Raw genomic sequence first — 288,358 nt, 5'->3', positions numbered from 1 at the left:
TCACCAGAGAGCATGCGAGTGTGCGACATTGCTGAACATGTTATAATAATTGAAATATAAGTACAACACTTCTCTGCAATGGTTAGTCGTCCTATTTTCGAAAAAAAAACAACAACAAGAAAACGCATCCTGAGCTATACACGCCCATGCAGGGCCAGGTTCAGTTTCAGGTTTACAGAGAAAAGATCAGCATGTTTGACTTTTTAAGCCATTTATATTTTTATTCTCCCAGCGTCAAGTTTTCAATGTAAATACAGGCAACATGTCAGTAACATGTCGTTCCATTGTCAGCGGTCGAGCTATGGGGCTAAGGAAAAGGAAGGGTCCTGGTAAAGAGCATTATACGCGAGCGTTACACATATCTAAAAAGTGAAAAACTGAAATGTTGCCTCGGCCTACGTTACGATACAAAAAAAAGTGATTTCTTTTTAAACAAAATTTACGCAGTTTACGAAGCAACTCTTGTAGCTCTTTCTTGTTACGGGAATTTTTTTGCAAATATCAAGGGATTTGATATTTGCAAACCTTCGCATTTTCAACTTTTTCCATATCGCAATCCATTTTTATCCTCGCCATTGTAAGTCATCCTCATTTTCTAATGTATTTTCGTGATTTGTGGAGTACTGCTCTTCAAAATGAAACTATTATCGACATTGAGTTCTTCAATTGGTTGTTTCCCTTTCACCTTTGCCGGGCATGATCAGATGTTTAAAATTTTTGTTAGAGCGCTCCACAATAAATTTCGACCTTTATATTGATGGGGAAGACGCAGACGAACATGCAAACTTTAAAAACACAACATGTTAAAAAGCGTAAGTCCTACGTACCTTCGTAGATATGTTTCCTGTAGCTTCGTTCTTGACTGACATAGTAAACCGCACCGCACAGTAGATATCGGAAGGAAATAAGCTAAAATATCTTTTGTGTGGTAGTGTTGATAATAATGTATCAGACTCTTACTTGTATAACCAATAGTGAGGCTGAAAGATATGTAAAATTATCTAACAAAAATTCGTTAACATCGGACCTTTTGCCGAAAGTAGCTAAAACATATGGTCAACCGTCGTGGACTTTAATGCAGGAAAAAAGCTTGAAACTACACAAAGAACTGTGCCCTTTTAAATATTTGACAAGGAAAGGCCATTGTGGCATTTTAATTTCCGATCTGATATGCCTTTTAGTCCTCCGATTTCCGAAGTCAAATGTTTCATTCGTACAAATTTCCGCTCTGTGTCAGTATTAGATGTGTCAAGCGAAAGACACAAAGAACGTTTTCAAGTTATATTATGCAAGTTTACTTAATTTTGGCTGTTACGTTTGCTTTGTAGAAAGCAGCTGCTAAATTAGACTTTATACAAGTCTTTTAATTTCAAACTGCCTCTGTTGAATTGTTTCATAACATAAGATGTGAAACTTGTGTCAAATCCACCGCTGTATTTGCCAAGAAAAAAAAAAGAAAAACGTTAAAGGTCAAGTCATTTAAGTACCTTCTATACCTAACTCAATGAACGATCATGGTTCAAGTGATACTTAAGTAAAACTAATAGTAAGAAGGAAAATATAATTAAAGAAAAAAAGACTCAAAGTCAAGGTTGCTTATGAGTTAAACAAAGAAATAAATTGACGTTTTGAGTTTCTGTAAATGCACTGTTCTTACTAAATCTCTTTCCAAAAATGGCTTTTTTTCCTATCTTCCTTTTAAGAAAGCTTTACTGACTTTAACACCGGGCACGGGAACCTATCGAGACATGAGATTTGCGGCGCGTTTAGCCCTCCGTTAACTATACTAATAACGCTCAAATTTGTAAACTACATATCCAAACACAGTTATAGATCCTTCGAGCGCTTCCTGATATTGTTGATACAAGTTTCTCGTCTGTTACTGTGTGTTTTGTGGGCAGGATGGTTTCCGCTTGGTGCGTAGGACGCTTTTGTAGTTTCATTTTCGTTAATTTTGTCTGTAAAAGATTCGCGATAATTAAACTCGCGAAAAGTTAAGAAAAAGGTAAGAGAATTCCCTGAGTATTATTATTACTTGTTTAGACTGTTTACCGTAACACCGTCAATATTCTTCGATCATGTCACAAAAATGATTCTAACGAAATTTTAATCGGAATATCTTACAGGCTTTTCGTGTAAGCTGGACCTTGTAAAAATAAAAGTGCAATATAGGGAAATAGGGACAATTAAGAACTGGCCACGGCTTCTAATTGTTCACTTGGTAACCATGTCTAGCTTCTTAAAAAGACTTCTATGTCGTAACTTGTCTGCGGAAGTGTGTTATTGTGTTAAGTAAGATTGTAAAGGAGTATTATTCTTTTGCTAATTTCGTAGGTGGAGTAAATATTTTGGAGTAAAGCTGACTAAAATGACAGCGGAAATGAGATACAGGGTTAAACACAGTAACGCAATAGAATGAGTGCTGTTCTTTTTGGTCACTTGACCGAATCAGCTATTAGTGAGTGAATTATGAAACTAAGAGAAACTCAAAGTCCTCCCAAAAAGAAAATAAATCGCTTAAGCATTCTGAATTGGTAACTGTTATTCCAATAAAGAACAAGATGACTTACATAGAAACACTGTGACAGAGTCTTTTAAGACAAAAACCACAAAAAAAAAAAAAAAAAAAAAAAAAAAAAAAAATTTTTTTTAAAAAAAAAAATTTTTAAAAAATTAAAAAAAAAAAAAAAAAATAAAAAAAAAAAAAAAAAAAAAAAAAAAAAAAAAAAAAAAAAAAAAAAAGGAAAGGTGTCTTTAGAAAAACTGTTCCAAGACAACAGGTCGACCCACCTAAAAGGGGAAACACTTTTTGTCTATTAAAGATAAACCTCTACTCTATATATTTCCTTTTACTTTGACAGGTCCCCCACATCCTGACAAGTGTGGTATCTAATTCAAACTATTGTCAACTTCCCTTAAAAAACAGAATTTACTTTCTGATTAGTTAAATTGTGGGCGTTCAGGCTCAAATTAATATTGTATCCGCATCCAATTTCTTAACACTCGTTGACACCAAGAGCTTAATTAATTTATTTGTCTCACTATACAAAACAAAATTAAATTGTCTTATTTAATGCAACGTTGCTTCTAATGAACAACCACGCATTAAATGTAAAATTTTCTTTGCCTCGTGTGATACGTTCGCGCCAAAATGCTTCCACCGGTTGTTTTTGCAGGTAAAAAAAAAACTGTCAAGATTCCTTCAAGTACCCACGAGGTTTGACTGGTTTGATCAAAGATTGTTTCTTTATTTCTTGTACGTGCTACACTTCGGTTTAAAAATGAAAACGTGGGTGCTTGTGGTATTGCTCGTGTAAGACCTTACATAGTTGAGATCTACCGTTAAGTTGCGATAAAAAGCACTAAGTATAATTACGTTCTCTCCTAATGTGCTTTTTTCTAGAAAAAATAAACTAAAAAACCTAATGTTAACCATCTATCATCATTGAAGCACCGTGTTTTAGTTGAGATCATATTAACTGAAAGTCACATTTGAAGAATGGTAGGTTCCAATGACAATTTAGTTTTCTTGTCGACAAAGCTTCCGAAAGTTTAACGTTTTAATTACCACAACTCTTTCTCTACCGCAATGTTACCCGCTCATGGACATTTGGTGTGAAACAGTTTTATTGTTAGGTGTCATGTGACCATGTGCTAGTCAGTCAATGCAAGCGCTATCGCAGGGAAAAGAGCTATACAACAATAGAATTTGCTTCCCATTCACTTCAGTTCGTAAACGATGTTTCGCAAAAAATGTTGCAGTGTGCGACTATTTGGAGTAGAAGCATTACTCGCGAGTTTTTTCGTGTTAGCTCGACACTTGGAAAACTGTCCTACTATGGCGCTAATTTTACTCTGTATATTACAAACAAGTAACTGTTGGTTTTTTATTGGCAAACGGTTAGCCGATTCCACGCGTTTACTTCTACTGTTCTATTGCGTACATTATAGTCTTCAATCCAGTGCAGACATCTTAGTGCACACGAAACTACGACCGAAGAAAGAAAAGCTGAAAGATTGGAATATCCTCAACTATTCCGTAGATGCCGATAATCTAACTTGTTAAATCGACTATTGCATCTTTGCAGCACATTCCGACAGCGGCCAAAACGTTTACCCTAGCCTGATACAATAACCGGTATGCAATGCATACTAAGGCGAGGACATTCCAGTAAAGCAAGTCAGTATGTTAAAACTTCCAGACAAAGAACTGAGAATAGACCTTTCGGGCTTCGATTTTTTGTTGTCTTTTTCAGACTGTGACATCACTCTTGAGAATCACTCTTCAAATTCAGAAAAATTCTCTTGGCATTCAGATAGTTAAAAACAAGTTCTCTGGGGAGCATCATGTGATTTTGAAATGGGCAATTTACACTGACAAAGCCAAAAATGTCTATTGAGTGAAAATGCGAGTCCAAAAGATGTGTGATTTACAGCAAGGAGCCCAATTGTGTGACCACTTTTAAATAATTCACATTCTTTCGTGCAAGGAAAATTGTTAGTACATTAAAAGTGGTCACCCTTTTCGGCTCCTCACTGTAAGTCGAAAGTTGAGACACTGAGACATTTGCTATAAAAGGGGGGAAATGGGTTTGTCAGGTAAATAAAATTTTAAAATATAGTACTTTGTTTCCGGTGGTGTTTTTAGTTGTGCATTCCAAGGAAAGGTTAGTTTCTAACCAATGTTACTGTAATTAATAAAAGGCAAATTGTAAGCTGCTTTAATCACAAAATTGACACGATTTAATTCGTACAACTCTAATAAGATGTCTTTTATCACGACTTTTCACAATGGAAGGCAACATATTTTGTAACTTTACTAGACAGCGAGGAAACTTCCACAACTTTGCCAAGAATAAAATGTCTTGAAATAATGTATCTAGATTGCCTCTTGTTTAAATGTGGCTTAAAGTTGTCTGCACTCACTGTACAATCTGTAATGTAAATTTTGTGCAGTAAGTCCAAAAACTTAATATCATTTAGAGGTAAAACACGCAGTGCAAGGAAGTACAAGTTTCCAGGAAGTAAAGTTGATATAGCATCTTGATTTACTCTTGTTAAATTTAAATGGGGCTGAAAGTTGTTTGCACTTTCTGTACAATTTGTGATGCAAGTAAGTCCAACAGTACATGCGGAGTCTAGGAAGTAGAGTTGATACAGTGGTTTGCCAGTAATGAATTTGAATTGAAGGATCTTTCAGTAGCAAATCCAAAGATGTTTTACACAGTTTATTTTTTTTACTTAGGTGTTATTGCTACATGGTTTTCGCTGTGTTTTGTTTAAATATATCTGCCATTCATAGTGAGGATTGGGCTTTCTATATATTGCATAGAGGCAGAATAGAGGCCAATAACCAGTTCCAGTCAAAGCAGTTCCAATGCAATAGCCACATTCACACATTCACGCTGCTTCTTGACAAAGTGCAGATTAAACAGATTGAAGCAATTAGGACAAAACACAGCTGTCAGTGGATTCTTTGAAAACTGTATTTTGGATGTTTTCTGTTGTTTTTTAATTCTGTTCTGTAAACATAATAAAAGAAAAAATCAATTGTTAAAAATTTAATAATTGTTTTATACATATTTGTTTAGACACTAAGACTGATTAACTACAACAATTTATTGCAACATAAGTAGCTACTTAAATTTTTCTTTTTTCTGAAACACATCTTTCTACATGTACACTATGCTTCTTAAATCATTTACTAGTTATTATGGTCTACAAAAATGTATATACTCTTTTTTGGTTGCTATTAAACCACCTACCTTTAAGGTCACTTTAGTGTGTCTTGAGAACACCAGTTTGGACTCTTGATTTATTTAGATTTGTATAAATGTGATCAATTGTAGTTCTGTTATCAGTGGTAAAGCCTGAAATAAGTTTGTTTGTATCCATATTTTACAATCACTTATTTATATTTACTGCTGCTTTGCACACCATTATTAAAATCAATGTTGAAATCTGACCTAGTAGTATACGAAAACGTTCTGTTGACAGAAGGGATCGCGAATGAAGCTCTCTCAATGCTTAGTAATCTATAAATTCCAGCAAATTAAATTTAACAACATCTAGCAGATATTTAGCCTTTTAAAATCGTTATTTCGATTCCATAAATACTTTGTCCATTATGTTAGTCAATAAAGTACATGTACAAGCAAACTGATATAAATTTTTGATAGCTCACCTCAGCAGTTGTGGCAATACATTCTTCTGCACTTCTCCTCTTCAGTTAAAGCTCAGATTACAATATCGCCAGTAGTTCAGATCACAAATATATCAATCCTGATGTTTCATTAGCCGTGCTTATATTGCTTTCAATGCTTCCAGTTCAACTTCAGTCTTGAAAGGCAAAGGTCTGCCGAAACAACACTCGCCAGCTGACTCCCAGCTCGTAAACCACAATTTAGTTCGGTGTGTCGATAAGGTTTTTGTGTACTATGATATCTCAATATGTTTGTAAGTGAGCGTAAAAAAAATTTAAGCTACTAATCTTACTTCGAGTCAAGGCTTCTGGCTGTGAAAAAGTCTCGAATAACCAAGATGGCGGAGGAAAACAAATCTCAAGCCATATTCTTAGTTACCAATCCCCCTCGGTTCGAATCATCACATCGCCCGTTGTAAACCCAACCGATTTATCGCTCCATAACATAAGGCTCGAGACTAACGTCCTCGCCTAAAAACGATTCAAATCGTTCCATTTTACGACTAACTGCCCCTAGATCTGGGAGGATGCACAGAATATTTTACTACAAAAATCCAACGTTATTAGCATTTATTACTTGAAACAAATCTTCCTTACAAGTTTAAAAATAATCTCGCAACTCTTAAGCTCAAAAACTGGTCCCCCTGTACTGCTGATGTAGAGTCCAGCCTGGTAAGAGGACTGGACTTGCTCACGAGGACTGGAAAGTAGAAAGTTACAATAATTAGAGCTAAAGCCATTATGATACTGTGTATAAAATTCTCTTCTAATTAATGACTAAAACAATATCCTTAACTCAGAAGTAAAAACAGACATAAGAACAGTTACCAACAACGAATTCGACGTGCGACAGCACAACAATTTAGTGCTATATTGCATTCGCATTAAATTAGTTTTGGTTACATCTGTACGGATGAACATAATCAATCTTTGCTTATCCAGGAAAAAAGTAAGAAAACTGGAAGTCCGTAACGAGGGATTCATCGCACTAAAATCGTTGTAAACGTCCTCTAATTCGGTAAAAAATATTTACATGTCAAAAGTAAAAGCCTTTGACAAACTGAAAAAAAATAAAGTGAAAGATAATTTTACAACGGTTTGGAAAAATCTTTAAAACACTGAACTTCCATACTCGTGTAAATCTTTTCCGAATTCTCCCTTTTTTCTACTTAATTGGGGACGGACCATTGGAAAAGTGAAGGGGGGGGGGGGGGGGATTTTCAGCTTGCACGAATTTTTTTACGCCCATTGCTTGTGCGGGAATCCTTTTTTCGGGTGTAACCCTCTGCTCGAATTATTTTTAGATAATTTTTTTTAGACAAATAATTTTTTGAGACAAATGCCATGCATTGTTACTTTATACCATGTTTTTGACAAATGTTCTTTTTTTATTCCAAAAAATGTTGTTATTCATTGATGTAAGTTTCGGTATTGGGAGTGGCCTGGAGGAATTGGAGAAGTGGCGGCTGGAGAGAGCCCACCAATTTTTTTTTAATATTTATATTTGGGCCTTCTGAAATCGCTAGAAATACATCTTAAACTGCTCACGTCAAGAAATTTATCAATTTATACTGATAAATACCACTGGGGATTTTCTATGTGCAGATCAAAACTACATTACCCTTCCGCTTTCTACTCCGGCCTACCCCACCCCTCCCTACTTATTGAACAGACTCTTAAAGACCATTTGTTATCATTATATTTAAAAAACAATATTAAGAATGGCTAAAATCAATTGCCATTAGTGCTTAATTTCGTTTTGCATGATTTTTATCTTTGCCTTCCCCTTTGCAGGAATTCTTTTTCCTGGCATTTTCCTTTGCCTGATTTTTTCTGTTTTTTCCCCACCCTCCCCATCACTTTTCTAATGGTCGGACCCTTAACGATATCCACACAATGAAAAATGATATATTATAGAAAAAAATGGATAACAGCAGGAAAAAAGATCAGAGCAATTCTGTTGCTTCGTATCTTGCTGGAAATCTAACCTTTTTATGCAGTCTCTTCAATTCATATCCATACAATTTTGAGTTAGACTACTTAAAAACAGTTTCTTCATGTTTTTTTAACTAACTGGGTCTTTTGTAAGTACTTAATTAATATGTCGATTGTTTTACCATAGTAGAAACAAGGACATGTGTTGTGGCAAACAGGCACGGAATATGCATGTATAATAAAACTGAAGAAGTTACTTTCCTAACTTGCTGAAATTGAATATATTAACCCAAAGTTAAGGCTACATGAGCTCGAGCGTGAGTTGAGTTGCATAACGCAAAAATACATCAAGAAATAATCATTAAACTAAGCTAGCCTTAAATCATTTTATCCAAATGGTTAAAGTCGTAGAAAAATCAAGTACCTCCCGAGAAGGTCTGAGAAAGATCAATCTGCTATAATGATCTCCCCGAACCTGTGTACACGGCTTTAAAGTAACACAACAATGGCGTTAACAGCTGTCAGAACAATAAAGATAAAATCGGGTTTTGAAAACACTTAACGGTCACTTTTATACTTAGTTTTACTCTTGCAGGTTTCAATGTAGTGCCAGTCTTTTCCACTCTTACTGCTTACTGGGAAGCTTGTTGACATCGTCATACATTCCTTTGGAAGCTGAAACAGAAAAAAAACTAATAATAATCAATACTTATCATATTTAAAGAATGGTAAATTTCCCGTTTCTTTTCAAGGCTATATTTGAGGGAAAGGAACTAGTAAAATTGAGACCTTTAGAGAAGTCACAGGAAGGATGGGTCATATTACTAAAAAAACGAGCAATTATTGAGAAAACAAACAGATAACTTTATAATTAATCAGAAATCCTTTTTGCTCGTTTGAAATGTGTTTGTTTTAAATATCTTTGAATGTCTCGAAATTCACACAACTTTACATGCAATGGATGAGATGGGGTGGAGGACTGGAAATTATGGAAGGCAACAGACGTAATTTTGGTGAGTTGCTATTTGGCATAAAAGTGTAAGTTTTAATCTCCTCATTTAAGAAAAGAACATACAAGTATGGCTGGGATTGAAAATTAATAAGTAGCATAGTTGTTTGGAAAATATACGGTTTCTCTTGATTGTGAAATGAACTATTTTTTACATACTCATTTCTTCCGATGAAAGTCTAGAGTGACGTCATCTCCAATAAGTACAAAAGGGGCCCAGTATTTTACATCACTGTACTTGTCTGATTCTCTGAGATGTTTCATGGCCAGGTTCAGAGACTCACTTGCACTACTTCCTTCCACAAGGTGATGGTAGAAACTCCTCATAAACTCCAGCGTAGCTTCGTCATCAATTGCCCATAGTGACACCAGAACAGAACGAGCACCAGCACCCATAAAGGCACGTGCAATACCGACCACACCTTCAGCCTTGATCTCTCCTCGACCGCTGTGACAGCAACTAAGGACAACCAGTCTCGCTTGCACTTTAACACTCAGAACATCTGACATGTTCAAAATGTAATCTTCTTCCTTCGTTGGGATTCGAGATGCTTGCTGTGAGTCCGGTGTTAGAGCAATTTCACCAGTTTCCATGCGACCATGTGCTGCAATATGAACTAAAGCAACTGAACTGAGTCCTTTTAACACTTCGCGTTTCGTTGCTTTCTTTCCAATCAGAGGCGCCACGTTGAGAATCTTTCCGATCATTTCTACCTCCTTTCTTGCGAACGGAAGAGAATCCAGAAATTTTTCACCCTTGCTGTTGGTAACTTCTTCTACCCATGGATCGCCCACAAGTAATGCACCACTCCTACTATGGTAGTCCTCTGGGCAGTCGGCAATCAGCTTCAAGCTTGTCAACGAAGGAATCAACCGGATTCTAAACAACTCACACAGGTATTTAGAATCCGCATCCATCAATGCAGCATAAGGAGCTAGCCACAGTGGTCCATGTGGGACAATGATTAGCTCATCACCTTGAACCAGATCGGCAATCGGCTGAAACAAGATATTGTACAAGGTGCTCAAAGAAATCTCTTGTAGGTCGAAGGGTTGAGAGTTTTCCCTGTCGGAATTGTCATCCGCTTTGTGACGATTTTCTCTTAATGCATCCAAAGAACGATTTTCGCATCTTACCTCAGCGCAAAAGCGAATTTTTCTAAATGCATTTTTTATCAACGACTGAAAAAAGGCGGTGGCATCATTTAATACAGAATGGGTCTCGCCAATTTCTTTCGCTCTTACACGAACAGGTCCTTCTTTTGAAAGAACCCAGAGATGAATCTTAGCACTGTCAAATGCCTGAAAAACTGTACTTGATGGAATAGAGCGTTTCAGTTGAAGATATTGCTCTTCGTCTTCTTCCTGTGACACGGACTGGCTTTCTCTAATGCCAAATTGGAATAACATAAGATCAGTAAGACCTTGGGCTCGTCCTTTCTCAGCAGCAAGCAAAGCTTCAACCATATTGCCTTGCTTTAGCAGTACTCTCCATAAACCAGTGTATGCATAGTCAACTTCATTTCTATAGCCAATTTTCCACTCATCATTACTTTGAAGAAGGCTTCTCACATGGTTGAATAATCTTACGCTACGGTCGTAATATTCTAAGGCTTTGGATAAGAAACCTTGTGATTCGAAGCTGAAACCTAGATTACCATAGGCACTTCCTTCACCGGCCTTGTCTCCTACTTCTTTGGCGATTTTAAGATGCAATTCGTAGTAGTCTATGGCTTTTCTGAAATCACCGAAATTACTAAAAGCAATTCCAAGATTGCCATAAGCCTTTGCTTCGCCGGCCTTGTCTCCTACTTCTTTGGCGATTTTAAGATGCAATTCGTAGTAGTCTATGGCTTTTCTGAAATCACCGAGACTTAGAAGAGCATTTCCAAGATTGCCATAGGTATTGCCTTCGCCAGCCTTGTCTCCTACTTGTTTGGCGATTTTAAGATGCAATTCGTAGTAGTCTATGGCTTTTCTGAAATCACCGAGACTTAGAAGAGCATTTCCAAGATTGCCATAGGTATTGCCTTCGCCAGCCTTGTCTCCTACTTGTTTGGCAATTTTAAGACGCAATTCGTAGTAGTCTATGGCTTTTCTGAAATCACCGAGACTTAGAAAAGCATTTCCAAGATTACCATAGGCACGTCCTTCGCCGGCCTTGTCTCCTACTTCTTTGGCGATTTTAAGATGCAATTCGTAGTAGTCTATGGCTTTTCTGAAATCACCGAGATTACTAAAAGCATTTCCAAGATTGCCATAGACACCTCCTTCGCCGGCCTTGTCTCCTACTTCTTTGGCGATTTTAAGATGCAATTCGTAGTAGTCTATGGCTTTTCTGAAATCACCGAGACTTAGAAGAGCATTTCCAAGATTGCCATAGGTTTTGCCTTCGCCAGCCTTGTCTCCTACTTGTTTGGCGATTTTAAGATCCAATTCGTAGTAGTCTATGGCTTTTCTGAAATCACTGAGATTACTAAAAGCATTTCCAAGATTACCATAGGCACGTCCTTCGCCGGCCTTGTCTCCTACTTCTTTGGCGATTTTAAGATCCAATTCGTAGTAGTCTATGGCTTTTCTGAAATCACCGAGATTACGAAAAGCAATTCCAAGATTGCCATAGACACCTCCTTCGCCGGCCTTGTCTCCTACTTCTTTGGCGATTTTAAGATGCAATTCGTAGTAGTCTATGGCTTTTCTGAAATCACCGAGACTTAGAAGAGCATTTCCAAGATTGCCATAGACACGTCCTTCGCCAGCCTTGTCTCCTACTTGTTTGGCGATTTTAAGATCCAATTCGTAGTAGTCTATGGCTTTTCTGAAATCACCGAGACTTAGAAAAGCATTTCCAAGATTACCATAGGCACGTCCTTCGCCGGCCTTGTCTCCTACTTCTTTGGCGATTTTAAGATGCAATTCGTAGTAGTCTATGGCTTTTCTGAAATCACCGAGATTACTAAAAGCATTTCCAAGATTGCCATAGACACGTCCTTCGCCGGCCTTGTCTCCTACTTCTTTGGCGATTTTAAGATTCAATTCGTAGTAGTCTATGGCTTTTATGAAATCACCGAGACTTAGAAGAGCATTTCCAAGATTGCCATAGGTATTGCCTTCGCCAGCCTTGTCTCCTACTTGTTTGGCGATTTTAAGATGCAATTCGTAGTAGTCTATGGCTTTTCTGAAATCACCGAGATTACTAAAAGCAATTCCAAGATTACCATAGGTACGTCCTTCGCCGGCCTTGTCTCCTACTTCTTTGGCGATTTTAAGATCCAATTCGTAGTAGTCTATGGCTTTTCTGAAATCACCGAGATTACTAAAAGCAATTCCAAGATTACCATAGGTACGTCCTTCGCCGGCCTTGTCTCCTACTTCTTTGGCGATTTTAAGATGCAATTCGTAGTAGTCTATGGCTTTTCTGAAATCACCGAGACTTAGAAAAGCATTTCCAAGATTGCCATAGGCACTTCCTTCGCCGGCCTTGTCTCCTACTTCTTTGGCGATTTTAAGATCCAATTCGTAGTAGTCTATGGCTTTTCTGAAATCACCGAAACTTAGAAAAGCCTTTCCAAGATTGCCACACAAAAGTGCTTCTTCCGCTTTGTCAACCAATCTTTTGGTATTGGGACTTTTCAAATCACCGATCTGAAAGAAAGAAATATTTGTTAACAAAGAAAACTGCGAGAACTTAACTTAGGTAATGTGGTGTGCCCCCGTGCAGCCTAAAGGGCCACGCCTCGACACTGATTTATTTTTCATATTTCAAAAATTGTAGTTTAGTGTTTCGCACAGTCTAGTTTCGCATAGTTTCGTATAGTTATACGAACTATTGTTACGTCCGTCGTTGATTTATTCTGAATTAGAGATAAGTGTCTCAGTTCTGTTTTGTTTCGTTTTGCTGTACCTTCAGGAACTTATACTAGAATTGTTCATCACTGTTTTTCAGTGATTTGACGAACACTCTAACTGTAAGCCGTCGACTGCTGGACGCAAATTGAACTTGTACAAATCCCCGATAAATAAACAGTCAAAACAATTGACAACCTTTCTATTTATTTATATTAAAGGTCTGCTTCGCTTTTCCTGTTTACTCTTTTCTTATTGTGATGCATTAACCTGGTAGATTAACAGATGTTGGAAATCACATTTATTATATTTGCTTCAAGACAGCTCCAAAATAGCACAAGAAAGTTCAAGTTTTGTTTGCTGTCGATTTGCGTATCCCGTGAGACGTAGGTAGTATGCACGCTGGTATGAAAACAAATCAGGAATCTCTATTGTGCTTTCTCATTGGCATTTAACGATTCTCATTAGCATGTAAGAATCGAGGTTTGTGAAATCGCTCTTTTGTCTCGAACTTTGGCAACCAGTGCGCTCTGCGGAATCGATCAGATATGTCCAGGATTAAACGCTAATGAGATGCACGTTCCTAACGGCAGGCATCACAAAGTGTCCTCATTAATAAAAGTTCACCAAAACACACTAAAATCTGTCAAATATGAAGTAATATTGAGATGTCAAATAACACAGTCAAACGTGAGTACTTATTTAACGATACTTGCGTTCAATCCTGAACATAAGTGGAATCGGTCTGCGGTCGTCTTCAAAAACACCAATTATGACATCACAAACTCGTTCCATCCCTTCCATTTCAGTGCGCGGTAATTCAAGAAACGTTGTGAAGCTTTCGAATATTTTTTTTGCTGTAATTCGCGCTTTAAGGCTCGGAAAGCTATTTTACTAAATAATAATTTATTTTACAAAAAAATGGTTAGTTTTAGTGTTTGGTTGGTAAAATGGCATTTTGAAATTTCGGTTCATTTGACCTTTAATTAGCCATATTCTAAAAATTGCACCAATTAAGGTGTCTCGATGCAGTTTTTCCTGGACTATCCCTAACATTTTCAAATGGTCGTTCAGCAGTCCTCCCAGACTCAGGCAATCGATATTTCCATGAGAACGATAAACAATAATTGGTATGCAATGCATACTAAGGCGAGGACTTTCCCGTAAAGCAAGTCAGTATGTTAAAAATTACAGACAAAGAACTGAGAATAGACCTTTGGGGCTTCGTTTGGTTGTCCCATTTCAGACTATGTGACTCTTGAGAATCACTTCTTTCAAATTCAAACAAATTCTCTCGGTGTTCAGATAGTTTAAAGCAAGTTCACTGGGGACATCATATGATTTGAAATGGACAATTTACACTGGCAAAGCCAAAAGTGTCTATTGTAGCTACCATTGCGTGCATGTTGTGCGGACCTATATTACGTCACGAATTTGCATCACGTGACCAACCATGTGCGTTGTTCTCGCTTGGATTCGCCATGTTGTTTTTATTTCTTTACCTTGTTGAACATTTTGGACCTAACGAAACAGTCGGTAAGAGTCATATTATTTGCAAAATGTACCTACATGTACTTCGATTCGTTTCCTATGTTTACTAGTTCATATTTGTATTTGTAGAGAACCTGAACTATAGTTGGTATGCCTGAACTGAACCTGGATTGTTAGAGTGTAATCTTGAAACCTGGATCGTATCATGTATTAAAAGTTCTGAGTTTTTGACGTTAAATTTGACTTTGAATCACTACATAGCACTTGGGCTGTGTAACAGTTTTCGACTACTTCGCCTTGGAAATTATTGGAATTGGAAATTTGGTGGATTGTGTGGAATGCGAACGGCGAAACGATTTGTTGTGTTTACGGAATATGTCAGACGAACAACCTGAATCGCCACTGGAAGCGAATGGATTCTTCGACACCGCAGCTAATGGTACGAGCGACCAAAATGGAATGGAAGAAAGGAGAAGCACAAGGGATAGACAAGCTAGTGTTATGCAAGACAGGGAAGGCGTCTTAAACGAAAAGAAACTCGCTCTTCAAAAATCACGCGCCGCCCATATTGGAAATTTGACGAAGGTTTATAATGAAATTGTTCACCTTACCGAAAGCGATGCAAGTCGTGAAGATGTGTCGAAGGAATATGCGAGATTTGATGAATCTTGGCGTAAATTCGTGGACGCTCACGAAAGTTATCTGAAATTATTGGATCCTTTTATGGACACCCTTGTTTTGGAACAGACACAGAAGACATACGATGAACAGCTACAACGAAAGCTCAATCTCGACTTCACCGTACGATTATGGTACAAGGACAGAGAACCCGAACGAGGAGATAACTATAGTGAGTTTTCTCGCGGAACGCAAAGGAGCAGACGAAGTGGGGTTTCCACGTCGAGTTCAAGATTGTCTACAGTGTCTAGAAAAAGGGAGAAATTGGCCCTGGCGCAATTGAATCTACGACAGTTAGGGATTAGACAGCAGTTTGAACAGGAAATGCAAGCAATTCGAAGGAAGAAGGAGCTAATAGAAGCAGAAATGGAGACTGAAAGGGCGGCAGTCTCTCTTCAGATTTATGAAGAGGAAAGCATGGAACAATCACGCGAGAAATCCTTCCTGGGTTATTTAGAGCCTTCACAAAGGAGTAAAATTCCAGATAGCTCAAAGGTCAGTGTGAATGATCATTTAGACAATACAACCATAGTTACTTCAACCCTGTCGAATCAGAGAGCAGCCTTACCCCGTAGGACTGAACAGGTTGATTTAATTTGTCCTGGATCTGTGGAGCCAACTGATTCTATTCCGGCGTTGACTACTTTGGCTGGAAATGTGTCGACCGCGCCGGCACCCATTATACGAAACCCACAGTGTACACCTCCCAACCTTGTGACAAGTAGGAGTTCCTTGCCAAAAATTGAACCCAGGCAGACATCAGTTGGACAACGTGTTAGTGAAACTTGGTCCTCTTCTTGGCAGATGCCTCGACCCTATGTGCCGCCAGTCGTGAAAGTAGAACCAGCAAATGAGCAGTTCGATAGTGGTTAAGAGATGGTAAAGGCTTTGAGACAGGTAGTTTCCTCACCTAAGGTTGAGTATCATCGGTTTGATGGTGATCCATTGAAGTACGTCACCTTTATGCACAATTTTGAAACCTATTTGGAAAGGGATAATCCGGATGAGTCCAGGAGATTACAACTTCTCATACAACACTGCACAGGAAAGGCAAAGGAAGCTATCGAAAGTTGTTCAAATCTGCGTAACGATGGTTACCGAGTAGCAAAACAAACCTTACGGGAGAACTTTGGAAAACCGCATGTGATTGCGGAGGCTCATGTTAAGAAGTTGTTGAATCTGCCTTGTATGAAGAGTGTGGATGGACCTTCGTTGTTGGAGCTCAGCAGACATTTGGACACCGCAGATCGAACTTTGAGCGGCATAGGTGCTGAATTTGTGTCTGATCTTAATCACATGAACACTTTGCGAGAGCTCGCAAAGAAGTTGCCAATGTTTCTAAGAGGGAGATGGACCGAGTGTGCTGGGAGGATTATTGCAGCCGACCGCAGACCTAAGTTTCAAGACTTTGTAGCATTTGTCAAGGAAAGAGCTAAATTGGTGGACAACGAGTTTGGCCGAGATATGGTTACTGGAACTTTGAAGGAGACACCTCCTAAAAGAAACAAAATGAATCAAAGTGGAAACTTCCCAAGCCTGTCAGCATTTGCCACTGGAACTGGACCAACTCGCGATGGTCAAAACGAGAATGCTAGAGGATCGAAATTTGTGGATGCCCCCGCGCCTTGTCAAGTTTGCACAAAGCAGCATGACGTTTGGAAGTGTGGTAAATTCAAAGGCCTCACCTATGAAGAGAAGTGGAAAATTGTGCAAAGTGGTGGACTGTGTAATAAGTGTCTAGTTAAGGGACATATTGCCAAGGAGTGCCCGAAAGTAAATTTCAAGTGTCAAAGGCCTGGTTGTGGAGGTAGTCACCATACCCTGATGCATCGCCCCGCTGCTGGAATTCGAAGAGACCTTAACAGTATGAACAGAAACACTGCTAGTCAAAACAGTAACTTTGCAACCGCTGCTATTGCAGAGCAACATTTGCAACCAAGTCAAGGGACTGCTAGGTCAGGTGACGTTACTGGGGCCGGTGATGGAAATGGAATTGCTGTGGCAGCTACTGGGGCTGGAGAAACAAGAGTGTGTCTGGGAATTATCCCTGTTAAGGTTCGAGGGAAGGGCAACGAGATTATTCAGACATATGCCCTTCTTGATAATGGATCAGAGGTGACATTGTGTCATGAACGATTAGCTAACAAACTTGAGCTGGAAGGAGAAAGGCTTAACTTTACGCTGACTGGAATGACTGGTTCAACTCAGATGGAGAGTCGTGTGGTAGACTTGACTGTAATGTCTATGGATGAGTCAGTTGTGGTGGAGTTACCGAGTGTAAAGACAGTCGCACAGATGCCTATCTCTCCAAGTTGTATTCCAAAGAAAGAAGATCTTGCTTGCTGGCCTCACCTACGAGGCATTGACATTCCCGAAGTTGGAAATAGAGAAGTTTTGTTGTTGATTGGTCTTAAAGAAAAGCCTAGTCTCTTCCTCCCATTAGAGTTTAAAGCTGGTGCAATCGACGAGCCAATAGCTATCCGTTACAGCCTGGGGTGGACAGTGATAGGTCCGATGGGTGAACGCAAAGAAGATGAACATTGTTCGGTGAACTTTGTCCGAGTTACATCTGCGGATGACATGGATTTGGGCGGATGTTGTTTGCATGAGAATCCTTCGACTAAGGCAATTGACAAAACTGGGGTGAAATTCGAAACTGCAATGTGGTCAGAGAGTGTTCGCAATTTTGAGCACAGGGAACCCATCGAGAGGCTAGAGCAGCGATCTGTTGTAAATCTCCCTCCGTTAAAGGAAGAAAAGGAAGAATTAATTGACTGTGACATTGACAATGATACCCTGCACCAGCAACTTGAACGGCTTTGGAAGACAGATTTTGGAGACTCTGTGATTGGGACAACAGTCTCACCATCAGTTGAAGACAAGTTAGCCTTGAACAAAATGGAGGAATCCCTACAAAGAGTTGGAGAGCATTTCCAAGTTGCATTGCCATGGCGACAAGGATGCCCAGAACTACCAAACAATAGACCTGTGGCGGAACAGAGGTTACAACTTCTAAAGAAGCGACTCCTTAAGGATGAAGATCTACTCCTGAAGTACCGTACCACAATGCAAGAGTACATAATGAAAGGTCATGCCCAGAAAGTTCCAACAGAAGAGCTGAATTTGAAAGAGAAACCAGTCTGGTTCCTGCCACATCACCCTGTGACACACCCGTTGAAGCCAGGGAAGGTTAGAGTTGTATTTGACTGTGGTGCGAAATATCGTGGAACCTCCTTGAATCAGCAATTATTGCAAGGCCCTGATTTGACAAATCCGCTTGTTGGAGTGTTGATTAGATTTCGGCAAGAGCCAATAGCTATTGCAGCCGATATAGAAGCTATGTTCCACCAAGTCTATGTTGACCCCGAAGATAACAATGTGTTGAGGTTTCTTTGGTGGCCTGATGGGGACCTGGAGAAAGAACCAGAAGAATACCGCATGGTGAAACACCTGTTTGGTGCCAACTTCTGCCTACAGAAGACAGCGTCGACATGCCTGGAAGAGTTTGACCCTGAAACAATTCAGACTGTGATGAGAAACATGTACGTTGACGACCTGATGAAATCTGTTTCTTCTCCTGAAACCGCAATAAAGTTGTCAACACAGTTACGAGAGCTACTGAAGAAAGGAGGGTTTAGGTTAACCAAGTGGCTTAGCAATGACAGAGATGTACTGGTTGAGATTCCTGAGTGTGAGAGAGCAAGTTCTGTAGTTAACCTAGACATAGAAGACTTGCCAACTGCATGTGCCCTTGGATTGAAGTGGAATATAGAAGCTGACAAGTTTGTCTGGGATGTGTCAACCAAAGTTCAGACTCTGGCCAAGGTAAAGCCAATGACGAGACGTGGTATCCTTTCACTTGTGAGTTCGTTGTTTGACCCGTTAGGATTCATTGCCCCTTATGTTATGAAAGGAAAACTTTTACTACAAGACCTCTGCCGGAGGAAGTTGAGCTGGGATACTGAGATAGAAGAACAAGACAAAGTTCAGTGGTCTCATTGGCTGGAGGATCTTTTGAAGTTGGAAGAAGTCCAAGTTGACCGATGCTTCAAACCAAAGCATTTTGGCGAAATCAAGAATGTTCAGCTGCACATTTTCTCAGATGGATCGCGTGTGGGGTACGGAGCAGTAGCCTATTTACGCCTTGTTGATGTCTTTGACCAAATCCATTGCAGCTTTGTTATGGGGAAAGCCCGATTGGCTCCCATTCACGAAATAACGATACCGAGATTAGAGTTAACTGCCGCGGTTATTTCTGTTAAGTTAAGTGGAATAATCAGAGAAGAGTTGGAAATTGAAGTGGATCGAGTGAATTATTGGACTGACTCTACTACAGTGCTGAAATGCCTTAACAATGACTCTAAACGGTTCCACACCTTCGAGTCAAATCGCCTCACGGCCATTCGCAGTGGATCATCCGTTTCAGACTGGAGATATGTCAACCGAGACGACAATCCAGCAGATGATGCATCAAAAGGGTTAAGGCTTGATGACATGACAAGGAATAGTCGGTGGTTGAATGGCCCTGCATTCCTCTGGAAAGAAGAAAACTGCTGGCCTTCAGTGATTGAAGTACCTGAGCTAAAGGACAGTGATGCTGAAGTAAGAAAGGAAAGTCGAATTTATGCTACTAGTGTAGCACAAGATCCATTTGACAGCTTGATACATCACTACTCTTCCTGGTGGAAACTGAAGAGAGCATTCGCTTGGCTGTTACGCTACAAGCAGTTTATACGAAGCAAAGTTTGTAAGAAGAAAGATGCTACCCTTAATGATGGCTGTCCTTCTGGCAAACCAGAAGTAAGAATTGGAAACCTAACAGTCGTTGAGCTTCAGAAGGCTGAAGAAGAAGTAATTCGACGGGTGCAGAAGTCGGCATTCCCAAATGTGTATAAGGCACTCGTCAACATGTCGTCTGGTTCAAGTGAACGACAGATCAAGAGGGTCATAAAGAAAGAGGGATCCTCGATTTTCAAGTTGAATCCGAAGTTGAGAAATGGGTTGTTGTCAGTTGGTGGAAGACTGGAGTGTGCTCCAATAGATGAAGATTTGAAGCATCCATTTATCCTTCCCAGTCACCACCATGTCACAGAACTGATTATCCAGTATCATCACATTAAGGTTGGCCACCTCGGTCAAGAATCCGTTCTGACGTCCCTGAGGGAAAGGTTCTGGGTTGTAAAGGGACGTTCTGCAGTGCGTCGTGTGTTAAAGAAGTGTCTTGATTGCCAGAGAAGGAAAGCGCCCACTGGAGAGCAGTTTATGGCCAAGTTGCCCGAAGACAGAATTACTCCACATGAACCTCCCTTCACATATGTTGGTGTGGACTATTTTGGGCCTATAGAGGTGAAGCAAGGAAGAAGTCGAGTTAAACGTTGGGGTTGCCTATTCACATGCTTAACTGTCCGTGCTATACACTTGGAAGTTGCACATAGCCTGAATACAGATTCCATGATCAATGCACTGAGGAGATTCATTAACCTCCGAGGATACCCGAAAGAGATTCGCAGTGACTGTGGCACAAATTTTACCAAAGCAGATAAGGAGCTTAAGGATGCTGTTAACGAGTGGAATCAGCAAACAATCAGTGGGTTTTGTGCGCAAAGAGGTATCGAATGGATCTTTAACCCTCCTGCAGCAAGTCACATGGGGGGATCATGGGAGAGAATGATAAGGTCTGTACGCCAAATCCTGAAGGCTCTTTTGAAAGAACAGGTGGTATGCGATGAAGTGTTGTCGACTGTTCTAACAGAAGCAACTAACATTCTAAACAGTAGGCCGTTAACACGAAATAGTGATGACCCAATGGATGAAGAACCCCTTACACCAAATCATCTGTTGCAGCTGCGACCATGTGCCAGTTTGCCCCCTGGAATCTTTGAGAAGGAGGATTTGCATTGTAGACGACAGTGGAGACAAGCGCAGTACTTAGCAAGTGTATTCTGGAAACGGTGGATTAAGGAATATCTTCCTACCCTCCAAGAACGAAAGAAGTGGAATGAACCGAGAGAGAACCTTAAGGTTGGTGAACTCGTTCTTCTGGCAGATGAGAATTACCCAAGAGGTCAGTGGCCATTAGCCCGAGTTGTGGAAGTGTTTGAGAGTGAAGATGGATATGTGCGTTCTGCAAAGGTGCTAACAAGTTGCACTGTTGTGACTCGTGCAAAGCGTCGACGAGAAAGAGAAATCAAAGTGACGAGAACTGCTCTTACCCGACCAATCACCAAGTTGTGTCGCCTTGAAATGTCAAGTCCTTAAGCAATTTGTACTGTCAGGAACATTTCCTTCAAGTATGATGCATTTGACATGTATGCTGGACATTGTAAAGTTGCGGTTAATATGGATCAAACTTTGTATACTCATCCTGTCAATCACGAGTGGACAACAACGAGTGGACACCACTTAAAGACATTTAAAGTTGTGTTTTATTGACGAACAAAGAACTGTGTATTTACCTAAAATAAGGATGTTTAAGTTCGCAACGTTAGCTGATAAGTATGGTGTAAATGAAACTATTTCTAGAATGTTCATTTAGGGGCCGGTGTAGCTACCATTGCGTGCATGTTGTGCGGACCTATATTACGTCACGAATTTGCATCACGTGACCAACCATGTGCGTTGTTCTCGCTTGGATTCGCCATGTTGTTTTTATTTCTTTACCTTGTTGAACATTTTGGACCTAACGAAACAGTCGGTAAGAGTCATATTATTTGCAAAATGTACCTACATGTACTTCGATTCGTTTCCTATGTTTACTAGTTCATATTTGTATTTGTAGAGAACCTGAACTATAGTTGGTATGCCTGAACTGAACCTGGATTGTTAGAGTGTAATCTTGAAACCTGGATCGTATCATGTATTAAAAGTTCTGAGTTTTTGACGTTAAATTTGACTTTGAATCACTACATAGCACTTGGGCTGTGTAACAGTCTATTGAGTGAGAATGTGAGTCCAAAAGTAATTAAACGCCGAAATTGATATCGTCGATTAAAGTGTGATTTACAGCAAGGAGCCAAAATGTTGGAACAATTTTTTATAAATTTACATTCTTTCATGCAGTCGTTTTCCAATCAGAAGCTAAGAAGGGATTCTGATTGGATAAAATCTGCAAGGAAGAAAGTGAATACATTAAAGGTGGTCACCTTTTGGGCTCCTCGCTGTAAGTCGAAAGTTGAGACACTGAGTCATTTGCTACAAAGGGGGAAAATGGGTTCGTCAGGTTAATAAAATTTAAAAATACAGTACGTTGTTTTCCGGAGGTGTTTTTAGTTGTGCATTCTAAGGTAAGGTTAGTTTCTAACCAATGTTAATTAATAAAAGGCAACTAATAAGCTGCTTTGATCACCAAATTGGCATTTAATTTGTACAGTTCTAATAAGATGTCTTTTATCACTACTTTTGCAATTGAATGCAACATATTTTGTAACTGTACTAGACAGCAAGGAAACTTCCTCAACTTTGGCAGAAAAATAATGTCTTGAAATAATGTATCTAGATTGCCTCTTGTTTAAATGTAGCTGATAGTTGTCTGTACTCACTAAACAATCTGTAACGTAAGCTTTGTCCAGTAAGTCCAAAAACTTAATATTATTTAGAGGTAAAACACGGAGGGAAGTACCAGGAAGTAAAGTTGATTTAGTATCTTGATTTACTATTGTTAAATTTAAATGAGCTGATAGTTGTTTGCACTATCTGTACAATTTGTGATGCAAGTAAGTTCAATAAGTCCAAACATCTTGATACAGTACAAGTGGAGTCTTGGAAGTAGAGTTGACACAGTGGTTTGCCAGTGATGAATTTGAATTGAAGGGTCTTCCAGTAGTAAATCCAGAGATCTTTTTCACTGTTTTTTATCTTAGGTGTTATTGCTACATGGTTTTTGCTGGGTTTTGATTAAATATATCTGCCATTCATAGTGAGGATTGGGCTTTTTACTATGTACATATTGCATAGAGGCGGAATAAAGGCCAATAACTAGCTCCAGTGTTACCAGTTCCAATGCAATAGCCACATTTACACATTCATGGTGCTTCTTGATAATTATCAAAATGTCACGAAATGACACGTTCTTATTCTGTTACCTCTTAATTTGTAACGCGATACTTTTGCCTTTTTTGTCAAACACTGTAAAATGAAACCCTTGTTTTTCTTTTAAAGGTATGTAACATGACACCCTTGTTTATCTCCTTTCGTAACATGATACTTTTGTTTTTTGTTTTTTCTTAAAAACGTCATGTCTCCATTTAACACGCTCAATAGTCATAAATAGAAAAGTAATAAACGGAGTAATAAACGAATCAAATAAAAAACCAACTTTTTCGGAAAGTTTTTAGAGTGTAGTACACCTGGAGTATTTGTTTCCTGTCGTAAACGTAAGTTTTGATTCAACAAACAAGATCTAATTTAGTTATCAAACTGTCACGGAATGGCATGCTCTTATTTTGTTGTCGCTATCGATCGTAGTTGATTTTAACGGCAAACCAGTTAAAGTAATACCCAAATACCCATACCGACATTCTTGCTGCCCGCAGTATTTAGAGTATTCTGTATTTCCATCATTTTCTGCTTTTTCTCCTGGAGAAACTAAGAATTTTTTTCCAGCACCTTTCTGTTCTTTGTTACTCGTGGTGGAGCTTTGGCATTCATTGTCGACAGTCCTGTCTTCTCTTTTTAATGGTCCCTTTGAACCGTAAAAAAGAATCTTAATCGATTAAATCCGATGCCAGCCTTGGTTATTTTTTTTTCTTTCATCGATTTGGAGTTGGGCAAATCTTGCAATGATATAACATTTCTACAACATTTTCTCTGGCGTCGATGCTTTCCACATTCGCGTCATGACATTTTTATTTATTTATTTCGTCTATCTAAGCTCTTTCGCGTTTTAGAGACTTAGCAGCCAGTATGTTCGAAAACAGCAGAAAATATATAGGAAGGAAATATGCATAAAAGTGGGTAGAAAAAATGTATTTCTCATGAAGCAATGAAGTGCACATTAATTTGGATATTTTAGCATGATAAAATAAACCGTGAATTGAAACGCAATATTTTCGTCCGTTCGAAGGCCTCCTTTATCGTTAAATTTGAGAGCGTTCCAGCGAATCAATGATACTAAAACTTTGCAACTAAATTGTTTGCACAATTGAGTATGCGTGTTGAAAGTTTAAAGAAAATCTATCGAGTCGTTTTAAAGATTTTTTTAAAACGCGCTAAAAAGCGAAAATTTCCTAAAAGTTACAAAAAGAGTGGTCACAAGAAAAAAAAAATCTCGAAATCGCGTTGAGGAAACTCAACAAAACTATCACGGCCCCAAAAGATAACATTAATACACATTTTGACGTTATTTGAGATTACTTCTTCTGCATCGTGTTTGTGTCTTGGTCCTCTTATTATCATTATGTAAAAAGGACAATTTGAAACATTTTTTGTGAGTTATTCGAAATCAAACATACAGAATATTTTATTCTTTAATAATTTTTTTTGCAGTACATCATACTTTAAGATGCTGGTAATAGTTTTTAATGGGAAATCTGATTCACGCAAAATCAGGTTTTACTGATTTGGCTGTTTTTTTGTTTATCGATGCCATGGAAATATCGATTACCTTAATAACACGTGAAATCAAATTTTAATCTAAAACCCTTATCTGGTGTAATTTTAATATAAATTTGAGTCAGGGAAGGCTTTTGAAAGGCCAATTGAAAATTGGTCTAGAAAAAAAAAATATTATCGAGACACCTTAACTCACCCTTACCGTTAGAAACGTATGGAAAACTAAAACTACGAAAAACCAGCACTTTCCAACAACCTTACCTTGCCTTTTACAGTGTGACCTTCTAACTTCTTTTCTATGCTGTCTCTTTCTGGTTTCTGCTGCTTGCTTTGGTCTTTAACAGACCTGATCCTTAACTCCAACAGCTTCTTGTTATTCTCGTCAATCTTTTTCGAGTTCAGAAATTCCACCTTAATGTAATTTGCGCAAGTAAACAAAGAAGTCTATAAATCTTCGACCACAAAGTGGCAAAACTGGCAGATTTAGTTCCTTTAGAAAGCCTGGTTTGCAGTTGGCCGCTGTAGTCCATTCTTTAATCTTCGACAACAAAGCGGCAAAACTGTCAGATTTAGTTCCTTTAGAAAGCCTGGTTTGCAGTTGGCTGCTGTAGTCCATTCTTAAATCTTCGACAACAAAGCGGCAAAACTGGCAGATTTAGTTCCTTCAGAATGCCTGGTTTGCAGTTGGCTGCTTAATCCATTTTTTAATTTTATTTTAATTTGTTTTACTACCGTGAAGGAACAAGTCTTGCACGAAAGGAAAGACTACCAATTAGCACTCTTTTACCTATTCATTTGGCCATGGCTAACCAACAGCGAATTTAAGGGTTGCAACCAACGGCGATGAAAATTGAGCTTGCAAATAGAAAGAGAAACAAAATTTGCTTGTAAAGGATACGGCTAATCCCTTTTCACACCATTTGATGGCCTCTTCAAAACGATTCAGCTTTAAACAGGCACTCGCTCCTATAATGACAAGTAAAATAAGTGTGCTTTAACTTAGTAAAAAACTTCTACACACATGTTTATGTTGCATGATGTTCATTTTTCATTGCTATGTTTTTTTTTATTACACAGTTTAACAGGTTAACTAGACCACTGATGCACTTTTGTTATCAAATATTCTGAGCAAGCAGCTATCTATACACAGGCGATCATCAACTGGCTCACTAAAGGTCGGCACACACTAAGCGACACGTCGCGGCGACATGTCGCCTCGTGTGACATGGTGCATTCTTGCGACAAACAAGTCGCTGCGACAGAATTTTTTTGCTGCGATGAGTTGCACGAATTCGTGCGACACATCGCAGCGACGAAATGAGCAATAGCAGCGTTGTCGCAGCGTGTGTACACGTCTGCGATTAATCGCTGCGACAAAATATAAATTAATCAATGAGACAGCGTCATGTATTTTCGCCATATTAAATTGAAAAACTACTTCGCATTCCCACTCTTCCAAATTCGCTGTTTGTTCACCGAAGAAGTACGCACGGAGCGACTTAATACTTGTCCTCAAGCATACCATTACTGGCTTAAAAAAAAGGAAAAAGCCGATTGTATTTAGAATTGGTATTACAAGCTGTTACAATATGGACACAATAGATTGTTTATTGGCATTGATATGATTCACGTGACATTTGATTATAATATGATTGGCATTACTTTCACATTTTACACTCTCGATAGCTTACTGAACGTGTAAGATCACGATAGCAAGAAACTTGATTAAAGCACGATAGATTGACTCCTGAAGAGCCGTCTCTGTGTCTCCTACTAGTAGACCAAACGGAACGTGTTACATGGTGGCAGCGCGTGGTAGAAGTTCATTCTGAAAATGGTAACAACTTCTTCAACGGCTACAACCTCAACAACAACTACAGCAACAGCTGGAACCGGGACAGCGCCCATCACGCACACTACTATGTCCTCTCCAGCGCATGGCCTTAAACCCCCTGGAAAACTCACCACGTCAGGAAATCTGGCAGACGCTTGGAAATCCTACAAACAGGTATGGGAGAATTATTCTCTTATTTCTGGGCTAAACTCGCAAACAGAAGACTACAAGGTCGCATTCTTTCTGCATTGTGTCGGGACGGAAGGACTAAAAATTTACAATGGCTTCCAGTTCGAAAATGAAACCGACAAGAAGATTTTGAACAAGGTTCTAGAAAAGTTTGACGAGTTTACACTGGGCCAAACTAATGAAACTTATGAACGATACGTATTCAATAGTCGAAATCAAGAAGCACAAGAGTCCATTGATGCTTATGTCACTGCCCTTCGCAATCTAGTGAAGTCATGCAATTTCTGCGAGTGCATGCGTGACACTCTGATAAGAGACCGTATTGTTCTAGGTGTAAGAAACAATACCATGAGAAAGAAGCTTCTGCAAGTGCGAAGTCTGACCCTCAATAAATGTATAGATATTTGTAGAAGTGATGAAGCCACAGCGACCCAGTTAAAAGCTATTTCTGGGGACGATAGCGTGCATAAAATTAGAGATTGGAGACGAAACTTCAAGAAGGATAAATATCCCTCACGCGATACGAAGAATGATCGGAATGTGCCACCGAAACCTCCTGGCAAATCTCACAAGAAGTGTCTATTCTGTGGAGGTGAACACCCACTAAAAAAGGAGAAATGTCCAGCCTGGGGACAGAAATGCTCCGGATGTGGCGGCCGAAACCACTTCAAAAGTGTTTGCAAGAAAACCAAATCTCGCGGAGTCCATGGAATCTCCGACCAGCCAGAAGACGTGTCATCAGAAGAGAGCGACATCGAGCTTCTAGCTGGAGTTGCTATGGATTCTCAAGAGTCTGACGTCAATGCTGTTCGTCACGCTAAAGAAATTTACGCTGAGATGCTTATCGATGACAGAAAGGTCAACTTTCAAATTAACTGTGGAGCATCAATCAACATCATCCCGGCGAAGCACGCAACAAGTCACGAAATCCAGCCGACCACGAAAACTCTGCGAATGTGGAATGGATCTCAAGTGAAACCCATAGGAACGACAAGGCTCATCATGCGTAACCCGAAAACAAGGAAGAAGTACTCCGTAGAATTCGTCGTTGTCGAAAGCAATCTAACACCTTTGATCGGCGCAAGAGCGGCTCAACAAATGGGGCTAATCACCGTTCATGACGAAAATTTCATCGCAGCCTCACCTCCTTCAAAGGAAAATGAGCTACAAATTAAACAGATAACAGCCGAAGAAGTAATAAAGCAATACACAGACGTATTTGACCGTCCGTTGGGAACCTTTCCGGGTGAAGTCCACTTAGAAGTTGACGATAGCGTTAAACCTGTCATCACCCCGACGAGACGAGTTCCTACGGCACTAAAAGATGACTTGAGAGCAGAACTAAATCGATACGTCACACAAGGAATCCTTGCACCTGTGGAAGAGCCAACACCCTGGGTGAGCAGTCTGGCAGTCGCTACTAAGAAATCAGGTGCGCTGAGAGTGTGTATCGATCCACGGCCATTGAACGAGGCGCTGAAAAGAGAAACATACCAGATACCTGTACTGGATGAAATTCTGCCGGAATTATCTCAAGCCAAAATCTTCTCCACTGTCGACCTGCGTTCAGGATATTGGCACTGTGTTCTCGATCAAGAGTCAAGCCTACTCACGACATTCGCAACACCATTTGGAAGATACCGCTGGTGCCGATTGCCCTTCGGTTTGTCAGTCTCATCTGAAATCTTCCAGAAGCGAGTAAACCAAGCACTAGAAGGCTTGAGCGGTGTTCTTAACATCGCAGATGACATCCTAGTATATGGTGTTGGAAACAGCGAACAAGAAGCAGTCGCAGATCACAACAGGAACCTCCAAGCTTTACTGAAAAGATGTCGTGAGCGCAACATTGCCCTTAACAGAGATAAGTTAAAGCTCAAGCAAAAAGAAGTGTCTTTCATGGGTCACATACTAACGAGTCACGGTGTGAAGATGGATCCAGAGAAAGCGAAAGCTATTCAAGAAATGCCGAAACCTGAAGACGTTGAAGGCATACAAAGACTTAACGGATTCATCAATTATCTTGCGAAGTTTTTACCTGGATTGGCAGATGTAACGGAACCACTGCGGCGACTAACAAGAAAAGATGTGGAATGGCAGTGGACTGAGGAACAGGAGAAGTCGTTCGAGGAAATCAAGAGGCTTGTGACCACGGCTCCTATCCTAAGCTACTACGACCCCAAATCAGAGCTCGAGATACAATGCGACGCAAGTCAAAAGGGTCTCGGAGCTGCACTCCTTCAAAAGGGAAAGCCAATCGCCTATGCAAGCCGTGCACTCACTGATACTGAGGAGAGATACGCCCAAATTGAAAAAGAAATGTTGGCGATTGTGTTCTCTCTCGAAAAGTTTCATCAGTACACCTTCGGACGACCAGTCACAGTGAGAAGCGACCACAAGCCACTAGAATCTATCCTAAAGAAGCCTCTATCATCCGCACCTCGCCGACTTCAAGGCATGATGATGAGACTTCAAAAATACAACATCAGTGTACACTATGAATGTGGGGCGAAGATGTACATAGCTGATATGTTGTCCCGAGCATACCTCCCTGAAGTAGGACGAGAAGACGACAAAGAATTTGAGTTAGTAAACATGGTCAAGGCCCTCCCCATCAGTGACCGGAAGATACAAGAAATCAGGCAAGAAACAGACACTGACCAAGCACTGCTGGTGGTAAAGTCCCTAATCCTTAAGGGATGGCCAGATGACAAGGGCGATCTACCGTTACAAGCGACTCCATATTACAGCATAAGAGATGAGCTAACAGTCCAAGACGGATTGATCTTTAAAGGAGAAAGGCTAGTGATCCCTGCCACTCTACGGAAAGAGATGAAAAACAAGATTCACTCCTCGCACATGGGAATCGAATCGTGTCTGCGACGAGCGAGAGACTACATCTTCTGGCCCGGAATGTCTGCAGAGATTAAGCAACTAGTCGAAGCATGTGAAACCTGTAGGACGTTTGAGAACAGTCAACAGAAAGAAACCCTCCTACCACATGAAGTACCATCACGACCCTGGGAAAAGGTGGGAACAGACCTTTTCGAATTCAAAAACAAGAGTTACCTAGTGACAGTCGACTACTACAGCAACTTCTGGGAAGTGGACAAGCTACCTGACACTAAGGCAAGCACCGTCGTCTTGAAACTCAAGAACCACTTTGCCAGATATGGATGTCCAGATACAGTTGTATCCGACAATGGGCCACAGTTCTCCAGCAAAGAATTTGCCACGTTCGCTCAGACCTGGGAATTTGAACATAACACCATCAGTCCAGGAAACAGCAAAGCGAATGGAAAGGCCGAGTCCGCCGTAAAAACAGCAAAGCGACTCCTTCGCAAAGCATGTGAAGCTGGTACTGACCCCTACTTGGCGATCTTAGACTATCGCAACACACCTACACAAGGAGTGGGATCCAGCCCAGCCCAGCGCCTTATGAGCCGGAGAACAAAGACCCTACTACCAGCAACAAGCAAACTTCTGAAACCGCAAGCCAGCGAACCATCTGATGAGCGAGCAAAACTTGTCGAGCGCCAAAATCAACAGAAGCACTATTTCAACCGCACAGCCAAAGATCTCCATCCCCTCGACAAGGGTGACACAGTGCGCATGAAACCACTCCGCCTAGGCGAGAAAAAGTGGCGCAAAGCACTGGTAATCGAGAAACGTGACCAGCGCTCGTACACAGTTGAAACAGCAGATGGTGGAGTGTACCGTCGCAACCGCGTACACCTTCGAAAGACCCAAGAGCAACCACCTATGATCCAACAGCACAATGAACCGTTTCCGCTAGGCAACCCAGCGCCAAGCAAGCCAGCTGAAACGCTTCCTGCAACCAATCCGCCGCCAGAGCCAGCTGAAACCCCCTCACCAATGAGCCTGAGGCCTGCACGTGTTCGAAGGCCTCCAGAACGCTTTAAAGACTATGTGTGCTATTGAACATTGCATGATTGTCGAGCTTATAATTATATCTTATATGTTTTAGCGTTTCGTTATTTTGTTAATCGAAATTGTATTTTTTATTGTTTTTCTAAAAGAGAAAGGATGTTACAATATGGACACAATAGATTGTTTATTGGCATTGATATGATTCACGTGACATTTGATTATAATATGATTGGCATTACTTTCACATTTTACACTCTCGATAGCTTACTGAACGTGTAAGATCACGATAGCAAGAAACTTGATTAAAGCACGATAGATTGACTCCTGAAGAGCCGTCTCTGTGTCTCCTACTAGTAGACCAAACGGAACGTGTTACACAAGCCGTGCTAAACCCTTAAGTTTTAGCTCTTATTTTTGCCAGTTAATTATTTCTGACCAAACAAGATATGAGGAAGCAACTCTATCTGGTCTCCAAAACAACTCTGCACATGCGCGTAGTCAACAGCTTACCTCTCTCAATTGCTTTAAGGAAAGATGGTTGTAAGTCAGTGGCAGCTTTTGCATCTCTCAGTGAATTTTCATAATTCCCTGATATAATACAATTAGAAAGAATATGTATAATGAAACTGACAGAGCAGTAACGTATGAATGGTTTTTCACTGTTGGGAAATAGAGCCAAAAAAGTGAGAAGACATCTCCTTTCGTTTATTTTACTCAATGTTTTGATAATGTACGTGTAAATATATTCGGTGTCGCAAACATAAAACAATGGCTTATCATACTGCTGCATATATCCCAGAGGGAGCAAGGACTCGGGATTTCATTTGACAGGGATGATCAAACGATTTTTGGGTTTGAAATTTTCGATTCCTGGATTTTTTTGGGTAGGAAAAGTTTCAGCTGAGATTTGGCAATTATTTTGTTTGAGTGGCTTGATTTAAGTGGGGATTTTTGGGGGTATTAAAAACAATCTTAAGATTCGTGATAGTGCCTTGACTGCGTAGTTTTGCGAATAAAGTACAAACAAACGTGTTTTACTGTTGTTTTATAGTTAAAGACGATTTTTTGGGATGTCTCTAGTTTTGTTAAAATGTCTACCAAATAAACGGAACCGATTAATTCAGACGGTATGATAAATAAACAAACAAGAGCGTTCAATTTCTAAAGTTTTTTCTTTGTGTTATATCATTCGCTCAGAAATTAAGCATGAGATCTTTTTCGGGAGTTAAATTTTTGGTCCAGGGATTTTTGGAGGTTTGGGATTTCTGGGGTCTTGATTCGATCATCCCCGTCACTTGAAACCCCCAGTACCCCCTCCCCATCCCTGGGCATATCTCAACCCATAAATTCGCTGTTCTCACCACTTGCACCGAACATATTTGATGTATCTTTGAGTGATCTTAGCATCTCAATGGTTGAAAGAAATTTGGCCCAAAAAAACATGGACATTGCAGATTATTTCTAAAATAAAGAAACATATTACTCAGGTGCAATGATCGACCAACAATCAAAAAAATTCTTTTACTGCTCTTACCCGAATGCAAATGTGCTGTTGCCCTGTTACTGTAAAGTTTGGCATTTAGTTCGTCATCTTCGCAGTTCACTTTAATTCCTTCCGTGTAGAAGTGAATGGCATTGTTTAAATTCTTTTTACTGCACTCATGATTTCCTTTATACTTGAAGATCTCTGCTTTTTCTAATGAAAAACAAAATGTTTAAAATATAATTTGTTATATAATAATTTGTTAATGATAAAAATATAATTTGTTTATTTATATGAAAATGGTCCCGTTTTATAGCATGTTGTAAATTTCTATTTTCCAATGTTTAGAGTGAAAAAAGAATAATAATAGACAATTATTTTTATTGCCCAACTTCTACTTAGAAAAATTTGAAATATCGCGTGAAACTAGCAAAAATTATCAGTATACCATATTTGTGCTCTAGGTTGCCGGTTTAACAAATTACCTGTGGTCTTTTTAATCATTCTGGCCAGGCGAAAACAAAATGAAGAAAGGTATAATAGATCATAATTATCTTATTCAAACATTTTACTTTGTAGTTTCACTGGCGCAGCATATTTTTGCGTCATCGGTAGTTTGCCACGTCCTACGTGCTCGCACCCTGGATGTACAGCGATACTACGCACACAGTTGTGTTGTACGACATACACATTTTATCGCAATTATTTTTCCTGTTTTTTTATTTATTTATTTACCTTTTAATTTTTTACCTCTTAAGTTGTCATCATCGAATTCCAATGCTATATCAACAGATGCCGTGACCTCGCTTTCATTCACAGCATTCTTTTTGGCTGTTTTGGTGTCGTCTTTTGTGTCTTCATCCTGTATTAAGATAAAAAGTTCCAACAAGTTGCTTGATTTGCATGTCGTTGGTTTTTGGTAGCAAAATCTCTGCACACCAGTGGAAAAAAGGTTTAAATAAGGTTTAAAAAATATCAAATCATGAACAATTTGTCATCATCATCATCACCCCCAATCCTTTTTTTAAACACGAAAAAATTTATTAAAGCTGGAGGCTGCGACATGACCGACATCGGAAACCGCGCAATAAAAACCTCGGGCACCCAGGGTAATGTGTTGCCGGTGACAGGTAGCAACCCAGTTCTTCTCCTGGCGCGATATTTGACGGGACCGGAAGCAAAATTTCACGTTTTTTTTTTTCACGGCAAAAACGCGGTAAAGAAAGATCATTACGGGAATTTTTTTCGCTTTTCATATCAGGACCCAATGTAGATTCGAACAAGAAAAAAAAATCTTCCATAGGTACTTTAATATCAGAGCTTAGTCTTACCGTGCATTTTAAAAAATGGCTTTCAGGAACTTTCTTTAGCTCTTTGACAGACCTGGCTTTTAATCCTAACAAGGTCTTGTTATTTTTGTCAATCTTCTTTGGGTTAAGACACATAACATTTATAAAATAGACGAGTACTGCCCGTGACAAATGGTGTGACAATCGAACAACCTCGTCCTCAAGGCATCTCCCATTAATTTTGAAAGCAGAGCTGCCCTGAGGCAAGGTTGACGAGCAAAGCGGGTGGTCACTAAAGAAATCATCAAAAACGTCATCGGAAATACAAGACAGTCTTGATGAAACAAAACAGAAAGATGCTCAGGTCATGTCACCTATTTCAGATATTAGTTCTACAGATTTCGTAAAAAAAAGTATAAAACTGGTGAGGTTCTTGCTTTTTATTTTGACCCTAAGGTAGGCATGAGATTATTTGTTAAGCGTATAGCGTTTTATCGTTTTGCGTATGTTTTGTAGTGTTACTGGCGTTCACATGGTTGCTGGAGCGCTGGGGCCGAATTCCGTCCAGTTGTTTAGTTTGGAGTAGCTTTCTCAGCGTTCCCTTCTCTGCCACCCCTAGGACCGGGCCATTTATGTGGGACCTAGTGTTAAGTTTTCTTCCACTGAGCCATTTGGGCTTGAGTGTGACGGGTGCTCGGGTTCGGTGGCCTGATGTGAGCTCAACGACAACCTTTAATGCACTTACATGAAAAGATTTATACAGAGAGGAAACTATATAAAGTAGGGGGGGGGAGCCCGGGAGCCGAAAAAAGAGGCACGTGGCTGGGTTGCGGGAGTTGGACAGGCCACTCAGGTGTTCTGGCGCCTTTGGGGTGTGATTGCGATGGCAGTCCCCGGGCCCTTGGGCAGCTAACGTCCACTTGCGACGTGGGCGTTAATTAGGTATTTAAGTGCGTAGTACACATGTATGGAAGTATATTTCTACGAGTTTCGCAGTGTTTTGGTGCGGCCAAAGGTCCATAGCGTATTGTCAAGGATACGGCTAATCCCTTATCACACCACTTGATGGCTTCTTCAAACTGCTTTAGCTCAACACAGGCACTCGCTCCTGAGGAAAACAATGTAATAGATCAGCTGAAATTGGCCTCAATAAGAGTTAAAGGACATTTTAACACGGGGGAAAATCAAGGATCCCGGCAAAAAGTAAAGTTTCGTACTTTAAATTGGATCTTGCCAGGGTCTTCGTTTCCCGACCGCTGGTCGATGGAAACGAAGAGAGATAAGAGATAAATTTTAACCCTTCGCTACGGCAAAATCCTTCGGGGGCAAAAATGCTATTTATTTGTAGAAATAAATAATTTTATGCAGCTTGCGACGTATGCATCTACCAACTTCCGGTCTGGGGATTACTTCCGGCCATACGGGATATTCTTCATGTGTCCTTATATAGAATCGGGGCAAGCGTGGTGAGTTCTCTTTCGTTACATGTCTTAAACAAGCGACGACAATTTTCCCCTCCCACCACTCCCTGTTTTCGTTTACCTTTTGCAATGGTATGGCGGTTTTCCCCTCACCTTTGCTGGGTTGATGCTTTTTATTTTTTTGTAATGTGATCTTTCTGTCACTGTTATGTAAATAAACGGCCACACCTGTGGCCAAAAAGATCCCAAAATGGGAAGTTTTGTTTTGTCCCAGCAAACAGAGCTCTGCCAAAGCAACACACACATGGTACTTCGAATAAGTAGTCTTTAATTAAGAAGGAGCAAGGATGCATAAAGATTAATTTTCAAATTTATCTAGGAAAATAAATTTAATTTTATCTTTCCTGACAGTACTCTTTAATATAATTTGTATTCCCCCATTTTATTCTCATTCTCGGAGGTCATTTGCGTCACATGGCATGATGTGGACAGTTGATGATTTCATTCTCATGATGAAATGTGGAATAACCACGGCCACCCTCTTAGGTAATAAGGTGCCACTATTAATTCCGGATGCGCCCATAGCTGGTAATGGTAACATCCTTGAAAGCCATTTAAGCGCCATATTTTCTTTAGAACTAGAGTACATATTCATTTAAACCATTCTGCGAACGGTACTTAAATCCCTTCTTAGATCAAAACAAACGTACCCCTGAAAGCATTCCAGAAAGGTCCAATGCTGAAATTGAACAATCGAGCTAAACAAATACGAAATAAACGAAATCACGCCCCCCTTGACTGGAGAATGTCACGTTTCCCGATTTCAGAAACTGCGCGCGGAGTATGTTACAAAGAATGGCCTCTACTGAGGTCGCCCTTCAAAACTATGCCGTGACGTCATTCTGTTTCATTCTGTTGTATGTAGCATAGCATTCGCTTACCTCTAACAATCGCTTTGAGGAAAATAGGTTGTAAACCAGTGGCAACTTTTGCATCACTCAGTGAATCAAGAAAATTTCCTGTCGAAGAAATGAACTAAATTTAAATTATTATTGTTTTAAATATTTTTTGCACTGGCAAAATTGCATGACTATCCATGATGCAGCACAAAAAAAACTAGTAAACTGCAGATTTTAAAACGTGAGAAAACCCAACTTTCCGTTTGGCTAATTTAAATATCCCTTTGGCTCCGATCGATCCTCGGGTTGTGTAAAATGAACAAAGCGATATAAAAACGTTGGTCAACGTTTTTATATCGCTGGTTTAATGTTTTCATAACACTGTGCTATTCTAATTGGAATTTCTTTTAGTTAAGAATCATGAACTATGACCATGGCTGATGACTCACATTGTCAGGGAAGCGAAATGAGATAACAAATCACGCATGCCGACTTTGGTATTAAAGGTAGAGAAAAAACGAATTTAATTTAACATTAAGTGGCAAAATATTTCAAAAGGCAGTTTTGTAAAGCATTTGCCCTGATTTCAATGCTATCGGAACAGGCCTTTCGACCTACAAAAGAGAACATCGCAGGCCTAGATTACATGTCCCTACATCAATAGCATTTACATTTAAAAAACTCTAAGGATAAGATAAATGTAAACAGAAAATCTCACAAAATACAAACAATTCTCACCCAATTTGAAATTTGCAATCGCCCTGTTGCTGTACAATTCTGCCTTCAGTTTGTCATCTTTGCAGTTCACTTTAATTCCTTCCGTATAAAAGTAAATGGCGTTGATAAAATCTCTTTTTCTGTATTCCTCATTACCTTGATTCTTATAAACCTCAGCTATCGCTGAATCGAACAAGAAATGAATTATTGTTAGTATTGGTACATGGTCTTTGCACTGCTGAAACATTTTATTAATTTTATTTTTTACTTTAAAGAGCCTGAGCGATTTTTCGATTGAGTGTCGTAAGACTAAAACCAAAGTAAACACTGGCCAAACACAAAGGCCACAGACAACCCAGTAAACTAATCAAAATTGAAACAAATAAATGTGGCTGGATCGAAGCGCAGAGAAACTTGCGTTGAAAGAGTCAAGATTGGTCTCGGTTTTTGTTTGTTTTTAACCAGTTACAAGGCTTATTAAAGCTAAACCAAAGCAAACGCAAATTACTTTCGACACTCAAGTGAAAATTGCTCGAACAATTTTCCGTGATGTAGCACGCTTCGAACTAGAAATTATATTTTCAATTAAGGAATCTTTTTTCAGTTGCGTTATTTCACCTTTTAAATTGTCGTCATCAAAATCCAGGGTTTCCTCAGCAGATAGTGTGACGTCATTCTCACTTGCAACTTTGATTGGACTCCTCGCCATGGTGAGATTACTGATCATTCAAATGGCAGCCTATAGTTTGATTTAAAATTCCATGTTAAGTAAAGGTCACATTACAGGTAAACACAACATATAATAATTACAGACCGTCACTACTAAAAGCTACAACGGCGAGGGAACCAGAGATTTATGCCAGTAAAATGAAAAGGATCTGATTTTCCAATTCACTTCCAAGAATGGGGTGTATCGGTCTCGTGTTGATCTTTGTAAGACATTGGAAATAAACGGCATGCAATGCATGCTACAGCGATGACTTTCCAGTATAGTAAGTCAGTAAGTTTGAATCAAGCCCAGTCCTAGGACTAAGAATAGACCTTTTGAGCTTTGTTTGTTTGTTGTCCCATGATATGCAGACTATGTTTTGTTACCCTTGAAAATTTCGTCTTTCAAATTTAAACAAATTCACGATATTCAGATAGATAAAAGGAAGTTCTTTAGGAAGCATCATGTAATTTGTTCTATGCAATTTACATACAAAGCTTAAAGGTCTGTTGTTGTGAGTGAAAATGTTAGTCCAAAAGATGTCCAAGGAATTTTACACCGAAATTGATTATTGTTGATTGAAGTGTGATTTAAGTTGAGACTGACACTGACTCATTTGCTATAAAATAGAAAAAGGGGTTTGTTACAGAATTTCGTTATGCAAACTTTGTTCAATAAGTCCAAAATATTGTTGTCATTTGGAGGTTATACACAACTACAGTGGAGTCCAAGAAGCAAAGTTGATACAGTGGTGTGTCAGTGATGATATGAAGGGTCTTAACATGCAGAGCAATTAAATTCAACTTTTGTGTATTTCATTTTTTTTTATTTTGCTTAAATCACAAAACAATTTTGCAATACAATACATGCATACAATGTGATGCAATAAGTAAAAGTATTAACCTTCGTCAAACAGAAAGGCCTAGGGTAATTATCATACCATTGGCGAGGCGATACACAGGCGATACATGTCAGAAGATTGTGTGACATTTTCGTGTGTAAGGGTCACAGAAGGCGTCGTGTTAATAAGTCTGAATCAAATTAACAGCAGTTGATTCGAAACAAAAATTATCAGTGCATGTTCAAGCAAAACAAGGACTTCAGATAGTCCACCTATTCAATCTTTTCCAAGGACTACTATCGGTTGACATTTTTGTACAGGCTTGTACGGAATCAAAGTTACGAAACTAAACTTTCCGTCGATGGTGTACAATAATTATGAACACTTCAGGACTGACGTACAACTTGACTCGTGCGAACTCAGATTTATCCGCTACCTGATAAAGTCTGTAAAGTACGACACTTACTTTAGGCCTGAAACCTTTGTTCAACAGCTGATGCTTTATCAGAAGAATATTTTAAAATTAAACTGAGCAATGTTGAACTATACAATGCGAGCGAAAAGGAGCTAAAAGCGGCGCCAAAATATTGAACTTTAAGAGTACACGAATCGGAGAGACAAAGCCGACCAAAGCCAAATAAGTTAAAATATACATGCCACCAGTAACGAAGGAAATCGCTCCTAAACCTTTTCTCCGGGCACCTTAATCTCTTTGAGACAATTGCTGAGCATATTTCTCAATCATTTGAAGGACGTGGGGAATAAATGACTAGCAAAATGTTGGAAGGAACAGATCCATAAGCTGGATTACTCAGACTTATTGCGTAACAGCTTTCACTTTGAAACGTTTGAAATGAACTTGGATTATTTATAAGGGGAATCCCCTGTTTCTGAGAAAGTTGATTGTTCTCGTGATCAATTGTAACGCATATGACACGAAATCAGGCGATGAATTAGGTTACTGAAAGTGTGTGTTTAAAGTAATAGAGCATCTAAAAGTGTCGTTTGCTAAAAGAACATGTCAGTTGAATGTATGAGGGAATTTGTATTGCCAACTTTATGTTTTCCCCTCGTTGTCTTGTTGAGTCACAATCGTATTCGCATGGACGGGCATGTGTCACGCTCTCGAAACTGAAAGTGCTTTCACATGCATAAACGATTAATTATGCAAGATGAAAAAAAAAATACAATGAATATACATCATAAAGGGAAGTGCTTACATTTCTCGAAACTGAAAGTGCTCCGCGTAAGAATGTACCGTATAACACGCGTGTAAACAAAACAGAACCTTTCATTCTGTAAATATATTGCTGACAAAAATAATGAATAAAAATCATTTCTAAGAAACATAGGGCTTGAACAAACTCCTGGAATCAAATAAACGTATCATTCTTGTCCCAATCAGGTAATCTGCGGTCCGTTGTATTTTCGAAATCTGCGAATCTGCTCAAGATATCGCAAAAATCAACAATCTATCCGTACGCTTTCTAAGGCCAAATCCGTTGAGACGCGAACCTATTTACCCCCTCTGAAAAACATGTCCATGTAATCAAATTTCAAAGCGCTAGTCCGAAGACATGCTCGCTGAATCTCTCCCTTTTAGACACAACTTACTCACAAACAATCGATAACATACGAGAATTGAGACGTTTTCATAACCCTCGTGACATCGCTGAACGGTCCTGAACGAAATACCAATCTATTTAACGTCACAAAACATTCATGATTATCTGTGTTGTTTTTCTTACTTGTATCTTTTCTTTGACTGATAAACTGCTCTTCTTTGCTTGCCTTTGGTGACCAACATCTGAAAACGAAAATGAGGAAAATAAGACGAGTTATAAAGCGATTGAAGCACTGCAACACACTCCGTACCTCTATTACTCAGTGTAAAAGTGGCTTGGCTGGCTTCCGCTATCACTTCCGCTTTCGGGTTATATATGTACTTCATGTTAGATTACTGTATGGTCTTTCCAGTCATCCCTCCATGTCGGTGAGCCCGCGATGAGAGTACACCGTGAAGGGGTGAATACGTGGTGTAATAACATCACGTAACCCCAAAAGCGTAAAACTGACGCGCAAAACGGAAAACAAAAATCTTTTTCAGTGTGATACATATTTAACAATTAGATTATAAACTAGCCTGAGTACAGCCGTCCCGCTTTTTTTTGAGCGGAGCGGGACGGCTGTACACAGGCTTAGGGCCTGTTTACAAGCAGGTAGGGTAACCCAAGTGCTGGGGTTAACCTAGCAGGAGGCTTACCCTAGCGCTCCCACATTTCTTCTTTTTTTCATCGACGTGTTTACAAGGCAGCTAGGGTTACCCTAGCGCCAGGGTAACCCTAGCGCCTTGTAAACGCTCTGCTAGGGATAACTCGCCTACCCGGGACAACTTTATTTTGGCTCCAAGAAGCTAAACATGTCTAAAAATACGGACAAAAACAGCGAATTGTGACCAAGAAACATCGTGTTTTCATTCACAATTTGTCGTATCTTTGCACTGGAACGAAATTATTTAGTAAATAAACCCCTTCAAGCGGCTGGTATATTGGAGGATAATGCCCGAGGCTGAAAGATTGTACCAAAAATAAACAGTTGGCCGAGAAGCGAAGCTTCGAGGGCAACTGTGAAATTTTGAGGACAATCTTTCAGCCAAGGGCATTATCCTCCAATATACCAGCAAGCTAGAAGTGGTTTATTTATTTTATAACCCTCCGATTAAGTTCTACAACGCGCTTTATCACAATAAATTTATAGGAAAAACCTACAGTGATTTTGTGGTTGAAACAAATGTAATTGATTGGTTTACGTGATTTTTTAACTCTGTGATTTCATTAAAAGTAAGAATAATAAGGTGACTTCATTCGTTTGTTTTGTGCTTGCCTACAAAATCGGGCGACGGATATCAAATCGGACGGGGTATATTCGCTGATACCCGTCGTCCGATTTTGTACCACGTGATGCGTTTTATCCAATGAGCGCGGGCAAAAAATTACTGGGTGGGTTATAATTTCGAATAACAGCTTCTTACGACACAATTATACAAGGTTAACTAAAGCGTAACCGGTGTAAGTTGTAAGTTAAGTTGACCCGGGTAGTAGGGTTACCTTACCTGCGAATTTTTGCTTGTAAACCCGGGCTATCTTCTAACCCTCTTGCTAGGGTAACCCTAGCACTAGGGTTACCCTACCTGCTTGTAAACAGGCCCTTATTATGAAGTCGAGATTTCTACTTACAGTGCAACTACTATTACCGGGGTCACAAACTAAACTGAGCAATCAGATTACACGACACGAACAATTCCAACTAATGTCGTTTCAACCAATCATAGGTCAGAATGAAAACAAGTAAAAACTACAAAGTTATCGCGATGTTCATGAAGAATGAGATCGCAGTGTTCATTTAATTTCAATTCATTTTTAGCAGGAATCCTTACAGTTGGCATAAAGACGTATATCCCAAAGCAGAAACATATCAATGAGCTCAAGGAATCAGGCGTAAAAAAGCGAAAATCGTTCAGTCGTCTTGTATTTACGAAATCTGCGAGTCATCTTTCGCCTAACAAGATTGTCGGCAGATATTGTTTGTTTCTCCAGAAATCTATTGTAACGTAATTTTCTTCAGTTCCTACTTTTCTGTGTTTAGACGGAGCTGACCTTCCTATTTGCTCTCTAACCTCATTCATAATTATGACGCAAAAATTCAGAAGTTCGTGGATTACATAACCCCGTTCCCCCCCCCCTGTTTATAGATAGTTGCGTTAGGTAATGCTTAATCACCACGTGCACAATCACCGTATTTAAAGATCCAATTGCTTAGGTTCGGGGCATTTCGAAAGAAATACGCAAGCCGGGAAGTCCGGGCGAATTTTTTAATACTCTCGCGCTACGTCGCCGAAGCCCAACCACGTGCTTAAGTCGGTTCGTTGTTTATTTTCTTAAGTTTAAGGCTGTACTTACCCTGCCGTTGCTGTTTAACTAGAAGACTTGTACTGCATATCCAGTCTCTGCCGCTTCGCAAGTTCCACAGCATGCCGGAAAATACATTCGAAATACATGCTATGGTGTAGGGAAGTAACCCCACTAGCAGGGCTGGGCCTCTCGCATAATAGTTGGGGTTTGAGGGGTTTTCTGAGTTTTGGGGAGAAGGTGTATTTTGTGGGTATTCTTTCCTATAAATGTGAAGATCTTTTGGGTTTGTAATGAAGCAGTAATGTGCGTGAGCAGCCGAAGGCCACAATCTTATCCCATATCTTATCCCCGCCGAACAATTAGCGGCATAATTAATGAGTGAGAATGATATATGCCTTGGCCACAATCTTTTCCCATATCTTATCCACGCCGAACAATGAGTGACATCATAAATGAGTGAGAATGGTATACTATTATTATTATTATACTTATTTTTGTGATTTTGTATCTTTGGCTATCTACAGATTTCAGATTTTAGACCAAAAAACGTAAAAAGTAAAAAGTGGACAAGATTGCCATATTCAAAGAGATGGAAAGTGTACTTGAAGAGAAGAAAAAAATGTTGCTATTTGTCTTCAATGTATTATTATGACAGCGCAGATACTATACAAAGCCATATTGTAACACTTTTAAATTTTATTTCTCATAACACAACCCAGAAGTCCAGCCAAGAGGTGTTTCTGTTTTAAGAAATAAAAAAACAGTACATAGTGGCAGGCGGTTTTTAAACCTTACGCGCATGATTTTTTCTCGGACTTGGGTGACATGAGGTCGAGCGCCGGACGACCGGGGTACCGTGCGGGAGGTCTCGGGTTCGAGTCTCAGACCGGACCAACACTCAGGGTCTTAAAATAACTGAGGAGAATATGCTGCCTTTGCAATGACATCTGCAAATGGTTTGATATTGTATTCTTCTCGGATAAGGATGAGAAACCGTAGGCCCCGTCTCCTGCATCTTCAGTGTTATGGTCAGCAGGGGACGTAAAAGAATCCACACACTTATCGTAAAGTGTAGGGCATGGAGTTTCCCAGTGTTATGGTTAGGTCTTTGCCCATTGTGCTGTGTACTGTTGAGATGCTCGGAGATATTAGCTGTACAAGCTTCTCTGAAATTCGAGGGTAAAAAAACAAAACAAAACAAAACAAAAAACATGAGGTCCATTATAATCAATAGTCAATCATATCAATAGCAAATTTCAGATGGGGAAGTTGGGAAAAATAAAACCTTAATATTAATAATACAGTCAGTAATACATTCGATCAGTTTTACAAACAGCAGAGAAACAGCGAAAAGTGAAAGTACACCTAAATGATGAACGAGCGGCAAAGGTGTCCAATGACAGCAATAAAGAATTGTAATTCGACAGCATTAATTGGTAAACGACGTGATCGCGCTCTCATTACGTAAAGAACAAACGTAGAGAACAAACCACAACAATTTTGATAAGATTAGGGGAAAGAGGGTAAGTTGAGCCAAAAGGGTTGGGGCCATGAGGAAGGACTTCAACTTTCAGTCTCGCCCGACTTCCTTGGCCTACAGTGGCCTTGTCACCATCGAGTCTCGGCGCCTCACTCTGTGTGTATTTCTATGACAAGAGGGTAACAGTTACCCTCTGACGTCATAGGTGTCACAATGTTACCCGCTCATGGACATTTGGTGTGAAACAGTTTCATTGTTAGGTGTCATGTGACCATGTGCTAGTCAGTCAATGCAAGCGCTATCGCAGGGAAAAGAGCTATACAACAATAGAATTTGCTTCTCATTCACTTCAGTTCGTAAACGATATTGCGCAAAAAATGTTGCAGCGTTCGACTACTTGGAGTAGAGGCGTTACTCGCGAGATTTTTCGTGTTAGCTCGACACTCGGAAAACTGTCCTACTATGGCACTAGCTTTACGCTGTATATTACAAACAAGTAACTGTTGGTTTTCTAATGAAGTAAAATGCGAGATAAATGTTACTCGTGTTTTCTATTTGCAAACGGTTAGCCGGTTCTACGCGTTTACTTTTACTGTTCTATTGCGTACATTATAGTCTTCAATCCAGTGCAGACATCTTAGTGCACACGAAACTACGACCGAAGAAAGAAAGAAAAGCTGAAAGCTTGGAATGTCTTCAACTATTCCGTAGATGCCGATAATCTAACTTGTTGAATCGGCTATTGAATCTTTGCAGCACATTCCGACAGCGGCCAAAACGTTTACCCTAGCCTGATACAAAAACGATTCAAATCGTTCCATTTTACGGTTTGTCTATCTAACCATCCCTTGGAAGTATCTTTCTGAAACCTCTATACCGTAAAATGCCCCCCCATTCCCCCCACCCACACACTCCTCTCGCCGTTTATATCCCTCCCCCTGGTTAGGGATGGACCATTAGAAAAGTGATGGGGGGGTGGGGGGTGGGGGAAAAAACCCCAAAAAAATTCATGCAAGCCAAAATGGCAAGAAAAAAAATCGTGCAAAGGGGAAGGCAAAGAAAAAAAGTGGAAGGAAAGGTCCTATTAATACCTGAAAATACCTGCCATCATTTAACACTTGATGAGATCTATTTTTCGACGAAATATATGGTGGAGAACGCTGAAAATAGCATTTAAGAGCCTAGAAATTTTAAAATTTTCTGGGGGAGCATGCCCCCACACCACCCTAGATGGATTGTGATCATAACATTCCTTTAGCTCGTCTCTCTTTAGCCTGCGTAGATTGCTTACTAGTTAACTCATTTCTCAAACAGATTGCAAACATGAACGTTACGATATACAGTGGTCTTAGTTTATGTTGTCAATTCCGGTCAAATAGGATTTCTGCAGTAATTATTTATGAATTTCTATTACGTATTGTTTTAGTTTTTGCATATGTTTATGTCTAAGTTTTCCCACGGACTTTACACAGAGATATATGAAAAACACAAATCTATTATACGAAGTGATCGAGAAATTCATCCTGCTTTGGTGTGTTAAGAAGCGAAAGAAGATGTGTAAGAAACTAAATATAGAATTACAGTGTCCATTAGGGACAATTATGACTAAACATCAACAGTCCCCTGCCAGTTCGCTAGCACCGTTCTTCTCAGTTAGACCAACAATTCAAAAGCCTGGTCAATTTTCTTTCGACAGATCAGTTCAATGATGAATTCCGAAAACAAATGCGTACTTGATTCAAACAAAACACGATGAAATTCGCTTTCATTCATGGAGACCAAACTTACACATCTTTTAGCCCGCGCGTGTGCCTGGCGTGATCTGACGTCACTTTCATGTTCTATACTCTCATCGACCATAACTTTGGACCAATCAGCGCGCGAGAATTCTCTCGGTTATGGTATAAATCTATTTAACACCCTAGGGGCGCAACAAGGTAAACCCAGTTTCAAGAAAATTTTCGTCGCTCCAATTTTTGCCAGATTTACTTTGCTTCGCCACGACTAACTGCCCCTGGATCTGGGAGGATGCATAGAATATTTTACTTCAAATTTAAACAATTGAGTAACTGAACAGACAATAAAAGCAAAATCCAACGTTATTAGCATTTATTACTTGAAACAAATCTTCCTTACAAGCTTAAAAAAATAATCTCGCAACTCTCAAGCTCAAAAACTGGTCCCCCTGTATTGCTGATGTAGAATTTAGCCTGGTACGAGAACTGGACGCGAGGCACGAGGTCTGACTTGCTTACGAGGACTGGAAAGTAGAGAGTGAGAACTGGAGAGTTGCAATAATCGGAACTAAAGCCATTATGTTATTGGTACAAAATTGTCTTCGTATTAATGACTAAAACAATATCCTTAACTAAGAAGTAAAAACAGACATAAGAACAGTTACCAGCAACGAATTCGACGTGCGACAGCACAACAATTTACCGCTATATTGCATTCCCATTAAATTAGTTTGGGTTACATCTGTACGTATCAACATAATCAATCTTTGCTTATCCAGGAAAAAAGTGAGAAAACTGGAAGTTCGCAACGAGGGGTTGCAATAAAATCGTTGTAAACGTCCTCTAATTCAGTAAAAAATATTTACATGTCAAAATTATAAGCTTTTGACAAACTGGTCTATTGTCTTTGTCGGATAAAAATGTGAAAAAGTGAAAGATAATTTTACAACGGTTTGGAAAAAATCTTTAAGACACTGAACTTCCATACTCGTGTAAATCTTTTCCGAATTCTCCCTTTTTTCTACTTAATTAGGGACGGACCATTGGAAAAGTGAAAGAGGGGGGGAGGGAGGGGGATTTTCAGCTTGCACGAATTTTTTTTACGCCCATTGCTTGTGCGGGAATCTTTTTTTCGGGTGTAACCCTCTGCTCGAAGTTTAGACAAATAATTTCTTGAGACAATTGCCATGCATTGTTACTTTATACAATGTTTTTGACAAATGTTCTTTTTTGATTCCAAAAAATGTTGTTATTCATTGATGTAAGTTTCGGGACTGGGAGTGACCTGGAGGAATTGGAGAAGTGGCGGCTAGAGAGAGCCCACCAATTTTTATTTTAATATTTATATTTGGGCCTTCTGAAATCGCTAGAAATACATCTAAAACTGCTCACGTCAAGAAATTTATCAATTTATACTGATAAGTACCACTGGGGATTTTCTATGTGAAGATCAAAACTACACCCCCCCCCCCCCCCCCCCCCCCCCCCCCATATTAAAAAACAATATTAAGAATGGCTAAAATCAATTGCCATTAGTGCTTAATTTCGTTTTGCACGGTTTTTTTTTTGCCTTCCCCTTTGCAGGAATTTTTTACTGGCATTTTCCTTTGCCTGATTTTTTTTTTCCCCACCCTCCCCATCACTTTTCTTATGGTCAGTCCCTTAACGATATCCACACAATGAAAAATGATATATTATAGAAAAAATTGGATAACAGCACGACAAAAGATCAGAGCAATTCTGTTGCTTTGTATCTTGCTGGAAATCTAACCTAATTATTCAGTCTTTTCAATTCACATCCAAACAATTTTGAGTTAGACTGCTTGAAAACAGTTTTTTATGTTTTTTTTTAAACTAACTTGGTTTTGTGTAAATACTTAATTAATATGTCGATTGTTTAACCATAGTAGAAACAAGGACATGTCTTGTGGCAAACAGGCACGGAATATGCAGGTATGATAAAACTGAAGAAGTTACTTTCCTAACTTGCTGAAATTGAATATATTAACCCAAAGTTAAGGCTACATGAGCTCGAGCGTGAGTTGAGTTGCATAACGCAAAAAACACATCAAGAAATAATCATTAAACTACGCTAGCCTTAAATCATTTTATCTAAATGGTTAAAGGACCTCCCGAAAAGGTCTGAGAAAGGTCAATCTGCTATAATGATCTCCCCGAGCCTGTGTACACGGCTTCAAAGTAAAACAACAATGCCGTTAACAGCTGTTAGAACAACAAAGACTAAATTGGGTTTTGAAAACACTTAACGGTCACTTTTATACTCAGTTTTACTCTTGCAAGTTTCAATGTAGTGCCAGTCTTGTCCACTTTTACTGCTTACTGGGAAGCTTGTTGACATCGTCATACATTCCTTTGGAAGCTGAAACAGAAAAAAAAACTAATAATAATCAATACTAATCATATTTAAAGAGTTGTAAATTTCCCGTTTCTTTTCAAGGCCATATTTGAGGGAAAGGATCTAGTAAAATTGAGACCTTTAGAGAAGTCACAGGAATCAGGGGTACTTTAAAAATTGGCTATAACCCATTGTACAATTGTTGAGACAATTGATGGGTCATATTACTAAAAAACGAGCAATTATTGAAAAAACAAACAGATAACTTTATAATTAATCAGAAATCCCTTTTGCTCGTTTCAAATGTGTTTATTTTTTCATATCTTTGAATGTCTCGAAATTCACACAACTTTACATGCAATGGATGAGATGGGGTGGAGGACTGGAAATTATGGAAGGCAGCAGACGTAATTTTGGTGGGTTGCTATTTGGCATAAAAGTGTAAGTTTTAATCTCCTCATTTAAGCAAAGAACATACAGTACAGTATGACTGACTTTAAAAAAAAAATAAGTAGCATAGTTGTTTGGAAAATATACCGTTTCTCTTGATTGTGAAATGAATTAATTTTACTTACTCATTTCTTCCGATGAAAGTCTAGAGTGACGTCATCTCCAATAAGTACAAAAGGCGCCCAGTATTTTACATCGCTGTATTTGTCTGATTCTCTGAGATGTTTCATGGCCTGGTTCAGAGACTCACTTGCTCTTCTTCCTTCCACAAGGTGATGGTAGAAACTTTTCATAAACTCCAGAGTAGCTTCGTCATCAATTGCCCACAGTGACACCAACACAGAACGAGCACCAGCGCCCATAAAGGCCCGTGCAATACCGACCACACCTTCAGCCTTGATTTCGCCCCGACCGCTGTGACAGCAACTAAGGACAACCAGTCTTGCTCGCACTTTAACACTCAGAACATCTGACATGTTCAAAATGTAATCTTCTTCCTTCGTTGGGATTCGAGATGCTTGCTTTGAGTCCGGTGTTAGAGCAATTTCACCAGTTTCCATGCGACCATGTGCTGCAATATGAACTAAAGCAACTGAACTGAGTCCTTTTAACACTTCGCGTTTCGTTGCTTTCTTTCCAATCAGAGGCTTCACGTTGAGAATCTTTCCGATCATTTCTACTTCCTTTCTTGCGAACGGAAGAGGATCCAGGAATTTTTCACCCTTGCTGTTGGTAACTTTTTCTACCCATGGATCGCCCACAAGTAATGCATCACTTCTACTATGGTATTCGTCTGGGCATTCAGCAATCAGCTTCAAGCTTGTCAGTGAAGGAATCAACCGGATTCTAAATGAGTCACACAGGTATTTGGAATCCGCATCCATCAATGCAGCATAAGGAGCTAGCCACAGTGGTCCATGTGGGACAATGATTAGCTCATCACCTTGAACCAGATCGGCAATCGGCTGAAACAAGATATTGTACAAGGTGCTCAAAGAAATCTCTTGTAGGTCGAAGGGTTGAGAGTTTTCCCTGTCGGAATTGTCATCCGCTTTGTGACGATTTTCTCTTAATGCATCCAAAGAACGATTTTCGCATCTTTCCTCAGGGCAAAAGCCAATTTGTCTAAAGGCATTTTTTATCACCGACTGAAAAATGGCGGTGGCATCATTTAATAGAGAATGGGCCTCGCCAATTTCTTTCGCTCTTACACGAACAAGTCCTTCCTTTGAAAGAACCCAGAGATGGATCTTAGCACTGTTAAATGCCTGAAAAACTGTACTTGATGGAATAGAGCGTATCAGTTGAAGATATTGCTCTTCGTCTTCCTCCTGTGACACGGACTGACTTTCTCTAATGCCAAATTGGGATAACATAAGATCAGAAAGAGCTTGGGCTCGTCCTTTCTCAGCAGCAAGCAAAGCTTCAACAATCTTGCCTTGCTTTAGCAGTACTCTCCATAAACCAGTGTATGCATTGTCAACTTCATTTCTATAGCCAATTTTCCACTCATCTTTACTTTGAAGAAGGCTTCTCACATGGTTGAATAATCTTACGCCACGGTCGTAATATTCTAAGGCTTTGGATAAGAAACCTTGTGATTCGAAGCTGAGACCTAGATTGTGATAGGATACGGCCTCCCTGGCCTTGTTTCCTACTTCTTTGGCGATTTTAAGATGCAATTCGTAGTAGTCTATGGCTTTTCTGAAATCACCGAGACTTAAAAAAGCATTTCCAAGATTGCCATAAGCACTCCCTTCGCCGGCCTTGTCTCCTACTTCTTTGGCGATTTTAAGATGCAATTCGTAGTAGTCTATGGCTTTTCTGAAATCACCGAGATTTCTAAAAGCATTTCCAAGATTGCCATAGGCACTTCCTTCGCCGGCCTTGTCTCCTACTTCTTTGGCGATTTTAAGATGCAATTCGTAGTAGTCTATGGCTTTTCTGAAATCACCGAGACTTAAAAAAGCATTTCCAAGATTGCCATAGGCACTTCCTTCGCCGGCCTTGTCTCCTACTTCTTTGGCGATTTTAAGATGCAATTCGTAGTAGTCTATGGCTTTTCTGAAATCACCGAGACTTAAAAAAGCATTTCCAAGATTGCCATAAGCACTCCCTTCGCCGGCCTTGTCTCCTACTTCTTTGGCGATTTTAAGATGCAATTCGTAGTAGTCTATGGCTTTTCTGAAATCACCGAGATTTCTAAAAGCATTTCCAAGATTGCCATAGGCACTTCCTTCGCCGGCCTTGTCTCCTACTTCTTTGGCGATTTTAAGATGCAATTCGTAGTAGTCTATGGCTTTTCTGAAATCACCGAGACTTAAAAAAGCATTTCCAAGATTGCCATAGGCACTTCCTTCGCCAGCCTTGTCTCCTACTTCTTTGGCGATTTTAAGATGCAATTCGTAGTAGTCTATGGCTTTTCTGAAATCACCGAGATTGCTAAAAGCATTTCCAAGATTGCCATAGGCACTTCCTTCGCCGGCCTTGTCTCCTACTTCTTTGGCGATTTTAAGATCCAATTCGTAGTAGTCTATGGCTTTTCTGAAATTACCGAGACTTAAAAAAGCATTTCCAAGATTGCCATAAGCACTTCCTTCGCCGGCCTTGTCTCCTACTTCTTTGGCGATTTTAAGATGCAATTCGTAGTAGTCTATGGCTTTTCTGAAATCACCGAGATTACAAAAAGCAATTCCAAGATTGCCATAGGCACCTCCTTCGCCGGCCTTGTCTCCTACTTCTTTGGCGATTTTAAGATGCAATTCGTAGTAGTCTATGGCTTTTCTGAAATCACCGAGACTTACAAAAAGCAATTCCAAGATTGCCATAGGCACTTCCTTCGCCGGCCTTGTCTCCTACTTCTTTGGCGATTTTAAGATGCAATTCGTAGTAGTCTATGGCTTTTCTGAAATCACCGAGACTTACTAAAAGCATTTCCAAGATTGCCATAGGCCTTTCCTTCGCCGGCCTTGTCTCCTACTTCTTTGGCGATTTTAAGATGCAATTCGTAGTAGACTATGGCTTTTCTGAAATCACCGAGACTTAGAAAAGCATTTCCAAGATTGCCATAGGCCTTTCCTTCGCCGGCCTTGTCTCCAACTTCTTTGGCGATTTTAAGATCCAATTCGTAGTAGTCTATGGCTTTTCTGAAATCACCGAGACTTAAAAAAGCATTTCCAAGATTGCCATAAGCACTTCCTTCGCCGGCCTTGTCTCCTACTTCTTTGGCGATTTTAAGATCCAATTCGTAGTAGTCTATGGCTTTTCTGAAATCACCGAGACTTAAAAACGCATTTCCAAGATTGCCACACAAAAGTGCTTCTTCCGCTCTGTCACCCAATCTTTTGGCATTGGGACTTTTCAAATCACCGACCTGAAAGAAGGAAATAATGACAACCTTTCTATATATTTATATTGAAGTTCTGCTTCGCTTTTCCTGTTTACTCTTTTCTTATTGCGATGCATTAACCTGGTAGATTAAGAAAGCTTCGAAAGCACATTCGTCTGTTTCGTTAAGACCGCTGGCAACCCATTCGGCCGCGGTATGTTTCGTTGAATGACAGGTAACGTGGTCTTTCTTTAATGTAGTGCAAAGGGTTTTTTGGGGTTTTTTTTAAAAAAATTTATTCCCGCAATTTTTTTTTTTTTTTTTTTTAAAAAAAAAGGCCCGGGAAAGGACTGAGAGAAAAAAATATACACAACAAAAAAAAACCCCCCTCTCCCGTTTTTTTTCTCCTTTCGCATAAATGAAACTTGTGCCTTTTGATCATCTCACTAGCTACTGCCGCCAGAGTTTTGACCCTGGTTGGTTGAATCATGACGGATAAGAAAAAGGCCTGGCCCGATCGAGGAGAGTCCCTGGCCTTCTAGTTTGAGGATCGTAAACCCATTCTATAAAAATATGTTGATTAGGGAAAAGAGAAATCATTTTAGAGGCAGCTACAGAGAGTAGCTCAATAACATGTCATTCTTCAGACGACAACTAATTACGTAAAAGTATAGCCGTATGGTGTGTACGGACCACAGCCAATAGGAAGCACGTTCACGAATGCGGTTATCGGCTAACCCCAAACAGAACGGTTTAAAGTGACATTTCAAGCAGTTAATTTCGTTCTTTTCGGCCGTTTTTCAGTTGATTGTTTGTTGGTTGTTTTTTTTTTTGAGACGCCGGCGCATTTTTTTAAAATAAAAAAGCTAAAGCTACAAAATAGCTCAAGAAAGTTCAAGTTTTGTTTGCTGTCGATTTGTATATCCCGTGAGACGTAGGTAGTACGCACGCTGGTATGAAAACAAATCAGGAGTCTCTATTGTTCTTTCTCATTGGAATTTAACGATTCTCATTATAATAAGCATGTAAGAATCGAGGTTTGTGAAATCGCTCTTTTGTCTCGAACTTTGGCAACCAGTGCGATCTGCGGAATCGGTCAGATATGTCCAGGATTTAACGCTAATGAGATGCACGTTCCTCACGACAGGCATCACAAAGCGTGCTCATTAATAAAAGTTCACCAAAACACACACAATGCTGTCAAATATGAAGTAATATGGAGATGTAAAATAACACAGTCAAACGTGAAGTACTTATTTACCGATACTTGCGTTCATTCCTGGATATAAGCGGAATCGGTTTGCGGTCGTCTCCAAAAACACCAATTATGACGTCACAAACTCGCCCCGTCCCTTCCATTTCAGTGCGCGGTAATTCAAGAAACGTTTTGTGAAGCTTTCGAATATTTTTTTGCTGTAATTCGCGCTTTAAGGCTCGGAAAGCTATTTTACTAAATAATAATTTATTTTACAAAAAAATGGTTAGTTTTAGTGTTTGGTTGGTTAAAATGGCATTTTGAAATTTCGGTTCATTTGACCTTTAATTAGCCATATTCTAAAAATTGCACCAATTAAGGTGTCTCGATGCAGTTTTTCCTGGACTATCCCTAACATTTTCAGGTGGCCGTTCAGCAGTCCTCCCAGAATCGGATCCACATGGGATTTACACCAGATATTGGTCTGAGATTGATGATTCACATCAGGCCAATCGATATTTCCATGAGAACGATAAACAATAATTGGTATGCAATGCATACTAAGGCGAGGACGTTCCAGTAAAGCAAGTCAGTATGTTAAAAATTCCAGACAAAGACCTGAGAATAGACCTTTGGGGCTTCGTTTGTCTGTTGTCCCATTTCAGACTATGTGACTCTTGAGAATCACTTCTTTCACAGTTCAAAACAAATTCTCTCGGTGTTCAGATAGTTAAAAACAAGTTCTCTGGGGAGCATCATATGATTTAAAATGGGCAATTTACACTGGCAAAGCCAAAAATGTCTATTGAGTGAGAATGTGAGTCCAAAAGATCTAGATATCCAAGTAACTGAACGCCGAAATTGATATCGTCGATAAAAGTGTGATTTACAGCAAGGAGCCCAAATGTGTGACCACTTTTAATTAATTCGCATTCTTTCATGCAGTCGTTTTCCAATTAGAAGCTGTGAAGGGCTTCTGATTGGATAAAATCTGCCAGGAAAAAAGTGAATACATTAAAAGTGGTCACCCTTTTGGGCTCCTTGCTGTAAGTCGAAAGTTGAGACACTGAGTCATTTGCTATAAAGGGGGAAAATAGGCTCGTCAGGTAAATAAAATTTTAAAATACAGTGCGGTTGTTTTCCGGCGGTGTTTTTAATTGTGCGTTCTAAGGTAAGGTTAGTTTCTAACCTCTAACCAATGTCAATTAATAAAAGGCAAATAATAAGCTGCTTTGATCACCAAATTTGCATTTAGTTTGAACAATTCTAATAAGATGTCTTTTATCACGACTTTTGACAATGGAAAGCAACATATTTTGTACCTGTACTAGACAGCAAGGAAACTTTCACAACTTTGGCAGAAAAATAATGTCTTGAAATAATGTATCTCTTGTTTAAATGTAGCTGACAGTTGTCTGTACTCACTGTACAATCTGTAACGTAAGCTTTGTCCAGTAAGTCCAAGAACGTAATATAATTTAGAGGTAAAACACGTAGTGCAAGGAAGTACAAGTTTCCAGGAAGTAAAGTTGATATCGTATCTTGATTTACTCTTGTTAAATTTAAATAGGGCTGATAGTTGTTTGCACTAACAATTTGTGATGCAAGTAAGTCCAATAAGTCCAAAATCTTGATACAGTCAGTACAAGTGGAGTCTAGGAAGTAGAGTTGACACAGTGGTTTGCCAGTGATGAATTTGAATTGAAGGGTCTTTCAGCAGTAAATCCAGAGATGTTTTCCACCGTTTTTTATCTTAGGTGTTATTGCTACATGGTTCTTGCTGTGTTTTGCTTAAATATATCTGCCATTCATAGTGAGGATTGGGCTTTTTATTATGTACATATTGCACAGAGGCGGAATTAAAGCCAATAACTAGTTCCAGTGTTACCAGTTCCAATGCAATAGCCACATTCACACATTCATGGTGCTTCTTGACAATTATCAAAATGTCACGAAATGGCACGTTCTTATTCTGTTATGGCTTAATTTGTAACGCGATACTTTTGTTTGTTACAGGATACTTTTGCCTTTTTTGTCATACCCTGTAAAATAATACCTTTGTTTTTCTTGTAAACGTATGTAACATGACACCCTTGTTTATATTACTTTCGTAACATGATACTTTTGTTTTTTGGTTTTTCTTGAAAACGTCATGTCTCCATTTAACACGCTCAATAGACATTAACGAAGTAATAAACGAATCAAATAAAAAAAACGACATTTTTGGAAAGCTTTAAAAGTGTTGTACACCTGGAGTATGTGTTTCCTGTCGTAATCGTAAGTTTTCATTCAACAAACAAGAACTAATTTAGTTATCAAACTGTCACGGAATTGCATGCTCTTATTCTGTTTCCGCTATCGATCGTAATTGATTTTAACAGCAAGCCATTTATAGTAATACCCATCCCGGCATTCTTGCTGCCCGCAGTATTAAGAGTATTCTGTATTTCCATCATTTCCTGCTTTCTCTCCTGGAGAAATTTTTTCTGGCACCTTTCTGTTCTTTGTTACTCGTGGTGGAGCTTTGGGATTGATTGTCGACAGTCCTGTCTTCTCTTTCTAATGGTCCCTTTGAACCGTATAAAAAAATAATCTTTATCGATTGAATCCGATGCCAGCCTTGGTTATTTTTTCTTTCATCGATATTGAGTTGGGCAAATCTTGCAATGATATAAATTTCTACAAACATTTTCTCTGGCGTCGATGCTTTCAACATTCGCGTCATGACATTTCATTTTGGATTTATTTCCTCTATCTTATCTCTTTTGCGTTTTAGAGACTTTTTAGTAACCGGTATGTTCGAAAACAGCAGAAAATATATAGGAAAGAAATATGAATAAAAGTGGGTAGAAAATTATCGTTAAATTTGAGAGCGTTCCAGAGAAACAATGATACTAAAACTTTGCAATTAAATTGTTTGCACAATTGATTATGCGTGTTGAAAATTTAAAGAAAATTTATCGAGCCGTTAAATTTTTTTTTTATATTTAAAAAAAAAAAAAAAAATAAAAAAAAAAAAAAAAAAAAAAAAAAAAAAAAAAAAAAATTAAAAAAAAAACAAATTCTCGAGATCGCGTTGAGGAAACTCAACAAAACTATCACGGCCCCAAAAGATAACTTTAATACACATTTTGGCGTTATTTGAAATTACTTTTTCTACGTCATGTTTGTGTCTTGGTCCATTTATTATCGTTATAATTATGTACAAAGTACAATTTGAAACATTTTTTGTGATTTATTCGAAATCAAACATACAGAATATTTTATTCGTTAATATTTTTTTTGCACTACGTCATAGTTTAAGATGCTGGTATTAGATTTTCAACAGAAAATCTCAGGTTTTACTGATTTGGCGGTTTTTTGTTTATCGTTCCCATGGAAATATCGATTACCTTAAAAATACGTGAAATCAAACTTCAATCTGAAACCTTTATCTGGTGTAATTTTAATATCAATTTGAGTCAGGGAAGGCTTTTAAAAGGCCAATTGAAGATTGGTCTAGAAAAAACTGTATCGAGACACCTTAACTCACCCTTACCGTTAGAAACGTATGGAAAACTAAAACTACGAAAAACCAGCACTTTCCAACAACTTTACCTTGCCTTTTACAGTGTGACCTTCTAACTTCTTTTCTATGCTGTCTCTGTCTGGTTTCTGCTGCTTGCTTTGTTCTTTTACAGACCTGATCCTTAACTCCAACAGCTTCTTGTTGTTCTTGTCAATCTTTTTCTAGTTCAGAAATTCCACCTTAATGTAATTTGCGCCAGTAAACAAAGAAGTCTATAAATCTTCGACAACAAAGCGGCAAATAAAGTTCCTTCAGAAAGCCTGGTTTGCAGGTGGCTGCTGTAGTCCATTCCGAATTAAAAATAAATTTTATTTTAATTTTGTTTTACGACCGTGAAGGAACAAGTCATGCACGGAAGGAAAGCTTACCAATTAGCACTCTTTTACTAATTCATTTGGCCATGGCTAACCAACAGCGAATTTTAGGGTTACAACCAACGGCGATGAAAATTGAGCTTGCAAATAGAAATCATGATAAAGAAGAAATAATTTGCTTGTAAAGGATACGGTTAACCCCTTATCACACCATGTGATGGCTTCTCCAAAACGATTCAGCTTTATACAGGCACTCGCTCCTATGATAATAAATACAATACGTGTTCCCTAACTTAGTAAAAAACTTCTATACACATGTTTATGTTGCATGATGTTCATTTTTCACTTCTTTATTGTATCTTTATTACACAGTTTTACTGGTTAAATACACCACTGATGCAATTTTGTTATCAAATACCCTGAGCAAGCAGCTGTCTATACACAGGCGATGATCAAAGGGCTCACTTATACTTGTCCACAAGCATACCATTACTGGCTTAAAAAAGTGGAAAAAACCAAATGTATTTAAAAGCTACGATGATTTTTAGAATGGTATTACAAGCAGTGTTAAACCCTTGGTTTTTTAGCGCTTAAGTTTCGCCAGTTAACAATTTCCGAACAAAGAAAGTATGAGGAAGCAACTCTATCTGGTCTGCAAAACAACTCTGCACATGCGCGTAGTCAACAGCTTACCTCTCTCAATTGCTTTAAGGAAAGTTGGTTGTAAGTCAGTGGCTGCTTTTGCATCTCTTAGTGAATTTTCATAATTCCCTGATATAATACAATTAGAAAGAATATGTATAATGAAACTGACAGAGCTGTAACATATAAATGGTTTTTCACTGTTGGGAAATAGAGCCAAAAAAATGAGAAGACATCTCCTTTCGTTTATTTTACTCAATGTTCTGATAATGTGTAAATATGTTCGGTGTCGCAAACATAAAACAATGGCTTATCATACTGCAGCATATATCCCAGGGGGGGAAAGGACTCGGGATTTCATGTGACAGGAATGATCAAAGGATTCTTGGGTTTGAAATTTTAGATTCCTGGATTTTTGGGTAGGAAAATTTCAGCTGAGATTTGGCAATTATTTTGTTTGAGTGTCTTGATTTAAGTAGGGACTTTTAGGGGTATTAAAAACAACCTTAATATTCGTGGTAGTGCCTTGACTGCGTAGTTTTGCGAATAAAGTACAAACAAACGTGTTTTGCTGTTGTTTAATAGTTAACGACGATATTTTTAGATGTCTCTAGTTTTGTTGAAATTACTACCAAATGAGGAACAGATCAGTTCGGACGGTATGATGAATAAACAAACAAGACCGTTCAATTTCTAAAGTTTTTTCTTTGTGCTATATCATTCGCTCTTCTGGAAATTTTACGGTGAGAAATTCAGCATGGGATTTTTTCGGGAGTTAAATTTTTGGTCCAGGGATTTTTGGGGGTTTGGGATTTCTGGAGTCTTGATGCGATCCTACCCGTCACTTGAAACCTCCAGTACCCCCTCCCCCCTGGGGCATATCTCAATCCATAAAATCACTGTTATCACGACTTGCATCAAACATATTTGAAGTATATATAACATGTATTGAGCGATTTTTGCATCTAAATGGTTGAAAGAAATTTGGCTCAAAAAACATGGACATTGCAGATTATTGCTAAAGTAAAGAAACATATCACTGAGGTGCAAGGATCGCAAACAATTAGCCATGTTCAAAACGAGCAGGGGACTGGGTACGAATATTCAATATCGATTGCACTGAAAAACTGGGCCCGCCATCTGAAAGAGCATCCAAAAATTAGTAACTCAACCAAATTTGAGAGTTATTGGTTTAAACGCAAAGGCATGTAACTCTTTTAAAAATCGTTAAAATAAGAGAGCTTTGTATGGCTGGATGGACAGCTGTCCCTCCAATCCATACTAAGCTCTCTTATTTTAGCAATTTCTAAAAGTGAACCATACCTATGCGTTTAAACCAATAACTCTCAAATTTGGTTGAGTTACTAATTTTTTGATGCTCTTTCAAATGACGGGCCCAGTTTTTCAGTGTAATCGATACTGAATATTCGTACCCAGTCCCCTGCTCGTTTTGAACATGGCTAATTACATAAAACTCTCTTACTACTCTTACCGAGATAGAAATGTGCTATGGCCCTGTTGCTGTACAGTTTCACATTCAGTTCGTCATCCTTACAGTTCACTTTTATTCCTTCCGTGTAGAAGTGAATAGCATTGTTTAAATTCTTTTTACTGTACTCGTCATTCCCTTTATTCTTGTAGATGTCTGCTTTTTCTAATTAAAAACAAAATGTTTAAAATATAATTTGTTATGAAATAATTTGTTAATTATAAAAATATAATTTGTTTATTTATATAAAGATGGTCCCGTTTTATAGCATATTGTAAATTTCTATTTTCAAATGTTTAGAGTGAACAAAGAATAAGAATAGACAATTATATTTATTGCCCAACTTCTTCTTAAGAAAATTTGAAATATCGCGTAAAACGATCACAAATTATCAGTACCATATTTGTGCTCAACAAATTATCTGTGGTCCTTTTAATCATTCTGGCCAGGCGAAAACAAAATGGGGAAAGATATGATAGATGATAATTCTCTATTCACACATTTTAGTGTGTAGTGGTACTTGGGCGGCATATTTTTGCGTCATCGGTAGTTTGCCATGTCCTACTCAAAAATACTGCTCGTCCTGTGAATGTACAGCGATACTACGCACACAATTGTGCACAATTTATCGCAATTATTTTGCCTGTATTTTTTAATTTACCTTTTATTTTTTTACCTCTTAAGTTGTCATCATCGTACTCCAATGCTACATCAACAGATGCTGTGACCTCGCTTTCATTCACAGCATTCTTTTTGGCTGTTTTGGTGTCGTCTTTTGTGTCTTCGTCCTGTATTAAGATAAAAAAGTTCCAAAAAGTTGCTTGATTTGCATGTCGTTGGTTTTTGGTAGCAAAATCTCTGCACCCTAGTTGAAAAAAGGTTTAAAAAATATCAAATCATGAACAATTTGTAATCATCATCATCATCATCATCATCATCATCATCATCATCATCATCATCATCATCATATCATCATCATCCTATATTTAAACACTATAAAAATTTATTAAAGCTGGAGGCTGCGACATGACCGACACCGGAAACCGCGCAAGAAAAACCTCTGGCACCCAGGGTAATGTGTTGCCGGTGACACGTAACAACCCAGTTCTCCTCCTGGTGCGGTATTTGACCCGACCGGAAGTAAAATTTCAAGTTTTTTTAAAAAAACGTGAAATTTTACTTCCGTTTTTTACTGCCGTTTAATTTTACTGCCGTTAAGAAACGGCAAAAACGCAGTGAAGAAAACTCATTACGGGATTTTTTTTCGCTTTTCATATCAGGACCCAATGTAGATTCGAACTGAAAAAAAAAATCTGTCATAGGCACTTTAATATCAGAGCTTAGTCTTACCGTGCATTTTAAAAAAGGGCTTTCAGGAACTTTCCTTAGCTCATTGACAGACCTGGCTTTTAATCCTAACAAGGTCTTGTTATTTTTGTCAATCTTCTTTGGGTTAAGACACATAACATTTATAAAATAGACGAGCTCTGACCGTGACAAATGGTGTGACAATCGAACAACCTCGTCCTCAAGGCATCTCCCATCAACTTTGAAAGTAGAGCTGCCCTTGAGGCAAGGTTGACGAGCAAAGCGGGTGGTCATTGGAGAAATAATCTGCAACACCATCGGAAATACAAGATAGGCCTGATAAAACAAAACAGAAAGATGTTCAGGTCATGTCACCTATTTGAGATATTTGGACCCTGCCTTAGCTCTACAGATTTCGTATAAAAAAATAAAATTAAACTGGTGAGGTTTTTGCTTTTCATTGTGACCCCAAGGTAGGCATAAGATAATTTGTTTAGGTTGTTGTCCCTGAAATTCGTGGCCGAAGGTTCATAGCGTATTGTCAAGGATACGGCTAATCCCTTATCACACCACGTGATGGCTTCTTCAAACTGCTTCAGCTGAACACAGGCACTCGCTCCTGAGGAAAACAATGTAAAAGATCAGCTGAAATAACATTTCCCATTCACGTAAAATGGCACTTAACTTAAACCTTTAATTTAGTATAGCCGGCCGAATTTGACACAAATTTCTTTCTGCCATTTCCATAGGAACTCTGTTGTTAAATGTTGAAAGAATACAATTTTCTGTTATCGTTAAGCTTGTTGTATAGGTGTTCTGCATCTTAGAACAAAGCCTTCGAATAATAATAATAAGAAATGCGCTCTAGGTTTAAAAGGCGTAAAAGGTAATATCCTTAGAATTTTCTCTATTTGCTTAGCTTACCTAAGTCAAACTGAGTTGTCGAAACACTATTGGCTACAACTCGTTTATGATAATAACTATTGTTCTTTTTCTTATAACCTGGAGTTCTGCCTATAAGCGAATGAGCCAAGATCACCATTAAACAACACGTTTTTTGGTGATGTTTTGGTCCACTTGATATAAAAGATCCGGGAAGGTAGCAGAGAACCTCTCGTTCAGCCATACAGCTAAATCCCCGCAAAAGCCCCTGTTACACCTCTCCTTATGACGAAATCACGCCTTGACTGGAGAATGTCAAGTTTCCCGATTTCAGAAACTGCGCGCGGAGTATGTTACAAAGAATGCCCTCTACTGAGGTTGCCCTTCAAAACTTTGCCATGATGTCATTCTGTTTCATTCTGTTGTCTGTAGCATAGCATTCACTTACCTCTAACAATCGCTTTGAGGAAAATAGGTTGTAATTCAGTGGCAACTTTTGCATCACTCAATGAATCAAGAAAATTTCCTGTCGAAGAAATGAACTAAATTTAAATTATTATTGTTTTAAATATTTTTTGCACTGGCAAAATTGCATGACTATCCATGATGCAGCACGAAAAAAAAAAACTATACTGTAGATTTTAAAACGTAAGGAAACCCAACTTTCCGTTTGGCTAATTTAAATATCCCTTTGGCTCCGGTCCTCGGGTTGTGTAAAATGAACAAAGCGATATAGAAACGTTGGTCAACGTTTTTATATCGCTGGTTTAATGTTCTCATAATTTCATGAGCCAACCCTGTGCTATTCTAATTGGAATTTCTTTTGGTTCAATGTCATTAACCACGACCATTTCTGGTACTTCGCATTGTCAGAGAAGCGAAATGAGATAACGAATCACATGTCATACGAACACTGTTTTTATCACAGGCGTCCCAAACTCACGATTCGAGAAATCGATCGAATAAACGATTTATGAAATCATATGAATGATTTATGCGCTCGACGAAATAAAATTTTAAATTTTTTTCAACGGAATAAAGAAAATGTACTCACCTTTCATGAATCCTGTTGTCCTTTTGGGCTATTTCATCGTTTTTGGGGGTTTTTGGGGGGTTCGTCGAGCGCTTTTATTCCGCGTTATTTTAAACTCCATACAAAGTCTTGTAGAGTGCTCAAATCTCCAACGGTCTAAATTGTAACACAACACCGCGCGACTTCAAGCAGTCACGTCCCACTCGATGCGCTAAAAATAACTCACCCGTACACTTACATAAATAATTCATACGCTCGCATAAATCATTCATATGATTTCATAAATCGTTTATTCGATCGATTTCTCGAATCGTGAGTTTGGGACGCCTGTGCTTTTATGTACCGACTTTGGTATTTAAGATAGAAAAAAAACGAATTCAATTTAGCATTCAGTGGCGAAGGCTTTTAATAGGCAGTTTTGTAAAGCATTGGCCACGATTTCAATGCTATCGGAGCAAGCCTTTTGACCTACAAAAGAGACAATCGCAGGCCTAGCTATAGATTACATGTCCCTACATCAATAACATTTACATTTAAAAAACTCTAAGGATAAGATAAATGTAAACAGAGAATCTCACAAAATACAAACAATTCTCACCCAATTTAAAATTTGCAATCGCCCTGTTGCTGTACAGTTGGGCCTTCAGTTTGTCATCTTTGCAGTTCACTTTAATTCCTTTCGTGTAAAAGTGAATGGCGTTGATAAAATCTCTTTTTCGGTATTCCTCATTACCTTGATTCTTATAAACCTCAGCTATCGCTGAATCGAACAAGAAATGAATTATTGTTAGTATTGGTACATTAATGGTCTTTTCACTGCTGAAACATTTTTTATTATATCTTTTACTTTATAGAGCGAAAGTAAACACTATGGCCAATCACAAAGGCCACAGACAATCCAGTGAACTAAGCAAAATTGAAACAAATAAATGTAGCTGGATCGAAGCGCAGAGGAACGTGCGTTAAAGAGTCACGATTGGCTTCAATTCGGGTTATTTGAAACCAATCACTATGCTTATTCATGCTAAACCAAAGCAAACGAAAATTACTTTCGACACTCAAAGTGAAAATCGCTCGAACACTTAACCGTGTATAGATAATACAGCACGCCTCGAACTAGAAATTATATTTTCAATTAAAGAATGTTTTTTCAGCTGTGTTTTTTTTACCTCTTAAATTGTCGTCATCAAAATCTAGTGTTTCCTCAGCAGATGGTGTGACGTCATTCTCACTTTGAACTTTGATTGGACTCCTCGCCATGGTGAGATTACTGATCATTCAAAATGGCAGCCTATAGTTTGAGTCAAAATTCCATGTAAAGTAAAAGTCGCATTATTTGTACACAACATATAATAATTGCAGACCGTCAATACTAAAAGCTACAACGGCGAGGGAACCTATGATTTATGCCAGTAAAATGAAAAGGATCTGATTTTCCAATTCACTTCCAAGAATGGGGTGTATCAGTCTCGTGTTGATCTTTGTAAGACATTGGAAAAAATGGTACATATTTAAAGGCATGCAAAACGCTGGCAAAAATTGAAACTGGTTTAAAATGCACGATTGGTAAGTAGAGGTAGAATATTCCTAAGGGGATCCCCCTAATTCTCAGAAAACTGAAACATTTCTCTGAATAATTCAGTCAAATTACCTTTCAGTTTCGAGAACATAAACATTTGGGAACGTTTCAAATACGATGTCCCTGCAGGCATTTGCACAAATTCAAAGACTTGACATAAAATTGCTGTGTTATGCTCGAGCTAATTTCTATACATAATCAAGCTTGCCACTCGAAACTATGTCCCACGTAACCAAAACTTTGCCGAATCATGCGTTCACAATGTTATCATAAGCCAAAAGCGACGGATTTCACTTGTACAATGTTGATACCATGCTGAATTCAACTACTAATGCTATATTTTGGCCTCAAAATTGAATTTTCTAAAACATACATTAAAGATCGTTTTGAAGTTTGCTGCAATAACCACGCGTCGGTGATTACTAACCTTAATCTTACGAACAAAGACTTGCAATATTCATTATTATTATTATTATTATTATTATTATTATTATTATTATTATTATTATTATTATTATTAACAAGAGATACCCTTTCCTTCAAACAATAGATAAGGCCATTAAAGGAGCGAAAGCTAGACTAACTGTCCAGCCAAAATCCTAACCAAAAGTTTGATACGGCTATATTTGAAGCCACATATGATATAAGTGGATCAGTGCAGTAACCAGACCATTGCCATAGACGAGGCAAGCTCTAGAGGCAAGCATGTTCTCCAGAAAATTTTAAAATCTAGTAGCTATGAAACTCTTTCAGAGACAGTTTTCACGTGTTTGTTTTCATTTTGGGTAAACATTTAGACAAGGCAAATACCTCACCTTGCATTGCCTCTTGCTAGTTACGATTGAACTATACAATGCAAGGGCGAAAAGGAGCTAAAAGCGGCGCCAAAATATTGAACTTTAAGAGTACACGAATCGGAGAGACAAAGCCGACCAAAGCCAAATAAGTTAAAATATACATACCACCAGTAACGAAGGAAATCGCTACTAAACCTTTTCTCCGGGCACCTTAATCTCTTTGAGACAATTGCTGAGCATATTTTTGACTCATTTGAAGGAAGTGAGGAATAACTGACTTGCAAAACTTTGGAAGGAACAGATCCATAGGCTGGATTACTCAGACTTATCGCGTGACAGCTTTCACTTTGAAACGTTTGAAATGAACTTGAAATATTCATAAGGGGAATCCCCAGATTCCGAGAATGTTGATTGTTCTCGTGATCAATTGTTATGCATATGACGCGGAATCAGGCGATGGATTAGGCTATTGAAAGCGTTTATTTGAAGTAATAGAGCATCTAAAAGTGTCGTTTGCTAAAAAAACAGGTCAGTCGAATGTATGGGGAAATTGTATTGCCAACTTTTCGTTTTCCCCTCGTTGTCTTGTTGAGTCACAATTGTATTCGCATGGACGGGCATGTGTCACGCTCTCGAAACTGAAAGTGCTTTCACATGCATAAACCAGATAAAGGATTAATTATGCAAGGTAAAAAAATTCAATAAATATACATCATAAAGGAAGTGCTTACATGTCTCGAAACTGAAAGTGCTTCGCGTAAGAATGTACCGTATAGCACGCGTGTAAACAAAACAGAACCTTTCATCCTTAAAACTGATCATTCTTTTCTCAATCAGGTAATCTGCGGTCCGCTGTATTTTCGAAATCAGCGAATCTGCTCAAGATATCGCAAAAATCAACAATCCGTACGCTTTCTAAGGGCCTGTTTACATGGAAGGCGGGTGCCCCTGCTAACCGAGTTACCCGGCTAACCGAGCTACCCTGGGCGAGCCAACTTTTCATACGTTTCACGTATTGAAGCCTTTACATGCTAGAAGGGTAACCCGCCTTGCCGGGGCACTCGGTCTACTTGCCCGGGGCACCCTTCTAGGCGGGATAGCTTTTTGCCATGTAAACGGTTATGGCCCCGGCTTGCCGGGATAAGTTTTCGCGCGTGTTTTAAACTAAATTTGAAGTTAATGGCATAAAATGTATAAACTCTGGACCCAAACAGTGCTCTTTGATCAAAATTAGTTTTATCGGTCGGCTGGAAACATTTCTTTGAGCAAATTCGAAATTTTCGTAGGAATGATTATCCTAATTCACGACACAACAAATTTAATTTCAATTTGGCGGCCAAATACGGTTGAATTTCGATTGAATTTCGCCAAAAATGAACGCAGTAAATTTCTGAGAACTTGCACATCAAATTAAAATAGGTTTGAAGACGAAAAGCCTTGATTATTCAGTAAAAAGTCATATTTTTCTTCAATCATTTGGAGCTACATTGTTTTCCACGCCGTGACACGCTTCAATGACGCTGTCTCATCTCGGGTAGAAGGGCTGTGAATTCTGCATGTAAAGGCGGGCTAGGTTTCATCCCTTCTAGCCGGGTAACTCGGTTAGCCGGGGCACCCTCCCTCCATGTAAACAGGCCCTAAAGCCAAATCCGTTGAGACGCGAACCTATTCTTCCCTCTATGAAAAACATGTACATGTAAGCAAATTAAAAGCGCTAGCCCGAAGACGTGCTCCCTGAATCTTTCTCTTTTAGATACAACATACCCACAAACAATCGATAACATACGAGAATTGAGACGTTTTCATAACCCTCGTGACATCGCTAAACGGTCCTGAACGAAATACCAATCTATTTAACGTCACAAAACATTCATGATTGTCTGTATTGTGTTTCTTACTTGTATCTTTGCTCAGTCGACTGATAAAATGCTCTCTTCTTTGCTTGCCTTTGGTAACCAAAATCTGAAAACGAAAATAAGGAAAATAAGACGAGTTTTAAAGCGATTGAACACTGCAACGCACTTCGTACTTCCATTAGTGCCTTCCGCTATCACTTCCGCTTTCGGTATACATATGTACTTCATGTTAGAGTACTGTATAGTCTCCCAGTTATTCTTCTATGTCAGTGAGCCCGCGATGAGAGTACACCGTGAAGGGGTGAATACGTGGTGTAACAACATCACGTAACCCGAAAGCGTAAAACTGACACGCAAAACGGAAAATCTTTTTCAGTGTGATAGATATTTTAACTTGGCAATATTTTAAGCGAGAGTAAATATCCCATACACTGCTTTTCAAGCGTCTTTCCCTCTAAAATGAGTCAATGGTGCGAAACATAAATGGCAAGGAGAGGAATTTTCGTCAGGTTCCAGCGGTTACTGGATGGGACGGACCTGTGATAGTCCATATCATTGCAAGTTACCTGACCTTTACGATTCCCCTTGACTCATTTCAACTCCTAGGTAGAGAAGGGTACTGTAAAAGTAACGTGTCTTACCTTAACCATGAAAACTTGCTGGAATTCAACGCACCTTTAGGCTACTGCGCCTCCGAACCAACTAAGGGCAGCTACGGACAATTATAAATAACCTCTCACAAGGCGGAGTTTAATTAACGGTTAGATTATGTACTCAAAAATTTCTGTGTGGTTATAGTTGATAAGGCCGAACGAAGGCCGAACGAACGAACGAACAAACGAAGGCCGAATCAACTATCTCGAGAGCGAATAATCTAACTGTTTTAGGATAATAATAAGTTATTATAAATTTCCTTTAAATAACGAATTTTGGCAATCTCTCTTAAAACCGCACTGCATACTAATTAACAGTTAGACTACGAGCCCGAGTTTTCTACGAGCGAATAGTCATTGAGGCGCCGCCGAGTTGACCATTCAGACCATTGTTCGTAGAAAACAAAGGCGAGTAGCCTAAATGTTTTAGTTAAAACTCTAAAGGGTTGCAGCTCAAAACCTCGCAGCTTAAAAAAGTTGCGCCTGGCGCGGACACAAGAATCTAGATACGTACTTGAACCTTGAAGACTAGTTACGGGGAAAAAGCGAAACTTTTTTTTCATGTCTTATGCTAGGGAAACAATCTCTTTCTGTAAGGTGTCTTTTCCACAGGTTTTTTCCCAGTTAGTTTACACAGGTAACGCCCTTGTTTATATTCTTGCCCAAACATGTTTAGGGTTTTTGTTTTATTGCATCACCAAATTCTCAGAAATTCTCAGAGAAATTTCTGACATTAGAGAGGTTAAGCATGACGTTTATTTTTCCCGCAAACGGCAAAAATTCAACTTCTGCCGTCTGCCGTTTGGCGTTCGTACGCGGAAATGAGTAGCTTTGGGTTTGTCGTGAATGTGGGATTTTTTCCCTATTTTTATGAGGGATTAATTTTAGAATTCCATAAAAAGGTAACAAAACGAAAGGCAAGCTCACGTTTGCCGCTTGCCGTTTAACGTCAAGCTTAATCTCTCTAATAAAGGAGCTAGGTGACGGGGACTTCGCGATTTTTAGTGCTTAACTGTTTTAAAATTAGTGGTATGCAACTTAACCCATGAAAAACATTCTTTGAACATCTAAAGGAGGATACAACCTTAATTTGCGGAGAGAAAACAAAACCACGGCTATAAATATCGATTTTTTTTAAAAAAACGCCCGGAAACAACTTGAAAAGTTTACCCTCAATTGTTCAAGTTGTAATCCATTTCCATTTTAGCCATCCACAGCTAAAAACGCTTGTTAACAGTTTCAGTGCTCTAATATAGCAATTGTTAATACAATAGACCTTGAGTTTTTAGGTTACCTTCGACACAAATATAAATTTTGACTGTTCTAAAATCTGTTAGAATCCGAGACAAAGCCCCTTTATTAGAGTGAATTCGTGTAACCCGTTTTTTATATGCAAATGCGCCGTGTAATATTTAAATGAGCTGTACAGGAAAACAGAAAATTGCGGACAAATCGTAATTATTTGCATGTGGAAGTCAGGTTAAAATTCAAGCATTTACCAATATGTAAAAACCAAAACAGATAACGGGGCTAAACATTTATCATGCCTTGAATTGTCTTGCGATTTTAGACAAACATTTTATATTCAACGTCCCGTAAAGAAAAACAAACTAATTTTCGATTTAGGTTGAACATGTTCTTGAAGTGCTTAAAGAAAGACACGTCCTGTTTATACTTATTTTCTGTATAACTATTAAAGTGATTTCTTTGAGGTTTTCTGACCACTCGTGTATTGTTTTATCAGGTACACAAACATTAGAATATTATACGACTCATTAACATATAAAAAACGGGTTACACGAATTCACTCTATTAATATTTTAAACTAGGTTAACCAAACGGAATGTGAGGGTGAACGCATTAAGTAATCATTAAATCAAGAGTACACATCAAATAAAGAGAAATCATTTTAATAGGCACATTATCTAGCTGTCTTTCTTTTTCTTCTTCGGGTCGTTTAGCCAGAATGTTAAGTGAGTTGTGTTACTTTTATGGCTACAATAGAATGATAGTTTACTTTTCACGCTTACATCTTTTTTATCATTTCTTGCATTTTTTTTACCGACTTTACTATTTGTCTGTTTACAGAGTTTAACGCACAAGATCATTTTAAAGAAAAAATAAAGGGAACAGATAACTTTTTAAGTCTTCCATTGTGGCAGGAGTTTATCTCGGCTAATTCTTGCTGCTGTAAGTTTTTCTTCGCCTAGTTTTCGTTCATAACATCCCAGTCTCGTTGTTGAAACCCTCTTGATTGGCTGTTTAATACCTGTGGGAGAAGCAATGGCATTTCTTTATACACTCACAAGGGGAAGACAAGAGAACATACATTATAGGGGCAGCAAAATATGCACAAAATGTTATGTACAACATCACGGATTTTTAAACCAATCACAGAACGTAGTGAAACAAAACCAAAGCTATTCCGAACTACTTTTGACACTCAGTCAAAATTGCTCTATCTTCTATTCCTTTTCCGACTTTATAAACATCCACCTATGATGAAATTTTGGCACTTTTAACAACTACAGTATGGTTTTGATATAAACACTTACGATGCGCAGCACGCGCACGCAATTACAAGAAAATTCAAAACCGCATACAAGAGATTGATTATTTGACGCATGTACTACAAGAATTCGTCCTCAAAAGAACGAGTCAGCTCGTACTCAGATCATCACAGTTTTCTGCTACGTTATTCATTTAATCCGTTCATAGTAACTGAAACAGTAATCACCTCAGTGTTGGTGAATAAAGGTCCATATTGACCGCACGGGAAATTAAAAGTATCCCTCGCTATATTCACTGTTTTACATAACAAACAGAAGCTTCCCTAACTGTCTAATGATTCATTTGTTGTATATGACGAATGAAATTTACACTCTTATTTCTGGTTATTCAATACTAGTTAGGCATGATATCTAGTAATTATTCACCTGAGTATTGGTAAACAACGAAGCAGATTTACTTTACATATGGGTTAATATCCCTCCTATTCACGCGCAATTTGTTGAATTATTATCTGAAACGTCCTACCTTTTTGCCATTTTAAATGCGAAATAAGATCCTGTTTTATGTGTTAAGCAAACACTTATATTAAAACGCTGACTAGCGTGTTCAACAGGTGTCACTTAATATGACAAACTGTTAAGTGCGAGATCGATAACTGAATTATCAGACGGCGTTAAATCACACGAAATGATTCCCCTTGTTCTGTTTTAGATTTATAAAAGGTTATAATTTGTAACGTTAAGCGGTATAACTTTTGTTTTGACGGTTTTTTGCAATAATAAAAATATGATAATCTTTTGTCTATTGTTAGGGACAATACGTTCTTTTCTTTACTGAATCTTTTGAAAAAAAACCTAAGTTTCAATCAATAACCTTTTAAATTAAATACCGCCTACAATCTTTAACATGAATTTTACGTCGTTTGAAATAATTGTTACATGTAATACACAGTTACTACTGTGATATCTGAGAGTAACGTTTTTTGTCGGGCTTTGTGTTTCTAAGACCTGACAGAATCGTCAGTTAAGTCTAAATAGACAAAAACAAATTGCTCATCGTCCGATGTACTAATAACAGTTATCTCGCCATTTGAAAATGTGATTTGTGTTTAAATACTCTGAGTATCTTTAGTGGGATTATTTTTTCCTTAGCTTTCTTGCTTACCTCGTGTGAAGAAAAAGCGTCGCGTTTACCAGAATACCACGGTCTATGCCTTAACATCTTAACTCCTTTGTGTTTGTTCTCAAGAGATTCCAATTTTTCTTCATCCCCGTTCGCTATTAGCGCGCACAATAAGACGGTGATAGATAGAATAGCGACAAATTGTAGAAATCTCGTCATCTTCGCACTTTATAAGACTTATATACCAGGGATGGTCTAATGTATTTTTTAGCTGACTGAACGACGATCTCGTTTCACGTTTACTTTTTAGGACAAAGAATCGTTAAGCCTTTTAAAGAGATTTGTCGGTTCTAATTACATCCGGATTAATTTGTGAATCAATGAAACCGTTGGGCATTCATTGATTTTGAAAAAATACAACGTGAATACAATCGCAAGAAAAAAAAACGTTAAAGGTCAGGTCATTTAAGTATCTTCTATACTACTCAATGAACGATCATGGTTCAAGTGATACTTAAGTAAAATAAATAGTAAGAAGGACAATATCATTAAAGAAAAAATAACTCAAAATCTAAGGTTGCTTATGAAATCAATCGACTTTTTGAGTTTCTGTGCATGCACTGTTCTTACTAAGTCTCTTTTCAAAAATGGCTTTCTTTCCCATCTTCCTTTTAAGAAAGCTTTACTGACTTTAACACCGGGCACGGGAACCTATCGAGACGCGAGGTTTGCGGCGCGATTAGCCCTCCGTTAACTATACTAACAACGCTCGAATTTGTAAACTACGTATCCAAACACAGTTATAGATCCTTCGAGCGCTTCCTGATATTGTTGTTACAATTTTCTCGTCTGTTACTGTGTGTTGTGTGGCAAGATGGTTTCCGCTTGGTGCGTAGGACGCTTTTGTAGTTTCATTTTCGTTAATTTTGACTGTAAAAGATTCGCGATAATTAAACTCGCGAAAAGTTAAGAAAAATGTAAGAGAATTCCCTGAGTATTATTATTATTACTTGTTTAGACTGTTTACCGTAACACCGTCAGTATTCTTCGATCATGTCGCAAAAATGATTCTAACGAAATTTTAACCGGAATATCTTACAGACTTTTCGTGTAAGCTGGACCTTGCAAAAATAAAAGTGCAATATAGGGAAATAGAGACAATCCTAAACTGGCCACGGCTTCTAATTGTTCACTTGGTAACCATGTCGTAACTTGTCTGCGGAAGTGTGCTATTGTGTCAAGTAAGATTGTAAAGGAGTATTATTCTTTGGCTAATTTCGTAGGTGGAGTAAATATTTTGGAGTAAAGCTGACTAAAATGACAGCGGAAATGAGAAACAGGGTTAAACACAGTAACGCAATAGAATGAGTGCTGTTCTTTTTGGTCACTTGACCGAATCAGCTATTAGTGAGTGGATTATGAAACTAAGAGAAACTCAAAGTCCTCCCAAAAAGAAAATAAATCGCTTAAGCATTGTGAATTGGTAACTGTTTATCCAATAAAGAACAAGATGACTTACATAGAAACACTGTGACAGTGTCTTTTAAGACAAAAACAACAACAACAACAACAACAACAACAAGCTTTATTTGCATGACTGTAAATTTGTTACAATATTGCAAAAGCGTAAAACTTATTAAGTAATAACAATAATAAAAAATAAAATAAAATAATACTAAAAAAATGGACAGGTGTCTTTGCAAAAACTGTTTCAAGTCAACAGGTCGACCCACTGAAAAGGGGAAACACTTTTTGTCTATTAAAGATAAACCTCTACTCTATATATTTCCTTTTCTTTGACAGGACCTCCTATCATGACAAGTGTGGTATCTAATTCAAACTATTGTGAACTTTAAGAAACAGAATTTACTTTCTGCTTAGTTAAATTGTGGGCGTTCGGGCTCAAAGTAATTGGTATCCACATTCAATTCCTTAACCACATTGACACCTAGAGTTAATTAATTTGCCTCACTATACAAAACAAAATTAAATTGTCTTATTTAATGTAACGATGCTTCTAATGAACAACCACGCATTAAATGTAAAATTTTCTTTGCCTCGTGTGATACGTTCGCGTCAAAACGCTCCCACCGGTTGTTTTTGCAGGCAAAAAATACTGTCAATCTCATGACTCATTATCTACCCACGAGGTTTGACTGGTTTGATCAAAGATTGTTTCTTTATTACTTTTACGTGCTACACATCGGTTTTAAAATAAAAACGTGGGTGTTTTTGGTATTGTTCGTGTAAGACCTTACATAGTTGAGTTCTACCGTTAAGTTGCGATAACCAGTACTTAGTATAAGTACGTTCTCTCCTACTGTGCTATTTTCTAGAAAAATCAAAATTAAAAAAACTAATGTCAACCATCTATCATCATTGAAGCACTGTGTTTTAGTTGAGATCATATTAACTGAAAGTCACATTTGAAGAATGGTAGGTTCCAATGACAATTTAGTTTTCTTATCGACAAAGCGTCCGAAAGTTTAACGTTTTAATTACCACAACTCTTTCTCTACCGCAATGTTACCCGCTCATGGACATTTGGTGTGAAGCAGTTTTATTGTTTGGTGTCATGTGACCATGTGCTAGGCATTCAATGTAAGCGCTATCGCAGGGAAAAGAGCTATACAACAATAGAATTTGCTTCCCATTCACTTCAGTTCGTAAACGATATTGCGCAAAAAATGTTATGTTGCAGTGTGCGACTACTTGGAGTAGAGGCGTTACTCACGAGATATTTCGTGTTAGCTCGACACTTGGAAAACTGTCATACTATGGCACTTACTTTACGCTGTATATTACAAACAAGTAACTGTTGGTTTTCTGATAAAGTAAAATGCGAGATAAACGTCACTCGTGTTTTCTATTTGCAAACGGTAAGCCGGTTCCACGCGTTTACTTCTACTGTTCTATTGTGTACATTATAGTCTTCAATCCAGGGCCTTCTTTAAGAAATCTTAGTGCACACGAAACTACGACCGAAGAAAGAAAGAAAAGCTTAAATCTTGGAATGTCTTCAACTATTCCGTAGATGCCGATAATCTAACTTGTTGAATCGGCTATTGGATCTTTGCAGCACATTCCGACAGCGGCCAAAACGTTTACCCTAGCCTGATACAAAAACGATTTTTAAATTGTTCCATTTTACGGTTTGTCCATCTAACCATTCCTTGGAAGTAATCTTTACGAAACATTTATACCGTAAAATCGCCCTGCGCCCACACACACACACTCCTATCGCCGTTTATATCCCTTCCCTTGGTTATAGGCCCATCTGTCTTGGCTAGCAAAAAAAAAAAATATATATTCTCGTTACAAGCCCCACCGGATAAAAGCCCTCCCCCGTCCATCTGTTTCCAGAAAGCGTAAATGATCTAATAAACGCCCACTCTCAAATAAATGCCTTGTATCTAATAAACGCCTCCCCTTAAGTGTAAAGTTTCTATTAGACGCCCTAATAAACGCCTCCCCTGAGGTGTAAAGTTCGTATTAGACGCCCTCCTATAATAAACGTCCCGTGTTTTGTAGAAGCCCCCTCCCCAAGAATCGCCTCAAAAAAACAAGGAAACGCTGCATAGAGTAAAATCACGCAATTTAGTTTATTGCTTGACTCAGACATCGAAGAGGCCAACGATGCCAACATGGTTGACCGCGATGACGATGAAAACATCAATTTTGAACTAATATATAGTTTTAGCCAAGTCTAAAAGCGAAGCTCCACGCTTATTTTCTTGTTCTTAAAATTTTGCGAAAATACTCTCATTGAAAATACTGTTATTGAAGTTATTAAAAGTATACTACCCAAGAAAGACAATCCTGTCATTACCCTAAACAAAAAAGTAAGATTTGGGCCCGCGATTTAATGGACAAATATAACCTGGTCAGCGGTCAGAAAAAAAACACATGATCTCGATGAGCTGTACATCTGAGCCCGCGATATGGTCATGTGATACTGTCGGCGAATATCTTGTTTTGACAGCTGTCAATTGACCATGACATGGATGTCCAATTTCAAAGATACAAGCCGATGTTAACCTTAGTTTGGATATGATAAGATGGCATGCTCCCCCCTAGTCAGGTTGCCTTGTGATTCCCATTCCCGTCCCCGAGAGTCTGTAGGCGCGGGCGGGCGTACGCTCACTCGATAACCAAATTTTTTTGGCTTCATGGGTTTACCAAATTTCCTTACCCATGGTGCTCCGCTGGCGCGCTGGAGCTCTGCTATGAACAAGATCTATAGGCTATGCATTAGCGTAGATTGGATTAGTTTCCAACTCGCAAACTCTTATTTCTTTCTTACTTCGCGAGAAAACTACGCGTCTTTTTTGGTTTTGTAGACAGTGTTACAGTTAATTAACAAATAAAGAAGCCTCGACTGTGCTCTGTTCTGTTGTAAAGCACGCAGGAAGCGGCTAGAGCACGAAAGAAGTGTAGGGTGAAACGCGAGCCGTAGGCGAGTGTTTCTCCCTACTTCTTGAGTGCTCTAGTCGCTTCCTAAGTGCTTTACAACAGAACAGAGCACAGTCGAGGCTTCTTTATTCGTTTATAATTAAGAAATTCATTAATTTCCCTACGAATTCGCACAATTATTTTCAAAACAAACTTTTTTCAAGCGAATAGAAGTGGCGTCAGCGTACATCTGTACTCTGATAAAGTTCGCAACAATTAGCCAATCACAAAACTTGTTAGAATGGTTAAAAGAATTTGATTAGTTGAATAAGACATCAGCTGTCAACAGCTGTCAAACCATCAAGTTTGAAACCATCAAAGTTCAGAAATCCACAGCTGAAAACGTCAAGTGGAATCCGAATTTCAACACGAGTCCTTGAAGTTCTTAGGACTTTTAGTACAACACAGGATAGAAAAGTAGACTGTTCAGTGAAAACCGACTGAATTCTGGCCCATGAAAACTTGCACGTTGTTAACTTGACAACTAGAAAAACAAACTGCTCAAAGCTTGTGGCTGGTACTTCACAAAATGCGGCCGTACGGCGTGTTTCGCGAATCATTTACAACCATCGGATTCAAGGGAAAAAATAGAGTCGGCTGCTGTGGTTGCTGTGACCTTCCATTCATCGCACTAGAAAGGATATAGGAACAGGATTGTCTTCCTGAATTGCATTGGAGATTTTTAATTTCTGGACGTCTGCTTCTGGAATGACAGGTAAACTTGTGTTCGATGTTTTCTTTGTTTTCGCGCTGTTCAATTTTTTCTAACTTTTCTAAGCTTGAAATTCAACCCCTTTTGCAATAAAAATTCCTAGGTTTAGGGGTGAATTGTTTAGGTGTCTCTCGATAGCGTTGCGAAATCCAAGAAGCGATGACCTCGAGCAAAGTTCACCGTCTTTTGTTCGAGCTTCGGCGTAGAATTTACCGAGGTTGTTGTCTAGCTTCTTTGTTGGTCATTTTGTGATGGCTTTTGGCAATTTTTCTTTCACAGCACCAATCTGTTTTGCTTTTATTCAGTATGTGATAAGTCTGAGTTGTGTGTGTATTCGCTAGCTAATTTAGTTTTCTGTTTTTTGAATTGCTGTTTGTTTGTTTTGTTTTTTACACGAATATGTAGCTGTGCGTGTTTTTCTAAAATTCCGTACTTAAATAATGTGAAACTCATATTCAAAAACTCAGTACTATCTTTCGTGTTTTTCGTTTCTGCTTTCGTTATAATGTCTTCAATTTCGGCCTTGAGTTGTCTACAAATCTTTGGTTGGTTGTTTTGTTGTTAAGCTTACTTTAATTCCGGCTCGGTGTTTTTTCCGTAACTTGTACCGAAATTTCACTTTCTATCGCCGTGCAATTTGTGCTGTTAGGAACAGGACGTTTTAAATTAACTGACGCTAAAAGCTCGTTTTCATTCTCGTTTTTCAGGTTTAAAGAAGATGTCAGGGTCAAGACAAAACCCGAGAAAGACGTTCGGGAATAGTGGTCGGCCATATTGGGTCGATGGCGTGACATTTCCTCCGTACATCATGACTCTGATAAGATACACTGTTTCAGCCAATCAGAGCGCGCGTTATATGAAAACTTAATTATAAAGTGAAATAAACATCTATCTCTAATTAACGCCTCATATCTATTTAACACCCTAGGGGCGCAACAAGGTAAACCCAGTTTCAAGAAAATTTTCGTCGCTTCAATTGTTGCCAGATTTACTTTGCTTCGCAACGACTAACTGCCCCTGGATCTGGGAAGATGCATAGAATATTTTACTTCAAATTTAAACAATTGAGTAAGTGAACAGACAAGAAAAGCAAAATCCAACGTTATTAGCATTTATTACTTGAAACAAATCTTCCTTACAAGCTTCAAAATAATCTCGCAACTCTCAAGCTCAAAAACTGGTCTACCTCTATTGCTGATGTAGGATTTAGCCTGGTACAAGGACTGGACGCGAGGCACGAGGTCTGACTTGCTCACAAGGACTGGAAAGTAGAGAGTCAGAACTGGAGAGTTGCAATAATTGGAACTAAAGCCATTATTTTATTGGTACAAAATTGTCTTCGTATTAATGACTAAAACAATATCCTTAACTAAGAAGTAAAAACAGACTTAAAATAGTTACTAACAACGAATTCGACGTGTGACAGCAGAACAATTTAGTGCTATGTTGCATTCTCGTTAAATTAGTTTTGGTTACATCTGTACGTATCAACATAATCAATCTTTGCTTATCCAGGAAAAAAGTAAGAAAACTGGAAGTCCGTAACGAGGGAATCATCGCAATAAAATCGTTGTAAACGTCCTCTAATTCAGTAAAAAATATTTACATGTCAAAAGTATAAGCTTTTGACAAACTGGTCTTTTGTCTTTGTCGGATAAAAATGTGACAAAAGTGAAAGATAATTTTACAACGGTTTGGAAAAATCTTTAAGACACAGAACTTCTATGCTTGTGCTCATCTTTCCCAATTCCCCCTTTTTTCTACTCAATTAACGAAATCTACACAATGACAAATGATATATTATATAAAAAATGCGATGACAGCACGACAGAAAATCAGAGCAATTCTGTTGCTTCGTATCTTGCTGTAAATTTTAACCTAATTATGCAGTCTCTTCAATTCATATCTATACAATTTTGAGTTAGACTGCTTGAAAACAGTTTCTTCATGTTTTTTTTTAACTAACTGGGTTTTGTGTGATGACTTATTAATATGTCGATCGTTTAACCGTAGTAGAAACAAGAACATGTCTTGTGACAAACAGGCACGGAAAATACATGTATGATAAAACTGAAGAAGTTACTTTCCTAAGTTGCTAAAATTGATTATATTAACCCAAAGTTAAGGCAACATAAGCTCGCTCGTGAGTTGAGCTGCATAACGCAAAAAATACATCGAGAAATAATCATTAAACTAAACTAGCCTTAAGCCATTTTATCCAAATGGTTAAAGTCGGAGACAAATCAAGCATCTTCTGAGAAGGTATGAGAAAGTACAATCTGCTAACGATCTCCCTGAGCCTGTATACACGGCTTCAAAGTAAAACAACAATGCTGTTAACAGCTGTTACAACAACAAAGATAAAATTGGGTTCTGAAAACACTTAACGGTCACTTTTATACTCAGTTTTACTCTTGCAGGTTTCATTGTAGTGCTAGTCTAGTCCACTCTTACTGCTTACTGGGAAGCTTGTTGACATCGTCACACATTCCTTTGGAAGTTGAAACAGAAACAAATTAATATTAATCAATACGAATCATATGAAAGGAGTAGTAAATTTCCCGATTCTTTTTAAGGCCATTTTTGAGGGAAGGGATTGAGTAAACTTGAGACTTTAAAAGAAGTCAGAGGAATCAGGGGTACTTTAAAACTAAAAATTGGCTTTAACCCATTGTACAATTGTTAAGACAATTGATCGGTCATATTACTAAAAACGAGCAATTATTGAGGAAACAAACAGATAACTTTAATTAAAACCCCTTTTTACTCGTTTGAAATGTGTTTATTTTCTCATATCTTTTTATACCTCGAAATTTATACAACTTTACATGCAATGGATGAGATGGGTTGGAGGTCGGGAAATTATGTAAGGTAGCAGACGTAATTTGGTGGTTTGTAATTTCCCATAAAAGAGTAAGCTTTAATCTCCTCATTTAAGCAAAGAACATGAATTTATGACTGAATTTGAAAATAAATGAGTAGCAGTGTTGCTTGGAAAATATACGGTTTCTCTTTATTGTGAAACGAACTATTTTTACTTACTCATTTCTTCTGACGAAAATCTAGAGTGACGTCATCTCCAATAAGTACAAATGGCGCCCAATATTTTACATCACTGTACTTGTCTGATTCTCTGAGATGTTTCATGGCCTGGTTCAGAGACTCGCTTGCTCTTCTTCCTTCCACAAGGTGATGGTAGAAGCTTTTCATAAACTCCAGCGTAGCTTCGTCATCAATTGCCCATAGTGACACCAGCACAGAACGAGCACCAGCACCCATAAAGGCACGTGCAATACCGACCACACCTTCAGCCTTGATCTCTCCTCGACCGCTGTGACAGCAACTAAGGACAACCAGTCTTGCTCGCACTTTAACACTCAGAACATCTGACATGTTCAAAATGTAATCTTCTTTCTTTGTTGGGATTCGAGATGCTTGTTGTGAGTCCGGTGTTAAAGCAATTTCACCAGTTTCCATGCGACCATGTGCTGCAATATGAACTAAAGCAACTGAACTGAGTCCTTTTAACACTTCGCGTTTCGTTGCTTTCTTTCCAATCAGAGGCGTCACGTTGAGAATCTTTCCGATCATTTCTACTTCCTTTCTTGCGAACGGAAGAGGATCCAGGAATTTTTCACCCTTGCTGTTGGTAACTTCTTCCACCCATGGATCGCCCACAAGTAATGCATCACTCTTACTATGGTATTCGTCTGGGCATTCAGCAATCAGCTTCAAGCTTGTAAGTGAAGGAATCAACCGGATTCTAAATGAGTCACACAGGTATTTGGAATCCGCATCCATCAATGCAGCATAAGGAGCTAGCCACAGTGGTCCATGTGGGACAATGATTAGCTCATCACCTTGAACCAGATCGGCAATCGGCTGAAACAAGATATTGTACAAGGTGCTCAAAGGAATCTCTTGTAGGTCGAAGGGTTGAGAGTTTTCCCTGTCGGAATTGTCATCCGCTTTGTGACGATTTTCTCTTAATGCATCCAAAGAACGATTTTCGCATCTTTCATCAGAGCAAAAGCGAATTTGTCTAAAGGCATTTTTTATCAACGACTGAAAAAAGGCGGTGGCATCATTTAATACAGAATGGGTCTCGCCAATTTCTTTCGCTCTTACACGAACAGGTCCTTCCTTTGAAAGAACCCAGAGATGGATCTTAGCACTGTCAAATGCCTGAAACACTGTACTTGATGGAATAGAGCGTATCAGTTGAAGATATTGCTCTTCGTCTTCCTCCTGTGACACGGACTGACTTTCTCTAATGCCAAATTGGGATAACATAAGATCAGTAAGACCTTGGGCTCGTCCTTTCTCAGCAGCAAGCAAAGCTCCAACAATCTTGCCTTGCTTTAGCAGTACTCTCCATAAACCAGTGTATGCATTGTCAACTTCATTTCTATAGCCAATTTTCCACTCATCTTTACTGTGAAGAAGGCTTCTCACATGGTTGAATAATCTTACGCCACGGTCGTAATATTCTAAGGCTTTGGATAAGAGACCTTGTGATTCGAAGCTAAGACCTAGATTGTGATAGGATACGGCCTCCCCGGCCTTGTTTCCTACTTCTTTGGCAATTTTAAGATTCAATTCGTAGTAGTCTATGGCTTTTCTGAAATCACCGAGATTACGAAAAGCATTTCCAAGATTACCATAGGCACTTCCTTCGCCGGCCTTGTCTCCTACTTCTTTGGCGATTTTTAGATCCAATTCGTAGTAGTCTATGGCTTTTCTGAAATCACCGAGATTACGAAAAGCATTTCCAAGATTGCCATAGGTACTTCCTTCGCCAGCCTTGTCTCCTACTTCTTTGGCGATTTTTAGATGCAATTCGTAGTAGTCTATGGCTTTTCTGAAATCACCGAGACTTAGAAGAGCATTTCCAAGATTGCCATAAGCCTTTCCTTCGCCGACCTTGTCTCCTACTTCTTTGGCGATTTTAAGATCCAATTCGTAGTAGTCTATGGCTTTTCTGAAATCACCAAGACTTAAAAAAGCATTTCCAAGATTACCATAGGCACTTCCTTCGCCAGCTTTGTCTCCTACTTCTTTGGCGATTTTTAGATGCAATTCGTAGTAGTCTATGGCTTTTCTGAAATCACCGAGACTTAGAAGAGCATTTCCAAGATTGCCATAGGTACTTCCTTCGCCGGCCTTGTCTCCTACTTCTTTGGCGATTTTAAGATGCAATTCGTAGTAGTCTATAGCTTTTCTGAAATCACCAAGACTTAAAAAAGCATTTCCAAGATTACCATAGGCACTTCCTTCGCCGGCCTTGTCTCCTACTTCTTTGGCGATTTTAAGATCCAATTCGTAGTAGTCTATGGCTTTTCTGAAATCACCGAGATTACGAAAAGCATTTCCAAGATTGCCATAGGTACTTCCTTCGCCAGCCTTGTCTCCTACTTCTTTGGCGATTTTTAGATGCAATTCGTAGTAGTCTATGGCTTTTCTGAAATCACCGAGACTTAGAAGAGCATTTCCAAGATTGCCATAAGCCTTTCCTTCGCCGACCTTGTCTCCTACTTCTTTGGCGATTTTAAGATCCAATTCGTAGTAGTCTTTGGCTTTTCTAAAATCACCGAGACTTAAAAACGCATTTCCAAGATTGCCATAGGCACTTCCTTCGCCGGCCTTGTCTCCTACTTCTTTGGCGATTTTAAGATGCAATTCGTAGTAGTCTATGGCTTTTCTGAAATCACCGAGACTTAGAACAGCATTTCCAAGATTGCCATAGGCACGTCCTTCGCCGGCCTTGTCTCCTACTTCTTTGGCGATTTTAAGATGCAATTCGTAGTAGTCTATGGCTTTTCTGAAATCACCAAGACTTAAAAAAGCATTTCCAAGATTACCATAGGCACTTCCTTCGCCGGCCTTGTCTCCTACTTCTTTGGCGATTTTTAGATGCGATTCGTAGTAGTCTATGGCTTTTCTGAAATCACCGAGATTACGAAAAGCAATTCCAAGATTGCCATAGGTACTTCCTTCGCCGGCCTTGTCTCCTACTTCTTTGGCGATTTTAAGATGCAATTCGTAGTAGTCTATGGCTTTTCTGAAATCACCGAGACTTAGAACAGCATTTCCAAGATTGCCATAGGCATTTCCTTCGCCGGCCTTGTCTCCTACTTCTTTGGCGATTTTAAGATGCAATTCGTAGTAGTCTATGGCTTTTCTAAAATCACCGAGACTTAAAAACGCATTTCCAAGATTGCCACAAAAAAGTGCTTCTTCCGCCTTGTCACCCACTCTTTTGGGATTGGGACTTTTCAAATCACCGACCTGAAAGAAGGAAATAATGACAACCTCTATATATATTCATATTAAAGTGCTGCTTCGCTTTTCCTGTTTACTCTTTTCTTATTGAGATGCATTAACCTGGTAGATTAACAAATGTTGGAAATCACATTTATTATATTTGCTTTAAGACAGCTTCGAAAGCAATTCGTCTGTTTCGTTGAATGACAGGTAAGGTGGTCTTTCTTTTATGTTATGCAAAGGTTGGTTGAATCATGACGGATAGGTAAAAGACCTGGCCCGATCGAGGAGAGTCCCTGGCCTTCTAGTTTGAGGATCGTAAACCCCTTTTTATAAAAATATGTTGATTAGGGAATAGGGAAATCATTTTAGAGGCAGCTACAGAGAGTAGCTCAATAACATGTCATTCTTCAGACGACAACTAATCACGTGAAAGTATAGCCGTATGGTGTGTACGGACCACAGCCAATAGGAAGCACGTTTACGAATGCGGTTATCGGCTAACACCAAACAGAACGGTTTAAAGTGACATTTCAGGCAGTTAATTTCGTTCTTTTCTTCCGTTTTTCAGTTGATTGTTTGTTGATTGTTTTTTTGAGACGCGTTTTTATTTAAAATAAAAAGCTAAAGATACAAAATAGCTCAAGAAAGTTCAAGTTTTGTTTGCTGTCGATTTGTATATCCCGTGTGACGTAGGTAGTGTGCACGCTGGTATGAAAACAAATCAAGAGTCTCTATTGTTCTTTCTCATTGGAATGTAACGATTCTCATTAGCAGGTAAGAATCGATGTTTGTGAAATCCCTCTTTTGTCTCGAACTTTGGCAACCAGTGCGATCTGTGGAATCGGTCAGATATGTCCAGGATTTAACGCTAATGAGATGCACGTTACGCACGACAAGCATCACAAAGCGTGCTTATTAATAAAAGTTCACCAAAACACACACAATTCTGTCAAATATGAAGTTATATGGAGATGTAAAATAACACAGTCAAACGTGAAGTACTTATTTAACGATACTTGCGTTCATTCCTGGATATAAGCGGAATCGGTTTGCGGTCGTCTCCAAAAACACCAATTATGACGTCACAAACTCGTCCCATCCCTTCCATTTCAGTGCGCGGTAATTCAAGAAACGTTTTCGTGAATCTTTCGGAAATGTTTTATTTTGCTGTAATTCGCGCTTAAAGGCTCGGAAAGCTATTTTACTAAATAATAATTTATTTTACAAAAAATGGTTAGTTTTAGTGTTTGGTTGGTTAAAATGGCATTTTGAAATTTCGGATCATTTGACCTTTAATTGGCCATATTCTAAAAATTGCACCAATTAAGGTGTCTCGACATAGGCATACGGGCACCTTCGGACCTGGGGGGGGGGGGGGGCGGAGACCTTATTGCCAGAAAAAAAATGGCATGGGTTGAAAGCCGAATAAAGAGGCATATAAAATGGACAACAAAACGTGCATTGAAATAGTTGTGTACAAACCTTGCCTGCTTGCTTAAAAGAACGATAGTTCTTTAATTAATTTCGTGCCGATGCCAGAAGGTGTTAAATTATGCACTGAATCTTTTTTCTTCAGAAATATTTTATTCATTCACTCTAGTTCAGCAAAAGTTACAGTATTTTTTAGGAGCCAATTTACATTGTTTTTCTCCCACTTGAAAGTTATACAAAAGCGTGTGAAACATTCAACACATTTCGTTAAAAGTTTTGAGCTAGCCCTGAGAATTACCATTTGAGTTAAAAGCATTAGCTTCATCACATTTGTAACCGTATCGCAGCTTTGTTTCAAGGTCTTAGACTGGATCCACCGCGCGCAAACGCTCAAGCTATGGAAAAGCTGAGTGCAACTGAATCAAACTGAGGGGTCACGCAGAATTTGCGAGAAAAATCGAACATGATTATAGCAACTTCCGAGAGGAAACGAAAGCAGATTAATGAGAAATTTGGACTTTTGAACCACAAAGTTCGGTATATTTCCAATACTAGTGCCTTTTCTGTTGATGTGACTCGTTTTAAACGTAATGTTGAGATTTGCCGGCTTATTTTCTATTTTTTTCTCTAGGCTTGTTGCCCGAATTCTAAGCATTTTTGCCCGAAAAATTTCGGCACTGGGGGGGGGGGGGGGGGGGCTGCAGCCCCCCTCGCCCCCCGCCTCGTACGTACGCTTATGTGTCTCGATGCAGTTTTTCCTGGACTCTCCCTAACATTTTCAAATGGTCGTTCAGCAGTCCTCCCAGACTCGGGCAATCGATATTTCCATGAGACCGATAAACAATAATTGGTATGCAATGCATACTAAGGCGAGGACGTTCCAGTAAAGCAAGTCAGTATGTTAAAAATTCCAGACAAAGAACTGAGAATAGACCTTTGGGGCTTCGTTTGGTTGTCCCATTTCAGACTATGTGACTCTTGAGAATCACTTCTTTCAAATTCAAACAAATTCTCTCGGTGTTCAGATCGTTAAAAGCAAGTTCTCTGGGGACATCATATGATTTGAAATGGACAATTTACACTGGCAAAGCCAAAAGTGTCTATTGAGTGAGAATGTGAGTCCAAAAGTAATTAAACGCCGAAATTGATATCGTCGATTAAAGTGTGATTTACAGCAAGGAGCCAAAATGTGGAACCACTTTTAATTAATTTACATTCTTTCATGCAGTCGTTTTCCAATCAGAAGCTAAGAAGGGCTTCTGATTGGATAAAATCTGCAAGGAAGAAAGTGAATACATTAAAGGTGACCACCTTTTGGGCTCCTCGCTGTAATTCGAAAGTTGAGACACTGAGTCATTTGTTATAAAGGGGAAAAATGGGTTCGTCAGGTTAATAAAATTTAAAAATACAGAACGTTGTTTTCCGGAGGTGTTTTTAGTTGTGCATTCTAAGGTAAGGTTAGTTTCTAACCAATGTTAATTAATAAAAGGCAACTAATAAGCTGCTTTGATCACCAAATTGGCATTTAATTTGTACAGTTCTAATAAGATGTCTTTTATCACGACTTTTGACAATTGAATGCAACATATTTTGTATTTGTACTAGACAGCAAGGAAACTTCCTCAACTTTGGCAGAAAAATAATGTCTTGAAATAATGTATCTAGATTGCCTCTTGTTTAAATGTAGCTGATAGTTGTCTGTACTCACTGTACAATCTGTAACGTAAGCTTTGTCCAGTAAGTCCAAAAACTTAATATAATTTAGAAGTAAAACACGGAGGGAAGTACAAGTTTCCAGGAAGTAAAGTTGATATAGTATCTTGATTTACTATTGTTAAATTTAAATGAGCTGATAGTTGTTTGCACTATCTGTACGATTTGTGATGCAAGTAAGTTCAATAAGTCCAAAAATCTTGATACAGTACAAGTGGAGTTTTGGAAGTAGAGTTGACACAGTGGTTTGCCAGTGATGAATTGCTTCTTGACAATTATCAAAATGTCACGAAATGGCACGTTCTTATTCTGTTACCGCTTAATTTGTAACACGATACTTTTGTTTGTAACAGGATACTTTTGCCTTTATGTCAAACACTGTAAAATGAAACCTTTGTTTTTCTTTTAAACGTATGTAACATAACACCCTTGTTTATCGTACTTTCGTAACATGAAACTTTTGTTTGTTTTTTTTTCTTGAAAACGTCATGTCTCCATTTAACACGCTCAATAGTCATTAACAGAAAAGTAATAAACGAAGTAATAAACGAATCAAATGAAAAACCAACTTTTTTGGAAAGCTTTCATAATGTAGTACACCTGGAGTATTTGTTTCCTGTCGTAAACGTAAGTTTTCATTGAACAAACAAGAACTAATTTAGTTATCAAACTGTCACGGAATGGCATGCTCTTTTCTGTTGCCGCTATCGATCGTAGTTGATTTTAACAGCAAGCCATTTAAAGTAATACCCATGCCGGCATTCTTGCTGCGCGCAGTATCTAGAGTATTCTGCATGTATTTCCATCATTTCCTGCTTTTTCTCCTGGAGAAACTAAGGAATTTTTTTCCGGCACCTTTCTGTTCCTTGTTACTCGTGGTGGAGCTTTGGGATTGATTGTCGACAGTCCTGTCTTCTCTTTCTAATGATCCCTTTGAACCGTAAAAAAGAATCTAAATCGATTAAATCCGATGCCAGCCTTGGTTATTTTTTTTCTTTCATCGATTTCGAGTTGGGCAAAGCTTGCAATGATATAACATTTCTACAACATTTTCTCTGGCGTCGATGCTTTCCACATTCGCGTCATGACATTTTTTTGGATTTATTTCGTCTATCTAAGCTCTTTCGCGTTTTAGAGACTTAGCAGCCGGTATGTTCGAAAACAGCAGAAAATATACAGGAAGGAAATATGCATAAAAGTGGGTCGAAAAAATGTATTTCTCATGAAGCAATGAAGTGCCCATTAATTTGGAAATGTTAGCATGATAAAATAAACCGTGAATTGTAACGCAATATTTTCGTCCGTTCGAAGGTCTCCTTTATCGCTAAATTTGAGAGCGTTCCAGTGAATCAATGATACTAAAACTTTGCAATTAAATTGTTTGCACAATTGAGAATGCGTGTTGAAAGTTTAAAGAAAATCTATCAAGTCGTTTTAAAGATTTTTGTAAAAAGCGCTTAAAACCAAAAATTTCCTAAAAGTTACAAAAAGAGTGGTCGCAAGAAAAAAAACAACAACAAATTCTCGAAATCGCGTTGAGGAAACTCAACAAAACTATCACGGCCCCAAAAGATAACTGTAATACACATTTTGGCGTTATTCGAGATTACTTCTTCTGCGTCGTGTTTGTGTCTTGGTCCACTTATTATCATTATGTAAAAAGGACAATTGAAATTTTTTTTGTGAGTTATTCGAAATCAAACATACAGAATATTTTATTCTTTAATAATTTTTTTGCAGTACATCATAGTTTAAGATGCTGGTAATAGTTTTTAATGGGAAATCTGATTCACGCAAAATCAGGTTTTACTGATTTAGCGCTTTTTAGTGCAGAATGCACTATTGTGATGGTTTGTTGGGGCCGTCGTCCGCTAAAACCCTAAAGCCCTAAACCCCTAAAGCGCTATGGTGTAAACTTTAATAGTCAATTAATTAATTAATTATTCCTTGTGGTGGGGGTGGGGGTGGGGAGCACCTGACCGTACCTCTAGGTAAAACCTGGGGCACATCTACGTTACTTTCATATGAAGATCTCAAAGGTATATATTTGTTTCAGGAAACCCTTTGCTCTCCTTGTGGTACTACTCGACGTTCTAGGGCAACGTACTTTACGCCAAACGCATGCGCAGTTTAGTCTACGTTTTTTGCTTGAACTCTCATGAACATCGCTTTGATTGCGTGTTTGTTGTAGGATTCCTGCAGACTTCGTGGCGCCAAGTGAAAACCGCAAATTAATTAAATTAGATTTTTAGACTTTCACAGCGCTTTCGTAATTAGGAATGCAAAAACTTGCACTGGGATTTTCGGCGTGAAACTCCTGATAACCAGGAAACAAATATCCTAGCTTTACTGCGTTTTACCTTTCGAAAGAGATGTTTTTTGTCTAGTTTTGCTCTTTACTTTTTGAGAAACGTCTTTCGTGCAGTTTTATCCGCAACTTAATTAAATAAAAGTGAAATAATTGGCTTTATTATTGAAAGGAAGACAAATTCCATTTATGTCGCGGTCGCCGTGAAACAAAAAAAAAAAGAGACAAACGAACAAAAGATCACGCTACAGCATTTTCAAGGAAAACAACAAAAGTATCTTGTTACAAAAAACAGATGTATCGTGTTACGTTTGCAAAGATTAGCGTAACAAAAACCCGGGAAGGAATACAAGTGGTGTTTCAGCATCTAATTGCAAGTAAAATAAGGCAAATAAACACGAACATAAAACAATACTTTCAATTGTCGACTCCATTGCATTCTGCACTGTCCTTTGAGTCTCTGAGTTTTGTTTATCGATGCCATGGAAATATCGATAACTTCAAAAACACGTGAAATCAAACTTTAATCTGAAACCTTTATCTGGTGTAATTTTAATATCAATTTGAGTCAGGGAAGGCTACTTAAAGCCAATTGAAAATTACTAATTTTAAAAACACGAAACAACTTTTTAAAGACATGTTTCGGCATGACTTATGCCATCTTCAGTTTATTGAGAATTATTTAAAATCTAGGGCTATATATATACCCAAGCTACAAATACAAAAATAGAAATGTATACAAAGTAAAATTACAATAACAAAAGATAATGGTAAAGCCGTTACAAAGTGGCAGGTACTGTCTGGTACTGTCTAGAACAGTAATTACTCACAGTGTGAGCTTTAGACCGTTACTGATAGAACAAAAGGTTAAAATAAAAAGGTGTTGACATGCTGCACTTGAGTGTTTAAATCTGGTTTTAAACTATTAATGTAAAAGGCCTCTTTTAATTTAAGAAAATAAACGGTTTGAGCAGAATCCAAAATTTTAAAGCAATCAGATGTGTATAAGTTTTTGCAATTAGATGAACTGTTAAGGTGTTTAAAAACATGTGTATTTTTGTCAGTTAAAGTATGCTCTTTGATCCTTGTTGAAAAATGACGGGAAGTCTCGCCAATATAACGGGAGTTACATCCCGCACAAACAACAGAGGATCTAATAGCATCAGGAATGGGATCTTTAAAACTGAAAAAATTCTTTATTTTAAAAGAGGAAAAAACTAACTTGATGTTTAAGTCGCTGCAAAAACGCCTAGATAACTGTTTAATTTTTATCTGGGTTATATTAGATACATTGCCGATGAAAGGTAGTTTGAAATAGCGAGTGCCAGTGTTGTTAGAATTACTTATACTAACATCACTAGGGGAATTAAGTCTAACATTATCTAGATAACGTTTAATGATTTTGTCAATTATGTGGGAGGGAAATGAGTTACGTTTAAGAGTTTCTGTTAATTTAGCGAGATCTTTGCGAAAACCCGAATTAGAGTTATTGATTTTAAAAGCTCTGTCAACTAAGGTATGAATTAAACCTATTTTATACTTAAATGAAGTAAAACTAAAGTAATTAGTAAGAAGACCAGTGTAGGTTTTCTTATGATATATAGACATGGTACAAATAGGAGAAGAGTTATCTACTAAAATATCTAAGAAAGGTAATTTACCCTCTAACTGCTTTTAAAAACTGTATCGAGACACCTTAACTCACCCTCACAGTTAGAAACGTATGGAAAACTAAAACTACGAAATACCAGCACTTTCCAACAAACTTACCTTGCCTTTTACAGTGCGACCTTGTAAATTCCTCTCTGTGCTGTCGCCGTCTGGTTTCTGCTGCTTGTTTTGTTCTTTAATAGACCTGATCCTTAACTCCAACAGCTTCTTGTTATTCTTGTCAATCTTTTTCGAGTTCAGAAATTCCACCTAAATGTAATTTGCGCCAGTAAACAAAGAAGTCTATAAATCTTCGACAACAAAGCGGCAAAACTGGCAGATTAATTTCCTTCAGAAAGCCTGGTTTTTAGTTGGCTGCTGTAGTTCATTCTTAATTAAAAAGAAATTGTATTTTTACTTTGTTTTACGACCGTGAAGGAACAAGTCATGCACGGAAGAAAGCTTACGAATTAGCACTCTTTTACTAATTCATTTGGCCATGGCTAACCAACAGCGAATTTTAGGGTTGCAACTAACGGCGATGAAAATTGAGCCTACAAATAGAAAGATAAGCAGAAATAATTTGCTTGTAAAGGATACGGCTAACCCCTTTTCACACCATGTGATGGCTTCTTCAAAACGATTCAGTTTTATACAGGCACTCGCTCCTATAATAACAAATATAATAAGTGTTCCCCTACTTAGTAAAAAACTTCTATACACATGTTTATGTCGCCTGATGTTCAATTTTCCATTGCAATGTTGTATTTTTATTACACAGTTTAACAGGTTAAATGATCTTAAATAGACCACTGATTCACTTTTGTAATCAAATACCCTGGAAAGCACTTGTCTACACACAGGCGACAATCCAACGGCTCCCTAATACTTTTCCACGAGCATACCATTACTGGCTTAAAAAGTGGAAAAAAGCCGATTGTATTTAAAATCTACGATGATATTATTTTAGAATTGCTATCACAAGCCGTATTTAACCCTTAATTTTTTAGCTATTAAGTTTCGCCAGTTAACAATTTCTGAACAAAGAAAGTATGAGTAAGCAACTCTACCTGGTCTGCAAAACAACTCTGCACATGCGCGTAGTAAACAGCTTACCTCTCTCAATTGCTTTAAGGAAAGTTGGTTGTAAGTCAGTGGCAGCTTTTGCATCTCTTAGTGAATTTTCATAATTCCCTGATATAATACAATTAGAAAGGATATGTATAATGAAACTGACACAGCTGTAACGTATGAATGGTTTTTCACTGTTGGGAAATAGAGCCAGAAAAGTGAGAAGCCATCTCCTTTCGTTTATTTACTCAATGTTTTGATAATGTACGTGTAAATATATTCGGTGTCGCAAACATAAAACAATGGCTTATCATACTGCTGCATATATCCCAGAGGGAGCTAGGACTCGGGATTTCATGTGACAGGGATGATCAAAGGATTTTTGGGTTTGAAATTTTCGATTCCGGTATTTTTTTTGGGTAGAAAAATTTCACCTGAGATTTGGCAATTATTTTGTTTGAGTGGCTTGATTTAAGTAGGGATTTTTGGGGGTATAAAAAACTATCTTAAGATTCGTGGTAGTGCCTTGTCTGCGTAGTTTTGCGAATAGAGTACAAACGAACGTATTTTGCTGTTGTTTAATAGTTAACGATGATATTTTTGGAGGTCTCTAGTTTTGTTAAAATGACTACCAAATAAACGGAACAGATCAATTCAGACGGTATGATAAATAAACAAACAAGAGAGTTCAATTTCTAAAGTTTTTTCTTTGTGTTATATCATTCGCTTAGAAATTCAGCATGGGATTTTTTCAGGAGTTAAATTTTTGGTCGAGGGATTTTTGGGGGTTTGGGATTTCTGGGGTCTTGATTCGATCATCCCCGTCACTGAAACACCCAGTTTCTCCCTGGGGCATATCTCAACCCATAAAATTGCTGTTATCACGACTTGCACCGAACATATTTGATGAATAACATGTCTTGAGTGATCTTAGCATCTAAATGGTTGAAAGAAATTTGACCCATAAAAACATGGACATTGCAGATTATTGCTCAAATAAAGAAACATATCACTGAGGTGCAAGGATCGACCAGCAATCACAGAAAACTCTTTTACAACTCTTACCCAAATGCAAATGTGCTATGGCCCTGTTACTGTGAAGTTTGGCATTCAGTTCGTCATCCTTGCAGTTCACTTTAATTCCTTTCGTGTAGAAGTGGATAGCATTGCTTAAATTCTTTTTACTGTACTCGTAATTCCCTTTATTCTTGTAGATCTCTGCTTTTTCTGATGAAAAACAAAATGTTTAAAATATAATTTGTTATTTAATAATTTGTTAATTATAAAAATATAATTTGTTTATTTATATGAAGATGGTCTCGTTTTACAACATGTTGTAAAGTTCTATTGTCAAACGTTTAGAGTGAAAAAGAATAAGAATAGACAATTATTTTTATTTCCCAACTTCTACTTAGAACAATTTGAAATATCGTGTGAAACGAGCACAAATTGTCAGTACCATATTTGTGCTCAATAAATTATCTGTGGTCCTTTTAATCATTCTGGCCAGGCGAAAACAAAATGGGGAAAGATATGATAGATGATAATTCTCTATTCAAACATTTTAGTGTGTAGTGTCACTGACGTGGCATATTTTTGCGTCATCGGTAGTTTGCTATGTTCTACGGGCTCGCAAGAATACTGCTCGTCCTGTGAATGTACAGCGATACTACAAACACAATTGTGTTTTACGACATACACAATTTATCGCAATTATTTTGCCTGTATTTTTTATTTACCCTTAAATTTTTTACCTCTTAAGTTGTCATCATCGTACTCCAATGCTATATCAACAGATGTTGTGACCTCGCTTACATTCACAACATTCTTTTGGGCTGTTTTGGTGTCGCTTTTTGTGTCTTCATCCTGTATTAAGACAAAAAAGTTCCAAAAAGTTGCTTGATTTGTATGTCGTTGGTTTTTGGCAGCAAAATCTCTGCACCCCAGTGGAAAAAAGGTTTAAAAAAGTTTTCAAAAATATTAAATCATGAACAATTTGTCATCATCGTCATCATTATCAACATCGTCATCATCATCATCATCAAATCATTTTTTTAAACACGATAAAATATATTAAAGCTGGAGGCTGCGACATGACCGACACCGGAAACCGCGCAATAAAAACCTCGGGCACCCAGGGTAATGTGTTGCCGGTGACACGTAGCAACCCAGTTCTTCTCTTGGCGCGGTATTTGACCGGACCGGAAGTAAAATTTCACGTTTTAAAACGGCAAAAACGCGGTGAAGAAAAATCATTACGGGAATTTTTTTTGCTTTTCATATCAGGACCCAATGTAGATTCGAACAGGAAAATAAAAAAAATCTGCCATAGGTACTTTAATATCAGAGCTTAGTCTTACCGTGCATTTTAAAAAATGGCTTTCAGGAACTTTCTTTAGCTCCTTGACAGACCTGGCTTTTAATCCTAACAATGTCTTGTTATTTTTGTCAATCTTCATTGAGTCAGGACAAATAACATTTATAAAATAGACGAGCTCTGCCCCTGACAAATAGTGTGACGATCGAACAACCTCGTCCTCAAGGCATCTCCCATCAACTTTGAAAGCAGAGCTGCCCCTGTGGCGAGGTTGACGAGCAGAGCCGGTGGTCATTGGAGAAATCATCAAAAACGTCATCGGAAATAAAAGATAGCCCTGATGCAACAAAACAGAAAGAAGTTGAGGTCATGTCACCTATTTGACATATTTGGACCCTGCCTTAGCTCTACAGATTTCGTATAAATAAAATAAAATTAAACTGGTGAGGTTTTTGCTTTTCATTGTGACCCCAAGGTAGGCATAAAATAATATGTTTTGGTTGTTGTCCCTGAAAGTCGTGATCGGAGGTCCATAGCGTATTGTCAAGGATACGGCTAATCCATTATCACACCACGTGATGGCTTTTTCAAACTGCTTCAGTTCAACACAGGCACTTGCTCCTGAGGAAAGGTAAAAGATCAGCTGAAACTTGCCTCAATTAGAGTTAAAGGACATTCTAACACGGTAGAAAATCAAGGATCCCGGCAAAAAGAGACCCTGGAAAAAGCTCCAATAATAACAAGCCCCACCCACTGGGTCCAAAAGGTTCCCCCCCCCCCCCTGACGGAATTCCGGATGGGCCAATATCTGAAATCATCAGCTCATCAAATTCTATAACTGCGGCAAATTTGGTGCTTCTAACTCAAAGGATGCAGTAAATTCTGCCATAAAGCTCAAATGTTGCCCACCTCCTCCCCTTGGGTCCAAAAGGTGTCCCCCCTGACAGAATTCCGGATGGGCCAATATCTGAAATTGATCAGCTCATCGAATACTATCACTGTGTTAAATCTGGTGCTTTTAAAAAACATCGCACGATCATTTCACCATATTGCCGGCCTGCTGGCCGGGGTCACTGCGTTGTATTTATGGGCAAGAATATTTACTCTCACAGTGCCTCTCTCAACCCAAGTGTATAAATGGGTACCGGTGAATTTAATGCTGGAGTGTAGCCTGGTGATCAACTAGCATCCCAACCAATGCAGCGAGCATTTGGAATACTCCTAGTCACTTCATATATAAGCCTCGGCATAAATTAGCGGCACTAATGGATCACTTTATCATTGCACAAAAGAAGTGTTACATGTAGATCAAGCGCGAACCAGCGCTCTTGTTTACCCACGGAAATTGAGAGAAATAGATGACCTTCCAAGAACAAACTGGCACAGCAGTGCAAATTTGTTTTCTTTTTTGTGGTGCAATAACATTTCCCATTCACGAAAAATGGCACTTAACTTAAACCTTTAATTTAGTATAGCCGGCCGAATTCGACACAAATTTCTTTCTGCCATTTCCATAGGAACTCTGCTGTTAAATTTCGAAACAATACAATTTTCTGTTATTGTTAAGCTTGTTGTATAGATGTTTTGCACTTGCTCTTAGAACGAAGCCTTCGAATAAGAAATGAGCTCTAGGTTTTAAGGGCGTGAAAGGTAATATTCTTAGAATTTTCTCTATTTGCTTAGCTTACCTAAGTCAAACTGAGTTGTCGAATCACTATTGGCAACAACTCGGTCATGATAATAATTATTGTTCTTTTTGTTATAACCTGGAGTTCTGCCTATTCGCTTTTTTCACGATCCCATAATACATCTTGTTTTATTTAAATAACCCCCCAAAATTTTTGCATAAGCATTGTTTTCAATTTCTCTGGGGACGATTGCACGTCACTGTAACTGCCAAGAGAAATTGAAAACAATGCTTATGCAAAAATTTTGGGGGGTAAACAAGATGTATTATGGGAACGGTGAAAACAGTGAATAAGCAAATTAGTCAAGATCACAGCAACATGTTCTTTGGTGATGTTTTGGTCCACTTGATATAAAGATCCGGGAAGGTAGCAGGGCACCTCTCGCTCAGCCATACAGCTCAATGCCCGCAAAAGCCCCTGGTACAACTCTACTTATGACGAAATCACGCCTTGACTGGAGAATGTCACCTATCCTGATTTCAGAAATTGCGCGCGGAGTATGTTACAAAGAATGGCCTCTAATGAGGCTGCCCTTCATGATCACAACTTTGCCATGACGTCATTCTGTTTCATTCTGTTGTATGTAGCATAGCGTTCGCTTACCTCTAACAATCGCTTTAAGGAAAATAGGTTGTAATTCAGTGGCAACTTTTGCATCACTTAGTGAATCAAGAAAATTTCCTGTCGAAGAAATGAACTAAATTAAAATTATTATTGTTTTAAATATTTTTTGCACTGGCGCAAATTGCATGATTACCTATGATGCAGCACGAAAAAACAACTATACTGTAGGTTTTAAAACTTAAGAAAACCCAACATTTCGTTTGGCTTATTTAAATATCCCTTTGGCTCCGGTCCTCGGGTTGTGTAAAATGAACAAAGCGATAAAAAACGTTGGTCAACGTTTTTATATCGCTGGTTTAATGTTCTCATAATTTCATGAGCCAACACTATGCTATTCTAATTGGAATTTCTTTTCGTTAAAAATCATTAACCATAACCATGGCTATGCCTCACATTGTCAGAGAAGCGAAACAAGGTAACAAATCACATGTCATACCAGCCCTGCTTTTGCGTGGCGACTTTGGTATTAATGGTAAAAAAAAAACGAATTTAATTTAGCATTTAATGGCGAAAGATTTCAAAAGGCAGTTTTTTAAAGCATTTGGCAGGATTGTAATGCTGTCGGAGCAAGCCTTTTAACCTACAAAAGAGAACATTGCAGGCCTAGATTACATGTCCCTTCATCAATAGCATTTACATTAAATAAACGGTAAGGATAAGATAAATGTAAAAAGAAAATCTTACAAAATACAAACAATTCTCACCCAATTTGAAATTTGCAATCGCCCTGTTGCTGTACAGTTGGGCTTTCAGTTTGTCATCTTTGCAGTTCACTTTAATTCCTTCCGTATAAAAGTGAATGGCGTTGGTAAAATCTCTTTTTCTGTATTCCTCATTACCTTGATTCTTATAAACCTCAGCTATCGCTGAATCGAACAAAAAATGAATTATTGTTAGTATTGGTACATGGTCTTTGCACTGCTGAAACATTTTATTAATTTTATTTTTTACTTTAAAGAGCCTAAAACCAAAGTAAACACTGGCCAATCACAAAGGCCACAGACAATCCAGTAAACTAATCAAAATTGAAACAAATAAATGTGGCTGGATCGAAGCGCAGAGAAACGTGCGTTAAAGAGTCAAGATTGGTCCCGGTTTTTTTTGTTTTTAACCAGTTACAAGGCTTATTAAAGCTAAACCAAAGCAAACGCAAATTACTTTCGACACTCAAGTGAAAATTGCTCGAACAATTAGCCGTGTATAGATGATGTAGCAAGCTTCGAACTAGAAATTATATTTTCAATTAATGAATCTTTTTTCAGCTGTGTTCTTTCACCTCTTAAATTGTTGTCATCAAAATCCAGTGTTTCATCAGCAGATGGTGCGACGTGATTATCACTTACAACTTTGATTGGACTCCTCGCCATGGTGAGTTTACTGATCATTCAAAATGGCAGCCTATGGTTTGATTTAAAATTCCATGGTAAGTAAAGGTCGCATCATTTATACACACGGCAACATATAATAATTACAGACCGTCACTACTAAAAGCTACAACGGCGAGGGAACTAAAGATTTATGCCCAGTAAAATGAAAAGGATCTGATTTTCCAATTCACTTCCAAAAATGGGGTGTATCGGTCTCGTGTTGATCTTTGTAAGACATTGGAAATAAACGGCATGCAATGCATGCTACAGCGATGACTTTTCAGTATAGCAAGTCAGTAAGTTTGAATCAAGCCCAGTCGGAGGACTAAGAATAGACCTTTTGAGCTTTGTTTGTTTGTTGTCCCATGATATGCAGTCTATGTTTTGTTACCCTTGAAAATTTCGTCTTTCAAATTTAAACAAATTCACGATATTCAGATAGATAAAAGGAAGTTCTTTAGGAAGCAACATGTAATTTGTAATAGGCAATTTACATACAAAGCTTAAAGGTCTGTTGTTGTGAGTAAAAATGTTAGTCCAAAAGATGTCCAAGTAATTTTACACCGAAATTGATTATTGTTGATTGAAGTGTGATTTAAGTTGAGACTGACTCTGACTCAGTCACTCATTTGCTATTAAATAGGAAAAGGAGTTTGTTACAGAATTTCGTCATGGAAACTTTGTCCAATAAGTCCAAAATATTGTTGTCATTTGGAGGTAATACACAACTTCAGTACAAGTCGAGTCCAAGAAGCAAAGTTGATACAGTGGTGAGCCAGTAATGATATGAAGGGTCTTAACATGCAGAGCAATTAAATTCAACTTTTGTGTATTTAATTTTTTTTATTTTACTTAAATCACAAAACAATTTTGCAATACATTACATGCATACAATGTGATGCAATCAGTAAAAGTATTAACCTTCGTCAAACAGAAAGGCCTAGGATTAATTATCATACCATTGGCGAGGCAATACATGTCAGAAGATTGTGTGACATTTTCGCGTGTAAGGGTCACAGAAGGCGTCGTGTAAATTAGTCTGAATCAAATTAACATCAGTTGATTCGAAACAAATATTATTAGCGCATGTTAAAGCAAAACAAGGTCTTCAGATAGTCCACCTATTCAATCTTTTCCAAGGGCTTCTATCGGTTGAACTTTTGATACAGTCAGGCTTTTACGGAATTAAAAGTTACGAAACTAAACTTATCGTCGATGGTGTACAATAATTACGAACACTTCAGGACTGACGTACAAAATGACTCGTGCGAACTCAGATTTAGGGCCTGTTTACATGATTCCGGAATGACTTTCATTCCGGAACGAGTTTCGTTCCGGAATGAAGTTCGTTCTGCATTTACATGACAGAGTCAACCGGTTCAACCAAAGGCATTTTCACGTGCGCGGTTTTCGCGCGAGATCAAAACAAGGTGGCGCATGTTTCGCGCGAGATCAAAACAAGATGGCGCATGTTTCGCGCAAACATGTTTTTGTGCCCATTAATTGCCGTATCTGCAATTTTAACGAGTAATTTGACCATAGAGCTACTTCTTTGGGCTAAACAGTAAATGCTTTTACGTTTTTTCGCTCTGTATTCAAACTGAGGAGTCCGTATGCAGCTTAATGAGTTGCTATTTCATCTCGGAACGAAATTCGTTCTGTGTTTACATGATACCAGAATGAAATGTCATTCCAGAACGAAACTTTCATTCCGGAATGAAAACCGGAATGAACTCATTCCGGAATGACTTGACTTTCGTCTCGGTATCATGTAAACAGATACAGAGAAATGTATGGGGATGGAATGAACTCGTTCCGGAATGAAAGTCATTCCGGAATCATGTAAACAGGCCCTATTATTCGCTACCTGATAAAGTACGACACTCACTTTAGGCCTGAAACCTCTGTTCAACAGCTGATGCTATATCAGAAGAATATTTTAAAATTAAACTGAGCAATGTTGAACTATACAATGCGAGGGCGAGAAGGAGCTAAAAGCGGCGCCAAAATATTGAACTTTAAGAGTACACGAATCGGAGAGACAAAGCCGACCAAAGCCAAATAAGTTAAAATATACATACCACCAGTGATAAAGGAAATCGCTACTAAACCTTTTCTCCGGGCACCTTAATCTCTTTGAGACAATTGCTGAGCATATTTTTGACTCATTTGAAGGAAGTGAGGAATAAATGACTTGCAAAACTTTGGAAGGAACAGATCCATAGGCTGGATTACTCAGACTTATCGCGTGACAGCTTTCACTTTGAAACGTTTGAAATGAACTTGGAATATTCATAAGGGGAATCCCCTGTTTCTGAGAAAGTTGATTGTTCTTGAGTAGTAAGGGGAGCACCGGTTACTCCTGTTAATTGTGGAATTAATTATTTTTTGTGGAATTAATTAAGTGGGTGACGTCATAGTGCGTAAGTGACGTAATCAAAAATGGGGCGTAAATGACGTCATAAAATGGGGTGTAATCTAAAAATAGAAAAATTACATCATCGGTTGTAATCTAAAAATTGAAAAATTACGTCATTGGGTGTAATCTAAAAATAGAATAGTGACGTCACAATACCCCAGGGGTAAACGTCATAAAAATGATTAGATCATAATTTAAAAATAGAATAGGGACAGTATTGCCTTCATCTTGTTTATTGTCGCAAAATAAAATAATATTTTGATATAAATTAAAGAATCTGCATTCAGAAGTCTTTTTAAAGGCAAAATTATTGGTATATTTAAGCTTTGTGGAGCAGCCGACCGAAAAGTCATGGGAGCGATTATTTCTCGTTTCCATTCTAACTCGGGAAATAGTTCGAATATAATGTATGCAGGTTGGCGCAATGTTTTGCTGTCAAAGACCAAAGTCACATTTTCATAGTCCCGCATATTTGGATCATCTCTGGTAAGTTTTTGCTTTATGTCCAAACTAGAAATCCTTAATCAACTAACGCCAAGATAGATATATTGTACATGAATGCGAATCAACTTAAACTAATTTGGGCTAAATATACGGGACTCAACGGTTCACCGGCACATTGTTGTTTAACGGAATTACGTTTGTGAAGATCAATGATGTCATAATTTAACTTTCTACTCCATGGCGGTAGCGGGTTTTTTTTTTTTTTTTCAGCATTTCACAGAACAGGCATAAGTACCGATTCATTTCGGTCAGATCACTAAATTCTGTAATTATGCAAGTTGTCTAGTTGCATATATTTTCTATTCCAGACGTTATTGTTTTAAAACAATGGTTAAGACTCGATGTGCTCTAGTGAACAAAGCATGACCAATCGAAAAAATAAAAACAATAGAGTGAACGCGCTTCAGTGACCTCGGAAATAAACACGAGTTTTCGTTAAACTTACACAAAATTAGACGCTAAACATACCGTTTGTAATTCAAGCAAAACTTTTATTTCGATCGTTCAACATTACATTACAATGATTTTCAGTAATTTTAAAAGTAAACACTATACGATTTAAGCGAACTTTTAGCTCCACGAAACTAACCTTACTAATGATGAGACGATAATTACAGATTGTAAGTCAACCAAAACCTTTATTTCGGTCGTGCGATATACGCGTTACAATGATAAAACTTTATAATCGTCTTCATGCTCGTCATTAAGTGGTTAATAGTTTGTAATTTCTGATTTCTTCTTATTTGTGTATGTGTGATAGCTCTGGAATCATAACATCGACGCAAAATATCCTTTCCGTAGTTTAGGGGTACAGAGAGGGTACAAAAGGGGTACAGAGGGGGTACAGAGAGGGTACAAGAGGGATACAGAGGGGGTACAGCAGGGGTACAGAGGGGGTACAGCAGGGGTACAGTCAGGGTACAGAGAGAATACAATAGGGGTACAGAGGGGGTACAATAGAGCTGCAGATGGGGTACAATAGGGGTATAGAGAAAAGGAGGATGAGACGGAGGAGGAGGAGGAGGAGGAGTTAAACAATAGAATTGTGGTGGTGGCGGTGGTGGTGGTGGAGTTAAACAATAGAATTGTGGTGGTGGCGGTGGTGGTGGTGGAGTTAAACAATAGAATTGTGGTGGGGGCGGTGGTGGTGGTGGAGTTAAACAATAGAATTGTGGTGGTGGTGGTGGTGAAGTTAAACAATAGAATTGTGGTGGTGGCGGTGGTGGTGGTGGAGTTAGACAATAGAATTGTGGTGGTGGTGGTGGTGGTGGTGGAGTTAAACAATAGAATTGTGGTGGTGGAGTTAAACAATAGAATTGTGGTGGGGGCGGTGGTGGTGGTGGAGGTAAACAATAGAATTGTGGTGGTGGTGGTGGAGTTAAACATATTTCTTCGCTCGATTGAGAATCTTGACTAAATGACTGTTCACTTTCCTGTGAGCTCTCATCATCGCCAGGAAACGTTTCGAAATCGATATCTTCATATGTGAAAGAAATCATATCTTTTACAGTGTAAAGATATGATTTTTTGCAGCGAGAGAAATCCTGGTAATTCACTCTAGTTTATATTTTAAATAGAAACAATACATTTTACACGAGGCACTTACCACTGTCACTAGGATCGGAATAGCCTGTCTTACAAATCACTCCCACTTCATAACCGCTATACACTCTTATATCATTGTCTAAAATAGACGCTACTGAAGGTCAAAAAGGTCAAAATAAGGTCAAAAAGGACATAATAAGGACAACAAGGACAAAACAAGGACAAAAAGGACAAAAGGAGACACGAGGGACATTTAAGCTCTATGTTTTCGCTGCAAACGCGCGTGGAGATAGCGCGTGGAGAACGCGCGTGGAGAGAGCGCGTGCATGCATTCAATAAAAGTTTTTTTCTTATCTACGTAAAAATCACTGATAAAAAAACCAAACAAGTTAATAATTTAATGATAAAGGAAATCTGAAATTCCCGTTTAATGTATATTCCCAGGAAAGATAGCAACATGCCTGCTATTGTTTTTCTTTTGCTCATATTATTAGCGTATTCCAACGCTTGCTTAGAGGAGAAATGTCGGTGCTATGAAGCGTTGGAGCTTATCGACTGTTCTCACATTGGTCTTTATTCGATGCTACATGCAAAGTCTATCATGGTAAACTAAACTTCAATTTTACTGCGTGGTAACAATCTTCGAAACCTCAATCTAACCTATATTTTGGAAGTGTTCCCGCGACTTGTACTTCTTGATTTGAGATTCTCCACGCGCGTTCTCCACGCGCTATCTCCACGCGCGTTTGCAGCGAAAACATAGAGCTTAAATGTCCCTCGTGTCTCCTTTTGTCCTTTTTGTCCTTGTTTTGTCCTTGTTGTCCTTATTATGTCCTTTTTGACCTTATTTTGACCTTTTTGACCTTCAGTAGCGTCTATTTTAGACAATGATATAAGAGTGTATAGCGGTTATGAAGTGGGAGTGATTTGTAAGACAGGCTATTCCGATCCTAGTGACAGTGGTAAGTGCCTCGTGTAAAATGTATTGTTTCTATTTAAAATATAAACTAGAGTGAATTACCAGGATTTCTCTCGCTGCAAAAAATCATATCTTTACACTGTAAAAGATATGATTTCTTTCACATATGAAGATATCGATTTCGAAACGTTTCCTGGCGATGATGAGAGCTCACAGGAAAGTGAACAGTCATTTAGTCAAGATTCTCAATCGAGCGAAGAAATATGTTTAACTCCACCACCACCACCACAATTCTATTGTTTACCTCCACCACCACCACCGCCCCCACCACAATTCTATTGTTTAACTCCACCACCACAATTCTATTGTTTAACTCCACCACCACCACCACCACCACCACAATTCTATTGTCTAACTCCACCACCACCACCGCCACCACCACAATTCTATTGTTTAACTTCACCACCACCACCACCACAATTCTATTGTTTAACTCCACCACCACCACCGCCCCCACCACAATTCTATTGTTTAACTCCACCACCACCACCGCCACCACCACAATTCTATTGTTTAACTCCACCACCACCACCGCCACCACCACAATTCTATTGTTTAACTCCTCCTCCTCCTCCTCCTCCGTCTCATCCTCCTTTTCTCTATACCCCTATTGTACCCCATCTGCAGCTCTATTGTACCCCCTCTGTACCCCTATTGTATTCTCTCTGTACCCTGACTGTACCCCTGCTGTACCCCCTCTGTACCCCTGCTGTACCCCCTCTGTATCCCTCTTGTACCCTCTCTGTACCCCCTCTGTACCCCTTTTGTACCCTCTCTGTACCCCTAAACTACGGAAAGGATATTTGGCGTCGATGTTATGATTCCAGAGCTATCACACATACACAAATAAGAAGAAATCAGAAATTACAAACTATTAACCACTTAATGACGAGCATGAAGACGATTATAAAGTTTTATCATTGTAACGCGTATATCGCACGACCGAAATAAAGGTTTTGGTTGACTTACAATCTGTAATTATCGTCTCATCATTAGTAAGGTTAGTTTCGTGGAGCTAAAAGTTCGCTTAAATCGTATAGTGTTTACTTTTAAAATTACTGAAAATCATTGTAATGTAATGTTGAACGATCGAAATAAAAGTTTTGCTTGAATTACAAACGGTATGTTTAGCGTCTAATTTTGTGTAAGTTTAACGAAAACTCGTGTTTATTTCCGAGGTCACTGAAGCGCGTTCACTCTATTGTTTTTATTTTTTCGATTGGTCATGCTTTGTTCACTAGAGCACATCGAGTCTTAACCATTGTTTTAAAACAATAACGTCTGGAATAGAAAATATATGCAACTAGACAACTTGCATAATTACAGAATTTAGTGATCTGACCGAAATGAATCGGTACTTATGCCTGTTCTGTGAAATGCTGAAAAAAAAAAAAAAAACCCGCTACCGCCATGGAGTAGAAAGTTAAATTATGACATCATTGATCTTCACAAACGTAATTCCGTTAAACAACAATGTGCCGGTGAACCGTTGAGTCCCGTATATTTAGCCCAAATTAGTTTAAGTTGATTCGCATTCATGTACAATATATCTATCTTGGCGTTAGTTGATTAAGGATTTCTAGTTTGGACATAAAGCAAAAACTTACCAGAGATGATCCAAATATGCGGGACTATGAAAATGTGACTTTGGTCTTTGACAGCAAAACATTGCGCCAACCTGCATACATTATATTCGAACTATTTTCCGAGTTAGAATGGAAACGAGAAATAATCGCTCCCATGACTTTTCGGTCGGCTGCTCCACAAAGCTTAAATATACCAATAATTTTGCCTTTAAAAAGACTTCTGAATGCAGATTCTTTAATTTATATCAAAATATTATTTTATTTTGCGACAATAAACAAGATGAAGGCAATACTGTCCCTATTCTATTTTTAAATTATGATCTAATCATTTTTATGACGTTTACCCCTGGGGTATTGTGACGTCACTATTCTATTTTTAGATTACACCCAATGACGTAATTTTTCAATTTTTAGATTACAACCGATGATGTAATTTTTCTATTTTTAGATTACACCCCATTTTATGACGTCATTTACGCCCCATTTTTGATTACGTCACTTACGCACTATGACGTCACCCACTTAATTAATTCCACAAAAAATAATTAATTCCACAATTAACAGGAGTAACCGGTGCTCCCCTTACTACTTTCTTGTGATCAATTGTAATGCATATGAGCGAAATCGATGAATAAGGCTATTAAAAGTGTCTGTTTGAAGTGAAAGAGCAAAAGTGTCGATTGCTAAAAGAACATGTCAGTTGAATGTATGAGGGAATTTGTATTGCCAACTTTAACTTTTCCCCTCGTTGTCTTGTTAAGTCACAATCGTATTCGCATGAACGGGCATGTGTCACGCTCTCGAAACTGAAAGTGCTTTCACAGCATAAAGGATTAATTATGCAAGATGAAAAAAAAAATACAATAAATATGCTTCGTAAAGGGAAGTGCTAACATTTCTCGAAACTGAAAGTGCTTCGCGTAAGAATGTACCGTATAGCACGCGTGTAAACAAAACAGAACCTTTCATCCTTAAAACTGATCATTCTGTTCCCAATCGACTAATCTGCGGTTCGCTGTATTTTGCCAAATCAGTTAATCCGCGAACCTATTCATCCCTATGTGAAAAAACATGTCCATGTAAGCAAATTTCAAAGCGCTAGCCCGAAGACGTGCTCGCTGAATTTCTCCCTTGTAGATACAACTTATCCTCAAACAACCGATAACTTACGAGAATTGAGACGTTTTCATAACCCTCGTGACATCGCTGAACGGTCGGGAACGAAATACCAATTTATTTAACATCACAAAACACTCATGATTGTCTGTATTGTGTTTCTTACTTGTATCTTTTCTTTGACTGATAAACTGCTCTCTCCTTTGCTTGCCTTTGGTGACCAACACCTGAAAACGAAAATGAGGAAAATAAGACGAGTTATAAAGCGATTGAAACACTGCAACACACTCCGTACCTCCATTACTCAGTGTAAAAGTGGATTTCCTATCACTTCCGCTTTCGGGATTATATTATACTTCATGTTAGAGTACTGTATAGTCTCCCAGACATCCTACTATGTCGGTGAGCCCGCGATGAGAGTACACCGTAAAGGGGTGAATAGGTGGTGTAATAACATCACGTAACCCCGAAAGCGCAAAACTGACGCGCAAAACAAAAAATCTTTTTTCACTGTGATAGATATTTAAACTTGGCATTTTTTTTTAGCCAGAGGCTTCATAAACATTCCATACACTGCTTTTCAAGCGTCTTTCTTTCTAAAATGAGTCAATGGTGCGAGACATAATGGTAAGGAGAGGAAATTTTCGTCAGGTGCCAGCGGTTAATACTGGATGGGACGGACCGATGCTAGTCAATATCATCGCAAGGTACCTCCCACAGTTTGACAGGCTACCTCAACAATTCCCCTTGATTCTTTTCACCTCCTGGGTGGAGAGAGACACTGTGTCTTACCTAAACCATAAAACCTGCTGGAATCCAACGTACTTTTATGCTACCGCGCCTCCGAACCAACTAAGGGCAGCTACGAGCAATTATAAATAGCCTCTCACAAGGCGGAGTATAATTAACGGTTAGATTATGTGCTCAATGTGGTGATAGTTGATAAGGCCGAACAAAGGCCGAACGAAGGCCGAACGAAGACCGAACGAAGACCGAACGAAGATCGAATCAACTATAAATCGAGAGCGAATAATCTTACTGTCTTTTAAATAACGAACTCCGATAATCTTTCTAATTAACAATTTCTATTAAAACAATAGAGTGTTTCTGTCGAGGAACTATCAGACCGATAGTTCCGAGACAGAAACACTCTATCATTTTTATTGTTCACCACTAAATTTTCTTCGGCTTGCCAATAAAAACGAGCATTGTGAATTATTTTTTTTCTTTTAGGATGAAAGACTTAATTGAAAGCCAAAAATTAACAAACGAAACAAAACCAGACAAGAAACCCACTACTTGCAGTGGATTTAGTGGGGTTTGTATGCCCGCTTGTTTACAAAAAACATTTTTCGCGAACGAGTACTATCCATCGTGGCATTTTTCTCGGATGGGCAAAATGGGCTGATAGTGCCCTCCGGCGGACGAACACTATTGCGTCACGTGATCAATTTAAACCAATCAGAATCGGAGAAAATTTAGTGATGAACTATAAGGGCTGATAGTGTCCTTCGCGGATGAACACTATCGCGCCATGTGGTCAATTTAAACAAATCAGAATCGGAGAAAATTTAGTGGTGAGCTATAAGAGGTGATAGTTGACGTACCGAGAGCCAAAGTACAACAGTAATGTCCTTTTTCACGGTCTGCTCGGGAATTGAACTATCCAGACATATTTCCAAATCATCTTCCGAAACTGCACTGCGTACTAATTAACAATTAGACTACGAGCCCGAGTTTTTTATGAGCGAATATTCATTGAGGCGCAGCCGAGTTGACCATTCGGACCATTGCTCGTAGAAAACAAAGGCGAGTAGCCTAAATGTTTTAGTAAAAACTCTAAAGGGTTGTACTAAGTTCAGAACCTTGCAGCTCAAAAAGTCGCGCCTGGTCACACGAATCTAGACAAGTTTACATTTTACTTTTTCATGTCCTATTCTACGGTAAATCTCTTTCTGCAAGTTTTATACTCCACTGTTTTTCTTTACAACCTGATAACACAGGTAATACCATATTCCGGCCCAAACAGCTTTGGGTTTTTTATCTTGATCATCACCACGATCCCAGAACTAATACTTTAGATAAATGTCTGGCATGAAAGGAGCTACCTAACGGGGATTTCGCGAATTTTATTTCTTAACTGTTCTTAGGTTACCTTCGACACAAATATAAATTTTGACTGTTCAAAAATCTGTTAGAATCCGTGACAAAGCCCCTTTATTAGAGTGAATTCGTGTAACCCGTTTTTTATATGCAAATGCGCCGTGTAATATTTAAATGAGCTGTACAGGAAAACAGAAAATTGCGGACAAATCGTAATTATTTGCATGTGGAAGTCAGGTTAAAATTCAAGCATTTACCAATACGTAAAAACCAAAACAGATAACGGGGCTTAACATTTATCATGCCTTGAATTGTCTTGCGATTTTAGACAAACATTTTATATTCAACGTCCCGTAAAGAAAAACAAACTAATTTTCGATTTAGGTTGAACATGTTCTTGAAGTGCTTAAAGAAAGACACGTCCTGTTTATACTTATTTTCTGTATAACTATTAAAGTGATTTCTTTGAGGTTTTCTGACCACTCGTGTATTGTTTTATTGTACACAAACATTAGAATATTATACGACTCATTAACATATAAAAAACGGGTTACACGAATTCACTCTATTAATATTTTAAACTAGGTTAACCAAACGGAATGTGAGGGTGAACGCATTAAGTAATCATTAAATCAAGAGTACACATCAAATAAAGATAAATCTTTTTAATAGGCACATTATCTAGCTGTCTTTCTTTTTCTTCTTCGGGTCGTTCAGCCAGAATGTTAAGTGAGTTGTGTTACTTTTATGGCTACAATAGAATGATAGTTTACTTTTTACGCTTACATCTTTTTAACATATCTTGCGATTTTGTTACCGACTTAAATATTTGTCTGTTTACAGAGTTCAACACAAAAGTATCAACTCAAAGAAAAAATAAAGGAAAAGATAATTTTTTTTAAGTCCTCCATTGTTGTAGAAGTTAATCTTGGTCAATTCTTGAATTGTTGCTGTAAGTGTTTCTCTACCTAGTTATTCGTTCATAACACTCCTCTCTCGTTGGTCAAACCCTCTAGTTTAGCTGTTCAATACCTGAGGGAGAAGCAATAGATAAAAAAAGAGGAGAAACATCAGCGTTAAGTGAATTTTTACGAAAAAGGATGATTAGAGGTAATAAAATATGAAAAATGTTTTATTATGTACAACATCAAGAAGATTATCCCTACATAATAGCACTTCCGGTGGATAGAATTCAATTTTAACTCAATCCCAATCCATTTAGAGCGGTTTTCGCTTGAGTTTCGTAAATTCAAAATCAAAGTTATCACTTTGCCAATAACAAGGAACAAAAACAAATCAAAATCAAAGCCAGTACATGAAGCCGGCCCGAAGCGTGGGAAAACATTCGCGTGCGAGTCACAATTGGTTTTGGTTTTAAATCTGATTGGTTGAAAAAGAAGAACGCGTTTTTAAACCAATCACAGGGCGTAGTGAAGGAATACCAAAGCAATTCCAGGTTACACTTTCGACATTCAATCGAAATTGTTCTATCCCCTATCCCCTTTTCCGACTTCATAAACATCCACCATGGGGAATTATTATCTAAAAAGTTCTTGCCATTTTGAATGCAAACTAAGATCATGTTTTAACAACAAAAAAGTGTTTTTTATATAATTTCTTACGTGCACAGCACACACGCAATTACAAGAAAATTCAAAAATCGAATTCAAGAGATTTATTATTTGACGCATGTACACTTGAATTGGTTTCCAAGAGAACGAGTCATCTCGTACTCAGATCATCGTAGCTTTCGGGCATAATAAGACAGTAATCACTTCAGTCAGTTGGTGAATAAAGGCCGATATTTACCGCACAGAAAATTAAAAGTATCCTTCGCTATTCGCTATTCACACTCAAAACAAACAGAAGCTTCCCTAACTATCTAATAATTCCTTTGTTGTATATGGCGAATGAAATTTTCACTCGTATTTCTGGCTATTCATTTGTTAGGCATGTAATCTCGTAATTATTCACCTGAGTATTAGTGAACAACGAAGTAGATTTACCTTACATCTGGGTTAATATCTCATCTATTCACGCGTAAATTGGGGAATTATTATCTTAAAAGTCCAACCTTTGTACCATTTTAAATGCAAAATAAGATCCTGTTTTATGTGTTAAGCAAACACTTATATTAAAACGCTGACTAGCGTGTTCAACAGGTGTCACTTAATATGACAGAGTGCTAAGTGCAAGATCGGTAACTTAATTATCAGACGGCGTTAAATCACACGATTCCCCTTTTCATGTTTTAAATTTATATACAGTTATAATTTGTAACGTTAAGCGGTCTAACTTTTGTGTTGACGGTTTTTCGCAATTATAAAAATGTTATAGTCTTTTGTTTATTGTTCGCTTTCAGGACAATAAAAGTTCTTCTTTTTTATCTTTTGTAAAAAACCTCAGTTTCAATCAAAAGCCCTTTTTTATACAGCTCATAATCTTCAAAATGAAGTTAACGTCGTTAAAAATAATTGTTACATGTAATACACAGTTACTGCTGTGATATCTGAAGAGTAACGTTTTTTTTGACGGGCTTTGGATTCTTTAGACCTGACAGAATCGTCAGTTAAGTCTAAATAGACAAAAACAAATTGCTCATCGTTCGATCTACTAGTAACAGTAATCTCGCCATTTGAAAACTGTGTGTAAATTCTCTGTGTATCTCAAGTGGGATTATTATTTCCTTGCTTGCTTACCTCGTGTAAAGAAAAAGCGTCGCGCTTACCAGAATACCACGGTCTATGTTTTAACATCTTAACTCCTTTGTCTTTGTCCTTAAGAGATTCCAATTTCTTTTCATCCCCGTTCGCCGAATAGCGCGCACAATAATACGGTGAAAGATAGGATAGCGACAAATTGTAGAAATCTCGTCATCTTCGCACTTTATAAGACTTATATACCAGGGATGGTCTTATGTATTATTTAGCTGACTTTTATAAAGATTTGTCGGTTCTCATTACATCCGGATTAATTTGTGAATCAATGAAACCGTTGGGCATTCATAGATTTTGAAAAAAATACAACGTGAATACAATCGCAAGAAAAAAACGTTAAAGGTCAGGTCATTTAAGTATCTTCTATACTAAACTCAATGAACGATCATGGTTCAAGTGATGCTTAAATAAAATTAATAGTAAGAAGGACAATATAATTAAAGAAAAAATGACTGAAAAGCTAAGGTTGCTTATGAATTAAACAAAGAAATAAATAGACTTTTTGAGTTTCTGTACATGCACTGTTCTTACTAAGTCTCTTTCCAAAAAAGGCTTTCTTTCCCATCTTCATTTTAAGTAAGCTTTACTGACTTTAACACCGGGCACGGGAACCTATCGAGACGTGAGATTTGCCGCGCGATTAGCCCTCCGTTAACTATACTAATAACGCTCGAATTTGTAAACTACGTATCCAAACACAGTTATAGATCCTTAGAGCGCTTCCTGATATTGTTGTTACAATTTTCTCGTCTGTTACTGTGTGTTTTGTGGCAAGATGGTTTCCGCTTGGTGCGTAGGACGCTTTTGTAGTTTCATTTTCGTTAATTTTGACTGTAAAAGATTCGCGATAATTAAACTCGCGAAAAGTTAAGAAAAATGTAAGAGAATTCCCTGAGTATTATTATTACTTGTTTAGACTGTTTACCGTAACACCGTCAGTATTCTTCGATCATGTCACAAAAATGATTCTAACGAAATTTTAATCGGAATATCTTACAGGCTTTTCGTGTAAGCTAGACCTTGTAAAAATAAAAGTGCAATATAGGAAATAGGGACAATTAAGAACTGGCCACAGCTTCTAATTGTTCACTTGGTAACTATGTCGTAACTTGTCTGCGGAAGTGTGCTATTGTGTCAAGTAAGATTGTAAAGGAGTATTATTCTTTGGCTAATTTCGTAGGGGGAGTATATTTTTTGGAGTAAATCTGACTAAAATGACAGCGGAAATGAGATACAGGGTTAAACACAGTAACGCAATAGAATGAGTGCTGTTCTTTTTGGTCACTTAACTGAATCAGCTATTAGTGAGTAGATTTTGAAACTAAGAGAAACTCAAAGTCATCCCAAAAAGGAAATAAATCGCTTAAGCATTCTGAGTTGGTAACTGTTTATCCAATAAAAAAACAAGATGACTTACATGAAAACACTGGGACAGAGTCTTAACTAAAAACCAAATTCAAGACAACAAGTCACTTAAAAGGTGAAACACTTTTTGTGTATTGAGGATAAACTTTTACTCTATATATTTCCTTTTACTTTGACAAGTTCCCCACATCCTGACAAGTGTGGTGGCGAATTCAAAATATTGTCAATTTCCCTTAAATACCAGAATTTACTTTGTGATTAGTTAAATTGTGAGCGTTCGGGCTCAAAGTAATTGGTATCCGCATTCAATTCCTAAAACTCGTTGACACCAAAGGTTAATTAATTATATTTGTCTCACTATACCTTTCAAAATTAAATTGTCTTATTTAATGTAACGTTGCTTCTTATGAACAACCACGCATTAAATGTAAAATTTTCTTCGCCTCGTTCGCGTCAAAATGCTTCCACCGGTTGGTTTTTGCAAGTAAAATAAAAAAACTGTCAAGATTACTTCAAGTACCCATGAGGTTTGACTGGTTTGATCAAAGATTGTTTCTTTATTACTTTTACGTGCTACACTTCGGTTTTAAAATGAAAACGTGGGTGTTTTTGGTATTGTTCGTGTAAGACCTTACATTGTTGAGTTCTACCGTTAAGTTGCGATAAAAAGCACTAAGTATAATTACGTTCTCTCCTAATGTGCTTTTTTCTAGAAAAAATAAACTAAAAAACCTAATGTTAACCATCTATCATCATTGAAGCACCGTATTTTAGTTGAGATCATATCAACTGAAAGTCACATTTGAAAAATGGTAGGTTCCAATGATAATTTAGTTTTCTTATCGACAAAGCGTCCGAAAAGTTTAACGTTTTAATTACCACAAATCTTTCTATTTATGATTTGTTCCTTCTCAAAGAATTCTGTGGCCTGGTCGTGCTCTCCAATGTCTCTGTAAATAATTCCCAAGGAGTGGTAACTGCCTGCAACACGGCCATGATTGTCCCCGTAAATCCTTTTCCAAATGCTTAGCGCATTCTTGTGATATTCTATTGCCTTGTCGTTCTGTCCAATCTTGCGGCAATCGATTGCCAAATTGTAATAGCTGTCAGCAACATCACCGTGTTCCTCGCCATAAATCTTTCTTCTAATGAACAGTGCCTTTTCGTCAAACTCTTTTGCTTCATTCAACTGTCCGTTGTCACTGCAAATGATGGCCAGGTTTTTATAACTTTGTGCAATATCACTATGTTCTTCACCGTACAACTTTATTCTGATATTGAGTGCCTTCTCATGAAGTTGTCTAGCTTGGACGTACTGTCCAATGTCGCCGTAAACTGCGCCCAAATTGTTATAACTTTTTGCAACATCACTATGTTTTTCACCATACAACGTTATTCTGATGTTGAGTGCCTTCTCGTGAAATTCCTTAGCTTGGTTGTGCTGTCCAATGTTGCTGCAAACATTGCCCATGTAGTTGTAACTTCTTGCAACATCGCCATGTTCTTCACTATACAACTTTATTCTGATGTTGAGTGCCTTCTCGTGAAATTCCTTAGCTTGGTTGTGCTGTTCAATGTCTCTGCAAGCAACGCCTAAGTAGTCATAACTTGTTGCAACATCTCCATGATTTTCACCGTACAGCTTGATTCTAATGTTTAGTGCCTTTGTGTGAAATTCCTTAGCTTGGTCGTACTGTTTAATGTCTCTGCAAGCAACGCCCAAGTTGGAATAACTTTTTGCAACATCGCCATGTTCTTCACCGTACAACTTTATTCTGATGTTGAGTGCCTTCTCGTGAAGTTCTTTAGCTTGGTAGTGCTTACCAACGTCGCTGCAAACAACGCCCAAGTTGTTATAACTTCCCGCAACATCACCATGTTCTTCACCATTCAACTTTATTCTGATGTTCAGTGCTTTGTCATGAAATTTCTTAGCTTGGTCGTGCTGTCCAATGTCGCTGCAAACATTTCCCAAGTTGTTATAACTTTTTGCAACATCAGCATGTTCTTCACCGTACAACTTTATTCTGGTGTTGAGTGCCTTTTCGTGAAATTCCTTAGCTTGGTCGTGCTTTCCGATGTCATTGTTAACAATGCCAAAGCTGTTATAACTTACTGCTACATCGCCATGTTCTTCACCGAACAACTTTGTCCTGATGTCGAGTGCGTCTTGTAGGTAAGATAATGCAGCATTGAAATCACAGACTTCCCTAAGTATAGTTCCACAAGTAAAAAAAACTTGCGATCTTAGAAAATCTCCTTTTGTTCCAATGCTTATGTGCTGAAGCAAGTCACAAGCTAATTCGGAGAGTCGTTTAGCTTGTCCCAGGTCTGAAATTGTTAAACAGGCGTCGGCCGTAAACTTGAGCCACAAAACAACTTTTTCAGGAGGAATGAAGAGGGCCAAATTCTTTAGAACAAGACCTGCAGTGTTATTACTATTGAAACGAGCAATACGACATAAAGCTACGCTGTGAGCTGTAAATCTTCTTAGTTGAAGATGGCCATATCCTGCTTTCGAGCAAAGTTCTTTAAGTCTGGGTTCAAATATGTTTATTCCTGTAGCAATGCATTGAAGTTTCTGTATGGAATCGGGATCAATTAACGGAAGTGTTGTGAGAACATCGTGAACAATGTTATGGAGCCGCAAATGTTTTGTCTCTCCATCTTCTTCACAGAAAGAAACTACCAGCGAGGATTTTAAAATCTTTTCCCTTATTAACACTTCGGCCATGTGGCTCTCTAGGCGAGCTTTGACAAAGCTTACAACTGCTTCCACAGTTATAGACTCTGAAGCACACATCGAAAGAAAGGAGAAGGTATGACGAATGACGTCACTGGTTTCCATGGCTCTTTCAATTGCCATTTCAACTGCAGTCGTCATTGTTTGTGAATACGCTTCACTTCGTTCTGCAAGAAGCTCTTCAGTCGCTTCCCGTCTACCTTCACGTAGTTCGTCAAGATAGTTTGTCCAATTGTAATTTGGAGACCCACCGCTGACAACGGTTTGTACAAAAAATGCGGCTGCTGCTAAGGCAAGCGGCTGATACTCAAGAACTTCAGCAACTTCCTCTGCTTGCTCTGGATTAGACATTTCCGACACTTGTTTCAACAGCTCTACTGCATCTTCTCGCTGCATTCCTTCGTGGAGCGACACATGGTAAGTGTGAGGAGCATTGGAGGGAATTGTATTGCTATCTTGAGTTGTAATCAGCACCTGACCGTGACCCCACTCTTTACTGGCAGTCTGGGGCAAATACCTTCGGACCAACGGCAAGTTAACGACATTATCGGCGATTATTAGCCAGTTGGAGAACTTGGCAATCTTTTTGGAAACCATGCACATGGCCTGCTTAAGGGTTTCCTCGGGCTTCTTTCTTTTCGACTTCTCCATCTCAGTAATTACATACTCGGTAATACCCAGTTTTGTAGCAAGGGCGATATACGAGTCAGTGAGGCTCTCAAGGGTTTCTGCATCCAAAGTTGCAACAAATATCAGACCTTCAGTATCACGTGACCTCGCATTGTAAAATTCCTCTCCAAGTTGACGGGCAAGTTGACTTTTGCCACATCCGGGATTTCCTGACAGGTAAATAGTGCTAACAGCTATGTTACTTTTATTGTAAAGTTCTTGCATCCGCTTTGTAATCTTTGCAAGGTCAGTGCTACGTCTGATGATTTCATGCGGTGGTGTAAATGCGAGAGAGCAAAATGGCTCAGCCTTGGAGTTTATTTCCTGAGTGAGAACTTTATTTTCTTCTTTTGCAGCAGATAGATCGTCTTGTGTGCTCTGTAGCTCGTTCTTCGTTTCTTCCAACTCTGATGTCGTTTGATCAAGCGCGGTCTTCAGATCAGCAATTTGTTTCTTCAAGTCTTCTACCTCCGCGGTTGGAAAACCTGTCTGGTTTTTGACCTCTTCGATCTCAATAATCGGTAGACCGAATAATGTGAATGCTTTTAACACTCGTCCTGCATAAGATTGGAACTGGGCATCAGTGAGTGTGTTCTCAGTGATATGTGCAATATCATTTCGGACTTGGCGAAGATCATCGACATTTTTCTTGACTTTTGGACTAAGTGTGGTGCCAATGCTACTGGAATAGAGAATTGCGGAAAACAAGCAACTACAGTCCCATTCGGCCGAATTACCATTTCTTATGATGTTCAGATAGCGACCATTCATTGTTGCCTTTTTTCTTTTGGTTTCTTTGTGATAGAAGTCGCTGCCATTCTGTGCTGTGTCCTGCCACGTCCCGCACACAGTTGTGTTGTAAAGAAAATCCCATTCCTGTTTGAAGATCTTTCTAAGCCCCTCGGGTACTAAGTTAATGACAATTCGACATAGTCGAAAATAATTCAGTTCTTCCAGGGAGTACTCCATTGTAGATTGAACAAGGTTTAGCTAAAAATAAACAGACAAAATATTTCTTCTTAAAAACTAAGTTCTAATTTACGAGATTCGTTTTCACAAGCCTAACAATATATTAGGTTTGTGGCGAAAGTTGGAGGGGGAGGTATAACTTCGTAGTATAAATAGTGTAAATTTTATCAAGTGTTTTCAAGGATATCCGGTTTTTCGGGGGAATATTTTTACATTTTTACATAGAAATTTACTTTATGATGTCCTCATTAAGTGGGAGATGCTATTTTATAACCGTTTAGCCTGAGGATCCTTGCCTGTCAAAAACTGACACCTTATTGGAAAAATTCTCAACTTATCTTGTAACAGTTTTTTGGAGGGTAGGGGGCATTGCAACTGGCTATAAAAGAATGCATAACTAGATCGCATTCTTATCCCCAAAGGCCCTTTTCGCGTCTCTTAGTGAGCTGGATCTTGGCACGAGAAACGAAAAGCTCTGGGGAGAAAGGAAATTAGATTCTTTAATTGACTGTTTAATAACAACGAAATCTTGAACAGGAATAAAAATTGTTAAAACAGGCGTGTTTTTGAAATGGAGGACATAGAGGATTTGGGAGAAAATTCTCCCCCTGCGTCAGAAGGGTGAAGAATTTTATTCCGTTATTTTTTGCTGGCATCAGTTGACATGATACTCCCACAAGTTATAACAAACATCACGACTGCATACATAAAGAACTAGAAGTCAAGAATCCTGGACTGGAAATTCCTAAAATTCAAAATCCAACTAACGATTGCGTTTTTTTGCTGCCGTCAATCATAATTATGATGGCAACCAACAAATCATGAAAAAACAAACAAAAAAACAACAAAATGGATCAAAATCTACCAATCATAACTGACAGACGTGACCTTATGACCCGGTTTAAGTGAACTTTTGTTTCCTGAGAGGTCCGCTAAGATGATTGAGGGCAGCAAAAAGCGCAAGCCGTTAGTTGAGGATTAAATTTCAGAGTTCGCATATCACTGAAAACCGCAATAAAATAAGGAACGGACCATTATTTCTTTGGAGGAGGAGTATGAAAAATATTCGAAAAAAGAAAGGTTTGCTGAGGTGCATATACTAAAAAAAAAGGTTTGCAGATGAAAAGTTTTCATACCCCCCCCCCCCCTTCTCCAAGAAAATAATGGTCCGTCCCTAAACAACCAATAGGCAACGTTGTAATAAAAATCAAGTTATATTTCGATAAAATGACTTTAAAACTGGGCGCTTGAGTTAACTGTTTTTCGCTGAAAAAGAGGAAAATAAAATACCGAAGCGAGATGTATCATAATCAGTGCGACATTCGTGTGCCGCGCGTAACACTCGCCACGCGATATGCGTTACACTCCAACTCGTGTCATATCGATTTTCAGTTTAATGCCTCCTTTGTGGGTGGCCCCTTTCAGCTGCCTTTTGTTTAAAACATCGGCTGTTCTTTACAACCTGGAGAAATCTTCACTAGACGGACAACACGAACCTGTTTATACAGTAAAAACCCGCGAGTAAGAACCTAACATTTAAGAACCTGTTAGGCTAAAAGTTGCAAATTCGACCCTATTTTTATAAGAACCCATTTAGCCTAAAATTTGAAAACAGGTTCTTATTTTCTCAAATTGATTAAAAATGTTTACTTTTGGGAATATAAGCTATGACAAGGCTTCACTGTACATGTATACAATGTCATGTTTTAAATGATTAGTGTTTCATCTTTACTTAAAGGAGAAGTTCACTCCAGCATGGCCATTTATTTTCTTTACGCCAATAAAAAGTTTATACAAAAATATGTTATTCACCAAAGTTTCAGCTTCCAACGACCGCTAAAACCCTACGAAATCTTTCTCTAAAGTAGCCCAAAATTCGACAACTGAAAGCCGCCATCTTGGAGCTAGTAATGTATGCGTGACGTCAAAGAGCTCAGCTTGAAGTTTGAATACTCAAAACTCCTTATTTTGTTTTGTTTGTCAAAATGCCTGTTTGTGCAGCTCCATGTTTCTCAAACAGAGCTTCAAGAGATACAAAAAACCTTTCAATTCACCGTCTTTCAATATCTAAAATAAAAAATTCTTACGAATGGATTATAAGAATGGGCAGAAACGAAAAATTCCTGGCAAAGCGGACATAAATATTCCGAAAACTATACGAAAGGCTGCTTCGAAGGAGATCACAGATACAGTCTCGTAAGTGAAAATACCCACAAAAAAAAGAAAAAGGCAGACGCAATACCAACCAATGTTACGATTATCTATTTCACTTTTTTACTTTATTTCAGGGAGGATTTTTAATCAACCAGAGAAACTCTCTGTTGTTGTTGTTGACTTCGTCGTATTTTTTCGATTAAACGCGGGTCCCCGATTAAACGCCGGCCGGGTCAAAACTGCTAACTTTTAAATAAACCCTGGGGGCGTTTGATTGAGGTCCCGGCGATTATTCGTGGTCAAGCAAACAAGTAAATATATTCTTTTCAGTAGCACTGCTACGACAAACTGGTGCGGTCTGCTACTTTGGTAATTTTTTATAATGTTCAAGGAAACGTCCGGCGTAAAATAACTAGGATGGATGCTGTAAACAAAACGAAACAGCAATGTTCGCGTTCATGTAGTCATGACTGACGCGAACAGTGGAGGAGGACGTTTATTACCGCGAAGGACATTGGCGACATTGCCGTTTATGGACATTTTGGTTGTTTATGTTCTGTTTGTCACAAATCTTGATTGCAACATGCACGTACCGTATGCAACACTGCAACATTGGTAACATGATCATCCTCGGAGACACAGAGACAGATTGTCGAGCGGGACGACGAGAAAAATCGAGGGTCTCGAAGGATAGGTAATAATAGATCAACCTGAAAAAGTTGCAGAAAATAATGGAGTCGATCGGGCCCCGATTTAACGCCGGAACACACAAATATTTGTGTCCGCTTTTGAGCAATTGTTCTTTTAATATTTAAAGAGGATGAACTCGGAAATACCTATTTTTGTATTTCTTGGAGCTCTGTTTAAGCAGAGTTAATAGAGGTTTTAGTAAAATGGAGCTGCACAAACAGGCATTTTGACAAACAAAAGCCACTACAAAGAAACAAGGAGTTTGAAGTAATTAAAATTTTCCCGCTCAACTTCAGGCTGAGCTCTTTGACGTCACGCATACATTAACAGCTCCAAGATGGCGGCGTTCAGTTGTCGAGTTTTGGGCTACTTCAGAAAAGGATTTCGTAGGGTTTAAGCGCTCGTTAGAAGCTGAAATTTTTGTGAATAACATATCTTTGCATAAACTTTTTATTGGCGTAAAAAAATTAATGGCCATTCTGGAGTGAACTTCTCCTTTAAACGCTTGTGTGGTATGCAAATTTTATAAACAAATAGGCCGAATATCACTAAAAGTTCTATTAGCAACAATGTAAATTTTTCCCAGAAAATAAGAACCTATTAAGAACCTAAATAGCCTTAATTTGTGTTAACTACTATTTATGTAAGAACCTGTTTAGGCTGACCTGAAGAAACCTAGGTCCTTACTCGCGGGTTTTTACTGTATGTGTGTTATAATTGTTCTAGGACGTTACATAAATGTCACGCAACAGACAGAGACAGAGAGACAGAGCAAACTTTTGAAAATGTATTCGATTAAAACACATCCTTTACGTACCTTAAAACTTGTCTTCTTCTACCTTGTTTCCCCCTTACACCACCACTATGTAAAAAAATAGAAGAAACTGAGCAAACGACTATTAAAGTAAAACTGGAGAACGGTCTCGAAACTAAAAGTAAATTTTTTCAATTTATTTCCCATTTTAATATGCCGACTGACTTCGGACAGGTTTTGATCTGTTGTTCAGTGTTAATAGTGGAAACCTGTTTGTGGATAATAGAGGCGAAGTTACTAAAGTATTTCACGTAACAGAGTTCCTTTTCTGTTGGCTGCAGTGCATCAAAATTCCTCAAATGGCCATAAGTTTTCTCCAACAGCGTTCAAGCAGGAAATTCGGAATTCTCCCTCGACTGTGAGTCATTTCAAAGCGCTAGCATGCAGAAGATCTGCCCAGTTAATCTGTCCCTTTTATATACAAGTTACCCACAAACAATCGATAGCATACAAGTATAAAGACGTTCTCATGACCGTCTTGATTAACTGATTTGATTTCAGGAAACAAGCCCTTGATCACTGAACAGTCCTGAACGAAATGCAAATCTATTTGCACGTCGCAGAATATTGTTTTCACTTACTTGTATCTTTGCTCAGTCGACTGATAAACTGCTCTTCTTTGCTTGCCTTTGGTAACCAAAATCTGAAAACAAAAAGGAGGAAAATAAGACAAGAGTTCTAAAAGGATTGAAACACCGCAACACACTTCGTACCTCCATTAGTGGCTTCCGCTATCACTTCCGCTTTCGGTATATATATATGTACTTCATGTAAGCGTACTGTATAGTCTCCCAGTCATCCTTCTTTGTCGGTGAGCCCGCGATGAGAGTACACCGTGAAGGGGTGAATACGTGGTGTAATAACATCACGTAACCCCGAAAGCGTAACACTGACACGCAAAACAAAAATCTTTTTCAGTGTGATACATGTTTAACAATTAGATTATGAACTAACCTGTGTACAGCCGTCCCGCTTTTTTTTTTTAGCGGAGCGGGACAGCTGTACACAGGCTAATTATGAACTCGATATTTCTATTTACAGTGCGACTACTATTACCGGGGTCATTTAAACTAAACTGACCAATCAGATTACACGACAAGAACAATGAATTCCAACTATTTGTCTGAATTTCACCATTGCTGGCTTGCAACCACGTGACAAAGCGGCCATGTTGGGGGTCAAAACAATAAAATAAATTTTCGCAACATTTGCATGATAAAAAAGTTAAATTCCCAGTGGAGGGAAACGGTTTGTTCCTGTCCCCCAACATGGCCGCCGTGACGTCAGTTGCAAGCCAGCAATACTTACTCGGCAGACAGGAGAAAGGTTGAACTTGTTATCCATGGGCTTATTTTGCCCAAATGTCTATAAGGTATACGATTTTTTGGCGTCGTTTTAAAATCTTTGATTTGGTAGAAGGTTTCTGCCAGTTAAGGGTCACGGAAGTAAAAATTTCGATTCATTGATTGACAGATTTAAGGCGGATGTAAATGACATTGTTTGTTCTGATTGGTTCTTTTCAATTCCAGAAGTTTTTGGTTTTTGTTTCGGAAATAGAATGATCGACTGAATATTTTATTTCGTTCTCAGATGAGATTTGTAAAATATGCAAAAATTTAAAAACCAAAATGCACGTGAAGAATGGTGGTTGCTAATAAAACCTTTTGCTGGACGACGTTCCCGTTGCCGATGAAATACAATGGCCGCGAACTAGATTTGTTTATTTTTTATATATACCTACGATTCTGTTATTTTGAATTTGCTTGTCGAGGAAAACACCGCCTTTTTCCAAACTTACCGTCATTAAGCCGCCGGAAACAGATTTTAAATCAGAACGTCGCAGAACAAAAGGCGTAATTAGCTGAACACTGCCTGCACGTTCGATGCCAAACAACAACGTGAATGGATAAATACAGGCTATTCTTTTGCAGGACGTGTAATTTTACATAATTTTTTATTTGGAATTCAAACGTTGCTTTCAGTATTCGGTACAGGAATGTCCTAACCCGATTGGCCGAATGAATCCGTTCAAACAAAAGGATGATAGACTTGTTTCTTTCATTTTTTTAACTTTACACTTCCTTCAATTCAAGGTCGCCGCCGAAGTTGTTTTTACAACTTTACGCAAACTATATAAAATGGTTTAGAATATTTTGGTGGTATTAAGACTATTTTTGACAACTCGGGAAGATATTAGGCCATTTTGCATGTATTGCTGTCTCTTCCGCAAGTTACTTCCGTGCTTGCGGATAACGTAGGGGGTCTGGGGATATTCTTCCCTCGGTGAAGTTTGAAAAATAGGTTATCTGAGACAGCATTTCGTGCGTAAAAAAGGCGGAAAGTGAAGTAAATCATATTTTTTCGAAATAGAACCTTAAAAACGTAATTTACAATTTATTAAGCTTTTTTTTTCTTTTTAAATAATATTTTATTAATCACAACACATTACATTACTTACATCGATGGCATATACGGAAACGCCACATGCAGTGTTACATCTAATTATCATTACAATGCTCACTTGAGTCAGTTATACTTACAAATAACACATTTACTTCTTACATTTACTTGTGGTACAAAAATAACTTTTTTTAACTACGTTCTCATTATCATACACACTTAGGGACGGACCATTATTTTCTTGGAGGGGGGGGGGGGGGATGAAAAATTTTCCACTGCAAAATTTTTTTTTTAAAAAGTTCAAGCAAACAAACCGTGAGTTTATGCACCTCTGCAAACATTTTTTTTTTTGAAATTCTTACTATTTTTGTTATACATATCGCTTTTGCAAACAATTTATTTTGTCTTTCCAGGCCCTGCAAACAATTTTTTTCAATATTTTTCTTCCCCCTCTCCCACCTCCAAAAAAATAATGGTCCGTCCCTTCATTTATTAAGCTAAAAATGACGGCAGTACATAAAAGGAAGACAGGAAAAGAAAGGTTTCTTCATTTCAGTGTCAAATGGTAATTACATAAATCAGCTAGAGTCGGTTTGTTGTTTTTTAGCACTGTGGCAAGCTCCAATGCCAACCTTCTTGGGTGCTTCCGAGCCCAACAAGTACCCAATCACCTCTCTTTTTGGTAGCGTCTGGGAATATCAATGGAACTCGGAACGGTTCGACTATTGTTGAAAGCAACCTTGGATCACACAATTTGGTCCAAAATATACCACACGAATTTACAAATGGTGGACCTTCAACCCAAAGAACCATATTGAATGGAAACAGTCGAAGTACAGAAATATCATTTCCCTTTATTTAATTATTTTAATATTTTTTTCACAATGAGCGGACTTCCAAGGCTCATGCGGGGGTGCGGACGCACCTATCGCACCCCCTCTCCCTACGGGCCTGTGCCACATAGTGGAAAGCGGATTTTTAAAACTTACGAGCATGATTTTTTTCTTGGACTTGGGTGACATGAGGTCCATTATAATCAATAGTCAGTCATATCAATAGCAAATTTCAAGGTTGGGAATTTGGGGAAAATAATACCTTAATATTAATAATACAGTCAGTCATACATTTTATCAGTTTTACAAACAGCAGAGAAACAGTGAGAAAAGTCATTTACTTGAAAGTACACCTAAATGATGAACTAGTGGCAAAGGTGTCCAATTACAGCAATAAAGAGTTGTAATTGGACAGCATTAATTGGTAAACGACGTGATCGCGCTCTCATTACGTAAAAACGTTGCGCAGAGAACAAGCCACAAACAAGTTTTGATAAGATTAGGGGAAAGAGGGTAAGTTGAGCCAAAAGGGTTGGGGCCATGAGGAAGGACTTCAACTTTCAGTCTCGCCCCACTTCCTTGGCCTACAGTGGCCTTGACACCATCGAGTCTCGGCGCCTCACTCTGTGTGTATTTCCATGACAAGAGGGTAACAGTTGCCCTCTGACGTCATAGGTGTCGCAATGTTACCCGCTCATGGACATTTGGTGTGAAACAGTATCATTGTTAGGTGTCATGTGACCATGTGCTAGTCAGTCAATGCAAGCGCTATCGCAGGGAAAAGAGCTATACAACAATAGAATTTGCTTCTTATTCACTTCAGTTCGTAAACGATATTGCGCAAAAAAATGTTGCAGCGTGCGATTACTTGGAATAGAGGCGTTACTCGCGAGATTTTTCGTGTTAACTCGACACTTGGAAAACTGTCCTACTATGGCACTAACTTTACGCTGTATATTACAAACAAGTAACTGTTGTTTTTCTATTTGCAAACGGTTAGCAGGTTCCACGCGTTTACTTCTACTGTTCTATTGCGTACATTATATTCTTCAATCCAGTGCAGACATCTTAGTGCACACGAAACTACAACCGAAGAAAGAAAGAAAACCTGAAAGCTTGGAATATCCTCAATTTTTTTTGTAGATGCCGATAATCTAACTTGTTGAATCGGCTATTAAATCTTTGCGACACCGGCCAAAACGTTTACCCTAGCATGATACAAAAACGATTCAAATCGTTCCATTTTACGGTTTGTCCATCTAACCATCCCTTGGAAGTAATCTTTCCGAAACATTTATACCGTTAAATCGCCCCCGCCCACACACACACTCCTCTCACCGTTTATATCCCTTCCTCTGGTTATAGGTCCATCTGTCTTGGCTAGCAAAAAAAAATATTCGCGTTACAAGCCTCACCCTATAAAAGCCCTCCCCCGTCCATCTATTTCCAGAAAGAGTAAATGACCTAATAAACGCCTCCCCTGAGGTGTAAAGTTCGTATTAGACGTTCTCCTCTAATAAACGTCACGTGTTTTGTAGACGCCCTCTCCCCAAGAATCGCCTCAAAAAACAAGGAAACGAAACGCCGCGTAGAGCCGGTAAAATCACGCAATTTATTTAGTTTCTTGCTTGACTCAGACATCGAAAAGGCCAACGATGCGAACATGGTTGACCCCGCCTAAAAGCGAAGCTCCACAGTTATTTTCTTGTTCTTAAAATTTTGTGAAAATACTCTCATTGAAAATACTGTTATTGAAGTTATTAAACGTATACTACCCAAAAGAGATTCATAGCCGAAATAGATCGTCAACTCCAATCGAAGCCCGCGATTCTATGGACAACTATAACCTGGTCAGCGGTCAGGTTTAATAAACACATGATCTTGAAGGGCTGTACATCAAAGTCCGCGATATGGTCATGTGATACTGTCAGCAGATATCCTGTTGGCTTCATGGGTTTACCAAATTTCCATACTCATTGTGCTCCGCTGGCGCACTAAAGCTCCGCTATAACGACATCCATTAGCGCAGATTGGATTAGTTTCCAACTCGCAAACTCTTATTTCTTTCTTACTCCGCGAGCAAACTACGCGTCTTGTTTGTTTTGTAGACATTGTTACAGTAAAAGTTAAATAAACGCCTATTTCTAATAAACGCCTCATATCTATTTAACACCCCAGCGGCGAAACAAGGTAAACCCGGTTTCAAGGACATTTTTGTCGCTCCGATTTTTGCCAGATTTACTTTGCTTAGCCACGACTAACTGCCCCTGGATCTGGCAGGATGCATTGAATATTTTACTTCAAACTTTAACAATTGAGTAACTGAACAGACAAGAAAAGCAAAATCCAACGTTAATAGCATTTATTACTTGAAACAAATCTTGCTTACAAGCTTAAAAATAATCTCGCAACTCGAGAGCTCAATAACTGGTCCCCCTGTATTGCTGATGTAGAATTTAGTCTGGTACGAGGACTGGACGCGAGGCACGAGGTCTGACTTGCTTACGAGGACTGGAAAGTCGACAGTCAGAACTGGAGAGTTGCAATAATTGGAACTAAAGCCATTATGTTATTGGTACAAAATTGTCTTCGTATTAATGACTAAAACAATATCCTTAACTAAGAAGTAAAAACAGACTTAAAACAGTTACTATCAACGAATTCGACGTATGATAGCAGAACAATTTAGTGCTATATTGCATTCGCATTTAATAAGTTTTGGTTAGTACATCTGTACGTATCAATATAATCAATTTTTGCTTATCCAGGAAAAAAGTAAGAAAACTGGAAGTCCGTAACGACGGATTCATCACAATAAAATCGTTGTAAACGTCCTCTAATTCAGTAAAAAATATTTACATGTCAAAACTTCTACTCTTTCGTCAACCTCAAGATCATTTTTCAGAACACACGCCGCATCAAATCCTTCTTTCCGTACAAAGACCGCCTCAACCGTTCTCAACGATCATAGGTCGTCTACAAAGCTAGCTGCTGGGACTGTGACGATGTTTACATTGGGAAAACAAAACGACGATTGCATGACAGAAAAACTGAACACTTTAAGGCCCTCACTAAATGCGACCATCAATCAGCTATTGCTGATCACATAAAAACCACAGGCCATAACATCAAATGGGATCATTTTGAAATCCTTGCGTCAGGCAAAACTGACCTCCACTGCAAGATTAAAGAGACCTTATACATTAATGAGCTACAACCTTCTTTAAATGCCAATGTCGGCAGTGAGAGGTTGTTACTTTATTAACCAAAATGTAAATATTAAGTTACTGCTGTAGATCAATTGTCTCAGTCTCGGTTCCAGACCCCTTTCATAAAATATATAAATAGTTGCCAAAAATTTTAACGGTTATACTTTTGAAAATGTATGTAGCTTAGCATACGAAACGTCAAGTTTATAAAAATGCGATTTCATAATGTTTATCACCGCTGTTTGTGTTATATTTTTAATCAAGTAACGATGGCCTAAAACCAAGAGTCTACATGATACAAAAGTATAAGCTTTTGACAACCTGGTCTATTGTCTTTGTCGGAAAAAAGGTGAAAACGTGAAAGATAATTTTACGACGGTTTGGAAAAATCTTTAAGACACTGAACTTCTACACTCGTGTAAATCTTTTCCGAATTTTCCCTTTTTTCTACTTAATTAGGGACGGACCATTGGAAAAGTGAAGGGGTGGCGGGAGGGGAATTTTCAGCTTGCACGAATTTTTTTTACGCCCATTGCTTGTGCGGGAATCTTTTTTTCGGGTGTAACCCTCCGCTCGAATTATTTTTAGATGTTTTTTAGACAAATAATTTTTTGAGACAAATGCCATGCATTGTTACTTTATACCATGTTTTTGACAAATGTTCTTTTTTGATTCCAAAAAATGTTGTTATTCATTGATGTAAGTTTCGGGACGGGGAGTGGCCTGGAGGAATTGGAGAAGTGGCGGCTGGAGAGAGCCCACCAATTTTTATTTTAATATTTATATTTGGGCCTTCTGAAATCGCTAGAAATACATCTTAAACTGCTCACGTCAAGAAATTTATCAATTTATTCGGATAAATACCACTGGGGATTTTCTATGTGCAGATCAAAACTACATTACCCTTCCTCTTTCTACTCCGGCCTACCCCACCCCTCCCTACTTATTGACCAGACTCTTAAAGACCATTTTTGATCATTATATTTAAAAAACAATATTATTTAAGAATGGCTAAAATCAGTTGCCATTAGTGCTTAATTTCCTTTTGCATGAATTTTTTTCTTTGCCTTCCCCTTTGCAGGAATTTTTTCTTGGCATTTTCCTTTTGCCAGATTTTTTTTGTTTTTTTCCCCACCCTCCCCATCACTTTTCTAATGGTCGGTACCTTAACGATATCCAAACAATGAAAAATGATATATTATAGAAAAAATTGGATAACAGCACGACAAAAGATCAGAGCAATTTTGTTGCTTCGTATCTTGCTGGAAATCTAACCTTTTTATGCAGTCTCTTCAATTCATATCCATACAATTTTGAGTTAGACTACTTAATCACAAAAAACACAAAATTGACCACAATGGACATTTTATTTAATATCTTAACAGGTATTTACAGCAATGTGGACTACTATATCTCAATTGAAAGGGGAAAATGTGGTCTTCTTATAAAAAAAAAATCTCATCATGACATCCCATAATATTTCAGTAAAAAAATCCTAATTAGCATACATTTGTATAATTATTCATGACATTTGTGGAAAAAATAAAATTCTTCCAGGATGATAGGTTATTGTACAGAACTGTTAAAAAGAAAAATGTTCCTCATCATATCAGGAGAGTGTCCTGAAAATCTGGCTGAAAAAGATAGAATCTAGAATTAGATATGATTTTTTATATACAACCATCGCATCGCATCTCTCCATGGAAACACAACATCACTTTCGCATCGGCTCGAATTTCGCGTCCCCTTTTGTTGGACCAAAATATCGCTCAAAAAGAAGTTTTCCTCAAAAATTATTGAGCTGTGTACTCCCATATATGAATTTATAGATATCTTTCATGACATAGGCAAGAATTCAGACGTAAAAAAGGCATGCTCAAGAGCATATCCTCGCATTTCAAGAACATGTGGTCAACTGCGTCACTTTGGGGAAGCCTCGTGTTCGAAAGTTTATTGATCGCTTACCTTGATTCGTCGCTCTGATTTTCGAGCTGGCGATCTAAATCGCTTTCCTAGCCACTAGAAATACCACCGGGATCTTCATCGCCATCCAAAATCATGTCTAGAACGTCTTCTGGATCGACATACTCGACTCGCGCTCTCTTAGACACGGACGCCATATTTACGGTCGAAACGTGGAAAATGAAAAATTCGTCATGTATGGCACATTGAAGTGTCTTAGCCCAAAATCGCTAGGTGATTGGCTAAATCTATAACCTCTCTGTTCTCCAAATATGGGGGGAATCAGATGTAACGCAATTTTTTGCGAATTTTTTGCTTTTTTGGGTATATATGTAACCAAATCTGAAAAGCGTGACGGAAAAGAAGTTTCTTCATGTTTTTTTAACTAACTGGGTTTTTTGTAAGTACTTAATTAATATGTCGATTGTTTTACCATAGTAGAAACAAGGACATGTGTTGTGGCAAACAGGCACGGAATATGCATATATAATAATACTGAAGAAGTTACTTTCCTAACTTGCTGAAATTGAATATATTAACCCAAAGTTAAGGCTACATGAGCTCGAGCGTGAGTTGAGTTGGATAACGCAAAAATACATCAAGAAATAATCATTAAACTAAGCTAGCCTTAAATCATTTTATCCAAATGGTTAAAGTCGTAGAAAAATCAAGTACCTCCCGAGAAGGTCTGAGAAAGATCAATCTGCTATAATGATCTCCCCGAACCTGTGTACACGGCTTTAAAGTAACACAACAATGGCGTTAACAGCTGTCAGAACAATAAAGATAAAATCGGGTTTTGAAAACACTTAACGGTCACTTTTATACTTAGTTTTACTCTTGCAGGTTTCAATGTAGTGCCAGTCTTTTCCACTCTTACTGCTTACTGGGAAGCTTGTTGACATCGTCATACATTCCTTTGGAAGCTGAAACAGAAAAAAAAACTAATAATAATCAATACTTATCATATTTAAAGAATGGTAAATTTCCCGTTTCTTTTCAAGGCTATATTTGAGGGAAAGGATCTAGTAAAATTGAGACCTTTAGAGAAGTCACAGGAAGGATGGGTCATATTACTAAAAAAACGAGCAATTATTGAGAAAACAAACAGATAACTTTATAATTAATCAGAAATCCTTTTTGCTCGTTTGAAATGTGTTTGTTTTAAATATCTTTGAATGTCTCGAAATTCACACAACTTTACATGCAATGGTTGAGATGGGGTGGAGGACTGGAAATTATAGAAGGCAGCAGACGTAATTTTGGTGAGTTGCTATTTGGCATAAAAGTGTAAGTTTTGATCTCCTCATTTAAGAAAAGAACATACAAGTATGGCTGGGATTGAAAATTAATAAGTAGCATAGTTGTTTGGAAAATATACGGTTTCTCTTGATTGTGAAATGAACTATTTTTTACATACTCATTTCTTCCGATGAAAGTCTAGAGTGACGTCATCTCCAATAAGTACAAAAGGGGCCCAGTATTTTACATCGCTGTACTTGTCTGATTCCCTGAGATGTTTCATGGCCTGGTTCAGAGACTCACTTGCTCTTCTTCCTTCCACAAGGTGATGGTAGAAACTCCTCATAAACTCCAGCGTAGCTTCGTCATCAATTGCCCATAGTGACACCAGAACAGAACGAGCACCAGCACCCATAAAGGCACGTGCAATACCGACCACACCTTCAGCCTTGATCTCTCCTCGACCGCTGTGACAGCAACTAAGGACAACCAGTCTTGCTCGCACTTTAACACTCAGAACATCTGACATGTTCAAAATGTAATCTTCTTCCTTCGTTGGGATTCGAGATGCTTGCTGTGAGTCCGGTGTTAGAGCAATTTCACCAGTTTCCATGCGACCATGTGCTGCAATATGAACTAAAGCAACTGAACTGAGTCCTTTTAACACTTCGCGTTTCGTTGCTTTCTTTCCAATCAGAGCCGCCACGTTGAGAATCTTTCCGATCATTTCTACCTCCTTTCTTGCGAACGGAAGAGAATCCAGAAATTTTTCACCCTTGCTGTTGGTAACTTCTTCTACCCATGGATCGCCCACAAGTAATGCACCACTCCTACTATGGTAGTCCTCTGGGCAGTCGGCAATCAGCTTCAAGCTTGTCAACGAAGGAATCAACCGGATTCTAAACAACTCACACAGGTATTTAGAATCCGCATCCATCAATGCAGCATAAGGAGCTAGCCACAGTGGTCCATGTGGGACAATGATTAGCTCATCACCTTGAACCAGATCGGCAATCGGCTGAAACAAGATATTGTACAAGGTGCTCAAAGAAATCTCTTGTAGGTCGCAGGGTTGAGAGTTTTCCCTGTCGGAATTGTCATCCGCTTTGTGACGATTTTCTCTTAATGCATCCAAAGAACGATTTTCGCATCTTTCCTCAGAGCAAAAGCGAATTTGTCTAAATGCATTTTTTATCAACGACTGAAAAAAGGCGGTGGCATCATTTAATGCAGAATGGGTCTCGCCAATTTCTTTCGCTCTTACACGAACAGGTCCTTCCTTTGAAAGAACCCAGAGATGGATCTTAGCACTGTCAAATGCCTGAAAAACTGTACTTGGTGGAATAGAGCGTATCAGTTGAAGATATTGCTCTTCGTCTTCTTCCTGTGACACGGACTGACTTTCTTTAATGCCAAATTGGGATAACATAAGATCAGAAAGAGCTTGGGCTCGTCCTTTCTCAGCAGCAAGCAAAGCTTCAACCATATTGCCTTGCTTTAGCAGTACTCTCCATAAACCAGTGTATGCATTGTCAATTTTATTTCTATAGCCAATTTTCCACTCATCGTTACTTTGAAGAAGGCTTCTCACATGGTTGAATAATCTTACGCCACGGTCGTAATATTCTAAGGCTTTGGATAAAACACCTTGTGATTCGAAGCTGAGACCTAGATTGCGATAGGATTCGGCCTCCTCGGCCTTGTTTCCTACTTCTTTGGCGATTTTAAGATGCAATTCGTAGTAGTCTATGGCTTTTCTGAAATCACCGAGATTACGAAATGCATTCCCAAGATTGCCATACGCCTTTCCTTCGCCGGCCTTGTCTCCTACTTCTTTGGCGATTTTAATACGCAATTCGTAGTAGTCTTTGGCTTTTCTGAAATCACCGAGACTTAGAAGAGCATTTCCAAGATTGCCATAAGCTTTTCCTTTGCCGGCCTTGTCTCCTACTTCTTTAGCGATTTTAAGATGCAATTCGTAGTAGTCTATGGCTTTTCTGAAATCACCGAGACTTAGAAAAGCATTTCCAAGATTGCCATAGGCCTTTCCTTCGCCGGCCTTGTCTCCTACTTCTTTGGTGATTTTAAGATGCAATTCGTAGTAGTCTATGGCTTTTCTGAAATCACCGAGATTACTAAAAGCATTTCCAAGATTGCCATAGGTACTTCCTTCGCCGGCCTTGTCTCCTACTTCTTTGGCGATTTTAAGATGCAATTCGTAGTAGTCTATGGCTTTTCTGAAATCACCGAGACTTAGAAAAGCATTTCCAAGATTGCCATAGGCCTTTCCTTCGCCGGCCTTGTCTCCTACTTCTTTGGCGATTTTAAGATCCAATTCGTAGTAGTCTATGGCTTTTCTGAAATCACCGAGACTTAGAAAAGCATTTCCAAGATTGCCATAGGCACTTCCTTCGCCAGCCTTGTCTCCTACTTCTTTGGCGATTTTAAGATGCAATTCGTAGTAGCCTATGGCTTTTTTGAAATCACCGAGACCAAGAAGAGCATTTCCGAGATTGCCATAGGTACTTCCTTCGCCAGCCTTGTTTCCTACTTCTTTGGCGATTTTAATACGCAATTCGTAGTAGTCTATGGCTTTTCTGAAATCACCGAGACTTAGAAAAGCATTTCCAAGATTGCCATAGGCCTGTCCTTCGCCGGCCTTGTCTCCTACTTCTTTGGCGATTTTAAGATCCAATTCCAAGTAGTCTATGGCTTTTCTGAAATCACCGAGATTACGAAAAGCAATTCCAAGATTGCCATAGGCCTGTCCTTCGCCGGCCTTGTCTCCTACTTCTTTGGCGATTTTAAGATCCAATTCCAAGTAGTCTATGGCTTTTCTGAAATCACCGAGATTACGAAAAGCAATTCCAAGATTGCCATAGGCACGTCCTTCGCCGGCCTTGTCTCCTACTTCTTTGGCGATTTTAAGATGCAATTCGTAGTAGTGTATGGCTTTTCTGAAATTACCGAGACTAAGAACAGCATTTCCAAGATTGCCATATGCACTTCCTTCGCCGGCCTTGTCTCCTACTTCTTTGGCGATTTTAAGATGCAATTCCAAGTAGTCTATGGCTTTTCTGAATTCACCGAGATTACAAAAAGCAATTCCAAGATTGCCATAGGCCTTTCCTTCGCCGGCCTTGTCTCCTACTTCTTTGGCGATTTTAAGATGCAATTCGTAGTAGTCTATGGCTTTTCTGAAATCACCGAGATTACGAAAAGCAATTCCAAGATTGCCATAGGTACTTCCTTCGCCGGCCTTGTCTCCTACTTCTTTGGCGATTTTAAGATGCAATTCGAAGTAGTCTATGGCTTTTCTGAAATCACCGAGACTTAGAAGAGCATTTCCAAGACTTTTCAAATCACCGACCTGAAAGAAGGAAATAATGACGACCTTTCTTTATATTTATATTGAAGTTCTGCTTCGCTTTTCCTGTTTACTCTTCTCTTATCGCGATGCATTAACATGGTAGATTAACAAATGTTGGAAATCACATTTATTTTATGTGACCCTCCACGGGAAAACAGGGAAAAAGGTGAACGCACGGGCACGCGTGTTATGGCACGGCACGCTAAGCGTCTCACACATCGCACGGATATGCGCATATTTAATAAGTAAAACAAAGAATGACATGGTTGTTATTGTTTCTCACGCTAAAGCTTTTTTTCTAAGAGCAGTGTGCTATTTGACACGCTTAACGTGCGACATGACACGCATGCGAAAGGACACGCGTACGATATGTCACGCACGCGTGCGATAAGACACGCTTCCCAAACCAGCCTTCGTTTGTAGCTTTTACATCCGTTTAACTTGTTAGGCACGAACGGGTCGAAGCTATCTAAAGAAACACATGCTAGACAAAAAAAAATGCTTTTCAATTTTTTGTAATCATACTAAGACAAACAATCTTGCATAACTTACGTACTTACCCGAAGAACGTGCATAATAGTAAGCTAAATTCAGATCGTACGAGGCTTATGCATAAGGCGAAAATAAAGTAGAAATAACTTCGATTGCACGAAACCACGATATTTAATTGTGAATGTTATAAATGTTATAAATTTTAATTTTTGGAACGAACGCAAAATTAAAGAACAATCGATCGCGAAGCTCGCTGCTCGAAATTCGCGTTCGATCGTTTGCCATTTTTAGTAGCACGCCGCCCGAACTACACGCTCGATCGATCGCTATTTTTGCGTTCGTTCCAAAAAAAAAGAAATAATGCTCGCAGTCTATAAATTCCGTCTCGATTATCTGCCTTGGGCGGGAGGAGTAGTCATTTTCCCGTTTCCTGACTTATTTTCTGACCAGCCCATGCGGGGCCGCAAAACTCTGGGACCAAGGACTATTTTTTCAACGTGGCGGATCAGTCGGCGGGTGAAACGTAGACAAGAATCTTGGCTTCGGTTTCTAACGACATTAGAGTTAATGACTTCACCTTTTCACACTTCTCCCCATGCTATCTGAAATCATTGACGTTTATCTTCAATACATCGAGAACACTGCCGAAAGTGAGGGATGCTTATTACGCAAACCTGGGACACGTAAGCTTTCGCTGGTTTAATCTCCTATTTTCTGTCGTTTACCTTGAAATTGATACTCAATTAAAAGGCTCGGTTCGTCGAAAGTGTGCGATTCAATGTGTGTTTGTTTGTTTGTTTCGAAAGTCGTCTTATACGGCTGCCGCTACAATTAAACTGAATTAAGCTTATTGAGCGCCGACCGGGCAAAGCTTGTACGTGTGATAGTTTTACAAGACTAAAGAACGGTAAGTTAAATGTTTCTCTTGGACGTGCTATTTGACACGCTGGCGTGCCATTTCGCACAGTACAGTGCTCAAGACGCAACATTGTTCGATAAGACACGCGCCTTTGTTTTTATCGTGCGCCAGTACTAACAAAAGAAAATTTTTAATTAGGCGTGCCTTCCAACACGCTGCTCGGAAGCCGGCGTGTCATTTTGCACACTGCCTATTGTTTAGCGTGCCATTTTGGCGTGCCCGTACGTTTACCTTTTCCCTGTTTTCCCGTGGAGGGTCACATATTTGCTTTAAGACAGCTTCGAAACCAATTCGTCTGTTTCGTTGAATGACAGGTAAGGTGGTCGTTCTTTAATGTAGTCCAAAGAGCAACGTTTGTATACATGGGGCTTTTGTCAGTGTTAACGTCCATCACAGGATTTAATTTCTGTGAATCTCTGGTGATCGGAGGTTTCCGTTCCAGAACAATTTTTTTGTATCTTTCATTGAAATCATAACGTGACCCATGCGCCCGAACAGTGGACTTTGGACTTTGATTGTGAGAACTTGAATTTACCAGCTAACAACAAAACGCCTTCATCTCGTGTTTGTTTGTTCCTTTTTTACATAAATGAAACTTGTGCCTTTTGATGATCTCACGAGCTACTGCCGTCAGAGTTTTGACCCTGGTTGGTTGAATCATGGCGGATAGGTAAAAGGCCTGGCCCGATCGAGGAGAGTCCCCTGGCCTTCTAGTTTGAGGATCGTAAACGCATTCTATAAAAATATGTTGATTACGGAAAAGGGAAATCATTTTAGAGGCAGCTACAGAGAGTAGCTCAATAACATGTCATTCTTCAGACGACAACTAATTACGTGAAAGGATAGCCGTATGGTGTGTACGGACCACAGCCAACAGGAAGCACGTTCACGGATGCAGTTATCCGCTGACCTCAAACAGAACGGTTTAAAGCAGTTAATTTCGTTCTTTTCGGCCGTTTTTCAGTTGATTGTTTGTTGGTTGTTTTTTAGAGACGCGCATTTTTTTAAAATAAAAAGGCTAAAGCTTCAAAATAGCTCAAGAAAGTTCAAGTTTTGTTTGCTGTCGATTTGCATATTCCGTGAGACGTAGGTAGTATGCACGCTGGTATGAAAGAAATCAGGAATCTCTATTGTTCTTTCTCATTGGCATTTAACGATTCTCATTAGCATGTAAGAATCGAGGTTTGTCAAATCGCTCTTTTGTCTCGAACTTTGGCAACCAGTGCGATCTGCGGAATCGGTCAGATATGTCCAGGATTTAACGCTAATGAGATGCACGTTCCTAACGACAGGCATCACAAAGTGTCCTCATCAATAAAAGTTCACCAAAACATACACAATTCTGTCAAATATGAAGTAATATTGAGATGTCAAATAATACAGTCAAACATGAAGTACTTATTTAACGATACTTGCGTTCAATCCTGGACATACATGGAATCAGTCTGCGGTCGTCTTCAAAACCACAAATTATGACGTCACAACTCGTTCCATCCCGTCCTTATCAGTGCGCGGTAATTCAAGAAAAGTTTTCGTTAAACTTTCGAAAATGTTTTTTTTTTTGCTGTAATTCGCGCTTTAAGGCTCGGAAAGCAATTTTACTAAATAATAATCTATTTTACTAAATAATGGTTAGTTTTAGTGCGTGGTTTGTTAAAATGGCATTTTGAAATTTCGGTTCATTTGACCTTTAATTAGCTATATTATGAAAATTGCACCAATTAAGGTGTCTCGATACAGTTTTTTCTGGACCATCCCTAACATTTTAAAATGGCCGTTCAGCAGTCCTCCCAGACTCGGATCCACATGGGATTTCCACCAGATATTGGTCTGAGATTAAAGTTTCACATAGTAGATATTTTAGGGAAATCGATATTTCCATGCGAAAGATAAACAATAACCAATATGCAATGCATACTAAGGCGAGGACGTTCCAGTAAAGCAAGTCAGTATGTTAAAAATTCCAGACAAAGAACGGAGAATAGACCTTTGGGGCTTCGTTTGTTTGTTGTCCCATTTCAGACTGTGTGACTCTTGAGAATCACTTATTTCAAATTCAAACAAATTCTCTCGGTGTTAGATAGTTAAAAACAAGTTCTCTGGGGAGCATCACGTGATTTGAAATGGGCATTTTACACTGGCAAAGCCAAAAATGTCTACTGAGCGAGAAATTGAGTCCAAAAGATCTAGATATCCAAGTAACTGAACGCCGAAATTGATATCGTCGATAAAAGTGTGATTTAAAGCAAGGAGCCCAAATGTGTGACCACTTTTAATTAATTCGCATTCTTTCATGCAGTCGTTTTCCAATCAGAAGCTGTGAAGGGCTTCTGATTGGATAAAATCTGCCAGGAAAAAAGTGAATACATTAAAAGTGGTCACCCTTTTGGGCTCCTCGCTGTAAGTCGAAAGTTGAGACACTGAGTCATTTGCTATAAAAGGGGGAAATGGGCTCGTCAGGTAAATAAAATTTTAAAATACAGTACGTTTTTTTCCGGCGGTGTTTTTAGTTGTGCCTTCTAAGGTAAGGTTAGTTTCTAACCAATGTTAATTAATAAAAGGCAAATAATAAGCTGCTTTGATCACCAAATTGGCATTTAATTTGTACAATTCTAACAAGATGTCTTTTATCACGACTTTTGACAATGGAAAGCAACATATTTTGTACCTGTACTAGACAGGTACAAAATTCACAACTTTGGCAGAAAAATAATGTCTTGAAATAATGTATCTCTTGTTTAAATGTAGCTGACAGTTATCTGTACTCACTGTACAATCTGTAACGTAAGCTTTGTCCAGTAAGTCCAATAACTTAATATCATTTAGAGGTAAAACACGCAGTGCAAGGAAGTACAAGTTTACAGAAAGTAAAGTTGATATAGTATCTTGATTTATTTTTGTTAAATTTAAATAGGGCTGATAGTTGTTTGCACTAACAATTTGTGATGCAAGTAAGTCCAATAAGTCCAAAATCTTGATACAGTCAGTACAAGTGGAGTCTAGGAAGTAGAGTTGACACAGTGGTTTGCCAGTGATGAATTTGAATTGAAGGATTGAATTGAAGGGTCTTTCAGTAGTAAATTCAGAGATGTTTTCCACCGTTTTTATCTTAGGTGTTATTGCTACAATGTAAGAACTTGAGAACTGGAGAGGAATCATGCTGCTGTCAACGGCCGGAAAAGTACTGAATAGGATAATTCTGGAGAGGTTGAAAGTAGAGGTGGACAAACGATTGAGGGAAGAACAGGCTGGGTTCAGGAAAGATAGGTCATGCACAGATCAAATTGCTACCCTGATGATCATCTTGGAGCAGTCTTTAGAGTGGAACTCTCCTGTTTATGTGACCTTTGTGTACTATGAGAAGGCATTCGACAGCGTTATTAGGGAAGTGTTGTGGAAGCTGCTACGCCACTATGGCAACCCAGAGAAATACATCACTCTTATACAGAAGACCTATGAGAAGTGCACCTGTAGAGTCATCCACAACGGAGTTCTTTCAGAACTGTTTGAGATGCACACTCGAGTGCGCCAGGGTTGCTTGCTGTCGCCCTTCTTGTTCCTGCTTGTCATCGACTGGATACTGCAGAGGACGACAGAAAAAAACATCAGGATGGCATAGAGTGGACACTCATGACCCGGCTAGAAGATCTTGACTTCGCCGACGACATTGCCCTTCTCTCACATAAACACTGGAGTATGCAATCCAAGCTAACAAGACTGGCAAAAATCTCAATGCAGACGGGCCTTAAGATCAGCAAATCCAAGACGAAGGTGATGATGGTTAACACCAGGAATGCAGACAGGATAGAATTAGATGAGGATGAAATCGACGAGGTGGAGGACTTTGCGTACCTTGGAAGTAACATCAGCAAGGACGGTGGATCTGATAAGGACATACGAGTGAGGATCGGATGGCAAGAACTGCATTTTTATCATCTTGACACCTGTTTGGAGATCAAAAGTGATTTCGAGAAAGACCAAACTACGGATATTTAATACCAACGTAAAGTCAGTCAACGTAACTCCGCCTGGGAACTGGCTCACAACCAGTTCCCTGCCGTTCCCAAGCCCGGGTAAAGGAGGAGGGTTGGGCGTGGGGCCAGCAACCCCACCCCGTAAAAACTGTAACCGCTACAGAAACGTCAACGAGAGTAAATTCATCAACCCATGTTCTGGGAGAGGAAGGCAGCCCACAGAGACTGCGTATGACACACGATAGTGAAAGCCCAATGGAAGCTACAGTGCAGAATCTTCTCTCAACCAGGGCAATAACTAACATTGGAACATGGAACATTCGGACCATGTTCGAGACTGGGAAGACAGCGCAAGTTTCCGCAGAGATGAGACGATATAACATCGAAGTTCTCGGTCTGTGCGAAACAAGATGGACGCAGTCTGGTCGAATTCGCCTGAGCACAGGAGAAACTCTTCTGTATTCCGGTCATGAGGAGGACAACTCACCTCATACGGAAGGAGTGGGACTGATGCTGTCTGCTGAAGCAGCAGGATCTCTCATCGAATGGACACCAGTGTCATCAAGGATCGTCCTAGCAAGATTCCGCAGTAGAACAAGGAATGTGTAGATTGTACAGTGTTATGCACCCACAAACGATGCAGATGGTGACCTCAAAACCGATTTTTATGAACAACTACAGGCGACCCTCGAGCAAAGAACCAAGAGGGACATTCACATCGTCATGGGAGATTTCAATGCAAAGATTAGAAGTGACAACGTCGGTAGAGAGCATGTAATGGGTAGAGAAGGGCTGGGCCAGATAAACGAAAACGGTAAACTTTTTGAGGATTTCTGCTCATTTAACAACATCGTGATTGGAGGTAACCTTTTCCGTCACAAGCGGATTCATAAAGCCACTTGGATTTCCCCAGACCATCACACAAAGAACCAAATTGACCACATTACAATCTGTAAAAGGTTCAGAAGATCACTGCAAGACACACGTGTGAGAAAGGGTGCTGATGCTGCATCAGACCACCACCTGGTGGTCGCTCGCCTGAAACTAAAACTCAAGAGGTTTTTTAAGTTAACACCTAAACCAAGCCATCGATATAACACCACACTCTTGAAGGATGCAGCTACCAGAGATAAGTTCAAACTCGAACTCTCAAAAAGATTTAAGGCACTGAGCACCCTAAGCGAGGAAGCTGAGTCAGCTGAGGAGATCTGGGAGGAATCAAAGGCGGCTTGGAAGAAGGCTTGTGACGTTGTCTTGGGAAAACGATCTTCCCAACAAAGAGAATGGCTCTCCGTTGGAACTCTGGCGACGATTGCAGAAAGAAGGGAAAAGAAAGCAGCACTTAACACCGCTAAAACCAGAGCTGCAAAGGCGCAGAGGCAAGCCGAGTATACAGAGGTCAACGAAGCAGTTAAGAAAAGTGCAAGAAGGGACAAGCGAGACTTCATAGAAGGGCTAGCACAAACAGCAGAAGATGCTGCAGGTAAAGGGGACATGAAGGAGGTTTATAGTATCACCAGGAAACTCTCCGGGAAGCGAAGCATCTCCCACCACCAGGTGCACAGCAAGGATGGAAAGCTTTTGAAATCTGAGAATGACCAACTAGACAGATGGAGAGAGTACTTTGAAGAACTACTAAATAGGCCACTACCACCTATCGCACCTAATATCCCACCCACCAATTCACTCTTGAACATCAAGACAGAGCCACCTTCAAAAAGCGAAATCAGGAAAGCATTACAAAAGTTGAAAAATGACAAAGCTCCGGGCCCGGACGGCATACCCCCAAAAGCACTAAAAATGGATATGAAGTCATCTGTGGATTCCCTACACAAGCTGTTTGAGAAGATCTGGAATACAGAGCAAATGCCTGAAGATTGGAAATGTGGTCATCTGGTGAAAAAACCTAAGAAAGGGAACTTGAAAGAGTTTGCAAACTGGAGAGGCATCACGTCATTATCAATTCCTGGGAAAGTTTTTAGTAGAGTGCTCTTAGAGAGGATGAAGGAAGAGGTGGAGGCAATACTCCGTGATGAACAAGCCGGCTTCCGTCAGGAGCGCTCGTGCACAGATCAGATTGCTACGCTCCGGATGATACTTGAGCAATCCCTCGAGTGGAACACGTCACTGTATGTAGTTTTTATTCACTACGAAAAGGCATTCGACAGTGTAGATAGGACGACCCTCTGGAAATTGCTCCAGCACTATGCAATCCCGGAGAAGATCATCCGGATGATCAGACTGGCCTATGAACCATCAACCTGCCAAGTTATCCATAGAAACACACAACCAGAACCGTTCACAGTACTGTCTGGTGTACGACAAGGATGTCTACTATCTCCCTTTTTATTTCTGTTAGTCATGGACTGGATCATGAAGGAAACAACAAAAGATCAAGCAAGAGGAATCCAATGGTCACTGTCGAAACACCTTGAAGACATCGATTTTGCAGATGACGTAGCACTATTGTCCCAACGGCACAACAACATGGCACAGAAGCTCGAAAGCATGAGGGAAACAGCTGCAATGATTGGCTTAAAGATTAACATCCAAAAGACGAAAAGCTTGAGAGTAAATTAGAGAAACAACACCAACTTTGACATCGGATGAGACGAAATCCAAGACATCGAAAAGTTCACCTATCTTGTCAGCATTGTCTCTAGTGAGGGTGGAACAGACCAGGACATCGTAGCAAGGATCGGGAAGGCCACAACTGCATTTCATATCCAAAGACCAATATGGAGATCACGTGCAATCTCAGTGAAGACCAAGCTTCGAATCTTCAATACCAATGTGAAGAGTGTTCTTCTGTATGCCTGTGAAACCTGGCGTGTCACCAAAGCCTCCAACAGCAGGATACAGACCTTCATCAACCGTTGTCTCCGGCATATCCTCCGAGTTCCATGGCAAGACAAAGTCAGAAATGAAGATCTATGGAAGAGAGCAGAACAACAACCTCTCCACCTGCAAGTCAGGAAAAGGAAATGGCGCTGGCTAGGCCATACGCTGAGAAAGCCATCTGCCAATGTCACCAGGCATGCCCTTCGATGGACACCTCAGGGTAAAAGGAACCGAGGAAGGCCTAAAACAACATGGAGAAGATCAACTGAGACTGAAGTACAACAAACTGGGATGAGTTGGAACCAACTGGAAAAAGTGGCCAAGGACAGGGGAAGATGGAGATCTCTGGTGGACGACCTATGTTCCACAGGAACTGAAGGGTTTAAGTCAAGTAAGTCAAGTCAGTCCTCCTTTACGGCTCTGAAACGTGGAGAGTAACAAAAGCAAACTCCGCCAAACTGCAGGCCTTTATCAACAAATGCCTGAGGTCCATCATGGGCATCCATTGGCCAGAGGTCATAACAAATGAAGAGCTATGGACAACAACTGAGCAGGAAAGGATCAACATCCAGATAAAAAGGCGAAAGTGGGGTTGGATTGGGCACACCCTCAGGAAAACAAACTGCAATGTCACCAAGTAGGCACTGAGATGGAACCCACAGGGAAAGAGGAGCCGAGGCCGTCCAAGAAACAGCTGGAGGAGGACGGTAGATGACGAGGCAAGCAAAGCAGGCTACACCTGGTGGCAGCTTGAAAGGATAGCACAAAACAGACAACGATGGCGAGCAATGGTTTCCGTGGACCTATGCTCCACTGGGAGCGAAAGGGTCTAAGTCAAGTTATTGCTACACGGTTTTTGCTGTGTTTTGCTTAAATATATCCGCCATTCATAGTGAGGATTGGGCCTTTTATTATGTACATATTGCACAGAGGCGGAAAAAAGCCAATAACTCGTTCCAGTGTTACCAGTTCCAATGCAATAGCCACATTCACACATTCATGGTGCTTCTTGACAATTATCAAAATGTCACGAAATGGCACGTTTTTATTCTGTTAGCGCTTAATTTGTAACGCGATACTTTTGTTTGTTACAGGATACTTGTGCCTTTTTTGTATACCCTGTAAAATAATACCTTTGTTTTTCTTGTAAACGTATGTAACATGACATCCTTGTTTATATTACTTTCGTAACATGATAGTTTTGTTTGTTTGTTTTTTCTTGAAAACGCGATGTCTCCATTTAACACGCTCAATAGTCATTAACGAAGTAATAAACGAATCAAATAAAAAACGAGCATTTTTGGAAAGCTTTTAAAGTGTTGTACACCTGGAGTAGGTGTTTCCTGTCGTAAACGTAAGTTTTCATTCAACAAACAAGAACTAATTTAGTTATCAAACTGTCACGGAATGGCATGCTCTTATTCTGTTGCCGCTATCGTTCGTAGTTGATTTTAACAGCAAGCCATTTAAATTAATACCCATGCCGGCATTCTTGCTGCCCGCAGTATTTAGAGTATTCTGTATTTCCAACATTTCCTGTTTTTTTTTTTCCTGGAGAAACTTCGGAATTTCTTTCCGGCAGCTTTCTGTTCTTTGTTACTCGTGGTTGAGCTTTGGGATTGATTGTCCACAGTCCTGTCTTCTCTTTCTAATGGTCATTTTGAACCGTATTTAAAAAAAAAATCTTAATCGATTAAATCCGATGCCAGCCTTGGTTATTTTTTTCTTTCATCGATATTGAGTTGGGCAAATCTTGCAATGATATAAATTTTTATAAACACTTTCTCTGGCGTCGATGCTTTCAACATTCGCGTCAGGACATTTCATTTTGGATTTATTTCGTCTATCTAAGCTCTTTTGCGTTTTAGAGACTTCTTAGCAGCCGGCATGTTCGAAAACAGCAGAAAATATATTGGAAGGAAATCTTAAACCTATATCTGGTGAAATTTTAATATCGATTCGAGTCAGGGGAGGCTTTTAAAAGGCCAATTGAAAATTGTAGGTACGGTCTAGAAAAAACTGTATCGAGACACCTAATTAACTCACCCTTACAGTTAGAAACGTATGGAAAACTAAAACTACAAAAAACCACCATTTTCCAACAACCTTACCTTGCCTTTTACAGTGTGACATTCTAAATTCTTTTCTATGCTGTCTCTGTCTGGTTTCTGCAGCTGCTTGCTTTGTTCTTTAACAGACCTGATCCTTAACTCCAACAGCTTCTTGTTATTCTTGTCAATCTTTTTCGAGTTCAGAAATTCCACCTTAATGTAATTTGCGCCAGTAAACAAAGAAGTCTATAAATCTTCGACAACAAAGCGGCAAACTGGCAGATTAAGTTCCTTCAGAAAGCCTGGTTTGTAGTTGGCTGCTGTAGTCCATTCTTAATTAAAAAGACATTTTATTTTAATTTTGTTATACGACCGTGAAGGAACAAGTCATGCACGGAAGGAAAGCTTACCAATTAGCACTCTTTTACTGATTCATTTGGCCAAGGCTAACCAACAGCGAATTCAAGGGTTACAACCAAGGGCGATGAAAATTGAGCTTGCAAATAGAAAGATAAACAAAAATAATTTGCTTGTAAAGGATACGGCTAACCCCTTGTCACACCATGTAATGGCTTCTCCAAAACGATTCATCTTTATACAGGCACTCGCTCCTATGATAATAAATACAATATGTGTTCCCTAACTTAGTAAAAAACTTCTATACACATGTTTCTGTTGCATGATGTTCATTTTTCACTTCTTTATTGTATCTTTATTACACAGTTTAACTGGTTAAATACACCACTGATGCAATTCTGTTATCAAATACCCTGAGAAAGCAGCTGTCTATACACAGGCGATGATCAAAGGGCTCACTAATACTTGTCCACAAGCATTCCACTGGCTTAAAAAAGTGGAAAAAGCCGATTGTATTTAAAATATACGATGATTTTTAGAATGGTATTACAAGCAGTGTTAAACCCTTGGTTTTTTAGCTCTTGAGTTTCGCCAGTTAACAATTTCTAAACAAAGAAAGTATGAGGAAGCAACTCTATCTGGTCTGCAAAACAACTCTGCACATGCGCGTAGTCAACAGCTTACCTCTCTCAATTGCTTTAAGAAAACTTGGTTGTAAGTCAGTGGCAGCTTTTGCATCTCTTAGTGAATTTTCATAATTCCCTGATATAATACAATTAGAAAGAATAATCTTATTTCTGAAACTTTCACCTCTCATCTTAAGAAGGAAAGGTACTATAATATGGGGAGCAGGGATGGCGCAGTGGTGAGAGCGCTCGCCTCCCACCAATGTGGCCCGGGTTCGATTTCGGCCCGATGCCATATGTGGGTTGAGTTTGTTGTTGGTTCTCGCCTTGCTCCGAGGGTTTTTCTCCGGGTTCTCCGGTTTTCCTCCCTCCTGAAAAACCAACATTTCCAAATTCCTATTCGACCTGGACAGAGGACCTGCATAAAAACCAGCTAGCGCTGATGTGGCTTCCTCTCTAAATATAGCAATTTTAATATAACAATTTATAATAGCCAGTGAAGTATCACAAATGTAAAATTACTTGACAGACCTCGTTACATTTTCCCACCTTTTTTCACATACGTCGTATAATAGTCACGATTTATTGACGCGGTTACCAAGCTGAACATGAGAAACAATCCGCCATATTGTCATTTTTAACAACAACCTGAAGAAGATCAGTGAAACTGATCGAAACGTCGAATTTTAAACATTCTTAACCTCGGAAAAGATCTCTAGAAAGAATATGTATAATGAAACTGACGGAGCTGTAACGTATGAATGGTTTTTCACTGTTGGGAAATAGAGCCAAAAAGTGAGAAGACATCTCCTTTCGTTTATTTTACTCAATGTTTTGATAATGTACGTGTAAATATATTCGGTGTCGCAAACATTTAACAATGGCTTATCATACTGCTGCATATATCCCAGAGGGAGCAAGGACTCGGAATTTCATGTGACAGGTATGATCGAAGGATTTTTTGGGTTGGAAATTTTCGACTCCGGGAGTTTTTTTGGGTAGGAAAATTTCTGCTGAGATTTGGCAATTTTGTTTGAGTGGCTTGATTTAAGTAGGGATTTTTGGGGGTATTAAAAACAATCTTAAGATTCCTGGTAGTGCCTTGACTGCGTAGTTTTGCGAATAAGTACAAACAAACGTGTTTTGCTGTTGTTTAATAGTTAACGACGATATTCTTGGATGTCTCTAGTTTTGTTAAAATGACTACCAAATAAACGGAACAGATCAATTCAGACGGTATGATAAATAAACAAACAAGAGCGTTCAATTTCTAAAGTTTTTTCTTTGTGTTATATCATTCGCTCAGAAATTCAGCATGGGATATTTTCAAGAGTTAAATTTTTGGTCCAGGGATTTTTGGAGGTTTGGGATTTCTGGGGTCTTGATTCGATCATCCCCCGTCACTTGAAACCCCCAGTACCCCCCTCTCTGGAGCATATCTCAACCCATAAATTCGCTGTTCTCACCACTTGCACCGAACATATTTGATGTGTACTTAGCATTAGTGATCTTAGCATCTCAGTGGTTGTAAGAAATTTGCCCCCAAAAAACATAGACATTGCAGATTATTTCTAAAATAAAGAAACATATTACGAAGAAGCAAGGATCGACCAACAATCACAAAAAATTCTTTTACTGCTCTTACCCAAATGCAAATGTGCTATGGCCCTGTTACTGTAAAGTTTGGCATTCAGTTCGTCATCCTTGCAGTTCACTTTTATTCCTTCCGTGTAGAAGTGAATAGCATTGCTTAAGTTCTTTTTACTGTACTCGTAATTCCCTTTATTCTTGTAGATCTCTGCTTTTTCTAATGAAAAACATAATGTTTAAAATATAATTTGTTTTATAATAATTTGTTAATTATAAAAATATAATTTGTTTATTTATATAAAGATGGTCCCTTTTTATAGCATGTTGTAAATTTCTATTTTCAAATGCTTAAAGCGAAAAAAAGAATGAGAATAGACAATTATTTTTATTGCCCAACTTCTACTTAGAAAAATTTGAAATATCGCGTGAAACTAGCACAAATTATCAGTACCATATTTGTGCTCTAGGTTACCGGTTTAACAAATTACCTGTGGTCTTTTTAATCATTCTGGCCAGGCGAAAACAAAACGGGGAAAGATATAATAGATCATAATTATCTTATTCAAACATTTTACTGTGTAGTTTCACTCGCGCGGCATATTTTTGCGTCATCGGTAGTTTGCTATGTCGTACGGGCTCGCAAAAATACTGCTCGTCCTGTGAATGTACAGCGATACTACATACACAATTGCGTTTTACGACATACACATTTTATCGCAATTATTTTGCCTGTATTTTTTATTTACCTTTTAATTTTTTACCTCTTAAGTTGTCATCATCGTATTCCAATGCTATATCAACAGATGCCGTGACCTCGCTTTCATTCACAGCATTCTTTTTGGCTGTTTTGGTGTCGTCTTTTGTGTCTTCATCCTGTATTAAGATAAAAAGTTCCAACAAGTTGCTTGATTTGCATGTCGTTGGTTTTTGGTAGCAAAATCTCTGCACACCAGTGGAAAAAAGGTTTAAAAAAGGTTTAAAAAATATTAAATCATGAACAATTTGTCATATTCGTCATCATTATCATCATCGTCATCATCATCATCATCATCATCATCATCATCATCATCATCATCATCATCATCATCAAATCATTTTTTTAAACACGATAAAATTTATTAAAGCTGGAGGCTGCGACACGACCGACCCTGGAAACCGCGCAATAAAAACCTCGGGCACCCAGGGTAATGCCGGTGACACGTAGCAACCCAGTTCTTCTCTTGGCGCGGTATTTGACCGGACCGGAAGTAAAATTTCACGTTTTAAAACGGCAAAAACGCGGTGAAGAAAAATCATTACGGGAATTTTTTTTGCTTTTCATATCAGAACCCAATGTAGATTCGAACAGGAAAATAAAAAAAAAATCTGCCATAGGTACTTTAATATCAGAGCTTAGTCTTACCATGCATTTAAAAAAATGGCTTTCAGGAACTTTCTTTAGCTCCTTGACAGACCTGGCTTTTAATCCTAACAAGGTCTTGTTATTTTTGTCAATCTTCATTGAGTTAAGACAAATAACATTTATAAAATAGACGAGCTCTGCCCCTGACAAATAGTGTGACGATCGAACAACCTCGTACTCAAGGCATCTCCCATCAACTTTGAAAGCAGAGCTGCCCCTGTGGCGAGGTTGACGAGCAGAGCGGGTGGTCATTGGAGAAATCATCAGAAACGTCATCGGAAACAAAAGATAGCCCTGATGCAACAAAACAGAAAGATGTTGAGGTCATGTCACCTATTTGAGATATTTGGACCCTGCCTTAGCTCTACAGATTTCGTATAAAAAAAATAAAATTAAACTGGTGAGGTTTTTGCTTTTCATTGTGACCCCAAGGTAGGCATAAAATAATATGTTTTGGTTGTTGTCCCTGAAAGTCGTGACCGGAGGTCCATAGCGTATTGTCAAGGATACGGCTAATCCATTATCACACCACGTGATGGCTTCTTTAAACTGCTTCAGTTCAACACAGGCACTTGCTCCTGAGGAAAGGTAAAAGATCAGCTGAAACTTGCCTCAATTAGAGTTAAAGGACATTTTAACACGGAAGAAAAACAAGGATCCCGGCAAAAAGATATTTCCAGGGTCACTCGTTTCCCGACCGTTGGTCGATGGAAACGAAGACCCTGGAAAAAGCTCAAATAATACCAAGCCCCACCCACTGGGTCCAAAAGGTCCCCCCCCCCCCTGACGGAATTCCGGATGGGCCAATATCTGAAATCATCAGCTTATCAAATTCTATAACTGTGACAAATTTAGTGCTTCTAACTCAAAGGCCATAAATCTCAAATAAAGCTCAGATGTTGTCCACCTCCTCCCCTTGGGTCCAAAAGGTGTCCCTCCTGACAGAATTCCGGATGGGCCAATATCTGAAATTGATTAGCTCATCGAATACTATCACTGAGTCAAATTTGGTGCTTTTAAAAAACATCGCACGATCATTTCACCATATTGCCGGCCTGCTGGCGGGGTCACTGAGTTGTATTTATGGGCAAGAATATTTACTCTCAGAGTGCCTCTCTCTGCCCAGGTGTATAAATGGGTACCGGTGAATTTAATGCTGGAGTGTAGCCTGGTGATGAACTAGCATCCCAACCAATGCAGCGAGCATTTCGAATACTTCATATATACATGTACTACTTAAACCTTGACAAGCCTCGGCAGTAAAGGGTATTTGCATATCCCGATGCAGACCTTTTTAGCGGAACTAATAGATCACTTTATTATTGCACAAAAGAAGTGTTACATGTAGATCAAGCGTGAACCAGCGCTCATGTTTGCCCACGGAAATTGAGAGAAATAGACGACCTTCCAAGGGCAAACTGGCACAGCAGTGCAATTTTTTTTTCCTTTTTGTGGTGCAATAACATTTTCCATTCACGTAAAATGGCACCGGCCGAGTATGACAGAAATTTCTTTCTGCCATTTCCAAAGGAACTCTGCTGTTAAATTTTGAAACAATACAATTTTCTGTTATCATTTAGCTTGTTGTATAGGTGTTCTGCACCTGCTCTTAGAACAAAGCCTTCGAATAAGAAATGAGCTCTAGGTATCAAGGGCGTGAAAGGTAATATCCTTAGAATTTTCTCCATTTGCTTATCTAAGTCAAACTGAGTTGTCAAAACACTATTGGCTACAACTCGTTCATGATAATAATTAATGCTTCTTTTAAATAACCTGGAGTTCTTCCTGCAAGCGAATGAGTCAAGATCACCATTAACAACATGTTCTTTGGTTTTGTTTTGGCCCACTTGATATAAAGATCCGGGAAGGTAGCAGGGCACCTCTCGCTCAGCCATACAGCTAAATCCCCGCAAAAGCCCCTGGTACACCTCTCCTTATGACGAAATCACGCCTTCACTGGAGAATGTAACGTATCCCGATTTCAGAAACTGCACGTGGAGTATGTTACAAAGAATGGCCTCTACTGAGGTTGCCCTTCAAAACTATGCCGTGACGCCATTCTATTTCATTCTGTTGTATGTAGCATAGCATTCGCTTACCTCTAACAATCGCTTTGAGGAAAATAGGTTGTAAACCAGTGGCAACTTTTGCATCACTCAGTGAATCAAGAAAATTTTCTGTCGAAAAAATAAACTAAATTTAAATTATTATTGTTTTAAATATTTTTTGCACTGGCAAAATTGCATGACTATCCATGATGCAGCACGAAAAAAACTATACTGTAGATTTAAAAACTTGAGAAAACCTAACTTTCCGTTTGGCTAATTTAAATATCCCTTTGGCTCCGGTCCTCGGGTTGTGTAAAATGAACAAAGCGATATAGAAACGTTGGTCAACGTTTTTATATCGCTGGTTTAATGTTTTCATAACACTGTGCTATTCTAATTGGAATTTCTTTTAGTTAAGAATCATGAACTATGACCATGGCTGATGCCTCACATTTTCAGGGAGCGAAATGAGATAACAAATCACGCATGCCGACTTTGGTATTAAAGGTAGAGAAAAAACGAATTTAATTTAACATTAAGTGGCAAAATATTTCAAAAGGCAGTTTTGTAAAGCATTTGCCCTGATTTCAATGCTATCGGAACAGGCCTTTCGACCTACAAAAGAGGACATTGCAGGCCTTGATTACATGTCCCTACATCAATAGCATTAACATTTAAAAAACTCTAAGGATAAGATAAATCTAAACAGAAAATCACATAAGCTTAAAAAAATTCTCACCCAATTTGAAATTTGCAATCGCCCTGTTGTTGTACAATTCTGCCTTCAGTTTGTCATCTTTGCAGTTCACTTTAATTCCTTCCGTGTAAAAGTAAATGGCGTTGGTAAAATCTCTTTTTCTGTATTCCTCATTACCTTGATTCTTGTAAACCTCAGCTATCGTTGAATCGAACAAGAAATGAATTATTGTTAGTATTGGTACATAAATGGTCTTTTCACTGCTGAAACATTTTTTGTTATATCTTTTACTTTATAGAGCGATTTTTCGATTGGGTGTCGTAAGGCTAAAAACAATGTAAACACTATGGCCAATCACAAAGGCCACAGACAATCCAGTAAACTACAATCTTGGACAAAACTGTTGAAACACTAAGCAAATTTCCACTTATTTAGCCAACAGAGTTCAGTTTTTCGACCCCCCTCCCCCCATTTCAATGTTGTTAATGCTTTAGTGTTTTTAAAACAAAGCCTGTCGAGCCGCAATCCTCAAGAAACAACATTGAGTAGGTGGGGAGGGGGATAAGACATTTTAACCCGCTTGCAAGTCGAGTCATTTGTAAAAAATGCGTGAAATGCGTATGTGTCAACTAGTTTTGTCCAAGATTGTAATCAAGATTGAAACAAACAAATGTAGCTGGATCGTAGCGCAGAGGAACGTTAAAGAGTCAAGATTGGTGTTTGCTTGTTTCTAACCAGTTACTAGGCTTATTAAAGCTAAACCAAAGCAAACGCAAATTGCTTCCGACACTCATGTGAAAATCGCTCTAATTGACACTTTATTTTTTTTAACAGTTGTTGGATGAGGTTGTTTTGATATCCGGAATAATCAAGGTCGAGGTAAGTGTTATCAGCCGAAGCCGAAGGCTGATGCTAATAACACTTACCGAGACCTTGATTATTCCGAATATCACATAAACCGAATCTAATAATTGTTTTATTATACATTGTTTTTCTGGAAAAGGAAGTAATGACAAACGATTTCAACGTGTTTCAAAACTAGTGCCAATTCCGGCTGGTTGTCCTACTAAATCGTGGAATAGTTCATTCCCAATTTTTGTTAGTCATTTTGTGTTTTCCGAGACTTTATTGTCCAGCAATTTTTGAACTTTGGTTAAATTATTTCTCGGTTGAAGAGGTGAATCGACGAACTATGAATTTCCTTCGCCGCCAGATGCCTATCCATTGCTCTTGGAAATCATGCATTGTGTGCGCAACCTACAGATTAGTGAATAATCTGCTAGCAGATTATTCACTAATCTGTAGGTTGCGCGGGGTTACGCGGATTCCCAGAATTAGCTGTAGGCTCTAAGCCAATGAGAAGACAGCTAGTGACTACAATGTATAATAAAACATTTTTTTGGAGTGGCAAATAAAATATTATAACCGTGTATAGATGCTATAGCACGCCTCGAACTAGAAATTATATTTTCAATTAAGGAATCTTTTTTCAGCTGTGTTATTTCACCTCTTAAATTGTTGTCATCAAAATCCAGTGTTTCATCAGCAGATGGTGCGATGTCATTTTCACTTGCAACTTTGATTGGACTCCTCGCCATGGTGAGATTACTGATCATTCAAAATGGCAGCCTATAGTTTGATTTAAAATTCCTTGTTAAGTAAAGGTCACATTACAGGTAAACACAACAGATAATAATTACAGACCGTCATTACTAAAAGCTACAACAGCGAGGGAACTAAAGATTCATGCCCAGTAAAATGAAAAGGATCTGATTTTCCAATTCACTTCCAAGAATGGGGTGTATCGGTCTCGTGTTGATCTTTGTAAGACACTGGAAAAAATGGAACATATTTAAAGGCATGCGAAACGCTGGCAAAAATTGAAACTGGTTTAAAATGCACAATTGGTAAGTAGAGGTAGAATATTCCTAAGGGGATCCCCCTAATTCTCAGAAAACTGAAACATTTCTCTGAATAATTCAAATTACCTTTCAGTTTCGAGAACATAAACATTTGGGAACTTTTCAAAAGCAGTGTCCTTGCAGGCATTTGCAGAAATTCAAAGACTTAACATAAAATTGCTGTGTTATGCTCGAGCTAATTTCTATACATAATCAAGCTTGCCACTCGAAACTATGTCCCACGTAACCAAAACTTTGCCGAATCATGCGTTCACAATGTTATCATAAGCCAAAAGCGACGGATTTCACTTGTGCAATGTTGATACCATGCTGAATTAAACTACTAATGCTATATTTCGGCCTCAAAATTGAATTTTCTAAAACATACATTAAAGATCGTTTTGAAGTTTGCTGCAATAACTACGCGTCGGTGATTACTAACCTTAGTCTTACGAACAATAGAGACCCTTTCCTTCAAACAATAGATAAGGCCATAAAAGGAGCAAAAGCTAGACTTACTGTCCAGCCAAAATCCTAACCAAAAGTTTGATACGGCTTTATTTGAAGCCACATATGATATAAGTGGATCAGTGCAGTAACCAGACCATTGCCATAGACGTGACAAGCTCTGGAGGCATGTCCTCCAGAAAATTATAAAATCTAGTAGCTATGAAACTCTTTCAGAGACATTTTTCACGTGTTTGTTTTCATTTTGGGTAAACATTTAGACAAGGCAAATACCTCACCTTGCATTGCGTCTTGCTAGTTACGATTGAACTATACAATGCAAGGGCGAAAAGGAGCTAAAAGCGGCGCCAAAATATTGAACTTTAAGAGTACACGAATCGGAGAGACAAAGCCGACCAAAGCCAAATAAGTTAAAATATACATACCACCAGTAACGAAGGAAATCGCTACTAAACCTTTTCTCCGGGCACCTTAATCTCTTTGAGACAATTGCTGAGCATATTTTTGACTCATTTGAAGGAAGTGAGGAATAACTGACTTGCAAAACTTTGGAAGGAACAGATCCATAGGCTGGATTACTCAGACTTATCGCGTGACAGCTTTCACTTTGAAACGTTTGAAATGAACTTGAAATATTCATAAGGGGAATCCCCAGATTCCGAGAATGTTGATTGTTCTCGTGATCAATTGTTATGCATATGACGCGGAATCAGGCGATGGATTAGGCTATTGAAAGCGTTTATTTGATGTAATAGAGCATCTAAAAGTGTCGTTTGCTAAAAAAACATGTCAGTCGAATGTATGGGGAAATTGTATTGCCAACTTTTCGTTTTCCCCTCGTTGTCTTGTTGAGTCACAATTGTATTCGCATGGACGGGCATGTGTCACGCTCTCGAAACTGAAAGTGCTTTCACATGCATAAACCAGATAAAGGATTAATTATGCAAGGTAAAAAAAATTCAATAAATATACATCATAAAGGAAGTGCTTACATGTCTGGAAACTGAAAGTGCTTCGCGTAAGAATGTACCGTATAGCACGCGTGTAAACAAAACAGAACCTTTCATCCTTAAAACTGATCATTCTTTTCTCAATCAGGTAATCTGCGGTCCGCTGTATTTTCGAAATCAGCGAATCTGCTCAAGATATCGCAAAAATCAACAATCCGTACGCTTTCTAAGGGCCTGTTTACATGGAAGGCGGGTGCCCCTGCTAACCGAGTTACCCGGCTAACCGAGCTACCCTGGGCGAGCCAACTTTTCATACGTTTCACGTATTGAAGCCTTTACATGCTAGAAGGGTAACCCGCCTTGCCGGGGCACTCGGTCTACTTGCCCGGGGCACCCTTCTAGGCGGGATAGCTTTTTGCCATGTAAACGGTTATGGCCCCGGCTTGCCGGGATAAGTTTTCGCGCGTGTTTTAAACTAAATTTGAAGTTAATGGCATAAAATGTATAAACTCTGGACCCAAACAGTGCTCTTTGATCAAAATTAGTTTTATCGGTCGGCTGGAAACATTTCTTTGAGCAAATTCGAAATTTTCGTAGGAATGATTATCCTAATTCACGACACAACAAATTTAATTTCAATTTGGCGGCCAAATACGGTTGAATTTCGATTGAATTTCGCCAAAAATGAACGCAGTAAATTTCTGAGAACTTGCACATCAAATTAAAATAGGTTTGAAGACGAAAAGCCTTGATTATTCAGTAAAAAGTCATATTTTTCTTCAATCATTTGGAGCTACATTGTTTTCCACGCCGTGACACGCTTCAATGACGCTGTCTCATCTCGGGTAGAAGGGCTGTGAATTCTGCATGTAAAGGCGGGCTAGGTTTCATCCCTTCTAGCCGGGTAACTCGGTTAGCCGGGGCACCCTCCCTCCATGTAAACAGGCCCTAAAGCCAAATCCGTTGAGACGCGAACCTATTCTTCCCTCTATGAAAAACATGTACATGTAAGCAAATTAAAAGCGCTAGCCCGAAGACGTGCTCCCTGAATCTTTCTCTTTTAGATACAACATACCCACAAACAATCGATAACATACGAGAATTGAGACGTTTTCATAACCCTCGTGACATCGCTAAACGGTCCTGAACGAAATACCAATCTATTTAACGTCACAAAACATTCATGATTGTCTGTATTGTGTTTCTTACTTGTATCTTTGCTCAGTCGACTGATAAAATGCTCTCTTCTTTGCTTGCCTTTGGTAACCAAAATCTGAAAACGAAAATAAGGAAAATAAGACGAGTTCTAAAGCGATTGAACACTGCAACGCACTTCGTACTTCCATTAGTGCCTTCCGCTATCACTTCCGCTTTCGGTATACATATGTACTTCATGTTAGAGTACTGTATAGTCTCCCAGTTATTCTTCTATGTCAGTGAGCCCGCGATGAGAGTACACCGTGAAGGGGTGAATACGTGGTGTAACAACATCACGTAACCCGAAAGCGTAAAACTGACACGCAAAACGGAAAATCTTTTTCAGTGTGATAGATATTTTAACTTGGCAATATTTTAAGCGAGAGTAAATATCCCATACACTGCTTTTCAAGCGTCTTTCCCTCTAAAATGAGTCAATGGTGCGAAACATAAATGGCAAGGAGAGGAATTTTCGTCAGGTTCCAGCGGTTACTGGATGGGACGGACCTGTGCTAGTCCATATCATTGCAAGTTACCTTACCTTTACGATTCCCCTTGACTCATTTCAACTCCTAGGTAGAGAAGGGTACTGTAAAAGTAACGTGTCTTACCTTAACCATGAAAACTTGCTGGAATTCAACGCACCTTTAGGCTACTGCGCCTCCGAACCAACTAAGGGCAGCTACGGACAATTATAAATAACCTCTCACAAGGCGGAGTTTAATTAACGGTTAGATTATGTACTCAAAAATTTCTGTGTGGTTATAGTTGATAAGGCCGAACGAAGGCCGAACGAACGAACGAACAAACGAAGGCCGAATCAACTATCTCGAGAGCGAATAATCTAACTGTTTTAGGATAATAATAAGTTATTATAAATTTCCTTTAAATAACGAATTTTGGCAATCTCTCTTAAAACCGCACTGCATACTAATTAACAGTTAGACTACGAGCCCGAGTTTTCTACGAGCGAATAGTCATTGAGGCGCCGCCGAGTTGACCATTCAGACCATTGTTCGTAGAAAACAAAGGCGAGTAGCCTAAATGTTTTAGTTAAAACTCTAAAGGGTTGCAGCTCAAAACCTCGCAGCTTAAAAAAGTTGCGCCTGGCGCGGACACAAGAATCTAGATACGTACTTGAACCTTGAAGACTAGTTACGGGGAAAAAGCGAAACTTTTTTTTCATGTCTTATGCTAGGGAAACAATCTCTTTCTGTAAGGTGTCTTTTCCACAGGTTTTTTCCCAGTTAGTTTACACAGGTAACGCCCTTGTTTATATTCTTGCCCAAACATGTTTAGGGTTTTTGTTTTATTGCATCACCAAATTCTCAGAAATTCTCAGAGAAATTTCTGACATTAGAGAGGTTAAGCATGACGTTTATTTTTCCCGCAAACGGCAAAAATTCAACTTCTGCCGTCTGCCGTTTGGCGTTCGTACGCGGAAATGAGTAGCTTTGGGTTTGTCGTGAATGTGGGATTTTTTCCCTATTTTTATGAGGGATTAATTTTAGAATTCCATAAAAAGGTAACAAAACGAAAGGCAAGCTCACGTTTGCCGCTTGCCGTTTAACGTCAATCTTAACCTCTCTAATAAAGGAGCTAGGTGACGGGGACTTCGCGATTTTTAGTGCTTAACTGTTTTAAAATTAGTGGTAGGCAACTTAACCCATGAAAAACATTCTTTGAACATCTAAAGGAGGATACAACCTTAATTTGTGGAGAGAAAATAAAACCACGGCTATAAATATCGATTTTTAAAAAAAAAAACGCCCGGAAACAACTTGAAAAGTTTACCCTCAATTTTTCAAGTTGTAATCCATTTCTATCCTAGCCATCCGCAGCCAAAGACGCTTGTTAACAGTTTCAGTGCTCTAATATAGCAATTGTTAATAAAAATAGACCAAGAGTCTTAGGTTTCCTACGATACAAATATAAATTTTGGTTGTTCAAAAATCTGTTAGAATCCGTGACAAAGCCCCTTTATTAGAGTGAATTCGTGTAACCCGTTTTTTATATGCAAATGCGCCGTGTAATATTTAAATGAGCTGTACAGGAAAACAGAAAATTGCGGACAAATCATAATTATTATTTGCATGTGGAAGTCAGGTTAAAATTCAAGCATTTACCAATATGTAAAAACCAAAACAGATAACGGGGCTAAACATTTATCATGCCTTGAATTGTCTTGCGATTTTAGACAAACATTTTATATTCAACGTCCCGTAAAGAAAATCAAACTAATTTTCGATTTAGGTTGAACATGTTCTTGAAGTGCTTAAAGAAATACACGTCCTGTTTATACTTATTTTCTGTATAACTATTAAAGTGATTTCTTTGAGGTTTTCTGACCACTCGTGTATTGTTTTATTGTACACAAACATTAGAATATTATACGACTCATTAACATATAAAAAACGGGTTACACGAATTCACTCTATTAATATTTTAAACTAGGTTAACCAAACGGAATGTGAGGGTGAACGCATTAAGTAATCATGAAATCAAGAGTACACATCAAATAAAGATAAATCTTTTGAATAGGTACATTATCTAGCCGACTTTCTTTTTCTTCTTCGGGTCGTTCAGCCAGAATGTTAAGTGAGTTGTGTTACTTTTATGGTTACAATAGAATGATAGTTTACTTTTTACGCTTACATCTTTTTTATCATTTCTTGCATTTTTTTTACCGACTTAACTATTTGTCTGTTTACAGAGTTTAATGCACAAGTATCAATTTAAAGAAAAAAATAAAGGAAAAGATAACTTTTTAAGTCCTCTATTGTGGCAGGAGTTTATCTCGGTTAATTCTTGCTGCTGTAAGTTTTTCTCCGCCTAGTTTTCGTTCATAACATCCCAGTCTCGTTGTTGAAACCCTCTTGATTGGCTGTTTAATACCTGTGGGAGAAGCAGTGGCATTTCTTTATACACTCACAAGGGGAAGACAAGAGAACATACATTATAGGGGCAGCAAAATATGCACAAAATGTTATGTACAACATAACGGATTTTTAAACCAATCACAGAACGTAGTAAAACAAAACCAAAGCTATTCCGAACTACTTTCGACACTCAGTGGAAATTGCTCTATCTTCTATTCCTTTTCCGACTTTATAAACATCCACCTATGATGAAATTTTGGCACTTTTAACAACTGCTACGCTATTAATTTAATCCGTTCATAGTAACACTCAGTGGAAATTGCTCTATCTTCTATTCCTTTTCCGACTTTATAAACATCCACCTATGATGAAATTTTGGCACTTTTAACAACTGCTACGCTATTAATTTAATCCGTTCATAGTAACTGAAACAGTAATCATCTCAGTGTTGGTGAATAAAGGTCGATATTGACCGCACGGGAAATTAAAAGTATCCCTCGCTATATTCACTGTTTTACATAACAAACAAAAGCTTCCCTAACTGTCTAATGATTCATTTGTTGTATATGACGAATGAAATTTACACTCTTATTTCTGGTTATTCAATACTAGTTAGGCATGATATCTAGTAATTATTCACTTGAGTATTGGTAAACAACGAAGCAGATTTACTTTACATATGGGTTAATATCCCTCCTATTCACGCGCAATTTGTTGAATTATTATCTGAAACGTCCTATCTTTTTGCCATTTTAAATGCGAAATAAGATCCTGTTTTATGTGTTAAGCAAACACTTATATTAAAACGCTCGCTAGCGTGTCCAACAGGTGTCACTTAATATGACAAACTGTTAAGTGCGAGATCGATAACTGAAAAAGTTATCAGACGGCGTTAAATCACACGAAATGATTCCCCTTGTTCTGTTTTAGATTTATAAAAGGTTATAATTTGTAACGTTAAGTGGTATAACTTTTGTGTTGACGGTTTTTCGCAATAATAAAAATGTTATAATCTTTTGTCTATTGTTAGGGACAATACGTTCTTTTCTTTACTGAATCTTGTAAAAAAACCTAAGTTTCAATCAATAACCTTTTTAATTAAATACCGCCTACAATCTTTAACATGAATTTTACGTCGTTTAAAATAATTGTTACATGTAATACATAGTTACTACTGTGATATCTGAGAGTAACGTTTTTTTGTCGGGCTTTGGATTCTTTAGACCTGACAGAATCGTCAGTTAAGTCTAAATAGACAAAAACAAATTGCTCATCGTTCGATCTACTAGTAACAGTAATCTCGCCATTTGAAAACTGTGTGTAAATTCTCTGTGTATCACAAGTGGGATTATTATTTCCTTGCTTGCTTACCTCGTGTGAAGAAAAAGCGTCGCGTTTACCAGAATACCACGGTCTATGCCTTAACATCTTAACTCCTTTGTCTTTGTCCTTAAGAGATTCCAATTTCTCTTCATCCCCGTTCGCTAATAGCGCGCACAATAAAACGGTGAAAGAAAGAATAGCGACAAATTGTAGAAATCTCGTCATCTTCGCACTTTATAAGACTTATATACCAGGAATGGTCTAATGTATTTTTTTGCTGACTGAACGACGATCTCGTTTCACGTTTACTTTTTATGACAAAGAATCGTTAAGCCTTTTATAGAGATTTGTCGGTTCTCATTACATCCGGATTAATTTGTGAATCAATGAAACCGTTGGGCATTCATAGATTTTGAAAAAATACAACGTGAATACAATCGCAAGAAAAAAAACGTTAAAGGTCAGGTCATTTAAGTATCTTCTATACTAAACTCAATGAACGATCATGGTTCAAGTGATGCTTAAGTAAAATTAATAGTAAGAAGGACAATATAATTAAAGAAAAAATGACTGAAAAGCTAAGGTTGCTTATGAATTAAACAAAGAAATAAATAGACTTTTTGAGTTTCTGTACATGCACTGTTCTTACTAAGTCTCTTTCCAAAAAAGGCTTTCTTTCCCATCTTCCTTTTAAGTAAGCTTTACTGACTTTAACACCGGGCACGGGAGCCTATCGAGACGTGAGATTTGCCGCGCAATTAGCCCTCCGTTAACTATACTAATAACGCTCGAATTTGTAAACTACGTATCCAAACACAGTTATAGATCCTTCGAGCGCTTCCTGATATTGTTGTTACAATTTTCTCGTCTGTTACTGTGTGTTTTGTGGCAAGATGGTTTCCGCTTGGTGCGTAGGACGCTTTTGTAGTTTCATTTTCGTTAATTTTGACTGTAAAAGATTCGCGATAATTAAACTCGCGAAAAGTTAAGAAAAATGTAAGAGAATTCCCTGAGTATTATTATTACTTGTTTAGACTGTTTACCGTAACACCGTCAGTATTCTTCGATCATGTCGCAAAAATGATTCTAACGAAATTTTAACCGGAATATCTTACAGACTTTTCGTGTAAGCTGGACCTTGCAAAAATAAAAGAGCAATATAGGGAAATAGAGACAATCCTAAACTAGCCACGTCTTCTACTGAATTGTTCACTTGGTAACTATGTCGTAACTTGTCTGCGGAAGTGTGCTATTGTGTCAAGTATGATTGTAAAGGAGTATTATTCTTTGGCTAATTTCGTAGGTGGAGTAAATATTTTGGAGTAAAGCTGACTAAAATGACAGCGGAAATGAGATACAGGGTTAAACGCAGTAACGCAATAGAATGAGTGCTGTTCTTTTTCGTCATTTGACCGAACCAGCTATTAGTGAGTGGATTATGAAACTAAGAGAGACTCAAAGTACTCCCAAAAAGAAAATAAATCGCTTAAGCATTCTGAATTGGTAACTGTTTATCCAATAAAGAACAAGATGACTTACATAGAAACACTGTGACAGTGTCTTTTAAGACAAAAACAACAACAACAACAACAAGCTTTATTTGCATGACTAAATTTGTTACAATATTGCAAAAGCGTAAAACTTATTAAGTAATAACAATAATAAAAAATAAAATAAAATAATACTAAAAAAATGGACAGGTAAAAAATGGACAGGTGTCTTAAGAAAAACTGTTCCAAGACAACAGGTCGACCCACCGAAAAGGGGAAACACTTTTTGTCTATTAAAGATAAACCTCTACTCTATATATTTTCTTTTCTTTGACAGGTCCTCCTATCATGACAAGTGTGGTATCTAATTCAAACAATTGTGAACTTTAAGAAACAGAATTTACTTTCTGATTAGTTAAATTGTGTGCGTTCAGGCTAAATCAAATTGGTATCCGCATCCAATTTCTTAACCTCATTGACACCTAGAGTTAATTAATTTGCCTCACTATACAAAACAAAATTAAATTGTCTTATTTAATGTAACGATGCTTCTAATGAACAACCACGCATTAAATGTAAAATTTTCTTTGCCTCGTGTGATACGTTCGCGCCAAGATGCTTCCACCGGTTGTTTTTGCAGGCAAAAAATACTGTCAAGATTCCTTCAAGTATATAATCTGAAACGATACGTTTTCGCGCTGTTTGCGGTCGTTCGTCCGTATAGCAACTATAGCTACGGGAAGTCCGGAATCTAACACAGCAACAACAGTCCTTCGGAACGTCAGAAAATACGCAGTTACTTGGCTCCAACAGTAGAGTTTATTCCAATAACATAACCAACAGTAACTAACGGGATGTTTGTCTAACCGGCGTCCCACCACCGGGGGTGCTAGAACAATACCAAAGATCACCAAAGAATATTTTACAGTGCAGTTCTACTTAAGGGTGAGCTAGTGACGCGATACAGATTACATCATACGAGAAAATGCTATTTTGACAACATAAACAAACGTTTCTAAGATCGATTGGCTAAAGTTTGAAACATTAATTACTTTCAAAACCTAACAGGTAGATTACAGCTTTCTGCAGGTTGCATTCACAGTTTAACAGTTATCTACAGTTATGATCTCACAGCTAACAAACCAAAACAATAATTTCTATGTTGGATTTTCTATGTTTTTACCAGCGAAGCAAACCAAATAATCATTTTTCCTCTCCTGACAAATCTCATGACCCATTATCTACCCACGAGGTTTGATCAAAGATTATTTCTTATTTCCTTAACGTGCTACATTTCGTTTTTAAAATAAAAACGTGGGTGTTTGTGGTATTGTTCGTGTAAGACCTTACATAGTTGAGATCTACCGTTAAGTTGCGATAACAAGTACTTAGTATAAGTACGTTCTCTCCTAATGTGTTATTTTCTAGAAAAAATAAATTAAAAAACCTAATGTCAACCATCTACCATCTTTGAAGCACCGTGTTTTAGTTGAGATCATATTAACTAAAAATGTCATTTGAAAAATGGCAGGTTCCAATGATAATTTAGTGTTCTTATCGACAAAGCGTCCGAAAGTTTAATGTTTTAACTACCACAACTCTTTCTCTTTATGATTTGTTCCTTCTCAAAGAATTCTCTGGCCCTGTCGTGCTCTCCAATGTCTCTGTAAATAATTCCCAGGGCGTGGTAACTGTCTGCGACATGGCCATGCTTGTCCCCGTAAATCCTTTTCCAAATGCTAAGCGCATTCTTGTGATACTCTATTGCCTTGTCGTACTGTCCAATCTTGTGGCAATCGATTGCCAAGTTGTAATAGCTGTCAGCAACATCACCGTGTTCCTCGCCGTAAATCTTTCTTCTAATGAACAGTGCCTTTTCGTCAAACTCTTTTGCTTCATTTAACTGTCCAATGTCGCTACATACAACGCCCAAGTTGTTATAACTTGTTGCAACATCACCATGGTCTTCACCGTACAACTTTAATCTGATGTTAAGTGCCTTCTCGTGAAATTTCCTAGCTTGCCTGTGCTGTCCAATGTATCTGTAAACAACGCCCAAGTTGTTATAACTTGTTGCAACGTCGCCATGGTCTTCACCGTGCAACTTTATTCTGCTGTTGAGTGCCTTCTCGTAAAATTTCTTAGCTTGGTCGTACTGTCCAATGTCGCTGTAAACAACGCCCAAGTTGTAATAGCTTTCTGCAACATCACCATATTCTTCACCATACAACTTTAACCTGATGTTGAGTGCCTTCTCGTAAAATTCCTTAGCTTGGTCGTGCTGTCCAATGTCGTCGTAAACAACGCCCAAGTTGTTATAACTTTTTGCAACATCACCATGTTCTTCACCATACAACTTTAATCTGATGTTGAGTGCCTTCTCGTGAAATTTCATAGCTTGGTCGTACTGTCCAATGTCTCTGTAAACAACGCCCAAGCTGTTATAACTTGTTGCTACATCACAATGTTCTTCACCGTACAACTTTAATCTGATGTCGAGTGCCTTCTCGTAAAATGTCATAGCTTGGTCGTGCTGTCCAATGTCTCTGTAAACAACGACCAAGTTGTTATAACTTGTTGCAACATCGCCATGTTCTTCACCGTACAACTTTAATCTGATGTTGAGTGCCTTCTCGTGAAATTCCTTTGCTTGTTTGTGCTGTCCAATGTCGTTGCAAACAACGCCCAAGTTGTTATAACTTGTTGCAACATCACCATGTTCTTCACCGTACAACTTTATTTTGACGTCAAGCGCCTTCTTGTGAAGTTCCTTAGCTCGGTCGTACTGTCCAATGTCGCCGTAAACAAGACCCAAGTTGTTATAACCTGTTGCAACATCATCATGTTCTTGACCATACAACTTTACTCTGATGTCGAGTGCCTCTTGTAGGTAAGATAATGCTGCATTGTGATCACAGACTTCCCTAAGTATTGTTCCGCAAGTCATTAAAACTTGTGATTTTAGAAACTCTCCTTTTGGTCCAATGCTTATGTCCTGAAGCAAGTAACAAGCTAATTCAGAGAGACGTTTAGCCTGTGCCAGGTCTGAAATTGTCAAACAGGCGTTGGCCGTAAACATGAGCCACGAAACAACTTTTTCAGGAGTAATAAAAGGGGACAAATTCTTTAGAACAAGACCTGCAGTGTTATCACTATTGGAAAGAGCAATACCACATAGAGCTATGCTGTGAGCTGTAAATCTTCTCAATTGAACATGGCCATATCCTGCTGTTGACCAATGTTCTTTAAGTTGGGGTTCAAATGTGTTTATTCCTGTAGCAATGCAATGAAGTTTCTGGGTGGAATCGGAATCAAATAACGGAAGCGTTTTGAGAACATTGTAAACAATGTTATGAAGCCGCAAATATTTTGTCTCTCCATCTTCTTCACAGAAAGAAACAAGCAACGAGGATTTTAAAATCTTTTCCCTTATTAACACTTCGGCCATATGGCTCTCTATGCGAGCTTTGACAAAGCTCACAACTGCTTCCACTGTTATAGATTCTGAAGCACACATTGAAAGAAAGGAGAAGGTATGACGAATGACGTCACTGGTTTCCATGGCTCTTTCAATTGCCATTTCAACTGCAGTCGTCATTGTTTGTGAATACGCCTCACTTTGTTCTGCAAGAAGCTCTTCAGTCGCTTCCCGTCTACCTTGACGTAGTTCGTCAAGATAGTTTGTCCAATTGTAGTTTGGAGACCCACCGCTGACAACGGTTTGTACAAAAAATGCGGCAGCTGCTAAGGCAAGCGGCTGATACTCAAGAACTTCAGCAACCTCCTCTGCTTGCTCTTGATTAGAAATTTGTGACACTTGTTTTAACAGCTTTACTGCATCCCCTCGCTGCATTCCTTCATGGAGCGACAGATGGTAAGTGTGAGGAGCATTGGAGGGAATTGTATTGCTATCTTGAGTTGTAATCAGCACCTGACCGTGACCCCACTCTTTACTTGCAGTCTGGGGCAAATACCTTCGGACCAACGGTAAGTCAACGACATTATCGGCGATTATTAGCCAGTTGGAGAACTTTGCAATCTTTTTGGAAACCATGTTTATCGCCTGCTTAAGGGTTTCCTCTGGCTTCTTTCTTTTCGACTTCTCCATCTCAGTAATTGCATACTCGGTAATACCCAGTTTTGTAGCAAGAGAGATATATGAGTCAGTCAGGCTCTCAAGGGTTTCTGCATCCAAAGTTGCAACAAATGTCAGACCTCCAGTATCACGTGACCTCTCACTATAAAATTCCTCTCCAAGTTGACGGGCAAGTTGACTTTTGCCACATCCGGGATTTCCTGACAGATAAATAGTGCTAACAGCTCTGTTACTTCTATTGTAAAGTTCTTTCATCCGCTTTGTAATCTTTGCAAGGTCATTGCTACGTCTGATGATTTCATGGGGTGGTGTAAATGTGAGAGAACAAAATGGCTCAGACTTCGAGTTTATTTCCTGAGTGAGAACTTCATTTTCTTCTTTTGTAGCAGATAGATCGTCTTGTTTGCTCTGTAGCTCGTTCTTCGTTTCTTCCAGCTCTGATGTCGTTTGATCAAGCGCGGTCTTCAGATCAGCAATTTGTTTCTTCAAGTCTTCTACCTCCGCGGTTGGAAAATCTGTCTGGTTTTTAATCTCTTCGATTTCATTAATCGGAAGAGCCAAAGATGTGAACGAATTCAACACTCTTCCTGCATATGATTGGAACTGGGCATCAGTGAGTGTGTTTTCAGTGATGTGAGCAATCTCGTTTCGGACTTGTCGAAGATCATCGACATTTTTCTTGACTGTTGGACTGAGTGTGGTGCCAATGCTACTGGAATAGAGAATTGCAGAAAACAAGCAACTACAGTCCCACTCGGTCGAGTTTCCATTTCTTATGATGTTCAGATAGCGACCATTCATTGCTGCCTTTTTTCTTTTGGTTTCTTTGTGATAGAAGTCGCTGCCATTCTGTGGTGTGTCTTGCCACGTCCCGCACACAGTTGTGCTGTAAAGAAAATCCCATTCCTGTTTGAAGATCTTTCTAAGCCTCTCGGGTACTAAGTTAATGACAATTCGACATAGTCGAAAATAATTCAGTTCTTCCAGGGAGTACTCCATTGTAGATTGAACAAGATTTAGCTAAAAATAAACAGACAAAATATTTCTTCTTAAAAACTGGGTTCTATTTTACGAGATTCGTCACAACCCTAACAATATATTAGGTTTGTGGTGAAAGTTGGAGGGGGAGGTATAATTTCGTAGCATAAATAGTGCAAAGTGTTTTCAAGGCTATCTGGTTTTTCGGGGGAATATTTGTACATTTTAAAATAGAAATTTACTTTATGATGTCCTTATTAAGTGGAAAATGCTATTTTATAACCGTTTAGGATCCTTGCCTGTTAAAAACTGACACCTTATTTGAAAATTTCTCAACTTATCTTGTAACAGTTTTTTGGAGGGGAGGGGGCATTGCAACTGGCTATAAAAGATGCATAACTGGATCGCATTCTTATCCCCAAAGGCCCTTTTCGCGTCTCTTAGTGAGCTGGATCTTGGCACGAGAAACGAAAAGCTCTGGAGAGAAAAGAAATTAGATTTTTTAATTGACTGTTTAATAACAAGAAATCTTGAACAGGAATAAAAATTGTAAAAACAGGCGTGTTTTTGAAATGGAGGACATAGAGGATTTGGGAGAAAATTCTCCCCCTGCGTCAGAAGGGTGAAGAATTTTATTCCGTTCTTTGTTGCTGGCATCAGTTGACATGATAGGTCATGATACTCCCACAAGTTATAACAAAAGCATCACGACTGCATACATGAAGAACTAGAATTCAAGAATCCTGGACTGGAAATTCCTGAAATGCAAAACCCAACTAACGATTGCGTTTTTAGCTCCTGTCAATCATAATTATGGTGGCAGCCAACAAATCATAAAAAACAGAAAAACAAAATGGATCAAAATCTACCAATCAAAACTGACAGACGTGACCTTATGACCCGGTTAAAGTGAACTTCTGTTTCCTGAGGGGTCCGCTAAGATGATTGACGGCAGCAAAAAGCGCAAGCCGTTAGTTGAGGATTAAATTTCAGAGTTCGCATATCAATGAAAATCCCAATAAGATAAGGTACGGGCCATTATTTCTTTGGAGGAGGAGTATGAAAAATATTCGAAAAAAACGGTTTGCTAAGGTGCATAAACTAAAAAAAAAATTTGGAGAGGAAAATTTGTCATACCCCCCTCCCTCCAAGAAAATAATGATCCGTGCCTAAACAACCAATAGGCAACGTTGTAACAAAAATCTATTGTAAGTTCTATTTCGATAAAAAGATAAAAAACTGGAGGCTTGAGTTAACTGTTTTTCGCTGGAAAAGAGGAAAAAAATACCGAAGCGAGATAGTTCATAAGCAGTGCGACATTCGTGTGCCACGCGTAACACTCGCCACGCGATATGCGTTACACTCCAACTCGTGTAATATCGATTTTCAGTTTAAATGCGGCTTGCCTTATTTGTGGATGGCCCCTTTCAGCTGCCCTTAGTTAGAAACATTGACTGTTCTTTTCAACCTGGAGAAATCTTCACCAGACAGACAACACGAACCAGCTGTTTATGCAGTAAAAACGCGCGAGTAAGAACCTAACATTTAAGAACCTGTCAGGCTGAAAGTTGCAAATTCGACCCTATTTTTATAAGAACCCATTTAGCCCTAAATTTGAAAAAAGGTTCTTATTTTCTAAAATGAATTAAATATGTTTACTTTTGGGAATATAAGCTTGGGCAAGGCTTTACTGTACATGTATACAATGTCATGTTGTAAATGATTATGTGTGGTATGCAAATTTTATAAACAAATAGGCCGAATATCACTAAAAGTTCTATAAGCAACAATGTATATTTTTCCCAGAAAATAAGAACCTATTTAAAACAACCTAAATAGCCTTAATTTGTGTTAACTACTATTTATGTAAGAACCTGTTTAGGCTGACCTCAAGAAACCTAGGTCCTTACTTGCGGGTTTTTACTGTATGTGTGTTTAATATAATTGTTCTAGGACGTTACATAAATGTCACGCAACAGACAGAGAAACAGGGACAGAGCAAACTGCAACTTTTGAAAATGTATTCGATTAAAACACATGCTTTACGTACCTTAAAACTTGTCTTCTTCTACCTTGTTTCCCCCTGACACCGCCACAATGTAAAAAAAAGATGAAAGAAATTGAGCAAACGACGAAGTATAAAAACTGGACAACGGTCTCGAAACTGAAAGTAATTTTTTTTTAATTTATGCCAACTGACTTCGCACAGATTATGATCTGTTGTTCGGCGTAAATGGTCGTTAACAGCAGAAAATGGTTTGTGGATAACACGGTTGAAGTTACTAAAATATTTTACTCAACAGAGTTCCTTTTCTGTCGTCTGAAATGCATCAAAATTCCTCAAATGGTCATTATTTTTCTCCAACAATGTTCAAGCAGGAAATTCGGAATTTTCCCTCGACCGTGAGTCATATGTGAATGTAATCAAATTTCAAAGCGCTAGTCTGAAAATCTGCCTGGTAAATCTGTCCCTTTTATATACAGAACTAACCCGTCAAACCATCGATAACATACGAGAATTGAGACGTTGCCAATTTGCCATAGCCCTCTTAATTAACTGATTTGATAAGTTAAAGAAACAAGCCCTTGATCGCTGAACAGTCCTGAACGAAATGCAAATCTATTTGCACGTCGCAGAATATTGTTTTCACTTACTTGTATCTTTGCTCAGTCGACTGATAAACTGCTCTTCTTTGCTTGCCTTTGGTAACCAAAATCTGAAAACAAAAAGAAGGAAATAAGACAAAAGTTCAAAAGCGATTTAAACACTGCAACACACTTCGTACCTCCATTAGGGCCTCTTCATATGATCCCGGTTGACCGGGCTGGCCCAGTTACCGAGATCTCGGCGCACTCCTATTTTCTTGTAAAATTTTGGATGTGTTCATATGAGAAGGTGGGCCAGCCCGGTTACCGATATCTCGGTTTCTGCAACCGAGATCTCGACAACCGGGAAGAATATTTTCCCATATGAACGCTCCAGCCCGGTCGCCGGGACGCAACTTTTTTTGAGAAAATAGCTTCCCTTTCGTAATTGGGTGGTCCAAATGGTTTAATTTTGCCTTGTATCTATTTCCACTTCAGAAATATGCGAATTAGCTTTATTAATAAAGTTACATGGGTCATTAAAGCTACGATAGTCGCGAAAGATGCAACTTTATGTGTCGCCATTTTGCCTTCGTGTCTTGAATTTTATCCCCGTCAACCGGGCTAAAATTTTCCATATGAACAGAGGTCAAAATCCGTCCTGGTAACTGAGACAGCTCGTAAACCGGGCTCATGTGAAGAGGCCCTTAGTGGCTTCCGCTATCACTTCCGCTTTCGGTATATATATATGTACTTCATGTAAGCGTACTGTATAGTCTCCCAGTCATCCTTCTATGTCGGTGAGCCCGCGATGAGAGTACACCGTGAAGGGGTGAATACGTGGTGTAATAACATCACGTAACCCCGAAAGCGTAACACTGACACGCAAAACAAAAATCTTTTTCAGTGTGATACATGTTTAACAATTAGATTATGAACTAACCTGTGTACAGCCGTCCCGCTTTTTTTTTTAGCGGAGCGGGACGGCTGTACACAGGCTAATTATGAACTCGAGATTTCTATTTACAGTGCGACTACTATTACCGGGGTCATTTAGACTAAACTGACCAATCAGATTACACGACACGAACAATGAATTCCAACTATTTGTCTGAATTTCACCATTGCTGGCTTGCAACCACGTGACAAAGCGGCCATGTTGGGGGTCAAAACAATGAAATAAATTTTCGCAACATTTGCATGATAAAAAAGTTAAATTCCCAGTGGAGGGAAACGGTTTGTTCCTGTCCCCCAACATGGCCGCCGTGACGTCAGTTGCAAGCCAGCAATACTTACTCGGCAGACAGGAGAAAGGTTGAACTTGTTATCCATGGGCTTATATTGCCCAAATGTCTATAAGGTATACGATTTTTTGGCGTCGTTTTAAAATCTTTGATTTGGTAGAAGGTTTCTGCCAGTTAAGGGTCACGGAAGTAAAAATTTCGATTCATTGATTGACAGATTTAAGGCGGATGTAAATGACATTGTTTGTTCTGATTGGTTCTTTTCAATTCCAGAAGTTTTTGGTTTTTGTTTCGGAAATAGAATGATCGACTGAATATTTTATTTCGTTCTCAGATGAGATTTGTAAAATATGCAAAAATTTAAAAACCAAAATGCACGTGAAGAATGGTGGTTGCTAATAAAACCTTTTGCTGGACGACGTTCCCGTTGCCGATGAAATACAATGGCCGCGAACTAGATTTGTTTATTTTTTATATATACCTACGATTCTGTTATTTTGAATTTGCTTGTCGAGGAAAACACCGCCTTTTTCCAAACTTACCGTCATTAAGCCGCCGGAAACAGAATTTTAAATCAGAACGTCGCAGAACAAAAGGCGTAATTAGCTGAACACTGCCTGCACGTTCGATGCCAAACAACAACGTGAATGGATAAATACAGGCTATTCTTTTGCAGGACGTGTAATTTTACAGAATTTTTTATTTGGATTTCAAACGTTGCTTTCAGTATTCGGTACAGGAATGTCCTAACCCGATTGGCCGAATGAATCCGTTCAAACAAAAGGATGATAGACTTGTTTCTTTCATTTTTTTAACTTTACACTTCCTTCAATTCAAGGCCGCCGCCGAAGTTGTTTTTACAACTTTACGCAAACTATATAAAATGGTTTAGAATATTTTGGTGGTATTAAGACTATTTTTGACAACTCGGGAAGATATTAGGCCATTTTGCATGTATTGCTGTCTCTTCCGCAAGTTACATTTTTACTTCCAGTTTTAAGATGGTATTCCACTTCCGTGCTTGCGGATAACGTAGGGGGTCTGGGGATATTCTTCCCTCGGTGAAGTTTGAAAAATAGGTTATCTGAGACAGCATTTCGTGCGTAAAAAAGGCGGAAAGTGAAGGTAACGACAACAATAGTTTTGGTATATTTTTAAATTGAAATCATTTTTTTTCGAAATAGAACCTTAAAAACGTAATTTACAATTTATTAAGCTTTTTTTTCTTTTTAAATAATATTTTATTAATCCCAACACATTACATTACTTACATCGATGGCATATACGGAAACGCCACATGCAGTGTTACATCTAATTATCATTACAATGCTCACTTGAGTCAGTTATACTTACAAATAACACATTTACTTCTTACATTTACTTGTGGTACAAAAATAACTTTTTTTAACTACGTTCTCATTATCATACACACTTAGGGACGGACCATTATTTTCTTGGAGGGGGGGGGGGGGATGAAAAATTTTCCTCTGCAAACATTTTTTTTTGAAATTCTTACTATTTTTGTTATACATATCGCTTTTGCAAACAATTTATTTTGTCTTTCCAGGCCCTGCAAACAATTTTTTTCAATATTTTTCTTCCCCCTCTCCCACCTCCAAAAAAAATAATGGTCCGTCCCTTCATTTATTAAGCTAAAAATGACGGCAGTACATAAAAGGAAGACAGGAAAAGATAGGTTTCTTCATTTCAGTGTCAAATGGTAATTACATAAATCAGCTAGAGTCGGTTTGTTGTTTTTTAGCACTGTGACAAGCTCCAATGCCAACCTTCTTGGGTGCTTCCGAGCCCAACAAGTACCCAATCACCTCTCTTTTTGGTAGCGCCTGGGAATATCAATGGAACTCGGAACGGTTCGACTATGAAGGACATTAGATAGAATGTATTGTTGAAATCAACCTTGGATCACACAATTTGGTCCAAAATATACCATACGAATTTACAAATGGTGGACCTTCAACCCAAAGAACCATATTGAATGGAAACAGTCGAAGTACAGAAATATCATTTCCCTTTATTTAATTATTTTAATATTTTTTTCACAATGAGCGGACTTCCAAGGCTCATGCGGGGGTGCGGACGCACCTATCGCACTCCCTCTCCCTACGGGCCTGTGCCACATAGTGGAAAGCGGATTTTGAAACTTACGAGCATGATTTTTTTCTTGGACTTGGGTGACATGAGGTCCATTATAATCAATAGTCAGTCATATCAATAGCAAATTTCAAGGTTGGGAATTTGGGGAAAATGATACCTTATATTAATAATACAGTCAGTCATACATTCCATCAGTTTTACAAACAGCAGAGAAACAGCAAGAAAAGTCATTTACTTGTAAGTGCACCTAAATGATGAATGAGTGGCAAAGGTGTCCAATTACAGCAATAAGGAGTTGTAATTCGACAACATCAATTTGTAAACGACGTGATCACGCTCTCATTACGTAAAAACGTTGCGCACAGAACATACCACAACAATTTTTGATAAGATTAGGGGAAAGACGGTAGTTGAGCCAAAAGTGTGGGGGCCTTGAGGAAGGACTTCAACTTTCAGTCTCGCCCCACTTCCTTGGCCTACAGTGGCCTTGACACCATCGAGTCTCGGCGCCTCACTCTGTGTGTATTTCCATGACAAGAGGGTAACAGTTACCCTCTGACGTCATAGGTGTCGCAATGTTACCCGCTCATGGACATTTGGCGTGAAACAGTTTCATTGTTAGGTGTCATGTGACCATTTGCTAGTCAGTCAATGCAAGCGCTATCGCAGGGAAAAGAGCTATACAACAATAGAATTTGCTTCCCATTCACTTCAGTTCCTAAACGATATTGCGCAAAAAATGTTGCAGCGTGCGACTATTTGGAGTAGAGGCGTTACTCGCGAGATTTTTCGTGTTAACTCGACACTTGGAAAACTGTCCTACTGTGGCACTAACTTTACGCTGTATATTACAAACAAGTAACTGTTGGTTTTCTAATGAAGTAAAATGCGAGATAAACGTCACTCGTGTTTTTTATTTGCAAACTGTTAGCCGGTTCCACGCGTTTACTTCTACTGTTCTATTGCCTACATTATAGTCTTCAATCCAGTGCAGACATCTTAGTACACACGAAACTACGACCGAAGAAAGAAAGAAAAGCTGAAAGCTTGGAATATCCTCAACTATTTCGTAGATGCCGATAATCTAATTTGTTAAATCGGCTATTGTATCTTTGCAGCACATTCCGACAGCGGCCAAAACGTTTACCCTAGCCTGATACAAAAACGATTCAAATCGTTCCATTTTACAAGCGTAAATGATCTAATAAACGCCCACTCTCAAATAAACGCCTTGTATCTAATAAACGCCTCCCCTGAGGTGTAAAGTTCGTATCAGACGCCCTACTAAACGCCTCCCCTGGGGTGTAAAGTTCGTATTAGACGCCCTCCTCTAATAAACGTCCCGTGTTTTGTAGACGCCCCCTCCCCAAGAATCGCCTCAAAAAACAAGGAAACGCTGTTTAGAGTAAAATCACGCAATTTATTTAGTTTCTTGCTTGACTCAGACATCGAAGAGGCCAACGATGCCAACATGGTTGACCCCGATGACGATGAAAACATCAATATCGAACTAATATATAGTTTTAACCAAGTCTAAAAGCGAAGCTCCACACTTATTTTCTTGTTCTTAAAATTTTGCGAAAATACTCTCATTGAAAATACTGTTATTGAAGTTATTAAAAGTATACCACCCAATAAAGATTCATAGCCGAATTAGATCGTCAACTCCAATCGCAGAAATTGCGCTTACACAATCCTGCCATTACCCTGAACAAAACATATTCGGGCCCGCGATTCAATGGACAAATATAACCTGGCCAGCGGTCAGATTTAAAAAAAAAAACACATGATCTCGATGAGCTGTACATCTGAGCCCGCGATATGGTCATGTGATACTGTCGGCGAATATCTTGTTTTGACCATTGTCAATTGACTATTACATGGATGTCCAATTTCAAAGATACAAGCCAATTTTAACCTTAGTTGGGATATGATAATGGCATTCTTCCCCCAGTCAGGTTGCCTTGTGACTCCCCTTTCCGTCCCCGAGAGTCTGTAGGCGCGGGCGGGCGTACGCTCACTCGATAACCAATTTTTTTGGCTTCATGGGTTTACCAAATTTCCTAACCCATGGTGCTCCGCTGGCGCGCTGAAGCTCCGCTACAAATAGTCTAGTGGGTTAGCAAAATTATCGTTACACGCCGGACAAAAGAACCAAATTTGGCGCACGTCTTTGAGGCATGAGCTTTAAGAAAATATGATGCTCCAAAAACATGGATCGCGAGAAAAGACAATTACGTCATCACAAAAATCGACAACATATTTGTCATCTTCGATCCGCCATCTTGGATCTGAAAATTTTTCCAAAACGTAAGAAAACCGCCAAAAATTACTAAAAAGTACTGAAAACAACAAAATGGTGCAAAAAAATGCCCAAAAGGTAAAAATAACTGCATTAAAAGTTAATTTTTATCTATAAAAACACAAAAAATACAAATTTGGTAAAACATTTCTCTCAAAATGCCGTTTCCATGGCAACATCAAGTCTCTGACACAACAACCTGTCATATCAAATTATTTCTAAATAAATTTTAGATAAAGTTGCAAAGCTTGACAGTGTTTGGTTGAATGTTGAAAAAGTTATAAATCAAATAAAAGATACTGCTTCTTACGTATAAATCGCTGAATGGCATGGCACCACAATACTTAATTGATCTACTCCAGCACTATACACCGACCAGGCAACTTAGATCATCATCAATGAATCTGTTGGTTGTACCGAAAACAAACTTGAAGTCTTATGGAGAACGATCTTTTAAAGTTGCCGCCCCCAGACTGTGGAATGCGCTTCCAAAGAAACTTAAACTTATTAAATCACTTGACGTTTTTTAAAAAGAACTTAAAACATTGCTTTTTAGAGAGGCCTTTTTATATTAATCATATTTTATTTTTTAATCCAAAATAAATTGTAAATTACTTAAGTAATATTTTTATATTTTACTTTTTAAAATTATCAAGACTTAGAGAGCCCTTTTTATATTAATCATATTTTATTTATTTTTTTTAAACTCAAAGTAAATTGTAATTTATTTAATTAATATTTTACTTTTTAACGATGTCAAGCGCCCTTGAACGTATGGAAAGGGCGCTATACAAATGATTATTATTATTATTGTTATTAAACGTTCAAAGTCGGCGCGTGCACTTTCCGCCCCCTGGTCTGGATAGTGTTAAGATTCCTTTTTTGTGATACTTTTATCAAATTGACGGAAAACGCCCACTCCAGCTACACTTTGAGGAACAGTTTGATTTTAAGTGGCTTTTTGAATGCTATTCCTGCCTCCTCTGGAATTGCCACGCACTGGCTTGCAAATTATTTTCTTTCCACTTCCGCCTTCAGGTTTTTAGTGAAAAATTTTTTAGGCTCTGTACACACGGCCAAACCCCCAACCTGGTATGCAGCTCTTTGAATATTGTTAGTAAAGAATCATGAAAAACTAATTACTTCCTGTTAAAAAATAGTTTTTTTAAAGATGTAATTGTAATCCGGTTTTCTACTTACTTATAATTATGTACTGTCAATCTCTCTTTAGTTTCTGAGTGTGCTAAAGAAGAGCTAACTGTAACGAACTTGCTTTGTTCTAAGTAAGAAAAGGCTTCACAAAAAGGCAAATTTGTATCACAGCCCAACAAAAAGACGTGAAATACAGGATCGGAATTGACTTTGATTGCTCCATACCTAAATTGTGTACCAATTCCAAACGCCACCGATATGCCAGTCTACTCACGGAGACTTCCCTTGTATATTAAAGAATTGGCCAACCAGTGCAACAGCGCCAAGACCAATTCCGTGTCCATTGTTCAAATTTCAATTTTGCTCTGCCCATTTTCAAGAGCGTCAAACAAATATACTATTTCTCTGATATCCGCTTCTTTATACATGTTTATAAGTAAAGTCCATTATTAATTTGTCGCTACCCTTTGCAACTACCGAAGTACTTTTTTACCATTCCCTTTCTTTTGAATGTTTTCATTCTACATGAGTCCCATCTTTTGAAAGAAAGTTTGTTTTTGGTATCGCGAAGGCATTCCAGTTCTTTCCTATAGGAGACTAACATTTACTTGAGCACCAAGCCTATATTTCTCCTTTGTGCCATTCCTCGCTCTCTCTCAGTCCGGCAGACAGCGATCCTACACTACCTCCACTTAATTGACAGTTTTCAGTTCCCGCCTGAGAAATGGCAGAGAGATTTGTTCTGAATACTCTGAAAACAATTGTGTAACGTTTGGCTAAGATTGTAAATCAGGACGTTTCCGTTAAACACTTAAAATTCAACCGGTTTTTTCCGGTACCTTTCTTTTGGGTAGACTTGGGCGAATAATACGCTAAGGTCGCCTTTACGTTGCTGGCTACTGATATACCGCCATACGTCATGCCCACTTGCTTTGATTCGATTTTCTGAAAAAAGCCTTGTGGCAGCCTTGTGGCCTAATGGCAGTCAATTCCTCTTAATGGCCGGGTGATTGATTTCGTAGTTTTATTCATTACCTCTTTACGGAACGTTTAAAATGGAACGAGGTTGTAAATTGTATTGTCGTTTCCCAATCCGATTCTTTAAAAGTGCACTATTAGACGGGATGGGTTCTTCGTTAGCTCCAAAACCCCTCTAGTGTTCTTGACTTTGACGTTTTTCTGTTCGTGGGCTTGATTGATAAAAATCACATAAAGCCGTCTAGATGTTTCCTGGATGACTCATTACACGCTGAAACTGTTGGACACTAACCCAGCGACTGCAATTGACGTGGTTGTCTAAAGCATGCTCTAGGTCTTGAAGATACTCTTGCCTTGTTCTCTGTGGGAATGTATCAATGCCAAGAGAACTATTTCTGTTTCTGCACATACTTCTGTCAAGATTGTCGTTGCGTGTCGCCATTTTTTGTAATCTTGCCCCCAGCTTTTCGTAAAACCCTCCTGTTGATTAAGGTGCTTGCGCTAGTTTCCTCGCCTTATAATGTATAAGTAATGTCCGACTAATATGCGTTGCTTTCAAAAACCAATCCGCCGATTCTTAGTCATTAAGACAACCAGTACCGCGCAACAAAGCCCCAAGGGCATTCCATAACGTCTTCTCGATATGCAGTCCTCAAGGTACTATAAGGAACTTTTCCCCATACAATTGTGGCACGTTTCACTTAATTCTATGTTTTGTAAATTTTTGTTTAAAGAGAGCTTAAATGTTTGTTGTTACGTACCTTGCATGATGCAGCAAACCATGCCAGCCACACACAAGTTTTTACGTCAGTTGTTCTTATCTAGTTTGTCTGTAAGTAACATCCGCTGAAGTATATTTATCGAAACAACTTTTTTTAAAACAGGCCCAGGCTTTTAATTGACAGTTATTATAAAACATTGTCAAACTGTTTTGCTTATCCTGTCTTCACGAAAGCCAGGAAGCCCTTACTAAATTCCATCCATTGTCATATTACAAAAAACAACCAAAAATAGCTGTCTGACGTAAAAATGACGTCACTTTCACCCTCCAAGGGAAACGATTTTTTTGGAGCATCGGATTTTTGGAAATGTTATGTTCAAAGGTCTTCGTATACCAAGTTTGGTGCTTTTGTCCAGTGTGTAACGATTTCTGCAAAATTTGGTACTAACCCACTGGACTTAGCGCAGATTGGATTAGTTTCCAACTCGCAAACTCTTATTTCTTTTCTACTTCGTGAGAAAACTACGCGTCTTGTTTGGTTTTTAACACCCTAGGGGCGCAACAAGGTACACCCGGTTTCAAAATGTTCGTCGCTCCAATTTTTGCCAGATTTACTTTGCTTCGCAACGACTTACTGCCCCTGGATCTGGGAGGATGCATAGAATATTTTACTTCAAATTTAAACAATTGAGTAACTGAACAGACAAGAAAAGCAAAATCCAAAGTTATTTGCATTTATTACTAGAAACAAATCTTCTTAACAAGCTTGAAAATAATCTCGCAACTCTCAAGCTCAAAAACGGGTCCCCCTGTATTGCTGATGTAGAGTTCAGCCTGGCACGAGGACTGGACGCGAGGCACGAGGTCTGACTTGCTCACGAGGGCTGGAAAGTAGAGAGTCAGAACTGGAGAGTTGCAATAATTGAACTAAAGCCACATCTCTAGAAATCGCGGACACCCGAGTCCGCGAATAGTATGTCCTGCGGTACATTGACCGTAGAAGCGAACGCAAGGATTACAAAGAAAATGTATGGAGAATGAAATGTTTTATTAAATATTTCTTGACAAATTGACAAATGTAAAAATGTGCAAGCGGAACACAATAGACTGGTGTATTAAGAACCACATTGTACAAGAATTGAAGTGCAGACTTCGAATTTCATTTGTATTCATGAACGTTTTCTGCGAACAGTTTTTGAGACCAAAATTATAAGGCGTAGAGGAGGAATGTATGGCGAAAACCGAAAACTTCAAGTTTATAAACAGGGATTATCGGCAAACTGAATGTGATCGAAAAAATGTGCAAGCAGATTTGATAAAACTAAACACGAATCTAACTCACCAAACGATTTACATCTCCTTCCGATTAGATTTCATTTGTATCTTTGCTGTTAGAAAACCACAAAAAATCGCATACTGTAAACACACGGCGGCAGTCCACGTTGAGTTACCGAAATTCACTGTCTTTGAGCTACGATATTTCAGCCGTCTTTGCTCCAATTTTGCCGCAAAAACCATCGTTTGAAAGATCTTTTGCTCCAGTTTATTATCAGGCAATATTCTTGACCAGTGGTTTTCCTACTTCACAAGATATTTCTCTGTGTAGGCCGCATTTTTGTTTATCATCGTAGATGTGTATGAGCCCAAAGTCAGGCTTTCGAATCAGCGGCTATTACCAAGTTTCGTGAGCGGTTAATGTAAGATACATCAAAATTCGCCGACTTCAATGTCCGCGATTTCTAGCGATGTTATGTTATTGGTACAAAATTGTCTTCATATTAATGACTAAAACAATATCCTAAACCAAGTGCATTCGCATTAAATTGGTTTTGGGTACATCTGTACGTATCAACATAATCAATCTTTGCTTATCCAGGAAAAAAGTAGGAATACTGGAAGTCCGTAACGAGGGATTCATCGCAATAAAATCGTTGTAAACGTCCTCATATTCGGTAAAAAATATTTACATGTCAAAAGTCTAAGCTTTTGACAAACTGGTCTATTGTCTTTGTCGGATAAAAATGTGAAAAAGTGAAAGATAATTTTACAACGGTTTGGAAAAATCTTTAAGACACTGAACTTCTATGCTTGTGCTTATGCTTATATCATATAAAAAATGCGATGACAGCACGACTAAAAATCAGAGCAATTCTGTTGTTTCGTATCTTGCTGGAAATTTTAACCTAATTATGCTGTCTCTTCAATTCATATCCATACAATTTTGAGTTAGACTGCTTGAAAACAGTTTCTTCATGTTTTTTTTTTTAACTAACTGGGTTTTGTGTGATTACTTATTAATATGTTGATCGTTTAACCGTAGTAGAAACAAGAACATGTCTTGTGACAAACAGGCACGGAAAATACATGTATGATAAAACTGAAGAAGTTACTTTCCTAAGTTGCTGAAATTGAATATATCAACCCAAAGTTAAGGCAACATAAGCTCGCTCGTGAGTTGAGCTGCATAACACAAAAAATACATCGAGAAATAATCATAGCCTTAAACCAGTTTATCCAAATGGTTAAAGTCGGAGACAAATCGAGCATCTTCTGAGAAGGTCTGAGAAAGTACAATCTGCTAACGTTCTACCTGAGCCTGTATACACGGCTTCAAAGTAAAACAACGATGCTGTTAACAGCTGTTAGAACAACAAAGATAAAATTGGGTTCTGAAAACACTTAACGGTCACTTTTATACTCAGTTTTACTCTTGCAGGTTTCATTGTAGTGCTAGTCTAGTCCACTCTTACTGCTTACTGGGAAGCTTGTTGACATCGTCATTCATTCCTTTGGAAGCTGAAACAGAAACAAATTAATATTAATCAATACGAATCATATTAAAAGAGTAGTAAATTTCCCGATTCTTTTCAAGGCCATTTTTGAGGGAAGGGATTAAGTAAACTTGAGACTTTAAAAGAAGTCAGAGGAATCAGGGGTACTTTAAAACTAAAAATTGGTTATAACCCATTGTACAATTATTGAGACAATTAATGGGTCATATTACTAACGACGAGCAATTATTGAGAAAACAAACAGATTACTTTGATCAGAAACCCTTTTTGCACGTTTGAAATGTGTTTATTTTCTCACATCTTTGAATATATCTCGAAATTCACACAACTTTACATGCAATGGATGAGATGGGGTGGAGGACGGGAAATTATGGAAGGCACCAGAAGTAATTTTGGTAGGTTGCTACTTGGCATAAAAGTGTAAGTATTAATCTCCTCATTTAAGCAAAGAACATTCAAGTATGACTGACTTTGAAAATAAATAAGTAGCACAGATGTTTGGAAAATATACGATTTCTCTTGATGGTGAAATGAACTATTTTTTACTTACTCATTTTTTCTGATGAAATTCTAGAGTGACGTCATCTCCAATAAGTACAAAAGGCGCCCAGTATTTTACATCACTGTACTTGTCTGATTCTCTAAAATCTTTAATGGCCTTGTTCAGAGACACGCTTGCACTTCTTCCTTCCACAAGGTGATGGTAGAAACTTTTCATAAACCCCAGAGTAGCTTCGTCATCAATTGCCCATAGTGACACCAGAACAGAACGAGCACCAGCGCCCATAAAGGCACGTGCAATACCGACCACACCTTCAGCCTTGATCTCTCCTCGACCGCTGTGACAGCAACTAAGGACAACCAGTCTTGCTCGCACTTTAACACTCAGAACATCTGACATGTTCAAAATGTAATCTTCTTCCTTCGTTGGGATTCGAGATGCTTGCTTTGAGTCCGGTGTTAGAGCAATTTCACCAGTTTCCATGCGACCATGTGCTGCAATATGAACTAAAGCAACTGAACTGAGTCCTTTTAACACTTCGCGTTTCGTTGCTTTCTTTCCAATCAGAGGCGTCACGTTGAGAATCTTTCCGATCATTTCTACCTCCTTTCTTGCGAACGGAAGAGGATCCAGGAATTTTTCACCCTTGCTGTTGGTAACTTCTTCTACCCATGGATCACCCACAAGTAATGCACCACTCCTACTGTGGTAGTCGTCTGGGCATTCAGCAATCAACTCCAAGCTTGTCAGTGAAGGAATCAACCGGATTCTAAACAACTCACACAGGTATTTGGAATCCGCATCCATCAATGCAGCATAAGGAGCTAGCCACAGTGGTCCATGTGGGACAATGATTAGCTCATCACCTTGAACCAGGTCGGCAATCGGCTGAAACAAGATATTATACAAGGTGCTCAAAGAAATCTCTTGTAGGTCGAAGGGTTGAGAGTTTTCCCCGTCGGAATTGTCATCCGCTTTCTGACGATTTTCTCTTAATGCATCCAAAGAACGATTTTCGCATCTTACCTCATAGCAAAAGCGAATCTGTCTAATGGCATTTTTTATCAACGACTGAAAAAAGGCGGTGGCATCATTTAATACAGATTGGGCCTCGCCAATTTCTTTCGCTTTTACACGAACAGGTCCTTCTTTTGAAAGAACCCAGAGATGAATCTTAGCACTGCCTAATGCCTGAAAAACTGTACTTGATTGAATAGAGCGTATCAGTTGAAGGTATTGCTCTTCGTCTTCTTCCTGTGACACGGACTGACTTTTTCTAATGCCAAATTGGGATAACATAAGATCAGAAACAGCTTGGGCTCGTCCTTTCTCAGCAGCAAGCAAAGCTTCAACAGCCTTGCCTTGCTTTAGCATTACTCTCCATAAACCAGTGTATGCATTGTCAACTTCATTTCTATAGCCAATTTTCCACTCATCATTACTCTGAAGAAGGCTTCTCACATTGTTGAATAATCTTACGCCACGGTCGTAATATTCTAAGGCTTTGGATAAGAAACCTTGTGATTCGAAGCTGAGACCTAAATTGTGATAGGATATGGCCTCCTCGGCCTTGTTTCCTACTTCTTTAGTGATTTTCAGTTGCAATTCGTTGTAGTCTATGGCTTTTCTGAAATCACCAAGATTACCAAAAGCATTTCCAAGATTGCCATAGGCACTTCCTTCGCCGGCCTTGTCTCCTACTTCTTTGGCGATTTTAAGATCCAATTCGTAGTAGTCTATGGCTTTTCTGAAATCACCGAGACTTAAAAAAGCATTTCCAAGATTGCCATAGGCACGTCCTTCGCCGGCCTTGTCTTCTACTTCTTTGGCGATTTTAAGACGCAATTCGTAGTAGTCTATGGCTTTTCTGAAATCACCGAGATTAAAAAAAGCATTTCCAAGATTGCCATAGGCACTTCCTTCGCCGGCCTTGTCTCCTACTTCTTTGGCGATTTTAAGATGCAATTCGTAGTAGTCTATGGCTTTTCTGAAATCACCGAGATTACGAAAAGCAATTCCAAGATTGCCATAGGCACTTCCTTCGCCGGCCTTGTCTCCTACTTCTTTGGCGATTTTAAGATGCAATTCGTAGTAGTCTATGGCTTTTCTGAAATCACCGAGACTTAGAAGAGCATTTCCAAGATTGCCATAGGCACGTCCTTCGCCGGCCTTGTCTTCTACTTCTTTGGCGATTTTAAGACGCAATTCGTAGTAGTCTATGGCTTTTCTGAAATCACCGAGATTAAAAAAAGCATTTCCAAGATTGCCATAGGCACTTCCTTCGCCGGCCTTGTCTCCTACTTCTTTGGCGATTTTAAGATGCAATTCGTAGTAGTCTATGGCTTTTCTGAAATCACCGAGATTACGAAAAGCAATTCCAAGATTGCCATAGGCACTTCCTTCGCCGGCCTTGTCTCCTACTTCTTTGGCGATTTTAAGATGCAATTCGTAGTAGTCTATGGCTTTTCTGAAATCACCGAGACTTAGAAGAGCATTTCCAAGATTGCCATAGGCACGTCCTTCGCCGGCCTTGTCTCCTACTTCTTTGGCGATTTTAAGATGCAATTCGTAGTAGTCTATGGCTTTTCTGAAATCACCGAGACTTAGAAGAGCATTTCCAAGATTGCCATAGGCACGTCCTTCGCCGGCCTTGTCTCCTACTTCTTTGGCGATTTTAAGATGCAATTCGTAGTAGTCTATGGCTTTTCTGAAATCACCGAGATTACGAAAAGCAATTCCAAGATTGCCATAGGCACTTCCTTCGCCGGCCTTGTCTCCTACTTCTTTGGCGATTTTAAGACGCAATTCGTAGTAGTCTTTGGCTTTTCTGAAATCACCGAGACTTAAAAAAGCATTTCCAAGATTGCCATAGGCACGTCCTTCGCCGGCCTTGTCTCCTACTTCTTTGGCGATTTTAAGATCCAATTCGTAGTAGTCAATGGCTTTTCTGAAATCACCGAGACTTAGAAGAGCAATTCCAAGATTGCCATAGGCACTTCCTTCGCCGGCCTTGTCTCCTACTTCTTTTGCGATTTTAAGATGCAATTCGTAGTAGTCTTTGGCTTTTCTGAAATCACCGAGACTTAAAAAAGCATTTCCAAGATTGCCATAGGCACGTCCTTCGCCGGCCTTGTCTCCTACTTCTTTGGCGATTTTAAGATGCAATTCGTAGTAGTCTATGGCTTTTCTGAAATCACCAAGACTAAAAAACGCATTTCCAAGATTGCCACACAAAAGTGCTTCTTCCGCCCTGTCACCCAGTCTTTTGGCATTGGGACTTTTCAAATCACCGACCTGAAAGAAGGAAATAATGACAACCTTTCTATATATTTATATTGAAGTTCTGCTTCGCTTTTGCTGTTTACTCTTTTCTTATTGCGATGCATCAACCTGGTAGATTAAGAAATGTTGGAAATCACATTTATTATATTTGCTTTAAGACAGCTTCGAAAGCAATTCGTCTGTTTCGTTGAATGACAGGTAACGTGGTCTTTCTGTAATGTAGTGCAAAGGTTGGTTAAATCATGACGGATAGGTAAAAGGCCTGGCCCGATCGAGGAGAGTCCCTGGCCTTCTAGTTTTAGGATCGTAAACCCATTCTATAAAAATATGTTGATTAGAGAAAAGGGAAATCATTTTAGAGGCAGCTACAGAGAGTAGCTCAATAACATGTCATTCTTCAGACGACAATTAATTACGTGAAAGTATAGCCGTATGGTGTGTACGGACCACAGCCAACAGGAAGCACGTTCGCGAATTAATGCGGTTATCGGCTAACCCCAAACAGAACGGTTTAAAGTGACATTTCAAGCAGTTAATTTCGTTCTTTTCGGCCGTTTTTCAGTTGATTGTTTGTTGGTTGTTGTTTTTTTGAGACGCGCATTTTTTTAAAATAAAAAAGCTAAAGCTACAAAATAGCTCAAGAAAGTTCAAGTTTTGTTTGCTGTCGATTTGTATATCCCGTGAGACGTAGGTAGTACGCACGCTGGTATGAAAACAAATCAGGAATCTCTATTGTCCTTTCTCATTGGCATTTAACGATTCTCATTAGCATGTAAGAATCGATGTTTGTGAAATCGCTCTTTTGTCTCGAACTTTGGCAACCGGTGCGATCTGCGAAATCGGTCAGGATGTCCAGGATTTAACGTTCCTCGCGACAGGCATCGCAAAGTGTCCTCGTTAACAAAAGTTCACCAAAACACACACAATTCTGTCAAATCATGAAGTCAATCATGAAGTACTTATTTAACGATACTTGCGTTTAATCCTGGATATAAGTGGAATCGGTCTGCGGTCGTCTTCAAAAACACCAATTATGACGTCACAAAGTCGTTGCATCCCTTTCATTTCAGTGCGCGGTAATTCAAGAAACGTTTTCGTGAAGCTTTCGGAAATGTGTTTTTTTGCTGAAATTCGCGCTTTAAGGCTCGGAAAGCAATTTTACTAAATAATAATTTATTTTACTAAATGATGGTTAGTTTAAGTGTTTGGTTGGTTAAAATGGCATTTTGAAATTTTGGTTCATTTGACCTTTAATTAGCCATATTATGAAAATTGCACTAATTAAGGTGTCTCGATACAGTTTCTTCTGGATCATCGCTAACATTTTCAGATCGCCGTTTAGCAGTCCTCCCAGACTCGGATCCACATGAAGATTCACATAGTAGATATTTTAGGGCAATCTATATTTCCATGAGAACGATGAACAATAGCCGGTATGCAATGCATACTAAGGCGAGGACGTTCCAGTAAAGCAAGTCAGTATGTTAAAAATTCCAGACAAAGAACTGAGAATAGACCTTTGGGGCTTCGTTTGCTTGTTGTCCCATTTCAGACTATGTGACACTTGAGAATCACTTCTTTCAAATTCAAACAAATTCTCTCAGTGTTCAGATAGTTAAAAACAAGTTCTCTGGGAGCATCATGTGATTTGAAATGAGCAATTTACACTGGCAAAACCAAGAAAGTCTATTGAGTGAGAATGTGAGTTCAAAATATTTAGATATCCAAGTAACTGAACGCCGAAATTGATATCGTCGATTAAAGTGTGCTTTACAGGAAGGACCCCAAATGTGTGACCATTTTTAATTAATTTACATTTTTTCATGCAGTCGTATTCCAATCAGAAGCTGTGAAGGGCGTCTGATTGTATAACAAGAAGAAATTAAATACATTAAAAGTGGACACCCTTTTGGGCTCCTCGCTGCAAGTCGAAAGTTGAGACACTGAGTCATTTGCTATAAAGGGAGAAAAATACAGTACGTTGTTTTCCGATGGTGTTTTAAGTTGTGCATTCTAAGGTAAGGTTAATTAGTTTCTAACCAATGTTAATTAATAAAAGGCAAATAATAAGCTGCTTTGATCACTAATTCTAACAATTCTAATAAGATGTCTTCTGCCACGACTTTTGACAATGGAATGCAACATATTTTGTAAAAGTTGTAACTGAACTAGACAGCAAGGAAACTTCAACAACTTTGGCAGAAAAATAATGTCTTGAAATAATGTATCTAAATTGCCTCTTGTTTAAATGTAGCCGATAGTTGTCTGTACTCACTGTACAATGTGTAACGTAAGCTTTGTCCAGTAAGTCCAAAAACTTAATATCATTTAGAGGTAAAACACGCAGTGCAAGGAAGTACAAGTTTCCAGGAAGTAAAGTTGATATAGTATCTTGATTTATTTTTGTTAAATTTAAATAGGGCTGATAGTTGTTTGCACTATCTGTACAATTTGTGATGCAAGTAAGTCAATAAGTCCAAAATCCTGATACAGTACAAGTGGAGTCTAAGAGGTAGAGTTAACACAGTGATTTGCCAGTGATGAATTTGAATTGAAGGGTCTTTCAGTAGTAAATCCAGAGATGTTTTTTACTTTTTTTTTTTATCTTAGGTGTTATTGCTACATGGTTTTTGCTGTGGTTTGCTTAAATATATCTGCCATTCAGTAGTGAGGATTGGGCTTTTTATTATGTACATATTGCACAGAGGCGGAATAAAAGCCAATAACTAGTTCCAGTGTTACCAGTTCCAATGCAATAGCCACATTCACACATTCATGGTGCTTCTTGACAATTATAAAAATGTCACGAAATGGCACGTTCTTATTCTGTTAGCGCTTAATTTGTAACGCGATACTTTTGTTTGTTACAGGATACTTTTGCCTTTTTTGTATACCCTGTAAAAAAATACCTTTGTTTTTCTTGTAAACGTATGTAACATGGCATCCTTGTTTATATTACTTTCGTAACATGATACTTCTGTTTAATTCCACAGCTTTAAAAAAATACAAAACAAATCGACAAATTTTTCGCAATTTGAAATAACGTCATTTGTTTGATATTTTCAAAAATTCGGCTGAAAACCATCCATCTTTATTGACTGCTAACATTTGATGTATATGCACGATCTTTTTAGCGGAGCTCCTTAGCGGCCCGTAAGGGCCGCAGAGCGGAGCACCATACCCATAAAGAAAAACACATGAAAAAAAATAAAACACATGAAATAAAATAGGAAACCTCTGCATCCGAGTTTTCATGGTCATCATGGCTAGCGGCATGCCTCGCGGGCGCGTACGGCGGCGTACGTACGTACGGTGTTGCGCACATCCGGGATCTTGAAAGGTCTTGACAACTCGCGCAGTACTGGCGCGAAATAATTTTGCAGTGTGAGGTCTAAACAGCTAGTCTGATAGTTAGAACTTGAGACAAACACATTTATTTTGGCTCCTTGTTATGCCGATGACTACAAACGAGAGCAGGGTAAACTTAACTTCGAGGAAACAGGGTTTAAGCGATTTGCGACGGGAAAGAGATCGCGAGAGATCCAGAAAACCCGGACAGAAAGCAGGCGAAAAAGTATAGCAAAGCGCCTGTCGAACCTGGTAGCAAAGTAGCGAAGAAAAGCGACTAAAATAGCAAGAGAGGTGCCGAGGAAACAGGCAAAGAAATAGCGGAGAACAAGGGAACGGAGATAAAACGAGCAGACGAGTGTACCTACTGCGGCCAACTGCTGAAGGTGAGTACAAAACTGCAGTGTTTCCGTCATTTCATATCTCTACGTTTTGTCTTAAGCTTACTTTATACGCAAAGTAAGCTTATATTGACGGCACATTTTACTTGCTTTCGCCACTAAGCATTTGCTTGTGACATGAACAATGTTGAAAAATACTATTCGTTAAAATTCAGTTTTACCAGGTTTTACTGATCAAATAGGAGGATTTGATTATGTAAACAAATAATTGTTGGGCCTTCGAGGAACGAATTCACAAAGAATATCACTTCAACACATCTCGAAGAAAATTAAGCTTACGATTTTTAAATGCTTGTGATATGATTATTTTGTTTTACAGTGCTGGAAGAGCAGCTGAGATGAGAATGAAAGTGATGTCAGTTTGCACGAAGCACCTGGAATTTCGTTAACTCCGAGTGAAATAGATCGATTCAGTGTATGCAGTTTATTGATATTCATGATGGAGGTAAAATTACTGTTCATTTAGTCAGAGTAAATAAACTTCAGCTTCATTACTTAGCTCTTTCGTTCCCAAATATATTAAATAATCCACTTGTCATGTAGTTCTGTTCACTATTGAGCGTTCATGTGGATTACATAACAATGTCAACAATTTTGAGATTTTGAGGTCTGTTTTGCTGGTTTCATTCAGAATGTCAACAGTAAATGTTATATTTGTCATAAAAAAATCACAATCTTGTTGTGGAATTTGGAAAATGCACACAACAAAGGTTAATGACTACTGGAAAACTGGAATCTTTGTGAGTAAATTCATGCCATTTTAGACACTGTATGCAGCTGTGTATGCAAACTTATTATTAATTAAATGTGTATCTTTAAAAATCTTAGTATTACTGTTAAGAGAAAAGCTTTTAAGATGTGGCAATGTTTTTCCTATGCATGTACATGTATATATAGGGGTAGAAGGGAGGGGGAGTATTTAAAGGTCAAACCTTTTAAAGAGGGGGTGTAAGGGTTTGCAGTGATGCTTTGAGTTTATTAAAATATCAGGACCTGAACAATCGATGGAATCGATAATCGATGGCAATCGATAACAATCGATGACAACCGATATCAATTAATCGATTGATATTGATAATCGATGAACAATCGATCGCTAAAGTTTTTGTGATTATCGATTGTCATCGATTATCAATTTCATCGATAATCGATGACAATCGATCAATTAACTAACATCGATTTTCATCGATTATCAATATCATCGATTACCAATTCAATCGATCATTTAACTGCCATCGTTTTTTATTTGACTAGTATTTGATAAATATGTTTACTTTAAAACACACGGTCTCTCTTGTATGTTATATTTTATTAGCAACAACAATGATAACCTTTCCAAAAAATGTCAATACAACGAGAAACTTACTAACTTAACAGTAATAAGGCAATAATTATTTAAAACAAACATTTTGAGCTTAAGTCTTATTCGCCTCCATCAACGAAGCGTACGCTTTTCGGTCTGGTTTGCTTTCGAACCAACTCCTGGCAAAGTAAATAGAAATCGCAACTTACAGAATTCCTCGCTGTCTAAGTACAATGTAATTTTTCTAAAACTCTGTCTTGTAGTCCATAAACATTTTCTCGCTCGTCCGAAATATTTCAAATCAAACAGTAGCAGAGAGAACTCAAAAATACGTCGTCCGTACGTCGGAACGAAAACGAGACAACAGTGGGAGTCTGGGGATGAGTTTCGCCTGTCACGTCCGCCATTTTTGACTCGGTCACGAATAACGAAGTGTCTTTGGAATTCTAGCGCTAGCAAACAGTAGGAAACTCGAATGAAAAACAGAAACATTAAAGCTTATGATGTAAACTTCATCTCAATGGAAAGGAGCTTTATTATTTTTTTTTACAAAACAACATATGTAAGTATTTACTTCATGCTTCGGATTGATTGTGTGTTTAATGCCAATCGATGGCAATCGATGAAGTTCGCGACCACCAAAGTATGATTATCGATTGATCATCGATTGGCCGATGCCAATCGATGCCAATCAACAGTAATTAATCGATTGTCATCGATTGATCGATTGATTTTCCGATCATCGATTTTCATCGATTGTTCAGGTCCTGAAATATTTACAGTAGAACCCTGCTAACTCGAACTCTGAAGGGAAACGAAAATGAGTTCGAGTTAGCGGGGTTTTTCGAGTTAGCGGGGTTGATTGAATATTTTATTTGCCAAGTTAATAATTGATAGTTTACTGATTTTTAAGCACTTCAGTATACAGTACTGTGCAAATTGAACTTATCTTGCCAGAAACTCTAAAGCGACCACACATTCTTTTGTTAAGAGTGGAAAATGACTGTCAAATACATGATCTGTTCATTGCTATAATCAATGGGCAACCGTTGCGAGTTGCAAGTTCTGGAATTCGAGTTATCAGGGTAAAAAGTTTGACCCAAATTTTGTTCAAGGGAAACAAAATTTAGTTCGAGTTAGCGGGGTTTTCGAGTTATCCGAGTTCGAATTTAACCGAGTAAAAATGACTGAAAAGTGGGGTCAAATCCAAGGGAAATGGAAGTGAGTTTGAGTTAGCAAGGTTGTTCGAGTTATCCGAGTTCGAGTTACCGGGTTTTTTTTCTGTAGTTGACTTCGCAGTTATCAGTAAAAAAAATAGTCTGTGCTGATACATCTCTGTTAAATATATAAGGTATCCTTTCGCATCCAGTAGTTTTGCTTCACTTTATACAAGCTTGCGTTAAGTGTTTTGTTTTATAAATTATTGATTTTCATACCAATTAATCAATTTTAATTTAATCTGTGGCATTTGACTTTTTTCAGGGTTAACATGAATTTCAGAATTTGCAGAGCCACAGACACAAAAACAGAATGTGGACAAGGACATCAAAAGAAAACAGGAAGGATTAAGATTATCCAGCTTGATGTTTGGGTGTCTTCATGATGCCATTTTCAAGAGACTAGTAAATTACATGTAAATTGAAATCAAGAAAAACTGCAAATGAGCAAAGTTTATATTTTAAATGTTAACGTATTTACAGTGTACTTCACAAAACAACTTCTTGATTGACCTGTCTCTTTCACATCTTTTTAGATGTAACAAGGGCATTATGAAGTGATCTTTTTAAGAATAATTTATGCAGCCAAAACAGTAACAGCAGAAATGAATGGGAGTTTAAAATTGCTATTTTTCAATGTTTTGGCTGGTAAGAAACCACATGTGACCAAGCTAAAATCTCTTTGGCCGGTTAACATGAGCTGTAAGTGTCCAAATATTTTGAGCCCTCGACTACACAGGACTTACATGTAGTTGTCTAATTACTGTATATCATAAGATCTTTGGTTGACCTTGGGGGAGGTAGTGGAGTTAAAAAGCAATGTAATAATTTGAATTTGGATTGGTAATGCTGAAACTGGTGGTACTGTAATTCTTAAGTATAGACGTTAAAATCGTGATTGCAAGCAATATGCAATACCAATTTCATTCTTATGTGTTGTATGCTGCGTACAATTTATAAGAACAGCTATAATGTTAAAATTAGTGAAATATTCTAAAGCCAGATTAAATTTGCAGTATCCATTAGGTACCATGAAGCAACGAAATTGTGACTCATTTGCTTACTTTGTGAACTTCATGACGAATGGGCAACATGACTCCACAAAAAAGTGTACAATAAAGCATACAAATTTTTAAAAGAGCAGTCAAAGTATTGATGCTTTTTTTCTTGCATAGTTTTATACACAAGCAAACATGATTCTATTTTTTCTGCATAATCAAAGAACAAAACTGAGTTTGAGACACACAAACAATATTCTATCTTCCCAGAATTTTTGTTTTTTTATTTCTGTAAGTGAAGTGAAACCCCTTAAGAGGAAGGGGACTCAAAAAGACATGTAAAAGTAAAAAAGGTGCTATCATCCTTTTTTTTGGGGGGGGGGGAGGGGGGTGGGATGAGGTTACAGAATGTCCCTTCTTTGCTTCCAGTTAGTTTCACTCCGGTTTGCTTGTAGTTAGGTTCACCCCTGTTTGCTCGCAGTTAGCTTTATTCATCCGGTGTGCTTGGGATTAGCTTTCACTCTAGTTTGCTTGTGGTTAGCTTTCACTCCGGTTTGCTTGGCATTAGCTTATGGCAATATGCTGTAAACCCTTTGCTACATGTATGACCTCTGCCATTTCCATTCAAAATTAAAATATAGGCAAATAGTGAAAATAAAAACAAATGAATGAATGAAAAAAAGAAAATTAACCATATTCTTAATGTAGATGTATATTATTTCCTATATACTCTAAATGTTAAGTGCTTTGGTAATTTACCACGTGATATGCCTATCTAACCCAACATGCAGCCCTACTACCCCCTCCTTATCTACGAAGGTTACATAATTACCCGTTTTGCAGCATAATTTCCCATCCAGACTTCTGGATCATAATGCTGTCGGTGGAATTAAAACGTTTTGATTGATTTTGTTTGTTCTCGGCTTATTTGGTGTTGCTGTATAAGGTACTCCCATATAAGGGCTATACGGGTATGTGCTGCTCAACAGGGTATGCCTTTTGCCTCTCTGACTCTGAAACAGGGTATACAAATCACTCTTTTGACTGTGGAACACTATCAAGTTTAGCTATGAAAATCCGCTCCTCTCATTGGTTTTTCTCCAAGCCACAGACAAAGTCAAGTGAGCGCTTTGTGATGTACGCTTGTGTTTTTATATCTATCTTCATATATTTTTCATTGTGGATATTGTCTGGAACAGGGTACCTATTTTGCACTGTTTGTCTGGAACAGGGTCGCAAATTGAGCCGTTTTTTCTCTGGAACCGGTCCAGAGTCTCAGCTACTCAGTGGCACACCCCTTGAGTAAATTTTAGGGAGTACCTCTTCCCCCCCCCCCCCCCCGGGACACGGTAAAAAAAAGTAAGTAACAATATTAAAATTTATAAAAAAAAAATAAAACGAATATTATATTCTTAGCCTTAAAATTGTACAATGGCTTGAATTCAGGTTTCAATAAAGTGCAAAATAATTAACTGGGGAGCTCCGCTTTTAGGCTTGCCTAAATCTATATATTAACTTTTACACGCAAGATTAAGGTGACATCAGCCTCAAAACTGGGTGGTACTGGGTTATTATAAGTATCACATTTATGCGACGGTCAAGACAGACGCAAAACACAACAGTTTTTAAAGGCAAAATAAAGATGTCGCTCGTTCATGAAATCTACGGAGTGGATTTTCCTGTAAGCTGTTGTAAGTAAACTTTGACTGTTTGGCAGCGTTTTGGGGTAATTACGAAAAAATTCACGGTGGCACTTTAAAAATAATCTCATTTTATTTAAAACGAAGGCTTCCGAAAATCACTCATAACTTAAACAAATCGCGTTCGATCGCCATAAAATGTATCATTTTATATAATTTAAGCTTTATTCTTTCAGATTCTCAAGAATCTATGCAATCGCTTCAAGTTTCCCCGTCTTAAAACGCGCTTAATTAGGGAACTGTCAGCCTCATAAATACCCGCGGGCCACCTTAATTTACCCTTACCGTTAGAAACGTATGGAAAACTAAAACTACGAAAAACCAGCACTTTCCAACAACCTTACCTTGCCTTTTACAGTGTGACATTCTGAATTCTTTTCTTTGCTGTCTCTGTCTGGTTTCTGCTGCTTGTTTTGTTCTTTAACAGACCTGATCCTTAACTCCAACAGCTTCTTGTTATTCTTGTCAATCTTTTTCGAGTTCAGAAATTCCACCTTAATGTAATTTGCGAAAGTAAACAAAGTCTATAAATCTTCGACAACAAAGCGGCACAACTGGCAGATTAAGTTCCTTCAGAAAGCCTCGTTTGCAGTTGGCTGCTTTAGTCCATTTTTAATTAAAAAGAAATTTTATTTTAATTTTTTTTACGACCGTGAAGGATTAAGTCATGCACGGAAGGAAAGCTTACCAATTAGCACTCTTTTACTAATTCATTTGGCCATGGCTAACCAACAGCGAATTTTAGGGTTGCAACCAACGGCGATGAAAAAATTGAGCTTTGCAAATAGAAAGATAAACAGAAATAATTTGCTTGTAAAGGATACGGCTAACCCCTTTTCACACCATGTGATGGCTTCTCCAAAACGATTCAGCTTTAAGCACGCACTCGCTCCTATAATAAAAAATATAATAAGTGTGCCCTAACTTAGTGAGAAATTTTCTACACACATGTTTATGTTGCATGATGTTCATTTTTCATTGCTATGTTGTATTTTTATTACACAGTTTAACAGGTTAAATAGACCACTGATGCACTTTTGTTATCAAATACCCTGAGCAAGCAGCTATCTATACACAGGCGATGATCAAAGGGCTCACTAAAGGTCGGCGACAAGTCGCTGCAACACGTCGCGGCGACATGTTGCTGCGACATGTCGCCTCGTGTAACATGGTGCATTCTTGCGACAAACAAGTCGCTGCGACAGAATTTTTTCGCTGCGATGTTTTGCACGAATTGAAACTGGGTTGAATTCGTGCGACACATCGCAGCGACAAAATGAGCGATAGCAGCGTTGTCGCAGCGTGTGTACACGTCTGCGACAAGGCGCTGCGACAAAATATAAATTAACCAATGAGACAGCGCCATGTATTTTCGCCATATTGAATTGGAAAACTAGTTCGCATTCCCACTCTTCCAAATCCGCTGTTTGTTCACCAAACAAACACCTTGTCGCAGCGGCTTGTTTTGAAGCAGTACACACGGAGCGACTTGTCGCCTAGTGTGTCCCGACCTTAAAACTTGTCCTCACGCATACCATTACTGGCTTAAAAAGTGGAAAAAGCCGATTGTATTTAGAATTGGTATTACAAGCCGTGTTAAACCCTTAAGTTTATAATTTCTAACCAAACAAAGTACGAGGAAGCAACTCTATCTGGTCTGAAAAACAACTCTGCACATGCGCGTAGTCAACAGCTTACCTCTCTCAATTGCTTTAAGGAAAGTTGGCTGTAAGTCAGTGGCAGCTTTTGCATCTCTCAGTGAATTTTCATAATTCCCTGATATAATACAATTAGAAAGAATATGTAGAATGAAACTGACAGAGCTGTAACGTATGAATGGTTTTTTACTGTTGGGAAATAGAGCCAAAAAAGTGAGAAGACATCTCCTTTCGTTTATTTTACTCAATGTTTTGATAATGTTAATGTGAAAATATGTTCGGTGTCGCAAACATAAACCAATGGCTGCATATCTCCCAGAGGGAAGGGGGACTCGGGATATCATGTGACAGGGATGATCAAAGGATTTTTGGGTTTGAAATTTTCGATTCCTAGATTTTTTTTGGGTAGGAAAATTACAGCTGAAATTTGGCAAATATTTTGTTTGAGTGGCTTGATTTAAGAAGTGATTTTTTGGGGTATTAAAAACAATCCTAAGATTCGTGGTAGTGCCTTAACTGTGTAGTTTTGCGAATAAAGTACAAACAAACGTGTTTTGCTGTTGTTTAATAGTTAACAACGATGTTTTTGGATGTCTCTAGTTGTTGAAATGACTACCATATGAGGAACAGATCAATTAAGACGGTATGATGAATAAATTAAACAAACAAGAGCGTTCGATTTCTAAAGTTTTTTCTTTGTGTTATATCATTCGCTCTTCTGGAAATTTTACGGTCAGAAATTCATCATGGGATTTTTTCGGGAGTTAAATTTTTGGTCCAGGGATTTTTGTGGGTTTGGGATTTCTGGGGTCTTGATTCGATCATCCCCGTCACTGAAACACCCAGTTTCTCCCTGGGGCATATCTCAACCCATAAAATTGCTGTTATCACGACTTGCACCGAACATATTTGATGAATAACATGTCTTGAGTGATCTTAGCATCTAAATGGTTGAAAGAAATTTGACCCATAAAAACATGGACATTGCAGATTATTGCTCAAATAAAGAAACATATTACGAAGAAGCAAGGATCGACCAACAATCACAAAAAATTCTTTTACTACTCTTACCCAAATGCAAATGTGATATGGCCCTGTTGCTGTACAGTTTGGCATTCAGTTCGTCATCTTTGCAGTTCACTTTAATTCCTTCCGTGTAGAAGTGAATAGCATTGCTTAAATTCTTTTTACTGTACTCGTAATTCCCTTTATTCTTGAAGATCTCTGCTTTTTCTAATGAAAAACAAAATGTTTAAAATATAATTTGTTATATAATAATTTGTAAATTATAAAAATATAATTTGTTTATTTATATAAAGATGGTCCCGTTTTATAGCATTTTGTAAATTTATATTTTCAAATGTTTAGAGCGAAAAAAGAATAAGAATAGACAATTATTTTTATTTCCCAACTTCCACTTAGAAATATCGTGTGAAACGAGCACAAATTATCAGTACCATATTTGTGCTCTAGGTTACCGGTTTAACAAATTAATTACCTGTGGTCTTTTTAATCATTCTGGCCAGGTAAAAACAAAATGGGGAAAGATACAATAGATGGTAATTATCTTATTCAAACATTTTTGTGTGTAGTGTCACTGGCGCGGCATATTTTTGCGTCATCGGTAGTTTGCCATGTCCTACGGGCTCGCAAAAATTTTGCTCGTCCTGTGAATGTACAGCGATACTACACACACAATTGTGTTTTACGACATGCACATTTTATCGCAATTATTTTGCCTGTATTTTTTATTTACCTTTTAATTTTTTACCTCTTAAGTTGTCATCATCGTACTCCAATGCTATATCAACAGATGATGTGACCTCGCTTTCATTCACAACATTCTTTTGGGCTGTTTTGGTGTCGCTTTTTGTGTCTTCATCCTGTATTAAGACAAAAAAGTTCCAAAAAGTTGCTTGATTTGTATGTCGTTGGTTTTTGGCAGCAAAATCTCTGCACCCCAGTGGAAAAAAGGTTTAAAAAAGTTTTCAAAAATATTAAATCATGAACAATTTGTCATCATCGTCATCATTATCAACATCGTCATCATCATCATCATCATCATCATTATCATCATCAAATCATTTTTTTTAACACGATAAAATATATTAAAGCTGGAGGTTGCGACATGACCGACACCGGAAACCGCGCAATAAAAACCTCGGGCACCCAGGGTAATGCCGGTGACACGTAGCAACCCAGTTCTTCTCTTGGCGCGGTATTTGACCGGACCGGAAGTAAAATTTCACGTTTTAAAACGGCAAAAACGCGGTAAAGAAAAATCATTACGGGAATTTTTTTTGCTTTTCATATCAGGACCCAATGTAGATTCGAACAGGAAAATAAAAAAAATCTGCCATAGGTACTTTAATATCAGAGCTTAGTCTTACCGTGCATTTTAAAAAATGGCTTTCAGGAACTTTCTTTAGCTCCTTGACAGACCTGGTTTTTTAATCCTAACAATGTCTTGTTATTTTTGTCAATCTTCATTGAGTCAGGACAAATAACATTTATAAAATAGACGAGCTCTGCCCCTGACAAATAGTGTGACCATCGAACAACCTCGTCCTCAAGGCATCTCCCATCAACTTTGAAAGCAGAGCTGCCCCTGTGGCGAGGTTGACGAGCAGAGCCGGTGGTCATTGGAGAAATCATCAGAAACGTCATCGGAAATAAAAGATAGCCCTGATGCAACAAAACAGAAAGAAGTTGAGGTCATGTCACCTATTTGACATATTTGGACCCTGCCTTAGCTCTACAGATTTCGTATAAATAAAATAAAATTAAACTGGTGAGGTTTTTGCTTTTCATTGTGACCCCAAGGTAGGCATAAAATAATATGTTTTGGTTGTTGTCCCTGAAAGTCGTGATCGGAGGTCCATAGCGTATTGTCAAGGATACGGCTAATCCATTATCACACCACGTGATGGCTTTTTCAAACTGCTTCAGTTCAACACAGGCACTTGCTCCTGAGGAAAGGTAAAAGATCAGCTGAAACTTGCCTCAATTAGAGTTAAAGGACATTCTAACACGGTAGAAAATCAAGGATCCCGGCAAAAAGAGACCCTGGAAAAAGCTCCAATAATAACAAGCCCCACCCACTGGGTCCAAAAGGTTCCCCCCCCCCCTGACGGAATTCCGGATGGGCCAATATCTGAAATCATCAGCTCATCAAATTCTATAACTGCGACAAATTTGGTGCTTCTAACTCAAAGGATGCAGTAAATTCTGCCATAAAGCTCAAATGTTGCCCACCTCCTCCCCTTGGGTCCAAAAGGTGTCCCCCCTGACAGAATTCCGGATGGGCCAATATCTGAAATTGATCAGCTCATCGAATACTATCACTGTGTTAAATCTGGTGCTTTTAAAAAACATCGCACGATCATTTCACCATATTGCCGGCCTGCTGGCCGGGGTCACTGCGTTGTATTTATGGGCAAGAATATTTACTCTCACAGTGCCTCTCTCTACCCAAGTGTATAAATGGGTACCGGTGAATTTAATGCTGGAGTGTAGCCTGGTGATCAACTAGCATCCCAACCAATGCAGCGAGCATTTGGAATACTCCTAGTCACTTCATATATAAGCCTCGGCATAAATTAGCGGCACTAATGGATCACTTTATCATTGCACAAAAGAAGTGTTACATGTAGATCAAGCGCGAACCAGCGCTCATGTTTACCCACGGAAATTGAGAGAAATAGATGACCTTCCAAGAACAAACTGGCACAGCAGTGCAAATTTGTTTTCTTTTTTGTGGTGCAATAACATTTCCCATTCACGAAAAATGGCACTTAACTTAAACCTTTAATTTAGTATAGCCGGCCGAATTCGACACAAATTTCTTTCTGCCATTTCCATAGGAACTCTGCTGTTAAATTTCGAAACAATACAATTTTCTGTTATTGTTAAGCTTGTTGTATAGATGTTTTGCACTTGCTCTTAGAACGAAGCCTTCGAATAAGAAATGAGCTCTAGGTTTTAAGGGCGTGAAAGGTAATATTCTTAGAATTTTCTCTATTTGCTTAGCTTACCTAAGTCAAACTGAGTTGTCGAATCACTATTGGCAACAACTCGGTCATGATAATAATTATTGTTCTTTTTGTTATAACCTGGAGTTCTGCCTATTCGCTTTTTTCACGATCCCATAATACATCTTGTTTTATTTAAATAACCCCCCAAAATTTTTGCATAAGCATTGTTTTCAATTTCTCTGGGGACGATTGCACGTCACTGTAACTGCCAAGAGAAATTGAAAACAATGCTTATGCAAAAATTTTGGGGGGTAAACAAGATGTATTATGGGAACGGTGAAAACAGTGAATAAGCAAATTAGTCAAGATCACAGCAACATGTTCTTTGGTGATGTTTTGGTCCACTTGATATAAAGATCCGGGAAGGTAGCAGGGCACCTCTCGCACAGCCATACAGCTCAATGCCCGCAAAAGCCCCTGGTACAACTCTACTTATGACGAAATCACGCCTTGACTGGAGAATGTCACCTATCCTGATTTCAGAAATTGCGCGCGGAGTATGTTACAAAGAATGGCCTCTAATGAGGCTGCCCTTCATGATCACAACTTTGCCATGACGTCATTCTGTTTCATTCTGTTGTATGTAGCATAGCGTTCGCTTACCTCTAACAATCGCTTTAAGGAAAATAGGTTGTAATTCAGTGGCAACTTTTGCATCACTTAGTGAATCAAGAAAATTTCCTGTCGAAGAAATGAACTAAATTAAAATTATTATTGTTTTAAATATTTTTTGCACTGGCGCAAATTGCATGATTACCTATGATGCAGCACGAAAAAACAACTATACTGTAGGTTTTAAAACTTAAGAAAACCCAACATTTCGTTTGGCTTATTTAAATATCCCTTTGGCTCCGGTCCTCGGGTTGTGTAAAATGAACAAAGCGATAAAAAACGTTGGTCAACGTTTTTATATCGCTGGTTTAATGTTCTCATAATTTCATGAGCCAACACTATGCTATTCTAATTGGAATTTCTTTTCGTTAAAAATCATTAACCATAACCATGGCTATGCCTCACATTGTCAGAGAAGCGAAACAAGGTAACAAATCACATGTCATACCAGCCCTGCTTTTGCGTGGCGACTTTGGTATTAATGGTAAAAAAAACGAATTTAATTTAGCATTTAATGGCGAAAGATTTCAAAAGGCAGTTTATTAAAGCATTTGGCAGGATTGCAATGCTGTCGGAGCAAGCCTTTTAACCTACAAAAGAGAACATTGCAGGCCTAGATTACATGTCCCTTCATCAATAGCATTTACATTAAATAAACGGTAAGGATAAGATAAATGTAAAAAGAAAATCTTACAAAATACAAACAATTCTCACCCAATTTGAAATTTGCAATCGCCCTGTTGCTGTACAGTTGGGCTTTCAGTTTGTCATCTTTGCAGTTCACTTTAATTCCTTCCGTATAAAAGTGAATGGCGTTGGTAAAATCTCTTTTTCTGTATTCCTCATTACCTTGATTCTTATAAACCTCAGCTATCGCTGAATCGAACAAAAAATGAATTATTGTTAGTATTGGTACATGGTCTTTGCACTGCTGAAACATTTTATTAATTTTATTTTTTACTTTAAAGAGCCTGAGCGATTTTTCGATTGAGTGTCGTAAGACTAAAGCCAAAGTAAACACTGGCCAATCACAAAGGCCACAGACAATCCAGTAAACTAATCAAAATTGAAACAAATAAATGTGGCTGGATCGAAGCGCAGAGAAACGTGCGTTAAAGAGTCAAGATTGGTCTCGGTTTTTGTTTGTTTTTAACCAGTTACAAGGCTTATTAAAGCTAAACCAAAGCAAACGCAAATTACTTTCGACACTCAAGTGAAAATTGCTCGAACAATTAGCCGTGTATAGATGATGTAGCACGCTTCGAACTAGAAATTATATTTTCAATTAATGAATCTTTTTTCAGCTGTGTTCTTTCACCTCTTAAATTGTTGTCATCAAAATCCAGTGTTTCATCAGCAGATGGTGCGACGTGATTATCACTTACAACTTTGATTGGACTCCTCGCCATGGTGAGTTTACTGATCATTCAAAATGGCAGCCTATGGTTTGATTTAAAATTCCATGGTAAGTAAAAGTCGCATCATTTATACACACGGCAACATATAATAATTACAGACCGTCACTACTAAAAGCTACAACGGCGAGGGAACTAAAGATTTATGCCCAGTAAAATGAAAAGGATCTGATTTTCCAATTCACTTCCAAAAATGGGGTGTATCGGTCTCGTGTTGATCTTTGTAAGACATTGGAAATAAACGGCATGCAATGCATGCTACAGCGATGACTTTTCAGTATAGCAAGTCAGTAAGTTTGAATCAAGCCCAGTCGGAGGACTAAGAATAGACCTTTTGAGCTTTGTTTGTTTGTTGTCCCATGATATGCAGTCTATGTTTTGTTACCCTTGAAAATTTCGTCTTTCAAATTTAAACAAATTCACGATATTCAGATAGATAAAAGGAAGTTCTTTAGGAAGCAACATGTAATTTGTAATAGGCAATTTACATACAAAGCTTAAAGGTCTGTTGTTGTGAGTGAAAATGTTAGTCCAAAAGATGTCCAAGTAATTTTACACCGAAATTGATTATTGTTGATTGAAGTGTGATTTAAGTTGAGACTGACTCTGACTCAGTCACTCATTTGCTATTAAATAGGAAAAGGAGTTTGTTACAGAATTTCGTCATGGAAACTTTGTCCAATAAGTCCAAAATATTGTTGTCATTTGGAGGTAATACACAACTTCAGTACAAGTCGAGTCCAAGAAGCAAAGTTGATACAGTGGTGAGCCAGTAATGATATGAAGGGTCTTAACATGCAGAGCAATTAAATTCAACTTTTGTGTATTTAATTTTTTTTATTTTACTTAAATCACAAAACAATTTTGCAATACATTACATGCATACAATGTGATGCAATCAGTAAAAGTATTAACCTTCGTCAAACAGAAAGGCCTAGGATTAATTATCATACCATTGGCGAGGCAATACATGTCAGAAGATTGTGTGACATTTTCGCGTGTAAGGGTCACAGAAGGCGTCGTGTAAATTAGTCTGAATCAAATTAACATCAGTTGATTCGAAACAAATATTATTAGCGCATGTTAAAGCAAAACAAGGTCTTCAGATAGTCCACCTATTCAATCTTTTCCAAGGGCTTCTATCGGTTGAACTTTTGATACAGTCAGGCTTTTACGGAATTAAAAGTTACGAAACTAAACTTATCGTCGATGGTGTACAATAATTACGAACACTTCAGGACTGACGTACAAAATGACTCGTGCGAACTCAGATTTAGGGCCTGTTTACATGATTCCGGAATGACTTTCATTCCGGAACGAGTTTCGTTCCGGAATGAAGTTCGTTCTGCATTTACATGACAGAGTCAACCGGTTCAACCAAAGGCATTTTCACGTGCGCGGTTTTCGCGCGAGATCAAAACAAGGTGGCGCATGTTTCGCGCGAGATCAAAACAAGATGGCGCATGTTTCGCGCAAACATGTTTTTGTGCCCATTAATTGCCGTATCTGCAATTTTAACGAGTAATTTGACCATAGAGCTACTTCTTTGGGCTAAACAGTAAATGCTTTTACGTTTTTTCGCTCTGTATTCAAACTGAGGAGTCCGTATGCAGCTTAATGAGTTGCGATTTCATCTCGGAACGAAATTCGTTCTGTGTTTACATGATACCAGAATGAAATGTCATTCCAGAACGAAACTTTCATTCCGGAATGAAAACCGGAATGAACTCATTCCGGAATGACTTGACTTTCGTCTCGGTATCATGTAAACAGATACAGAGAAATGTATGGGGATGGAATGAACTCGTTCCGGAATGAAAGTCATTCCGGAATCATGTAAACAGGCACTATTATTCGCTACCTGATAAAGTACGACACTCACTTTAGGCCTGAAACCTCTGTTCAACAGCTGATGCTATATCAGAAGAATATTTTAAAATTAAACTGAGCAATGTTGAACTATACAATGCGAGGGCGAGAAGGAGCTAAAAGCGGCGCCAAAATATTGAATTTTAAGAGTACACGAATCGGAGAGACAAAGCCGACCAAAGCCAAATAAGTTAAAATATACATACCACCAGTGATAAAGGAAATCGCTACTAAACCTTTTCTCCGGGCACCTTAATCTCTTTGAGACAATTGCTGAGCATATTTTTGACTCATTTGAAGGAAGTGAGGAATAAATGACTTGCAAAACTTTGGAAGGAACAGATCCATAGGCTGGATTACTCAGACTTATCGCGTGACAGCTTTCACTTTGAAACGTTTGAAATGAACTTGGAATATTTATAAGGGGAATCCCCTGTTTCTGAGAAAGTTGATTGTTCTTGTGATCAATTGTAATGCATATGAGCGAAATCGATGAATAAGGCTATTAAAAGTGTCTGTTTGAAGTGAAAGAGCAAAAGTGTCGATTGCTAAAAGAACATGTCAGTTGAATGTATGAGGGAATTTGTATTGCCAACTTTAACTTTTCCCCTCGTTGTCTTGTTAAGTCACAATCGTATTCGCATGAACGGGCATGTGTCACGCTCTCGAAACTGAAAGTGCTTTCACAGCATAAAGGATTAATTATGCAAGATGAAAAAAAAATACAATAAATATGCTTCGTAAAGGGAAGTGCTAACATTTCTCGAAACTGAAAGTGCTTCGCGTAAGAATGTACCGTATAGCACGCGTGTAAACAAAACAGAACCTTTCATCCTTAAAACTGATCATTCTGTTCCCAATCGACTAATCTGCGGTTCGTGGATTTTGCCAAATCAGTTAATCCGCGAACCTATTCATCCCTATGTGAAAAAACATGTCCATGTAAGCAAATTTCAAAGCGCTAGCCCGAAGACGTGCTCGCTGAATCTCTCCCTTGTAGATACAACTTATCCTCAAACAACCGATAACTTACGAGAATTGAGACGTTTTCATAACCCTCGTGACATCGCTGAACGGTCGGGAACGAAATACCAATTTATTTAACATCACAAAACACTCATGATTGTCTGTATTGTGTTTCTTACTTGTATCTTTTCTTTGACTGATAAACTGCTCTCTCCTTTGCTTGCCTTTGGTGACCAACACCTGAAAACGAAAATGAGGAAAATAAGACGAGTTATAAAGCGATTGAAACACTGCAACACACTCCGTACCTCCATTACTCAGTGTAAAAGTGGATTTCCTATCACTTCCGCTTTCGGGATTATATTATACTTCATGTTAGAGTACTGTATAGTCTCCCAGACATCCAACTATGTCGGTGAGCCCGCGATGAGAGTACACCGTAAAGGGGTGAATAGGTGGTGTAATAACATCACGTAACCCCGAAAGCGCAAAACTGACGCGCAAAACAAAAAATCTTTTTTCACTGTGATAGATATTTAAACTTGGCATTTTTTTTTAGCCAGAGGCTTCATAAACATTCCATACACTGCTTTTCAAGCGTCTTTCTTTCTAAAATGAGTCAATGGTGCGAGACATAATGGTAAGGAGAGGAAATTTTCGTCAGGTGCCAGCGGTTAATACTGGATGGGACGGACCGATGCTAGTCAATATCATCGCAAGGTACCTCCCACAGTTTGACAGGCTACCTCAACAATTCCCCTTGATTCTTTTCACCTCCTGGGTGGAGAGAGACACTGTGTCCTACCTAAACCATAAAACCTGCTGGAATCCAACGTACTTTTATGCTACCGCGCCTCCGAACCAACTAAGGGCAGCTACGAGCAATTATAAATAGCCTCTCACAAGGCGGAGTATAATTAACGGTTAGATTATGTGCTCAATGTGGTGATAGTTGATAAGGCCGAACGAAGGCCGAACGAAGGCCGAACGAAGACCGAACGAAGACCGAACGAAGATCGAATCAACTATAAATCGAGAGCGAATAATCTTACTGTCTTTTAAATAACGAACTCCGATAATCTTTCTAATTAACAATTTCTATTAAAACAATAGAGTGTTTCTGTCGAGGAACTATCAGACCGATAGTTCCGAGACAGAAACACTCTATCATTTTTATTGTTCACCACTAAATTTTCTTCGGCTTGCCAATAAAAACGAGCATTGTGAATTATTTTTTTCTTTTTAGGATGAAAGACTTAATTGAAAGCCAAAAATTAACAAACGAAACAAAACCAGACAAGAAACCCACTACTTGCAGTGGATTTAGTGGGGTTTGTATGCCCGCTTGTTTACAAAAAACATTTTTCGCGAACGAGTACTATCCATCGTGGCATTTTTCTCGGATGGGCAAAATGGGCTGATAGTGCCCTCCGGCGGACGAACACTATTGCGTCACGTGATCAATTTAAACCAATCAGAATCGGAGAAAATTTAGTGATGAACTATAAGGGCTGATAGTGTCCTTCGCGGATGAACACTATCGCGCCATGTGGTCAATTTAAACAAATCAGAATCGGAGAAAATTTAGTGGTGAGCTATAAGAGGTGATAGTTGACGTACCGAGAGCCAAAGTACAACAGTAATGTCCTTTTTCACGGTCTGCTCGGGAATTGAACTATCCAGACATATTTCCAAATCATCTTCCAAAACTGCACTGCGTACTAATTAACAATTAGACTACGAGCCCGAGTTTTTTATGAGCGAATATTCATTGAGGCGCAGCCGAGTTGACCATTCGGACCATTGCTCGTAGAAAACAAAGGCGAGTAGCCTAAATGTTTTAGTAAAAACTCTAAAGGGTTGTACTAAGTTCAGAACCTTGCAGCTCAAAAAGTCGCGCCTGGTCACACGAATCTAGACAAGTTTACATTTTACTTTTTCATGTCCTATTCTACGGTAAATCTCTTTCTGCAAGTTTTATACTCCACTGTTTTTCTTTACAACCTGATAACACAGGTAATACCATATTCCGGCCCAAACAGCTTTGGGTTTTTTATCTTGATCATCACCACGATCCCAGAACTAATACTTTAGATAAATGTCTGGCATGAAAGGAGCTACCTAACGGGGATTTCGCGAATTTTATTTCTTAACTGTTCTTAGGTTACCTTCGACACAAATATAAATTTTGGTTGTTCAAAAATCTGTTAGAATCCGTGACAAAGCCCCTTTATTAGAGTGAATTCGTGTAACCCGTTTTTTATATGCAAATGCGCCGTGTAATATTTAAATGAGCTGTACAGGAAAACAGAAAATTGCGGACAAATCGTAATTATTTGCATGTGGAAGTCAGGTTAAAATTCAAGCATTTACCAATATGTAAAAACCAAAACAGATAACGGGGCTTAACATTTATCATGCCTTGAATTGTCTTGCGATTTTAGACAAACATTTTATATTCAACGTCCCGTAAAGAAAAACAAACTAATTTTCGATTTAGGTTGAACATGTTCTTGAAGTGCTTAAAGAAAGACACGTCCTGTTTATACTTATTTTCTGTATAACTATTAAAGTGATTTCTTTGAGGTTTTCTGACCACTCGTGTATTGTTTTATTGTACACAAACATTAGAATATTATACGACTCATTAACATATAAAAAACGGGTTACACGAATTCACTCTAAAACATTTTAAACTAGGTTAACGAAACGGAATGTGAGGGTGAACGCATTAAGTAATCATTAAATCAAGAGTGCACATCAAATAAAGAGAAATCATTTTAATAGGTACATTATCTAGCTGACTTTCTTTTTCTTCTTCGGGTCGTTCAGCCAGAATGTTAAGTGAGTTGTGTTACTTTTATGGTTACAATAGAATGGTAGTTTACTTTTTACGCTTACATCTTTTTAACATTTCTTGCGATTTTTTTTACCGACTTAAATATTTGTCTGTTTACAGAGTTCAACACAAAAGTATATATCAACTCAAAGAAAAAATAAATGAAAAGATAATTTTTTTAAGTCCTCCATTGTTGTAGAAGTTAATCTTGGTCAATTCTTGAATTGTTGCTGTAAGTGTTTCTCTACCTAGTTATTCGTTCATAACACTCCTCTCTCGTTGGTCAAACCCTCTAGTTTAGCTGTTCAATACCTGAGGGAGAAGCAATAGATAAAAAAAGAGGAGAAACATCAGCGTTAAGTGAATTTTTACGAAAAAGGATGATTAGGGGTAATAAAATATGAAAAATGTTTTATTATGTACAACATCAAGAAGATTATCCCTACATAATAGCACTTCCGGTGGATAGAATTCAATTTTAACTCAATCCCAATCCATTTAGAGCGGTTTTCGCTTGAGTTTCGTAAATTCAAAATCAAAGTTATCACTTTGCCAATAACAAGGAACAAAAACAAATCAAAATCAAAGCCAGTACATGAAGCCGGCCCGAAGCGTGGGAAAACATTCGCGTGCGAGTCACAATTGGTTTTGGTTTTAAATCTGATTGGTTGAAAAAGAAGAACGCGTTTTTAAACCAATCACAGGGCGTAGTGAAGGAATACCAAAGCAATTCCAGGTTACACCTTCGACATTCAATCGAAATTGTTCTATCCCCTATCCCCTTTTCCGACTTCATAAACATCCACCATGGGGAATTATTATCTAAAAAGTTCTTGCCATTTTGAATGCAAACTAAGATCATGTTTTAACAACAAAAAAGTGTTTTTTATATAATTTCTTACGTGCACAGCACACACGCAATTACAAGAAAATTCAAAAATCGAATTCAAGAGATTGATTATTTGACGCATGTACACTTGAATTGGTTTCCAAGAGAACGAGTCATCTCGTACTCAGATCATCGTAGCTTTCGGGCATAATAAGACAGTAATCACTTCAGTCAGTTGGTGAATAAAGGCCGATATTTACCGCACAGAAAATTAAAAGTATCCTTCGCTATTCGCTATTCACACTCAAAACAAACAGAAGCTTCCCTAACTATCTAATAATTCCTTTGTTGTATATGGCGAATGAAATTTTCACTCGTATTTCTGGCTATTCATTTGTTAGGCATGTAATCTCGTAATTATTCACCTGAGTATTAGTGAACAACGAAGTAGATTTACCTTACATCTGGGTTAATATCTCATCTATTCACGCGTAAATTGGGGAATTATTATCTTAAAAGTCCAACCTTTGTACCATTTTAAATGCAAAATAAGATCCTGTTTTATGTGTTAAGCAAACACTTATATTAAAACGCTGACTAGCGTGTTCAACAGGTGTCACTTAATATGACAGAGTGCTAAGTGCAAGATCGGTAACTTAATTATCAGACGGCGTTAAATCACACGATTCCCCTTTTCATGTTTTAAATTTATATACAGTTATAATTTGTAACGTTAAGCGGTCTAACTTTTGTGTTGACGGTTTTTCGCAATTATAAAAATGTTATAGTCTTTTGTTTATTGTTCGCTTTCAGGACAATAAAAGTTCTTCTTTGTTATCTTTTGTAAAAAACCTCAGTTTCAATCAAAAGCCCTTTTTAATACAGCTCATAATCTTCAAAATGAAGTTAACGTCGTTAAAAATAATTGTTACATGTAATACACAGTTACTGCTGTGATATCTGAAGAGTAACGTTTTTTTGACGGGCTTTGGATTCTTTAGACCTGACAGAATCGTCAGTTAAGTCTAAATAGACAAAAACAAATTGCTCATCGTTCGATTTACTAGTAACAGTAATCTCGCCATTTGAAAACTGTGTGTAAATTCTCTGTGTATCTCAAGTGGGATTATTATTTCCTTGCTTGCTTACCTCGTGTAAAGAAAAAGCGTCGCGCTTACCAGAATACCACGGTCTATGTTTTAAGATCTTAACTCCTTTGTCTTTGTCCTTAAGAGATTCCAATTTCTTTTCATCCCCGTTCGCTAATAGCGCGCACAATAAAACGGTGAAAGATAGAATAGCGACAAATTGTAGAAATCTCGTCATCTTTGCACTTTATAAGACTTATATACCAGGGATGGTCTAATGTATTATTTAGCTGACTGAACGACGATATCGTTTCACGTTTACTTTTTATGACAAAGAATCGTTAAGCCTGTTATAGAGATTTGTCGGTTCTCCTTACATCCGGATTAGTTTGCGAATCAATGAAACCGTTGGGCATTCATAGATTTTGAAAAAATACAACGTGAATACAATCGCAAGAAAAAAAACCTTTAAGGTCAGGTCATTTAAGTATCTTCTATACTAAACTCAATGAACGATCATGGTTCAAGTGATACCTAAGTAAAATTACTAGTAAGAAGGACAATATAATTAAATAAAAAATGACTGAAAAGCTAAGGTTGCTTATGAATTAAACAAAGAAATAAATAGACTTTTTGAGTTTCTGTACATGCACTGTTCTTACTAAGTCTCTTTCCAAAAAAGGCTTTCTTTCCCATCTTCCTTTTAAGTAAGCTTTACTGACTTTAACACAGGGCACGGGAACGTATCGAGACGTGAGATTTGCCGCGCGATTAGCCCTCCGTTAACTATACTAATAACGCTCGAATTTGTAAACTACGTGTCCAAACACAGTTATAGATCCTTCGAGCGCTTCCTGATATTGTTGTTACAATTTTCTCGTCTGTTACTGTGTATTTTGTGGCAAGATGGTTTCCGCTTGGTGCGTAGGACGCTTTTGTAGTTTCATTTTCGTTAATTTTGACTGTAAAAGATTCGCGATAATTAAACTCGCGAAAAGTTAAGAAAAAGGTAAGAGAATTCCCTGAGTATTATTATTACTTGTTTAGACTGTTTACCGTAACACCGTCAATATTCTTCGATCATGTCACAAAAATGATTCTAACGAAATTTTAACCGGAATATCTTACAGACTTTTCGTGTAAGCTGGACCTTGCAAAAATAAAAGTGCAATATAGGGAAATAGAGACAATCCTAAACTGGCCACGGCTTCTAATTGTTCACTTAGTAACCATGTCGTAACTTGTCTGCGGAAGTGTGCTATTGTGTCAAGTAAGATTGTAAAGGAGTATTATTCTTTGGCTAATTTCGTAGGTGGAGTAAATATTTTGGAGTAAAGCTGACTAAAATGACAGCGGAAATGAGAAACAGGGTTAAACACAGTAACGCAATAGAATGAGTGCTGTTCTTTTTGGTCACTTGACCGAATCAGCTATTAGTGAGTGGATTATGAAACTAAGAGAAACTCAAAGTCCTCCCAAAAAGAAAATAAATCGCTTAAGCATTGTGAATTGGTAACTGTTTATCCAATAAAGAACAAGATGACTTACATAGAAACACTGTGACAGTGTCTTTTAAGACAAAAACAACAACAACAACAACAACAACAAGCTTTATTTGCATGACTATAAATTTGTTACAATATTGCAAAAGCGTAAAACTTATTAAGTAATAACAATAATAAAAAATAAAATAAAATAATACTAAAAAAATGGACAGGTGTCTTTGCAAAAACTGTTTCAAGACAACAGGTCGACCCACTGAAAAGGGGAAACACTTTTTGTCTATTAAAGATAAACCTCTACTCTATATATTTCCTTTTCTTTGACAGGACCTCCTATCATGACAAGTGTGGTATCTCATTCAACCTGTTGTGAACTTTAAGAAACAGAATTTACTTTCTGCTTAGTTAAATTGTGGGCGTTCGGGCTCAAAGTAATTGGTATCCACATTCAATTCCTTAACCCCATTGACACCAAGAGTTAATTAATTTGCCTCACTATACAAAACAAAATTAAATTGTCTTATTTAATGTAACGATGCTTCTAATGAACAACCACGCATTAAATGTAAAATTTTCTTTGCCTCGTGTCATACGTTCGCGTCCAAACGCTCCCACCGGTTGTTTTTGCAGGCAAAAAATACTGTCAATCTCATGACCCATTATCTACCCACGAAGTTTGACTGGTTTGATCAAAGATTGTTTCTTTATTACTTTTACGCATAGGCGTACGGGCACCTTCGGACCTGGGGGGGCGGAGACCTTGTTGCCCGAAAAAAAATGGCATGGGTTGAAAGTCTAATAAACAGGCATACGAAATGGACAACCGAACGTGCGTTAAAATAGTTGTGTACAAACCTTGCCTGCTTGCTTAAAGGAAACGAATTAATCTCGTGGCTTTACCCGAAGATGTCAATGCACTGAATCCTTTTTCTTAAAAGAAATAAAAGTATTTGTGGGAGGCAATTTACATTGTTTTCCCCCCACTTGAAAGTCATTTAAAATGTGTGAAACATTCAGGGATGAATGGGTTGAAACATATTGTTGAAAGTTTTGAGCTCATTTGAGTCAAAAGCATAAGCTTAATTCGCAGCTTTGTTTCAAGGTCTTAAACTGGGTCCACCGCGCGCAAACGTTCAAGCTATGGAAAAGCTGATTGTAGCTGAATCATGCAGAATTTCCGAGAAAATCGAACATGATTATAGTTGATTTATTTTTTTATTTATAGCAATTGGCAAGAGGAAACGAAAGCAGATAAATGAGAAATTTGGACTTTTGAACCACAAAGTTCGGTATATTTCCAATACTTTTTCTGTTGATATAATTGGTTTTGATTGTAATTTTGAGATTTGTCTGCATATTTTCTATTTTTTTCTCTGGCTTGTTGCCCGAATTCTTAGCATTTTGCCCGAAAAATTTTGGCACTGGGGGGGCTGCAGCCCCCCTCGCCCCCCCGCCTCGTACGCCTATGCTTTTACGTGCTACACATCGGATTTAAAATAAAAACGTGGGTGTTTTTGGTATTGTTCGTGTAAGACCTTACATAGTTGAGATTTACCGTTAAGTTGCGATAAAAAGTACTGAGTATAAGTACGTTCTCTCCTACTGCGCTATTTTCTAGAAAAATCAAAATTAAAAAAACTAATGTCAACCATCTATCATCATTGAAGCACCGTGTTTTAGTTGAGATCATATTAACTGAAAGTCATATTTGAAGAATGGTAGGTTCCAATGACAATTTAGTTTTTTTTTTAGATAAAGCAGTTTATTGATTAACACTGACTTACAATAAATTACAATTCATAGCTCACTTACAATTACAATACATTACAATACATAGCTTACTTACAGAGAATAATTTACGTTACACAAAGGGCATGCAGCAACTAAATAAAAAAGAATATATTACAGAGAACAGGAAACCTGGGTGCCTACTTTTGTTGTTGTTATTATATCTATTATTTCTATATATGTTTATTTCTATATATACTTATTTCTATAGTTAATGTTAAGGGTTACAACTGTATCTGTTTCTTAGATTTATGCATCTCTATCTGAATTTTACTTTCAAGAGAATTTCAAGACAATTTAGTTTTCTTATCGACAAAACGTCCGAAAGTTTAACGTTTTAATTACCGCAACTCTTTCTCTACCGCAATGTTACCCGCTCATGGACATTTGGTGTGAAACAGTTTTATTGTTAGGTGTCATGTGACCATGTGCTAGTCAATCAATGCAAGTGCAATCGCAGGGAAAAGAGCTATACAACAATAGAATTTGCTTCCCATTCACTTCAGTTCGTAAACGATATTGCGCAAAAAATGTTATGTTGCAGCGTGCGACTACTTGGAGTAGAGGCGTTACTCGCGAGATTTTTCGTGTTAGCTCGACACTTGGAAAACTGTCCTACTATGGCACTATACGCTGTATATTACAATCAAGTAACTGTTGGTTTTCTAATGAAGTTAAATGCGAGATAAACGTCACTCGTGTTTTTTATTTGCAAACTGTTAGCCGGTTCCACGCGTTTACTTCTACTGTTCTATTGCGTACATTATAGTCTTCAATCCAGTGCAGACATCTTAGTGCACACGAAACTACGATCGAAGAAAGTAAGAAAAGCTGAAAGCTTGGAATATCCTCAACTATTCCAAGGATGCCGATAATCTAATTTGTTGAATCGGCTATTAAATCTTTGAAGCAGATTCCGACAGCGGCCAAAACGTTTACCCTAGCCTGATACAAAAACGATTTTTAAATCGTTCCATTTTACGGTTTGTCCATCTAACCATCCCTTGGAAGTAATCTTTCCGAAACCTTTATACCGTAAAATCGCCTTGCGCCCACACACACACACTCCTCTCGCCTTTTATATTCCTTCCCCTGGTTTTGGCTAGCAAAAAAAGAAAGAAATATTCTCGTTACAAGCCCCACCGGATAAAAGCCCTCCCCCGTCCATCTGTTTCCAGAAAGCGTAAATGATCTAATAAACGCCCACTCTCAAATAAATGCCTTGTATCTAATAAACGCCTCCCCTAAGGTGTAAAGTTCGTATTAGGCGCCCTCCCATAATAAACTTTCCGTGTTTTGTAAACGCCCCCTCCCCAAGAATCGCCTCAAAAAACAAGAAGGAAACGCTGCATAGAGTAAAATCACGCAATTTATTTGGTTTTTTTGCTTGACTCAGACATCGAAGAGGCCAACGATGCATACATGGTTGACCTTGATGACGATAAAAACATCAATATCGAACTAATATATAGTTTTAGCCCAGTCTAAAAGCGAAGCTCCACACTTATTTTCTTGTTCTTAAAATGTTGTCAGAATACTCTCATTGAAAATAATGTTATTGAAGTTATTAAAAGTATACTACTGGTCAAAAAAAGATTCATAGCCGAATTAGATCGTCAACTCCAATCGCAGAAACTGCGCTTACACAATCCTGTCATTACCCTAAACAAAAAAATAAGATTTGGTCCCGCAATTCAATGGACAAATGTAACCTGGTAATAATAATACCAGGTCAGTGGTCAGATTTAAAAAAACACATGATCTCGATGAGCTGTACATCTGAGTCCGCGATATGGATGTCCAATTTCAAAGATACAAGCCAAAATTGACCTTAGTTGGGATATGATAAGATGGCATTCTCCTCCCCCCCCCCCCCAGTCGGGTTGCCTTGTGACCCCTCTCCAGTCCCCAAGAGTCTGTAGGCGCGGGCGGGCGTACGCTCACTCGATAACCAATTTCTTTTGGCTTCATGGGTTTAACAAATTTCCCAACCCATATTGCTCCACTGGCGCGCTTCGCGCGCTGGAGCTCCGCTATGAACGGCATCTACAGGCTATGCATTAGCGTAGATAGGATAAGTCTCCAACTCGCAAACCCTTTTTTTTGTCTTACTCCGCGTCTTGTTTGTTTTGTAGACAGTGTTACAGTTAAAGTGAAATAAACGCCTATCTCTAATTAATGTCTTATATCTATTTAACACCCTACTAGGTGTCTATATCTATTTTAACTGCCCCTGGATCTGGGAGGATGCATATAATATTTTACTTCAAATTTGAAAAATTGAGTAACTGAACAGACAAGAAAAGCAAAATCCAACGCTATTAGCATTTATTACTTGAAACAAATCTTCCTTACAAGCTTAAAAATAATCTGGCAACTCTCAAGCTCAAAAACTGGTCTACCTCTATTGCTGATGTTGAATTTAGCCTGGTGGGAGGACTGGACGCGAGGCACGAGGTCTGACTTGCTCACGAGGACTGGAAAGTAGAGAGTCAGAACTGGAGAGTTGCAATGATTGGAACTAAAGCCATTATGTTATTGGTACAAAATTGTCTTCGTATTAATGACTAAAACAATATCCTTAACTAAGAAGTAAAAACAGACATAAGAACAGTTACCAACAACGAATTTGACGTATGACAGCAGAACAATTTAGTGCTATGTTGCATTTGCATCAAATTAGTTTTGGTTCATCTGCAAGTATAACATAATCAACCTTTGCTTAGCCAGAAAAAAGTAAGAAAGTGAAACAAATTGAAAAAAAAAACCCGAAAGTCCGTAACGAGGGATTCATTGCAATAAAATCGTTGTAAACGTCCTCTAATTCAGTAAAAATATTTACATGTCAAAAGTATAAGCTTTTGACAAACTGGTCTTTTGTCTTTGTCGGATAAAAATGTGAAAAAAGTGAAATATAATTTTACAACGGTTTGGAAAAATCTTTAAGACACAGAATCTATGCTTGTGCTCATCTTTCCCAATTCCCCCTTTTTTCTACTTAATTAATTATCATACAAAAAATGCGATGACAGCACGACAAAAATCAGAGCAATTCTGTTGCTTCGTATCTTGCTGGAAATTTTAACCTAATTATGCAGTCTCTTCAATTCATATCCATACAATTTTGAGTTAGACTGCTTGAAAACAGTTTCTTCATGTTTTTTCTAACTAACTGGGTTTTGTGTGATTACTGTACAGCCCCCAAAATGATCCCGAACCCGAACTGATCCCCAACCCCGAACTGATCCCCAAATTGACCCTGAAATGATCCCGACCCCGAAATGATCCCCAAATATTTTCACGCTGACCCGAAATGATCCCCAAGTAATTTGCGGAATGGCGTTTTAACGTAGAAGTGTGGACTGCTCAATAACAAGGCCTCATGGCTTAGAAGTGCCATTCGGTTGAGGATGTGATCGGTGTTACATGTATCACCTTGGATGATAACATGAAATCGCCGCGACTTTGCAAGCGTGTAAATTTAACTAGCGGTGATTTTATTGCCGTGATACCGCAGGAGTTTCGAACATGTTCGAAACTTGATGCAAATTCCGTGCGGCAAAAATTGCATTGAGTTGCGCGACAAAAATCGTCTGTGTAAATGGGCATTTATTAAGCTTGACGCTGTGCCGGGTTACGTCGAGAAGACAAATACAGATTTGATGTGAATGCGACATCTCAACTTACAAATAAATCAAATTAAACGAAAATTAACATTTTAAGGGCATTTAATGTTATCTTTCTTTATCCCGCTTTAACAAGCAAATTTTCTCTGAATAAATTTTAATTGATTCGATCGAGAGTACTGAGTATTAATTCTCACGACTGAAAGTATGTCTATGAACATAAAAATCCAATAAACACAATTTTTTTTTAAAAAAAAACGGTTCTTGCTTTTTCTTGGTTCCTATTTGAAAAAAAAAAAAACAATTTTGAAACATAAATAAGAATTAAAAAAACGTTTCTGTTTTATGGTCACGTTTTGCACTCAGTTATATAAATAGCATTTATTAAAGTCTTTAAATTTTCTATTTTAAGTTGTACTTTGCGTTATAGCTTCAGTTTTCCTTATTATTGAGCAATCCAATTTCTATACTTAATCGCCATTCCAAAAATTACTTGGGGTTCATTTCAGGGTCAGCGAGAAAAAATCTGGGGATCATTTCGGGGTCGGGATCATTTCAGGGTCAATTTGGGGATCAGTTCGGGGTTGGGGATCAGTTCGGGGGCTGTGCATTACTTATTAATATGTCGATCGTTTAACCGTAGTAGAAACAAGAACATGTCTTGTGACAAACAGGCCCGATAAAGACATGTATGATAAAACCGAAGAAGTTACTTTCTTTTTTTGCTAAAATTGAATATATTAACCCAAAGTTAAGGCAACATAAGCTCGTGCAAAAAGTACATCGAGAATAATCATGAAACTAAAATAGCCTTAAACCATTTTATCCAAATGGTTTAAGTCGTAGAAAAATCAAGTTCCTCCCGAGAAGGTCTGAGAAAGATCAATCTGCTATAATGATCTCCCCGAGCCTGTGTGCACGGCTTCAAAGTAAAAAAAAAAAAACAACAAAAAACAATGCTGTTAACAGCTGTTAGAACAACAAAGATTAAATTGGGTTTTGAAAACACTTGACGGTCACTTTTTATACTCGATTTTATTCTTGCAGGTTTCATTGTAGTGCCAGTCTTGTCCACTCTTACTGCTTACTGGGAGGCTTATTGACATCGTCATACATTCCTTTGGAAGCTAAAACAGAAACAATCTAATAGCAATCGAATACTAATCATATTTAAAGAGTTGTAAATTTCCCGTTTCTTTTCAAGGCCATATTTGAGTGAAGGGATTTAGTAAACTTGAGACTTAAAAAAAAAGTCAGAGGAATAGGGGGACTTTAAAACTAAAAATTGGCTTAAACCCATTGTACAATTGTTGAGACATTTGATGGGTCATATTACTAATCAAAGGGCTCTTCGTGCCAGCTTATTCATGTAATGGCCAATTGTATTGTTTATTTCACTCCATAACAAAGCTTAGAAGCTTTTTGGCTTTTGCAAACACGAGTTTAAGATTATCAGCCGCATTGGTCACGCAAATCACGCAAAGGCTGGTGCTTGCGAGTTCCCTCTGCGTTTTAATAATTTCCCGATTTTAAAAACGAACTTAAAATGCTTGAATGGCAAGCAAAAAATAATTCGTTTCTCGTTAACAGAATTGGCTCCTGTTTGAATAACACGAGTTATATAAACATCAAGAATAACATGTTCAATACAGAAACGATTTAGAACAATATATAACGATGCAACAGATAACTCGGAAAACGACAAGTGTACGTCTCAAATCGAAAATAATGTAAACTTCAAAAGCCTAAAATTAAAAGACCCAACTAAACGCGAAAAAATGAAGAAACTTAAAAATTGTTTCAGTTTTATTTCCATTTTAAGATAAGGCCAAAAAACCTTTCGAAAAGTATTGTAGCCATGAAATAGTGCATGTCTGAGCTGTGAGAAATTTAATTATTCCCGTTTACAATTGCGCGTGTCAGCACGTTTTAAATGAACCAGTTTTGAGTCCCCTACGTGAAAACTTTTCGGCTTATCGATCACGGTCATTCGCAATCTAGCATGAATAAGCTAAAAACGAGCAATAATTGAAAAAACAAACAGATAACTTTAATCAGAAACCCCTTTTGCTCGTTTGAAATGTGTTTATTTTTCATATCTTTGAATGTCTCGAAATTCACACAGCTTTACATGCAATGGATGAGATGGGGTGGAAGTCTGGAATATTGGTGGGTTGCTATTTGGCATAAAAGCGAAAGCTTTAATCTCCTCATTTAAGTAAACAACATACACATATGACTAAATTTGAAAATAAATAAGTAGCAAAGTTGTTTGGAAAATATACGGTTTCTCTTGATTGTGAAATAAACTATTTTTACTTACTCATTTCTTCCGATAAAAGTCTAGAGTGACGTCATCTCCAATAAGTACAAAAGGCGCCCAGTACTTTACATCACTGTACTTGTCTGATTCCCTGAGATGTTTCATGGCCCGGTTCAGAGACTCGCTTGCACTTCTTCCTTCCAAAAGGTGATGGTAGAAACTTCTCATAAACTCCATCGTGGCTTCATCATCGATCGCCCATAGTGACACCAGAACAGAACGAGCACCAGCACCCATAAAGGCACGAGCAATACCGACCACGCCTTCCGACTTGATTTCTCCTCGACCACTGTGACAGCAACTAAGGACAACCAGTCTTGCTCGCACTTTAACACTCAGAACATCTGACATGTTCAAAATGTAATCTTCTTCCTTCGTTGGGATTCGAGATGCTTGCTTTGATTCCGGTGCTAGAGCAATTTCACCAGTTTCCATGCGACCATGTGCTGCAATATGAACTAAAGCAACTGAACTGAGTCCTTTTAACACTTCGCGTTTCGTTGCTTTCTTTCCAATCAGAGGCGCCACGTTGATTATCTTTCCGATCATTTCTACCTCCTTTCTTGCGAACGGAAGAGGATCCAGGAATTTTTCACCCTTGATGTTGGTAACTTCTTCTACCCATGGATCGCCCACAAGTAACGCACCACTCCTACTATGGTAGTCTTCTGGGCAGTAGGCAATCAGCTTCAAGCTTGTCAACGAAGGAATCAACCGGATTCTAAACAACTCGCACAGGTATTTAGAATCCGCATCCATCAATGCAGCATAAGGAGCTAGCCACAGTGGTCCATGTGGGACAATGATAAGCTCATCACCTTGAACCAGATCGGCAATCGGCTGAATCAAGATATTGTACAAGGTGCTCAAAGAAATCTCTTGTAGGTCGAAGGGTTGAGAGTTTTCCCTGTCGGAATTGTCATCCGCTTTGTGACGATTTTCTCTTAATGCATCCAAAGAACGATTTTCGCATCTTACCTCAGCGCAAAAGCGAATTTTTCTAAATGCATTTTTTATCAACAACTGAAAAAAGGCGGTGGCAACATTTAATACAGAATGGGTCTCGCCAATTTCTTTCGCTCTTACACGAACAGGTCCTTCCTTTGAAAGAACCCAGAGATGGATCTTTGCACTGTCAAATGCCTGAAAAACTGTACTTGATGGAATAGAGCGTTTCAGTTGAAGATATTGCTCTTCGTCTTCTTCCTGTGACACGGACTGACTTTCTCTAATGCCAAATTGGAATAACATAAGATCAGTAAGACCTTGGGCTCGTCCTTTCTCAGCAGCAAGCAAAGCTTCAACCATATTGCCTTGCTTTAGCAGTACTCTCCATAAACCAGTGTATGTATTGTCAACTTTATTTCTATAGCCAATTTTCCACTCATCATTACTTTGAAGAAGGCTTCTCACATGGTTGAATAATCTTACGCTACGGTCGTAATATTCTAAGGCTTTGGATAAGAAACCTTGTGATTCGAAGCTGAAACCTAGATTGTGATAGGATACGGCCTCCCCGGCCTTGTTTCCTACTTCTTTGGTGATTTTAAGATGCAATTCGTAGTAGTCTATGGCTTTTCTGAAATCACCGAGATTATGAAAAGCCATTCCAAGATTGCCATAGGCACTTCCTTCGCCGGCCTTGTCTCCTACTTCTTTGGCGATTTTAAGATGCAATTCGTAGTAGTCTATGGCTTTTCTGAAATCACCGAGACTTAGAAAAGCATTTCCAACATTGCCATAGGCACTTCCTTTACCGGCCTTGTCTCCTACTTCTTTGGCGATTTTAAGATGCAATTCGTAGTAGTCTATGGCTTTTCTGAAATCACCGAGATTATGAAAAGCAATTCCAAGATTACCATAGGCACTTCCTTCGCCGGCCTTGTCTCCTACTTCTTTGGCGATTTTAAGATGCAATTCGTAGTAGTCTATGGCTTTTCTGAAATCACCGAGACTTAGAAAAGCATTTCCAAGATTGCCATAGGCACTTCCTTCGCCAGCCGTGTCTCCTACTTCTTTGGCGATTTTAAGATGCAATTCGTAGTAGTCTATGGCTTTTCTGAAATCACCGAGATTACGAAAAGCAATTCCAAGATTGCCATAGGCACTTCCTTCGCCGGCCTTGTCTCCTACTTCTTTGGCGATTTTAAGATCCAATTCGTAGTAGTCTATGGCTTTTCTGAAATCACCGAAACTTAGATAAGCATTTCCAAGATTGCCATAGGCACTTCCTTCGCCGGCCTTGTCTCCTACTTCTTTGGCGATTTTAAGATGCAATTCGTAGTAGTCTATGGCTTTTCTGAAATCACCGAGACTTAGAAGAGCATTTCCAAGATTGCCATAGGCACGTCCTTCGCCGGCCTTGTCTCCTACTTCTTTGGCGATTTTAAGATGCAATTCGAAGTAGTCTATGGCTTTTCTGAAATCACCGAGACTTAGAAGAGCCTTTCCAAGATTGCCATAGGTACGTCCTTCGCCGGCCTTGTCTCCTACTTCTTTGGCAATTTTAAGACACAATTCGTAGTAGTCTATGGCTTTTCTGAAATCACCGAGATTTAGAAAAGCATTTCCAAGATTGCCATAGGCACGTCCTTCGCCGGCCTTGTCTCCTACTTCTTTGGCGATTTTAAGATGCAATTCGTAGTAGTCTATAGCTTTTCTGAAATCACCGAGATTTAGAAACGCATTTCCAAGATTGCCATAGGCACTTCCTTCGCCGGCCTTGTCTCCTACTTCTTTGGCGATTTTAAGATGCAATTCGCAGTAGTCTATGGCTTTTCTGAAATCACCGAGACTTAGAAAAGCATTTGCAAGATTGCCATAGGCACTTCCTTCGCCGGCCTTGTCTCCTACTTCTTTGGCGATTTTAAGATGCAATTCGAAGTAGTCTATGGCTTTTCTGAAATCACCGAGACTTCGAAGAGCATTTCCAAGATTGCCATAGGTACGTCCTTCGCCGGCCTTGTCTCCTACTTCTTTGGCAATTTTAAGACACAATTCGTTGTAGTCTATGGCTTTTCTGAAATCACCGAGACTTAGAAAAGCATTTCCAAGATTACCATAGGCACATCCTTCGCCGGCCTTGTCTCCTACTTCTTTGGCGATTTTAAGACCCAATTCGTAGTAGTCTATGGCTTTTCTGAAATCACCGAGATTTCGAAACGCATTTCCAAGATTGCCATAGGCAATTCCTTCGCCGGCCTTGTCTCCTACTTCTTTGGCGATTTTAAGATGCAATTCGTAGTAGTCTATGGCTTTTCTGAAATCACCGAGATTATGAAAAGCATTTCCAAGATTGCCATAGGTACTTCCTTCGCCGGCCTTGTCTCCTACTTGTTTGGCGATTTTAAGATCCAATTCGTAGTAGTCTATGGCTTTTCTGAAATCTCCGAGACTTAGAAGAGCATTTCCAAAATTGCCATAGGCACTTCCTTCGCCGGCCTTGTCTCCTACTTCTTTGGCAATTTTAAGACACAATTCGTAGTAGTTTATGGCTTTTCTGAAATCACCGAGATTACAAAAAGCATTTCCAAGATTGCCATAGGCACTTCCTTCGCCGGCCTTGTCTCCTACTTCTTTGGCGATTTTAAGATGCAATTCGAAGTAGTCTATGGCTTTTCTGAAATCACCGAGACTTCGAAGAGCATTTCCAAGATTGCCATAGGTACGTCCTTCGCCGGCCTTGTCTCCTACTTCTTTGGCAATTTTAAGACACAATTCGTTGTAGTCTATGGCTTTTCTGAAATCACCGAGATTTAGAAAAGCATTTCCAAGATTACCATAAGCACTTCCTTCGCCGGCCTTGTCTCCTACTTCTTTGGCGATTTTAAGATGCAATTCGTAGTAGTCTATGGCTTTTCTGAAATCACCGAGATTACGAAAAGCAATTCCAAGATTGCCATAGGTACGTCCTTCGCCGGCCTTGTCTCCTACTTCTTTGGCGATTTTAAGATCCAATTCGTAGTAGTCTATGGCTTTTCTGAAATCACCGAGACTTAGAAGAGCATTTCCAAGATTGCCATAGGCACTTCCTTCGCCGGCCTTGTCTCCTACTTGTTTGGCGATTTTAAGATCCAATTCGTAGTAGTCTATGGCTTTTCTGAAATCACCGAAACTTAGAAAAGCCTTTCCAAGATTGCCACACAAAAGTGCTTCTTCCGCTTTGTCAACCAATCTTTTGGCATTGGGACTTTTCAAATCACCGATCTGAAAGAAGGAAATATTTGTTAACAAAGAAAACTGCGAGAACTTAACTTAAGTAATGTGGTGTGCCCCCGTGCAGCCTAAAGGGCCACGCCTCGACACTGATTTATTTTTCATATTTCAAAAATTGTAGTTTAGTGTTTCGCACAGTCTAGTTTCGCATAGTTTCGTATAGTTATACGAACCATTGTTACGTCCGTCGTTGATTTATCCCGAATTAGAGATAAGTGTCTCAGTCCTGTTTTGTTTCGTTTTGCTGTACCTTCAGGAACTAATACTAGAATTGTTCATCACTGTTTTTCAGTGATTTGACGAACACTCGAACTGTAAGCCGTCGACTGCTGGACGCAAATTGAACTTGTACAAATCCCCGATAAATAAACAGTCAAAACAATTGACAACCTTTCTATTTATTTATATTAAATAGATTTAGCCAAGCCTAAAAGCGGAGCTCCCCGGTAATTTACTTTGCCCTTTATTAAAATATCTGAATTCACTGACCGTAGGCATAAAAAATAGTTAATGAGCCCGTAATCCAATAGAAAAACCATATTAAAGGTCTGCTTCGCTTTTCCTGTTTACTCTTTTCTTATTGTGATGCATTAACCTGGTAGATTAACAAATGTTGGAAATTACATTTATAATATTTGCTTCAAGACAGCTCCAAAATAGCACAAGAAAGTTCAAGTTTTGTTTGCTGTCGATTTGCGTATCCCGTGAGACGTAGGTAGTATGCACGCTGGCATGAAAGCAAATCAGGAATCTTTATTGTTCTTTCTCATTGGCATTTAACGATTCTCATTAGCAGGTAAGAATCGAAGTTTGTGAAATCGCTCTTTTGTCTCAAACTTTGGCAACCAGTGCGATCTGCGGAATCGGTCAGATATGTCCAGGATTTAACGCTAATGAGATGCACGTTCCGCACGACAAGCATCACAAAGCGTGCTCATTAATAAAAGTTCACCAGAACACACACAATTCTGTCAAATATGAAGTAATATGGAGATGTCAAATAACACAGTCAAACATGAAGTACTTATTTACCGATACTTACGTTCATTCCTGGATATAAGCGGAATCGGTTTGCGGTCGTCTCCAAAAACACCAATTATGACGTCACAAACTCGTCCCATCCCTTCCATTTCAGTGCGCGGTAATTCAAGAAACGTTGTGAAGCTTTCGAATATTTTTTTTGCTGTAATTCGCGCTTTAAGGCTCGGAAAGCTATTTTACTAAATAATAATTTATTTTACAAAAAAATGGTTAGTTTTAGTGTTTGGTTGGTTAAAATGGCATTTTGAAATTTCGGTTCATTTGACCTTTAATTAGCCATATTCTAAAAATTGCACCAATTTTAATTGGTGACACCAATTTTAATTGACACCTTAAAAGGTGTCTCGATGCAGTTTTTCCTGGACTATCCCTAACATTTTCAAATGGTCGTTCAGCAGTCCTCCCAGACTCGGGCAATCGATATTTCCATGAGAACGATAAACAATAATTGGTATGCAATGCATACTAAGGCGAGGACGTTCCAGTAAAGCAAGTCAGTATGTTAAAAATTCCAGACAAAGAACTGAGAATAGACCTTTGGGGCTTCGTTTGGTTGTCCCATTTCAGACTATGTGACTCTTGAGAATCACTTCTTTCAAATTCAAACAAATTCTCTCGGTGTTCAGATAGTTAAAAGCAAGTTCTCTGGGGACATCATATGATTTGAAATGGGCAATTTACACTGGCAAAGCCAAAAGTGTCTATTGAGTGAGAATGTGAGTCCAAAAGCAGATATCCAAGTAATTAAACGCCGAAATTGATATCGTCGATTAAAGTGTGATTTACAGCAAGGAGCCAAAATGTTGGAACAATTTTTAATAAATTTACATTCTTTCATGCAGTCGTTTTCCAATCAGAAGCTAAGAAGGGCTTCTGATTGGATAAAATCTGCAAGGAAGAAAGTGAATACATTAAAGGTGGTCACCTTTTGGGCTCCTCGCTGTAAGTCGAAAGTTGAGACACTGAGTCATTTGCTATAAAGGGGGAAAATGGGTTCGTCAGGTTAATAAAATTTAAAAATACAGTACGTTGTTTTCCGGAGGTGTTTTTAGTTGTGCATTCTAAGGTAAGGTTAGTTTTTAACCAATGTTAATTAATAAAAGGCAACTAATAAGCTGCTTTGATCACCAAATTGGCATTTAATTTGTACAGTTCTAATAAGATGTCTTTTATCACTACTTTTGACAATTGAATGCAACATATTTTGTAACTGTACTAGACAGCAAGGAAACTTCCTCAACTTTGGCAGAAAAATAATGTCTTGAAATAATGTATCTAGATTGCCTCTTGTTTAAATGTAGCTGATAGTTGTCTGTACTCACTGTACAATCTGTAACGTAAGCTTTGTCCAGTAAGTCCAAAAACTTAATATTATTTAGAGGTAAAACACGGAGGGAAGTACTACTTTTCAGGAAGTAAAGTTGATATAGTATCTTGATTTACTATTGTTAAATTTAAATGAGCTGATAGTTGTTTGCACTATCTGTACAATTTGTGATGCAAGTAAGTTCAATAAGTCCAAAAATCTTGATACAGTACAAGTGGAGTCTTGGAAGTAGAGTTGACACAGTGGTTTGCCAGTGATGAATTTGAATTGAAGGGTCTTCCAGTAGTAAATCCAGAGATGTTTTTCACTGTTTTTTATCTTAGGTGTTATTGCTACATGGATTTTGCTGTGTTTTGATTAAATATATCTGCCATTCATAGTGAGGATTGGGCTTTTTACTATGTACATATTGCATAGAGGCGGAATAAAGGCCAATAACTAGCTCCAGTGTTACCAGTTCCAATGCAATAGCCACATTCACACATTCATGGTGCTTCTTGATAATTATCAAAATGTCACGAAATGACACGTTCTTATTCTGTTACCTCTTAATTTGTAACGCGATACTTTTGCCTTTTTTGTCAAACACTGTAAAATGAAACCCTTGTTTTTCTTTTAAAGGTATGTAACATGACACCCTTGTTTATCTACTTTCGTAACATGATACTTTTGTTTTTTTTTTTTTCTTAAAAACGTCATGTCTCCATTTAACACGCTCAATAGTCATAAATAGAAAAGTAATAAACGGAGTAATAAACGAATCAAATAAAAAACCAACTTTTTCGGGACGTTTTTAGAGTGTAGTACACCTGGAGTATTTGTTTCCTGTCGTAAACGTAAGTTTTGATTCAACAAACAAGATCTAATTTAGTTATCAAACTGTCACGGAATGGCATGCTCTTATTTTGTTGTCGCTATCGATCGTAGTTGATTTTAACAGCAAACCAGTTAAAGTAATACCCAAATACCCATACCGGCATTCTTGCTGCCCGCAGTATTTAGAGTATTCTGTATTTCCATCATTTTCTGCTTTTTCTCCTGGAGAAACTAAGAAATTTTTTCCAGCACCTTTCTGTTCTTTGTTACTCGTGGTGGAGCTTTGGGATTCATTGTCGACAGTCCTGTCTTCTCTTTCTAATGGTCCCTTTGAACCGTAAAAAAGAATCTTAATCGATTAAATCCGATGCCAGCCTTGGTTATTTTTTTTCTTTCATCGATTTGGAGTTGGGCAAAGCTTGCAATGATATAACATTTCTACAACATTTTCTCTGGCGTCGATGCTTTCCACATTCGCGTCATGACATTTTTTTTTGGATTTATTTCGTCTATCTAAGCTCTTTCGCGTTTTAGAGACTTAGCAGCCGGTATGTTCGAAAACAGCAGAAAAAATATATAGGAAGGAAATATGCATAAAAGTGGGTCGAAAAAATGTATTTCTCATGAAGCAATGAAGTGCACATTAATTTGGATATTTTAGCATGATAAAATAAACCGTGAATTGTAACGCAATATTTTCGTCCGTTCGAAGGCCTCCTTTATCGTTAAATTTGAGAGCGTTCCAGTGAATCAATGATACTAAAACTTTGCAACTAAATTGTTTGCACAATTGAGTATGCGTGTTGAAAGTTTAAAGAAAATCTATCGAGTCGTTTTAAAGATTTTTTTTAAACGCGCTAAAAACCGAAAATTTCCTAAAAGTTACAAAAAGAGTGGTCACAAGAAAAAAAAAATTCTCGAAATCGCGTTGAGGAAACTCAACAAAACTATCACGGCCCCAAAAGATAACATTAATACACATTTTGGCGTTATTTGAGATTACTTCTTCTGCGTCGTGTTTGTGTCTTGGTCCTCTTATTATCATTATGTAAAAAGGACAATTTGAAACATTTTTTGTGAGTTATTCGAAATCAAACATACAGAATATTTTATTCTTTAATAATTTTTTTTTGCAGTACATCATAGTTTAAGATGCTGGTAATAGTTTTTAATGGGAAATCTGATTCACGCAAAATCAGGTTTTACTGATTTGGCTGTTTTTTTGTTTATCGATGCCATGGAAATATCGATTACCTTAATAACACGTGAAATCAAATTTTAATCTAAAACCTTTATCTGGTGTAATTTTAATATAAATTTGAGTCAGGGAAGGCTTTTGAAAGGCCAATTGAAAATTGGTCTAGAAAAAAAAAATATTATCGAGACACCTTAACTCACCCTTACCGTTAGAAACGTATGGAAAACTAAAACTACGAAAAACCAGCACTTTCCAACAACCTTACCTTGCCTTTTTCCTTCTTCTTCTTTTCTACGTGTGACCTTCTAACTTCTTTTCTATGCTGTCTCTTTCTGGTTTCTGCTGCTTGCTTTGGTCTTTAACAGACCTGATCCTTAACTCCAACAGCTTCTTGTTATTCTCGTCAATCTTTTTCGAGTTCAGAAATTCCACCTTAATGTAATTTGCGCAAGTAAACAAAGAAGTCTATAAATCTTCGACCACAAAGTGGCAAAACTGGCAGATTTAGTTCCTTTAGAAAGCCTGGTTTGCAGTTGGCCGCTGTAGTCCATTCTTAAATCTTCGACAACAAAGCGGCAAAACTGGCAGATTTAGTTCCTTCAGAATGCCTGGTTTGCAGTTGGCTGCTTAATCCATTTTTTAATTTAATTTTAATTTGTTTTACTACCGTGAAGGAACAAGTCTTGCACGAAAGGAAAGACTACCAATTAGCACTCTTTTACCTATTCATTTGGCCATGGCTAACCAACAGCGAATTTAAGGGTTGCAACCAACGGCGATGAAAATTGAGCTTGCAAATAGAAAGAGAAACAAAATTTGCTTGTAAAGGATACGGCTAATCCCTTTTCACACCATTTGATGGCCTCTTCAAAACGATTCAGCTTTAAACAGGCACTCGCTCCTATAATAACAAGTAAAATAAGTGTGCTTTAACTTAGTAAAAAACTTCTACACACATGTTTATGTTGCATGATGTTCATTTTTCATTGCTATGTTTTTTTTTATTACACAGTTTAACAGGTTAACTAGACCACTGATGCACTTTTGTTATCAAATATTCTGAGCAAGCAGCTATCTATACACAGGCGATCATCAAATGGCTCACTAAAGGTCGGCACACACTAAGCGACACGTCGCGGCGACATGTCGCCTCGTGTGACATGGTGCATTCTTGCGACAAACAAGTCGCTGCGACAGAATTTTTTTTGCTGCGATGAGTTGCACGAATTCGTGCGACACATCGCAGCGACAAAATGAGCAATAGCAGCGTTGTCGCAGCGTGTGTACACGTCTGCGATTAATCGCTGCGACAAAATATAAATTAATCAATGAGACAGCGTCATGTATTTTCGCCATATTAAATTGGAAAACTACTTCGCATTCCCACTCTTCCAAATTCGCTGTTTGTTCACCGAACAAACGCCTTGTCGTAGCGGCTTGTAATTTGTTTTGAAGAAGTACACACGGAGCGACTTTAAATACTTGTCCTCAAGCATACCATTACTGGCTTAAAAAAAGGAAAAAGCCGATTGTATTTAGAATTGGTATTACAAGCCGTGCTAAACCCTTAAGTTTTAGCTCTTAATTTTGCCAGTTAATTATTTCTGACCAAACAAGATATGAGGAAGCAACTCTATCTGGTCTCCAAAACAACTCTGCACATGCGCGTAGTCAACAGCTTACCTCTCTCAATTGCTTTAAGGAAAGATGGTTGTAAGTCAGTGGCAGCTTTTGCATCTCTTAGTGAATTTTCATAATTCCCTGATATAATACAATTAGAAAGAATATGTATAATGAAACTGACAGAGCAGTAACGTATGAATGGTTTTTCACTGTTGGGAAATAGAGCCAAAAAAGTGAGAAGACATCTCCTTTCGTTTATTTTACTCAATGTTTTGATAATGTAGGTGTAAATATATTCGGTGTCGCAAACATAAAACAATGGCTTATCATACTGCTGCATATATCCCAGGGGGTGGCAAGGACTCGGGATTTCATGTGACAGGGATGATCAAAGGATTCTTGGGTTTGAAATTTTCGATTCCTGGATTTTTTTGGGTAGGAAAATTTCAGCTAAAATTTGGCAAATATTTTGTTTGAGTGGCTTGTTTTAAGAAGAAGGATTTTTTGTGTATTAAAAACAATCTTAAGATTCGTGGTAGTGCCTTGACTACGTAGTTCTGCGAATAAAGTATAAACAAACGTGTTTTGCTGTTATTTAATAGTTAACGACGACGGATGTCTCTAGTATTGTAAAAATGACCACCAAATGAGGAACAGATCAATTCAGACGGTATGATGAATAAACAAGCAAGAGAGTTAAATTTTTAAAGTTTTGCTTTGTGTTATATCATTTCACCCTCTGGAAATTTAACGGTCAGAAATTCAGCATGGTATTTTTGCGGGAGTTAAATTTTTGGTCTAGGGGTATTTGGGGGGTTGGGATTTCTGGGGTCTTGATTCGATCATCCCCGTCACTGAAACCCCCAGTTCTCCCCCCTGGGGCATATCTCAACCCATAAAATTGCTGTTATCACGACTTGCACCGAACATATTTGATGTATATATAACATGTCTTGAGTGATCTTAGCATCTAAATGGTGAAAGAAAAAAGACCCACTAAAAAACATAGACATTGCAGATTATTGCTCAAATAAAGAAACATATCACTAAGGTGCAAGGATCGACCGACAATCACAGAAAACTCTCTTACTACTCTTACCCAAATGCAAATGTGCTATGGCCCTGTTACTGTACAGTTTGGCATTTAGTTCGTCATCCTTGCAGTTCACTTTAATTCCTTCCGTGTAGAAGTGAATAGCATTGCTTAAATTCTTTTTACTGTACTCGTAATTCCCTTTATTCTTGTAGATCTCTGCTTTTTCTAATGAAAAACAAAATGTTTAAAATATAATTTGTTATATAATAATTTGTTAATTATAAAAATATAATTTGTTTATTTATATGAAGATGGTCCCGTTTTATAGCATGTTGAAAATTTCTATTTTCAAATGTTTAGAGTGAAAAAAGAATAAGAATAGACAATTATTTTTATTGCCCAACTTCTACTTAGAAAAATTTGAAATATCGCGTGAAACGAGCACAAATTATCAGTATACCATATTTGTGCTCTAGGTTGCCGGTTTAACAAATTACCTGTGGTCTTTTTAATCATTCTGGCCAGGCGAAAACAAAATGGGGAAAGATATAATAGATGATAATTATCTTATTCAAACATTTTATTGTGTAGTTTCACTCGCGCGGCAAATTTTTGCGTCATCGGTAGTTTGCCACGTCCTACGGGATCGCAAAAATACTGCTCGTCCTGTGAATGTACAGCGCTACGATACTACACACACAATTGTGTTTTACGACATACACATTTTATCGCAATTATTTTGCCTGTATTTTTTATTTACCTTTTAATTTTTTTACCTCTTAAGTTGTCATCATCGTACTCCAATGCTATATCAACAGATGCTGTGACCTCGCTTTCATTCACAGCATTCTTTTGGGCTGTTTTAGTGTCGTCTTTTGTGTCTTCATCCTGTAATAAGATAAAAAAAGTTCCCAAAAAGTTGCTTGATTGTGTCGTTGGTTTTTGGTAAAAAAATCTCTGCACCCCAGTGGAAAAAAGGTTTAAAAAAGGTTTAAAAAAATATCAAATCATGAACAATTTGTCATCATCGTCATCATTATCATCATCATCGTCATCATCATCGTCATCATTATCATCATCATCGTCATCATCATCATCATCATCATCATCATCATCAAATCCTTTATTTAAACACGTTAAAATTTATTAAAGCTGGAGGCTGCGACATGACCGACACCGGAAACCGCGCAAGAAAAACCTCTGGCACCCAGGGTAATGTGTTGCCGGTGACACGTAGCAACCCAGTTCTCCTCTTGGCGCATTATTTGACCCGACCGGAAGTAAAATTTCACGTTTTAAAACGGCAAAAACGCGGTGAAGAAAAATCATTACGGGAATTTTTTTTCGCTTTTCATATCAGGACCCAATGTAGATTCGAACAGGAAAATAAAAAAAAAAAAATCTGCCATAGGTACTTTAATATCAGAGCTTAGTCTTACCGTGCATTTTAAAAAATGGCTTTCAGGAACTTTCTTCAGCTCATTGACAGACCTGGCTTTTAATCCTAACAAGGTCTTGTTATTTTTGTCAATCTTCTTTGAGTTAAGACACATAACATTTACAAAATAGACGAGCTCTGCCCGTGACAAATGGTGTGACGATCGAACAACCTCGTCCTCAAGGCATCTCCCATCAACTTTGAAAGCAGAGCTGCTCCTGAGGCGAGGTTGACGAGCAAAGCGGGTGGTCACTGAAGAAATCATCAAAAACGTCATCGGAAATACAAGATAGCTAACGCAACAAAACAGAAAGATCTCGCTCAGGTCATGTCACCTATTTGAGATATTTGGACCCTGCCTTAGCTCTACAGATTTCGTATAAAAAAAAAAACAGTATAAAACTGACGAGGTTTTTTGCTTTTCATTGTGACCCCAAGGTAGGCATAAGATAATTTGTTTAGGTTGTTGTCCCTGAAAAGTCGTGGCCGGAGGTCCATAGCTTATTGCCAAGGATACAGCTAATCCCTTATCACACCACGTGATGGCTTCTTCAAACTGCTTCAACTCAACACAAGCACTCGCTCCTGAAAAAAAAAAACAATGTAAAAGATCAGGACATTTTAACACGGTAGAAAATCAAGGATCCCGGCAAAAAGTAAAGTTTCGTACTTTAAATTGGATCTTTCCAGGGTCTTCGTTTCCCGTCCGGTGGTCGATGGAAGCGAATACCCTGGAAAAAGCTCAAATAATACCAAGCCTCACCCACTGGGTCCAAAAGGTGCCCCCCCCCCCCCCCCTTGATGGAATTCCGGATGGGCCAATATCTGAAATAATTAGCTCATCAAATTCTATAACTGTGCCAAATTTGGTGCTTCTAACTGAAAGGATACAGTAAATTTTGCCATAAAGCTTAAATGTTGCCTACCTCCACCCCCTTGGTTCAAAAGGTGTCCCCCTTGACAGAATTCCGGATGGGCCAATATCTGAAATCGATCAGCTCATCGAATATTACCAATGTGCCAAATTTGGTGTTTTTAACAAACGTCGCACGATCATTTCACCATGGGGGGTCTCTCTAGCCAAATGTGTAAATGGGAACCTTTGAAATTAATGCTGGAGTGTAGCCTGGTGATGAACTAGCATCCCAACCAATGCAGTTAGCATTGGGAATACTCCTAGTCCCTTCATGTATACATGTAATTCTTAAACCGTGACAAGCCTCGACAGTAAAGGGCATTTGCATTTCCCTATGCAGACCTTTTCTTTTAAGCGACACTAATGGATCACTCTATCATTGCACAAAAGAAGTGTTACTTGTATAACATGTGCGAACCAGCGCTCATGTTTGCCCACGGAGATTGAGAGAAATAGATGATCTTCCAAACATTTTCCAAGGACAAACTAGCCTGTTCCAGGCACTCGGTAGTTGAAGGAGAAAGCGAAAACGCGAGTGAGCGAGGAAAAAACGAGAGGGGACGAAGGCCTCATTATTTTTCTCGCTCGCGCCGCGTTTTCGCTCTCTCCCACAAACCGAGAGCCTGGAACAGGCTAAGGACAAACTGGCACAGCAGTGCAAATTTGTTTGCTTTCTTGTGGTCCAATAACAGCTCCCATTCTCATAAAATGGAACTTATCTATGAGTATAGCTGAGTATGACACAGAAAAATGAGGTAATATCCTTAGAGTTTTCTCTATTTGTTTAGCTTGCGTAACTGAGTTATCGAAGCACTTTTGGCTACATAATAATTATTGCTCTTTTTGTAATAACCTGGAGTTCTTATTGTAAGCGAATGAGTCAACATGTTCTTTGGTTTTGTTTTGGTCCACTTGATATAAAGATCCGGGAAGGTAGCAGGGCACCTCTCGCTCAGCCAAAGAGCTAAAGCCCCTGCTACAACTCTACCTATGACGAAATCACGCCTTAAATAGAGAATGTTACATACCCCGATTTCAGCCGGAAACTGCGCGACCGCAGATGATGCCGACCGGTTAGCTCAGTTGGTAGAGCGCCGGACTGCCTTGCGGAAGGTCTCGGGTTCGAGTCCCAGACCGAACCAACACTCAGGGTCTTAAAATAACTGAGGAGAATATGCTGCCTTTTCAATGACATATGCAGATGGTTAGATATTCTAGTCTTCTTGGATAAGGATGTTAAACTGTAGGCTCCGTCTCCTGCATCTTCAGTGTTATAATCAGCAGCGGACGTTAACGAACCCACACACTTATCGAAAAGAGTAGGGCATGGAGTTCCCAGTGTTGTGGTCTGGTCTTTGCACATTGTGTTGTAAACTGTGAAATGCTCGGTTTCATTAGCATGTACTTGCTAGAGCCCTTACATGGCTCATAATACTGAGGGTAAATAAAGTTTCAGCTTCAGAATGGCCTCTACTGCGGTTGCCTTTCAAAACTATGCCGTGAAATCATTCTGTTGTATGTAGCATAGCATTCGCTTACCTCTAACAATCGCTTTGAGGAAAATAGGTTGTAATTCAGTGGCAACTTTTGCATCACTCAGTGAATCAAGAAATTTTCCTGTCGAAGAAATGAACAAAATTTAAATTATTATTGTTTTAAATATTTTTCGCACTGGCGAAATTGCCTGATTATCTATTACGCAGCACGAAAAAAAATATACGTAGATTTTTAAACGTAAGGAAACCCAACTTTCCGTTTGGCTAATTTAAATATCCCTTTGGCTCCGGTCCTCGGGTTGTGTAAAATGAACAAAGCGATATAAAAACGTTGACCAACGTTTTTATATCGTTGGTTTAATGTTTTCATAATTTCATGAGTCAATTTTATGCTATTCTAATTGGAATTTCTTTTGGTTCAATGTCATTAACCACGACCATTTCTGATATCTCGCATTGTCAGAGAAGCGAAATGAGATAACGAATCACATGTCATACGAACACTGTTTTTATGTACCGACTTTGGTATTAAAGATAGAAAAAAACGAATTAAATTTAGCATTCAGTGGCAAAGGATTTCAAAAGGTAGTTTTGTAAAGCATTTTTCAAGATTTCAATGCTATCGGAGCAAGCCTTTCGACCTCCAAAAGAGAACATTGCAGGCCTAGATTACATGTCCCTACATCAGTAGCATTAACATTGAATAAAATGTAAAGATAAGATAAATGTAAACAGAAAATCTCATAAACTAAAACAATTCTCACCCAATTTGAAATTTGCAATCGCCCTGTTGCTGTACAGTTCGGCCTTCAGTTTGTCATCTTTGCAGTTCACTTTAATTCCTTCCGTGTAAAAGTAAATGGCGTTGATAAAATCTCTTTTTCGGTATTCCTCATTACCTTGATTCTTATAAACCTCAGCTATCGCTGAATCGAACAAGAAATGAATTATTGTTAGTACTGGTACATAAATGGTCTTTGCACTGCTGAACATTTTATTCTTATATATTTTACTTTTCAAGATTTCCAAAGACTGTCGAAGATGTCCGAAGTCTAACGACGATGACCGAAGACTACTGAAGATTTCCGCGGAGAACACACAACACAGGCTCAAAGTTCATGAGTGATTTCATTACCGATTTTCGAAGAGCAGATAAGAATTTACAATGCAAAAGACTGAGTTTTTCACGAAAAACCCTCCAAACACTTAACAGTATTTTCTCCTGAAACAGTAAACATTAAAAAAATGGCCAATTTAACAGCAAACACTAGACATTATGGGCAAATAATACTAAACACTAAACTCCATTCAGACCCTCTATTAAAGCTTAACCAAAGCAAGCGCAAATTACTTTCGACACTCAAGTAAAAATCGCTCGAGCACTTAACCGTGTATAGATGATATAGCACTAGAACTAGAAATAATATTTTCTATTAATGAATCTTTTTTCAGCTGTGTTCTTTCACCTCTTAAATTGTTGTCATCAAAATCCAGTGTTTCATCAGCAGATGGTGCGACGTCATTTTCACTTGCAACTTTGATTGGACTCCTCGCCATGGTGAGATTACTGATCATTCAAAATGGCAGCCTATAGTTTGATTTAAAATTCCATGCTAAGTAAAGGTCGCATTATTTGTACACAACATATAATAATTACAGACCGTCACTACTAAAAGCTACAACGGCGAGGGAACTAAAGATTTATGCCCAGTAAAATGAAAAGGATCTGATTTTCCAATTCACTTACAAGAATGGCTGTATCGGTCTCGCGTTAATCTTTGTAAGACATTGGAAATAAACGGCATGCAATGCATGCTACAGCGATGACTTTTCAGTATAGTAAGTCAGTAAGTTTGAATCAAGCCCAGTCGGAGGACTAAGAATAGACCTTTTGAGCTTTGTTTGTTTGTTGTCCCATGATTTTCAGACTATGTTTTGTTACCCTTGAAAATTTGGTCTTTCAAATTTAAACAAATTCACGATATTCAGATAGATAAAAGAAAGTTCTTTAGGAAGCATCATGTAATTATAAATCACAAAACAATTTTGCAATACATTACATGCATACAATGTGATGCAATAAGTAAAAGTATTAATCTTCGTCAAACAGGCCTAGGATATAATTATCATACCATTGGCGAGGCGATACACAGGCGATACATGTCAGAAGATTGTGTGACATTTTCCTGTGTAAGGGTCGCAGAAGGCGTCGTGTTAAAGGTCAAATGCAACGAAATTGGAAATTTTTTCTTTTGTCCTCAAACCTGTCGTTTATGAAGGTACTAATGATAATAAACTTTCAGAAATGGTTTTTGTGCGAATTGTGGCTGATTGTGGCGCTTAGGAGATGAAAATCCGACGATTTCCGAAGACTTCACGAAAACGAACCAAAAATGGCCGCGCGTGGAATGGAATCGAATAGAAGTATTTGTGACGTCAGGTGTGGCGAGCAAGTTTTCACGTGTTTTGAGCGATCCTTGCAAATCCTTGGGTTTGTTCGATGGATTTCCAGAGTTTCTGGAACAGCCATTAGTTGAAACCGATGGAGACTTTGATTCAAGCCTTCGAAAAGTCTAAATACAGCCATATCAGTTCGAACTAACGGCGTCTGGCAAGGAATAAATCGATTTCTCGAGTGATTAATTCCGACTCTGCGAGTGAACAAGATGGCGTTTAAATCCGGCAACATCTACATGCACCAACAACGAAGGAATATGGCCAGATATATTGGTGAGCCTAATATATATAATGAAAACGGCTTTCAAAGAATTTGAAATAAATAAATAGTTGAATCTTAAGTTGAAGTATTGTCTTGCTTTTGTTCAAAAGGATTGCAATGTGGAATTATTTGTACACTGTTTGTAGCATTGCCCGAGCTGAGTGTGTTCTCTAAAATAACACAGCTTGAAGAATCAATAACTCATTCCCCTCAGCCAAATAATTTATTTTTAAAGAATGAAATTAAATACCGTGACTGTGTGGCCTTTTAGCTTCAAATATCAGAATTATGCCTGGTATTAATATTGTTCTTTATTTGCTGAATTATTAACCTAGGTGATTATTTTATCCTTTAACTAATTCATCTATGTAATCTGGTCCTTATATTTTTCAGTTGATTTTACTGATAATTCTCTGAAAAGGGAATTGTCTTAAGTAGATGGGGTGTAGGTCGAAGATAACAATTTCAACAGTAATTTATGGCAACTTGCATTTCTCAAGACCCAGGTTATAAGATCTAACTTGTGTGCTGACACAGGACCTGACACTGGGACATATAGCAGGGAACAATTTACACCTAGTTTTGTGTTTCAATGTCATTGCTTACACATCCTTGTATGTACAATCATGAGATTTTGTCAATGCTGCATTATTATAAAATATGCTAGGAAGCAGGGATGGCGCAGTGGTGAGAGTCCTTGCCTCCCACCAATTGGCCCTATTTCGATTCCCTGATTTGAGTTGTTCGTTCTTGGCCTTGCTCTGAGGGTTCTTCTCTGGGTTCTCCAGTTTTTCCCCTCCACAAAAATCAACACTTCCAAATTCCATTTCGATTAGGAATACACTGCCCCACAAGCTTCTAGCTTTAATCCTTTCCATGTCTAAATAAAGGTTTATTTATTTACTTTTATATAAAGTTGTTCATGCATTTTGTCATTTTATGTCAGCTTCTTTGTTTTGTACATTTATTGGTACTACTAACGGGTAATATGTTCTTTTGTTATGGTTGGATGGGGTCGGACATCAATGCATAGCCCCTTTGTCAACATCCATCTTTGGACATGTACAAACAACACAGATCCAAATCAAGCAATCACAGCCCACTAGCATGACATTCCGATTTTGTGCGCTCATTTGCATGAAACCAACACCAGTATCGGTCACTTAAAACAGCACATTTTAAGACAATGTCGAAAGACAATGTTAAAAAATGGATGCAGAGAGATGGCTATGCAAGTTCACTGAATGCATGCATGTGTAAGAAGCTGATAACAGTTTCCAGTACTTTCCAGCCTATTACTATGATGGGTCAGTACTAATTATTTGTCAGTTTATGCTGCAATTATTTTATAAAACATGTCAAATGTACCATCATTGCCGAACAAGTTGGGGTCATTTTTAGTTTGTCACTGGTAACCATAGCAACAGTAAAATCTGTCAAAAATTACCCTTAATTTTCACTTTAAGTGCTTAAAGCTCAAAAACGAGTTAAATGATAAGCAGCTAGATGACAATCAAACTATCAGTGCAGTGATTTTCCAAGACCCCCAAAGGAGACATTATAGCCTCTGCATGCACTGCTTGTAATTTATCACTTTATCTCAGACCAAGCGATGAATACAAACAGCATGAATACAAACAGTAGGTGCTTCAAAAAACTATTTCCAAGTTTACAAAGAAATTGATAATCTTAAAAATACCCAATTTCAGAATGGCTAAAAACAATACTCTTTTGCCTCGAGGAAAGGGGGGAAGTACTCTTTTTATTTTTGAGTAGGGGTGCGCTGCTGGGACTCTGTAACCGTACCCTTTCCCAGACCATTTTCAGCTTATTTTGCAGTACCCTATCATAGTATGCTAGACTATACACTGAAAATCCCTACCCTACCCCAAACTATTGTATCACTATTCCATCCTATCAAGCTCATATATGGGAGTATTAGGCTTGCTTACAAGTTAAGCTCACAAAGCGCGAAGCCCGAGAGCTCGAGAGTGGAGTGCAAGAGCTCCGCACCCGGTTCGCACCGGGGTCTACTACCACCAAACCGGAAACGAGAAGCGAACAACTTTTGGAAAGTCTATGGGAGTATGGGAGTACCCCCAGCAAGTGGGGAGGGGGTCTTGGGCACCTAAAATACCCATATAAATTTTGAAAGGGAGTATGTCTAAAGCTGTTATTGAGGAATTTGTAAAAGGTCAACAGATTTGGGGCAGACAAAATTATGAAGAGTTAATTTCAGAAATAAATTGTCATGACACACCTACAATCTGGATGTAGATTCTCCTGAGCCAGTAGTTCGATCATGACAAAAGTGCTAGACAAAAAAAGTTAGCTTATCTGGTCGAGTTTATGCCTTAGATTTCTCATAAATAGCTTGAACTAAAACTAAATTACCATTCAGTTGCACATACCAATTTATTGGCCACAATGAAGCCTGATTTGCAGCTTATAATGAGTGCTATGCAATGCAACAGTCATTGTACTGGACTGAAATGGAGTTAATGCAGAGCTGAACAACAAATGAATCAGGTAAATTGGCCTTTACAAGTGAAAAAACTCATCACATACATGAAGTTTACATGAAAAATATAAACCTTTTCTTGGGCACCAACAATGTTCAGTCGGGGGTATTTTCGTTGTTATATTTAGCATTCATAATAATTTCAAATATAAACAAACATTGAAACGAGTGTTTCATTGTACACAATACTGTAAATTAAAAGCATTATTTTCCTTCAATGACTGCATGTATGATTTAGCTTTTTAGACGATCGAAGCAATATAGGGAATATCATTTTTAAGTTAAAAGAAACATAAAAGATTTGTTTGTAACTTTACATGATAGTAAATTCATGCAAAAGTTTCTTCCTGTAATAAAAAAAAATATTTTTTTAATACCAGCCTCGCGATTCACAATATTTGACGCAAACAGTAAAGTTATAGTTTTGGTAGAAGTTTATGAAGCGACTAGGGTCAGGTTAAGAAAGTTAGTGTCTGAATCTAAGTTCAATATAATACAAGAAAGTACAACTTTTGGGTTCCCAGACAATGGGTTAAGTTTATTAGCGACTTTACCTTCGAATTCTGCATTTCGTCGCAAACGATTTCGCATAAGTCCTGGATTAACGGCTTTCTTTCCAAGTTGGTAATAAGAGGAGAAGCGCCAGGTCTCATTCGAAGTTTCTAGGGCTGGAACTCGGACCAAAGTGCAAGATTCTGCTGGTAGTTTCTGAAAAAAACATGTCGGATGATACTGTATTTGCTGAGCAAAGCCAGCGTGCATTTGGCATAAGCATCCTCTCTTTTTCGTCGATCTCAACCATGCCTTGCATCTTCCTCGTCTTTAAGAAGATATTTCGAATGGTCATCTGGCTTTATCGGGATTTTAAATGCCAAAACGAGCAGCAGACCTGGTAGAAGCAACAGCACTTTGCTGCATCTTCGCGCGTCGAAGCTCGCCACATGTGACGTCACAAAATCCATTTCCGACAATTTTCCGAAGCTTTTCCGAACCGTTCCGTTTGTGAAGCGAAGATAAAGGGCTATCTTTAACGTCGAATATCTCAGCGACGTTTTAACCAAATCGTTTAAAACTTCGGATTATGATTATTCACAGTATTTCCTTTCATTTAAAGTCAAAATGAGTCTTAAATAAAATTTGATCAAATTTCGTTGCATTTGACCTTTAATAAGTCTGAATCAAATTAACAGCAGTTGATTCGAAACAAATATTATCAATGCATGTTCAAGCAAAACAAGGACTTCAGATAGTCACCTATTCAATCTTTTCCAAGGACTACTATCGGTTGACCTTTTGGTACAGGCTTCTACGAAATTAAAAGTTACGAAACTAAACTTATCGTCGATGGTGTACAATAATTACGAACACTTCAGAAGTCTTCAGGACTGACGTACAACATGACTCGTGCGAACTCAGATTTATCCGCTACCTGATAAAGTACGACATTCACTTTAGGCCTGAAACCTCTGTTCAACAGCTGACGCTATATCAGAAGAATATTTTAAAATTAAACTGAGCAATGTTGAACTATACAATGCAAGGGCGAAAAGGAGCTAAAAGCGGCGCCAAAATATTGAACTTTAAGAGTACGCGAATCGGAGCGACAAAGCCGACCAAAGCCAAATAAGTAAAAATATACATACCACCAGTAACAAAGGAAATCGCTACTAAACCTTTTCTCCGGGCACCTTAATCTCTTTGAGACAATTGCTGAGCATATTTCTCACTCATTTGAAGGAAGTGAGGAATAACTGAATTGCAAAACTTTGGAAGGAACAGATCCATAAGCTGGATTACTCAGACTTATCGCGTGACAGCTTTCAATTTGAAACGAAATGAACTTGGAATATTTATAAGGGGAATCCCCTGTTTCTGAGAAAGTTGATTGTTCTCGTGATCAATTGTAATGCATATGACGCGGAATCAGGCGATGAATTAGGCTACTGAAAGAGTCTGTTTGAAGTAATAGAGCATCTAAAAGTGTCGTTTGCTAAAAGAACATGTCAGTTGAATGTATGGGGGAATTGTATTGTCAACTTTAAGTTTTCCCCTCGTCTTGTTAAGTCATAATCTTATTCGCATGAACGGGCATGCGTCACGCTCTCGAAACTGAAAGTGCTTTCACATGCATAAAGGATTAATTATGCAAGATGAAAAAAATACAATAAATATACATCATAAAGGGAAGTGCTTACATTTCTCGAAACTGAAAGTGCTTCGCGTAAGAATGTACCGTATAACACGCGTGTAAACAAAACATAACCTCTTATCCTTAAAACTGATCATTCTCTTCTCAATCAGGTAATCTGCGGTCCGCTGTATTTTCGAAATCCGCAAAACCGCTCAAGATATCGCAAAAAATCAACAATCCGTACGCTTTCTAAGGCCAAATCCGTTGAGACGCGAACCTATTCATCCCTCTGTGAAAAAACATGTCCATGTAAGCAAATTTCAAAGCGCTAGCCCGAAGTCATGCTTGCTGAATCTCTCCCTTGTAGATACAACTTATCCTTAAACAACCGATAACATACGAGAATTGAGACGTTTTCATAACCCTCGTGACATCGCTGAACGGTCCTGAACGAAATACCAATCTATTTAACGTCACAAAACATTCATGATTGTCTGTATTGTGTTTCTTACTTCTATCTTTTCTTTGACTGATAAACTGCTCTCTTCTTTGCTTGCCTTTGGTGACCAACATCTGAAAACGAAAAGGAGGAAAATAAGACGAGTTCTAAAGCGATTGAAACACTGCAACGCACTTCGTACCTCCATTAGTGGCTTCCGCTATCACTTCCGCTTTCGGGTTATTATGTACTTCATGTTAGAGTACTATATGGTATCCCAGTCATCATTCGATGTCGGTGAGCCCGCGATGAGAGTACACCGGGAAGGGGTGAATACGTGGTGTAATAACATCACGTAACCCCGAAAGCGTAAAACTGACGCGCAAAACGGAAAATCTTTTTTAGTGTGATAGATATTTTAACTTGGCAACTTTTTTAGCGAGAGGCTTCATAAACATTCCATACACTGCTTTTCAAGCGTCTTTCTCTCTGAAATGAGTCAATGGTGCGAAACATAAATGGAAAGGAGAGGAAATTTTCGTCTGGTGCCAGCGGTTAATACTTATACCTAATCGTACCTTTTTGGTACGCTTCGGCGGCATATCAGGCGAGTTTGGTCGAGCCATGGTTCGTATTTTGGTGAGACGCAATCGAGCCAAAATGCCCATGGCGAGACCAAACGAGCCTGATATGCCTCCGAAACGTACCAAAAAGGTACGATTAGGTATTTATTATGCCCAAATTCAGCCAAAAATCCGGTGATGTTAATTTCTCTGTAAAGTCTGCTTGTACTGACCTGCTTGTACTGATACCTAAAAGTGTTTTCAACACGTTTATCAAGTTACTCTTCTGACATTATTTTATAATTCGTTTGCTTGGAGTTTCATTCTCTAATTTTTCAAAATCAAAATTTTGCGAAACATTTGAAAACTTCGACTCCATTGTTTCAGTCTGAATGTTTCAGTACTCGTCGGCAAACATCGCGCAATTGATGAGCGCGCTCAAGTTTAGTTTTGGCAGGAAAGTTTTTCTCTTTTTACGACCAGTAAACACCAGCTAAATTTAAACTACGAGTTTCTGTTTTATTGGTAAAACCTCTTTTCAATTCATCGTACAATAACACTACTTTAAAGTGCCCATGATATCGTGGTATATCAGGTCAGTGACTTGATATCGTAGGATATTAGGACAGTAGATCGCGCTTCTGATTGGCTACTTGCGAATTTGGGTACGGTAATAGATGGGACGGACCTATGCTAGTCCATATCATCGCAAGTTACCTCCCACAGTTTGACAGGCCACCTCATGATCAACAATTCTCCTTAACTCATTTCACCTCCTGGCTGGAAAGAGGCACTGTGTCCTACCTAAACCATAAAAACCTGCTGAAATTCAAAGCACCTTTAGGCTACCGCGCCTCCGAACCAACTAAGGGCAGCTACGAGCAATTATAAATAGCCCAAAATGATTATAAAATAAAAATAATATTTAAAATGAAATAAATGAAATATTAAAAATCACATCACTATTAGTCAAAGCATCTTCGCATCACTGCGCTGGAAACTCGTCGAAAAATGCTTGGAAAGTTTGGAAAAGTACAAAAAATGTTTGTAGTAAATTCATGCATTTTTATGCATTTATCTCTTTATCTGTCTTATTCTTGAACTTATAGGTCTAATAAAATGAGAGTTAATCACTAAAGACAGTGTTTGGATAATTTCAGAAGGCTTCGGAAGTTGCACAAATACTATTCACGCACTCGTGTGTCATCTCTGTATCTTTTTGTTTGTGCCTTTACACCATCAATAATGACTAAGTTTACTGGACTAATATCTCAAGGAAAGATTTAAACTCTGTGCCAAATGGACCTTACCCTGTCGTATCAGTTTATTTTATCGTATCAGGCAAACTATGTACGTTAAGACCTCAGTGAATTTTATTCCTTTGTATAAATCAATGAACTGTTCTGCAATTAGTAGTAGGCAACTTAACCCATGAAAAGCATTCTTTGAACATCTAAAGGAGGATACAACCTTAATTTGCGGAGAGAAAATAAAACCACGGCTATAAATATCGATGTTTTTAAAAAACGCGCGGAAACAACTTGAAAAGTTTGCCCTCAATTTTTCAAGTTGTAATCCATTTCCATCCTAGCCATCCGCAGCCAAAGACGCTTGTTAACAGTTTAAGTTCTCTAATATAGCAATTGTTAAAAAAATAGACCATGAGTTTTTAGTTTTCCTACGACACAAATATAAATTTGGCTGTTCAAAAATCTGTTAAAATCCGTTATCCGTTAAAAGCCCATTTATTTTATATTTTAAACTGGGTTAACCAAACGGAATGTGAGGGTGAACGCATTAAGTAATCATTAAATCAAGAGTACACATCAAATAAAGAGAGATCTTTTTAATAAGTACATTATCTAGCTGACTTTCTTTAACTTCTTCGGGTCGTTCAGCTAGAACTTTATGTGAGTTGTGTTACATTTATGGTTACAATAGAATGATAGTTTACTTTTTACGCTTACATCTTTTTAACTTTTCTTGCGATTTTTTTTACCGACTTAACTATTTGTCTGTTTACAGAGTTTAACGCACAAGTATCAATTAAAAGAAAAAAAATAAAGGAAAAGATAACTTTTTAAGTCCTCCATTGTGGCAGGAGTTTATCTTGGTTAATTCTTGCTGCTGTAAGTTTTTCTCCGCCTAGTTTTCGTTCATAACATCCCAGTCTCGTTGTTGAAACCCTCTTGATTGGCTGTTTAATACCTGTGGGAGAAGCAGTGGCATTTCTTTATACACTCATAAGGGGAAGACAAGAGAACATACATTATAGGGGCAGCAAAATATGCACAAAATGTTATGTACAACATCACGGATTTTAAAACCAATCACAGAACGTAGTGAGACAAAACCAAAGCTATTCCGAACTACTTTTGACACTCAGTCAAAATTGCTCTATCTTCTATTCCTTTTCCGATTTTATAAACATCCACCTATGATGAAATTTTGGCACTTTTAACAAATAAAGTATGGTTTTGATATAATCTCTTGCGATGCGCAGCACACACACGCAATTACAAGAAAATTCAAAAAACGCATACAAAAGATTGATTATTTGACACATGTACTACCAGAATTCGTTTTCAAAAGAACGAGTCAGCTCGAACTCAGATCATCGCAGTTTTCTGCTACGTTATTTATTTTATTCCGTTCAAAGTAAAACAGTAATCACCTCAGTGTTGGTGAATAAAGGTCGATATTTACCGCACGGGAAATTAAAAGTATCTTTTGCTATATTCACAGTTTTACATAACAAACAGAAGCTTCCCTAACTGCTTCCCTAAGTTCCTTTGTTGTATATGACGAATGAAATTTACACTCTTATTTCTGGTTATTCAATACTAGTTAGGCATGATATCTAGTAATTACCGTACCCAAATTCGCAAGTAGCCAATCAAAAGCGCGATCTACTGTCCTGATATCCTAAGATATCAAGTCACTGACCTGATATGCCACCATATCACGGTCACTTTGAATTAAAGTAGTGTTTCTGTACGATGAATTGAAAAGAGGTTTTACCAATAAAACAGAAACTAGTATTTTTAATTAGCTGGTGTTTACCGGTCGTAAAATGAGAAAAACTTTCCCGCCAAAACTAAACTTGAGCGCGCTCGCCAATTGCGCGATGTTTGCCGACGAGTACTGAAACATTCACACTGAAACAATGGAGTCGGAGTTTCCAAATTTTTCGCTAAATTTGGATTTTAAAAATTTAGGGAATGTAACTCCAAACAAACGAGTAAAAAAATGTAAGAAGAGGACTTGATAAAAGTGTTGAAGACCAAAAAAGTATCAATATAAGCAGGTCAACACATTTTGTACTACGTGTCTGGCAAGCATGGCTTCAACAGATCGAATAATATCACCGGATTTTTGGCTGAATTTGGGTACGGTAAATACCTAATAGTACCTTTTTGGTACGCTTCGGCGGCATATCAGGCTCGTTTGGTTTCACCATGGGTATTTTGGCTCGACTGCGTCTCGCCAAAATACGAACCATGGCTCGACCAAACTCGCCTGATATGCCGCCGAAGCGTACCAAAAAGGTACGATTAGGTATAATTATTCACTTGAGTATTGGTAAACAACGAAGCAGATTTACTTTACATATGGGTTAATATCCCTCCTATTCACGCGCAATTTGTTGAATTATTATCTGAAACGTCCTACCTTTTTGCCATTTTAAATGCGAAATAAGATCCTGTTTTATGTGTTAAGCAAACACTTATATTAAAACGCTGACTAGCGTGTTCAACAGGTGTCACTTCTAAGTGCGAGATCGATAACTGAATTATCAGACGGCGTTAAATCACACGAAATGATTCCCCTTGTTCTGTTTTAGATTTATAAAAGGTTATAATAATATTTGTAACGTTAAGTGGTATAACTTTTGTGTTGACGGTTTTTCGCAATAATAAAAATGTTATAATCTTTTGTCTATTGTTAGGGACAATACGTTCTTTTCTTTACTGAATCTTGTAAAAAAACCTAAGTTTCAATCAATAACCTTTTTAATTAAATACCGCCTACAATCTTTAACATGAATTTTACGTCGTTTAAAATAATTGTTACATGTAATACACAGTTACTACTGTGATATCTGAGAGTAACGTTTTTTTGTCGGGCTTTGGATTCTTTAGACCTGACAGAATCGTCAGTTAAGTCTAAATAGACAAAAACAAATTGCTCATCGTTCGATCTACTAGTAACAGTAATCTCGCCATTTGAAAACTGTGTGTAAATTCTCTGTGTATCACAAGTGGGATTATTATTTCCTTGCTTGCTTACCTCGTGTGAAGAAAAAGCGTCGCGTTTACCAGAATACCACGGTCTATGCCTTAACATCTTAACTCCTTTGTCTTTGTCCTTAAGAGATTCCAATTTCTCTTCATCCCCGTTCGCTACTGAGCGCGCACAATAAAACGGTGAAAGAAAGAATAGCGACAAATTGTAGAAATCTCGTCATCTTCGCACTTTATAAGACTTATATACCAGGAATGGTCTAATGTATTTTTTTGCTGACTGAACGACGATCTCGTTTCACGTTTACTTTTTATGACAAAGAATCGTTAAGCCTTTTATAGAGATTTGTCGGTTCTCATTACATCCGGATTAATTTGTGAATCAATGAAACCGTTGGGCATTCATAGATTTTGAAAAAATACAACGTGAATACAATCGCAAGAAAAAAACGTTAAAGGTCAGGTCATTTAAGTATCTTCTATACTAAACTCAATGAACGATCATGGTTCAAGTGATGCTTAAGTAAAATTAATAGTAAGAAGGACAATATAATTAAAGAAAAAATGACTGAAAAGCTAAGGTTGCTTATGAATTAAACAAAGAAATAAATAGACTTTTTGAGTTTCTGTACATGCACTGTTCTTACTAAGTCTCTTTCCAAAAAAGGCTTTCTTTCCCATCTTCCTTTTAAGAAAGCTTTACTGACTCTAACACCGGGCACGGGAACCTATCGAGACGTGAGATTTGCGGCGCGATTAGCCCTCCGTTAACTATACTAATAACGCTCAAATTTGTAAACTACATATCCAAACACAGTAATATAGATCCTTCGAGCGCTTCCTGATATTAGCTGATATTGTTGTTACAAGTTTCTCGTCTATTACTGTGTGTTTTGTGGCAAGATGGTTTCCGCTTGGTGCGTAGGACGCTTTTGTAGTTTCATTTTCGTTAATTGTGTCTGTAAAAGATTCGCGAAAACGTTAAGAAAAAGGTAATATTAATAGTAGTTACCGAGTATTATTATTACTTGTTTACCGTAACACAGTATTTTTCGATCATGTCGCAAAAATGATTCTAACGAAATTTTAACTGGAATATCTTACAGGCTTTTCGTGTAAGCTAGTCCTTGGAAAAATAAAAGTGCAATATAGGAAAATAGAGACAATCCTGAACTGGCCACGGCTTCTAATTGTTCACTTGGTAGCTATGTCGTAACTTGTCTGCGGAAGTGTGTTATTGTGTCAAGTAAGATTGTAAAGGAGTATTATTCTTTGGCTAATTTTCGTAGGTGGAGTAAATATTTTGGAGTAAAGCTGACTAAAATGACGGCGGAAATGAGATATAGGGTTAAACGCAGTAACGTAATAGAATGAGTGCTGTTCTTTTTGGTGACTTGACTGAATCAGCTATTACTGAGTGGATTATGAAACTAAGAGAAATTCAAAGTCCTCCCAAAAAGAAAATAAATCGCTTAAGCATTCTGAATCGGTAACTGTTTATCCAATAAAGAACATGATGACTTACATCAAAACGCTGTGAGAGTGTCTTTACTAAACCATGTTTTAAGAAAACAAGTCACTTAAAAGGTGAAACACTTTTTGTGTATTGAGGACAAAACTTTACTCTATATATTTCCTTTTACTTTGACAAGGACCCCACATCCTGACAAGTGTGGTGGCGAATTCAAAATATTGTCAATTTTCCCTAAAAACCAGAATTAACTTTCTGATTAGTTAAACTGTGGGCGTTTGGGCTCAAACAAATTGGTATCTGCATCCAATTCCTTAGCCTCATTGACACCTAGAGTTAATTAATTTGCCTCACAATACCTTTCAAAATTAAATTGTCTTATTTAATGTAACGATGATTGTAATCAGAACAACACGCATTAAATGTGAAATTTTCTTTGCCTCGTGTGATACAGTTCTGGTCAAAATGCTTCCACCAATTGTTTTTGCAGGCAAAAAAATACTGTCACGACTCCTTCAAGTAATCAAATGACCCATTATCTACACATAAGGTCTGACATCAAAGATTATTATTTTTTATTTCCTTCATGTGTTACGTTTCGGTTTTTAAATGAAATCGTGGGTGTTTTTGGTATTCTATCGTGTAAGACCTTACATAGTTGGATCGACCGTTAAGTTGCGATAACAAGTATTTAGTAAGTACTTCCTCTCCTAATGTGCTATTTTCTAGAAAAATAAAAATTAAAAAAAAAACCTAATGCCAATCATCGACCCTCATAGAAACATTGCGTTTAATTAGTTGAGATCATATTTGCTGAAAGTCTCACTTGAAAATAGAAGGTTGCAATGAATATTTAGTTTATAATCACGCGACGTTTTACGGGGTGGGGGGGGGCAATGGTGAAAGAGAACACCTTCCCCTTACTTACCCCCTTTAAACCCATTTAAACAAAGACAATGTAAGCCAATGAGAAACAATGTAAATCAATACTTGCAGGTCTATAAGGTAGGTACGTAATTGAGAATAATTAGTTCCGCATTTCTTCGCGACACCTCTGAGTGGTATAGCTGAAAAAACTACGCCTATCGTAAAACGGTTATCAAGGAGTCTAGGTTATGGCAACCTGTGGATACTCGTCGTATGTTGGTGGCCCTTGTGGGCCAAGTGCTGTAAATCCTGAAAATGTGGAGTGTGTGCCAGTAGGAAGATTAGATGTGAAAGGGACGTTAAGGTACATCTGAAGTCACTGGATGTTAGAGATTCAACCTTAAAAACCGAGGAACAATTGCTGTTAGCAAGAGCAGGTAAACACAAAAATATAGAGCAAACAATCGTGGAAATCGAAGAAAGAAAAGTATTCAGTTTGCTTATTACCCGAGTTAACAATTGCAACTATGTTTGTGAAACTATGCGCGTTTGTATAATTATAATCCTTCCGGAAAGTACACTGTATGCAATGATATTTTATTTATATTCTGGTAAACTCTTCGAAATTCCCAGCGTTTGAGTTGGCTTGCAACGTTTCCGATTGTATTAATTTATTATACAAGACCAAACATGAAGCCTGTAATTGAATATTTTAAAACATGAAATTCGATCCTGGGCTAAATTGATCACGTGCTAGGCAACCGCGAAAGTATACAACTTACATTTTGCAGGAAAAAATAAAAATGTTTATCATGTGTGTATCAGTAAAAGGTCATTATTTTATTTCATTTCGGTAAACAATTCAAAACGTAGCTTTCTCTCAACAAAAAAGAAACTTATTATGACATGGGAGGTTTCCATATTGACGTTTTATTTAAATAAAAGTGGGGCAAAATGCATCATGACATTAGAAATTAGATACGTGAGTCGATTTTTGAATATTAATCTTTTTCTTTTAAGACATAAGCGAACGGAAATGGACAAGTACCATTTCTACGCATCTCACTAGAAAAAGCGTTCTATGATTCTAAAAAAGTCCAGTGTGGTCTTTTAGGAATTTTTGAATCCACCGAAGACAATCTTCAGATGACCATTTGTCCTCGGCACAGAGAGTCATACGAAATTCGATGGCGTTGCAACAAAAAAACAGTGTTTAACTCCTATGGATTGGGATCCGCACAGTCCAAGCAATTGAAAGAAGATAGTGGATTGACATATGTTCAGTCTAGAGGACTCTTCCAGCTTACGTTATCATTTGCTACATGTTGGCTCGCGTGAGTGTGTTTTGCTTCTAAATTGAATTTACAAGACTTAGACGAGATTGAGTAAAATATTGTAATTTATCGTGCATCGTGAGCAGTTCAATAATTTTTTGACAACCAAGTTAGATAATTGTTTGCCATTCGATTACGGATTTTTAAATTTCGAAAATAAATAAAATACAAAAAAATATTCGATAATTGTTTGCCATTCGATTACAGAATTTGAAATTTCGAGTCTTTTACCGAGAACGTTCCCTAGAAATTCAGATGTCATTTTTCTCTGAAGTGCACACAACTGCGTACGAGCAGAATACTATGGCACTAAAATTGTCATTCACGTACCCATGCAGAGCCTCCGTTTCTTTTGCTTACGTTGGAGCTCAGAAAGACGCATAGCCCTGGGAGCTGGGAACTTGGAAACGCTAATGCGCATTCGCGCACAAGCATTATCTGTACCTGAGAAAATAAGACTTAGAACGTTATAAGGTTTTTTTAGCGTTTTTTGTTGGGTTTGTTTCCGGTTTTTTTAATGAGCTCATTTCCCTGATGCGAGGCATTTCATGTAATTTTATCAACTCGACTATCAGCCGACTTACTGTCTTTTCGTGAAATTCAGAAGTTCATACCTGTCATACCTGGTTCAACAGAATACAGATTCAAATAAGATCAAGAAATCATTTAACAAGTTAAGTGCCCAAGAGCAAACAACACCAGCAAATCGAACTAACAATTATTACAAACAGCAAAGAATTCGTAGCTCTACAATTGACCCTAAAGAAGCGGATCAGTATATTTTCATTTCTTTTTTTCCGTACTGATTAAACAAATCTTGTCATACCTTAAGTGCATCCGTTTTCTTCAAGCTTAAAGTCACCCACACATTAACAAATACCAATACCTCTGGCTTGTGCAAATGCCTCTTTACTGCTTTGGAGTACTGTCCTGGACAAATTTCGGTAAAGCACAAGCGGTGTTGTGGTCTGATCATAACACTGAAGATGCAGGAGACGGGGCCTACGGTTTATCGTCCTTATCCGAGAAGACTAGAACGTCTAGCCATTTGCAGATGTCATTACAAAGGCAGCGCGTTCTCCTCAGTTATTTTAAGACCCTGAGTGTTGGTCCGGTCTGGGAGTCCAACCCGAGACCCCCCGCACGACAGTCCGGCGTTCTACCAACTGAGCTAACCGGTCGGCGGTAGTTTATGGGGTGACAATGACGTCACAACCCCCTGGGGGATGACGTAATTTCCCTTTTCGGTGGATGACATCATCGGGTAAAGGGGCGTATGCACAAGGGTGTAGGGACGTTGATGACGTAATTTTCCACTGTGGGTGACCATTTATAAAGGATGACATCATAGTTTAAACAAGAAAGCCTAAGGCTTTTAGACGAGCCCAGTAGCGTTTGTATCTGTTTTTGTTGCTGTTTAACAAGAAGTGCGTTATGCTGAAGCGTGACATGCGATATACGATACTCGGTCGTCAGCATTAAAGGTCAAAGGCACTTTGATCACTTTTGAAGACTTTGAAGGTGGAAATATCAGAGTTGTTTTCGTTTTACTTTTAAAATTCATAACATAGAACGTGACTCTTTCATTTATATCTCGTACTGGTCATTTCTAACTTAGCAGCAATTCTATTTTGCTTTGTGGTCTAAGCGGTGAATTATTGTTGAGATAAATACATGAAAAACGCGTATAACGCACGTAATTTTAATCCCTCAAGTGGCAAGTTATTTAAAACATTTCCTCCGTCCCATTCCCCTTCCCGCATTGAGGCAGTTTTAAGTGGGTGATGAAAGATGACCAATTTTTAGCCAATTAACTTTTTAACTTTCGTGACCTTCAATGCCTTACCGACAAAAAAAACGACAAAAAAAGCCTGGTAGATTATGAACCGAGGGGAACCAGACCTCACCCGGTTAAATAGATCGGGTTCGACTCCCGGACCGGATCAACACTCAGGGTCTTGAAATAACTGAGAAGAACGTGCTGCCTTTGTAATGACATCTGGAAATGGTTAGGCGTTCTAGTCTTCTCGGATAAGGACGATAAACCGCAGGACCCGTCTCCTGCATCTTCAGTGTTACGATCAGCAGGGGACGCAAAAGACCCCATACACTTATCGTTAAGAGTAGGGCACGGAGTTTCCGGTGTTGTGGTCTGTTCTATCCACATGTATCTCTGGGTTGGGTGTTAATAATAATAATAATAATAATTTGCTAATTTATATAGCGCATATTTTCATGTTCTGATCAATAGCGCTTTACATAAAAAAAAGTTATAGATTATAAAAATACTTCTTAAAAAGATAAGTTTTAAGTTGAGATTTGAAACAGTCAAGTGATGTCGCTTGACGAAGCTCCACAGGTAGAACATTCCAAAGTTTCGGGGCTGCCACTGAAAATGATCTAGCTCCCAATGTTGACAGCATCTTTCCCTTGGGATGGTCCAATAAGGGCATGCCAGTAGACCTAAGATTGTATAATAAATTCGATTTTATCCTAATTAGATCGCTAAGATAAGTTGGCGCCAGGCCATAAGTACATTTAAAAGTCAAAAGTAAAATCTTATAATCAATACGCAAAGAAACCGGCAGCCAGTGCAGCTCGTAAAGCGCCGGTGTAATGTGAGAAAACTTTCCGATGCCAAGAATAAGTCTTGCTGCTGCATTTTGTACACGTTGTAATTTAGCAATCGGCGCCTTTGGTAAGCCAAACAATAAACCATTACAATAGTCAAGACGGCTGGTTATAAAAGCATGAACCAAAGTAATTAAAGAATCCCTCGATAGGTATTTCTTAATACGTCTCAAATTATGCAAATGATAAAATGCCGCATTACAAGCCTTGTTTATATGATCAGTCATGCTTAAGTTGCTGTCAAACCACGATCCAAGGTTTTTGACACATGGGCTTGGACTGATGCGATTATCGCCCACAGTAATGGAACACGAATCTAGTTTATCAAGCTGTTGTCGTGTGCCGATCAACAAAAACTCGGTTTTGTCATCATTGATCATCAACCGATCGTGAATCATCCATTTCCTCACCGCGTCAATGCACTTTTCCATAGCTTGTATAGCATCAGCTTGAGCGGTGTTACCAAGTGGTTTAAAACTCAGGTACAGCTGCGTATCATCCGCGAAACAATGAGCATCAGGAAGATAATGTTCTACGATCTTAAACAGCTTGGACACATATATTATGAATAACAGAGGCCCTAAGCACGAGCCTTGAGGTACTCCGCAGTTCAAGTCAAAAGGACGAGAAAGGACCCCATGTACAGAGACGCGCTGACTTCTATCAGACAAGTACGATCTAAACCAATTCAGAGCAGTCCCACGTATGCCAACCTCGTCAGATAGCCTCTCTAAAAGTAGTTGATGATCAACGGTGTCAAAGGCAGCACTCAGATCCAACAAAATTAACAATGTGACGTGTTGAGAATTCATCTTTAACAAAATATCGTTCATCACCTTGATAAGTGCAGTTTCAGTGCTATGGAATTGCCTGTAAGAAGATTGAAGCACGGGAAAGATAGCATTTGAAACCATGTGATCGTAAACTTGATTAAAGACGACTTTTTCAGTCAACTTGGATACATATTGTAAGTTACAAACTGGGTAACTGCGGTTTGTAACTGCGGGTCCTGCGGTTTATCGTCCTTATCCGTGTTGGGGTGAGATCATACACTTGGACGGATGGCGAATGCCAAAGACGCCTGATATACTAATGTCTGGTCTCATCCCATAATATTTATTGTGAAGCGCATTGAGCTTTGTAAATGCGCAAAATAAGAACCTTTATCATTTATTTATTCATAAACACCCCTTGCACCCCAACGCATGCGTCCTGTATCCCTATCCTTATACTACTATCGGCTATTGAATCTTTGTAGCGTATTCCGACAGCGGCCAAAACGTTTGCCCTAGCCTGATAAAAAACGTTTCAAATCGTCCCATTTTACGGTTTGTCTATGTAACCATCGCTTGGAACTAATCCTTCCGAAACCTTTATACCGTAAAATGCCCCCATTCTCCCAACACTCACAAACTCCTTTCGCCGTTTATATCTCTCCCCTGGTTGTAGGCCTATCGGTCTTGGCTAGCAAAAAAGGAAAAATATTCCCGTTACAAGCCCCACTGGATAAAAGCCCTCCCCGTCCATCTGTTTCCAGATAGCGTAAATGATCCTATAAACGCTCACTCTCAAATAAATGCCTTGTATTTAATAAATGCCGTTTGTATTAGCCGTTCGCCGTTCGTATTAGACCCCCTCATTTAATAAACGCCCCGTGTTTTGCAGACGCCCCCTCCCCAAGAATCTCCACAAAACAAACAAAACAAATCAAAACAAAACAACAAAAACAACAAGGAAACGCTGCATAGAAAAAAAAAATCACGCAATTTATTTAGTTTCTTGCTTGACTCAGCTCAGACATCGACTGGCCAACGATGCGAACATGGTTGACCCCGATGACGATGAAAACATCGATATCGAACTAATATATAGATTTAGCCAAGCCTAAAAGCGAAGCTCCACACCTATTTTCTTGTTCTTAAACTTTTGTGAAAATACTCTCATTGAAAATACCGTTATTGAAGTTATTAAACGTATACTCACCAAGAAAGATTCATAGCCGAAATAGATCGTCAACTCCAATTGCAGAAATTGCGCTTTCACAATCCAGTCACTACCCCGAACAAAAAAGAAGATTTGGGCCCGCGATTCAATGGACAAATATAACCTGGTCAGCGGTCAGATTTAAAAAAAAACCCACATGATCTCGATGAGCTGTACATCTGAGCCCGCGATATGGTCATGTGATACTGTCGGCGAATATCTTGTTTTGACAGCTGTCAATTGACCATAACATGGATGTCCAATTTCAAAGATACAAGCCGATGTTAACCTTAGTTGGGATATGATAAGATGGCATTCTCCCCCCCCCCCCCAGTCGGGTTGCCTTGTGACTCCCCTCCCCGTCCCCGAGAGTCTGTAGGCGCGGGCGGGCGTACACTCACTCGATAGCCAAATATTTTTGGCTTCAAGGGTTTACCAAATTTCCTAACCCATGGTGCTCCGCTGCCGCGCTGAAGCTCCGCTATAAACGACATCTATAGGCTATGCGTTAGCGCAGATTGGACTAGTTTCCAACTCGCAAATTCTTATTTCTTTCTTACTTCGTGAGAAAACTACGCGTCTTGTTTGTTTTGTAGACAGTGTTACAGTTAAAGTGAAATAAACGCCTATCTCTAATTAACCCCCGTCTCATATCTATTTAACACCCTAGGGGCGCAACAAGGTAAACCCGGATTCAAGGAAAATTTTCGTCGCTCCAACTTTTGCCAGATTTACTTTGCTTCGCAAAGACTAAACTGCCACTGGATCTAGGAGGATGCATAGAATATTTTACTTCAAATTTAAACATTTGAGTAACCGAACAGACAAGAAAAGCAAAATCCAACGTTATTCCCGGGGGCCAAAAAAAAACGCGCGAAAAAGAAACGGACCAAAAAACAGCTGAGTTTCTACTAGCATTTATTACTTGAAACAAATCTTCCTTACAAGCTTAAAAATAATCTCGCAACTCTCAAGCTCAAAAACTGGTCCCCCTGTATTGCTGATGTAGGATTTAGCCTGGTACGAGGACTGGACGCGAGGCAGGAGGTCTGACTTGCTCACGAGGACTGGAAAGTAGATGAGTTGCAATAATTAGAACTAAAGCCATTATGTTACTGTGTACAAAATTGTCTTCGTATTAATGACTAAAACAATATCCTTAACTAAGAAGTAATAACAGACTTAAAATAGTTACTAACAACGAATTCGACGTATGACAGCAGAACAATTTAGTGCTGTATTGCATTCGCATTAAATTAGTTTTGGTAAGTACATCTGAACGTATCAACATAATCAATCTTTGCTTATCCAGGAAAAAAGTAGGAAAACTGGAAGTCCGTAACGAGGGATTCATTGCAATAAAATCGTTGTAAACGTCCTCTTATTCAGAAAAAAAATATTTACATGTCAAAAGTATAAGCTTTTAACAACCTGGTCTTTTGTCTTTGTCGGATAAAAATGTGAAAAAAGTGAAAGATAATTTTACAACTGTTTGGAAAAATCTTTAATACACTGAACTTCTATGCTTGTGCTCATCTTTCCTAATTCCACCTTTTTTCTACTTAATTAACGAAATCTACACAAAAATGCGATGACAGCACGACAAAAAATCAGAGCAATTCTGTTGCTTCGTATCTTGCTGGAAATTTTAACCTAATTATGCAGTCTCTTCAATTCATATCCATACAATTTTGAGTTAGACTGCTTGAAAACAGTTTCTTCATGTTTTTTTTTTTAACTTACTGGGTTTTGTGTGATTACTTATTAATATGTCGATCGCTTTACCGTAGTAGAAACAAGAACATGTCTTGTGACAAACAGGCCCGAAAAAGACATGTATGATAAAACTGAAGAAGTTACTTTCCTAAGTTGCTGAAATTGAATATATTAACCCAAATTTAAGGCAACATAAGCTCGCTCGTGATTTGAGCTGCATAACGCAAAAAATACATCGAGAAATAATCATTAAACTAAACTAGCCTTAAACCATTTTATCCAAATGGTTAAAGTCGGAGACAAATCAAGCATCTTCTGAGAAGGTCTGAGAAGGTACAATCTGCTAACGATCTCCCTGAGCCTGTATACACGGCTTCAAAGTAAAACAACAATGCTGTTAACAGCTGTTAGAACAACAAAGATAAAATTGGGTTCTGAAAACACTTAACGGTTACTTTTATACTCAGTTTTACTCTTGCAGGTTTCATTGTAGTGCTAGTCTAGTCCACTGCTTACTGGGAGGCTTGTTGACATCGTCATGCATTCCTTTGGAAGCTGAAACAGAAAAAAATTAATATTAATCAATACGAATCATATTTAAATAGTAGTAAATTTCTCGTTTCTTTTCAAGGCCATTTTTGAGGGAAGGGATTGAGTAAACTTGAGACTTTAAAAGAACTCAGAGGAATCAGGGGTACTTTAAAACTAAAAATTGGCTATAGCCCATTGCACAATTATTGAGACAATTGATGGGTCATATTACTAAAAACGAGCAATTATTTAGAAAACAAACGGATAACTTTAATCAGAAACCCCTTTTGTTCGTTTGAATTGTGTTTATTTTAAATATCTTTAAATGTCTCGAAATGCACACAGCTTCACACGCAATGGATGAGATGGGGTGGAGTACAGGAAATTATGGAAGGTAGCAGACGTAATTTTGGTGGGTTGCTATTTGGCATAAAAGTGTAAGTTTTAATCTCCTCGTTTAAGAAAAGAACATACAAGTATGGCTGGGTTTTAAAATAAGTAAGTAGCATAGTTGTTTGGAAAATATACGGTTTCTCTTGATTGTGGAATGAACTATTTTTACCTACTCATTTCTTCCGATGAAATTCTAAAGTGACGTCATCTCCAATTAGTACAAAAGGGGCCCAGTATCTCACATCACTGTACTTGTCTGATTCTCTGAGATGTTTCATGGCCTGGTTTAGAGACTCACTTGCTCTTCTTCCTTCCACAAGGTGATGGTAAAAACTTTTCATAAACTCCAGCGTAGCTTCGTCATCAATTGCCCATAGTGACACCAGCACAGAACGAGCACCAGCACCCATAAAGGCACGTGCAATACCGACCACACCTTCAGCCTTGATCTCTCCTCGACCGCTGTGACAGCAACTAAGGACAACCAGTCTTGCTCGCACTTTAACACTCAGAACATCTGACATGTTCAAAATGTAATCTTCTTCCTTCGTTGGGATTCGAGATGCTTGCTGTGAGTCCGGTGTTAGAGCAATTTCACCAGTTTCCATGCGACCATGTGCTGCAATATGAACTAAAGCAACTGAACTGAGTCCTTTTAACACTTCGCGTTTCGTTGCTTTCTTTCCAATCAGAGGCGCCACGTTGAGAATCTTTCCGATCATTTCTACTTCCTTTCTTGCGAACGGAAGAGGATCCAGAAATTTTTCACCCTTGCTGTTGGTAACTTCTTCCACCCATGGATCGCCCACAAGTAATGCATCACTCTTACTATGGTATTCGTCTGGGCATTCAGCAATCAGCTTCAAGCTTGTCAGTGAAGGAATCAACCGGATTCTAAATGAGTCACACAGGTATTTGGATTCCGCATCCATTAATGCAGCATAAGGAGCTAGCCACAGTGGTCCATGTGGGACAATGATTAGCTCATCACCTTGAACCAGATCGGCAATCGGCTGAAACAAGATATTGTACAAGGTGCTCAAAGAAATCTCTTGTAGGTCGAAGAGTTGAGAGTTTTCCCTGTCGGAATTGTCATCCGCTTTGTGACGATTTTCTCTTAATGGATCCAAAGAACGATTTTCGCATCTTTTCTCAGAGCAAAAGTGAATTTGTCTAAAGCCATTTTTTATCAACGACTGAAAAAAGGCGGTGGCATCATTTAATACAGAATGGGTCTCGCCAATTTCTTTCGCTCTTACACGAACAGGTCCTTCCTTTGAAAGAACCCAGAGATGGATCTTAGCACTGTTAAATGCCTGAAAAACTGTACTTGATGGAATAGAGCGTATCAGTTGAAGATATTGCTCTTCGTCTTCTTTCTGTGACACGGACTGACTTTCTCTAATGGCAAATTGGGATAACATAAGATCAGAAAGAGCTTGGGCCCGTCCTTTCTCAGCAGCAAGCAAAGCTTTAACAATCTTGCCTTGCTTTAGCCGTACTCTCCATAAACCAGTGTATGCATTGTCAATGTTATTTCTATAGCCAATTTTCCACTCATCGTTACTTTGAAGAAGGCTTCTCACATGGTTGAATAATCTTACGCCACGGTCGTAATATTTTAAGGCTTTGGATAAGAAACCTTGTGATTCGAAGCTGAGACCTAGATTGTGATAGGATGCGGCCTCCCCGGCCTTGTTTCCTACTTCTTTGGCGATTTTAAGATCCAATTCGTAGTAGTCTATGGCTTTTCTGAAATCACCGAGACTTAGAAAAGCATTTCCAAGATTGCCATAAGCCTTTCCTTCGCCGGCCTTGTCTCCTACTTCTTTGGCGATTTTAAGATGCAATTCGTAGTAGTCTATGGCTTTTCTGAAATCACCGAGATTACGAAAAGCATTTCCAAGATTTCCATAAGCCTTTCCTTCGCCGGCCTTGTCTCCTACTTCTTTGGCGATTTTAAGATGCAATTCGTAGTAGTCTATGGCTTTTCTGAAATCACCGAGATTACGAAAAGCAATTCCAAGATTTCCATAGGTACTTCCTTCGCCAGCCTTGTCTCCTACTTCTTTGGCGATTTTAAGATCCAATTCGTAGTAGTCTATGGCTTTTCTGAAATCACCGAGATTACGAAAAGCAATTCCAAGATTTCCATAGGTACTTCCTTCGCCAGCCTTGTCTCCTACTTCTTTGGCGATTTTAAGATGCAATTCGTAGTAGTCTATGGCTTTTCTGAAATCACCGAGACTTAGAAAAGCATTTCCAAGATTGCCATAAGCACTTCCTTCGCCGGCTTTGTCTTCTACTTCTTTGGCGATTTTAAGATGCAATTTGTAGTAGTCTGTGGCTTTTCTGAAATCACCGAGATTACGAAAAGCATTTCCAAGATTTCCATAGGCCATTCCTTCGCCGGGCTTGTCTCCTACTTCTTTGGCGATTTTAAGATGCAATTCGTGGTAGTCTATGGCTTTTCTGAAATCACCGAGACTTAAAAAAGCATTTCCAAGATTGCCATAAGCCTTTCCTTCGCCGGCCTTGTCTCCTACTTCTTTGGCGATTTTAAGATCCAATTCGTAGTAGTCTATGGCTTTTCTGAAATCACCGAGACTTAGAAAAGCATTTCCAAGATTGCCATAAGCACTTCCTTCGCCGGCTTTGTCTTCTACTTCTTTGGCGATTTTAAGATCCAATTCGAAGTAGTCTATGGCTTTTCTGAAATCACCGAAATTACTAAAAGCAATTCCAAGATTGCCATAGGCACGTCCTTCGCCGACCTTGTCTCCTCCTTCTTTGGCGATTTTAAGATGCAATTCGTGGTAGTCTATGGCTTTTCTGAAATCACCAAGACTAAGAAAAGCATTTCCAAGATTGCCATAGGCACTTCCTTCGCCGGCCTTGTTTCCTACTTCTTTGGCGATTTTAAGATGCAATTCGAAGTATACTATGGCTTTTCTGAAATCCCCGAAATTACTAAAAGCAATTCCAAGATTGCCATAGGCACGTCCTTCGCCGGCCTTGTCTCCTCCTTCTTTGGCGATTTTAAGATGCAATTCGTGGTAGTCTGTGGCTTTTCTGAAATCACCGAGATTACGAAAAGCATTTCCAAGATTTCCATAGGCCATTCCTTCTCCGGCCTTGTCTCCTACTTCTTTGGCGATTTTAAGATGCAATTCGTAGTAGTCTATGGCTTTTCTGAAATCACCGAGACTTAGAAAAGCATTTCCAAGATTGCCATAAGCCTTTCCTTCGCCGGCCTTGTCTCCTACTTCTTTGGCGATTTTAAGATGCAATTCGTAGTAGTCTATGGCTTTTCTGAAATCACCGAGATTACGAAAAGCAATTCCAAGATTTTCATAGGCACTTCCTTCGCCAGCCTTGTCTCCTACTTCTTTGGCGATTTTAAGATGCAATTCGTAGTAGTCTATGGCTTTTCTGAAATCACCGAGACTTAGAAAAGCATTTCCAAGATTGCCATAAGCACTTCCTTCGCCGGCTTTGTCTCCTACTTCTTTGGCGATTTTAAGATTCAATTCGAAGTAGTCTATGGCTTTTCTGAAATCACCGAAATTACTAAAAGCAATTCCAAGATTGCCATAGGCACTTCCTTCGCCGGCCTTGTTTCCTACTTCTTTGGCGATTTTAAGATGCAATTCGAAGTAGTCTATGGCTTTTCTGAAATCACCGAGACTTAAAAACGCACTTCCAAGATTGCCGCACAAAAGTGCTTCTTCCGCCTTGTCGCCCAATCTTTTGGGAGTGGGACTTTTCAAATCACCGACCTGAAAGAAGGAAATAATGACAACCTTTCTATATATTTATATTGAAGTTCTGCTTCGCTTTTCCTGTTTACTCTTTTCTTATTGCGATGCATTAACCTGGTAGATTAACAAATGTTGGAAATCACATTTATTATATTTGCTTTAAGACAGCTTCGAAAGCAATTCGTCTGTTTCGTTGAATGACAGGTAAGGTGGTCGTTCTTTAATGTAGTGCAAAGGTTGGTTGAATCATGACGGATAGGTAAAAGGCCTGGCCCGATCGAGATGAGTCCCTGGCCTTCTAGTTTGAGGATCGTAAACCCATTCTATAAAAATATGTTGATTATGGAAAAGGAAAATCATTTTAGAGGCTGATACAGAGAGTAGCTCAATAACATGTCATTCTTTAGACGACAACTAATTACGTGAAAGGATAGCCGTATGGTGTACGGACCACAGCCAATAGGAAGCACGTTCACGGATGCGGTTATCGGCTAACCCCAAACAGAACTGTTTAAAGTCACATTTCAAGCAGTTAATTTCGTTCTTTTCGGCCGTTTTTCAGTTGATTGTTTGTTGGTTGTTTTTTTAGAGACGCGCATTTTTTTAAAATAAAAAAGCTAAAGCTACAAAATAGCTCAAGAAAGTTCAAGTTTTGTTTGCTGTCGATTTGTATATCCCGTGGGACGTTGGTAGTACGCACGCTGGTATGAAAACAAATCAGGAATCTCTATTGTTCTTTCTCATTGGAATTTAACGATTCTCATTAGCATGTAAGAATCGAGGTTTGTGAAATCGCTCTTTTGTCTCGAACTTTGGCAACCAGTGCGATCTGCGGAATCGGTCAGATATGTCCAGGATTTAACGCTAATGAGGTGCCCGTTCCTAACGGCAGGCATCACAAAGTGTCCTCATCGGTAAAAGTTCACCAAAACGCACACAATTCTGTCAAATATGAAGTAATATTGAGATGTCAAATAACACAGTGAAACGTGAAGCACTTATTCTTGATTTTCACGTGACGTCATCAAAATTCTAAAATCCAGAATCGCAAGGCCCCTTAGTTTTTATCCTTCACTGGCTATTATACGTCCTTAATACATATTATTTTGAAGGTTTTTAGCTCGATAGCATTCGACTTTAAGATGGAGCATTTTGAATTTTGGAGTTTCACACCACACGAGATCAAAGATGGCCGCCAAAAGGCTGTCACGTTTACTTAAAAAATGCTTTATCTTATGATTTTTAACAATCTGAACAGTTGAGATTTTTACTTGCTCATGATGGTGATCTGGCCGCTTTTTGGAGCAGTATTTAATGCCAGATGTTTTTGTTGATTTCCGGCCGCCATGTTGGAGCCCAAGCAGTTAGGCTCCAACATGGCGATTCCATATTGTGCTCTCTAAATTTGCGTGAAACATTTTGACGAATAACTCGAGTACGGAATACCGTACAGCCCTAAGACTTGGACGAGCAGTTTATATTGTACTTTTCTACAACCTGTAATATTCTTGATTTTTTTGACACAATAGTTTTGGATTCATTTTTTCGCAGCGTGACAGTGAAAACCACCCATTTAACGATACTTGCGTTCAATCCTGGACAAAAGTGGAATCGGTCTGCGGTTGTCTTCAAAAACACCAATTATGACGTCCCAAACTCGTTTCACCCCTTCCATTTCAGTGCGTGGTAATTCAAGAAACGTTTTCGTGAATCTTTCGGAAATGTAATTCGCGCTTTAAGGCTCGGAAAGTAATTTTACTAAAAAATAATTTATTTTACTAAATAATGGTTAGCTTTAGTGTTTGGCTGGTTAAAATGGCATTTTGAAATTTCGGTTCATTTGACCTTTAATTAGCCATATTATGAAAATTGCACCAATTAAGGTGTCTCGATACAGTTTTTTCTTGACCATCCCTAACATTTCCAGATGGCCGTTCAGCAGTCCTCCCAGACTCGGTTCCACATGGGATTTCCACCAGATATTGGTCTGAGAATGAAGATTCACAAAGTAGATACTTCAGGGCAATCGATATTTCCATGAGAACGATAAACAATAACCGGTATGCAATGCATACTAAGGCGAGGACGTTTCAGTAGAGCAAGTCAGTATGTTAAAAATTCCAGACAAAGAACTGAGATTAGACCTTTGGGGATTCGTTGTTTGTTGTCCCATTTCAGACTTTGTGACTCTTGAGAATCACTTATTTCAAATTCAAACAAATTCTCTCGGTGTTCAGATAGTTAAAAACAAGTTCTTTGGGGAGCAGCATGTGATTTGAAAATGGGCAATTTACATTGGCAAAGTCAAAAATGTCTACTGAGCGAGAATGAGAGTCCAAAAGATCTAGATATCCAAGTAATTGAACGCCGAAATTGATATCGTCGATAAAAGTGTGATTTACAGCAAGGAGCCCAAATGTGTGACCACTTTTAATTAATTCGCATTCTTTACTGCATTCGTTTTCCAATTAGAAGCTGTGAAGGGCTTCTGATCGGATAAAATCTGCCAGGAAAAAAGTGAATACATTAAAAGTGGTCACCCTTTTGGGCTCCTCGCTGTAAGTCGAAAGTTGAGACACTGAGTCATTTGCTATAAAGGGGGAAAATGGGCTCGTCAGGTAAATAAAATTTTAAAATACAGTACGTTGTTTTCCAGCGGTGTTTTTAGTTGTGCGTTCTTAGGTAAGGTTAGTTTCTAACCAATGTTAATTGATAAAAGGCAAATAGAGATGTTTTTTGTTTTGTTTTCATTTTTCTTGAAAATGTCATGGCTTCATGTTACACGCTCAATAGTCATTAATCGAAAAGTAATAAACGAAGTAATAAACGAATCAAATTAAAACCCAACTTGTTTTGGAAAGCTTTTAGAGTGTAGTACAACTGGAGTATGTGTTTCCTGTCGTAAACGTAAATTTTCATTCAACAAAAAAGAACTAATTTAGTTATTAAACTGTCACGGAATGGCATGCTCTTATTGTGTTTCCGCTATCGATCGTAGTTGATTTTAACAGCAAACCATTTAAAGTAATACCCATGCCGGCATTCTTGCTGCCTGCAGTATTTATAGTATTCTTTATTTTTCACATGGCTCGTTTTCCTTTGTTCTTCCAGGTTGATTATATTGAATAAACCCCGCTATTAAATTAGCAACTGTCTGAAAAGCTGGGTGCGGCTTTGATTGTAACAGGGGAGAGCGGGGCTGATATCTAATATTCCCCTAGGGGATTATTAAAGTTGATAATCCCCTAGGGGAATATTACGATAATATAACGTAATATAAGATAAGATAACGTTTGCTCTTTTTCAGAATTCCGTTGCAGTTCAATCCGTTCGGTTGCTAACACACTCCAAACATTCAAACACCTAAAGGTTACCTTTTTTAGTGTTCTTCGGGATCCTTTCACTGTTCCTGGCCAGCAGCTCTTTAATTTGTCATCTTCGACGATGATATCTCTAGCCTCTTCGACGTTTTCTTCCCATTTGTTTCCGCCTGGTTAAAGCTAAACAACCTTTCTGTCGCCTCCTAAGTGCTAAACTGAGCGTTTTCGCAGTCCTCTTCGATATTCTTTTAGGATAGCAATTTCTCCAAGTTATTGCTTGGATTTGTCGCAAAATAAAAACTTTCCTTCGCAGACTCGCTCACCTCTGCCAACTTTGCAGTAAAGTGGTGAAAAATGTGGTTACAAAGTTGTCGGAACTATCAGACAATTACAAAACCCCAATGCGTTCTTTCGGAATCTTTAATCTATTGTTAAGCTTGTTTGGCAAGCATATTGATTGTTTTGGTCGGCGTATCAAAAACGAAAAAATAACCTGTTTACTATAAAATTTAACAATGTGGAAACCCCAGTGCTTCTTTTCGGAACCTTTTTCCTGTTGTTAAGTGTGTGTCGGGAAAAACATTTCAGCACATTTCAGCGTACCTACATCAAAACAACGAAGAAAAAAAATCTTTCTTATTGTTTGAGCCACTGTTGATACCTCGCCCATGTGAAAAATAAGCCGGTTATTTTTAGGCACCTCGGCGATATGTGATTTATTCAACTCGGGCTGCGCCCTCGGTGAATAAATCACATATCCCCTCGTTGCCTAAAAATAACCCTTACGTATTTCCATCATTTCCTGCTTTTCCTCCTGGAGAAACTTCGGATTTTTTTCCCAGCACTTTTCTGTTCTTTGTTACTCGTGGTGGAGCTTTGGGATTGATTGTCCACAGTGCTGTCTTCTCTTTCTAATGGTGATTTTGAACCGTATTTAAAAAAAAAGAATCCGATGCCAGCCTTGGTTATTTTTTTCTTTCATCGATTTTGAGTTGGGCAAATCTTGCAATGATATAAATTTCTACAAACATTTTCTCTGGCGTCGATGCTTTCCACATTCGCGTCATGACATTTCATTTTGGATTTATTTCGTGTATCTAAGTTTTTTTTGCGTTTTAGAGACTTTTTTTTGCACAATTGAGTATGCGTGTTGAAAGTTTAAAGAAAGTCTATCGAGCCGTTTTAAAGATTTTTTAAAAAGCGCTTAAAACCGAAAATTTCCTAAAAGTTACAAAAAGAGTGGTCGCCAGAAAAAAAAAAACTCTCGAAATCTAGTTGAGGAACCTCAACAAAACTGTCACGCCCCAAAAGATAACTTTAATACACATTTTGGCTTTATTTGAGATTACTTTTTCTACGTCATGTTTGTGTCTTGGTCCATTTGTTATCGTTATGTAAAAAGTACAATTTGAAACATTTTTTGTGAGTTATTCGAAATCAAACATACAGAATATTTTATTCGTTAATAATTTTTTTGCATTACATCATAGTTTAAGATGCTGGTATAAGTTTTTTAAGGGAAATCTGATTCACGCGAAATCAGGTTTTACTGATTTGGCGGTTTTTTGTTTATCGTTGCCAAGAAAATATAGATTACCTTAAAAATACGTGAAATCAAATTTCAATCTTAAACCTATATCTGGTGTAATTTTAATATCGATTCGAGTAAGAGAAGGCTTTTAAAAGGCCAATTGAAAATTGTAGGTATGGTCTAGAAAAAACTATATCGAGACACCTTAACTCACCCTTACCGTTAGAAACGTATGGAAAACTAAAACTACGAAAAACCAGCACTTTCCAACAACCTTACCTTGCCTTTTACAGTGTGACCTTCTAAATTCGTTTCTATGCTGTCGCCGTCTGGTTTCTGCTGCTTGCTTTGTTCTTTAACAGACCTGATCCTTAACTCCAACAGCTTCTTGTTATTCTTGTCAATCTTTTTTGAGTTCAGAAATTCCACCTTAAGGTCGCGCAGGACCCTTGCTCATTAATAAATTCATAAGCCAAATTTCCTGACGGGGTGCTATCTTGAAAAGCTTTAATTCGCTAAATTTTGAACATCGATTCCTCTAAAATTTAATAAGGATACTCAGGGATGATGGAATTACATCATGATTGTCCTTTTACTGAGAGATGACCGTTGTCTGTAATGTTACAAGCCCTTAAAAGTTTAACTGAAAATAATGCGATTTTGTGTCCAAGTTTTCAGCTAGCACAGCGCACCAAATTAAATGATTATATAGCCTAGTGATAAAGCATAACCTCTTTTGTGTTCTGACAAGAACGAAATTTTCGATTTCAAAAACTGCTTAGAGTTTATGGCTTTAAAGAGAGTATAAATGTGAATTCTAAACTTTGAAACGTACTTCCTTCATTTTGAGAAGGAAATTTCAAAATTCGCTCTTGTCAGAACACAAAAGAGTGCACCAAGTTTATGTTCCTCGATAATCAACTCCTGAAAGTCTATGTCGGCGGAGAAAACTTGGACACAAAATTGCAGGTTTTTGTGGCTTCCGAAGACCTTCCGAGTCAATGTTTACAACAACATGCGCTATATTTAAAGCTGTGAATATAATTATGATAATTCGCTTTGTTCCAGCACACGGGACACAATGTTAAGAACAATAGCGCGTAATCACTTGTACAATGAACTGTAAGAAAAAAATTATCATGAATATTTCGTTTGTTTTCGGCTTCACTCGTCGCTGTTCGTGCATACTCTTTAAATAAATACATGCATAATGATTGCAAGGGTCCTGCGCGACCATAATGTAATTTGCGCCAGTAAACAAAGAAGTCTATAAATCTTCGACAACAAAGCGACAAAACTGGCAGATTAAGTTCCTTCAGAAAGCCTGGTTTTCAGTTGGCTGCTGTAGTCCATTCTTAATTAAAAAGAAATTTTATTTTAATTTTGTTTTACGACCGTGAAGGAACGGGAGGAAATGCACGGAAGGAAAGCTTACCAATTAGCACTCTTACTAATTCATTTGGCCATGGCTAACCAACAGCGAATTTAAGGGATGCAACCAACGGCGATGAAAATTGAGCTTTGCAAATAGAAAGGTAAACAGAAATAATTTGCTTGTAAAGGATACGGCTAACCCCTTTTCACACCATGTGATGGCTTCTTCAAAACGATTCAGCTTTATACAGGCACTCGCTCCTATAATAACAAATACAATAGGTGTTCCCTAACTTAGTAAAAAACTTCTACACACATGTTTATGTTGCATGATGTTCATTTTTCATTGCTATGTTGTATTTTTATTACACGTTTTAACACGTTTTATAGACCACTGATGCACTTTTGTTATCAAATATTCTGAGCAAGCAGCTAGCTATACACAGGCGATGATCAAAGGGCTCACTAAACTTGTCCACCAGCATACCATTACTGGCTTAAAAAAGTGGAAAAGGCCGATTGTATTTAGAATTGGTGTTACCTTCAGGTTACTATTGTTAGAAGCTACTAATTTTAGCGATTTTGGCGAGTTGGGCGAAAATCGCTAAATTTAGTAGCTCGCTAAAATTTGTGTCGGTCAAATTTAAAACACTTTGTACTCGTTAAATTTATATACCCCCACCCCAAAGAAAAACAAAACTACACAAAGTGGACTTAAAAAATTCTTTTTAAACTGGATGCCAGTAACTTTGTTTTTTCTGGCAATGCAAATTTCCTAAGCTATATGTTCATAAAAAACTGGTTTACACGATACCACAAACTTTTTTAACATTTTCGGAAAATCGCTAAATTAAATAGTCGCTAAATCTTGCTTAGAAAAAATCGCTAAAATTAGTAGCCGCTAACAAAAGAAACCTTAAGGTACAAGCCGTGTTCAATCCTTGCTTTTAAACTCTTAATTTTCGCCAGTTAACAATTTCTGAACAAACAAAGTAAGAGGAATCAACTCTATCTGGTCTCCAAAACAACTCTGCACATGCGCGTAGTCAACGGCTTACCTCTCTCAATTGCTTTAAGGAAAGTTGGTTGTAAGTCAGTGGCAGCTTTTGCATCTTTTAGTGAATTTTCATAATTCCCTGATATAATACAATTAGAAAGAATATGTATAATGAAACTGACAGAGCTGTAACGTATGAATGGTTTTTCACTGTTGGGAAATAGAGCCAAAAAAGTGAGAAGACATCTCCTTTCGTTTATTTTACTTAATGTTTTGATAATTTATTAATATGTTCGGTGTCGCAAACATAAGACAATGGCTTATCATACTGCTGCATATATCCCAGGGGAGCAAGGACTCGGGATTTCATGTGACAGGGATGATCGAAGGATTTTTGGGTTTGAAAGTTTCGATTCCGTGAGTTTTTTGGGGTAGGAAAATTTCAGCTGAGATTTGGCAATTATTTTGTTTGAGTGACTTGATTTAAGTAGGGATTTTTGGGGGTATTAAATACAATCTTAAGATGATTCGTGGTAGTGCCATGACTGCATAGTTTTGCGAATAAAGTACAAACAAACGTGTTTTGCTGTTGTTTAATAGTTAACGACGATATTTTTGGATGTCTCTAGTTTTGTTAAAATGACTACCAAATAAACGGAACAGATCAATTCAGACGGTATGATAAATAAACAAACAAGAGCGTTCAAGTTTTTACTTTGTGTTATATCATTCGCTCAGAAATTCAGCATGGGATTTTTTCAGGAGTTAAATTTTTGGTCGAGGGATTTTTGGGGTTTGGGATTTCTGGGGTCTTGATTCGATCATCCCTGTCACTTGAAACCCCCAGTACTCCCCCCTGGGGCATATCTCAACCCATAAAATCGCTGTTATCACGACTTGCACCGAACATATTTGATGTATATATAACATGTCTTGAGTGATCTTAGCACCTAAATGGTTGAAAGAAATTTGACCCATAAAAACATAGGCATTGCAGATTATTGCTCAAATAAAGAAACATATCATTGAGGTGCAAGGATCGACCGACAATCACAACAAAACTCTTTTACTAACTCTCACCCAAATGCAAATGTGCTATGGCCCTGTTACTGTAAAGTTTTGCATTTAGTTCGTCATCTTCGCAGTTCACTTTAATTCCTTCCGTGTAGAAGTGAATGGCAGTGCTTAAGTTCTTTTTACTGTACTCGTAATTCCCTTTATTCTTGTACATTTCTGCTTTTTCTAATGAAAAACAAAATGTTTAAAATATAATTTGTTATATAATAATTTGTTAATTATAAAAATATAATTTATTTATATAAAGATGGTCCAGTTTTATAACATGTTGTAAATTTCTATTTTCAAATGTTTAGAGTGAATAAAGAATACGAATAGACAATTATTTTTATTTCCCAACTTCGACTTAGAAAAATGTGAAATATCGCGTGAAAGGAGCAAAAATGATCAGTATACCATATTTGTGCTCTAGGTTACCGGTTTAACAAATTACCTGTGATCTTTTTAATCATTCTGGCCAGGCGAAAACAAAATGGGGAAAGATACAATAGATGATAATTATCTTATTCAAACATTTTAGTGTGTAGTTTCACTGGCGCGGCATATTTTTGCGTCATCGGTAGTTTGCCACGTCCTTCGGGCTCGCAAGAATACTGCTCGTCCTGTGAATGTACAGCGATACTACAAACACAATTGTGTTTTAAGACATACACATTTATCGCAATTATTTTGCCGGTATTTTTTAGTTTACCTTTTAATTTCTTACCTCTTAAGTTGTCATCATCGAACTCCAATGCTACATCAACAGATGCTGTGACCTCGCTCTCATTCACAACATTCTTTTGGGCTGTTTTGGTGTCGTCTTTTGTGTCTTCATCCTGTATTAAGACAAAAAAGTTTTTGGCAGCAAAATCTCTGCACCCCAGTGGAAAAAAATGTTTAAAAAAGGTTTAAAAAATATTAAATCATGAACAATTTGTCATCATCGTCATCATCATCATCATCGTCATCATCATCATCATCATCATCATCATCATCATCATCATCATCATCATCATCATATCAAATCCTTTTTTTAAACACGAAAAAATTTATTAAAGCTGGAGGCTGCGACATGACCGACACCGGAAACCGCGCAAGAAAAACCTCTGGCACCCAGGGTAATGCCGGTGACACGTAGCAACCCAGTTCTTCTCTTGGCGCGGTATTTGAGCCGACCGGAAGTAAAATTTCACGTTTTTAAACGGCAAAAATGCGGTGAAGAAAAATCATTACGGGAATTTTTTTCGCTTTTCATATCAGTACCCGATGTAGATTCGAACAGGAAAATAATAATAAAAAAAATCTGCCATAGTTACTTTAATATCAGAGCTTAGTCTTACTGTGCATTTTAAAAAATGGCTTTCAGGAACTTTCTTCAGCTCATTGACAGACCTGGCTTTTAATCCTAACAAGGTCTTGTTATTTTTGTCAATCTTCTTTGAGTTAAGACACATAACATTTACAAAATAGACGAGCTCTGCCCGTGAAAAATGGTGTGACGATCGAACAACCTCGTCCTCAAGGCATCTCCCATCAACTTTGAAAGCAGAGCTGCTCCTGAGGCGAGGTTGACGAGCAAAGCGGGTGGTCACTGAAGAAATCATCAAAAACGTCATCGGAAATACAAGATAGCTAACGCAACAAAACAGAAAGATCTCGCTCAGGTCATGTCACCTATTTGAGATATTTGGACCCTGCCTTAGCTCTACAGATTTCGTATAAAAAACAGGATACAGCTAATCCCTTATCACACCACGTGATGGCTTCTTCAAACTGCTTCAACTCAACACAAGCACTCGCTCCTGAAAAAAAACAATGTAAAAGATCAGGACATTTTAACACGGTAGAAAATCAAGGATCCCGGCAAAAAGTAAAGTTTCGTACTTTAAATTGGATCTTTCCAGGGTCTTCGTTTCCCGTCCGGTGGTCGATGGAAGCGAATACCTTGGAAAAAGCTCAAATAATACCAAGCCTCACCCACTGGGTCCAAAAGGTGCCCCCCCCCCCCTGATGGAATTCCGGATGGGCCAATATCTGAAATAATTAGCTCATCAAATTCTATAACTGTGCCAAATTTGGTGCTTCTAACTGACAGGATACAGTAAATTTTGCCATAAAGCTTAAATGTTGCCCACCTTAGGGCTTTCCACAAGTTGCTCGAAATTTCCCAAAAAGTTGCTCGTAATTTCTCAAAAAGTTGCTCAAAAGTTGCTCCAAAAATCCAAAAAAGTTGCTTCTGATAATAAAAGTTGCTCCAAAGTTGCTCCAAAAAATCCAAAACGCTGCTTCTAATCAAGATAATTTCTCTAAATATATGCTAATTTCCCTTGAGGGTAATATTTCTAAGCAGTTTAATGCAATTTTACAGCAAAAGGAGTAACATATTAAGGGGAAAATTTGTTGAATAACCGTGATTTCTTAAATAATTAAACTGAGAAAAATCGTGAAGATATCGATGACGTCATGTTTGCAGAGGGGTTTTTGTAAAGCCGAAAGTTGAAACGTCTTCAGATGTTTCTCGTAAATCTTCGGCAAACTTCGTAAATCTTCGGAAACGTTCATATGGCCCATAAACAATACTCGGATAATCTTCGGATATCTTCGGTCTGGAAATTCGCTCAAAATGCAACAAGTTGCTCGAGAGGAAAAAAGTTGCTCGAAGGGGAAAAAGTTGCTCGAAATATGAAAAGTTGCCAAAAAGTTGCCGAGCAACTTGTGGAAAGCCCTAGCCCACCTCCACCCCCTTGGTCCAAAAGGTGTCCCCCTTGACAGAATTCCGGATGGGCCAATATCTGAAATCGATCAGCTCATCGAATATTACCAATGTGCCAAATTTGGTGTTTTTAACAAACGTCGCACGATCATTTCACCATGGGGGTCTCTCTAGCCAAATGTGTAAATGGGTACCTTGGAAATTAATGCTGGAGTGTAGCCTGGTGATGAACTAGCATCCCAACCAATGCAGTTAGCATTGGGAATACTCCTAGTCCCTTCATGTATACATGTAATTCTTAAACCGTGACAAGCCTCGACAGTAAAGGGCATTTGCATGTCCCTATGCAGACCTTTTAAGCGACACTAATGGATCACTCTATCATTGCACAAAAGAAGTGTTACTTGTATAACAAGTGCGAACCAGCGCTCATGTTTGCCCGCGGAGATTGAGAGAAATAGATGATCTTCCAAGGACAAACTAGCCTGTTCAAGGCACTCGGTAGTTGAAGGAGAAAGCAAAAACGCGAGTGAGCGAGGAAAAAACGAGAGGGGACGAAGGCCTCATTATTTTTCTCGCTCGCGCCGCGTTTTCGCTCTCTCCCACAAACCGAGAGCCTGGAACAGGCTAAGGACAAACTGGCACAGCAGTGCAAATTTGTTTGCTTTCTTGTGGTCCAATAACAGCTCCCATTCTCATAAAATGGAACTTATCTATGAGTATAGCTGAGTATGACACAGAAATGAGCTCTAGGTTTTAAGGGCGTGAAAGGTAATATCCTTAGAGTTTTCTCTATTTGTTTAGCTTGCGTAACTGAGTTGTCGAAGCACTTTTGGCTACATAATAATTATTGCTCTTTTTGTAATAACCTGGAGTTCTTATTGTAAGCGAATGAGTCAAGATCACCATAAACAACATGTTCTTTGGTTTTGTTTTGGTCCACTTGATATAAAGATCCGGGAAGGTAGCAGGGCACCTCTCGCTCAGCCAAAGAGCTAAAGCCCCTGCTACAACTCTACCTATGACGAAATCACGCCTTAAATAGAGAATGTTACATACCCCGATTTCAACCGGAAACTGCGCGACCGCAGATGATGCCGACCGGTTAGCTCAGTTGGTAGAGCGCCGGACTGCCTTGCGGAAGGTCTCGGGTTCGAGTCCCAGACCGAACCAACACTCAGGGTCTTACTGAGGAGAATATGCTGCCTTTTCAATGACATATGCAGATGGTTAGATATTCTAGTCTTCTTGGATAAGGATGTTAAACCGTAGGCTCCGTCTCCTGCATCTTCAGTGTTATAATCAGCAGGGGACGTTAAAGAACCCACACACTTATCGAAAAGAGTAGGGCATGGAGTTCCCAGTGTTGTGGTCTGGTCTTTGCACATTGTGTTGTAAACTGTGAAATGCTCGGTTTCATTAGCATGTACTTGCTAGAGCCCTTACACGGCTCATAATACTGAGGGTAAATAAAGTTTCAGCTTCAGAATGGCCTCTACTGCGGTTGCCTTTCAAAACTATGCCGTGAAATCATTCTGTTGTATGTAGCATAGCATTCGCTTACCTCTAACAATCGCTTTGAGGAAAATAGGTTGTAATTCAGTGGCAACTTTTGCATCACTCAGTGAATCAAGAAATTTTCCTGTCGAAGAAATGAACAAAATTTAAATTATTATTGTTTTAAATATTTTTCGCACTGGCGAAATTGCATGATTATCTATTACGCAGCACGAAAAAAAATATACTGTAGATTTTTAAACGTAAGGAAACCCAACTTTCCGTTTGGCTAATTTTAATATCCCTTTGGCTCCGGTCCTCGGGTTGTGTAAAATGAACAAAGCGATATAAAAACGTTGACCAACGTTTTTATATCGTTGGTTTAATGTTTTCATAATTTCATGAGTCAATTTTATGCTATTCTAATTGGAATTTCTTTTGGTTCAATGTCATTAACCACGACCATTTCTGATACCTCGCATTGTCAGAGAAGCGAAATGAGATAACGAATCACATGTCATACGAACACTGTTTTTATGTACCGACTTTGGTATTAAAGATAGAAAAAAACGAATTAAATTTAGCATTCAGTGGCAAAGGATTTCAAAAGGTAGTTTTGTAAAGCATTTTTCAAGATTTCAATGCTATCGGAGCAAGCCTTTCGACCTCCAAAAGAGAACATTGCAGGCCTAGATTACATGTCCCTACATCAGTAGCATTAACATTGAATAAAATGTAAAGATAAGATAAATGTTAACAGAAAATCTCATAAACTAAAACAATTCTCACCCAATTTGAAATTTGCAATCGCCCTGTTGCTGTACAGTTCGGCCTTCAGTTTGTCATCTTTGCAGTTCACTTTAATTCCTTCCGTGTAAAAGTAAATGGCGTTGATAAAATCTCTTTTACGGTAGTCCTCATTACCTTGATTCTTATAAACCTCAGCTATCGCTGAATCGAACAAGAAATGAATTATTGTTAGTACTGGTACATAAATGGTCTTTGCACTGCTGAACATTTTATTCTTATATCTTTTACTTTATAGAGCGATTTTTCGATTGACTGTCGTAAGACTAAAACCAAAGTAAACACTGGCCATTCACAAAGGACAGAGACAATCCAGTAAACTAATCAAAATTGAAACAAATAAATGTAGCTGGATCGAAGCGCAGAGAAAAGTGCGTCAAAGAGACAAGATTGGTTTCATTTTTTTAACCAATCACTAAGCTTATTAAGATGGTCTGAATGGGGGTACTTTGATAACACTAAACACTTATTTTTTTGGCTCTTTAACATGAAACAGTTAAATTTTAGGCATTTTAACACTAGCAGTAAAAAATTCACTGTTATAGTAAATTATATCCAGAAAGAAACAAAAACGGCTCCAAAAATGCCAATATTATTTTGCTTAGTATAACAAGAAACTTTCGGCCATTTTCCGACGATTCTCGATCATTTCGGAAGATTTCCGAATACTACCGAAGATTTCCAAAGACTGTCGAAGATGTCCGAAGTCTAACGACGATGACCGAAGACTACTGAAGATTTCCGCGGAGAACACACAACACAGGCTCAAAGTTCATGAGTGATTTTATTACCGATTTTCGAAGAGCAGATAAGAATTTACAATGCAAAAGACTGAGTTTTTCACGAAAAACCCTCCAAACACTTAACAGTATTTTCTCCTGAAACAGTAAACATTAAAAAATGGCCAATTTAACAGCAAACACTAGACATTATGGGCAAATAATACTAAACACTAAACTCCATTCAGACCCTCTATTAAAGCTTAACCAAAGCAAGCGCAAATTACTTTCGACACTCAAGTAAAAATCGCTCGAACACTTAACCGTGTATAGATGATATAGCACTAGAACTAGAAATTATATTTTCTATTAATGAATCTTTTTTCAGCTGTGTTCTTTCACCTCTTAAATTGTTGTCATCAAAATCCAGTGTTTCATCAGCAGATGGTGCGACGTCATTTTCACTTGCAACTTTGATTGGACTCCTCGCCATGGTGAGATTACTGATCATTCAAAATGGCAGCCTATAGTTTGATTTAAAATTCCATGTTAAGTACAGGTCGCATTATTTGTACACAACATATAATAATTACAGACCGTCACTACTAAAAGCTACAACGGCGAGGGAACTAAAGATTTATGCCCAGTAAAATGAAAAGGATCTGATTTTCCAATTCACTTACAAGAATGGCTGTATCGGTCTCGTGTTAATCTTTGTAAGACATTGGAAATAAACGGCATGCAATGCATGCTACAGCGATGACTTTCCAGTATAGTAAGTCAGTAAGTTTGAATCAAGCCCAGTCGGAGGACTAAGAATAGACCTTTTGAGCTTTGTTTGTTTGTTGTCCCATGATTTTCAGACTATGTTTTGTTATCCTTGAAAATTTGGTCTTTCAAATTTAAACAAATTCACGATATTCAGATAGATAAAAGAAAGTTCTTTAGGAAGCATCATGTAATTATAAATCACAAAACAATTTTGCAATACATTACATGCATACAATGTGATGCAATAAGTAAAAGTATTAATCTTCATCAAACATAATTATCATACCATTGGCGAGGCGATACACAGGCGATACATGTCAGAAGATTGTGTGACATTTTCGTGTGTAAGGGTCACAGAAGGCGTCGTGTTAATAAGTCTGAATCAAATTAACAGCAGTTGATTCGAAACAAATATTATCAATGCATGTTCAAGCAAAACAAGGACTTCAGATAGTCCACCTATTCAATCTTTTCCAAGGACTACTATCGGTTGACCTTTTGGTACAGGCTTCTACGAAATTAAAAGTTACGAAACTAAACTTATCGTCGATGGTGTACAATAATTACGAACACTTCAGGACTGACGTACACCCGGCGTATCAAATCGAAAGTTCGGTTTTCGAACTCAATCGAACGCAATCGAACTTAATCGAACGATTAAATTCGATTTTGTTCGGTCATCGAACGAAATCGAACTCACAAAAAAAAAAATGCAAATCGAACCAAATCGAACGTTCGATTAAGTCTGATGACGTTCGATTTAGTTTGGTCGCCGAACGACATCAAGCCGAGCGGCTTACGTAGTCTACGTAGTATGACTTGTGATGAATATACGGAAGTGGTCGTTGCCCCCACTCCTCAGGAAAATGTAATTTTGCGAGAAAATCCAACGGCCATATCAAACTTGCACTGCACCAAGCACGACTCATCAGATCCAGCCACCAAAAATTATTTCAGTTGTGACTATGAAACCCATTTAAACATCGATAATAATTTTAAGATTCCCGTTGTTTGTGATTTTGACCTGAGGAAAAAAATCATTCTCTTGATTCATGTGATCTTTCTGCTCTCGATGCTTCATACAAGCCAACTAACGGATTATTTATGGAACGTTCTCCAAGTTCTGCTTTCTACATCGCTACTTCATGCTCTGCAGATATACGAACATTTTGTCATGATTATATTTCTAATTTTCCACCTTATTATCGAAATTTTGTACGCTGCTGCTTGTGTCGCAGTCAACCATCTCATTCCAGCCTTGTCACATGTCACATACGGCCATCCCCACGTGCAATGCTATATTGTTTAATCATATAAAGTTTCAATTCGCAAAATGTTATTCTAAGATACGGTTTTCACTTGATATGATACGCCGATACGCCGGGGGTTGTATTTGAGTATTTATAATTAGATCCCTCATATGATTTTATAAATGGCTTACTACGTATTCCCGGACGTATAAGATTGCTGGAATATAATGTTTTGTTTCTTAAGGATCAAATAAATGACAAAGATTATACGATACCGTGTCCAGCCACTTATTCCAAGACCATTTAAGGAATAATCATTAACTTTTTACTCGCTCATTAGGTTCCAATTTCATTATTTTAAATTTTAGCTACAAGTTCGATTTCCGAACTAAATTGAACTTAATCTAACGCTTAATTCGATTTCGTCCGATTTGGTTCGGAAATCGAACTCACAAAAAAAATTGTTGTCCGATTTCGTTCGATGACCGAACAAAATCGAATTTAATCGTTCGATTAGATTCGATTTCGTTCGATTGAGTTCGATGAAAAATGTGTTCGATTTCGTTCGGTCTGATACGCCGGGCGTACAACATGACTCGTGCGAACTCAGATTTATCCGCTACCTGATAAAGTACGACATTCACTTTAGGCCTGAAACCTTTGTTCAACAGCTGACGCTATATCAGAAGAATATTTTAAAATTAAACTGAGCAATGTTGAACTATACAATGCAAGGGCGAAAAGGAGCTAAAAGCGGCGCCAAAATATTGAACTTTAAGAGTACGCGAATCGGAGCGACAAAGCCGACCAAAGCCAAATAAGTAAAAATATACATACCACCAGTAACAAAGGTAATCGCTCCTAAACCTTTTCTCCGGGCACCTCAATCTCTTTGAGACAATTGCTGAGCATATTTTTCACTCATTTGAAGTAAGTAAGGAATAACTGACTTGCAAAACTTTCGAAAAAACAGATTCATAAGCTGGATTACTCAGACTTATCGCGTGACAGCTTTCAGTTCACTTTGAAACGTTTGAAATGAACTTGGATTATTCATAAGGGGAATCCCCTGTTTCTGAGAAAGTTGATTGTTCTCGTAATTAATTGTAATGCATATGACGCGGAATCAGGCGATGAATTAGGCTACTGAAAGAGTCTGTTTGAAGTAATAGAACATCTAAAAGTGTCGTTTGCTAAAAGAACATGTCAGTTGAATGTATGGGGGAATTGTATTGTTAACTTTCCCTCGTTGTCTTGTTGAGTCACGATCGTATTCGCATGGACGGGCATGTGTCACGCTCTCGAAACTGAAAGTGCTTTCACATGCATAAATAATTATTTATGCAAGATGAAAAAAAAAATCATTCTGTTTCATGTTAAGTAAAGGTCACATTACGGGTAAACACAACAGATAATAATTACAGACCGTCACTACTAAAAGCTACAACGGCAAGGGAACTAAAGATTTATGCCCAGTAAAATGAAAAGGATCTGATTTTCCAATTCACTTCCAAGAATGGGGTGCTCGGTCTCGTGTTGATCTTTGTAAGACATTGGTACATTGGTAAGACATATGTAAGACATTTGTAAGTCATTTGTAAGACATTGGTAAGACATAGTATCTATTTAAAGGCATGCGGAACACTTGCAAAAATTCAATCTGGTTTAGAATGCACGATTGGTAAGTAGAGGTAGAATATTCTTAAGGGGATCCCCCTAATTCTCAGAAAACCGAAACATTTCTCTGAATAATTCAAATTACCATTCAGTTTCGAGAACATCAACATTTGGAAGCGTTTCAAATACGATGTCCCTGCAGGCATTTGCACAAATTCGAAGACTTTACATAAAATTGCTGTGTAATGCTCGAGCTAATTTCTATACATAACCAAGCTTGCCACTCGAAACTACGTCCCACGTAACCAAATCTTTGCCGAATCATGCATTCCAAATGTTATCATAAGCCAAAAGCCAAAAGCCAAAAGCGACGGATTTCACTTGTACGCTGTTGATACCGTGCTGAATTCAACTACTAATGCTATATTTCGGTCCCAAAATTGAATTTTCTCAAACACACATTAAAGAACATGTTGAAGTTTACTGGGTTTTACTAAAAGCAGGCCCGCGGCCCGGCGGCCCACGGCCCGGCGGCCCACGGCCCGCGGCCCACGGCCCGGGGTCCACCTCAGGGCCCGCGGCCCGGCGGCCCACCTCACGGCCCGCGGCCCACCTATGAACTAAAATCAAAGAAAATCCAAAGTCGAATCTTCAGGAGTCTTCTTCATCGAAAATCGAACGTGAACTCACTTAAAATTGAAAAGGAAAATACTTCAGTCTTACCCACAATTTCAGCTCTTTAATATAATGAACACCAACTTTGACATATGGCTGGTCTTTTTCTGGTATTTGTTGACAGATATTTCTTCATTAACCACGGTTTTTACCATGGATTTGTTCGAGATTTGTGTTACAATTCAAGAACGTGCGTTTGCAGAGCGTTCGTAGCTTAGTAACCAGGCATTCGATCGGACGTCAATATGAGACTGGGGCGAGAACGAACAAGCAAAACAAGATGGAGGCGTTAGAGTTTCGTTGCTATCCTATCGATAAAAAAAGATTGGGGAGCCATCCGTTGGAGATAAACTTGTTGCATCAAGAGTTTCATAATCAGTTTGGCAAATTTTTCATCAAAGTGCAAAACAGGGAAGAAACATAGCTGCCATGATCCTCGTCCACCACGCGAATACTTGTGGTATTCTCTCTCTCGTGTTGAATATAGGCCATTGTCGGCACTTCAAACAGCTTTTAGCAGTATTTGAGGGGTCTACGTACAAAAATAGGTGGGCCGCGGGCCGCGGGCCGTGAAGTGGGCCGTGGGCCGCCGGGCCGCGGGCCGTGAATTTTTTTTTTTTTATAATTTAATTAATACTTTATTAAATTAAATATACAGTTACAAGCACAGATATAGATACAGATACAGAAGTTTGAAGTACAATTACACTTTGAAAAAATACATAGTTACGGGTGCACTACAGTTACAATTTTTAATTTTGAAATACTACTACAATTACTCTGGAAACAGTTATGCTAAAAATAAATAAATAAATAAATAAATAAATAACAAAAAAATAACAAAAATAACAAAAACAAAAAAAAAACAAAAAAAAAATAAATTCAAAAAAAGAACGAAAAATGGCAGACGTTGCATACATTTACTTTAAATAAGTTTATCAAAAAAATTTTCCCATTTAACTAAATGGAGGTGCAATTTATTTTTCTGCTTAGCAATAAATTCTTCTATTTTAATAGTTTTCCTTAGTAGAGCATGGAAGACATTCAAACTGGGATTAGTAGATCTCTTCCTACAAAGTACAATTGTTTGTTTTGCCACAAGAACTATGTGGTTTACAGCCATAAAATGTTCCTCGAGATCAGGCAAACCAAGTATAACATTGACTACTTCTGACAAATCAACACTAATTCCAGTGACACACTCTTGCAGCCAGTTGAAAATTTCATTCCAAAAGGCACTAGAATAAGAACATAATGCAAACAAATGTTCAGGGGTTTCTTCCTCCTCTCCACAAAAGGTGCACAAAGGCGACTCCACCAAGCCAAACTTACACAATTTAGAATTTGTAAATAAGATTCTATTAACCACTTTGTATTGAAATTCTCTTGTGTGCGCATCTAACGCAACCTGGAAAGGCAAGCTGTATATTTTACTCCAATCACGCTTAGGGTCAGGGAACATTTCATCGAATTTCCTTTGTGCTGTTGGTTTTTCACAAACCCTTGAGACCAGACTCCTATACAGTTTTTTGGAATTTACTTTTGATGTGGGTACTTTAACTGAATTAATAGTTAAAGTGGATTCATTTGAATCCGAGTTCAAAATATAAGGACCTGTCATGGACTTAATAGCTTGTTTCCATTTAACTGGTATTGCATCGATTAGACCTTGCCACAAAAGAAAGTTTTTCATTTTAAGACCTTTGTTATGTAAATCATTCCATGTCAAAAATTTACATGTGCCATCCAGTTTAATCATGTCACCAATTTTGTTTATACCTATATCCATCAGTTCGCTAATAAAACATGATTTATTATTTATACAGATGTGTTTATTATTCCAAATTATTTCGTTTAAAATTTCATCACTTGTTTCAGGCATTGAACCATTTAATTTTGACCATAAGGTCAAACATTCGTTATAAAATGGGGGGATAGCAATTTTCAAAGAACTTGGATCAAAATTGCATGTTAAGAGGTATGGGCCTCCCGCAGGCTGTAGAAAAAAGTTGAGAACATGTTTCCATTCGGCACCATCTTCCGGATCAGAGTACCGTTTCAAAAAGGATATCTTCTGTGCTTGAATAAGGGATTCTAAATGTATCATTCTTAATCCACCGTTCTCAATATTATTAATCAAAGCACGTCTTTTCACTTTGTCTTTACCCTTCCAAATAAATTCGTAGATGATCGTATTCGCTCTCTTGATAACGTCAACTGGAAAAGGTAACTGCGACGCTCTATACAGGAATTTAGGGATAGCAAACGATTTTATAATTTGAATTCTTCCAAGAATGGTTAAATGTCTCCACTTCCACAGATTAAGAGTCTTTTTCAGCGAATCCAGGATTGAATCAAAATTTAAGTTAACGGCTTGCTTCTTATCATATGAGAAAAAGATGCCAAGTATCTTTAAAGGTTTATCCATATTTTTAATACCGATATCAAGCTTTATGGACGAGTCGCCAAGATGGAGAGCCTCTAATTTACCGTTATTTACTTTAAGGCCTGAGCAGCATCCAAAATCTCGCAACATTTTTAAAAGATTTTCGAAAGATTGTTTATCTTTCAAGAAAGTCGTCAGATCATCAGCGAAAATGGTTAACTTAATTTCTTCGTTATCTGAAAGTTTAAAGCCTTTAATATTTTTACTGCTTCTAATATTTATAGCAAGTATCTCGAGAGCAATAATGAAGAGGTACGGAGACAAAGGGTCACCTTGCCTAACTCCTCGCTTGACGCGGTACGTCAAAATGAACGGAGGAGAAGCCGTTGTTTGTAACACAGCTTTTAATGTTACAATAAAATGTGCTTACCCACTTCATAAAAGATTCACCGAAATTGAAAGCCAGTAGGGCCTTATTTAAAAAAGCCCAGTCAAGAGAGTCAAACGCCTTCTCGAAATCGATCGCGACAAGCAGTCCACTTAAGTCATTAACTTTGGTATAAGACATGATGTCATCAATAATTCTCGTGCTATCGGAGATCAGTCGGCCCTTGACATAGGCATTTTGATTCCTGTGTATTATGAAAGGCAAAATGCATTCCAATCTCTTCGCTAAAGCCTTAGACGCAATCTTGACATCGACATTTATTAAGGAGATAGGGCCGTGAAGTGGACCGCGGGCCGCGGGCCGTGGGCCGTGGGCCCTGGGCCGCGGGCCTGCTTTTAGTAAAACCCGAAGTTTACTTCAATGAAACCAATTTTATTCAAAAACCAATTCTATTCCTCCATTTACGAACATAAGTAAACGCTATATTTGAAGCCACATGTGATATAAGTGGATCAGTGCTATGACCAGACCATGCCATAGACGAGGCAAGTTCTGGGGGCATGCCCTCCAGAAAATTTTAATTCTAGAAGCTATGAAACTCTTTCAGAGACATTTTTCACGTGTTTGTTTTCATTTTGGGTAAACATTTAGACGAGGCAAGCCCGGGGGGGGGGGGGGGCACTCAAAAAAGTTTTATACGGGGAGGCTCCGCCCCAAGCTCTTACCCCTTACCCTTTTATATACCATTTTGACAGAAATTGTACCCCTTTCGTATACCTTTTACTGAAAAAAGGTACCCCTTTCATATACCTAAAAGACGTGACATAGCCTTAGAACAGGACGTTTTCTTGTCATTTTCATGCAGCGCTTAATGAATTAAAATAATACAGCCATAAAGTGGGTCTGTTCGAAATATTTTAATTACAGGCCTTTTAAAAAGCCTAAATGACGGATTTTCATACCCTTTCATATACCTAAACTTGTGAAATCGCTACCCTTTTATATACCTGAAGCCTGAAAAAGGTACCCCTTTCGGGCGGAGCCTCCCCGTATAGGCCGTTATATGGAGTACCCCCCCGGGGAGGCAAGTACCTCGCCTTGCATTGCCTCTTGCTAGTTTATACGGTTGAACTATATAATACAAGGGCGCATTAAGGAGCTAAAAGCGGCGCCAAAATATTGACATTAAGAGTACACTTATCAGAGAGACAAAGCCGACCAAAACCAAATAAGTAAAATTATACATACCACCAGTAACGAAGGAAATCGCTACTAAACCTTTTCTCCGGGCACCTTTATCTCTTTGAGACAATTGCTGAGCATATTTGTCACTCATTTGAAGAGGAATAACTGACTTGCAAAACTTTGGAAGGAACCGATCCATAGGCTGGATTACCCAGACTTATCGTGTGACAGCTTTCACTTTGAAACGTTTGAAATGAACTTGGAATATTCATAAGGGGAATCCCCTGTTTCTGAGAAAGTTGATTGTTCTCGTGATCAATTGTAATGCATATGACGCGGAATCAGGCAATGAATTAGGCTACTGAAAGAGTCTGTTTGAAGTAATAAAGCATCTAAAAGTGTCGTTTGCTAAAAGAACATGTCAGTTGAATGTATGGGGGAATTGTATTGTCAACTTTAAGTTTTCCCCTCGTCTTGTTGAGTCATAATCTTATTCGCATGAACGGGCATGCGTCACGCTCTCGAAACTGAAAGTGCTTTCACATGCATAAAGGATTAATTATGCAAGATGAAAAAAATACAATAAATATACATCATAAAGGGAAGTGCTTACATTTCTCGAAACTGAAAGTGCTTCGCGTAAGAATGTACCGTATAACACGCGTGTAAACAAAACAGAACCTCTTATCCTTAAAACTGATCATTCTCTTCTCAATCAGGTAATCTGCGGTCCGCTGTATTTTCGAAATCCGCAAAACCGCTCAAGATATCGCTAAAATCAACAATCCGTACGCTTTCTAAGGCCAAATCCGTTGAGACGCGAACCTATTCATCCCTCTGTGAAAAACATGTCCATGTAAGCAAATTTCAAAGCGCTAGCCCGAAGTCATGCTTGCTGAATCTCTCCCTTGTAGATACAACTTATCCTTAATATTAAACAACCGATAACATACGAGAATTGAGACGTTTTCATAACCCTCGTGACATCGCTGAACGGTCCTGAACGAAATACCAATCTATTTAACGTCACAAAACATTCATAATTGTCTGTATTGTGTTTCTTACTTCTATCTTTTCTTTGACTGATAAACTGCTCTCTTCTTTGCTTGCCTCAGTTGTTGAAAACGAAAATGAGGAAAATAAGACGAGTTCTAAAGCGATTGAAACACTGCAACGCACTTCGTACCTCCATTAGTGGCTTCCGCTATCACTTCCGCTTTCGGGTTATTATGTACTTCATGTTAGAGTACTATATGGTATCCCAGTCATCATTCGATGTCGGTGAGCCCGCGATGAGAGTACACCGGGAAGGGGTGAATACGTGGTGTAATAACATCACGTAACCCCGAAAGCGTAAAACTGACGCGCAAAACGGAAAATCTTTTTTAGTGTGATAGATATTTTAACTTGGCAACTTTTTTAGCGAGAGGCTTCATAAACATTCCATACACTGCTTTTCAAGCGTCTTTCTCTCTGAAATGAGTCAATGGTGCGAAACATAAATGGAAAGGAGAGGAAATTTTCGTCTGGTGCCAGCGGTTAATACTTATACCTAATCGTACCTTTTTGGTACGCTTCGGCGGCATATCAGGCGAGTTTGGTCGAGCCATGGTTCGTATTTTGGTGAGACGCAATCGAGCCAAAATGCCCATGGCGAGACCAAACGAGCCTGATATGCCTCCGAAACGTACCAAAAAGGTACGATTAGGTATTTACCATACCCAAATTCAGCCAACAATCCGGTGATGTTAATTTCTCTGTAAAGTCTGCTTGTACTGACCTGCTTGTACTGATACCTAAAAGTGTTTTCAACACGTTTATCAAGTTACTCTTCTGACATTATTTTATAATTCGTTTGTTTGGAGTTTCATTCTCTAATTTTTCAAAATCAAAATTTTGCGAAACATTTGAAAACTCCGACTCCATTGTTTCAGTCCGAATGTTTCAGTACTCGTCGGCAAACATCGCGCAATTGATGAGCGCGCTCAAGTTTAGTTTTGGCAGGAAAGTTTTTCTCTTTTTACGACCAGTAAACACCAGCTAAATTTAAACTACGAGTTTCTGTTTTATTGGTAAAACCTCTTTTCAATTCATCGTACAATAACACTACTTTAAAGTGCCCATGATATCGTGGTACACTTGTATATCAGGTCAGTGACTTGATATCGTAGGATATTAGGACAGTACATCGCGCTTCTGATTGGCTACTTGCGAATTTGGGTACGGTAATGGATGGGACGGACCTATGCTAGTCCATATCATCGCAAGTTACCTCCCACAGTTTGACAGGCCACCTCATGATCAACAATTCTCCTTAACTCATTTCACCTCCTGGCTGGAAAGAGGCACTGTGTCCTACCTAAACCATAAAAACCTGCTGAAATTCAAAGCACCTTTAGGCTACCGCGCCTCCGAACCAACTAAGGGCAGCTACGAGCAATTATAAATAGCCTCTCATAAGGCGGAGTACTAGTATAATTAACGGTTAGAATAAAAAATTATAACAATTAATTAAAAAACCAAAATGATTATAAAATAAAAATAATATTTAAAATGAAATAAATGAAATATTAAAAATCACATCACTATTAGTCAAAGCATCTTCGCATCACTGCGCTGGAAACTCGTCGAAAAATGCTTGGAAAGTTTGGAAAAGTGCAAAAAATGTTTGTAGTAAATTCATGCATTTTTATGCATTTATCTCTTTATCTGTCATATTCTTGAACTTATAGGTCTAATAAAATGAGAGTTAATCACTAAAGACAGTGTTTGGATAATTTCAGAAGGCTTCGGAAGTTGCACAAATACTATTCACGCACTCGTGTGTCATCTCTGTATCTTTTTGTTTGTGCCTTTACACCATCAATAATGACTAAGTTTACTGGACTAATATCTCAAGGAAAGATTTAAACTCCACATTTTTGTGCCAAATGGACCTTACCCTGTCGTATCAGTTTATTTTATCGTATCAGGCAAACTATGTACGTTAAGACCTCAGTGAATTTTATTCCTTTGTATAAATCAATGAACTGTTCTGCAATTAGTAGTAGGCAACTTAACCCATGAAAAACATTCTTTGAACATCTAAAGGAGGATACAACCTTAATTTGCGGAGAGAAAATAAAACCACGGCTATAAATATCGATGTTTTTAAAAAAAAACGCGCGGAAACAACTTGAAAAGTTTACCCTCAATTTTTCAAGTTGTAATCCATTTCCATCCTAGCCATCCGCAGCCAAAGACGCTTGTTAACAGTTTAAGTTCTCTAATATAGCAATTGTTAAAAAAATAGACCATGAGTTTTTAGTTTTCCTACGACACAAATATAAATTTGGCTGTTCAAAAATCTGTTAAAATCCGTTATCCGTTAAAAGCCCATTTATTTTATAAAAAAAACAAAAAAAAAACAACAATCACTCTAAAAATTTTAAACTGGGTTAACCAAACGGAATGTGAGGGTGAACGCATTAAGTAATCATTAAATCAAGAGTACACATCAAATAAAGAGAGATCTTTTTAATAAGTACATTATCTAGCTGACTTTCTTTAACTTCTTCGGGTCGTTCAGCCAGAACTTTATGTGAGTTGTGTTACATTTATGGTTACAATAGAATGATAGTTTACTTTTTACGCTTACATCTTTTTAACTTTTCTTGCGATTTTTTTTTACCGACTTAACTATTTGTCTGTTTACAGAGTTTAACGCACAAGTATAAATTTAAAGAAAAAAATAAAGGAAAAGATAACTTTTTAAGTCCTCCATTGTGGCAGGAGTTTATCTCGGTTAATTCTTGCTGCTGTAAGTTTTTCCCGCCTAGTTTTCGTTCATAACATCCCAGTCTCGTTGTTGAAACCCTCTTGATTGGCTGTTTAATACCTGTGGGAGAAGCAGTGGCATTTCATTATACACTCACAAGGGGAAGACAAGAGAACAAACATTATAGGGGCAGCAAAATATGAACAAAATGTTATGTACAACATCACGGATTTTTAAACCAATCACAGAACGTAGTGAAACAAAACCAAAGCTATTCCGAACTACTTTTGACACTCAGTGGAAATTGCTCTATCTTCTATTCCTTTTCAGATTTTATAAACATCCACCTATGATGAAATTTTGGCACTTTTAACAACTGCTACGTTATTCATTTAATCCGTTCATAGTAACTAAAACAGTAATTACTTCAGTGTTGGTGAATACAGGTCGATATTGACCGCACGGGAAATTAAAAGTATCCCTCGCTATATTCACTGTTTTACATAACAAACAGAAGCTTCCCTAACTTTCTAATTATTCCTTTGTTGTATATGACGAATGAAATTTACACTCTTATTTCTGGTTATTCACTAGTTAGGCATGATATCTAGTAATTATTCACTTTAGTATTGGTAAACAACGAAGTAGATTTACTTTACATATGGGTTAATATCCCTCCTATTCACGCGCAATTTGTTGAATTATTATCTGAAACGTCCTACCTTTTTGCCATTTTAAATGCGAAATAAGATCCTGTTTTATGTGTTAAGCAAACACTTATATTAAAACGCTGACTAGCGTGTTCAACAGGTGTCACTTAATATGACAAACTGTTAAGTGCGAGATCGATAACTGAATTATCAGACGGCGTTAAATCACACGAAATGATTCCCCTTGTTCTGTTTTAGATTTATAAAAGGTTATAATTTGTATTAAACGTTAAGCCGTATAACTTTTGTGTTGACGGTTTTTCGCAATAATAAAAATGTTATAATCTTTTGTCTATTGTTAAGGACAATACGTTCTTCTCTTTTATACTGAATCTTTTGAAAAAACCTAAGTTTCAATCAATAATCTTTTAAATTAAATACCGCCTACAATCTTTAACATGAATTTTACGTCGTTTAAAATAATTGTTACATGTAATACACAGTTACTACTATGGTATCTGAAGAGTAACGTTTTTTGTCGGGCTTTGTGTTACTAAGACCTGACAGAATCGTCAGTTAAGTCTAAATAGACAAAAACAAATTGCTCATCGTCCGATGTACTAATAACAGTTATCTCGCCATTTGAAAATGTGATTTGTGTTTAAATACTCGGAGTATCTTAAGTGGGATTATTATTTCCTTAGCTTGCTTGCTTACCTCGTGTGAAGAAAAAGCGTCGCGTTTACCAGAATACCACGGTCTATGTCTTAACATCTTAACTCCTTTGTGTTTGTTCTCAAGAGATTCCAATTTTTCTTCATCCCCGTTCGCTATTAGCGCGCACAATAAGACGGTGATAGATAGAATAGCGACAAATTGTAGAAATCTTGTCATCTTCGCACTTTATAAGACTTATATACCAGGGATGATCTAATGTATTTTTTGGCTGACTGAACGAAGATCACGTCTTAAGTATACTTTTTATGACAAAGAATCGTTAAGCCTTTTATAGCGATTTGTCGGTTTCCATTACATCCGGATTAATTTGTGAATCAATGAAACCGTTGGGCATTCATAGATTTTGAAAAAATACAACGAGAATACAATCGCAAGACTACTTAGTTTAAAATAAGGTATCTTACTATCTAAAAGCTTTATATATACTAAATTTGTTCAAGGTTATATATACTAATGATTTGTTGCAAGGTTATAGCGCAAATTATTGATATGATAAATTTTGTTTGGTGTTGACTTTCTCAAGAGAAGAGTGAAAGGAATAAATTGATGTATTTATTGCCTGAAAATGGCAAAGTGGAAAATTAATAACTGGTTTTTGTGACAGTTTTAATTAAAATTACGCACAACTCAATCATTTTTCCTTTATAGCATTTGTCATACTTTTATTGATAAGTTGGAAATCGACTGGAAAGTGAGAATAAGCTAATTTCCGTTTGATTTACTCATGATTTATTTTCTCTACCTACCATCACTTTTTTTGCTTTATAAAAATTAACCAAGTTTTAGTTGGAAAAGAAACTCAGAGTGAATCTCAATTTTGCATTTTTTGTGGTGAATTGTAAAATGAACCATCACAAAAATCTACTATCTAAATACGATTAAGTTCGATCAAGAAACAACAAAACTGTCTTTTGATGGAGGGGAAAACTTAAGTCAATCGCTTTAAAACAATACCGCACTTACTGCTAGGTATAGTGCGTGGGTTAGTTTGTTAGTCAAAGGTTAAATTTTATACAAGGAGAAGTAGCGAGTGGGAATTGTGCTGTGAACTGTTAATAATAGAAAACTAATCACTATTTCGTACAATGAAAATGAACAATTTCCGCCTTTTACAGGCGATTTTCTTTTCTAAACGCGTGGAACTTAAGTATATAGTGAATAATTAGATTGATAGCCGCTTTAAGAAAAACACTCGATAAAAAATCTACTCAAAAATAAAAAATTGAACTGTTGTGGGCAGGAGAAACGAGCTTCAGAGAAAATTAATAATAAACATTGTTAATGAAATAATAAAGAATTGTTAAGGAGATTTTGAGATAACAAAAAACGCTATTAACCGGTATCTTGTGACAAGATTTATGAACTTCCGTTAAAGGAAAAAATCCATCCGTGCGTTCATTAATATTCGGAAGTGTGGGAAGATGATGTCATTTCAAAAGATGTTTGTAAAAGTAAGCTGACCCAGTAAAACAACGCCATATAAGCACAATTAAGCACAATCGAAAGGTAGATAAATAGCATATACAATGGAAATGCAACGTGGAATAATCTTTGGTTTCTCTTTTGTCTTTTGCTCCCTTAGTTGAAAAATAATTTTGGAAAGAGCCACGTTGACAATGAGAGGCACATAAAAATATACTTCTATTTTTTTTCTAAATTTATGGGTCTTATTTAGAAATTATGGTTCTCCGACAAAGTAGAATTGGGGGACCAGTTTATTGTTATACGCAGTTATCATCACTGAATTTTATTGAAACAGCCTTGTGTTTTCGTTTAAAGCTCGAAAAATAAATAAAAAGCAAACCAAGCACAACTATCGGTGATAAAAAACATCCTTCAGTATTTTATGGAAATAAACCGGCCGACAGTCAGTGTGCCGGCTCCTCGACTATACTTGCCTTCTTAAGTAACCTTTTTAGATTGAGCCGTGTGAAATAAAAAACACAAAGAAGGAAAATCGTTTGCTTACCTAAACCAACGTATAGCATTAAAGAATAAGACTTAACAGGTGCTTTCTGTGTCTTTTGTCAATTTTTATAGCTTTGTGTTTCGTGGTTTAATTATTCTTTGATTATCGCGGAGGCGAATTTAGTATTCTTGTTTGTAATCCGTCTTAATATCCGTCAGTCTAAACCATCTCTGGTTATGTTTACGTTTTTACTACTCCTTTGTTGTTTATCTACGTGAAAAATATGATTTTGAGGTTTCCTTTAATTTGGAAGAAATCGGAAACGTGACTTAAAATATCGTAACACTGCTTGGCTCGTTGAAGAGTTCGTCGAAGTGTTCTTGCCGCACGCAATTTCTTCTACAACTGAAATGACAATTTTCGCCAGTAAAATAATTTGTATTGACTGCCCTCTCTTCCCCCATACTGATTTATAACCTGTTAATGACAGATGCGATCGGAAGACCGGAGAGTTCTTGCCGCACGCCCTTTTTCTACAACTGAAATGATAATTTTCGCCAGCAAATAGAATTTGTATTGACTGCCCTCTCTTCCGCCCATACTGATTTATAACCTGTTAATGGCAGATGCGATCGGAAGACCGGAGAACGCACATGTCTAGTGGTTTTAATTGCACCGGTAAAGACCTCGATAAATTAGTCATAATTACGAGTGATTGAAAAGAAAACTGTTCTACCACCTCATAGATTATCGATAAATCATTCACAAAGTTCAAATAATCATTTTTGTAAACACAATGTTTAGCTTTCCATTATCGACGTATCTACCTATTGGTCACAAATTGGAAACGCTACGTCCGTGGCATGTTGTCAACATCAGTAGGTTTAAACAAAGGAGGATAGGTTTAACCGGTCGGTTAATTGGCAAATATTGATTATTCTTCCCCCGTAAAACCGGACAAGTAATGTGATAAGCTAAACTAATGCGTTTTGTTCTAGATGTATTTTGTTTTCAGAGGCAACTTTTCACTTATTCATGTCCAGAAATACTACCCAATGATCGTAAAAAAACTATTAATTTGATATCAATCTTTCCTTTCATGACGATGTCGATAATCTTGTTATCCGGTTTTAAAAGCCTTAATTTGAATACAAAACATAACTCTTTTTCGCTCTCTTGTTGTTAAAAGATAGATAAAACAATTGAAAAACTGACCTTGAAAAAATTCACAAGAACTAGAAATGTTCATCGTTCTCAAACTGATTTTAACTTATATTCCCTATTCCATTTGATCAGGTCGGTTCATTTTAAAATTTTGTTTTCTATCGTCACGACATCAGGTCTCGAAGATATAACGTTTTTCTTTTCATGATAAATATATTATTCTTAAGGCCTCTCTTACTAATTTATAATAAATAGTGTTGTATTTATTGTCAAGCTTTTCTAAGGTAAAAACTTAAATTTTTTCCTATTCTCAATAAAGTCAACTAATAGATTAAAAAAATCTAGGGGAGGGACTTTTTGAAATTTGTATTGTTTACTGGTAACATCAAATGAAAGTCTGTCTTTTTTTTTTTCATTTTAAATTCACACTGGAAGCTAAACGAAGAAGGTTTGTGTTGTATCATACATTGTAACAGGGTGAGAGCTTTTTGCTGAAAGATTTCAATCTTAACACGATTTCTATGATGTGTAAGAAATATAAACGCATTTTCAAATACCTTTCTAGGTAATTCGGCCTCCCTTCGTCCCCCATACCATGGTCTGTGAAAAGAAGAAAATTTTCCAAGAAAGTTTCCACTATTGGGCGGTAGATCATCTCTAGACAAACGACTTCTTGCTTCGGAAAAACTTGAGAAAAGAAGAGTGGTCGCGATGAAGATAAAGATCAGCTTTCTAACATCGAATCTCATCATTTTTCTCCGCTAGTAGGCAGTTCCAGCTTGGCTTCTGAAAC

The 288,358-nt window shown here is 38.2% G+C and overlaps 8 protein-coding genes and 5 long non-coding RNA genes across 18 annotated transcripts in view; 2 read left to right on the top strand and 11 right to left on the bottom strand.

Annotated features, from left to right (window-relative positions):
- Nucleotides 1-1,027, bottom strand: part of LOC144646991 (uncharacterized) — a 13,787-nt gene extending 12,760 nt beyond the window's left edge. Inside the window, exon 1 of one of the 2 annotated variants that reach the window (XR_013569504.1) lies at nucleotides 828-1,027. This is a non-coding gene — a long non-coding RNA (uncharacterized LOC144646991). The remainder of the gene's footprint in view (nucleotides 1-827) is intronic. The other variant, XR_013569503.1, reaches the window with a different exon arrangement.
- A 3,673-nt stretch (nucleotides 1,028-4,700) lies between these two features.
- Nucleotides 4,701-6,669, bottom strand: LOC144646990 (uncharacterized). Its single transcript, XR_013569502.1, has 2 exons — nucleotides 6,185-6,669; nucleotides 4,701-5,522 (listed from the first exon to the last, which is right to left on the bottom strand). It is a non-coding gene; the product is annotated as an uncharacterized LOC144646990 (long non-coding RNA).
- An 86-nt stretch (nucleotides 6,670-6,755) lies between these two features.
- On the bottom strand, nucleotides 6,756-37,156 carry LOC144646972 (uncharacterized). The gene is made up of 12 exons (XM_078506694.1): nucleotides 37,049-37,156; nucleotides 36,452-36,613; nucleotides 35,756-35,833; nucleotides 34,434-34,501; nucleotides 33,436-33,528; nucleotides 32,855-32,966; nucleotides 32,156-32,317; nucleotides 31,132-31,209; nucleotides 25,609-25,676; nucleotides 24,972-25,097; nucleotides 9,306-12,791; nucleotides 6,756-8,812 (listed from the first exon to the last, which is right to left on the bottom strand). Exons 1-11 carry the CDS (start codon nucleotides 37,137-37,139, stop codon nucleotides 9,306-9,308), a joined length of 4,524 nt encoding a protein of 1,507 aa, XP_078362820.1. The 5' UTR covers nucleotides 37,140-37,156; the 3' UTR covers nucleotides 6,756-8,812.
- On the bottom strand, nucleotides 6,756-46,571 carry LOC144646989 (uncharacterized). The gene is made up of 2 exons (XR_013569501.1): nucleotides 45,946-46,571; nucleotides 6,756-7,212 (listed from the first exon to the last, which is right to left on the bottom strand). It is a non-coding gene; the product is annotated as an uncharacterized LOC144646989 (long non-coding RNA).
- Nucleotides 16,038-21,419, top strand: LOC144645863 (uncharacterized). Its single transcript, XM_078505395.1, has one exon. It carries the CDS (start codon nucleotides 16,038-16,040, stop codon nucleotides 21,417-21,419), a length of 5,382 nt encoding a protein of 1,793 aa, XP_078361521.1.
- On the bottom strand, nucleotides 38,923-40,434 carry LOC144646986 (uncharacterized). Its single transcript, XR_013569498.1, has 2 exons — nucleotides 39,856-40,434; nucleotides 38,923-39,787 (listed from the first exon to the last, which is right to left on the bottom strand). It is a non-coding gene; the product is annotated as an uncharacterized LOC144646986 (long non-coding RNA).
- A 35-nt stretch (nucleotides 46,572-46,606) lies between the features above and the next one.
- Nucleotides 46,607-50,792, bottom strand: LOC144646976 (tetratricopeptide repeat protein 28-like). The gene is made up of 2 exons (XM_078506701.1): nucleotides 48,039-50,792; nucleotides 46,607-47,487 (listed from the first exon to the last, which is right to left on the bottom strand). Exon 1 carries the CDS (start codon nucleotides 50,739-50,741, stop codon nucleotides 48,039-48,041), a length of 2,703 nt encoding a protein of 900 aa, XP_078362827.1. The 5' UTR covers nucleotides 50,742-50,792; the 3' UTR covers nucleotides 46,607-47,487.
- A 21,642-nt stretch (nucleotides 50,793-72,434) lies between these two features.
- LOC144646971 (uncharacterized) lies at nucleotides 72,435-237,767 on the bottom strand. The gene is made up of 18 exons (XM_078506693.1): nucleotides 237,638-237,767; nucleotides 231,221-231,342; nucleotides 230,519-230,680; nucleotides 229,798-229,875; nucleotides 227,860-227,927; nucleotides 227,344-227,436; nucleotides 226,681-226,792; nucleotides 225,968-226,129; nucleotides 196,395-196,472; nucleotides 145,942-146,009; nucleotides 145,432-145,524; nucleotides 144,776-144,902; nucleotides 144,085-144,246; nucleotides 142,498-142,575; nucleotides 142,000-142,067; nucleotides 141,517-141,645; nucleotides 127,988-131,179; nucleotides 72,435-73,165 (listed from the first exon to the last, which is right to left on the bottom strand). The coding sequence occupies exons 2-17, from the start codon at nucleotides 231,327-231,329 to the stop codon at nucleotides 127,988-127,990; spliced, it is 4,779 nt and encodes a 1,592-aa protein (XP_078362819.1). The 5' UTR covers nucleotides 231,330-231,342; nucleotides 237,638-237,767; the 3' UTR covers nucleotides 72,435-73,165.
- Nucleotides 76,452-104,324, bottom strand: LOC144646973 (uncharacterized). Its single transcript, XM_078506696.1, has 14 exons — nucleotides 104,235-104,324; nucleotides 104,106-104,166; nucleotides 95,700-95,821; nucleotides 95,128-95,289; nucleotides 94,403-94,480; nucleotides 92,665-92,732; nucleotides 92,155-92,247; nucleotides 91,549-91,660; nucleotides 90,860-91,021; nucleotides 89,840-89,917; nucleotides 89,324-89,391; nucleotides 88,844-88,969; nucleotides 78,397-81,642; nucleotides 76,452-77,845 (listed from the first exon to the last, which is right to left on the bottom strand). The coding sequence occupies exons 3-13, from the start codon at nucleotides 95,806-95,808 to the stop codon at nucleotides 78,397-78,399; spliced, it is 4,302 nt and encodes a 1,433-aa protein (XP_078362822.1). The 5' UTR covers nucleotides 95,809-95,821; nucleotides 104,106-104,166; nucleotides 104,235-104,324; the 3' UTR covers nucleotides 76,452-77,845.
- On the bottom strand, nucleotides 110,659-118,915 carry LOC144646975 (uncharacterized). Of its 3 annotated transcripts, XM_078506698.1 has the most exons (4): nucleotides 118,877-118,915; nucleotides 118,745-118,806; nucleotides 118,167-118,211; nucleotides 110,659-114,526 (listed from the first exon to the last, which is right to left on the bottom strand). In XM_078506698.1, the coding sequence occupies exon 4, from the start codon at nucleotides 114,503-114,505 to the stop codon at nucleotides 110,996-110,998; it is 3,510 nt and encodes a 1,169-aa protein (XP_078362824.1). In that variant the 5' UTR covers nucleotides 114,506-114,526; nucleotides 118,167-118,211; nucleotides 118,745-118,806; nucleotides 118,877-118,915; the 3' UTR covers nucleotides 110,659-110,995. The 3 variants fall into 3 exon arrangements, with proteins under 3 accessions (XP_078362824.1, XP_078362826.1, XP_078362825.1); XM_078506700.1 differs by lacking the exon at nucleotides 118,167-118,211 and having other exon boundaries at nucleotides 118,877-118,895; XM_078506699.1 differs by lacking the exon at nucleotides 118,877-118,915 and having other exon boundaries at nucleotides 118,167-118,199; nucleotides 118,745-118,805.
- Nucleotides 155,205-163,494, bottom strand: LOC144646974 (uncharacterized). Its single transcript, XM_078506697.1, has 2 exons — nucleotides 159,978-163,494; nucleotides 155,205-155,587 (listed from the first exon to the last, which is right to left on the bottom strand). Exons 1-2 carry the CDS (start codon nucleotides 163,477-163,479, stop codon nucleotides 155,469-155,471), a joined length of 3,621 nt encoding a protein of 1,206 aa, XP_078362823.1. The 5' UTR covers nucleotides 163,480-163,494; the 3' UTR covers nucleotides 155,205-155,468.
- Nucleotides 184,306-188,541, top strand: LOC144646988 (uncharacterized). Of its 2 annotated transcripts, XR_013569500.1 has the most exons (3): nucleotides 184,306-184,866; nucleotides 185,201-185,326; nucleotides 187,667-188,541. It is a non-coding gene; the product is annotated as an uncharacterized LOC144646988 (long non-coding RNA). The 2 variants fall into 2 exon arrangements; XR_013569499.1 differs by lacking the exons at nucleotides 184,306-184,866; nucleotides 185,201-185,326 and adding an exon at nucleotides 185,745-186,746.
- Nucleotides 203,419-280,533, bottom strand: LOC144646969 (uncharacterized). 2 transcript variants are annotated; one of them, XM_078506691.1, is made up of 13 exons: nucleotides 280,413-280,533; nucleotides 271,478-271,599; nucleotides 270,339-270,500; nucleotides 269,617-269,694; nucleotides 267,074-267,141; nucleotides 266,680-266,772; nucleotides 266,049-266,175; nucleotides 265,361-265,522; nucleotides 264,342-264,419; nucleotides 263,477-263,544; nucleotides 262,189-262,314; nucleotides 214,649-218,854; nucleotides 203,419-203,804 (listed from the first exon to the last, which is right to left on the bottom strand). In XM_078506691.1, exons 2-12 carry the CDS (start codon nucleotides 271,584-271,586, stop codon nucleotides 214,649-214,651), a joined length of 5,277 nt encoding a protein of 1,758 aa, XP_078362817.1. In that variant the 5' UTR covers nucleotides 271,587-271,599; nucleotides 280,413-280,533; the 3' UTR covers nucleotides 203,419-203,804. The 2 variants fall into 2 exon arrangements, with proteins under 2 accessions (XP_078362817.1, XP_078362818.1); XM_078506692.1 differs by lacking the exons at nucleotides 203,419-203,804; nucleotides 214,649-218,854 and adding exons at nucleotides 251,573-252,928; nucleotides 253,471-257,076 and having other exon boundaries at nucleotides 266,064-266,175; nucleotides 280,413-280,517.
- Nucleotides 280,534-288,358: the final 7,825 nt, after the last annotated feature.

Source organism: Oculina patagonica, chromosome 3 (genome assembly GCF_052425735.1).
Source record: "Oculina patagonica isolate OP01 chromosome 3, crgOcupat, whole genome shotgun sequence".
In the NCBI taxonomy this organism is placed as follows: Eukaryota; Metazoa; Cnidaria; class Anthozoa; order Scleractinia; family Oculinidae; genus Oculina; species Oculina patagonica.
The sequence above is the reverse complement of the archived record's forward strand: the minus strand, read 5'-3'. Positions and strand labels throughout refer to the sequence as shown.

Coding starts and splice junctions, on each gene's coding strand:
- LOC144646973 (XM_078506696.1), bottom strand. CDS start 95,808: ATGATCAGTAAACTCACCATGGCGAGGAGTCCAATCAAAGTTGTAAGT. Junction 92,733..94,402: donor CCTTAAAGCGATTGTTAGAG/GTAAGCGAACGC, acceptor ACCTTTCCTCAG/GAGCAAGTGCCTGTGTTGAA. Junction 81,643..88,843: donor GTCGCACTGTAAAAGGCAAG/GTAAGTTTGTTG, acceptor TCCTTCTTTCAG/GTCGGTGATTTGAAAAGTCC.
- LOC144646974 (XM_078506697.1), bottom strand. CDS start 163,479: ATGGAGTACTCCCTGGAAGAACTGAATTATTTTCGACTATGTCGAATT. Junction 155,588..159,977: donor CATAAAGAGAAAGAGTTGTG/GTAGTTAAAACA, acceptor CTTCTCCCACAG/GTATTAAACAGCCAATCAAG.
- LOC144645863 (XM_078505395.1), top strand. CDS start 16,038: ATGGTAAAGGCTTTGAGACAGGTAGTTTCCTCACCTAAGGTTGAGTAT.
- LOC144646969 (XM_078506691.1), bottom strand. CDS start 271,586: ATGATCAGTAATCTCACCATGGCGAGGAGTCCAATCAAAGTTGCAAGT. Junction 266,773..267,073: donor GGTGTGATAAGGGATTAGCT/GTATCCTGTTTT, acceptor AACTCAAAGAAG/ATTGACAAAAATAACAAGAC. Junction 218,855..262,188: donor GTCACACTGTAAAAGGCAAG/GTAAGGTTGTTG, acceptor TCCTTCTTTCAG/ATCGGTGATTTGAAAAGTCC.
- LOC144646972 (XM_078506694.1), bottom strand. CDS start 37,139: ATGGCGAGGAGTCCAATCAAAGTTGCAAGTGAGAATGACGTCACACTA. Junction 35,834..36,451: donor GATTGCAAATTTCAAATTGG/GTGAGAATTGTT, acceptor TTTCTTCGACAG/GAAATTTTCTTGATTCACTG. Junction 25,677..31,131: donor CCTTAAAGCAATTGAGAGAG/GTAAGCTGTTGA, acceptor TTGTCATTATAG/GAGCGAGTGCCTGTTTAAAG.
- LOC144646975 (XM_078506698.1), bottom strand. CDS start 114,505: ATGGAGTACTCCCTGGAAGAACTGAATTATTTTCGACTATGTCGAATT.
- LOC144646976 (XM_078506701.1), bottom strand. CDS start 50,741: ATGGCAATCTTGGAATTGCTTTTTGTAAGTCTCGGTGATTTCAGAAAA.
- LOC144646971 (XM_078506693.1), bottom strand. CDS start 231,329: ATGATCAGTAATCTCACCATGGCGAGGAGTCCAATCAAAGTTGCAAGT. Junction 145,525..145,941: donor GGTGTGATAATGGATTAGCC/GTATCCTTGACA, acceptor AACTCAATGAAG/ATTGACAAAAATAACAAGAC. Junction 142,068..142,497: donor TCTTAAAGCAATTGAGAGAG/GTAAGCTGTTGA, acceptor TTATTATCATAG/GAGCGAGTGCCTGTATAAAG.